Here is a 288,358-nt window from a genome sequence, read left to right on the forward strand (position 1 = left end):
TAGAGCTGTCCCCTCATCGCCCCACAAAAATAGACTACCAAAAATTCATACATAAACATGTAGCCTTGTAGTACGTTTTCTCAGTTACCACAGACAAACAGTTTCTGATTCAGACGAGCTTAAGAGATAAGAATGGAAAATGAGTCCTCACAGCTTTAATTACATCACCACTGGCAACAAGGTGTTACAGTGGCAGAATGACAATTGCTTTTACTCAGAGTATAGATTCAGGGTCAATATGCTATTTCATCCTAGTACACCACAGCAGATGAGCACCATGTTGTTTCTATATTGGCCTTGCACTACTTTATCCCTGCAGGTAGAGTTGGTCTGATGTGCAATTAGAATTACAGATGTGTATTTAACTAGTGCTTGCTTTTCCAGATTATGGTGAAGACTGTAAGTTTCACTTCAGCTGTCATTGAAGATGTGGGTAATCTTTTGCATTTAGAGACCATAATCATCTTCCCATTCCAAAGATTTAGCTGGCGTTAAAGAAGAGTTACTGCTGTAGTCACTTTAAAGTTTGAAAGTGATCAGATGTTATCTTCAAAGCCTTTAGCTGCTTATTCAAAATAGTCAAAAAAAACTTTAAAGTTACATAACTCCTGGCAGCCCTCCCCCTGCTCCCCCAATCACTGCCTCCTAAGTTTGCATATCAGTACCAACATATACAGAAATACCTTGAAGAGCTCAATAGCAGGATTTATAAGACAGCACCAGGATAAATGGCCACATTTCACAAAAAACAAACACATATGCACCTGAAGTTAAGTAGTCTACTACCAAGAAGATAAACTGCAACTGAATCTTACCTTATTGCACTTATACAGGCACCAACTGGCAGTGAACTGAGTTGAAATTCTTTCTGCAGATCACTGAGGGTTGAACAACCAGGCAACCTGCCTCTTAGAGCATAGCCGAACAGTGATGCTGACACCTTTGGGAGAGGCAGGGAAACCTGTCAGCAATTTCAGTGTCTCCTGGTCCTTTGATTAAGCTTTCTTTCTTTCTTTTTTTTTTTTTTTTTTTTTCTTTTCGGCTTGCTAAACCTTTTTGCTATTCAAGTAGACTGATTTGCGAGGGGTAGACAGCCAGTGAACTGCTTCTGCTTTCAAAGCCTACTTTACTTTCCGTAACCTTCCCTTCCATCCAATGAAAAGCAACTGTGGCCTTTTACTAAGTAAATGAGCAAATATTTTCCCAGTGTTCACCAGGTTAGATCCCCATTTAATTAAACTGGCTCATTATGTCCCTATCTGATTAGCAGAGTAGAATCAATTATTCAATGCACAAACATGGCTGCAGGAGCTAGAGGTGTATACAGAGCTGTTCATTTAATTCCAAGGACACTAATTAGGTACAAAGCAAGCAATAACTTTAACAATTGCAGGCACAAGCATACATGCAGTACAGGACAAGGGGAAAAAAACAGGCCTTCATTTTCTTAATAAGCTGGATTCTCTTCCCCCCTAACAGGGTCAAGAAAAAACAGAAAGCCAGAGAGGATGAAATGTAGATCAAGAAAGCTAAGCATCCAGGAAATAACCCTTGGGATTTGCATATGTAATAGTGTGCTGCTACTTTTGTACTTTATAATCAAACAGTAGGCAATTATCCAAATTATTGACAGCAGATTTCTCATTTCAACTGCAAATTAAGGCCATTAATAAAGCTTTCTAATGCAAAAGTGACTAATTAACTAATGGAATGGAACTCTGAAGCCGTGATATCAAAACCAGTCCACCACATATTGTGGAAACACAGGGGAACTAATTAGTTTAATTATCAAAACAGCTAATTAAAATTACACAGTTGCCTAATTAGTTCTCTGCGTTTTTTCTCTGGTTTAATTGACAGGATGGAGTTAAATAGGTAACTGGTCTCAAAGAGGGAAAGGGAAAAAAGAAGGGGGAAAAATGTAAGGACTAGCTTCTGCTGAATATTTTAGCTGATGATATCTCATTCGTGTGGCAGACCGGTAACAGGAAAATAAATGACTCTCATCCTTTTGGTAAGCAACTCCAAATTTTCTGGACATAAATCTGCCCTCAGAGTAAGCTATCTAAACAGATTTTCATGAAGTTAAAAGGCTTGGATGTCTTAATGCTTCCAAAGGGTCAGGGCTGGCACATAATTTTGGGAGGACAGTCAGGAGTTTTTCTTTCAGGAAGTTAATTTTTCTCTTTGTTTTATTTATACCTTTCTGTATGTGTGGTGCTATTGTCAAAGGACAGGCTGGTGAACAGTAGAACACAACATACTTCAGCGTCTCATCAGAGGAGCCTCAAACAAAGGGAAAGAAAATATGAAGTTTTCCTGCCAAAGCCTCAGAAGGTTCAAAGTTCAAGTCTGGCTCTTATCTACGCTGCCCAGCCCCCTTGTCTGCAAGGTAGAACTGGAAACCTTGAGAGAAAAAACATGCTAGCCGAATCAATGCTTGTAAAACTTGCAAAATATCTCTGCTTCGTTCATAGCTCAGCCACTGATTTGATACGTCTCTATCCCAGCAAAAAGATTATTTCTTTTTTTGTGTGTGTGCATTATTTTCCTCCATTTATTCCAGAAAGTTTAAGCCTAACCAAAACTGCAGTAAAGCTAATCCCAGGTGAAGCACTCGTTCATGCTTCTGCTTCTACCAAGTTTATTAACGATTTTAATAGAAAACTGGGCTGCACTTATGTTAAAAAATTAAATAAAATCATAATGCACTTATTAAATTAAACACTAGCATAGTCAAGACCAGGATTCCTGGTTGTGAATCAGGATGATAATACTGCACAGCATTATTTAGTTACTTTCTTAAACTTGGAAAAGCACAATCGTGGTTGTGAATCATGATGAAAATACTGCACAGCATTATTTAGTTACTTTCTTAAACTTGGAAAAGCACAATCAAAAGAACTAAAGCTAGAAACAGGCAAGCAGCAAGGGGTCCAATTCATGAAGAAGCAATGTTTGGCTTGATTTGTTGTGGCTCAGCTACTCCATCAAGCCATTTTGCATAAATACCTAGATAGATGTTTCCTATGCTTACTTGCAGTTCAACAGAAGAAATTACTCTAAGTACTTCTTGCATTTAAATCATGCTTGCCCTACTTCTGGAACTATAAGGGGAATAAAACTTGTTTTTATGAAGCAAGTCCTTTATCAATGTTGCCAAAAAAATGAGAGCTCACAGCAATTAAGCATCTAGATTATGAAAATTACAGAAGGGCAAATAAGAGTGTCAGAATACCAAAAATTTAGATAAGGACATGGAGGAAATCAACATGAACATCATGAAATACATACTGAAATCTTCCTTGTGAGGGAAGATTACAGTATGGGTCATTGAGCACCGGGCACTGCGACAAGGGTGAAATGAGCTGTGGGATGAGGAATGTTCCTGGCTGGTGGAGGTGGAGAATAGAAGGGTTCAGATTTGAGGTGAGATAGCAGATCTCAGTTATGATCAGTGTTGATACCTATATTGATAAGGAGCTGAGATCCTGAGTGAGGGGAGAAAGAGACGTTTGGGTCCAATTCCCACACAAGATCATGTGGGCAATCCAAGTTACTGTTATCATACCCTTTCTATCTTTTTTTCAGCAGAAGACAGCAGAGGCTGGAGATGCTCATAAAGCACCTAGCCTGAGGCCCTCAGATGAGAAAGAGTGGGTGAGTACCTGGAACTGCTCATTAATTCATGACTGGTTATAACTCCAGTCTGTGTGATTTTGGGGTTATTTTTCTTGCTGTGAACTTGGAAGTGAGGAGGAAAGTAAGAGCAAGTGTTGCAGTGGTGAAGTTAGGTGAATGGTATATTGTATGAGATGCATTACTTTCACAGCATGTAAGGAGCAAGCAGCTTGCTTGCAGAGGAAGTATGCTAAGTGTGCAGGAGCAGTGCCATCCATGTGAGGAGAATTCACTGTGGCAAATGTTGAGGGCATTTTATGACAATCAAAGGAGAGGTGGCTTTTGTTTTGTGGTGTTGTGCAGGGCTGGTTTGTGCACTGGATAGCTGAGATGAGCCAGGGACAGAACAGCCAAGTGTGAGGGTGTGCCAAAGGCACGCTGAGAGGCGTCCAGAGAAAGCATGCATCCACCATAGGTAGGTATGAAGATAAGGGCTGTAATATCCAAAAAAACCCTGTACAAACTCAATTAGGCTGTCTGAAAAAGTCCCTTCCTGTAGAAAATATGGGCCTTGCTAAATGCTAATGTCCGATACCCCAGTGCCAGGCAGCCAACCCCATCTCTAAGAGCACCTCTAAGAGTAATATCAGTCTTGGAAAGACACAGTCCACTTGCATTAACACACATCTCTTTTCTTGACCTGTTGGCACAACTTGTCACACTAATATGGTGCTGCAGCTTCTCCCAGTCTTCCTAAACATGGAGCATGGAGTGTGTGATCAGGAATGCAGAGAGGTGGTGCAGACTGGCTCTCACAGGGAGAGGAATCTCAGCTTGCTAGCAAACACCCAGCAAACAGAACACAGTGGGTCCTGCATTTGCATAGATTTACACAAATTTGCATACCGGTGTGCGAAGAGAGCAGCTGGGAAAGAGGAACAGAGAGGCTCCAGAGTTTTGCTGTTTTAAAAGACTGCTCCCCTCAAGCACTTAATTATTTAACCCACCCCTTCTTCCTCCAATCTGCTGTTTGCTCCATTTGCTGAGGAATTAGGGATGGACAGCCGGCCCTGCTTGGTGCAACACCCATTGGCTAAACCAAAATACAGACGTCTGGATCATGGTCTTAGGGCATGTTCCCTGTTGGCTGTGATCCTTGCTCCTGTAATTAAGTTCAAAATGTTTTGTGTATTTTTTTTTTTTACCCCAAAGGCTTTATGACTTTGTGAAATAGGAACTTCCTTTATTTTAGGACAATCCTCTGAATACTTATGGATGCCAGCTTTGGAGCACGGAAACGGATGGATGCTTCAAAGAAATCACTGGATTTTTATTTTTGTCTTTTATTCTTTAAATATGGTGTTAAAGACTAGTTTTTCTTGATGCTCTCAGGAGCAGATTAACTTAATTACCGAACCCCTCCTCCTTTAAACCAGCTTGAGGCATTGTTTTTGGCAAAGTTATAAATGATTGAAAATCAGAGGTTATAATTGGGAATGTTAAGCAGCCATAATTTTAGTTTTCATTATCAGCTCCATCTACAATACTTCACAGTACTTTTTGACATAAAATGTAGACCAAGGCCATGAAAAGAGCAAAGCAAAGGAGGCTTGAATTTATCGCTTTGATATCATTCTTATTTAAGCATTACTTAACTAGCAGATCATCATGCAGAGTTTGTGGATGACTACAGCTTGCAATTCAGATCCACGGCCTCCCTAAACAAATGATGACCTGGTAAGTGTGCCCACACCCTTACAGAACAATGGTATTTATAATCAAAAGGTAAAATTATATGGCCCCAAATATGCTTGGAAGATAGAGAGCTTTGTGAATCACCTAGTGAGACCCTCCATCTAATAGAGGGTGGTAAGGATCATGTGAGTAAAGGGTAATGAAAAAATGGTAGTCACGTATGTTTCTCTTCAAGAGCCAGATGCTGGAGGCAAGTGATTTCACTCTAATTTTCTTTCTCTTGCTCGATTCCCCCCCCCCCCCCCCCGTTTTTAATGTATATTTGTGGTCTTCATTGCTGTGGAGGAAAGCCAGAAAACGTGACCCCTAAGTACTCTAGAGGCTCAAAATCTATTGCTTTTCTTAAAGAGAATTTCTTGATTTAGCAGACTGTTGTGTCCAACTTGTGATATTTTAAAAAAATCCTTCCTAATGTTGTGTTAGGATGGGACACAAGTCTTGGCAGCATAAGAACAGAAGTGCTGTTGTAGAGAAGTTAATATGTACAGCTGTAGCTAAGACAGAATTGGGTGCTCAGAGTTGCACGGTAATGTCTTTGATACAATGTAAGATTAGATATCAAGAACATCTAAATCATTTTGACACTTATGCTGAGTTGCTGCTTAGCCCAAAATCACACACACTGTTATTCCTATTTTTTTCTGTTGGGGTGAATATTTTCTGTCTGCACTGGTGTGATGTGGTTACTGTTAATCTGTTCCTTTCTGTTCAGTCCTTTTGGAGGTATTATGTATATCTAATCCTCAGCATCCATTCTAAGTATCTTACATGGATGCCTGGAAAGAATTCAGGAGAAAGGCCAAATCCTTCCATCACCACTGCAAAGCAGTATCTGGGCTGTTTGGCAGAAGTTAAGTCAATGGGGTGCTATATTACCATCAACAGCTACAGCAAGCCAGCACCTTGCTGCAGGGAGTGCTATGGAAAGCGTGACCAGATATAGATGCTGGGTGCACAGGAAGGTGGTGAATTTTAATAGTGCATTTCTGAAAGAGAGAAAAATTGTCTGCATTATTTGCAGCAAGTGAGACCTGAATGCTATTACAGTTTATGATTAGCAAAGAAAAGCTGTTTTGAAGGAGGCGAGGGATTCATCACATGATATACCATAAACATAAGATTACTTCTGACATCTCAAGCCCAAGAACTGTGTGTCTAAGTTAAGTGAATTGTCCAAATTTCTTCAGCCTTTGAAGAGGTGAATAGGTGCACAGTAAGGGATGAGTACACAAGTATATCCAAAAGACTCTAACTCTTGCCATTGCCTACAAAGGGAGATTGATGACACTGTTAGATAGTTGCAGTTAGGTGAGATGAAGCTGGGCCCAAGCATCTAGTTGCAGGTGAGATAAGCTTTTTGTGCAGTTGATCAAGAAGGGGTGGTTTCTCCTGAGAATAATTGAGATCATTTCAGACAGGTTTACATTTCTAAATTATTCACTGAAGAATCAATCCAGAGCTTTACCTGTCCGCATTCCTAACTGGGTGCCTAAGCTAAAACCTGAATACACACTGAGAGTGCAACTTATAAGAGGGTGCATATTCCTATAGGTCCTGAAGACATGCCTACAAAAGGCAGGGTTTGTTGCAACACCAGTTTCTAACCTTTTGTTGACAGAAATTTTCATATCAGTCTCCAGCAAATAATGTTATATATTATGGCTTGACCATATTTGTGCTCCTAAAGAAAATGCTTAGTGATGATTGCACATACTTTTACAGTAGTGATTACCAACAAATAAACAATCTGGGCTTTTTCACAGTTCCTGCAGAAACTGAAATAGTGTATTTTATGTCTTCAACTGGTACCTAATTTCATGAGTGTATGGAACTAATAATCCAGGAATAAAATTAGGGCAATATCTTTACTTCCTATCAGCTCCTCTCAGGCTGCTGCAGGGCAAAGGGCCTTTTCTGTATTAATTATGTCCAGTGTGCTGAAAGGTTTGGCTAGAGCCTTAGCCAATACAGCTTGGCTAGAGTCTGACAAGGCTAGCCAAGCCTTTTTCCCTATTGATATGACTACCAGGGCTGACAGCTGCCAGGTCCTGTTGCCCTCAAACGGAATTTTTCAAAGGTTCCTCCTCAAACTGTTGCCACCGACTGTCATGGCTTTCTAGGTCAGTGGTTTTGTGTATATCGCGTGTATTTGCCAGCCCACCCTTGTAAATTCCGTGCCCAAAGAGACCGCTTTGAACTCAATAATTCACATGTGAACGTGAGCAACATTTAGCACCCTCCTTTTGTCCCAGTTGAGTTGATTCTTCAGACCTGGACTGAAGTAAGCAGCTGATCTGTACATCCATGAGATTGGCAGGAAGCTTGTGCAACACAGCTCGAACAGCATATGGCCTGATGGTTTGAGAAGGTGCAAAATCGTTAACCCTGTTACTGCCTTTCAGAGTTGCTGAATTTAGAGAATAATGAAACATCACTGCTGCAACACTGTTTCAAGAAGCAGTTTTTATTTAGGCAAAGAAAGAATCACGTCCCTTTTCTGGTATGACAGAATATGTTGCATATATCAGCGACCATCACCTGTGTGTCTGGGGTAGTATCTTTATTGGATAATATAAACTTCCGTGTCACATAATGTGAAGAAACTACCTGCACTGGTAATCCTGAACCCTGGCATAGGTAGGGTGCTTGCTGTGCTTATACCTTTCTCCTCTCCAGACTGCCAACCTCAGACTTTCCTTCTCTCATCTCATTCTGAATTCTGGCTTTCACTATTAATTAGAGGTCAACTTTGTACTGCCAACACCTGTTTAAATTATCAGGCCAAATTTGAAACTTCAGTAATGAACTTGCCCTGAGTTATGCCATGAGGATGAAAGTCAAAATCAAGCTTTCACCTCGGCAGGAATTGTAACAAGGCAAAGAAAATGTTGTGCACAAGCATCCGGATTTTGCACTTGAAATCTAAGTTGATGAAAGATTATGAAAGTGCAGGACAGATGTAATGATGTTTAGTAGAAAAGGTGAGATGGCTGAAGAGTAGATCAAACTAAGAAGAGGATGAAAATCATCATTAGCTGTACGATTAGTGTTGCTGTCCTGTATAAATGGTAAATTAAATGTAATGGCATGGTTATTAATAGGAGGGTCCACACTCATTTTAATATTTATCTGATTACATGAAAAGATGGTTGCAAGAGATGTTTCTTGGGAACAGAAGACTTGGTTGGGCCCTTGAACAGAAAGGGTTTTAGCTATAGTGCTACATAGTAACCTATTTTAAAACATACTATTATTCTAAATAATGGTGTATCTTTTTCTTATTAAACTTGGTCTATTAGCTGTTAAACCAAAATAGCAATATTTGGTCTGGTAAGAAAAGGATGTTACCTGCTTTTTTATGTCTTTCAGTCTGATGCAGGCCCTAGTGTCTTCTGCTTTCTTGGTGAAAAGGGTAAAATGCTGCCCCAAGGCTGTTTGCATAGCTATCTGTTCTTACCTTGAGATGAAGAGAGCCACTGGGGGGGAAAGAGCTCATTGCTTTAGTCCGAGAGTGAGCAGAAATGAACTGACCTACAGAGAGGGTTTAATTTGCATAACCTAGGGTATTGTGTTGGGAATCTCTGTAACTCGCCTCCAAACATTTGAGAAAGGGAGAAGGAAAAGTCTACTATAACTGCTTGGAAACTGTATCCCTGGTAGTGAAAGCTGTACTTGGAGGTTTGTGTAATGATACTTTCCTCTCCAGCGAAAATTGCATATGGCTTCAAAAAATCTTATGGAAGAAGGGAAGATGCAGAGAGGTTTGTGCTAGAAATATGCAGAGCAGGGCTGAAGCCTCTCCAGCCTTTGCCACTGCTGATATAGAGTCATTGTAACTTTGCCACATGTTGGCAAAAAAGACTAAAACACTTTCCCAAGGCCTGGAGACAGATCTGAGTAAATTCCTCCTCTTCAGTGGTACAAGCATGTGATGCTGTCTTCATTGCTTGCCATAGTGGCTAGAGAAAGGAAAGCAACATTGTAAAGGTTGCTTTCATGAGGGACCCAGTTACTAAATCTCTGCTAACAGTTTTCTGTGTATAGGTGCAAATATGGATATTTAGCACATGCTGTACTTGACGATAGTTTGGCTTTTTCACACTTATGAAGGGTTTTCAAGTTTTATCCACAATAGATGGTTGCAAGTATAAAGGATATGGATGATATTCAAGAAACATTTCAGTGATCCTGGGGATTTCTTGGGGGATCCTCAGAGGTATTTCTGCAGATGGTACTTTGTTTTAGAGAGAATTCTTGGGTTTTGATCTGATTAGTGTAGCTTTTGACTTTTCTTGATCATGAATAATGCTTCAGATGCAGAGCACTGTCATTTAGATAAGACGTTTAAAACTACTATAGAACTGATGGCTTTGTGTTTAAAGTGGTTGCTGTTTCAAAATAGCATTAGCAAATATGCTCAACAGCAAACTTGTGACAATTATTCCTAATGGAATCAATTTTAGGGAAGGGAATTGCAAGATATCCTGGAGTGACCTAGTGTGTAATAGGGAAAACATCAGTAGGATGGTGAAAGCCTGGTTTCACTTCAGAAAATTGTGGCTAATAGCAAAAGTAGTATGAAGGGGAGGGGCTGGAGGATAAAGAAAAAGAGACAAAACAATAGAAATAAAAGAAAGGAAGTGAGATAATTTATCTTCACAGAAAGAGTCTTATCACAGACTTTCACAAGTAATGCTGCCTTTTGTTGAGAACAGTCAGCAACAGACAGAAAAGAATTCCTTCAGCTGAGAAAGATGTTATGTTTTTTTTTCTATTGGGGAAAAAAAAAAAACCCAACAAAAAACAACACGGCATTTCTAGGGGTTTCCTCTCCTGCCAAGCCCCCATTCCAATAATGTCCTGGTTTGTGTAGTGCCCGCATCTAACTATTGGTAAACACAGATTTCTGTTTCTTTTTGTAACAGTCAAGAAGAGCAGCAGCGCTGTAGCATGTTTATGAGTGTGTATTGTTTTGCCTCATTGAGGGACACTTCTCTCTGGGGATAGAAGTTCATTTATCTTCATGTTAGCTCCAGAGGGAAATTGTCTCAAGCAGAGAACAGTTAGTTCTAGTAAGCTGTGTATGTATGTGCTGTGTTCTGATGTAGTTCACTGACAGCTAGTAACCAGACCTAATCCGTCAAACTCATTTCACCTAAGACCTAAAATATAACTCCAATTCTGATCTTTGAGGTAAAAGCTTCACACAGCTGCTTGACTCCTAACCTTCTGTTTTTGAGTAAACACCTTTACTTCTTTCCTTTTACTTTTTTTGGTTTTTTTTTTTTTTTCTTATTTCCTCTTCAGAAGCATTGCTTCTTTCAGTCACTGATATTTTGGTGTTCTCTGCTTGTTTTATAAAAAGCAGCCACTAGTACTATATACACTGTTTATTAAGTATAACTTGTTCACATGCACTCACTGCATTAACATATGTTATGTAGCTGAACCCCTATCCTTACCTGTCACATAGTTGTTCCTAATTGGATATTTCTTACCATTCTTACCAGCTTGCTACCTTAAGTGATAACTTTCATGCTAATTAGAAAATTGGAGTTGCTTACAGGTGTTAAAGATTCCTTGATAATTTTACAAGAACAGGAGTCTTGATTGTAGGAATTTTTTGTATCCAGGTAATAGCTATTAGCAAGCTAGATTCCCAGCTATAAGTCCTTTTAGCCACTTCTATTTGGCTACTGGGAAAAAGCAGAGAGAGAAGTTACTCTGCACCTCAAATTCTACTCCAGAGTTTAAGAAAGTTCTGTCTCACCCTCTTGAAACAGATCTTATTTATATAGTCTCATTTTTTTCAGCTGTTGCAGGGTTGACAGTGTCCTCTTTCTTCTTTCATTTTGAAAGCTGCTATAAAAATATTCTTGTGGAAGCTGAAAATGCAATGCAACATTCTCTTGATGCTGATATGCTTCATGACCAAAAGCTTGTCTTCTTCCTGTACTAATTTTATTGTTTCTGGTGGCACTATAACACAGCGATTTGCACTAGAAAAGAAGGAAAACAGCTGACAAGAATAATTCCTTATAGACTGGACCTCAAAAAGATTAATAGAAGATGCTGTTTCTTATCTCTTCATCTGTCATTTGCTTATAAATGGAAAATAAGGTTATTATATATTTTTATGAATATTAATAAATGCGAGTGACTGGTGGGACAATAAGCTGGTGGCCAAGGGGCAATGCTGTGCTTCTGGAAAATCCTCTCACAAATCCTCTCCCTAGTGCCAAAATTGCCTAGATGTGACAGTTTTTCAGGGCACAATGTACTTAAATCATTTGGCTGAACCAAAGATTTACAGTTTGAGATCTTAGCTCATGTATGAGGTTTAAGTATTATTTGGCTTCACTTTGGCCAAGGATTGTATGATATGTTGGTTTGGTTTTGAATTTTTGTTAATGATTTAGAAACATATGGATGAATATTTTAAATCTGAAAGTAAGTAGGGAGTAAAGTATATGGTGTTACTGAGCATCAGGCCAGGTAGAAGATTCCTAAAAGTTTCTACTTTACTTCTTTATCATGTGTTATTCTTCTCACCCCTTAATAAACAGACATACACATGTCACATTATAATTTTCTTACATTAAATGATTAAAAAGTATTGAACAGGATTTACATTACTGCACAAATACTGTCCCATAAGAAACCTTATCATAAAGCCCTGGCAACTCATTTCTATTAGCAAAAGTTTCTACTTTCTTATTTTTTACTGGACTGTTTTTCAAAATTCAGATTTTGTGGAAGAAGTTGGCAGTTCTATACGTGCCAACTTCTATACATGGCAGTTCTATACACAAAGATTGCTATTAGCGTTATATTTTAATTCTGGCTAAGCATTATCAGTATAAAAGCAAGGCTATAAAAGATGACTTTTCAATTCCTTTGCCCAGGACATGGCTGAAGAAATCATGCTAGAGTGAAGTATATTACACCTAGATTGATGATATGAAATAGAGTTGCTACATACCATTGAGAGATGTAGGGAAAAACAGAGGTGGTGAATACAGCTGAGTGCATGAATCTTAACAATGTTTTCAATCCACAGAAAGCATAAACATGGTGGCTTTCAGCACCATGAGAAATGCTAGCACTTCCCTGAGCTCAGGAAGCATTTGTTTCAGCCTTGATATTACTCTCATGCAGGAGAACTTAAAGAGCAAAGTGCTATGGGTAATTCCTTGGAGAAGGTAAACCAGATTTTTTTCTGAAGTTGCATAGCTATGGGGTATTTTATTGACAATCTTGTACGACATAAGACTTTTCTTCTGAAAGTCAGCTTGTTTATTACAAAATTGTGCTGAGTTGCTATATTTGCAGTAATTACAGTGATTGATTGAACTAATATATATATAATGGAAGTGCTAGAATTGAAGATGCCAATGGAACTTTAAGTTGATTCTCTTTTGCATATACAGTATAATATAATCTTTAAGTATGTGAATATGTACTATTTTATTTGCACAGCTGTATCTCCACATGTATCCAGAATATTCTAACTATAATACTTACCCGTAGGTCCGCTACTGCTCTGCAATATTGATATCACTTCTCAGTCTGAATTCTGGCACTAAAACTTTACTTGTGTTCTAGGAACTTACATATCCAGCAAGCATGCTATTTATTTCATGGTTTATATTTGTACTATGCTCTCTTTATTCAGCTTCCAGCTGAAGTTGTGCTTATGTTCTGAATCTGTTCTTTTCTTGAGATGTGAAAGCTCAAATCTAGTACTACAGAAAGCTTGTGGGCAGCCCAAGTTATTGGTCAAGTAGAATCATACCCACAACGCTGTGCACTGTTGGGTTCAAACACATGCTATAGAGGTAAAAAGAAGGAAAGAGGACTTCTGATGATGCATCATCCATTCTCTACCGAGAAATGAATCAGAAGAAATTTTGTTTTAAGACATCACCCCCAAATACTTCTGAAGTTTGATGATACTCTGGTTGTGACAGTGACAATATCCACTGTTGTATGAAGCAGTGCCTGAGAGCCATGAGTTCTTTGATAAAAGACCTGACTGAGACATTGGTGTGGTGAAAATGTCCTTGAAAGCACAGCTTATCACCAGGGAAGGTTGTAAGGAATCATTACATTAACCTTAAAATTTGTCTGCATAGATTGACTAACACCTGATAGATATTTTCTCCTAAAAAAGGTGAATGTAAACCTCAGAATCTCATCCTAGATTCTGAACTCTAATTTATTTTTCCTCTAAATGTCTACCTCTCTCAACATGTTAAAATAATGCAGGTGTTGTTTGGGAAGGTGCAAGTACTAAGCTGAAAGTACTAGCACATCTCTTCTTCCTAGTATTCTCTTGTTCCCTTCAATTGAGCACTGTCTGCTTCTATGATATTGGGGATCTCGAAGCAGTTGCTTGTTACTTAATCTATTCAAATATATGCCCCCTGCAACGTGATGTTGGAGCGTATGCTAACTATACAAGGTTATAAATGAGCACTTCTTACTTCTGTGTTGCTTGAGAATCACAGTGTGACTATATGATCTCAAAGTTCATAGAATCATAGAATATTTAGGGTTGGAAAGGACCTCAAGATCATCTAGTTCCAACCCTCTGCCATGCGCAGGGACACCTCACACTAAACCATCTCACCCAAGGTTTCATCCAACCTGGCCTTGAACACCGCGAGGGATGGAGCATTTACTACCTCCCTGGGCAACACATTCCAGTGCCTCTCCACCCTAACAGGAAAGAACTTCCTCCTTATATCCAAGCTAAACTTCCCTTGTTTAAGTTTTAACCCATTACCCCTTGTCCTGTCACTACAGTCCCTGATGAAGAGTCCCTCCCCAGCATTCTTATAGGCCCCCTTCAGATACTGGAAGGCTGCTATGAGGTCCCCATGCAGCCTTTGCTTCTCCAGGCTGAACAGCCCCAACTTTCTCAGCCTGTCTTCATACGGGAGGTGCTCCAGTCCCCTGATCATCCTCGTGGCCCTCCTCTGGACTTGTTCCAACAGTTCCATGTCCTTTTTATGTTGAGGACACCTGAACTGCACACAATACTCCAGGTGAGGTCTCATGAGAGCAGAGTAGAGGGGCAGGATCACCTCTTTCGACCTGCTGGTCATGCTCCTATTGGATGCAGGCCAGGATACAGTTGGCTTTCTGGGCTGTGAACGCACACTGCAGCCGGCTCATGTTCATTTTCTCATCGACCAGCACCCCCAAGTCTTTCTCCGCAGGGCTGCTCTGAATCTCTTCTCTGCCCAACCTGTAGCTGTGCCTGGCATTGCTCCAACCCAGGTGTAGGACCTTGCACTTGTCATGGTTGAACTTCACAAGGTTGGCATCAGCCCACTTTACAAGTGTGTCAAGATCCCTCTGGATGGCATCCCTTCCCTCCAGCATATCAACCGGACCACACAGCTTGGTGTCATCGGCAAACTTGCTGAGGGCGCACTCAATCCCACTGTCCATGTCAGCGATGAAGATGTTAAACAAGACCGGTTATTGTTTTATTCTTTATTTTTTTTTTTAATCAGTCTGAGCTGGGCTGTCTCTTGCCTTTCAATTCAAGCGTTTGCTGTTTGCACAGCACATCTACCTAAAAAAAGATAGACTTTTGCTTAATTCTGTAATTCCTTTAATTTCTATTCTTAAGTCACTGTTGCAATTCATCCTGTGGGTCATCCTGCAGGAATTTTAAATATTTAGGTGGGTACCTTATAGGCTGCATTGGCAGGGGATTTTAAGCTGCCTTTTGCTAATGATGAGTTTATACTCATTACTTTGGTGGATTAGGGGTAGAAACCAGTGTGCAGTTGTAATGCAAGCAAGATCAACTGTGTGTAGATGGTGGTCATGCAGTACAGTTACAGAAGGACTTTTTTCCTCTAATGCAGTCCATATCTTCTGCAAATAAACTTGGGGGAAATTCAAACTGTCACTGCCCTCTCAAGTAATGGCAAGATTCACAAAACGTGCAAGACAATGAGCTCTAAACCAGCAGTTTGCATCTCTGATCTAACAGTCCAGCTGTTGAGATATGCAGCTAGTAAACAGGGCTAATAATTGGCTGGCCATGGCTATGCTTTTCTCACAGCTCATATAGTTCTCATGCTGATACCCTGTTGCTACAGCTCAGGACTAAGCTACAGACTATATTTGACATCAAAGGAAATATTTACACCAGGCTGAAGTTCTGCAGCTGTCCCTGGGCATAGTATGTCTGCAGTACCATTCTTCAGTGCCAGCTGGAGCTTGTTTTGTGAGCCCAGAAATGGCTTTGCTGGGAAACGCTGGTCCAGAAAACTTGCTCTTGAAGCCACTACTCACTCCATGTCTTTCACAAAGGGACCCGGAAACACAAGCAGAGACAAGCAGTGGTAGTTACCATGGCTGCTCTTGTAAACCATTCAACCAGGAATGCTTGGTGGTGTCGTAACAGGTGGCCTGAATGCTGTTGCTGTTTGGTGATAGCATACCAGATAAAACTGGCTTGTTAGAAACTACCAACACTGCCATATGGCAATGTGGGGCATTCGAGTTGATCTGCTGAGAGTCTGAAAATTGTATCATCTACTTTGAGGAATGGCAAGGAAGTTGATGATGATTTGGGGATGTTGATCCCTAGATGCAAAAAGAAGTCAACTCTCCCTAACTTCTGTTGCTATGTGTTTATATCACCAATCCCAGAAATGCCTTAAACTGGCAGTAGTGCAGGTGAGAATAGGTTATCTGTTAACATAGCTGTGCTCATATAGAATCATAGGATAGTTAGGGTTGGAAAGGACCTTAAGATCATCTAGATCCAAACCCTCTGCCATGGGCAGGGACACCTCACGCTAAACCATGTCACCAGAGGCTCTGTCCAACCTGGCCTTGAACACCACCTTGGGCAACACATTCCAGTGCCTCTCCACCCTAACAGGAAAGAACTTCCTCCTTATATCCAAGCTAAACTTCCCTTGTTTAAGTTTTAACCCGTTACCCCTTGTCCTATCACTACAGTCCCTAATGAAGAGTCCCTCCCCAGCATCCCTATAGGCCCCCTTCAGATACTGGAAAGCTGCTATGAGGTCTTCATGCAGCCTTCTCTTCTCCAGGCTGAACAGCCCCAACTTACTCAGCCTGTCTTCATACAGGAGGTGCTCCAGTCCCCTGAATATCCTCGCGGCCCTCCTCTGGACTTGTTCCAACAGTTCCATGTCCTTTTTATGTTGAGGACACCTGAACTGCACACAATACTCCAGGTGAGGTCTCATGAGAGCGGAGTAGAGGGGCAGAATCACCTCTTTCGACCTGCTGGTCATGCTCCTATTGGATGCAGGCCAGGATACAGTTGGCTTTCTGGGCTGCAAGCGCACACTGAAGCCAGCTCATGTTCATTTTCTCATCGACCAGCACCCCCAAGTCCTTCTCCGCAGGGCTGCTCTGAATCTCTTCTCTGCCCAACCTGTAGCTGTGCCTGGCATTGCTCCAACCCAGGTGTAGGACCTTGCACTTGTCATAGTTAAACTTCATAAGGTTGGCATCAGCCCACCTCAAGAGCGTGTCGAGGTCCCTCTGGATGGCATCCCTTCTCTCCAGCATATCAACCGAACCACACAGCTTGGTGTCATTGGCAAACTTGCTGAGGGCGCACTCAATCCCACTGTCCATGTCACCAACAAAGATGTTGAGCAAGACCAGTCCCAACACTGATCCCTGAGGGACACCTCTCATTACAGGTCTCCAGCTGGATATAGGGCCATTGGTCACAACTCTTTGCGTGCAGCCGTCCAGCCAGTTCTTTATCCACCGAGTGGTCCATCCATCAAATTGATGTCTCTCCAATATAGAGACAAGGATGTCGTGTGAGACAATGTCAAATGCTTTGCACAAGGCCAGGTAGATGACATCAACTGCTCTACCCCTGTCCATCAGTTCTGTAGCCCCATCATAGAAGGCCACCAAACTGGTCAGGCAGGATTTCCCCTTAGTGAAGCCATGCTGGCTGTCACCAAGCACCTTGTTGTTTTTCATGTGCCTTAGCATGCCTTCCAGCAGAATCTGCTCCAAGATTTTGCCAGGCATAGAGGTGAGACTGACTGGTCTGTAGTCCCCTGGATCATTCATATTCCCCTTCTTGAAAATGGGGGTTATATTTCCCTTTTTCCAATCATCGGGAACTTCACCTGACTGCCATAATTTTTCAAATATGATGGACAGTGGCTTAGCAACTTGTGAGAGAACATCCTTCCTCTCCGTCCCCTTTCTTTGTGTTCTCACATTGTATGATTCTTAGTAAACACAGTTGTTACTTTGGACGGGCCAGTTATAAAGCAGCTACAGCAAAGCCTTATAGTATATCTCCTTATATAGACAAGCCTTTGGATAAATAAATTAACCTCTTGTGACTTTTTCAACCTGTGGTTTTCACAGTTCATTGCAATGACATTTGAGTCATCATTCATGGATATGAAGGATCTCATTCACTAGACTTAGCCCTCTGAAGTGATCATTTATGTGCACTGGCTTGTTTCTCTGTATTTTGAGCTCTGCTCTGACACTGATTCTTCCCATTTCCTTAGGCAATAGCATAGATAGGTTTCTCTGTAATTTACCTAGGACCTGGAAAACTGATGCTGGCTGTATGATAGCAAATAAGATGTTCACTGTCACTGAATTTCTCCTGTATACTGGAAATTTGAAGTTCGTGAAACACTGAAAAATATTTAAGCTCTTGTCCCTCTCAAATGCCCTGTGATGTGGTCAACATTCCCCAGAGCTGTGTGGCTAAAAGCAGAGCTGCTACCAAGCACAGGCTAAGCAGGCAATTTAGGGCAGCAAAATAGTCATGGTTCTCCTGTGAATTTTGGCATATTCTAGGTCAACAGAAAGGTGGGTTGATGAGTCTGCTAAATCAGTGAAGTGCCTGGAAGATGGCAACTTTGACTGGGAGGATTAGTAGTAAAAATGTTTGTCCTTTTCTGCAATATATAAGAGTCTCAGGACTTATTCTACAAGCTTCCATCATTACATCTTTTCTCGTTGACCTAAAAGAGTTGATTTGACCCACTTACCTTGTTTATGCTGCTAAGGACCCACTAGTAAACTCTGGTAGGAATCATAATTATTTTACAAGCCTTACCTCCTTTCCTTCTCCCCTTTTCTGCCTTTCCTTTCACCCTTCCCCCTGTGCTTCAGCTAGTTTTGCTGTCAGCTAGATGCAAGTGCTGACTGTGTTTTGTTTCCTGCTCCTTGTTCTGTACTTCATTCATAACACAACATCAGGGCAGAACCCTGTTTAGTGCTTTAAGTTCATACTGTTTCTTGGATGCATAAAGTGATGCTGAGTGTGATCATTCCCTGTGCTTGAAAACCAAATGGTACTGATGAGTGGAGGGACTTTGGGAATTATAATTGGGAACCTGGTTGTCAAGTTCAGAATAAAATCATGGGTGGAAAATTCCACTCAGACAGATGCTACTTGGTATCTATAATAGCCTCCTTTCACGTGGACTTTTCAATAGCACAGTACATAATCATAATGATTCCTTGTTCTTAAGCACATTTCTATATGATAAAAATCATACTTAATACTGTTGTAGAAAGATTTATCATACCATTTACTCAATGCATGTTTCTGTATGATAGTAAATAAAATTTGAAGTGCATAATAATAACTAAAATGCTTGCAGTTTTGTAATCAAATGAGGACAATGGCATTCTATGGTTGTTTGTAATAACTAGTTCCAAAGGTAGATGTCCTTTATAATAAAGCTTCTTTTTCCTTTTAGGTGATATGATTTTAACATGAACTGCCAGCCATAATAACAATAGTACGACTTCTACTGCCAGTTTTAATAGAGACTAAATATATAATTTAAAGCCAAGTAAAAAAGTTTATTTAATAGTTGAGTTCCAAATGAGTTTGTCATTCATCCTCATAACTTAACCTGAATATCAATATTGGTTTATTTTGTACTAAACTTTTTTAAGTTTTCAGTTAATAAAGAACGTATTTTCTTTAAAAGATGCAGGCAACCTCATTTTCCCCATCTCCCCATACACAAAAATAGCATATCTGTACTCAAACCAATAAAGAATGCACTGTAGATAAATTCATACTGTACCAATGGAGCGGAAGGATTCCATTAATGTTTTAGTGATATCATCAAGGAAGAAAAAGGCAAAATGGATCCACGGCTTTTACTCTGCTGGGTCTGTAATGAAGCAGTGTTGTAGCAGCTGCTGTCTTTTTTTTTTTTTTTCTCTTTTCCTGTAGGCATCACTTGGTGTATTGTGAAAGTTAAAAAAAAAAAAATACAAGAAACCAACCAGATTCCTGACATTTCCTTCTTTCTTTTTCTGTCTCTATTTTTTATTTTAAAGAGCAGTCAGTTTCCTTTTGTTACTGCTGTGATATACTTTTCCCTACTAACTCCAAGACGGAGCCTGAAATGCAATATGGAAATTACTAATATGACAGAGAAATATGAGCTTTATACTGTAGAAAAAGTGGCTGTAGCAATATATCAGAGAAATTATTGAATGTTATCGGTCATAGCACAATTTATTATTTTACCAGTGTGCTGTGAAAAGTTGCTCAGCCAACTCAAAGCTTTCCTGCTATATTAGCTCTGTCTGGGCGTTTAACTGGTAGCACTTCACTAAATGCAAGCATAGTAATTATTTGTACATTAGCCTCTTGGATTCCTCCCTCCGTACCCCAACCCATCATCTTAATATACTGTACACAAAGTAATTTGATTTACCTTTTTTATTTTGGACTTTGCAGGGTAAGGATAAGGCTTTCACAGGGGAAAGATGGCTGAAATATGTGAGAGGGCTGAGAATTTGGAAACTGTCTGCTCTGCACTTCGTGTATGCTTCCTGCCAAACTCACGTGTAGCTCTCATTAATGCTAATGGGATTTAATACATGCTGCAAGAGGAAAATATCCTCATTTATTTTGCACTGAATCGAGTGGTAGCAAAAGTGCTGTATTGACAACTCTGGAGCCCTCTATTTATCCACAGAACAGGCAATGTGAGACTAAGTTTCCTCTTGCAACTTGGTGTCTCAGTCCTCTCTGGACAGACCTCTGAGAAACAGGACAGACACTGCCACCTGTGCCACTCTTGCCTGCACAGATAACAGTTTTGCTATGTGGACACCTGTACAGCAGCCACCCAGCAAAGATCTCCCACAATTCACTCATGATATACAACAGTGTGGAGATGCTAAGCTTAAGCTGGATTTAAATGACTGCTAGAAAGATAAAGAGTGCAAATGAGATTTTTCAAATCACAGAAATGGGCTATCCTCACGATCCTGCCTGTAAATTCTTCAGACCAACATAACTTTGAGAGTGAAACTTTTCCTGGGATTTACTGGCTTGGACATAAAATGTTAATATGGGATTGCTTAAGTACATAATTTACATCCTTTAAAATTGTTGTTGCTTCCAAGCAATGTCACTAAGAAGTAGGTGGTGTACTAGTGACATGATATACATGGACTCCGTTCTCCAGTATTACTGTATAATAATTTTAACTTTGTAAGATATCTTCTGATATATGCACATGTGTTTATATTGGTCAGAAAAAGCTATTCTGTTGAAACTCAAACTTCTTGCAGGAATATGCTTAGATAAAAACATATTTTGGGTAAATAAGTAGAGGGAAGTTCTATATTAGGATAAAGAAAATATTTTCTTTTGATTGTGAGACAAGAAATTTTTGGATTCTATCGGAAGGAAAAATTTGAGTTGACTTGCCTCCTTATGGAAAACTGGTTTGTTTATCTCTTTATTTTTATTGTTATCCTGACTCAGCTAATCTTGATTGACGAAGTTATTTCCATTAAATATACAAGGATGCTCACTTGAGCTTCCAAGAAAAGCTACCTCATAACCAACAACTAGCCAGGGTTACACTACACTGTTTTTTTCTTTCACCCGTGCTCCCTATCAATAGGGCTCTGGATGGAGTCTCTTTCTACCTGGCTGGCCTTATGCATCTTCCTGCTGCATCTTGGTACTCTTTATATAAGACACACATCACCACATGTAGTTGAACTGGCTGTCTTCCAAATGGTAACAATGTTAATTGTTTTACAGAAACTTACTCTGCAATGGTTATGACAGAGTTGCAAATTTAAGTATTGTTGCTTTTTCTCCTTTGGGCTAGAAAAGAAGGTCTTTAGCAGAACACATCTTGCTGTGGAAGGAGGAGTCAGAGCTTGCTGTCTGCCAGTACCATCAAGCTTGCTGAAAGTCAAGCTCTTCCTGCTGATGTAGCATACTTTATCTTGACTAAGGTCTTAAAATAGTCTGAACTTCAAATCCTAACATGAGTTATACTACCAAGGAATTCCTTGTTGAATATATATATATATATATATATATATATATATATAGGCTGAATATGTATGAATTTATAGGGTGGAGAGTATGAACTCAGTCTGGGGACAGGTGATCAGTTAACAGAGAGTTTGTGGGTCAGGGTTAAAGGGAGAACAGCAATGGGAGACGTTACTGTGGGGATCTGTAACACATCGCCTAATCAGGAGGACTCTGTGGATGAAACACTCTATAGACAGATAGGAAAAGCCTCACGCTCACAGGCCCTTGTCCTCATGGGGGACTTCAACCACCCTGATATCTGTTGGAGGGATGGTATGGCTCGGCACAAGCAATCCAGGAGGTTCCTCGATAGTGTGGAAGACAACTTCCTTCTGCCAGTAATAGAGGAGCCGACAAGGAGAAGTGCCATGCTTGACCTTGTGCTCACCAATAGGGAAGGGCTGGTTGGAAATGGGATGCTCCAGGGCAGCCTTGGATGCAGCAACCATGAGATGGTCACGTTCAAGATCCTCGGGACAGTGAGAAGAGCGTGCACCAAGCTCGCTGCCCTGGACTTCAACAGAGCAGACTTTGGCCTCTTCAGGAAACTGCTTAGTAAGGTTCCATGGGATATAGCCCTAGAGGGCAGAGGGTCCAAGTCTGTTGGTTGATATTCAAGGATCACCTGCTACAAGCTCAGGAGTGTTGCATCCCGACTAGAAGGAAGTACAGCAGGAGGGCCAGGAGACCTCCTTGGATGGATAAGGAGCTGCTGAGGAAAATTCAAAGGAAAAAAGAGGCTTATAAAAGGAGGAAACAAGGACAGGCGGCCTGGGAAGAATACAGGGATGTTGTCTGGGAAGCTAGGGACCAGGTTAGGAAAGCTAAGGGCAAGTTAGGATTAAACTTGGCTAGGGATATTAAGGATAACAGGAAAGGATTCTATAGGTAAGCAGTGAACAAAAGACAGACTAGGGAAAATGTGGGCCCTCTCCGGAAGCTGTCAGGAGAACTGGATACCCTGGATTTGGAGAAGGCTGAGGTTCTGAATGACTTCTTTGCCTCGGTCTTCACTGGCAAATGCTCTGACCACACCACCCAAGTCTTGGAAGGCAGACACAGGGACTGTGAGAATGAAGACCTTGGGCCCACTGTAGGAGAGGATCTGGTTCGAGACCATCTTAAGAACGTGAACGTGCACAAGTCTGTGGGACCTGATGAAATCCATCCATGGGTCCTGAAGGAGCTGGCGAATGAAGTTGCTAAGCCACTGGCCATCGTATTTGAAAAATCATGGCAGTCAGGTGAAGTTCTTGACAACTGGAAAAAGGGAAATATAGCCCCCATTTTCAAGAAAGTGAAAATGAACGATCCAGGGGACTACAGACCAGTCAGTCTCACCTCCGTGCCTGGCAAAATCTTGGAGCAGATTCTGCTGGAAAGCATACTAAGGCACATGAAAAACAAGGTGCTTCGTGATAGCCAGCATGGCTTCACTAAGGGGAAATCCTGCCTGACCAATTTGGTGGCCTTCTATGATGGGGCTACAGAACTGATGGACAGGGGTAGAGCAGTTGATGTCATTTAACTGGCCTTGTGCAAAGCATTTGACACTGTCCCACACGACATCCTTCTCTCTAAATTAGAGAGACATCAATTTGAGGGATGGACCACATGGTGGATAAAGAACTGTCTGGATGGCTGAACGCAAAGAGTTGTTGTCAATGGCTCAGTATCTGGCTGGAGACCTGTAATGAGAGGTGTCCCTCAGGGATCAGTGTTGGGACTGGTCTTGCTCAACATCTTTGTTGGTGACATGGACAGTGGGATTGAGTGCGCCCTCAGCAAGTTTGCCAATGACACCAAGCTGTGTGGTCCGGTTGATATGCTGGAGGGAAGGGATGCCATCCAGAGGGACCTCGACACGCTTGTGAGGTGGGCTGATGCCAACCTTATGAAGTTCAACCACGACAAGTGCAAGGTCCTACACCTGGGTTGGAGCAATGCCAGGCACAGCTACAGGTTGGGCAGAGAAGAGATTCAGAGCAGCCCTGCGGAGAAGGACTTGGGGGTGCTGGTCGATGAGAAAATGAACATGAGCTGGCTTCAGTGTGCACTTGCAGCCCAGAAAGCCAACTGTATCCTGGCCTGCATCAAAAGGTGTGTGACCAACAGGTCGAAGGAAGTGATCCTGCCCCTCTCCTCTGTTCTTGTGAGACCTCACCTGGAGTATTGTGTGCAGTTCAGGTGTCCTCAACATAAAAAGGACATGGAACTGTTGGAACAAGTCCAGAGGAGTCCGCGAGGATATTCAGGGGACTGGAGCACCTCCTGTATGAAGACAGGCTGAGAAAGTTGGGGCTGTTCAGCCTGGAGAAGAGAAGGCTGCATGGAGACCTCATAGCAGCCTTCCAGTATCTGAAGGGGGCCTATAAGAATGCTGGGGAGGGACTCTTCATCAGGGACTGTAGTGACAGGACAAGGGGTAATGGGTTAAAACTTAAACAAGGGAAGTTTAGATTGGATATAAGGAAGAAGTTCTTTCCTGTTAGGGTGGAGAGGCACTGGAATGTGTTGCCCAAGGAAGCTGTGAATGCTCCATCCCTGGTGGTGTTCACGGCCAGGTGGGACAGAGCCTTGAGTGACATGGTTTAGTGTGAGGTTTCCCTGCCCATGGCAGAGGGTTTGGAACTAGATGATCTTGAGGCCCTTTCCAACCCTAACTATTCTATGTTTCTGTGTTTTTATGTGTCTCTAGGGGTACATACCTTTTCCCACTGTTCTGCCTTCTGTGAACATCTTTAGTTCCTCAGGCTTCCACAGCCCTGCATGGCAGTTACCCTCCCAAGAGTAGGGTAAGATTTGAAGAAATTTCTCTTTCTTCTTCCCAAGCTTCCTCTAATTTTTCCTTCTCTATCACATTGGACAGCAGTAGACACCAATGCCTTTCTGAAGAGAGGTGCAGAGAACTAAGATTGCTTCTATTCCTTGATGTACCACACTCTTTGCAAACCTTGCTGCTGCTTCCTCCTGAGCCCCTTGGAAATTCCCTCACTGATTTAATTTTACAAGCTTAAAACATTTGTTTACTGCATTGTCTTTCTTCTTCACCCCTCTTAAACCTGCAGCATCCCCTTCTAATTCAGTTAAAATGCAGTGGCTAAATGTAACTTCACAGCCATCTAACTAGCATGGTCATTGGATCATGGCTTACTTTCAAGCGACTGCACAAGATGCTTCTCTCATGTTATAATTCGCACATTATGCTGCTTAGCCTCACCTTAAGGTTTTGACTATCATGTTCTTCTTTTATCTCCTTTGTTCTTTCACTAATGCCATCTTGTCTCATTTAAATCCACCTATCATTGCAGCGTATGAGATTTTTATTTATTTATTTATTAAACCTTATGCTGGTGCCTATCTATGGAAAAATCTCTGAGTACTGTAATCTCATTCTAACAGATGTATGCTCTTTTCACCTTCAAGTGCTTAATGTAAAATGGGCTTTATGGAACAAAAGGGTAGAGTTTTTTATATTGGTGAAGCTGTCATCTCAAAAGTGGACTGAAGTAAACAAAAAAAATAAAAATGGAAACAGCTGGAAATTAACACCATCCTTGGGGGCTCTGGAGGCATCTTTTAAAACCAAACCCAGATGCTGAGTAAATAATGGTTTAATCAGTCTCTCTTTTGTTTTGTGTGATACCAAAGAAGTGGCTGATGCTTAGGTAGTAAGCAAAAGGTATTGGAAAAGGAAAAACGGTATCATACAGCTGTGTTTTGAAAGTTGGGTACTAGTTTTTCCTTTATGTTTTCTGCTGCAATGTTACTTGTTATTTGGGTCATTAAATCAACCTGCAGATGCAAATGCTAGGAGGGTGACTTCATTCTGAAGCTTATGTTTGATTTTTTTTTTTTTGAGGGTCATCTCACTTTCTAGTTGCACTGGATCTACAGATGATAACATGATGAGCTCAATTTCTAGTATATGATTCAACAGCAACAACAACAGAAGTTGTGCTTTCATTTGGGAGAGTGTGGCTGTTTTTTACATATTTAGTCTGGTGACCATTGCCAGACCTGCTGGCTACATGCTTTCCTATAAAAAATAAACCAGTCTGCCTCTTGATGAACAGAATTCAGACTTGTAGAGTGTGAGGCTTGTTTGCCAGGCTTTTTAACTTGGCTAAACAGTTCACTTCTATTCTACAGTTTATTTAATTAACGTTCATCTCATTACTAGGGATCTATCTTAGCCATCTACCATTACACAGTAAATTGCTTTAATGAATTCTGTGATTCTCTCAAAACTCCCAATCAGATGAGAGGCCCTGCTAATGTAATAAGTCAAGAAAGTACAGCTTTGGAGATTCATTAAATTTTATTTCTTATGAATTGTCTCTGGAAAAACTCAGAAAGAAACACAATGTTGAAAAGGGGCCATTAGTACACCTGCTTGTTACAGATGACCAGAAAATAAGAAGTTTAGTTTGGCTTTGAACTTCATTATCACACTGTTGGTATTTGGTTTTGTTGTTTGGGTTTTTTTTTTTGTTGGGATTTTTCTTTTCTTGTGTGTGTGTATGAGTGTGTTTTTTTCTTTTTTTTTTTTATTTTTAATTTAATATTCGTGTAGGAATAAGAGTCTACTGCAAAGTGATATGGTCAAATTCCCATTTAAAAAGGCTGTCAATGTCTGAATTTCTTGTTTGGTTTAAGTTGAGTAACAGAAGAGCAAAGTGCATACTAAGAAAAGTCCACATCAGATGTCTACTAAATTCAGTTGAAATGTGAATTTACCTCCACTATGCACTGGAAAAAATTGGGCAATGTGACAAAAAGAGAATTCAGGTTTGATAATTTTCCACTTAATTATTTTTCCATACTTTTTCCCTCTTCCCCTTCTAACTACCATTCCTCCAGCTGAGTTAGTATTCAACCTGATGAGAAAATCATGTAGAAAGGAATTAGAGCACTTATTTTAATAGAATACAGTATTTAAGTCGGAAGGGACCTACAATGATCACCTAGCCCAACTACTCAACCACTTCGGGGCTGACCAAAAGTTAAAGTAAATTATTAAGGGTGTTGTCCAAATGTCTGTTAAGCACTTGCAGGTTTGGGGCATTGACCACTTCTCTAGGAAGCCTGTTCCGGTTTTGAATTAAAGAAATATTTCCTAAAGTCAAGTCTAAACCTCCCCCAGTACAGCTTTCAACCAGTCCTATCACTGGATAGGAGAGATCAGCATCTCCTTCTCCACTTCCTCTTTGCAGGAGGAGGGAAGTTGTTTTGAGAATAAAACTAGAATAACAAAAATTATTAAAATAATTTCTTTTTTTTGCATTCTATATTATGGGAAATTAAAGAAATGCTTGAATTAAAATTATCTGTTCTACTTTTTCACTTATTTTCCTTCATATTCTTTGTATCATATTCTTTACAGAGAAGGCAGTCTCATGCCCCTAACTTGTATCGAAGTGATAGTTAGGGCCAATGATGATTGTCAGCCATCATTTTAGGCACAGCCTCCACCTGGTTGAGACCTCTAAATATTAAAGGTGTCTTCTACATGGAGTGAGCCATTACCAGTCTGCTCAATTTTCTGTGCCTAGAAACATTTGGGGGTTTAGGGGTTCTTTTTTATATCATATAGTTTATGTACAGTTCATGTTGTCCTCCATCTCTGCTGTCAATTAATACTGTGCTCTGCTACATACAGCTTGATTTTCACACAACTTGAGAACACCCTTTTGTTTACAGACTTAAGTGTATAGATACTTCTTATGCTTTCTTGTCTAGATACTTTTTAATGTGGAAATATCCCTCAGCCATTTTCAACTGGTAGAAGTCAATTTTTAACTGGTAGAAAGCAAATACTGTATGCTTTACATTCATATGCACAAAATGACATGGTGCCCCTTCCCTGAGGGAAAGGTCCCCAATACAGAAAAGCTCACAAGCTTCTACAGTGATCGGTATGTCATGTCATTTCGAACTGTAGCAATTTAGCTATTTAATATGGTATGTTTTTATTCTGCCAGGGCAGTTCTACTTTTCCTCCTATTTGTCCTAATGTCCTCAAAGCCTTGAAATCCTCACTTTTTCTGAAAGGTGACTGTGTAAAAGTAACATCAACCAGCTCAAAGTATTTAGTCTGTGTATGTGTACAGAGACATGCAGCTGTTATACAGTGCGAAAAGGAAGTCTTCAGTGCTTTTCTGCTCTTGTCAGCACGAAAGAACTGGTCTGGAGGCAGAGTGAAATAGGAGTGTGCTCTTGTGGTGCATCAATGAAAATGTTTATTTAGCCACATTATAGTTAATCTTGCACAGCCCTGGGAATCACAAGCATTGCCCACGTGTTGGTATAGGCAGCTCTTGCAAATAAGGTGTGTGATGGAAAAGAATCTGACCTTCAACTCCTGGCTCCCAGGCTGCCTTTAAGGGGCTCAGGAACATTTAGTCTGCACCTCACTGAGAAGATAAAAACATGGAGACTTGTCTGCCCCTTTTTCAAAGCCAAACTATAGTTAGTTTACCAAAAAAAAAGAGGAAATGTTTTGCAACCAAATTCTCCATAAGCACAGCTCTGCTCTCCTGCTGGAGTCAAGAATATATGAGTCTGCATGGATTGCATGTGGTTTTTCAGAACCAGATTTCTTGTGTAGGGAACTATAGGGGTAAGTCAAATAATTAAACTTTTTTCCTGTTGTCTCCTTCTCTACCTCATAACTATCCCTTTCTTTCAGCTCTTTGATAATCCTCATCCATGGAGTAGTAGAATGATGTTCCAATAATTTCCCTTCAGCAGCAGGACACACACTGCTGTATATCATGCCCTTTAGCTAAAAGAGAAATTGATTCTGTCATGTATACATTTATATCTCATCCTTTTTTTTTCTTTTTTCCAAGGAAATTTTTAACTCTTCCTACAAGACTGAAGTAAGAAATAATAAACTGCTGACATGCATGTCATGATTCTCCCATCTTGGGAAGACTGTCCATCTTCAGAAACAGGAAATTCAGAAACAATGCTAGACAAAAGTTGGAGCTCTAGGCAGGTTTTCTTTTTTCTAAGCAAACTCAGTTACATTTGCAGAGCAAGAATTTATCAATAAATAAATAAATAAAAGGAAGACTGAATACAACGTATGTCAAGTGTCTGGAGTCTCTTAAATTCTGAATCCTGAAATTTGAAAGAAAACCCAGATATCTTCACAAAGAGCCAAATTTTAATCCATGTGATATTAAAGGTTTATTATCTTGAGATAGCTGTATGTTCTCTCTATGAGCAGGAGTGCCTTTTGGTTAATTCACTGGGCTAATCAGGCCATCTGGCTTCTATTCCTGGACTGTCCTGTATGCTGCTGGCCATCTCAATTAAATTCTGTTTCCTTAGCTTTCAATCTGAAAAACTGTGATAATAGTTACTTTGCCTCACCAAAGTGGAAGAAAAAATATAAAATTACAATGCTTGGTGCACATACAGCTTGTAGTACTGAGTGTCCCCTAAGTTCTTTAGAAAAACAAATGCAGCCTCTATTGCACTCTTCTCTTCACAAAAGGCAACCCAAAGACTTTCTGTTAAAGGTTTTCCTTACAGAAGTGCTTTTCAAGTCAAAGCAAGTATTATTCATGGGATGTTGGGCATTGACCAACTTCCTACATAAAAAAAAAGGATAAAATAGATTAATAAAATATTCAGAGTAAAAAATGTCTTGCTTTTTTCAATTACATTATAAAATATATAAAAATTCTGTACTTAGAGCCACAAAAAAACCCACTGAATATTTTTTGCAAATGAAACTGAGTACCTATTTGGTGTGGTAACTTTTAGCTCAGACTGAGTATAAAATTAATTTAAAAAACAATTTTGAGGAGGTAAAAACATGGTCCTCTGATCAAGAACCCTGTTTTATGACTTTTTCAGAACTGTTTTTCTTATGGTGACTTTGTCAGCATAAGAAGCCTGTAGGTCTGTAGTTATGAAGGTTCTTTTCCTGAGAATAGTTGATATTCAGTCTCTAATAAGTAGAGATTGCCACTACCAAACCTATGATTTTCATATTCCCATTGTTTTATTGATTTTGTTATATGAAGGCAATGGGGTCATTATATCACTTCTCTCTGATTTAAAAAACTTTATTTCTAAGCATTTTGAAGTCATTATCATCTTAAGTGAAAAGTGAGAAAAATATGTATGTTTGGATTCTTGACCATATTTATGTTGCAATTAATGTAAAGAGTGTTTACAGTCCTTTTTTACTCTGTTACAGAAAGAAAATAGTGGAGACTGAGATTAAGAAAATGAATTTGGACACTATGAATAAAAAATATAAGAATAGGGAAATTATTACTATCTAACTGCTTTTCAGAAAAGCTCCTTGGGTGGAAAATCTAACCAAACTCAGAAAATTTAGAGTTGCCGGCATTGTCAGGGTTCAGTAATATTTGCAAGTTGGGTGTCTCATGTTCAGTTTTGTCTGTTAGTCTGGCTGAGTTGCATTTCCTGTGATTCCACACAGCCTCTTGTGATGTTGAAGAAAAATCTCAGAACATGGGAGTTCCTGCTCACGGCCCACTATGGGAAACTGTAGTCTGGATAATATCGAATTCAGTCTGTCTGATCAAAGTGCACACCTCTGGCAAAATTAAGATTAACTTAAGAAGGAGAAAAAACACCCACAAAACACTCTAAGAACACATTTTTTATTAACTGGCTTTGAATGGTAAATTTTCGCTCTCTGCAATGACGATTGAATGGATGAATATGTAGGCGAAGGACTTAGAACATGAATACATGGACAAACACATGTTTTCCTAAACTGAAACTCTTTTTGTTACAGTAACAGAGAACATGGTTTTGCTGGGAGAGAGAAAGCTTACCTGATACATGGGTAGGTCCTTATTCCAGAATAGGTTCTATCCTCAACTTATACCAGGCCCATGTTCGTGTCCCTCACTACGGATCCCCAGTCGTATAGTCATAATTTTTTTCATTGTTTTTTTTTTTAGCAATGGCACTTCATGTTTTCTATGAAGCAAAGTGAGACGATTTTTTTTAAGGACATATGTTTGAGGATTTTATTTTATCTTAGTATGTTAAACTTTAAAAGGCGTCTTAGAGTTAATTCATTGTGGAACCCTGGGGATAAGAACCACATGTCACAGGTAACCAAATTAGAAGTCCATGGGTTATGAGATCACAACCCCCTAGGGAAACATTTAGCGGTATGTTTACTTAATATCAAACAGCATGTGAAGTTTATTTATTAATATGCCTGCAGGTTTCTCTCTAATCCCACTTCTCAAAGATGCTCACATGTAGATAGAAAAGCCAGGAGGGGGTGAATTGCCCTGGTTCTATTTCCATCTAATAGAATAATGTATCTGTTAAAGAAAAAAGTTAAGGTATGGCACATACTTTAGTGACCTTGGCCAAATCTCAAGTCCCGTATTACACAGAAGCCTGTTGTGTGCTGTTTACAGAGCAGAAAAACGCATGCGCAGCAACTTCCTCTTAGGGTTATGAATCTTTAAGTAAGAGGAAAATTTATTTTTTAACATAGTCAGAAGCTCAACTGCTTTCAGCTAAGCAACAAGAGGGAAATTCACCCCTCCTTCTGCATCATGCTGCAGTGGTTGGGCTTAGTGTAAGGAATTCTGCAGGAAGGAAATCTATCTCCTTCCTTCCCCATTAACAGCAGTGGAGCTGTGGTCACCATGCATACCCCAGTCAGAGCCAGCAAATGGAGGACCTGGCTGGGCTCACCCTATGATGAGGGGTCAGGCAAGCTACCTGCCCTCCTCTGCCTGCTGGACATCGCCCACCCAAAGGACTCAAATGGTTTGTTCTGCACAGGGCTCGGGAGGTGCAGAGGTGCATCTGTCTATATTGGACCAGGGTCTGCTGCGCAGGACTGCTAGTGTATTTCGGAGGCAGTGCTACCAATGGGCAAAGTGCTGCTCTGCAGTTCAGGGGAAATTAGTTGTAGTCCCAGACCTGCCACTAACCCACTGTTCTTAAACTGACTTTTATGGGTGTCTGTGCAGCACAGGAATGTTAGCATTTAGCTCCTTAATGAAGCATTTTGAGATTTATTGACAAAAAGTTTTATGTAAGAGCAAGGGGTGCTAGGAAGTAGATTACACTACTGAAGTACTATGAAGAATCAGTTCTTTGTGTTTGCCAGAGTAACTTCAGCCTTCTTGATCATTTAGTGTCCTATTAATGCACTACATAAAACATCAGATCAAGGTGCCATTAAAAAAAAAATGAATCAACTCTATCCCTCCTCTCTTGTTCGATATATGCAGCATAACGCCAGCTTTAATGTTAATAGGAAACTGCCTGGATTTCCTTTGAGTTTATAATTATTAAGCTCATAATAAACTTGGAAATTAAAGACAAGAGAAGTATTTTTATATTCTTGTTAAAATGCCAAAGCTTCAGAAAGTTTTAGAAAATGCTGAGCTTTTTCTGTCTTCTGTGTCAGGGGCTATTACCAGAGTAGGTGCCAAGACAATCTGGACACCTGCAATCTTCAGACAGATTCCATCAAGCTCCTATCTGTTAGAAGCTGCAGTGCTTGCATTTGGATTCGCTATCTAACAATAATGTGGTATTTTATAAACATTAGTGGGCTTGATTTTGCACTGGTCAGCAGGGGTAAAAAATAAGTACTTTTGGAAAACAAATAAAAAGGGAATTGGAACTGTCTCAATAAATAGTGCAAATTGTAAATTTCTCAATGATACAGTCTTTTGCTAAAGCATAAGAAAATAAAGCTGGCAATTACAATATTGAGCAATTGCACAAGCTGCTTCTGCAGTTAAGGCCTAATATTTACTTGACAATACCTTTCTATTATTATATATAGCATTCAGTTCTTTTAATATGTGGAGTTGCAATTTCTGCTTTCTGTTGCATCAGAAAAAAAATACCCACTATCACTGTATACGGAGTAAACCCAAGAATTTTCTGACTGTATTGGTGATGATCTTAATACTTCTTTCTTGTAATGCTTTAATGGAGTAAGTGGAATATCCATGTTAGGAGAAGTACAGAAACTTGGTTGAAAGCTGGAAAACGACCTTCACAAGTCTCTTTCACAAGTGTTCTTGATTAAGGAATTTGCTCTTCATTTTCCCCAAACCACAAAATGAGCAATTTTTGATCCAAATAATGCACATAACATTATTTCAAGAAATACAGGAGCTTTTGTTCCTGTAACACCATTTCGATGAAAAATCAGTCTTTTTCAGATAAAAATAGTTTAGACCTATTGCTAAACACCTGTTTAATGTGATTTTTGGCAATGAAACTCAGTGAATATGTTTAACATATTCCACGTTACCCCAGCTATGCGGTAATGTAGAATACGGAACTGAGTTTCAAACGGTATTGGTTTTCATCCAAAAATAAGTGAAAATTATATATTTTTGAAATGGGTATTAAGAAACAGACAGATGTAGCCACATTTAGGTATTTGAAGAGGTGATCTGCTTTTCAGAGGAGTTAAGCACCTCATTTTCCTGACAGCCTGTGGCAGTTGGGGGCATTTTGAATGTTCGAATTCAGTAAGAGCCAACACACATTGATCTGAAATAGGATTTGGTTAACTGCAATTGTAGAGTATGTAAATGTGGTTGAATTACCAGCTATATCATGGCTATTACAGTGTAAAAAGTTGCAGACTACATGTATAAGGGAAACAGGTGTAAGGAATTTCATTCACAACGTGTGATATCTTGTCGTACAAATTTAGTTTGGTTTTCATTTGTTATTGTATTTGTAGTCTGCCTACCCACTGTGTGGGTTGTATTTATTTTTTTTAATGTTAATTTTTGTAATTTGTGGTTCTTTGGTTGTCTGAGTTTTGACAAGTTGGCAGGGGTTTGCAAATCCATCTTGCCCTGATAATTTCAATGGAAGTGGACTAAGACTGACTGGTTAAGTCCAACTTGTACAACTTTCATTATTACGTAAAGTCAGGTTTTCAATAAAAAGCAGCACTTATGAAATAAGAAAAATGCATGCAGCATTTACACAGATCTGCTTCACAAGTAAATGAAATGCCTCTCGAGTTCCTCTTTCCTTCACTAAAGCAAAGTCCAATTGGTGCTACAGTTGACCAACAGCTTTGTGTATTTACTTTTGCCTAGCTCATATCCACCTCAACAGAAAAGCGGGTTTCTTGCCAGAGACGATTTTTCTGCTGTCTTAGCAGAGATGGTACTATAGGCAGTTTTAGGCTGAGGGTATGGTTTAGGGTGATATCTGATATGGTTTAGGGTGATAGGTGGCTTCTGAGGTTACAAACAGACAGCAAGCACAGTCCAGAAGACTGATTGACTATCACCTATCAACTGCTGGTATGGCTACATGTTTAAGCTATTGTTTGCTTGGAATTTGGACAGAAGATGGAACTAAACACTACGCCTCAGACTGTGAAATGAACATTAGATCAAGTGTCTAAGGAGTTAGCAAGAAAACATATTATTCACAATAACTTGTATTTCTAGTGAAAGCAAAAGGCAGTCCAAAACAGAAACAATGTACAATTTTTATTTTCTTGTGAAGGAGATAGAAAAGCTTCTTTTATTTTTTGTTTATAGATACCTAGACCATCTAGAGCATGTCAAGTGTAATTTATACTTTTGTTCTAAAAAATCCTTTAAAAATCTCAAAACCTCGAGTTTGTACATGTAATCAACCTTAGGCTGCAATAGAATCTGTCCCAAGTAACTTTCAGCACAATTTCTGTCTGTCAAGCACAAGAATTAAGGCCCCTTAGATGATCTGGAATTTCCATGGGAAATTTCAACATTTCTACAATAATACAAGAATTTTACATTTTTTACTTCTTCAGGGTGGAAATTCTAAAATAGATATTGATCTGGGAATGTTATCTGTTTTTTTGGCATTTTGATTAGAGCACTGAAGTTATCCCTAATATTAGAAGACTTTTTCTTTTTTTTTTTTTTTTTAATTCCTTTGCTTTTATAAAGTTCTGCATTTAACTGTAAGTTTCTGTTATAGTACACACTCACAAAGAGATCTGGAGTTCAGCATTCCAATCCCCCTTTTTCATCTGGATGAATTCATTCTCCCAAAATACATCTGAATCATGTAATTCTTATGACAAACCAATCAGCTTTTAATGTCAAGCAAGCTGTGGTGCAAAAAGACATACATGAAGATGGAAAGCACCAGGAAGTTCAGGACCCCATATTAGTTCAATATTGGTCCACACATGAATTTCCTCTCTCTGACATGTTTCAATGGTACAATTGTTTTTCAGACATTTTGATCAGTTCTCTCCCCTTAAATGAGTGTATGGTTTACCTTAAATTAATTGTTCTCCAGATGAAAGGATACAGTAGAGCAATATACAAATGATGCAGTCACTAAAAGTCAGTTTTTTTCTTTTCTGTTGGCTTGAAGCAACTATTATAGACTATATACTAATATACTACTTCAGTAAAGAAATATCTTTAATAGTCCAGAACCATCACATTGACTTCACAGTGACTCTATGTAAGGAGTAGGCATTGCTTACTGAAAAAGGCTTTCTGAGTGAGACATTATAATGAATTAATATTTCTAAACAGCAGCAATACATAACATGATAAAAGAGAGGCACTGCAGTCTAAACGAGAGAGATGGAGACTACCACCATTAGCCTGGAATGCACAAATTATCCTGGCATCCCATAACTAATAGTGTATGGAAGCTTTATTCATCAAGTATTTGCAAGAGTCTGATTTTTTTTTTTTTTTTAAACTCCACAAGCTTTGCAGCAATGGTGATATCTTTTCTTGAACTGAGTGACAAAGTTGGAGGAAATTATATTGAACCAGAAAGAACACCAACACATCTGTTGATATATTGATTAATTCCTCCTACAAAGCTCGTCACAGATATGACAGCACTACTACCATTTTAAACTATATCAGTCTAAAACCTGCTGTGCCAAATGTGCTGCCAGATTCTAAATATTTGATATTTGGTTAAAAAGAAGTCTGTTGTAAGTCAAGTTATTTCTAAATAAGGGAGCTTTAACAAAGCTTTGTGTTACATTTCACATCCTTTCAAGTCTTTCTCTTACAAAAAAACCCCACATTGCTCTATAAAGACTGTTAAGTAGTGCATGGCAGCTTGCTGGGTTTTTTAAATGAGGTGGCGAATAAGCAAGATTTCAAATTAATAAGCAAAAATATAAAATTAAGATATTTTCCTTTATACCAAATGCTTTGTAAGTTTATTTGTCAAGTGTATTTAAGCTGTAATTATTTATGATATTTTGTGAGACTTAACGTTCTTCAGTGTAGTTTGCACAATTCAGAAGCGAGATAGTGGAATTACCTCCTGCTCTCTGTTGTAGTTGCACATTTGTTCTGTGCCTTCTTCAGTTGTTAAGGTCTCAGCTACTACAGCACTCTGCTATTAAACTATGATACTCAAATGGAAACTAAGTCTGCTGTATTTGAAAGAAGGCAAGGTTTACAAATGTTATTGTATGGAAAGTAGTTATTCTGTACGATAATAATTTTTAATAGGTGTGACAAAGGAAATAGATATTAGTGCATTATGTGTAATTCTGAATAGTTTAGCTGAAGTCAGTAATCACAACTTCAGGGTTAAATCTTGTCCTGATTGGCAGCATTAATATGAATTGTTAGGAAGCTTTCATGTCTACTCATTTTCCAGACATTTCTGCTTGGGGTTCAGGTGCCTAATGCAAATGTCTAATGCTAATTTAGGTGCTACAAGCCATGAAGGACTCTTACATGTATATGGCATATGCCTTAGCGCAAAACGGAGACCTGTGTCATTCCGGACCGGCATTTGGGGAGGTTTTTGGATACCTTAGGGTTACTACAGGGATGATAAAACCACGTCTAGGCAGTTGAGTCCAACCCCAAATTTGCAGTTGTGTTTATCAAAGTAGGCTCCTGAGCCCTGGACCTTTCCAATGAATATCTGCATGTCTGCATACCAAGTGTTTGGAAAAAAGGTGCAATTTAGTTTAAAAATAGATGTTTGACTTTATATGCTCAATATAAATTCTTCTTATACCTGCTATCATACTGATTTACAATTTCATTTGAAAGAAGCTGATTTATGATTTTTTTTATATTTTCTTTTTTACCTCTAACTACCACCAAAGTGTTCATACCCCTGGGTTTGACCCAAACCCTTCATTTCAAGCAGCTGTCCTTGAAGGATGTACAGGATCCATTCTTGTCTTGATTATCCTTGTGTTATCCCAGTAGAATAGGAAACTTACTTGTCCCTTGTCTTTGAAATGTAGTTAAGGCAAGACAAGTAATATGGCTTTCCAAAGTCTGTATGTGTAATGGATTGTAACCAAGGTCCCCTGACACTGAGTTTGTGGCTTAACCACAAGACCATTGTCTTCTATTAAAGAAATGTTAACCTCAGAGAAGTGAAAGAGTCTATAAGCTTTATTATCTTTCAAAGTCTGGCTTAATGAGCTGTAGTGTCTGATTTTTAGTAAAGAGGAAAGCACCATGGAGGAGCCTGCAAAGCAGCAAGAGACATCAGTTAAACACTACTTTCCTTTCATTTCATATTAATGGGTAGAAATAGTTAGATGAGGTGCTAATTTGAGGGAGAGTATTTACTCATCATTCTTCACATCTCTCCATCCTATATCCATCTTGCTTACACTGGGCAATCAATATTCTTATAACAAGCACCAGAAGTCTAGAATATTAAAATTAAAAAATCTGTAAGGGTAAGGAAAATATCCTTACGATTGAAGCTAATCATTATCCACCACTAATATTAGTGCCTTCCTTATAGGCACTGAGAGCAACTACTTATGGTCTGGCATTTGATGACTGCTCTCCTCAGCCCTCTTAGTTTCACCAGCTTGAGCATAGCTGTTCTACCTCAGAAGCCAGAGGAGTCCATGAGGAGACGCAAGTGACTGAGAGTTGGCACAGTTTATTCACTAGTAAGGAAACATATTTTAAGATTCTTCATCAAATACAGCATTACCTAAAATGGGCTTGCCCTCTAGTGTCAGGAAACCTGAAAGATGATCTCATTTTTATCATTTTTGTCTCTCAAAAAAAAGATTCTTTCACATTTCAAATGGTGGAGCTGCTGCTTTGCAATCTGTGACTTGTCAGGTCAAACCTAAGCAGAGCTGACACCTCAGAGAGGTGAGTCCTCCTATAGAAGCTAGCAAGTACCATCTCTCTGCCAGTGAAATTTCAAGGACATACCATTCTACCAGACTGGTTTTTACTGTTATTTCAAAAATCTCTTTAAAAAAGTCTTTGAGGAAAAACACCAGAACATGAATCTGTTTCATGTTTGTGTGTTTAGATGCCAGTTGGTATCAGGTTTAAATCTCCTGTGTAGAAACGATACCATGCTAAGGCTGGCAATAAATAAGATTGAGTACACAATGGGGACATCAATGCACTGTGGGCATGATATGAAAGCATAGGACTGTAATGATATTACCGCGTTTGACTCATCAAGCTGTAAACAGACTCCCTATCTTCACCACATCACCACCCCTTCTCCTCTGGAAAAAGCCCAAATCCAAAACTGTCAGAATTGATAAGAAAAGGAATTAAACCAGAAAGAACAGATCTACTGTAATTGAAGAAACACAAGATGCTTTCTGGCTGATTTTGTGGCACAGAATGAACGAGAGCCCCAACAGATTGTACCTCCTCCATTCTGCAGTACCGCAGAGCCGGTGGGAATAGGATAAGCAGCTTCTTTGCTTCAGGGGCTCGGGGTAGGAATTATGGTCTGAAGGCCAGGGCCAGAAGTGCCCTACATGACCCTGAAACCAAGCAAGAGATCACAGAAACCATGGCTGAAGACCTAAACTTTGTGTAAAAAAGATTTCTGTACTGTCTCTGACTTCTGTGAATTTTACTTTTACAAACTGCCATGAGTGCGCTGGCTTGACTGGGCTTTAGCCCTGTGCAAAGGCTTCTGAGCAGTGGAAAAGATTTTACAGCAAGCGATAGAAGAAGAAAGTAATCAAACGAGTGTCCTAAGGTGACACAATTATTGAGCTGCTGGTTTTTGCAGGCTTCCAACAAAAGGAATGAGAGGAGGTGTAGGATCATTCCAGTGAAGGATGATCTGCACTTTCTGTACTATCATTGTTACTTTTGCCTCCATTGGGCCTCTGTATTTCCAGATACTACTCCTGCCCCGGCGTTATGGTACTTTCTACCTGTCAGGTAGTGCATTTCAGGGTCTACAGAAAGGCTACGAGCAGTGATGACAAAGAAAGCCAACCGTATCCTGGCCTGCATCAAAAGGAGTGTGACCAGCAGGTCAAAGGGGGTGATCCTGCCCCTCTACTCTGCTCTCGTGAGACCTCACCTGGAGTATTGTGTGCAGTTCTGGTGTCCTCAGCATAAAAAGGACATGGAACTGTTGGAACAAGTCCAGAGGAGGGCCACGAGGATGATCAGGGGACTGGAGCACCTCCCGTATGAAGATAGGCTGAGGAAGTTGGGGCTGTTCAGCCTGAAGAAGAGAAGGCTGTGTGGAGACCTCATAGCAGCTTTCCAGTATCTGAAGAGGGCCTATAAGAATGCTGGGGAGGGACTCTTCATTAGGGACTGTAGTGATAGGACAAGGGGTAATGGGTTAAAACTTAAACAAGGGAAGTTTAGATTGGATATAAGGAGGAAATTCTTTCCTGTTAGGGTGGAGAGGCACTGGAATGTGTTGCCCAAGAAGGTTGTGAATACTCCATCCCTGGCAGTGTTCAAGGCCAGGTGGGACAGAGCCTTGGGTGAGATGGTTTAGTGTGAGGTGTCCCTGCCCATGGCAGGGGGGTTGGAACTAGATGATCTTAAGGTCCTGTCTAACCCTAACTATTCTATGATTCTATGATTCTATGACTAGGAAGATTTGAAAACATTGTCATTCCTGTGGTGTTAAGTCTCATTTCAGAAAGGATATACTTTTTCATTTAAAAAAAGAAGCTTCTCGTTTCAAATTGGCTCTTTAAAAGTTATCTTGAAGTGAAAGACAGTAAATTTCACAAACCAACCAACCAACCAACAAAAAAATTGTTAAAACCTTGTAATAGATTACAACCAAATGTTTAAAGTTGAACAAAGTGATGCAGAAGACCAGTGTTTCATAGAAGTTGCAGAAATAAGGAACTTCACATTTTTGGTGTGCTTCATTCTTCATTGATATAATGAATCATTAGAACAATGATGTTTGTTGGAGCCAGGAGAGCTTTATGCTAAGGAAGGTCATAATAAAATGATGTTTTATAGTCTGTAAGGTAGACAAAGATCTGACTTAATCCCCTGGATGCCAGATCTTCCTTTTTCATGCTTCCTTGTCTTTTTTCCTCTTCCTTATCTGTCTTCATCCTTTCTGCAAATCCTCCTATGTTTAAAAGCTTCAATATATTTTTTTCCCCCAGTTTATTTTAGCTACCTGTTTTAAAATTTGACAGTTGAGAATAAGGAAAAAACATATGTTAATTTATAAACATGGCTGGTCAGAAGCATTTATGTTTGTTGAGAAATGAATACATTTAGGATTTTTAACAAAAAAAAAGAAAAAGCGATGTTTTCTCATGAAACAAGTTCTTAAAAATGTGAAGTCATAGCCCATAATTTAATTTGGGTAATTTCTGGTCAGTTCATTTTGCTCATGGCAAAACATTGCCATACAATGTACAGCATATAAATGCACTTATCTCATAGAATCTTTCTAAATATCTGCTGTTGCACTGACATGTTTGGCATAATGTGAAATTGTCAAAAAATATAACTCATGTTATCTAAACAAATTATTTTTATCTCTGAAATTAATCACCTCAGTGTTGGAAGGATCAGTATGGACTTCCTTGGTTTCAAAATCAAACTAACAATATTTTAAATTAGCACTTTCCTGCCATTTTTTTTTAAACAGGATATTACTTTTTGCATTGGGAAATGGCTCTGTCACAGAAATTTTTTTAGACCCGTTCTTCTTATGGGCTTATCATTGACTAGATTGAGGCACGTGAGGGGGAAAGAACAGCAGGAGGCCTGGTTCACTTGCTTCAAGCTTGTGTTACAAGATGCCCATGATGCCTGTCTGTTTGCCTAAGATCTAAATGTTGTCCCCTGCCTCTACAGTAGTCTGAAATGTCTAGTCCAAAAAATCAAAACAAAAATCTGAACCAAGTTCTCTATATCTCTATTATCCATTCTCACAGCTCCCATAATAGCAGTGAGAACTATTACCATGCAGGTTTTCTGTTAAATAAGAGATTCATTGAAAACCACTTATTTTCTCTGTGCCTACCCAAAATTTGTCATCTTTCTTGTTCTAAGTGGCTTCGTATTTAACGTAGAGACATCTTCCCTCCCAAGTCATTGTTTTAGAAATATATATTTCTAATTTCTTTCCTTATTATTTATGATCTTGTTACGTTTTTTTAAATCTGACCATGTTTGTTTATTTTTATTTGACATTCAATGAATTTGCTTTAGCTCTGTCTTTTTAGTACTGACTGATGTTTTATAACATATTGATTCCCAATATTTTAAACTGACCCACTGTTGATATGAGGATCACGCTGGGAAGTAAGATGTTTACATTTCACTATGAATAGCAGATAAATGAAATAATAAAGGTTGTCAAAAGCTGAGAAATAAAGTACACTGGGCTCTTGTTTGCTCTCAAGGATGTATGGCTGTGCAGCTCACAACTAGCAAACTTTAGAATTAAAGCCAAGTAGATATAGACTCAAATTTTCTCTTTAATTCTTTTTTTTTTTTTTTTAATTTTTCTACTTAATAAAGGAAATATGATGCGAGTTTTCAGGACTATAATTTACCCACAGCATTGCATGAAAATAGTGACTTTACAAGTAATTTTCTTGTATAGTTTTCCAGGTAGTTCCTTTATAAATAATCCATGTTCTAATGAGCACGTAAATGAAGCAAACATCTTTCTTTCCTTGTTGCATTTGATCCTGTTGACTAATTAGAGACATAGAATATGCAGAAATATTGACATAGATTTTTACTTGTTTTCCGTGCAACTTTCTCACATATAAAAGCTTTTTTTAAAAGAAAAAAAAAAAAAAAACATAACAAAAAACAACACTCCTCTTAAATTGCAACCGTTACTATTGAGCTTGATTCCTTCTGGTATTTACTGCAGTAACATTAATCATGATGAACTCATCTTGTGTTTAATTTTGATACAATTTCACTATATACTATTTTTAAATTAAAATACTTATTTTGTAGACAGTGAAAAATTATTTACTGATTATAGCACAACTCTGCGTGTGTGTAGATATAGATATATTGTATACATTAATGGTGACATGTAATTTAAATCTGCACATTTTGCATTATTCAGTAGTTGGATGCCAGCTGCTTTTCTTTTGTACTTTGTGATTAATTTCATTGTTGGTAGATTTTATGTTTCTGAAGAGTCTTTCACAGAACCTACACAGGATTCAATGAAGAGAATATGATTACCCAGTTGTCAGTGGTGTTTTAGCTTGATCTACAGCACTAAAGTTCAATGGTCAGAGTTATAGGATAATGAGGGAGGAAGAAAAAAAAAATGAACTGTGGCATTATTTTCAAAGAATACTTGATTGACTTTTATCACATAACTAAAAAGAATTAATCCTCCCAATCACCCTATTTTAATTTCCATTGCAATAGTTTGTCTACTTAATGGAAACAAATGGGGAGTGCTTTGTCTGAATTTTCATGTGTGTTTTTCCATGCAACGGGGGAGGCATCTTCTACTCTGAAAAGCACATAGCTGCTGTGTTCTTTTTAAGAGTTTAAACGCTGGAATTTTCAAGCTTGTCCTATTTATTGTATTTGTGCTTGCTTGATCAGGACAGCTTGAAACAAGAGCATGTGGAACCAAAAACAAGAAGTAGTAAACATGAAAATAAATTTCAGCTCTCAACCACTACTAGCAATTGAGAGTTCTAAAGTTCTGTCTTCTATGTTTGTTTTTAAAAACAGTTCAATAAACTAGAAAATTTTGGAACACTCTAGTCAGGGAAGTTGCAGGTAGAATTTATATTACATTTCTCAAAAGACGTAAATTCCCCTTTTTTGTAAAGCATTAAGTCCCTCCCTTAATTAAGCCTTCTGGGGTTTGAATGTGTTGATCTCATTTTAAACTGAGCTCAGCACAATTAGACACACTAAGATAGCAGATAATCAGCACATACAAAAACATTTCAGACATAAATGCTTCATCTTGCCAGGCCCAAAATTGCTATTTCAGGTTTGGGTCTTTTTGTTGTTTGTTGTTGGGTTTTTTTGTTGTCTCTTTTGTGGTTTTCTTTTTTTAATCGGGGAGGGACAGGGAGGGGAGGAGGAGAGAAAGTGAAAGAAAAAAATTGATTATTTTCAGCTCGTCATACATCTCATTTGTAGTGGGTCAGACCTTCCCCATTCACAATTACTACTAGTTAATCTTATCAGAGAAAAATTCAATTACATTTATCAAGGTTATTCCATACACTCAAGTTATTGCCTTAGAAAAATCAGGTTTCAGTGTTAAGAATGTTGGCATTGTGTATGTGTATGGGGTTTGGCATTTCCCCCCCCCCCACTTTGAAAAATAAATAATTAAATCCTGCTTTTACATTGACGTTACTAATATATAGTTATAATAAAGTAATATTTGACAGCTTTGTAAGAGGGATCATTAATACATAGATTATGGAAGTTTAGGAGGGAGGCTCATAACTGTTAATAGACTTCAATTCTCAGCCTACACTGACATTTTAAAAAATCTAGTTTCAAATTTGATAACAGATTACCAGCTAGGCTGGGAGCCAGCCACCTGATTAAGGCAATTTAAATGCTTGCAAAGTGGTGAGATTAAAATCAAATAAGTGCCGATTTTTTCCCTGCTTCACTTATCTTTCCCTGGATTCGTTCCTTAACTACCAGGTGGCAGAGGACTCTGGGTAATTTTGCTCTGCGCCAATTACCCCAGGATGGTTTTTAGGGTGAAGCAGAATAATTACTGCACTATCAATCCAAAATGGGCTGCTTAATGTGTTTAAGAGAGATTTTGAGCCTTAGCAGGGAGGCTGCCTGAAGCGTGCTATGCTTGTGGTGCCAAAGCCCGCTTGGCCTGCTCGGGTAGTTAACTGTTCGCGGAGAAGGCAGCACACACCCAAGGTGAAAGAAAACAAGGAAAACTCCTGGGAAGCTGTGGGAAAGTTAATGAGCTGCTTCCAACGCGTGGCAGGCTGCAGTTGCAGGTGGCTGACAAAGCTAGGCAGGTTAAGAAAATAATATTTATCATCCAGCTGCCAGAACCATCTTTATCAAAAGTCTTTCTAAAATCCATACAACACACAGAAAAATGGGTTTGAAACAACAACCAACACCAAAAAGGAAGGGCGAGGGGGCAGTGCAGGCAGAAAACAGGGAGAAAAATGCAGTCAATGAAGCAATGTATCCTTGATGGGTCATTGGCTTTGGGTTTTTTTTTTTTCCTTAAGTAGAAGAAAGGATGAGCTTATGATTACAGAGAAGGGGAGAGCTGGGTCTGGCGTGGACTCTGATACTGGGTTCCAGTGTCCTTGGTTGGCACCAGCCTGCCTGTACAGTTCTGCTGAGGGAGGGGGTGTCCGATTGAAGCCTGACTCCCACTCGCTTCCACGAGGCTACATGCACCCATCGGTTTTAATTGGAGCTGTGCTGTAAAGCGAGGTGTTCTCCAGATGCTCCACCCATTGGTGATCTCTAGGTGGGAGCCAACTACGCTTCCCCTAAACCTGGGACTGCTAGCAAAAAATTTGGCAGTAATTCCTCTGCTTTACAGCTTTCTCCCTGCCGATCATAGAGAAAGTAACACTTGGCTAAGTCACGGTATAAAAAATAGCTCGTTAATTATTGGTTCATTAAAACATTTGAAGATCACTGGAGAAGAGGCAGTACAGAAAAGCTCAAGTGCGAGGTGAAGAAACGTTATGTTCTGTTATCAAACTGGTGTGCAGTGGGGGAGGGATAGAAGAGGGGAGCAGGGCTTAAGCTCAGCTGAGACTCTGAAATGACATTACTAAATAGTGTACTATAGCAGCCACAAATTAAGTATTATCTTCCATCTGGTGACTATGCACTGGATTTCTTTAATTATTATCATCTGAATATAAATTGTGAGTTTTAGCCAAGAATTCTGAAAGGTTGTCCTTAGAAACAGAGATAATTAAAAAAAAAAACAAAACCAAAAAAACACATCATATTTGTGAAGCGGTTGCTGCTGTTGCTTGCCTTTCAGTAATTTGCTTACACACTTTTCTATATGATCTTTACCTGCTCGATGTACAGAGCTTTTATATTATTTAATGAAAAATTGATCTGTGATTTTGCTAAGCAGATGGTTTGGATAATGCGAGGTAAAATGTTAAATTTTAAAGAGAAAGACTATTCAGAATTTTTTTCAAGGTGCTGAGTGACCTCAAGTGGACTTTGAATATATCTAAAAATCACTGGATATATTTTATGAAGGTGTTGATAGCTCCCAGGAGCACAGGGTACAGGTGTGCATTTGTGACTGACACTGTGTAGCTTGTGGGTTCATATCCCAGTCCAATTGCCCATGAGAAACTGATTTACCTGTGCACCTACCCTCTGCTGCCTTCCACCAATAGAAGAGTGCCCTCCCAGGAACAGGAGGAGCAGATGGAAGGAATATCAGTTCCATGATTTAGTTGCCAAGTTTTAAGCTGACCCTGTTTTAAATCACAGCAGTCTCACCTGCCACTTAAAACCCGTTTGTGTCCATCTCACCAGATGTGACAGTTTATGCAGAAGTGTGGCTTGTAAGACACATGCAATCCATTTAAAGATTATCAGATGAAATCATATTTACTTCAGAGGCCTATAATAATTACACCTTCACTTGAAAAATCCCCAGGACTTTGGCTGCTGTGCCACAGATTTATACTCAAACATTTTCATTTGATGCGCAAAGTGTGAAGTACTCTTTAGTAGCAAGACAATTATCTGATTCTACTAATAAATGAATGCACTAGTAGTCATTTTTAATTGAACAATTATAGGATATTGCACTGTCAGTTGATTATAGAAGTCATTTCATAAATGTCAAAAATCTCTTTAAACAAATTATGGAGCTCCAAAATAACTCCGGCAATCAGCCAGCAATAACACAATAATCTGTTTACCCTGTTGTCAGGCAAACTACCACCATTTTACTTTTGAGGGGGGACTGAATCTTAAGGATTATACTCCTGCTCAGGCTGCAGCAGCTACAGAGGCTTTGATTAATAGAGACCGTGAGTGTTGTCAAGTGCTCTGACATGTATTAAATAGCAAGAGAAATTAAAGTTGCTTTAGAAAGACGTCAATTGCAAATAGGAGGACGGATCTCCTCTTAAAGCAAAGAAGTTGGAAGTCTGAAAGGTGTTTCTAACATCTTCCTGTTTGCAGATGCTTCAGTTTTCTTCAATTTTTATTTTGGCATTGAATACAAATACCACTTTCTTTCTATTGTTATGTGATAATTTGTTTCCTTTCTTTTCCTTATTGTATATACAAATGATAGTTTTATATATCTTAGGCTATGCCTGCTTTTATCCATGAACACCTGTGTTCATGGAAGTTTGTCACACTGTTTTTTTCTGCCTACTTGTACAAATAAATACAAGAATTTGGCTTGTGTATATTATGGTTATGTCATGTCCTTCCCTAGTGGATTGGTCCACTTTCTGTCCTGGAGTAGGGTAACCTATAATAGTCCCAAGAGAAATTTAGGTAGGTGTGCAAGAATGGGTTCCAGCTGTGTCCAAAGAACTACTCTGGCCAGGGAAAGGTGAATGGAGAACATCAAAATAAAGGAGGCTGGAGCATTGCTGTGGAGTAGAATTGATCCATCTTTTGCTTGCTGAGGGACAAAGGTGGGGACAGTATTTTAAACCTTTTGCTCTTCAATGAAAAGAATATTAATGTGACTCAGTTTTGTTAATAATAAGGGTTTGAGTTAAAATGCAGATGAAGTGTAATCAAAGGTAGAATTAAAATAAATATACTATGAAAAGTGTTCACCTTATGGAGATTTTGGGGGTGTGAGTTTGGGTTATTTTATTCCCCTGTTTTAAGTGCTTAGTTCAAGCTACCTTTGATTTGAACAAATTTAGCAGAATTCCAGTACTTGAAACCATATCTGGAAATCTAGTTCTAGACCAGTTCTAAAGCTGGTCATCTCAAAATGAGTGATCTCAAAATAGGATATCATATTTTGGGCACTAAGGGTAGTAGAGTAGATGTACGGCTGGTACATGACAAAATCTTTAATCTCTTTTAATCCTCAGCAATACAGGAAAGCTACCTGAAGCTTTGGGTCTGCTTCTTGCTATATTCATATTTTCAGATGTTCAAAACTGGAATTTTTTGAAATGACAAGAATAAGGAATCTTTCAGCCATAAATGGTAGGCTGAAACTTCAGTCTGGAGTCTGCATGACCTCATGATGCTTTAAGGGAGGTGTCACCACAGGAGCAGAAGAACAGGAGCCTTCCGTATTGTCTGTGCCTCATGGAGTATTCCTCTGCCAGCCCTGCATGAGCTAGCACAGAGAGAAGTTTTGGGAATGGAGCCAGAAGCATTATGCAGATTCAATGTCATAATCATCCTAGGCAAGCTAGTTATGCCTGTGGCTGGGGCCATACTTTCAGCTCTGGAGTTGGCAGAAACGATACCAGGGTATATTTTCATATTGATCTCTTATTCACATTTCTCACATGAGGACTGCTTGTTGGGATCAGATGCAGAGAAGCTAATAGAAGATCTAAAGAAATGTCTTGTATCGAGGGCTTGATTGCTGGAGTCTGCAGTTGGTAAAAATGAATACTATTGTTCAAGTGCAGAGTTTTAAGTCAACAGCCCTGCACTGGGTCGATATGCTGGGAGCTCCAAGTTGACCATACATGGCCTTGTAGGCTGCCTATTCTGTAAGTAAAAAAACCCTAATAATCTGTTCTATTAATAGGTCAAAGTGTGTACAAGAGAGATTACATCCTATTTGATGTGTATTTCCTGAGATTAGTTCATCTGTGTTATAAAGAGTTACTGTGCTGGCACCAAAGGACAGAATAGTCAAAAGCATTTGGTTCGACAAAGAGAAAACTGAGGAGCAATAGTCAGAGGTTCATAAGGAAATAACAGATAGTCAGTACTAACATTTATCTCACTTTCATTGTGAGGCTTTTGGTTTACTGTAGGTAATTTAAGGTGAGCTGGATGGCATTTTGCTTGATGAAGATGTGGCCCTAGAAAGTGAGGATCTGTTTCTTCCCTGAGTTACACCTGTGTGCCAATGTATATCTTTGCCAGATCTGTGCCAAACATGGTTTGGCAGCTTTCTTGTACACACTTTGTTCTGAATTTAACTGGCTACACAAAGTGCAAGGCAGTCAAGAAGCAGCCTCTGAAGTTTTTAATTGGCATTGAATTTAAGTCATCATCAACTATCTTGCTTTAAAGGCAGCTTTATTCCTTAGAACTGCCATGCATGTTATTCAAAACTCTTGCAGGGATCCATCCCTGGTATCTGTCTTGGCTAGCAGGATTAAGCCCTTATGGCTAGTAGGTGGCTGAGACCTTACCATATGCTACTGGTAGACAGCAGCAAAGCTTTACCCTGTGATAAGCATACTAAAAGCAATCTGTTGGGCGTTTTTGGTTTTTTTTTTCTCCTTTTTCTTCTCTTTTTTTATGTAATACACCAGCACATGGTTAATTGGCATTCATATTATTAAACTAACTTGTAAATAATGTGATTCTCTCAGGAATCACATCAGTTGCACTGTGGGTAAGTTTAGATTTCAAAGGTGGCACTGTGCCTCATTCTGTGTTGACGGAATTGAACAGCATTAACCTTTTCACTTACACTAACAAAGACAAGTTAAGACAAGATGTGCTATGACTACTGCACATCTATGTTTTGTTTTTGCCCAGGGCCCTGTACAATTACCCAGCACTTCAGAGCTAATATTGGTTGGATGTTTACCTTCCCTCCCCTCCCCCTTCTATATTTCTACAAAATGACAGCCTTATTGTTTGACCAAAGAATAACCAGTTACATAATAAATATATTCTCTTCATTAAAAAAAAAAAAAAGTAAAAAAAAAAACAAACCTAAAAAGGTATTCCAGGCACCTGTAAAGAGATCTAGCAATGAGAAAAACACAGAGACTCTGCAGTACAGTTCAGCTAGCATTTTCTCAACGCAAACCATTCTGCTGTCATTCTAAATTCCACACTGCATACAATATGGTATTGATAGCAATGAAACACCATGCTGCGCATGAATCCCAGAAAATAAGGAACAAAAGAATTCTTAGCAATTTACAGGCACAGAAAACTATTTATTTATTTCTTTTAACATGCAGGCTCTTTACATGTGTGTAACTACATAGTTTGAATATTACCAGTATTACTCAATGTTAGCTTAAACTGCACTGTTGAAGAACCCAGTGCATCTGACAAAATTTGTGAAAGTCTGGTGGTTAGTTAGCTGTGGCCTGACTTGAGACATCACGTATTTTGAAATGGGTCTAAAAGTTAGAAAGATACTTATGTGCAAGCTGCAGTGATTGCAGGGCTGGTACTTTCAGGATATTTCTTAACATCAAATACATGGTTTGGTTGCTGTATATTTCACTTCAGAAACAAAAGCTTCCAAAGGGCTGACTGAAGAATAGCCTTCTCCCTCTTCAGCTCCGTGGTAGAGAAACAAAATGTGGATACTGGGGAAGAAGCACAGAGAATCAAGTGTCTTCCCTGAAGTCACCTAACAGTTCGCAGTGGCTAGGCCAGGAACAGAAAACTTATTCCCTGACTTTTATCTACTATATGTACCTTTGTAAAACCTGGCAGATTTACAGGGGGATATTCACGTAGCTTGTTGAGACCTGACTTGCTTGGCATATGTGAGATTGATGACTGCTTTTATCCTCGCTTCCACAGGACACTGTCTCTTACAATTCACCATACTCAGAGCAGCACTTATGATGAGCTTTCTTTCACTTACCTTTAGATATCTAGAAAATAGAAAGCTTCCTGCTGTGGACAACAGGCAGAAACATTGGTTGGGCTTATGGCAATGCTGACATCTATGATATCATCCAGTTGTAGCATTAAAGAGTCTATTTTTCTCTCTTGACCTATGGAAATTCCAGACAACTGCCTCTGATATAATTGTTGGCATTGTAAACATATGCCATCTCTTATTTCAACATCTTAGAAGACTAAGATTAAAACAGTGCATATAATCTCGATCATTTGTGATTTAACACAGAAAACTAAGAAATTATTCCTTAGATAACTATCAAAATATCACATCACAAAATCTTGTAGGGAAGACAGCAATCTGTATTCTAGTGTTGACTATTTGATGCCTTTCATAAACACTAGTGAATGTGCCAAAATCTGCAAAGATGTAAAATAGAGTTTACTTAAAAAGCAACTACATTCCGCCAGTGTTCTTTGTAAGACTAAGAATACAAAATGATCTTTCAACTGAGATGTGTATCAATCTGAATGAATTTCTGGTACGAACTATAATCTACAGGTATAATGTAGCACGATTTTCATCTTAAAATTGGTCTAAATTTTAGTAGGTCTACAGTGGTGAAGAGAAGAGAGATTAGAAGTATATATGAGGGTATGCAAATGCAAGGTATAGCCTTAGTTGCCTTGGTGGGTATCCCTGAAGAACCAATTTCTTTGTTTGGTAGTCAGTTTTGTGTGCAAACCATAACCATGAATATATGGTCTTTTAATGTACTGTGTGGATTCAATCTTAAAATTATATTTAGTGGAGTTTATGCCTCTAACATTTATCCTTTTTGTTCTATATTGTCTTTGCACAATTAAAAATGCTCACTTAACTGATGTTTGAGTGTTTTGTCTGTTTGCTTGCATTATCTAAAAATTTTCTACTAATTGGAAATACATTTAGAAAAAAAAAAGTTAAAGTCAGAGGACTAATTTCAGGTTTACACTGGTACTGCAGCATCGAATCTGACCTTTTCTGTCTAGCCAACTCATTTCTGACATAAGTGGAGTATGGAACTGATGTGATGCAGTAAGTCCTTTTTATTCAAACTAAATGCTGGATTATCTTTAGAGAGTAGTGTAGCTGGAACTCAGAAAGGTGTTGTATATGGCCAGGTCAGCAGACAGATATTACTGATGTCAGTAGGGGTTAGGGGAAGAAAGAAGCTGTTCAAGTGAAAGAGAAGGAAAGAAGTCCTTAAGAGAAACAACATTCTGTAATCTTGATTTTCCATGGCCTAAATCTCTGAGCTAACCAGATACCACTCCTGCCACTGTTTGTCTGAGGTTAAGTGGAGTCTTGTGATGAGCTGAGGCTTCCTTTGGAGGTTTTCACCATGCTTTCTACCAACATGGTAGAATGAGATTAAAGTAATTTACAGGTCAGAAACTTGTTGTTATGGGTTTTTTTGTGGCTGTGGGCTAGAACAAAAATGTAATAAAGCAAAAGTAGTTCTGAAATTGTTGGTTTGGTTTTCGTTGGCTTTTTTTTTTTTTTTTACTTGAAGAAGCACCATAGAAATGACATCAAACTGCATTGCTTTGGAAGCAAGAAAGAAATTTTTGAGGTTACCTCCAGGCATTTTAAAGCAATAGCCAATTAACTGTCATTCATCTTCCTAACTCTTTGATTTTAAAAAATTGTTTTCTTCTAAAAATTTGACATTTCTTCACCTTTCTTATGATAACCATTGTACAGTAGAACCCTCTTTAATAAGGTAGAGCAGCACGGATATCTGCCTTCACTAACTCTTCTGTTTCTAGATAATTTTGATCAAATTAAACTTTCTTGATTCCAGCCGGCTGTTGATACAATAACATATATAAATAAGCACTTTATCAGTTCAGGTATGAACTGATGAAAGACTGCTTTTGTAGTGGGTGGTGAAAAAAAATGAGTGTCATTCAGGAAATGGTGGGAGAATAGTCAAGAGAAGGAAGAAGGATTTGGAGACAACACTGCAAACATGAAGCAAGGATTTAGTTCTAAAAGGGAAAATGGACTTGAAGAACAAGAACTGGAAGCTGAGCTCGTCAGAGCAGAAGCAAGAACCAGTGAGAGAACAAGTTACACCATTAAAATCACAGAATCACAGAATCCCAAGGGTTGGAAGGGACCTAAAAAGATCATCTAGTCCAACCCCCCTGCAAGAGCAGGGTAACCTACAGTACATCACACAGGAACTTGTCCAGGCGGGCCTTGAATATCTCCAGTGTAGGAGACTCCACAACCCCCCTGGGCAACCTGTTCCAGTGCTCTGTCACTCTTACAGTAAAGAAGTTCTTCCTGATGTTAACGTGGAACTTCCTATGCGCCAGTTTACACCCATTGCCCCTTGTCCTATCACTGGATATCACTGAAAAAAGCCTAGCTCCATCATCCTGACACCTACCCTTTACATATTTGTAAACATTGATGAGGTCACCCCTCAGTCTCCTCTTCTCCAAGCTAAAGAGACCCAGCTCCCTCAGCCTCTCCTCATAAGGAAGATGTTCCACTCCCTTAATCATCTTTGTGGCTCTGCGCTGGACTCCTTCAAGCAATTCCCTGTCCTTCTTGAATTGAGGGGCCCAGAACTGGACACAATATTCCAGATGCGGCCTCCTTATAAAGAGAAACAATTCTTTAAAATAAAAAGGACTTTACACTGTGTCAACTCCTATAGCGGATAAAAATAAGAAAGTGGAAAACAAATGAACAGCACTTAAAAGGACAGACATTTTAGTCTGTTGTCTCTGCATTGTTTTCACCCTCCTGAAAAGAATCTATAATCAACAACTCTCAGTTATAATTCAGTTCAGCTAACTTAACTGTGTTTTAAGGGGTCCTCTGGCTTAAGAAGGTCCTCTACATTCCATTTATAATGACTGTAGAGGCACCTCCAATGAGGTTAATCTCCTATATTCTAGATTTCCCATCCAGCTAATGGTGTAATTAATTGTGTTCCTGAGTTGCTTGTTTCATTTGATTTTGGAGAAAGTATAAAGAAGTAACTTAAATATCTAGAAGTTGGATATCTAAAGGCAGATGAGTTGAATCCTGTCTTGAAAAACTGGATTATGATTTATGTATGCAACTCGGTTAACCTGAGACAGCTGTTTTTCTCTCTGTAGCAAAATATTCGGCTCACATCTTTTGATCCTGAATGTGAGATAACTTTGATTAAACTACCAGATTAAATTATCCTGGTTTAGATTTTAAACTTGTTTGAAACAAGGTTAGAGGGCATTTAAGTTCCATATCACTGTGTCTCTAGTAATGAAAATTAGTCTAATAGGCTAAGGTACCCATTATTCAGGCTAAATTAGCTTCCTGAGAGAGATCCTTGTAAAGTAGCCATCATGATGAAGAATGTACCAATTAAACAAAGTAAACCAAGATGATTATTGACATATTCTAAATTTCTTTTAAACCTTTTTATCTTTTACAACCTTTATGCTTCTGCCTGTTGCAGAAGACTGGACACTATTGAATGGAGAGAAGGATAAATAAATGTGTAAGGGAAAGGGAGGAATTGCCCCATGTCTTGTTATTGCCATTGTTTTTTCTATGTGTTGAATAATTCTTGAAAGAATATCCTTCTTTCTGGATCTTCCTTTGAGGTCATACAGGCTATCCACTTCCCCACTAGCTGCCACTGGGATGATATGTCCTGACTACAACAGCTGCTGATATGGAAAAGTAACCAAACAAAAGTGTTTAATATATTTTTCTAACTGCTTAATATTGAAATTTAATATCTGGAAGAAGAGAAAACCAAAAGCCACTTGACAAGCTAGCTTTTCACAGATACATGTTAGAGAAATTTTGACATGTCCTGCTTCTGCTGTTGATGCAATGATTGCTGAGATTACAGTGATAAACCTAGAGACTTTCCATTGATTGAATTTCTTCTGGTTAAATGAAGAACTGGGATTTTGGAAGATCTAGATTTTATTCTTGATCAAAGTTTCAGAGGATGACATCAGAAAGACGCTAGAATGGGTTTTTACGAGCACCTGTCCCATTTTCAGAAGTCATTTGGACTTCGAGGAGCTTTTGTTGCAGAGATGTAAACACGCATTATTTGGTAAGAGCCAAATTAAAATTGTACAAATGATTTTGTTGCTCCATGCATGTGTGACAAAGTCCACCTTCTTGGTTCTGATGCATATTCACTAGAGTTTCAAAGACTATGCTGGGCTTTGCATTATAATGGCTGAAGGATGGGTATACGTTTCAACTGTGGATGTGGTATGCACCACTGAGAGGTGAGACTGAGTAAGAAATTGCACACTTATATCCATATTTGTAGGCACTACTGTTTCAAGCATATTAAGGCCAAGGTGTCATGTCACACAAATGTGAATTAATCATGACTTCCAAATAAACAAAATTATTATTTTGAAGAATGGTACTCTGTGACTTAGGTGGTCCTGACACATCTTGTATCTCCATTTCACAGATGTGAAATGGGAAAACAGCACCTACTGACTTCTAAGAGATGTTTCACAAAACAGTTTTTGTGAAGCACAAGCCTCCTGTGAAATGAGTGCAAAGTATTACTGTATTTATTTTTATGAACTTTCTGGTTTACTGCAGTAGAAAAGCTTAAATTATCCACAGAGTTCTTGAGCACATGGGGGAAGCCAAAGATCCTGATTTTGCCCACTGTGCTCCTGGCAAAGAAAAGACCCAAGGGAGACTCCTAAATGAAAAATATAAACAAAACCCTGAAGCTACTCAGATCCTTAGATTAGATTTTTGAAAATATGTTCTTTATAAGATAAGTTAAATGCATTCTTTCCCTTATTTTTTCCCCTGGCTTGGTCACAGGTTGCTCCAGGCATCCAAAAGGGGGTACTCAATCCCTTGCTCTATTGATCCTGACAGGGACACATGCTAAGGTGCCCTGTCCTCCCTGAGGCTGCCAGTAACTGCAGATTTAACAGGTCCAGCAAGGAAAAAGAGAGGTTCCAGAGGCTGTCATTCAGCCTGGGATCCATACTTCACCTTTTGAATCTCATCCACCTCTCTGTATATTTCATTATTTTCAAGGTGTGCAATACTTGAATTTCCAGTTGTACTGCAAAGTCCTTTCAGGGCTGGTAGTTGTGGAGGGTTTAGCGAACATCTCATAAGTGGGAAAATTACCTGTGAGACCAAGCAGTGCTCTATGCATCACTCACATGGAGGAAGGACAGGAGAAACAGTGCAAGTGTATTTTTTGTGTGAGTCTTTCTTCCAAAGGAACACTGGGAGTTGGTCACAAAAAAGATAAAGATATGTAGTCTTTATGTCTTTTTTATATTTTGACTGCACAGGGCATTTTAGGCATTTTTTCTTTTCCTTTTGCTGATGCTAGCAGTTTAGAATTCTGCTGTAACTCTCCAGTTTTAGATTTTTTAATAAGTGGTAAACTCATTCTGTCACATTTGGATTTATATTGAGTCTTCCTTCTGCCTTTTTAAAAATTAAGAATGTTATATACTTGTAAAAGTTAAGTACCTTGATAAAATGCTAGCGTGGATCACTGCTTTTCTCTAAACTAGGCTCCAGGATTCAGTGTGTAATTCTGGAAGTTTGTAACTTGGCACTTTTAATCAGTGTACTCAAAGATCCATTTTTATGAAATAAACTAAAGTTTATTTCATCAAGGTTTGGTTGTTTTTTTCAAAATGATACCAAAGCTTTTTGCAAATTAATACAAAGGCTTCAGGAGGGTCTACACTGTCTGTAGGGATCACTGAAGTACAGCATGAACAGTCTATCTATCTATAGCATAGCGCTATTTACCCCAGTATTTCTAATTAACTTTTCACTGATATAGGACGTAAAGGCAAAATCAGTATTGGAGATTAAAACAAAGGAGGTGGAAATTTGCCACCATCAGGATCTTACAACTCCCAGTTTCCCTTGCTCCTCCAATTCCTCACCTGTCCTTTGCAGGTGATTTGTTACTTTCTTCATGCTGGCTCTGGTGTGGAAAACCAATATCCCTACAATGACTCTTAATCCAAGGGAATGAGACCAGCTCACAGAGGGTGAGAAGAACACTAGATTTTGGAAGGAAGACAGGGGGGAGACATTAGGAGCACATGGATAAAAACAAAGTAGGAATGGAAGGAGTGATTCAGGTGGGTGTAAAGGGTAGGAAATCCCCTACCCAGTTTTCACAGCAGAAGTCATTGAAGTGTGTAGGTGTTGAGTAAGAATGCACAAAGGAAAATGGGCTTTGATTTGGTCCCAAATGCCTGTATTTCACCTATACCTACTCCTCAGATTGTTACAGACTGATATGACTTAGAAATTTTTGTTCCATTCTTCACATTTTCAAACAATGCCTCCTATTGCTAGTACTTTCCCACCTTCCCTTGGGCAACATGTTGTTTTCAGAAGACTTGTACTCAAGTGTCACTTCAAGTAATTGAATGACTACTCAACCCCCAAAAAATGTCAGAGCATCTAAAGCAACTAAGTTTGAGTTGAGTGAATACCTTAAAATTAGCAATTACGTGCTTATCTACTGCTATGTAATGGACAATGCCTATTAACACTTTACAGATTTTTTTAAAGAACAACCTCTCCTGCTTTTTCTCTGGTCTCTGCTCCTACTCTTCAGTCTCTCCCTAGTGTATGTCTGGAGAAATATCTTGTTGCTGCTAGTACCTTATGCCATGCAGTGTAAAATGCAGAACACAGCAGTAGCAGGATGGGTTCTGGCTGTATGCTTCTTGACAGTTTGAACTCAACCATCAATACAATGGTTAGTTGAAGAGGAGTGGTAGTCAACCACTAGCTACCCTGCAACAGCAAACAGTGTTTACAGGGAACTTATTATTTATTAACATCCATGATGATTTTCCTACCCTTGATATACTTCCGCACTTGAATGGCAACAACCTGTATCACACACATAATCTTGTACACCAGATTCCTCTGTCACCAGTCAGTTGGATCACAGTGGATTATAGTCATGCTGTAGCTTTAAGCACTGCAGCACATTGCTTTTTTTTTTTTTTTTTTTTGTCCTAACCATTTTCTCATGGGCTGTGATGTTAAAGCTCTGGTATTGTTCTCATAAATAGTAATTAATGGCACTGTGTGATCTACAGCAAGATCTTGTACTTACAGGACAGATCAAATGCATGTCCCTTATAGGCATCAGCAGAATGGGACATCTTACTGAGAGTTTCTATTGTCCTCAAGATTTTATTCAGTGTTTATACTGTCTTTATGTTGGAGGACAGTTGGATACCTAGTCTGGCGTGAAGTTGGAGGGATGAGGACAGATGGTGCATAGCCTAGTATAATGCCTATTAATAAAAAATTGAACGATTAAAACATTTTCATTATATTTGATAAGGTAGTATGAGCTTATAAAAGATCAGTGTTTTGTGTTGCGTGACCTCAGAGATTTTGACCTATAACAGAGAAGACCTAAATCTGGATGCACAATGTTGTCATACTGTGGTTTCAAAGAGCATACACTTTCAGTCTTCTCTGAAGTCTTGGGAAGCAACCTACTCAGCACTCCTCAGGATGAGGCCCCATGTCTCCATTTGGGAGTAATGCTTACCTGCTCCATAGGGATCTGTAAAAGTAAACTGATTACTCATTTAGTTGGTGTCTGTACAGCACTTTGAAGATAAAAAAGCTGTGCTATGATTGTAAGTAAGTGGTATTTGCTACATTACATTTCCTATGTAATTATATTTTAGTTTTTCCTGAGATTGTTAGATATATTTTAATCTTTCTAATTAATACTACATGCAGTAGAACATTATTCTATCTCTAGCTGAACAGGGTACTGTAGAAGTGTAGGGAAAGAAACTGATCTATCTTCTGTGTTATCTGTGTTCTTACGATACTTTTATGAACTGTTTTCATCAAGCTAGTAAGGATTTGTCAAGGTGTTTACCTGTTGGGAATCTCAACATGATTTCTTGAGGGTGCAATCTGAGGCTGACTTATGTGTTCTCCTCTTCTGCTCTTCTAACTGTTCGTACATCAAAGTCTCCCCATTGTAATTTTTTTTGGCCTACTCTTTATTCAGCAGTTGCTGTACAGAACGAATGTATGTTGTGTTCAGAGAATACTGCATATCATATACATTTATCCACTCAATGAAATTAATGCATTCAGTGAACATAAGCAGAAATGTCTTGTTGGGGAAAAGTAGTAGTAGCTTGTGCCTCATGCTGCAGAACTCAGCATAAGGAGTAGTGTACTGACGGTATAAAACAAAATTAAGCAATGGAAATTTTGGATGAGTATCAGGAAATATTTCTTAATACTGAGTTCAGGCAGTGGAGCAGTCTCCCAAGAAATATGATGGAAAGCCCATTGCCTGTGTCAATTAAAACTAGACTAGTTTTAGAACTGGGGAATATACTGTAGGGAACAATCCAGCTCAAGTCTAGATGACCTAATAACTCTTTTCCATCTGTAATACTTATGCCTGAGTTTCAGAGTTATGTATTGCAATATGATTTCATTCTGACTGAGAAAGACTGAAATATTTTTCTTTCATGTGGATCCTTTTTTTTTCCCCACACCATCCAGAATTTTCATAGCTGCTGAAAACTAGTAGGGGAAAAGAAAACAAATCCAGGTCTGTACATGCAGTACTCTTAAACCACTGTTCAGACAAGAATCTGCCCCACTCTATTTGCATCTGCTGTCTCAACATGGTTACAAAAAGCAGCCCCAGACGTAACTGCCATGGAAGACAACCTGAAGCAGGCCAGGCCTCACAGAGACCCTAGGCAGGGTCTTGAAGATGGGGATTCTCTTTTTGGGCAGCAGTCCTAAGATTTATCTTTCTATTGACCACTGATGAGTCCTGTCTCACTCATACCTGCAGTTACTGCTGGGGGATCATGGCTGATAAGAAGGTGTGCACTCTTGTAGTTCTGGAGGGAGTAAAGTATTTCTAGCATATTTTAGATTTCTTTCTTACAAGAGCCCTGGTAAAGCTCTAATATGGCATTATTTTGAAATACAAAGAGGCATTGAGAATAATCAGTGATGCATCACAGAAAAGCCCATTTGTTTCCATTTAACAAAGAAAAGGTTAAAGTAGTACATCATTTTGCTGCTTCCATTCTGTGCATATAAGAAGCCGTCTGTCCAGCCACTAATTGAGAAGTGAATTTTTATACAGGGAAACCGCTTTAGTAGCGTCAGTAAAGGAATTGGTATTTTTTTCACTGAAAGGATGCCATATCGGTAAAATAACCCCTATCAAACTAAGACATATTGTCTATCTGCTCCTTAAAGATTTCTTGACTATGGAATATGAACACCTGGGTTTTCCTTGCTTCTCTTTCCTCCTGTCAGCTTTTTTTTCTTTTTTTCTTTTGCAGCATCCTGCAATTGAGGAGGAAATTGTGGTAACATCTGACCTTCTTTCCTGGGTCTAACGCACCATAAAATAGTGGTTGTTTTGTAAAGACCTCTTTATGCTTCTAGAAAAGTCAACAGGAGTTTGTTCATAAACTTTGTGGTTAGCATCTTGATTACCTAAGTCTTGTACACTTGCAGGAGGCCAGACAGGCTAGAGCTAAAAGTGCATGTTTCAATGCCTGAAAGTTTGTATCCAAACTGGCAAACTGGCCTGGCAAATCTCTGCAAACAATCTTTATGCAAAACAATCTTCTACAGAAATCTGTTACAAGTCTCGCTCAGTTTGCTCCCCCTTAATTCTTTGTTTAAAACCTGCTTCTTCAATATTAGCTTGAATCAGCTTTTTTGAACGTATGCTTACACTTATTTGGCTTTCTCTCTTTGCCTTTTCTCTTGTCCCTGATCTCATTTTTTCATCCATATGACTTCATTTCTATTTGCATATATGCTGCTATGAAAAAGATAAACTAACTAATGGTGCCAGCCCTCCAGCAAGGACTTTGAGGGACTTTCTTGTCTCTCTTGACTAATTCCTTTTGTGGCCTTGGGAAAGTCACTTATCTTGTCTTTCTCAGTTTTTCTATATGACAAATGGAGGTAACAATGTACACTGACATCCAAGGCATCTTGTTTGTATTGCACTAAGAACTCAGCCGTCTCCAAATACAGGTTTACTCTATGTGAGCATGTGAGATAATTAAAACATAAGATGTTGTAATACTGTGGATTAGTTTTAGCCTCTGTGGCCAGCGCTGACCATATCACTGAGGGAAAAAATTGTGAATTAAAATGAAGAGCTGGAAAAGTATTAACTTCTTTTGTTATGAATCATTGTGTTATTTATTGCTATTTATTTTGTAATTATTGCCAGAGAAATAAAAAAATAAAAAATTTATCGCTGCTCTGTGCCAGCTCTAACTGCGGCTGTGGATTTAGAGACGAAATTCAGGCTTCAGCCTTTCCCTGGGGCTGATGGACTTCTCCTTTCAAAGTAGGACACTTCTATCTGATGGCATTAACCATAAAATCCCCCATTTCAAGTCTATGATATCCTGAAGGACAACGGCTCATTTCATTTCTTATCAAGAAATCGGGCAGATCAGTCATATTTCCCGAATCAAATGACATTTTCAGAAAATTCATTTGAACCAAAAATGAGGTTTCCTCTCCACAGACTCCAATTAGTTTAAAAGTGGTTTTCTGATGAAAATTCTTGAAATAACTGAGCTGTATAAAGAAAAATCTATACCTATATATGTATGTATATAGATATATGTACACATGCACAGTCGCTGTGAAAGCTATAGCCAGAGTACCCTATCAAGCAGTATAAATCTTTAATTTTGGCCATCAGCAATAACAGTGAAATACCTTAAGATCTCTCCTTGCTTCCTCCTCATTTTTCTTCCTCTCATCCCATCACTCTGGCTATTCCAGTGGGAGTGCACGCACTCATTTGCTCCCTAAGTACACAAAATTAGCTGCTTATCTGTTGATCTTCTTACATGATCCTTTAAAAATCCTTTCTCTGTATGTGTGTCCAAGGCCGCTTTTGCCTTCAGAGGAAGCTCAGACAAGCCAATCCTCAGCCTTTCCCTTACCCGCTCACAGGGGGCCTGGGCCTAATTAAATTGCTCTCAAAGACAAGAAGGGATGAATTTCCTTCTTTCCATCTCCCTTGTCACCCATTTAACTCAGCTGAGATCCATTCCTTCCTTTTTAGTTATGTTAAAATGGAAAGGGGGGAGCTTGGATTGAGGGGGACATGCAGGGAAGGGGGAGGAAAGTAGAGGAGGAGGAGGCGTGCAGGTTGTGCTGCTGAGGTGCAGTGTCCCAGTCACAAACAAAGGAGCAAAACCTGAGTAAATGGGAGGTGAGTGGAAAAGAGCAAGCACCAGAACAGTGGATGGGCTTCTCTGGCTGGGACCCCCTTTGTTTTTGTTTACTGACTGGTTTGGTACTCAAACTGAACAAAAATGTGTCAGTAAAAAGGCAAGAAAATACATATATACATTTCTGCATGTTTATGCACTCTCTCAGAGTGATACTTGCTCCTTCTCTCACCCCTCCCAAGGCCTTTCTCTGATGACAAGGAGGCCTGGGTAATTAGGATGGCCCTCATCCACCTATGTTGTGTTGCCCAGGATGGGTGGAGGTGGCTGCCTTGGCTCATCTATGGCTGGTTGCACTGGAAGGCTATGGGGAGAGACAGGGCAGCAGAGCTACTGCAGTGGAGGTGTCTGTGCCTGAGGAAGGACAGCCCTGGCACCGCCAACACCAATGCCCCTGCGTGAACTAAAGTCTAGCAAGACCTGGGAGGAGCTGACAATTTCAGCCTTTGAAAGCCATCCAAACTTGTTGAGTTTTTCCCTTTATTTTTTTTAACTCCCTTCTTTTTTCATTTTCCCTTCCTCTCCCCCCACTTCTCCCTTCTCCTCCTCCGTCACCAAAACCCCAAACAAATCTGAGAAAGCCGTTCAATTAAATCTCTCCTGGCTCCAGCTGGCTCCTGAGTGAAAGGTCAGCAGCGTCCAGGAGGGAGAGGCGCGCACAAGGAGGAGCTGGAGCTGGTGTTGTTACCGCAGCATCCCCCGTCTTCCCCTCACCTCCCTCCCCTTACCACCTCTCTTTAATGATACCCAATGGTCAATCACTCCCCAGCAGAGAGAGAGATGCCCTGAAGCATCATTGTGGTCAGGAGCGATCGATCAGGTTTAAAAAAAAAAAAGATGGTAATGATAACCCGTGGACATAATGTCAGCGAGTTTGCAATGCCTCTTGGAGGCCGCGTGAGCTCTGTCTGCCAGCTCCAAGGAGAGGCTTGGAGGGGCCCGAGAAAGCCTCTTCCCCCCACTGAGCCCACTTAGTCCTGCCTTAAAGACAGCTAATTAGACCGAGGGTTGCTATGTCTGCTTACACCAGTGGGGGAGAGCAGGAACGAGGAGGGCCTCACACCAATGGCAAGCAGGACTAGAGCAACCTTTGTTTCAAAGAGGCTTCAAGTTAACTGAAGGTAATCATACAGAGAGGCGGTTATAAATAATACATACCTGTGCTACGCGACCTGGATGCAGACCCTCATAAGAATACTGTGGTATGCAACGGTGATCCACCACTTGCTACCACACACGTTCTTCAGAGCCTTTATTTTAAGACAGATTAGTGCTTTGTATTGCCAGGTAGATAGAGGTAATCACCCGCCTATGCTTGAGATGGAAATCTGAAAATCACCGGGAGGTACTTATCAACATACGATCTGAGCAGCAGCAGATGTGTACAGACCTTTTAAAATTCTATTAGTATATGTCTGAGTAGATTGTGGTAAAAATACAAACAGTTTTCTAAAGAAAAACTGTCAGTCTCTCTTCCTAAATCTCCTACCCTGCAGCCTAAGCATGGACTTTTGCTTTTATGGATAAATGTGATTTGTCTTTTAACTGTTGAGATTACACACTCACTGGAAGGACTGCAGACCCTGCTTGGAAGAGGAAATCTTCCCTTTATCCCAGTGTGCACTTTATCAGAAAAATAATAATCAGACCTGAGGGCCCTCTGTCCCTTCCTTCCATTGAGGAAATACAGGACAAATAACTCCATAGCAATAATTTCCCTTCCCAACACACAGATTTTTTTTTGTCACGTTATTTTCTGCATCATTTGATGAACAAAACTACATTTTCCTCTGCACTTATTAAACTATTTGATGATGCTTTTTATTTTTGCACTATAATTGGGAAAGCAATCATGTGATAAAATGTAAGTTTGTTGTGAAATAAAATAAGCGATGTTGAAAACACCCAAATTATATTGTCCAAGAAAGTTTCTCAGATGTTCTGTTCATTTGGAGAAATTATACTATTATTATTTTATTTTTTTTTACACTTTTTGGAAGAAATCTCTGACTATTGGAAGTTACTTGAAACAGACATAGCAGTAATGACTTGTGATTCTGCCATTACCTTCCTCTTGCAGTATTAAAAAGGTGGGAAGAGAGTGTTAAAATAGCTATGGTCTGAAATAGGATGTTTATCTCATTTCTTTCTTGGGCAGCTGGTTTGTGTATGTGAAATTTGGATCCATTCATACGATTGAGCTAGTATAGAAAAGCTGCCAAGAGTACGTATTAACAGGCACTAGAAGGACTGAAAACTTTGCGTAGGATTTAAAAGAAGCATACAGAACAACATTTGATGCCATTTGGTATTCTGCACTAAAGAATCACAAAACACCCACGTAAATATTCTTAATAAAACACTCTTCTTTTTAATTAAAACCAGGCATTTTAGAAAAGGAGCTGAAAATTGATCTGACTACTTAGGAAGCCAGCAGACAGTATCCAGCAACTTTGTCCTGTATTCAGCCTCATTAGAGACGTAGGTTTCATCTAGAATGGTGGTTACAACAGTTAATTGCATTTTAGTATTCCCAAACTAGTGAGTTAGCCTGAAACCCCACAACTTCATAACCATGCGAGTTTACAGTGTACATAGGAAGTGTATCTGGGACCCATTAGTTCTTTGATGTTCTACTAGTTCTACTGCATTAGCTATGGTAAGAAATCAATAGGCTGGGTTAATTTCTGTTAATAATGTTATAATCTAATTTTTCTAGAGGGACAGAATTTTTTTCATACCCAGGAACCAGTTAGCTGTGAATAATATTGTTGTACATAAGGTCAATGATGACATAGCTTTTAATCATCAATGACAGTCAATCATGTGAAAGTCTGTTTCAGGAAGATTCCCTGGAGCAAGAAGTCCAATAAAAAGGAGGGAAACGAAGCATTTGGGAATGCCTAGGTAACCTGTTAAAGAACTCTTAGAGTTGTAGAACTGCAAGTGAGGTGCGGAAACTTCCTCCTTTCTTCTGCCCCCTCCATTTCCCAGACCTCCTCTGTAAAGAGCTGCTAGAAGGGAGAGAGCCAGGCACAGGTTCTAATTTCCAGTCCAGTGCTGGGGGTTCAGACTTAGTTTTTACTCCTGAATCTCCAGCTCACTTCCTGTATTGTCTATAATGGGAACAGGGAGGAAAGGAGAGGGTAACTTTTAACAGTTCTCAGGTTCCTTTACTGTCCTCCATCTAATTTTTGCTGTTAATGGACTTCAATCTGCAGATTAAACTCTTAAAACCTCATCCATAGGCCACTGAAAAACTTCCACTGGGCTCTGCTTCAGTGTACTCTTATTATTCATCTCTCTTTGGTAATACAAAGTAATAGGCTAGTTACTCTGATAACATCCCATTAGAAACATCATAGTGTGCTGTGACTAGAAGTAAGAAATCTTGAGGTTTATTTTTGTGTCAAAATAAACAACAACAAGCATATCAAGCCGTATGTTGCAGATTAAATATTTGAGGATGAAAGGTGTTTCTTCCTGTTTTAAAGACTTTTGAAAGCTTCCTATCCAAACCTATGTGTAGGATATTGCACTGTTCTCTTCATGAAACTAGGTTACTAGCTGCTGTTGCAACAATAAATTCAAACAATAGCACCTCTCATTATAGTTCCTTTGTAGATTTTTTTTTACCACTTTGTTTCTACTGTACTGAGCTGAAAAGTGCATTTTGTAGACTAAAATCTAAAGCACTTTTCTCTTTCCTGTTTTATTCATATCTCTTGTTTTATCCCATGTTATCTTTAGACCCTTCAGCACTGTCCAACACACTGTTTAGTTTCTCAGAGAAGAAAGTGGGTGTAAAGTAATGTGTGAGGACATTTAGATTCCATTTGGCTACAAAACATCCCAGGAAAAATTAATTAACCTTAGCACTGGTATAAAATTTTCTATGCATTGAATTTGCAAATTATTCACCCAGATATTGAATTGAGTACACACTGTCTGAACAGATAACAGATGTTCAACCCTAAAATATAGTGCTTTTTGTCATTAAAAGCCATTTTAATACTGCATTGCTTACACAGTATAACGCAAGCGATGGACAGATGTGGCAAACTTAATGCAGAAAGAGCTTTAAATAAGTGGTTGTAAGCGTGACCTCGCAGTGGTTTGTATTTATTTCCTCCAGGTGATTCTATGTCAGATTTACTCAGATTTAAAACCAAAGCCTCTCTGCTAAATGCCAGGACTGTAAAAATGATAGCAAAACAAAGCAAGCAACATCACCCTCCCAACCCTGAAAAAAAACCAACTACCTGAAAAAGAAAATCCTATTGTGTTTATGTCTTTGTCAGACTTCAAAATTATGTTGTTTGTCACTGACCTTTCTAATCGCATTTAATCTAAATTTAACAAGTAACTTTGATTATAGTAATACATAAACTACACAGTGTAAGCTTCTTCATGGTTTCAGTAAGACTGCATATAGAGTATGGTGTTATATTCTATGGACAAGAATGCCAGAATCTGAGCTATTCTGATGTGTTTGGTGATACTTCTCTACTTGTAAGAAAGCATTGATACTTTAGCAAAAACAAAGTCTCACCTCAAACCACACTGATTGAGCTAAGTGATGTATTCACATGTTTGTCTGTTTGCTTCTGTGATCATGTTCAGTGAAGCTGTTCTTCCTAGCAAGATAAGTGTTATTGGATTGGGTCATAACTTGAAAAGTAAAAAGCAAATGTAAAGAACCCCAAACCTGAAACAAAACACCGGACACATTTGGCATTTAGCTGCAGGTGAGCATTTCTAGAAACTGGGCCCCTGCCCAAGGATTGCAGAGTGTAGCCATTGCATCCCTGTCAGTGCTGGCTTGTTGCCCTGGTATGGACACAGTGCCAGTGGGTCCTTAAGCTGTGGTGAGGGTCACTTGCAGCAGGAATCTTCAAACTGCAAATATTGAGTTCATACTAAAGTCTGCCTGAAAACTATCAGACTTCTAACTTTTTTGAGAGTTAAAGGTATTGTAACAGCTCTCTCAAGCTCTCCACTGCCTAATTCAATGCTAAGTAAAGTATGTTTGTACATTTATAGTGCCATATATAAATGATCATTGCATTAAGCATTTATAGCAAATTTTACACTTTGAGGTTCCCAAACCACTTTAAGAATTAAAAACCAATGTAAATGATAAAAAAGGATAGATCTGGTTGAAGTAGTTATAATGAATAACTAATTTGACAAATCTATTTCTTTTTTCTTATTTGCAAGTTATCCAAATGCAGACTTGAATTCTTTTGTTCATCGGTTGAAGTTATTTGATTAATAGTTTAGGAAAAGAATTTCAGTCTGTGTGTTGAATACAAGTTGCAACATGGCAACTATATCATGCATTATCTATTTATAATTGATAATTTTACCTACAAGACAATGACTTCCTGTAAATGAAGTGGTTTTATTTCTCTGCATTGTTTGACTAACTTTAAGAACCCGCTGTTGGATTAACATTCATAAAGAGAACTAGCATGTAGCTCAGAGCAGGAGAATCTTGAAACAGTAAAATGCAGTACTTCTTGACAGCTTTCTTGACACCATACTAGGAAGAACCTGCAAGACATTTCAAGGGAACAGGAGAACTGACAATTTTCTGTATTTCTAGATCTAAAATGAAGAATTTGAAGTGAAGCCTATGTGAGATTTAAGTTAGCAGGACGTATGCTGGTACTAATACCTTGTCAGGCATCATCTGACAGGCTGTTGATGATTTCTTACCAGAGGGATGGGAAACGCTGATTCTGTTGACCATCTCAAGTAAGAGCCATATCAGTCAATGAAAAACTGCCAGAAGGGCCTTAAAGTAAGCATAGAGCTGAGTAGTAATAAAGGGAAATTGTGGTAAATGTATACTTTTGTGTCTACACATCTGTGTGCGTAAATTACAACCAGGATATCATACATGCAGCAAAACTGAGTGATAAGGGACATATTACATTGCAAAAGAATTCTTAAACTAAACTTCAAGCATCTTGGTAATAAGTGGGAAGAGACAGTATTTATATATGAGAAGAAATGTCATAAAGTTAATATTTATGAAACTTGGTAATATGTCATAGTGCTGGAATCTCACCAAACATAGTTACATTTTTAATCCTTTTAATAAATTAGGTAGAGAGTTTGGAGATGGGCTGTTGCATCAAATACAATGTTTCATGTTGAATAGTCAAAACTAATAAAGTAACAGGAACTCAGTACTTCTGAATCAAATGTAACCACACATAGGATATCTGTGCACATTACAGAGAAAAAATAACCTTATAAATAGTAATATGAGCTGCATTTTCAACATCTTTCCTTCAGCATGGGGAGAAAAACCCCTCTAGTATCATAGTAGAGTTTAAACTAGTGAATATTTTCTGAGATTTTGTTTCTCCATCATCAGGATTCCCTAGAGTTTCTAAAAATAATAGCAGATGATCTCAGAGTGTAGAGATTCATCTTTCATAAAGAAGCTCAAAACTGAACATCATTTTGATGGCCAAAGAGATACATATTTCCCACTAGTGACCATCAAATAGGAAGAAGGGTTAATAACTAATGAGCATAACCAGGTATTTACTTTATGTATATGAACTGTATATAACACCAAGAACACATACGCTTTAGAGGGCCAGTTTACCCCAGCTTGAATCAGTTAGCATAACTGATCAGGAATGTAAATTTTAATTAGGAAGTATTAATGAATACTGGGAATTGTTCAAGGACATAAACTTACACACAAAAATGTACAGTAGTCAAAATATCCTGATTAAGACACATTAAAGTAGTGTAAAACATAAAATAATGATGCTTCAGGAATGAAAAAAGAGAGGCTAAGTTATATACTGAGACTTATAAGTAACTGATAAAAGAAATCAACAACTCTGTTAAACATCAATGGCCAATATGGTTAAAAACAACAAGAAGGCAATTTAAAACCATTTTAGCATCAAAAAGAATCTTAGGTCAGTTGTAGTTCCACTGAAGATGCAGATGGTGGAAATCATAAATAATGACGCAGAAAAGGCAGAAATGTTTAATAAATATTTCTGTTCTGCACTTGGAATGAAACAGGAGGATGTATCCATCCCATATGATGTTGTGGATAGAAATGAAAGTTTGCCATCTGTAACAAAGAAAGAGGTAAGGCAGCAACTGCTAAAATTAAATATATTCGTATCAACAGGCTTAGATTATTTTAGACCCAAGAATCTCAAAGGAACTAGTTGAGAAGCTAAATTTAACCACCTTATCACAATGTAGAAAAAGGAGGTATCAGTCCTGCCCTGTTGTCTTGTAGGCACCAAACTTCTCTATTTTAGGAGACTAGTAAAAATACCTCTCTCCATCCTGTGATGCAAAACAAGTCCCACTAAACAAACACTAAAACTTTTTCATCTCTACTTACACTGTACAATACTCCTTAGGCTGATACAAACATGGTGCTGTCATTGGTCTGTATTGTGTATTAAGACTTCTCCAAGTTACCTTATTTAAAAATACATACCAGCTTTAAAAAAAAAAAAAACAAACAAGGCAATCTATAGCAATTTACACTATACAGGATCAAAAATTCACATTAAATGGATTAAAAATTGCCTTAGTGACAGACCTTAAAATAGAGTTGTTAATGAAGAAGAATCAGTGAGTTACAACATTGTCGGTGGTGGTGACCATGCATCAGGGTTTGGTCCAGTACTATTCAATATTTTTGCCAACCATTTAGATAAGGGTTTGCTAAACACAAAATTGGATAATACATACCAATAAAAAAGATGAGCTACTTATATAAACTGATTTGAATTACTTGGTTAACAGTCAAGAAGCAGAAAAATATATTTAAATGCAGCCAACAGCCAAGCAATACATTTAGGAGGACCATTTAGGGAGGCTATCTCTGAAAACACGGACTCAGAAAAGGATTTTAGTGGTCCTCAAAAATTATTACCACAACATGAGCTCTCACTGAAATTAATCCTTAGGTGAATAAAAGGGAACTTTACGAGGAGCAGAGAGCTAAGCCTCATTTCCACACCCTACACTGGGAAGACCATGTCCATCTTTTGGACCCACCTTTTAGGAAGAATATGGAAATAAATACAGGATAAAGCAGAATGGAGGACCACCACTTTGTTCTAGACATTGACAAATAAGCCTTAGGGTGTGAAGTACCTTATAGGTCTATGTATGCATTTATGTGATAGAGAACCGTCAGATGAGGCTTTTAAAAAAAAAAAAAAAAAAAATACTTTGCAGATATATTCAACAGATTCTACCTTTCAAAAGATGTAGCTTTTTGTAATTAAATATTAGAACAGTTTGTTGAAGGTAGTAGACTCACTATAGGTTGGCATCTTTAAAATGAGATCAGATATCCCTCTAAAAGAGGCCTTATGGAAAGAAATCTATTACCTATGCACACCAGAATTCAGGATTGCTTATGACAGTTTTTTCTTGTCTGGGAACTTATAAATCTGTGAAAAGAAAAAAAACAATGATGAAAATATTTGTGAAAATTTGAGGACTAAAAATGTGGTAAAAATTGTGAGGGTTTGGCTCCTTAAAGGGAAATCCTTAAAGGAATTTTTTTTGTGATGATGTTAAAGGGGCTTGGTTTTACTAAAATGCAGCAGTTCTGTGGTGGAATTCAGCAGCTGTGGACTCTGCATTACTCATGAATTTGGAATTGGGAATGATAGATTCATCTTAAACCAAAGACAAAAGATATGGCAGAACAGATATGGTTGCACATGGGCAATAGGATGATTTTAGTAAAACTGCAATAAGTGCTAGAAATAGTTAGTCATTGGAAAGGTTTTAGCTATGTTTAGTATCTCTTTTTGAGATTATAGTATATTGAGAGAGAAGTGAGAAGAGAGAAGTGCTTAATTGTTTAAATTGAATAAATTTTATGGTTGGAAGGCATAAGCTTGTTTGCTAGGATGGAAGGTAACTCAGGAGGATGCTTCTGTTAGCAGAAGATTCATAAAAGCTTATATAAATTACAGTATGTGATGTTACTAGAAAGTAACAGCAGCATCTAAAAAATTTTTAACATGAATGTATATGTAGCCAGTGTTCAGATTTTACCAACAGCAAATGTTCAAAGTGTGTGTCAATAGATAGATCTCAGAAGTGCCTACCTCCTGTCTAAGTGTGGGCAGGTTTTCAACAGTGTTCATGAAGAAACAGTGAACACAACAAATGAAAAATTGATGTTAGAGGATAACCAGGCCTAGAATATAGTTTTGTGTTTAACAGTGGATCACTTTTTCAGCGTCTTCAAGGAGTCATCTCTCTTTAAGACAAGCTTTCATTGCCTCCATATTCTTCTGCAGCCAAACACAAGTTCAGCCAGGTTAGCAGCTACAAGGAAAAGGACAGCAATAGGGCTGAGTTCATAAACATTCATCAAATTGAAAAGGGTGTAGCTGACTTGGTGCCATACTAATCACAATTTCTAGTTGGCTTGAACTTGTTTCTGTCTTCTTGTAAAGGATCTCACCATTGCACCAGCAGCAGTAGAACTTAGCGCATACAGTTATAAGTGATGGAACTTGCCCACACCTCCAGTGAGTTAAAAATATTCTACTTTAAAAAAAATTAATTTACTTTATGGCCACCAGAAAATCACATTATTCTCTTGTGCTTCAGAATATAGATGACACCAAGTTACAGTAGCGTCTCCCAGACTTGTATCTCATATAAGAGGGGAAAATTACCCCTCAAAACCATGTTTATAGGATTGTTTAGCTGAGTCTTGATTCAAGTTAGCTGGCAAAATGCACTTTCTTCATTTAGGAAAAAGCTTTCAGCTCTCAAAAGCTGGCTGCCTCTTTAAAAAATACTTTAGGGGAATTCTGAAAAGTACCTACTTTCTTGCTGAGCAAAACAGAGACAAGTTTAGAAGTCCAGCATGCAGCTGAACATAATGAAGAGTGTATAGGAGCCAGTGTATGACACTGGTTATGCAGCAGCAATTGATGTTCTAGAATAATATCTTGTTTGAGTCGTAGCAGCATAATCATTGCCTAGGTGTGGAGATTTACAGTAACAATTTGGCTCTTCAAATGATTCACTGTGTGGCCCTCAGCAAACTACTTAATTTTGCCTTTCAATTTCCTTGGCTGGGAAATGGAGATAATTATATTTCTGGAGCTTTATAAACACTTTGGGATCTATTGCTGGAAAGTGCATAAACGTGCTAAGCAACAATACCAGATTTTTTTTTTTTTTCTCTGATTAAGACACATATAAGGCCAGTTTCTCCTAGTTTTCATTGTGCAGGTGATCTACCTGAAGCTTACAGAGTACAGAATTGCTCTAGGGCAAATGTATAGTAAGACTAACTATTTTATCATCTTTATTCTTTAGTTTGTTAAGGATTTTTCTTTTTTTTTTTTTTAACTCATTTTTTTAAGGCTTTTATCAAGTCTCTCTACTGTTCAATAGAAGTAAATACACTAGTGGTAATGCCAGACATGTCTATCAGACTTGTAACAGATGCTGGCGTACAAGATGTGTTTGGAAGAGGAGCAAGCCAACTGGAGAACATACCATTAGCATTGACAGCAGACACTACTTTGGTTGTAATTTCACTGTAATACAGGGACTAGACCTTCCACCATCTTAAGGCAACCATTTCTGGGATAAAATATTTGTGATTCGCAAATAGTGATTTTGAATTTAAGCATTAAACAATATTTTGGGACAGAGTATAAAGATGTTAAGAAAACTATGGAGGCAGTAAGCTAATTTTCTGAGATAAAATTTAGCTAAGACCCTACTGATAATACCTATATTTAATCCAATACACTTCCGCTATTCGAAACACATAATATACTGTGTACGGTATTACTATATCATTATACGCCAGGTGTTGACAATAGCTAAGGGTTCTCCTTTAACTCCCACCCCTTCTTGGCCCTTCCCTCTCTCCCAGGCAGAGGCTTGTGCATGATGATGAACTCATAGCTTTGATACTAGAAATATTGCTGTGCGAGTACATGTGTTGCAACAGCTATGACTCCCACCCACACCTCTGTAGTCATCACCTGCATTTCTCCCAGCCAAAGGTCTAAAATCCAGTGCTAGTAAGAAGAGAAAGCTTATGTGTTAATCCAAGTCTAATGCTTTTACATTCACATGTCTCCTGTGCCCTGTTTGGTATATGTAACTATTAGCTAGAACGTCTTATGTCTTACCTGAAGATCAGCTGTTATCAAATAGGATATTGCCAGTTCCAGATAGCTAGTGCTAGTGCTGTTGGTTTGCTGTAGCTTCTCAAACTGTTTAAGACAGCTGTATTCAGAAGAAAAACCCAAGAAAAACCCTCCTCCTGCCCCAAAAAGGAGAGAAAAATTGAATATGTTTTGATTTAATATGATGTTGATGATACATGCAATGTTTCTCTGGCTGATTTTGCAGCTCTTTCAGCTTTGTACATAGAGAGTTCAAAAGCAAAGCTGTACCTGCCAGATTTACTGAAAAACTATTTTTTTCTTCTCTTTGTGTCATGGATGACACATACAGGGAAAAAGAAAATACCTGCCTGGATAAAAGTAGGACTATCCCCTTTAAAGGCTGGAAGTACTAAGAGGAAAGTATCCAGAGACTACAGTTTGCTTTGGTCTGGGGAATCAATTTGTTTCCTATTACCTTCTGGTAATTTGTTCTGTTTCCTAAGTTGAGCCATGAGCTCAGGGTTAACAGGCAGGGATACAAGCTGTCTTCTAGGCTGGAAAGTTTCCAGTAATAGCAGAATATTGCTGTCTTATCCTAGTGCTTTCATACTGATGACAAAAGATACCAGTTTGTACAAAATTTTTATCTTAGTTAAATTGAGATATCTCTGTTGATACAAATTTTGCTGCAACTTAAACTCAGTAGGAATACAAAGTATTTCTTGATCTACACCTTACTAATCTACTTCCTTGTCCTTTCTCTACAAAATTAAACAGTACCAGCTCTGCACTTCCTAGGAATGAATCCATGTTTCTTTTTAACCTGAAACACTGGAGAATTAACATTCATTTCACTTGTTCAGGCCAGTGTGTATGGGGCCTTTTTCTTAAAGAGAGCTGTCTCCTAAGCATTTAAGTCTTCAATGCATTGCAGGAGTTAGGTGCATAGCGCAAAATATTCTTCCAAATTTACAGCACTAAAACCCCGAAGAAATGGCAAGCTAGCTTCCTGTTTATAACTAGATCTCTTGGCTTCCAAGTATCATTTATATATATATATATATATATATATATACACACATATATATATACACACATATATATATATCAGCAAGTCTACAGACAGTGAAAAATCCAAACTAATAATTCAGTCATCCCTCTGATTTAGTTTCCTCAGCAGCCCAACAGGCTGAACTAAACAAGGGTCTTGTACTGCCAAGCTCTAGTTAAAATCCATATGTTCACCAAAATACCATCACTTATGTCATGCAGGTTCTGAATCATTAGGTATGATGTTCACATTATTACTCACTAAACACTTTCTTATACTGTTGAGGCCAATGCATATCAAAATTCATGAATTCTGATGTTTACAAAGAGCTTTTAATGATACTTTCAGAAGATGAAATATATAGGTTTCAAAAAGTTATGTGAAAATATGGATATTAGGCATAATAGTTAGAGGTAGGAGGAGCACATGAGATCAACAAGCTAGACAAGTTCAGAAACCTTTAGTGATTGTGTAGCGATCTGTAATGAAAATTCAAGTACCTTCTCTTTAATGATCCATTTATCTCTTCGACATGATTTTCTATCATTCTAACTGGCATGGCTCCTGTTTTCTGAGTGTTTATAGCAAATTTGTTTTGTCAAACAAGCCTTTAATACCAGACAGATCAGACTGCTTCCTCAAGATTTTCTTTGAACAAATTCTCTTTTCTAAGGAAAACACAGATTAATTATTTTATGTCTGAAGTAGTAATACTGATATGATTCTTGCAGTGAAGAAGGAGAATTTTAAAGTCTCTAGCATGTGGTGAATTGTTTCCACATAACGAGGTTAATTGTACGGAGTCATTACTTTTATCCTATACTACGTTTTACATAAATAAGGGTGGAATTCAATCAAGGAGGACAAGATATCAAAAAAGGTAGTGTTTCCTCCAGTTAAAACTGCTAGTGTATTCATCCTCTAGGTAAGGCACATAACGTAAGACTGGTTCTGCCACAGTGCAGAGTACTCTGTAAAATGGCAGCAATATGCAGTTCTGTTGGTTATTGCCTCTTGATGAAGAGACTTGGCTGTTTGGATTTTTGCTTTGGATTTGCATGGGGGATGGAATCACTATGCAATTGCAGCTCCCTTCTGAAACACTGGGCTACCTTACTCTTTATTTAAAAAAACAAGGTCAAATTGAAGATTCCTTAGTTTCAGTAAGTGTTAATAGCAAAATTAGCACATTATTCAAACTTGGGGGAGGAGGGAGTATCTAATGATAAAAAAACCCATCCTGAAACTGCTTTTTTCAGTAGAATCCTTCAAATCTAGCTGCTTCAGTTACTTGAATATTTGCTTAAGTTTAAAATTGCCCTATGACTTGCAGTACTGATCTCACAGGCATTGACTTGTACACAAAAGGAGTCCTGTGAGCAGGTAAGCTGGGGTGTAAATTCAGTGCATACAGGCACTCCACAATATCTTCCTGTGCACAGTCTTCCTGTGGATACCTTGCTCCATTTTGAAAGTGGTGTGTCACTGCAGAAAGACAGAGCTGTTGCAGAATAGATAATAACCTTGTAAATGCACACTCTGTACTAGAAAAAACTTCCCTGAACCATTAGTAAGTCATTTTTATTGATTTCAGAATCCCATTAACCTTAAAGGTATTCCTGACACATGGTAGAATCTCAGGAAAGTAAAAGCAAAACTTAAATTTGAGGCATTGTCCCCTAAAAAGCATTTCCTTAACTCCATCCTCCCAACCTTGCAGATTCTGAATATTTCTATTTCACTTACTGTTTCTTATGACTTACTCTGTAAGTTACTGCCACAGCTGCTACTAGTGGCTACACAGGATCTTGAAATATTCAAGAGAGACCAGAGCAAAGAAAGTAAGCTGGTGACAGCAAGCTGGAAAAGCATCTGTTCTGAGCTTTGTGATTAATGATATGTGGTAGACTATGGGAATATTGGGGAGGCAATAGAATTTCCCTCTTTTAGCCTCAGAACTATTGTCCACCTTAAAAGTAAATGGGGATTCTAGGGGAAAGAAAAAAAAAAACCACCAAACCTTTTATATATTGTATATTCTTTTACTAAGGCCTTGGTTCTTCAAACTGAAATTATAAATAAAACAACCCAAACAACCCAAACTAAGACAATCAGGAAAGTCTTAAAACAGGATCTATGCTTACTGTAAAAGTCATTTTACAGGTTTTAGTTACACTACTGTTGACTTTGATGACAATATACCTGAGTAAAGACTGAAGCATTACTTAGAGAGAAATTAGTCTCGAATTACCTCAGATCATAAATTTAACAATAAAAAGCAATAGTAAATGAGACAAACCTTTCTTTTGTGATTGCAGATTAATCTCATAACGAGAATATAAATTTATTTCCTTAAAACTAATAATACCTTTTCTTCAATTACTTTCAAATTCCCAACATTATATTTTTATGCACTATGCTATAATCCTTATGCATTAGCTTCTTTTTCTTTCTCTCACTCCACAAATTGAATACAAAAAATAGTGAGGACAAACATATATAGAGTTACTTATACCTTTTCCCAGCAAAACAATAAATAGGATTTTATCACGTTTCTCTGTTCAGGGAATAGGTAATACCCTTGTTAATCAGGAACCTAGTATTGTAGATTTTTTAAAAATTATTCTTAACAATTTCTGTAGTTCATATATCAATAGAGGCATGATCCAGCACTGGACCTGGCACCATAAGTAGACACACTGAAGTCACTTGGTATTATTTCTATATGCAGATGCTTTCTACTGCATTGAATCTCTCCCTTATTCTCTCTGAAGAAGGTCATGAATCATTTTCACAAATAATAAACTGAATCCAGAAAATAAGGAAAAATGTAAGAGGGTGCTCACTGTTTTAGCACAAGTTCAAATGACCTAATTTATTACTTTGATGTGATGTTTATCTCATGACTCAAATATTTTACAGATTAATCTAAAAGATGTGATTAAAACAGAAAATAGCAGCAGTGTTTGATTAAGGTAAACTAGATTCAGCAAGTATCTCTTATAACCAGAGTCCTTTCAGGCATTGCATTAAGCATTTGTAACCCTCTCATCGTATTATATCACTGCAGTGCCCATGTAAAACAGACCCCCCAACACTTGCTTAACTTTATGCATTTTTAAACTTAAAACATGCTTTAAGCTAACTGCATGTTTATGTCTTTTGATGACCTGCCTGTTTTTAATGCAGCATTTAACAGTCCTTGTATGGCTGAAATTTTGCTAGTTATTCTGCAGACTGAATTTGAAGATTTTTTTTTTTTTTTTTTTAACTGGGTAAAATAGAACACTGTTTTACTGTTTTCAGTTTATCAGGGGGATGCTAATCGCCACTGAAGCTTCGGGGATCAAAAAATCAAGCAAACACAGAGAGAAAAGTGATTCAGCTGGGTTATATTAGTAAATAATTTAGAGTGCTTAAAATAACAATGTTCACACATTTTTAATTTAAAGCCTGCTAAATCCTTTTAAAATTCATTTGTATTCGCAATTACTTAAACTGTGAGCTGTGCACTGGAGGGAGTGAAACTATAGATTTTAAGTACGTAGCTGGAGGTAATATATAAATTCAATTGATCAGTCTGACAGAGATTTGATGCCACAATTTGTACCCAGTGGCACTTTCTCTTTCTTACCCGACTGGCTTAGAACATTATCAGAAAGTCAATATGATACGCCAATATAGTGATATACTTGCAGTCATAAGTCCCTTGTTTAGATTAAACCCTAGGTGCTCACGATGTGGATTGTAATGGACAGACAGCCTGACTCCATCCCTCTATGAGCTGTTCTGTATGCACTCGACTCGACTTAACTCCAAGGTTTCATATGGTTATCAATGGCCTCAGCAGCCAGCCAAACCAGTAACTGAGGATGTCTGTCTCTGCAAGACAATGCAGCGGGCAGGGAATAGTGTGTATGCAATACTCCAGTCTGGCTGCAGTCCCCTCTCTATCAGCTGCCTGTCTCTAACTGGCTTTGCACTCATCACAATCAGGTTTCCTTTATAACTCTTTTTTAGTCTCATGTTTTCTCCTCTCTCTTCCTTGTAATTTATTAATGATTTCACCTCCTCTGCATTATCTTTTGAAATCCTTCCTTCTATAAGCGGCATCTTTATGAAGCCTCATGAGGAATGACTTCCAAAGTTTGCCTCTAGAAAACGTGCCTTTCTGTACATACAGTCAATACAGGCTTGTATCTGTGGCTGCACTGAGAACTGGATCAGGACACCAGCTGCTAATTTCATACAAAACACTTATTTGAGTAGAAACCCATTATGTCTGGTGTGACATATAAAACTGGAAGGTCATCTACAAATCTGCCCTGCATATATTTTCCTCTCAGGGATTTCAGTTGTATATAGTATGTACAGTAACATCTGACACTTCACTGCATGTGTTAATTTTTCCCTGCAGCAATGACCCTTACCTCTCCACCTACATAACATGTGATGCTTAGAATCAGAGAAATAGTGAGGAGAGCTGTTGGGTCAACAGTTGTTTAACCCTCTCTGTGATAATGCAAAATTATTCTAGCCAGTAAAACAGAAGTACTTTGTTTTGTGCAGCTTAAAGTGGCACAACTGATTAGCTCTTCTACCACTTTCCCCTTCTGACACTCTACTAGACTTCATTGCTAGGAATCATTTCTCAGTCCTTGGAAAAAAATTTCCCTGTGCTCTGGTTTATACCTAATATATTTCTTATCATTTGGTCTCTCCAAAACAGCACCCTCTTTTAGTTTTCTTTTTGAATACTTCTCTGTAATCATTGTGTCTTTTACCATAGGTTAATCTTTAGGAATTGACTGCTTTCAGAGGCATGGGACTACTGTTTATTCCTTAATGTAGGGTTGACGATGAGGGCTAGAAAGTGGTATACTTGAAGTCCTCTATAGCCACTATGAGTGCTACTCTCAAATTACAATTAATATATAGGTATGAAACATTTTATACATTGTCTCACTAATGAAAGAGAATTATGTCTATTTTCTTAGATGAAGAGACATCATTCTGGAGCTCCACAGTAAGTTTATGTCTTGCAGTATGCAGTATTTTACTTTCTATTTCCACTAATCTGATTCCATGTAGTATGCAGAAAATGAAATTGTCATAGTTATTTGGTGACCCATTAAAGTCAATTGTAGGCAAGCCTGCGTGGTTAAAGGTCTTCTGCAAACACTCATACGTGCACTCGATTTTATGTTCATGAGTAGTTATGTTGTTTTCGTGGATAAAGGAAAGCTGAATATAAGTATCAAAAGGACAGGGGTTTAGACTGCAGCTACAGGGCTTAGCAGTCAAATGTTTCTGTAGCACAGAAGATGCACATAAATTTCCTGTAACCTGCATATGTCCATGTCAATGACCTGAGCATAGGACCTCTAACTTTCAGGAGCAAGATGAAATGTACTTGTTCTGGTGCTGTTTCATACTGATCTATTCAATCATCAGTGACAAAATCCTCTAACTGTAGATTTGATTCTACTGACGACAACAAAACATTTTGTTAGACTGAGATCAGGGTAGAACCAGTCTCTTAATTCATTTGCCTTTTTTATTTTTGTACATTGATTGCTTATCAAGAAATAAATAAATGTGAAGGTAAAGGACTTGTGCACATCAGGGCAAAAAGCAATAGCCATTAAGCCTGAAACTTACAGTATATGCCCTTTTAGCAATAAGGACACTGCTTGAAATTGTCAGTGTGACAGATTTACACTTAATAGCTTAAGCAAATTTCACAGTTTACCCAGGTCATTTTGAAGTAAGAAACATTAATGTGTTTGGAATAAAAATTAAAGATTATAAACTTCATGCACATCTGCAGAGAGTCAGGTATACATTTCATGTGTTTATTTAAAATATTAGGAGGTGCTTCTTGGGATAGAGTATGTTTCCTCTGTGTGCATAATATAAATAACCTAAAGGCATTTAAATACACTTTGACATTTAAACATATGTTTAAATCAACTTTAACATATCGATTCAGTCCTCTTCTACCACCACACACCCAAGACTACTGCTTGTACAACATGCAGTGCTTTATGTGGGTTCTTATTGTATTCAAGTCATAAACGAAAACAAGGGAGAAAGAGGAAAGAAGGAAGGTTAAAAAGGACACATGGTGTGTAACTGCACTGTACAGTGAAGAAGTGGCCATCTTCCTTCATGAAAGTGGGGTCCTCCTGCGTCTGCTGCTTTTGTTTCCTTGTGGAGTTGGAAAGGCAGCCACAATTTTGCATCACTGTGCTGTGCTTCCAAAAGCAGCAGGCTCATAAGCAAGCATCATTTATACAAAGCATATCACCGGATTAAGTGCAAGTTTTACTTCAGACATGTATTTTTTATATCAAGTGGTTGTTGCAGTGGTCTTGGAGTTTTGCTCTAACTGGCTTGGCTCAAAGGTGATCACTTGTTAAGCAGTACAATAATGTTACGTGAACTTGTTTAGTGAAAATCACCACCAGTTGCTGTTAAAATCAGGGGTCCAATAGTTTAGTTTGCTACTGATATTATCATTGTTGCTACCATGATAGCAGTGGGACAGTTTAGAGATACGAATGTGACAAAAAAAGCTTTAAGTCTATTTTACTGAATGCTGAGCCTCTGAACCTAATCCTGGGAAATAATTCAGCATGTGCTTAAATAGAGAAGATGGTTCACCTACGCTGAGCTAACTTTTGAAGGATTGCTCAGGCATTTACAGTTACGCACACACCTAATCGCTCTGCTGGACTGGGCCAGAACACTTAGCATTCTGTAGGACTGAGCCCTGAGTGTCTAATTACCATAAAAAATATACGGTGGGGAATGATTATGCACTGGTAGGGGGGATGGTAGAGTAACCTTAATAAATCTTTTTGATCTTTAATTTCTCAACTAAAGTATAAATCAGCTCTATAGTTTTCTAAAGCCTAGGCTGGTAACAGATATTAATGTAGCTGAGGCTAAAATTAAGATGGCGTGTCTGAATATTATTGGAAGGAGTTGTCTGTATCACTGAGGGTGGGGTTTTGTGGGTAGATGAAGACAGTATGTTGAAACAGCACAGCCTCTGCTGTGAAACAGGATGTGCACCACAGCATGCACTTCCAGTGAAGGGGCAGCCTTCCTCTAGCTCCCTTGTAAATCTGAGAGAATATGTTGAGGAACACCAGAAGATACTTCTTTTATGGAGGAGCATAAGTCTGCATGTTTATGTGCTAAGACATGGACTGAGATTACTCTGGTTGCTCATCTCAACTTTATTATTAATAGTCCTTGATGGCTGTAGATCCAGATCTCCAGTTAGCGCAAATTTGTCTACCACTGTACTTTTTATGTGGGTTAGACTTAAGAAATGAATGTAGAGACCTTAATTCTCTGTTAGCATTTTTGTGTGTATGGGAATATATTTATACAGGAATATATTTATATGCACACATACTCACAGACATACAAAAAAATATAGCAAAGATGCATTAATTTTACATTGATTCAAAATATTTACAGTTTCAGTAAGATGATAGTGCTAAAGTGACAGAAAATAGTAAGTATTAACATTGCACTGTAAGTAATGACATGTGCTGTAGATCCTTACAGAAAAAAAACAATTGCCTGTGGCATCCTTACAGTATTTAAATTGGTAATCTCAAAAGAGAGGATGCTTAGATTTTCAAGGTTTTTTTCAGAAACTCTTATCTTAGCTGAGACTTGTAAGTTTAGGGGGAGCTGATAATTTAAAGTCTGGGGTTTTTTTCTTCGTGAGAGCTGAGACTGATGTCAGAACTTCTCAGATAGAAGCAGTTTTCACTGTCTTTTTGACATTACTATCTAACTATAAGGTTGAAATCTCAGAATAATCTCATGCCTAGGAGAATCTCAGAAGGTGAAAATACAATTCACCTGCATACACTCATTTTGTCACAATATATTCCTTTTTCATTTGCCTTTAATTTTTGTACTACATGATGATTAAGCACCTCTTGCCAGACCCATGAAAGCTGCCCCTCACCAGCAGGTAAGATGATGTGTAACACTTCTTTGCAAGCTTAAAGTGAGTTTCATATACCTTTGAGCCTTCCGTAGATGGGTTCATATCAAGTGGCTTTCTACAGTTCTGCTTGGCCCTGAGTTAGAGGAACAGTGCAGCACACTGTAAAATCAGGTTTATGGTCCTTACAGTCTAGAGGAAGGATGGAGAATGATGTCTTCCTAAAATCTGAGCACAAGGTATGCAGAGAAAATAAACTAGTAAAATACTTGCAGATATCTGGAAATATTCAAAAACATTTATCAAATGTTGTACATGTGTTTGAAATTGTGGTTTGGGCTTGTTTTACATTTTTTTTCCTTTTGGACTAGTCTATTCTGGTAACACCAAGTCCTGAAATAATTCAGTGATGAGAGAGCACCTACAAACATCTCTCAGCATTGTCTAAAAATGTCTTTTATATAGAGACTTTTTAATATTTTCCCACTTAGGTAGTTGCTCAAGTGTCGAGGTGTCTCATTGATATTCACTTGGCAACAGCAGAAAGAGAACCAAGGACCCAGTCCTGTGATGTACTGAGAAAGTCCTCGAAGGAATTAAGTTACTGAGGGTAACTGAGACCACTGTGCCACATGCATTCAGCTATTAATTGCTAAAGTCACCCGTCTGAACAAGGTAACATATACAGAAGGCAGAGTTAGAGCTGATGGAGAAAACCACTAAGCCTACCATTACAAGCATGTTTGACATTTCTTAATTTCTTAAATTATATTTAGGCTAGAATAATTATTCAAAGGAACATATCAGGTCAAGTGTTAACAATATGTGCTTTAAAGAAAATAAATAAATAAATGAATAAATGAAAGAGAGAGAGAAGAGGAGGAAAGAAAAGCACCACACACAAGAGCCAGCCATCTGTTCCAAAAAGCTTACAGCAGCATCAGTCTTGGTAATGACTTAAAAAATACAGTACATTTTTTTTGTTAAGAGTTATTATAAGAATTAACAGATTTACCTCAATTAAATGATCCAGAGTAACTTCTGTACAATGTATACTTACAATGAAATGTTCATAGCCAGAAAGTTCAAAATGAGCAAATCTCCTCATATGGCTGGTTCTGTGTGAAAATCACATTACTTAAGATAAACAGCAGTTTTCAAAGGCAGTATCTTCAAATTGTATTGTAAAGTGACTTTATTTCTCTGGTGTGGAGTTTATGAAATATTAGCAGAACTTAGATTTTCCTCCCACTGCCAAATAAAGAAAGTTAGAATGAGTGTCAGCATAAAAGTCATTAAAGACCAAAAATATCAGAACTAATTTTTTGCATGGAAAAATCCCCACCACTTCTATTGTCCATAGCTGTGGTGGCAAGGCTACAGGTAGCTCTTTTACTCAAAGCTTAACTTTTTTGGGTGTTAACTGTAAAGTAAAATGACTCCAGGCTATGCTCTCGGTGACAAAGTCCTGTAGGACCTACAGAATTACCTGTTTGATTCAGGTCTTAAGAAAGAAAATAAGTAGTGAACATTATTTGCTCTGGTGACCCTGATGGTGTAAAGATGCTTTTAAGAAGGAGCAGGTGAGATGAAAAAAGGTTAGAATACAGACCACTCTGAAAGAAGCACTGGGCAAAATAAGTATATGTCACCTTTTCAAGGTACATTCTGTAATACTGTCATTGCATTTCAGGTTACATCTTAAATATTAACTGAGTAACATGATGGAACAAAGTCCTGGGAAACAATGCATTAATTCCTGTAATCTGTGTGCTCAGTAAAGGGCTATAGATTCACAGGCCTGGAGAACATAAATCTGATGCTCAGTCAGCATGATCTCATGTTATGACCTATATCATAGGATGTTATTGTGGCCTTGTGCTCCCACAATATCGCATATGTCTTGTAGATTTTTGCTTCATGCACTTCTACTGAATAGTCACACTGCGTTCATCCCTCTACCTGCGTACTCTCTGCTCCTCTGTTCTTTGTGAGGGTCTTCTGCTGAACTCTCTTGTGTTTTTAGTGCTCACTGGAGGTTTATGGGACTAGATGCTAATTAGTCCTCCCAGCATGAAGCCCCTCAGTATATTATTGCAGCAATGAAAATATCACCACGTGCATAAGTGTTTGATCTTAGTCAACATATCTTGTAGGTTTTGGCATGGAGTTGGGTTTAATCCCAGACTGAACATATACAGATTTGAGGGGAATTCAGATCAGCGACTATACAGGCAGTTCAGGCTTATTTGGAATTAGAACTATGATTAAGCTTAACTCTGCTGTATGGATTGACCCTGAAACATGCTGATCTTTTGCACTTTTAATGAAACCGGAAAAAAAAATAAATCAGTGTGGATCTTTGTGAGAGGCCCTGTGTTGCTTTTCTTATTCATTACAATGCACTGAACATGTTGTGTGCATTTCTCCGTATTTAATGGCTCTTTTATCAAACAGCGTTGCTTTAAGCAAAGGAATAAAATGAACTGTGTGCAAGTTATTTTCTTGGCTTTCAGTATCCCCTCTCAATCCAAATATGCTGTTCCCCTATTGCCTCCAAATCAAACTGCACATATAAAAGGGAATGAAAAGGTTTATCTGCTTCCATTACTAAATACTATATCTAACAGACTCATGTAATGAGCACATAGGAAGTGCACAGATATTTTGCCTAAGTATTTCTTTAAAAATAATTTCAATGAAACACAGTTGAGTCTCTTTAATTGGTACAGGGACCTCAGCAGAGAGAGGAACATAACAATTGAGCAATCAGTCCAGTGATCAAAAATGCCATGGAATATTTACACACCTTTTGTGTTGGTAGAGAGCATGTGCCAAATCCACAGCTCAAGAAAATTATCATAGATTTGTTGAACCCTGATGTTCTGGACCTTAATTTGGGCATTTATGCGCTGGAAATACTTTAACACCCTCTGCCAATGTCAAATTTTTGTAAGTTGAATTAAAGAATAGAAGAAATGAACAAGATTTGCATGCTAGGTCATCTATGCCTGATTCAGTGCCTTTGTAGGCATCAAAGTAGTTTTCTGGATACTGCGTAAAATATATGCATGGAAAGAAGATGAACTAGGTATAATATCTATCTCTCTCTTTGACCTTAAAGAAGTAAGTTTACCTCTAGAAACAGATACTACTACATTTCAATTGCAAAGGTAAAATTATGTCATCATACCATTGTGTTTGAGGTTGTCCATGCCTATTAAAAAAATGTGTTAGTGCACTGAGACAGAAGATGTTAGAGGAGCTAAAAAGTCAATATTTTTTTTATTAGGAATTAAATTCTGCCGTTTATGGCTTTCGGATTCTTTTGTGTGTGGTCATAATATTTCATCTGGCTACAGTGACTCCTGTAAGAGGTTAATTTGTAAGGGTTAATTCTGAGAAGTTGCTATGAAAATGTGTCCTCGGGGAGGGACTAACCAATTAGAACTTGCTCTTATGGTACAATATTTGCAACTTCATAACCTTTACTAAGCCTTTAATATGACTCAAGATAAAAATGAATGTGGTTGGTTCTCAGGGAAGATCCTAAGGTACATAACTATGAACTGAATTTTAAAACGTTACTTGAACTTAGGTTCTCAAATCCATATTAAGGCATGCAAGGAAGTGGAAAGATTCTCAGAAGTGCTGAGTATTGAAATATGAATCTGTTCTGAGCTGGTGGATAACTTGCCATTTGTGGAACCCAGCTAACTTCTTAGGTATCTAAATACAGATTTAAACTATAATTTCAAATATTTATCTTAACCTAACTTTCCAAATCTTCGAAAGTCATGATTTTATAGACTTACTTTTCTTTCCATTTCTTGATGAGTGTAACTGCAAACAAAGCTGTTTGGTTCCCAACTACCTACATCTGCTATGTCTGAAGGTGCTGATAACTAAGTGAATTTGTTTAGACTACATACCAACTACATCTAAGGGTATTTGTAAGAAGAAGAAATCCTTTCTTTCTCATGTAACACCTTTCATGTAATATATGAAGCTCATGACTTTGGTCCTCAACATTGGGCAGTCAGCATGAGAGAAGGATGCAAAGACGCATCATAAACCCTGCTTATTTTAATGGGGAAGAGATGGTTAAGACGATTGCCATCATTTGAGGATGCTACCTTGAATGCTTTGTGACCTCTTCATGTTCTGAGACCATTGTACAGTTGGATGAATGGTGTTCTTGTTGTGTAGAAATGCATCCTCTTCTATGTGATGTGGCTTTGTATATTTTAAATAAAATATTAAACTACTCTCTATATATTTTTAATTCTTACTATTTTTTGTTCCTTTTTAGTTTTCTTGGTCTTATTCGATTGCTCTCTTCCCTCTGCCCCAAATAGTGATGGCTTCTAATTTAAAGCTGACCTTTGGAGGTGTCTATAGCTTTCAAGAGTGCTTTACCCATTGCTAAAGTGGTTTTTAACTTTATATTTTAAAAAAAGATCAGTTGGGAGATTCTAATGCTCCCAATTCAGCTTTTTGACTAACAGTGCAAGTTAAAAGTCAGCATGGTTGAGAATAAGGGATAGAGGGGAGAACAAGAGCAAAGGAAAATGCATATTGATCATAGAATCATAGAGTAGTTAAGGTTGGAAAGGACCTTAATACCATCTACTTCCAACCCCCCTGCCATGGACAGGGACACCTCACACTAAACCATCCCACACAAGGCTTCGTCCAACCTGGCCTTGAACACCGCCAGGGATGTAGCATTCACAACCTCCCTGGGCAACCCATTCCAGCGTCTCACCACACTAACAGGAAAGAACTTCCTCCTTATATCCAATCTAAACTTCCCCTGTTTAAGTTTTAACCCGTTACCCCTTGTCCTGTCACTACAGTCCCTGACGAAGAGTCCCACCCCAGCATTCTTATAAGCCCCCTTCAGATACAGGAAGGCTGCTATGAGGTCTCCACGCAGCCTTCTCTTCTCCAGGCTGAACAGCCCCAACTTCCTCAGCGTATCTTCATATGGGAGGTGCTCCAGTCCCCTGATCATCCTCGTGTTCCTCCTCTGGACTTGTTCCAGCAGTTCCATGTCCTTTTCATGTTGAGGACACCAGAACTGCACACAAGACTCCATGTGAGGTCTCACAAGAGCAGAGTAGAGGGGCAGAATCACCTCCTTTGACCTGAGGGTTACGCTCCTTTTGATGCAGCCCAGGATACGGTTGGCTTTCTGGGCTGTGAGCGCACACTGCCGGCTCATGTTCATTTTCTCATCGACCAGCACTCCCAAGTCTTTCTCTGCAGGGCCGCTCTGAATCTCTTCTTTGCCCAGTCTGTAGCTGTGCCTGGGATTGCTTCGACCCAGGTGTAGGACCTTGCACTTGTCGTGGTTGAACTTCATAAGGTTGGCATCAGCCCACCCTACAAGGGTGTCAAGGTCTCTCTGGATGGCATCCCTTCCCTCCAGCACATCAACCGGACCACACAGCTTGGTGTCATCAGCAAACTTGCTGAGGGCACACTCAATCCCACTGTCCATGTCAGCAACAAAGATGTTGAACAAGACCGGTCCCAACACCGATCCCTGAGGGACACCACTCGTTACCGGTCTCCAGCCAGACATCGAGCCATTGACCACAACTCTTTGTGTGCGGCCATCCAGCCAGTTCTTTATCCACCAAGTGGTCCATCCATCAAATTGATATCTCTCCAATTTAAAGAGAAGGATGTTGTGTGGGACAGTGTCAAACACTTTGCACAAGTCCAGGCAGATGACAGCAACTGATTTACCCTTGTCCATCAATTCTGTAGCCCCATCATAGAACGCCACCAAATTGGTCAGGCAGGATTTCCCCTTAGTGAAGCCATGCTGGCTGTCACGAAACACCTTGTTGTTTTTCATGTGCCTTAGCATGCCTTCCAGCAGAATCTGCTCCAAGATTTTGCAAGGCACAGAGGTGAGACTGACTGGTCTGTAATTCCCTGGGTCTTCCATTTTCCCCTTCTTGAGAATAGGGGTTATATTTCCCTTTTTCCAGTCATCGGGAACTTCACCTGACTGCCATGATTTTTCAAATATGATGGCCAGTGGCTTAGCAACTTCATTCGCCAGCTCCTTCAGGACCCGCGGATGGATTCCATCAGGTCCCACGGACTTGTGCGCGCTCAGATTTTTAAGATGGTCTCGAACCAGATCCTCTCCTACAGTGGGCCCAAGGTCTTCATTCTCACAGTCCCTGTGTCTACCTTCTAAGACCTGAGTGGTGCAGTCAGAGCCTTTGCCAGTGAAGACCAAGGCAAAGAAGTCATTTAGAACCTCAGCCTTCTCCAAATCCTGTGTAGCCAGTTCTCCCGAAAGCTTCCTCAGGGGGCCTATGTTGTCCCTAGTCTGTTTTTTGTTTGCTACGTACCTGTAGAATCCCTTCCTATTATCCTTAACATCCCTGGCTAGGTTTAATTCTAACTGGGCCTTAGCCTTCCTAACCTGGTCCCTAGCTTCCCGGACAACATCCCTGTACTCTACCCAGGCTGCCTGTCCTTGCTTCCATTTTTTATAAGCCTCTTTTTTCCTTTGGATTTTCCTCAGCAGCGCCTTATCCATCCAAGGAGGTCTCCTGGCCCTCCTGCTGCACTTCCTTCTAGTTGGGATGCAACACTCCTGAGCTTGTAGCAGGTGATCCTTGAATATCAACCAACAGTCTTGGGCCCCCTGCCCTCCAGGGCTATATCCCATGGAACCTTACTAAGCAGGCTCCTGAAGAGGCCAATGAATGAAGATGAATCAGAGTAGTGTATGAGCCGTTATCACTGAGGTTGTCTCGTTTCTGTTATGAGTGGAATTCCCTACACAGGGATAGAATACATTTACTGCTAAATCATATCCAAAAATCTCTTGAAGATGTTTTCAGGAAGCACTCAATCCCCATGACCTGTATTAAAGTTAGAAAGACTTCTGTTGTATGGGATTTTCTTTTTCATAGATATACATATATATTGAAATGGCTATAATTTTTATTGGAAAAAAATCTATAAAACTCTCGTGTCTCTGATAGTATCTACTAATCTGTCATCTACCAATCAAATCTCCAGCCAAACTGTAATTATTTTTTAAAATAAAAATCTAAGTTCACTTGAAAAAAATGGAGGAGATACATGGGAACAGTAGATGTGAGAAGGACATGAGGGGGCTGAGATTTTCTGTTGAACTGGAAATTCAATTTTTAAGTAGAGTAGCACTTACTGTATTTTTTCAGAGCAAGCTTCTTTAATAAGTCTTGCTCCAAAAGTTTAGACTTGTCAAAATCCATGTCTCCCATTCCCTACATGTATATTTGTTTTGAGATTTACTAGGAAGTGGATATGCATTTGGTGTTTTCACACATACAAACTATTTTCTTCAGATAAAAGTGTTCTGAAGGACACAAGACCTGTAAAACCTCATGGGGTCTCATACTGGCTTGGATTTTATGACAACACCATGTTGAACTTTCACAGAGGTTTTAATCCCAGTACCTAACATCAAAAGGAGCCTGATTCATAAAACACTGCCTCCATCACTTTTTTTCTCTAGAATCCTGCTATAGACCTTTTGGAAATGGGGGCAGATATTGTGTGTTGCATTGATTCATTGCACAAAAAAAGAAATCCCACCCAGAATTTTTAGTCAGTATTGGCGGCCTGAGGGAAGCACCTTGGTTATTGGAGAAATTTAATTTTTCAAAAATCAAACCAGAAGAGTAAAGAGCAAAACAGTGTCCAGAAAATACATGAAACAGATGAGATTCTGTAGCTAAAACTATAATGTATCAACACATTCAAAAAGTCATAATTGTCTCAGCGCTATAACATTACTTATTTAATATTGAGAAGCTATTATTGCACTCAGGAAAAAAAAAAACACTTTTGCCTTAAAAATACATGAAAATAATATTAAAAATTAACATTAAAACTATACATTGTGTCAGTTGGAATCTCAGGAAATTGATAATGGAATAAGGAAACATCTAAACCAGGTCAAAAACTACTAGGAAAAAACTGAGGCCACCAAAAATTTGCCACCAAAAAAAAAAGAAAAAAGAAAAATGCATGTGGAGGATTGGCTTGTCGAAAAAGGTCAAAAGGTCACGTTCCCATCAACGAGCTGAAACAAGACATCTGTGTAGAACATGGTGCAGACTTCTCATACCAGATAATGAGGAACTGAAGGACACCGGCAAACAGCAACACACTATGACCAATCACAGTCAAGGACACTAAGCGATAAGTGCATGAGAAGGAGGATGGTGGGGGGGTGCACGGTGTAGCTGCAAAAATATAGAGCTTACACAATGCCTTATTTGTGCCAGAACCAATCAAGTGCCTAGTGTTTGCATATTCACTGTTATATTAACCGAAGGTAGAAGCCCAATAAACGAAGCTTGCTGGTAACTCATATTGAGTCGTCCAAGTCTTCCTTTCACGACAAATGCATAAAATACTGAAGGAGACCAAGAATGAAGTAAGGAGCTTTGCAGAGTGAACCTTCCTGGCTTTCTTCTACTGGAGTAAGCCCTAATCAAAGTGTGCTGATGGAGCAGCATATTAAGCATTTGCAGCTCAAGCAAATGTAATGTGGATTTAGGTGTACAAATCCAAAACTGGCAACTTTCCATTGTTTCTACCTGCTCATTTAAGTTATGCTTTAACTGTTCATGTTCACATTGTAGTAGGGCCTAAACACAACCAGCAAGTTGGTCTTATTGTGCTAAATGTGTTGTGAAGTAAAGATGTGCATTAAATCCATATGCCAGTTTCAGCTCTGTATTGAAGGTGTAAAGAAGCTTTGTTTCAGCTTTATCCAGATGGTACTCGCCCTCAGCAAGTTTGCTGATGACACCAAGCTGTGTGGTTCAGCTGATAGGCTGAAGGGAAGGAATGCCATCCAGAGGGAACTCGACATGCTTGTGAGGTGGGCTGGTGCCAACCGTATGAAGTTCAACCATGCCAAACGCAGGGTCCTACACCTGGGTCGGAGCAATGCCAGGCACAGCTACGGGTTGGGCAGAGAAGAGATTCAGAGTGGCCCTGCAGAGAAGGACTTGGGGGTGTTGTTGGTTGATGAGAAAACGAACACAAGCCGGCAGTGTGCGCTCGCAGCCCAGAAAGCCAACCGTATCCTGGGCTGCATCAAAAGGAGCGTAACCCTCAGGTCAAAGGAGGTGATCCTGCCCCTCTACTCTGCTCTCATGAGACCTCACCTGGAGTATTGTGTGCAGTTCTGGTGTCCTCAACATAAAAAGGGCATGGAACTGTTGGAACAAGTCCAGAGGAGGGCCATGAGGACGACCAGGGGACTGGAGCACCTCCCGTATGAAGATACGCTGAGGAATTTGGGGCTGTTCAGCCTGGAGAAGAGAAGGCTGCATGGAGACCTCATAGCAGCCTTCCAGTATCTGAAGGGGGCCTATAAGGATGCTGGGGAGGGACTCTTCATTAGGGACTATAGTGACAGGACAAGGGGTAACGAGTTAAATCTTAAATAAGGGAAGTTTAGATCAGATATAAGGAAGAAGTCCTCTTACTGTAAGGGTGGTGAGGCACTGGAATGGGTTGGCTAAGGAAGTTGTGAATGCTCCATCCCTGGCGGCTTTCAAGGCCAGGTTGTACAGAGCTTTGGGTGAGATGGTTTAATGTGAGGTGTCCCTGCCCATGGCAGGGGGGTTGGAACTAGATGATCTTAAGGTCCTTTCCAACCCTAACTATTCTATGATTCTACGATTCTATGTACCATCACAACAAAATGCTCATCTGATATTTTTATTTGTAAGTTGGGAAGGGTATCTCTTTATATCAACCTGAAAAATGGACATCAACCTAAAGAATGGCTCTGTCCTGCAAATTAGGACTCTTGCTGAGATCTTATAGAAACAGTGAATGAAAGAATGAAAATAATTGTTCATAGCAGTGAAGCAATCATTAACATACATAACGAGTAGTTTGCAGAATAGTCAGAGTGAAGCTACTGGAGTTGCTGGACAAAGTTTCTGGACAAAGTTGTAGGGACAATAGGAAAGTAAATAGCAGACTGCTACAAACCTGTATGAGATACATCACTTTATTTCACTGCTAACTGTACCACTTAACATATAAGCCTGCTTGCTGTTGTTCCTGCACCCACCAATCCATCTTTTATAATGTATTGCTTATTCTTCCAGGTAGTGTTTCGAACTAGTGTCCAGGAATTATCTTCAATCAGCCACACCTTTCAAGTTTCCTTGAAAAGCTTCCCTGGCTAGGTGCTGTGTTTTCTTGAGTACTTAAATTTGCAATTCTCTTAAGTTTCTCCTCTGCTCTGGATGTTCCTGGATTCAGTTTAGAAGAAATATTTATCTCTCAGAGGCAAGACTTTTCTCTCAGCTCATTTTGAACTTATTTTTTACATTCTTGGTTTGAGGATTTACATGAAATGATTCTGAGGTTTCACAGGATATAAAGATAATTAACATTAAAATGATATCTCATTTTAGTAATATTTAAGTTTGGTTTGGGGAAAGTTTCTTAATGTCACAAACAATAAGGAACAGAATGCTTGTACTGATACATGAAGAAGTAAAAAGGGAACAACCTGCCACCTTGTTTTTATGTAAAAACATTGATAAAGACAAAAAACTCCCAGTTGGAAGGCTAAGGATAACAAAATCTAGTAATGTCTTTCTTTTCCTTTTGTAGCGGTTGCTGCTCCACCCTTAACACTGATCCCAGCTGATTACAGCTAGAATTATTCACTAGGCTTTCCATTAGGAATATGATTTCTGCAGTATGTCTAGTTTTGGGGTTCAGGTTTCAAATTCTTTTGTTTTAGAGAAACTTGTAGAATAGGTTTTTGCTTCAAAATGTCACTGTTCAGGTACCTTATGGTAGGTATTCTTCTTAAAACATGAATTATTATGGTTCAAAGAAAGTGCGTTATTACTTTAAGTTAGAATTGTAAGGAAAAATGACAGTGGTGCTTAAATGGAGCTTGACAGTCTGCGTAGCAGGCACCAGCCATCTGTTCTATGGCAGTACTGTTTGTATTTTAATGTTTAAACATACAGCAAAGATAATTAAGAATAACTATAATTAAAAATGATTACAACAAATTACTTTTCCCTCAACAGTGATGTGTGCCTGTAACTTATAAGTTACTTGATGAAGTAACCCTTTGGTAAGGCAGATAGGCAAGCTTTGCAATTCTCACCCTGTTTCTGACAGTTCATAGATTTTTCAGGTGCTTTTTTTTTTCTCCTAAATGATGAAAGCATTTTATGTACTGGGCTTCATACAGCTATTTGATGAACAGTAATTATCATTGAAATTTTATCCTTCATATCAGTATCTTCACTCTTATTTTTTTTTCCCTTTTCCTAGAAACAAGATTAAAAGTAGCATATTTCTCAGGCTATGGAAAAAAAATGACAAGAAATAACACAAAGTCAAACATTTATTTTCATTTTCAAAGAAAAACATTAATATCTGCTCTTGACAAAAGCAAAAGAAAATTTTAAACAGAGCCCCCTCCCCCTGTTTTTAGGGTAAATTAATGCAATTTCTGTTATAACTTTTATGCCTACAATAATAAGCACATTTGATTTTACAGCCCAATTTGTATAAAAGCTCTAACTAACTTCCATCTTGGTTGAGTTCCATATGGATTCTGCCCTGTTGACGGGTTCTGGTGTCTGTCCTCATGGAGATGAACATGTCTAAAATGCATGGGATGGGTTAAAGACAAATTATTCTTAACTGTTCACAACCAGAATTTCAGTTTATGATTGCCTTATTTCGGAGACATAAATGGGCTAAAAAAAGAATAGTTTTGCAGCTGACTGTGGGAAGCCCTTACTATTGTTTAGCAAAGTGAGATCCTGCATGGAGACTGGATATGGCCAGACCATGGACGCAGGCTCAGAAACCAGAAAGTCCTCTGAGGTTCCTGAAGTATAGATACAATCTGCCTCTTCTATGATTTTCCATTGCCATCTTTCTTAATCAATTAGCATGTCTTTGAATTTTGGTCCCAAAGGCTTGATACAAAAGGCATTAGCAACAGCTTCTGTGAGGCACAGTTGCATACCAGAATTCAAGTACTTCTGGTTTAGCAGGTCTTGGCTTTCTTAGAGAAAATTGAGTCGTTGCTTGACAGATTAGATATGAAACCATTTGTCTGTCTACCCATCACATACCAGTTTAGCTGGGGTATTTTTTAGCAACTCATTCAACACCTAAAGCTTTTAGTGATGTTGCACATTTGCAAATTTGACTTAGTGTCGCAATGACCTCGAGGTGCCTTGTAATAATCTAAGACTCCAAAGTCATTTGACAGGTAAGTAAACAAAAGCACATCATTTGCTTATGCTTACTTAGCATTTTCGTGCAAAACCGGAATGATAGCTTAAGATATTTTGTTTTTCTTAATTAATAGAACAAGAATAAAATAGAAGAGAGAATTTTTGCCCATGTTTCTGATTGTTAAAGACATTTTCATATCACTGGTAGATCTCGAGAGACCTATTTTGGACTGCCACCTTCACTTACATTCAGAAAACTGGTATTTGCCATTTTGCACAAACTGTCATTTGAAGGTTGCTCCAGAACTCACCAGTGTTTCTCTTGACATTAGTAATGCAGCCTGTTGAAAAGAGATTGATAAATTAACTAAAAGGCACATGTTTGTAAACTGAGACTGCCATGGTGGCATTTCTCTTTCCCTGAAGGTGATGAAGTTGCTATACTATCTCAAAAGAAGCAGAACTCTGTAAAACTGTACGGTTTGATCACATGCTGGTCACTTAGATTAACAGAATGAAGAGAATATATAAGCAGGATATAAATAAAACATTGCAATAATATGAAGAAGAATCCAAATACTTTTCTAAACTAATGTTTTAGTAGGTTAGGGCTGTTCCAGCATGTAGTATTTGATGGGTATTATGTTTTATAAAGTTTGTATTGGTAAAATTATCTGTCTCTCATACAGGGGTACCACATGGTCTTCTTGCTTGAGAATATTACTCCACAAGGCTCATTACAGCTACGTTTGAAGTTAATTTTGTATTTAAATAGTGTGGGCCAAACTGAGCCCTGGTGAAAATCTGCTTGTGCCAATGGATCTCCACCAGAGTAATGTTTGACCCTATGGGTTAATGTAATGAAAAGATAACAGCATACTGTATGATCACATAAATTAAAAATGGGAAATACCAATTAGGTCAGCTAGTCCTTACCCAGGGGACCAATTTAGAGTGTTCCCTACGCTCTACTCTTGAGTGCTTAGCATTGTTTTAAGAAACTTGTGCAATGAGGCTCATGTCTATAGAGTCTACACTGTAGTTCATCAGGTCTAACTACAAAAAAATGCTTTCTGAAACCCAGCACAGATTTTTTTGTTCACAATAATCAAGTCTCAATATCCTTGTCATAAGCATTCTGCTTCACTGTAAGCAATAGTATTTTTTTCTATTGTTTTCTTACAAGATATGCTACACATGCTTTCAATCAACACTTTAGATTCACTCAGAAATAGAGTGCAGGAGATATTATTGTTGTTGTTGTTATAATTTTTATTATATCTATTATTATTGCTCTAATTACTGCTATTGTTTGAGTTAAATTGCTTAGGTCAAATAAGAATTAATTAAAATGTATTTTTATTTTAATTGATGAAAAAAGCCATTAAAAAAACCTGACCTTTTTTTCTGGGTTCATTTGTGTGTGTGTGTGTGTGTGAAAGACTGGAAATAGAAATACACAAGCAATTAGAAAAGGTTTTACTTTCATCCTAGATAAATCTAAGTAGTACTGAAGATCCTAGGCTTAGATGAGATAAAACCCAATTTCCAAATGTGTCTCCAATGTTGTGTGCTTCTGGCTACAAAGCTAACACAGACATTCAAGCTGTCATGTGCAAGAATGGTGTCAGCCAGTGACTCAGGCAACATAACTTGGTGAAAAAGCAGTGCCATTACAAAGATAAATGCTTTCTTACAGTGACTGGGTCATCACACAAATATATTTGTCTTGAATTTGACCTTTTGCTGAAAACAAGACTCTACATGTGGGTCAGGTAGTCTCCGTTCTGTAAATGGAGCAAGTCTCCTTGCTTTTAATATGAGAAGCTGGCTTTGATCCAGTGTGTGTGCCAAATAGATTCAAGAGTTGTTTAGAAATTGATTGGCTAAATTGTTTCTCAAGCTGCCAGTACTTTTTGTCTGAGATAGACAAACAATTTGCTTTGGATTACCTGGCTTTTCCTACCACATACTGTACTGCAACAAGTAAATTAGCTTTGGGGTGGGGTTTTTACATTATAGCAGGTTAAATATTTGATCCTGAAGTACAGTTCTTACTAATGTGAATTGTTAAAAATGTGGGGAGCATTCATACAGCCTAACTTTGACACATAATTATTAAATTATTTGATTTAGATTAGGAGCTAATTCCACAAAAATTCTAGGCAATGCAATGTCAAAGAAAATTTCAGAAACTAATTTTAAATTAACCTAAGTTGCCTTTTGCTATGGCTTAGCCCTAGAGGACTCTTTCTGCTTTTACCAGAAGGGTCTTAGACCCCCTATGATAGATGTCTGTAGATATCATGAATAGTTTCCTTATTTACATGCCTTTTTGAAGTGGTGGAAGAAAGTGATGAGTTACATGTATTAAGTAAGTCCTCTAATAATAATAACAGCAACTGTAGCAAAAGTTTCTTACAAAAAAATCACATAATTGACTGAAAAAACAGAGGGAATGGAGGGAAGTGAGGAAAATCCAACTTATGCCAAATAAAAAAAAAAAAAAGAATAGTACCTGAAAAGAATCCAAATGAAATTAATTAAGGAACCTGTTAGAAATTTTGAGCACTCAAATATTAAGCTTAACAATATTTTTTATTCAAAGCAAATTTTTCCTCCACAAAACCAGAAATGTGTATTAATATTATTAGTTATGTATTGCTTAGAAAACATACTGTAAATATTTTCCTTGATTTGTGAGCTCTTTCTGAAGGACTGATGCTAGCCAAAAGTTCCTGTGTCCTCAGCCACATGGTCACTGAAAGTAATAGAACTTCCTTTTTTTTTTTTTTTTTAATTGAATTAATGGAAAGAACAATTACAATTTTAAAACCACTATTAAGATGACCATTGGGCAAAATAACAGGAAACAATTCACATTGCACTGAGTTTTTTTCAGGTGTGAATGGGCATAGTGCCATTACATACATCTCCCCATATCCCAGGTTTAGCACCAGGAATGACAAAATATTGAGGGGCTGTCACAGTCTTTCCACCATAACCCTTAGCGCAGGACCTACCACTGCTGCTCCTTCCTTTCCCAACAGCAGCAGGGAGGCGTGGGTGTTGAGACACACAATCTCTTTTTGTAACAAGACAATTCCCTAACAGGTTTAACAGTTGCTTTGCAGCCTATTTTTTTGTCACCTGAGTGTCACAGAGGATGATGCTCAGCTTGTGATCATGGCCAAGTTAATTTAATTTATTTAAGATGTATACGTTGAGAAGTGAGAACATAGAGTTTTAAAAATTACTAGCATAGCTTCAGACAGAGTGCCAACATACCTAAATTACCTACTGTTCAGATCTATGCTCATGAGAGATAGGAGACAATCAGAGGATGGCACCTCACATACTACTTCACACATTCCAATAAGATTTGCTACAAGGCATCTGCTGAGTTTCCGTATCAGAAATTAAGAGGAAGGATAAAATGCAATGAATCCAGGTAAAGAATAGAAATTCTGAAAATAAATCTTATTCACAGGAGACGACCTTGAATAACTGTGTTGGGTTTTAGTTATGTTAATGGCCAAGCCCAGATACATAAAAATTATTTTGGGTCAACTTTACATTAAAAATGCTCAATTTTCCCTTAACATTCTGAAAAGCTGAAATAAATTCTTTCAGTTAAGATTGAAGGTGTCATTCAGATTGAAACAGCAGGCTATGTTTGGCTTCCTAACTTCCATTGACTTTGTCAAAGCTTAGAAACATTTAAAATACAAAGATATAAATTTGAAAGTAAGCCCACATATAGATCAAGTACCTAGATATCTATGTATAGGTATTTATTGCATGATTGTAAGGGCTTTCTGACTATCAGTAGGCTTTGTGAAAGCTTGAAAATAAAAGGTATGTAAAAAAGTGCATGCAAAATTAAATGGGCACATATAAGATTTATTATTATTATTCATATTGAATTGCAGGAAGTAGTAATCAAACAAAACAGTTGCCTCAGGATGCAAGACTTGTTTAAAGTTCAAAAGAAATGGCTGCAAGTATTGATGTTATGCCATCCATGGCTTTGTATCATGCCTATATGCTTTATTTTCTTATAGAATTTTTTGAAATGTTAGTGGTTTTGAAAATTGCTAGAAGGAATTTCCTTGTCTTCAGCCATGAACTATGCCACGTGGAATGGTACCACATAGCTCAACCAGTTAGCAAGCTGGGGAGATGACATGTCTAAAGAAGACAAATTTGGCAGTTATTGGACCTAAAAAGGCAGCTGATAAATAATTGACTCTGAGCCAAAGTTCACAAAGAGGTACTTTTCTCACATTAACTTCTCAAAATTTTATAGTGCCTTTAGCATGGGACACTTGGTAAGTTTTTACAGCAGGGAATTCCAGAAGTTGGTGACCCAAGGTTGAATGGCACTAGATTCCTAATATGATTATATTAGCTGTGAAGTTCTCATTCTCATTTTGCTATATCACTTTTTCTTTGTCTTCCCCTGTAAAACCTGTTTCTTTGTGTTGCCATGCTATAGATTAATATATGAAATCTAAGCATTTACTTCACACTCACTTTCAGTAGCTTATTGTAACTTTGCTTGACCTTTGTCTTCCTTTTTGATCTTTCACTTACATAGGGCATGCTTTCTTTTTACCCTATCTTTAATTTTTACAGAATCATAGAATTATAGAATAGTTAGGGTGGTTGGAAAGGACCTTAAGATCATCTAGTTCCAACCCCCCCTCCATGGGCAGAGACACCTCACATTAAACCATCTCACCCAAGGCTCTGTCCCACCTGGCCTTAAACACTGCCAGGGATGGAGCATTCACAGCCTCCCTGGGCAACACATTCCAGTGCCTCATCACCCTTGCGGTAAAGAATTCATTCCTTATATCCAATCTGAACTTCCCCTGTTTAAGTTTTAACCCATTACCCCTTGTCCTGTCACTACAGTCCCTGATGAAGAGTCCCTCCCCTGCATCCCTATAGGCCCCCTTCAGATACTGGAATGCTGCTGTGAGGTCCCTTCTCTTCTCCAGGCTGAACAGCCCCAAAATGTTAATGCATGTTTCATTTTTCCTTAGGCTCTAAGACTGCTCATCATTGCATAAGATCATGCTACCGCTCAAGTGAAAAAAAGTCTATAAGAAAGCTCAGAGCTGAGGAAAAGGCTTTTCTTTAGTTGCTACAAACCTTGGTTATTGACAAAAACTTCCTGGTATACAAAAGCACAAGGGGGCAGCATTACATTAAAATAAATTGTTGGGGGGTGTGTATATGTGTGTATATACTGAAGAAAAGCCAGCTAGGTAATGCTAAAGTTGCAGTAAAAGAATGTTAGAGTTTGTTCAGACTGTCTTATTAGTTTACTTGTCCTGATACCATTGGTAGATTAGAGGAAAAAACTCGCTTCGGTTTTGTGGCAGATCCTTCATACCTCTTCCTTTCCTTGTTACTTTTCACTGTTAATAAATATTTGTTTTTTAAGGACTAGCATAGTTTTTCAGAAGACTTTCTTTCATGAGTCGTTGGCATGAAAAACAACTCCTTCATCTATACAGTGCGGTGAATTCACTGTAGAGGATTTCTGCTAACCTTTGAAACTTTCAAAATTGATCACGAAGGAGCCGTTTGGAAAAGAGCAGTTGAAATGACTTGCTCTGTTGTGGCAACATTTATATCAATGCAGTGAAGAGACACGCAGCTGGCTTCATGTAGAATTCTTAAAAACTTATTTTTGGATGGAAATGTTTCACTGTAGAAGCTTTACTTCAAAAAGCAAGAATGTTTGTAATGACTTTTCAAGAATCTGGTCATGTACAGAGTGTTCCACATGGTTTTTCTGTCATTTGTTGCAAATTCTTATTTTTCCAATTTTGAGTAATTAAAATCACCAGTGTCTTCTTGTATGGAATTAGTCATCTGAGCCACTTCCTAAAACCTGGGTTCTGCTACTGTAGAATTGTCACTTTCAGTTTAAATTGAGTGCAAGGTCTGACCTATCTTTGCTGGGTTGGGTCATTTTGATGCTATGCCCAAAGGATGTAATCTATTAGTGTTTTTCCAGAAAGTGCAGTGCCAAGGGTTCCTAACAGAAGTGGCTATATAATGAGACACAAACTCTGAAATATGAAAATACATTACCTGTATTTCCTATTTTTCAGCTCTACCTAGCTTTGGAAAAGAGCAGTTATTATTTGGCGACAAAAACTAATGCCACTTCAAAGAATAATATCAATGGCTAAGGAAGGGTATCAGGATTTGGTTGCAAAGACCTAACTCCAGCCACTATTTTGGTTCCTTTTCTGGGAATGCAAATAGTTTGTGTACTGTTTGGCATCACCTCTTGGAAGTACTCCAGAGAGCATTGTTTGAAACCACTTGTGTGAATGACTACTTCCACATGTGTTAAGATATCCACACTTCATTCTCAGTTTTTTAAATAAATTCTGAATAGGAGAGTTAAGAAGGCTCTTCCAGGGCCTGACTGTTGTGAAGCTGAGACCTCTCAACAGTCAAAGAGGTTCATTCATGCTTCCTGGAGCTCCCTCAGAAGATAAACAGAACTTAATGCACAGCACAGGTATTTGCACCTGCTTTAACTAATATTTTGCTCAGATGAAAAGTAAAAAGTGGTATCTGGTTGTTGGCCAAATAAGCAACCAGTAATGCCATTAATCTTTGATAGCTGTCGGTCCTCCATTTAAGAAATTGACTGCTGCTCCCTTTTCATGCCAGAAAGGCCTGAGCAGTTTATAACACTTGGACTTTAGGACTGAATTATATAAAATTGAAAGGTTCATAATAAAATCTTAAAAAGTGATTTTTTTCCTCTCAGTATGTTCAGAACCTAAAATTACGAAAGAGGACCATGTTGTAAGGAGGAAAATTTATAATAGTAACTTCAAAATAAAAAATATTTGAGAGATAATTATAGGATCTTTAGTACTTTGTGGGTTTTTTTTAGTTCTTCCATTAAGTGAAAAATACGCATTTGTTTTGAAGCAAAAATGAACAGGTCAGGTCACTCAGTTTGAATTCTGCCCCCATGTTTCTCTTAAAAGTAATCCAAATATGAACTTTGGGTTAAGAATTGGTTCTAATACTATAAAAACATGTCCCCGCTTTCAGACAAAATTGCATTTTTGTACTTCACTCTTTCAGATGAACTTTGGCCTGTTTCCATTTTAAGTTTAATCTTATTTATACGGAGTCTTTTTCTGTGATTTTTGTGCTTGGCACCCATGAGAGCCTGTCTCAGCTTTATTCTTTCTCTCCAAACATATAAAATGCCATTCCTACCATTTGGAGAATCTAGTTATATAATTGTAGGTGTCTGTTCTTAATCCAAAAGAACCTCTAAGGAAGATGTTTTAGACATTTATTTTCTCTTCTTTCTACGAAGAAAATATAACAGTTGATGGTATCTGCTCCTGATTTTTACATGGGTCAATAGGTATTGGGGTTATGGGAGATTTTTAGTCATATCAGATGATCGAAGAGAGACACATACAAATCATCTCTCTTGAGGGCAAAACGTATCTTACCATGGCCATCTGCTTCTATAAGATGGTTTATGTCTTATATGAATAAGTATACATATATGTATGCTCTAGTATCTTCTATCTGGAGATACTAAGAGGAGTTTTATTTCTGTCTCTCCATCTCCTTTCTCCCCTCAGAAGGCTTATTATGATATGGAACAGCTTATCAATTTAGTGACATGACTCCACAGACTTTGAGTCATACTGATTCCCTAGCAAACTCATTGTTCATGAAATGCCCAGAACTCATCTTCAATTTCCACAATAAATTCCTATTGAAATCCAGCTCTAGTTACCTGTCCAACAACTTCCATTTCCCACAGGACTTCTCACCTATTTAGGGTATCATCTAGCTATAAGAAAAATAACCTTTCCACATATATAGCTCACATTTTTATGAACATTATATATAGCAGTCGAAAAATCACCTCCAGTGTCATTCAAATTTGGTGACTTCATATGTTTATGGCAGCTATTTTTGCAAAGTCTGAAGTGTTGCATTGCAGTTGCAGTGAGAATTATCTGTAGCAAAAGAAGGATCCCCCTTCTGAAGCTGTCATTGCAGGAGGCAGTGGGCAGGCAGAGCTTTGCTAGTTTCTGAACCTGCAATGCCAGGGGCACAGCAATGGCTCAGAGAGGCTTCTTCCCACTAGCCTCAGAACAATTGTGCTTTCTACCTCCGAATGGGGATGAGCAGTCAGCCCAAATGCTTCACTCCAGTATAACTTTATATTAATTTTTATTGCAGGTCTGGTCATCTGCTTTGCCCTCGTTCTTCCCCTTTGTCAAATAAGACACTGCTATACTGCTTTGTGACAAAACCTGAGACGTGCTTCTTTTAGCTTGCAGTAGGTGTGAGCAGTAACATTACTTTCCTGACACACCCTCCCTGGAGCCTGGGTGCACTATGCGTGGGGCTGGATTCAGAGGGTCTTTGAGCTGTTCCAGAGAAATTATCACAACTACTGAGAAAGAGCCGCTGCATGGTGTAATATAACATATTTATCCCTTAATACCTATGGTATACGTAAAAATAACATTATTGTTAATGTAGGACACATATATTTCCTTGATTTTCCTTTTGCAAGTGACATGACATAGCATTCTGAAGTAAGTGTCCAAAGACTACTTGATTCCTACGTGTGATTTGTATACTGCTTTTCTAATTTTAATGTAGTTTTGTGGAGAAACTTTAAATAAATTTATTCTGTAAGAAAAAAAAAAGAGACATATTTGGTGTTCATTAAGATTGGTGGTGTAAAGAAAGAGTAAATATCATTTGTTTTATGTCTATAAATGAGAGCTAAAGAAATTATCTATTATTCAGAGGTGCTGCCCTTTGCAATTCCATTTGACTTTGGGCTACTTATCCAAGTACTTAAGTGAGATAAATTTTTAACATGCAAATCTAGAAGTGGGGGGTTTTGGTTTTGGTTTTTTGTGGGGTTTTTTTTAGGCATTGGTTCCCGATTTTTTTACCCAGATTTCTCCCTTTTCAAATTTTCACTTTCTTTTTCAGTTGTTTGCTTTTGCTGAACTTAACCAGACCTTAAATTCTTAATGTAATATTCTGTTACACTTTTTTTCTTTTCGATTTTTTGACTATGCTGTGTAGATAAGTTTCTCAGGTTCTTTCAGCTTCTGTAAAGCAGGCACAAGTGTAACACTTGGCAAAGTGGATAATAATGCTTTGTGTTAAATTAATTTTATTCAGTCTTCTATGTAATGGAAAACACTCATTTAATTGATGGAGAGAGACTGCTTTGTATAAACTTATGTATCACTTAGGGGTTTTAAGAGGAGCCAGTGGGCTACACATCTGGTTTAAAATGAACTAGCATTTTTAACTTGTGTGTATTATTGGACTGTATGAAGCAAGTTTCTGATCTAGAAAGTCATTATGGTTCAAAATCGATTTCCTTCATAATCTGGGACAGACCTTTCTCAGCCCAGGCTGAGTGAGCTGACCACCTTTGCTAGCAATCGTCACTGCAACACAGGAATGGGGCATATAAGCAATATTCTTTTCTAACTCCAGGTCCAAGAGCAGAGACATGCTTAAAGGCTCATATGCTCAGAATGAAGACCTTCTTCTCTGTCACATTTATAGTGTAAGCTTGGACAAGGCATTGAAGCTCTTTGTGGTTTGTTTCCCTATATGTAAAAATGGATAACGCTTCCTTCAGAGGGTATCAAATACTTCATGAAGATGAGACAGTTCTGTAAGACATTCTGATACTGCAGAAATGGATGTTGTACAAGTAAATATAGTCATTTAGCTGAATTGAATAGGAAAGGAGATAAGGGAGCATGGGTATGGAAGGCAGACATCCAATTTATCATAAGAACACAGAAAGCTCTCAATATGTACAAAGGGAACAAATAAGAGAAGGAAAGATCTCTGCCTTTTCTCTTCTCTGAAGTCTGCATGGCCTGTGTATTGGATACTAGTTTCTTTCTCCTTTTATAAGTTAAAGGAAAAAAAAATGTACTTTCCTCAAAAGGGAATGCCTCCCGTTCTTCTGCATTCCCCTCTCTTTGGCCACAGACATTACTTTATATTGGACTTATTCCTTTAATACTTATACTGGGACTTATTCCTTTAACAGAAAACATGTTTCAGGAAGTTGATGTTGCTTAAGTGTGTCAGTCCCCTGTGCTAGACCCTTAAAAGCAAGGAATTACCAGATTCAGAGACACCTCTTAACCTCCCCTCACACCCACACAGCATGTCTCTATTGACAGTGACAGATACTGCATCTTAATAGGGAACCTACTTCAGCCTCCAGCAGAGAAGGAAGCACTCTACTCATTAATCTCTCTCATAGTATAGTATGAACCCTTATTTACAGCCTCAGCAACATTAGCAAGTGTTCTGTGTTGACATATGCACACAGGTTAGGCGTGTCAGACAGTATGAGCTTCTGGGGGAAGCTGATGTTTTAATGAAGGGTTTGCCTCCTCCCCATCAGAGTGAAGTACTGCCTGCTCTTACCGCTCACCATCTGTAAAATAGCATCCCAACGGCATTCTTCATCAATCCAAACCCATACCTCTGAAACAAAACACGAAGGTGTTTTGGTGAAAGGCTTCAATCAGCTAGACCTCAGTGTTTGAAGCCATGTCTACGTGCAGAAAAAGGTCTTGTTTCTACAGTGATAGGCAAGATATGAAAACCAGGAGAATTAGTAGATGTCTATTAATCTAGTGTCCTGCATTTCTATAGTGTTTAGGTATATGATCTGCATTTGGGCTCTTCCACTTATCTTTGATGGGAAGTGTTCTTTTGCACTACTAACCAAGAAAGCAAAAAAGTAAAATAAAATCACTTAAAATAATTTCAGAAGCTTGTATGAATTGGACTGTCTAATGAAAATCTGATTTGGGCAAAGCCAGTGCAACTCTTGAGTGTTCTGCAGCTGAAAATCTAAACTTTGAAACCATTATGTGGGAAGTGTATTCAGAAGCTTGGCTAAACAAACAAGTTTTACAGCCTACATGGCAGACTATGTAGCACTAGGGAACATCTAGGTGTTAGTTGCAAGCTTATAATTTGCTAAAAATGTAATACTGTCAATACTACAAAAGGGTTTGTTTGTTTTGAGCTGCTATCTATACTAAGGATTAGGAATTATTTTGGTAGGGATTAAAGAAAACTAAGTGATGCTCTGGAAAAGAAATGTTTCATTTAAAACCAAATACTGATTACAGTATTAGAGGGATACTGTATACTTGAAATATGATTCTGGCACTTTAAATCAAAGGAGCAGTATGGCTAGTGCATGAGACTTAGACTAAGTGAGACTTAGTTTTTGTTTCTGGCAGTTACTGCCAGTGACTTCCTGCCTCTCTCCAAGAATTTCTTTACGTTGACTTCTCCCTCCTGTCTGATCACCATGCTCCCTAGAACAGAGACTGCCTATACTTTTTGGTACAGAGCCACTCACAAGAGAGCCTTAGCTTTGGTGAGGTCTTCTACTTGCTATGGTGCCTCTAGGAGCATGTCTATGCAAACTTGCCAACTGGGGAAGGGTTAACACTTTCCAAGTATGTCTCTGACATGGTTATCCTACTAGAGGTTCCTAGAGCTCATCAAGTCTTGAGATTTTGGGGAGTAAAGCAAAGACCTTTGGTCTGTCTGAATGCCTCTCATTAAAATCACCTGGAGATATGCTGGCGCCAGAAAGCAAACTAGGTGACGTATGCTTCAGATAGTTTTACAGGTTTGTGGCTGGCCAGAGAGCAATTTTCTGTTTGTATTCTCACGTTAGCTACAGGAATTACAAAGGATATCTGAGTTGCTTGATTCATCTGTATTATTTCCTACCTTGCTTATACCAATACGGACTAGCTAAGCTTTTCTAGGAATAGGTAGTCCTAGTTTCTTTTACAAGGTAGGGAAAGACGCATGTGAAACTGGGAAGTAACCTGTATGTCAGGTTTACATTTAGGGCTATGTATTCTGAACCCATTACTCTTGGCCTTGCTATGTTTTATATTAACCCATTTAATTTAATGCAGACAGGTCTCTATCTCCTTCTGTGAAATTCACTTGACCCTTCCTCGCTCACCTGTATAAATTCCAGTATAGATTTTTTGACGGATATAATCTGAAATGTTTTATTCATGCTACAAAATCATACATTAGTATCACAGTGTCTGATCCTTTGAATAATGATTGCTTAAAAACATGCTTTTTATCTGATCAAATGCTTAGCAACTCCTTATTGGATATGGGTCATGGGCCATTACCCACCAGATAAGGGACATCCCTTAAAATGTAGGAGGATAGTCACCCTACTTTCAAATTTATCTTAAATATTCCCTAATATTTCAGTAACTGCATTAGGGTTACCTGCTGTGCTTAACAGCTTTAATCTATATTGTCCTGATAGCTTTCATGGAACAAACCCAAGGTTTATCAATAGTCTTAATTAACAAGCAGTAACAAACTGACTCAAGGGCACACTAATATGCCACATTTGCTTGAATGTCCCTGTATTTTCCTGAAAATTACTTATTACAATGCTTACTTCAATGAGCATATACGAAAGCAGATTTCGAAGAATATGCTTAGTGCAGGGTGTGGAAGAAAAGCTGGGTTTTCAGATGCTCTAAGCACTCCTTGCATAATGGACGTAAACCACCCACAAGGTCTTGCTGCTATGGCTTCTTTTGCAGACTGAGGCTGTTCAGAATTCTACTTCCTTTGCCTTCACCACAAGTGCAGATGGTAGTAAATGACATCAGATGTTTTACTTTGCAGGGAAGGATTAATCAGATACAAAAGTCACTAAGATTAGTACCACTGGTATTTAACAAGACTTGGATATTAGGGAGAAAAACAATGCATTTCTTTGATGATTTGCTCTTTAGCCGTAAAATTCCAAGCATTTTTGTAAAAATTGGTGATCATTACTAGCTTCCTTTCCAGTGCCAAAAGAAAGTGAGATGCTTACTTCTAGTCTGATAACATTACAACGAGTAACAGATCCTGCAAAGAACAGAAATCCCCAAACGGACTGTGCCACATTGCAAATAAGTCTTCCTTCCAAGGACCCTGTGGCAGTGAGTAAGCTCTCGGGACACTGAGGAACAGGAGAGAGGAATGAAGTAGTAGAGCCATAGTGCTGTGGAGTTTGGGCAGGATTATGGTCCTTGGGGCACCACAGGGTGGGATCTACAAAATGGGCCAAATGTGCTTTGCATTTTTGAAGGCGTACAAGATGTTCATGCTAACTTCAAAGCTGTGTCAACAATCATGCAAACAAACAGATAACTTTTTAACGCAGCTTCTTATATGGATTTTTTAAACTTTGCTTGAGACCCTTACTGCAAGGGACCCTTTACCTTCAGTGCCAGACAGTACCTTATGCTACGAAACTAGCTGGGAGCATATTTGTCTGACTATATGCTGCATTTGCAGTGTTGAGATATGCTTTCAGAGGCCTGTTGTGCTGTTTGAGTAATCCCAAAAGGAGTACTTCCAGCCCTGAGAGCAGCCCTATCCTATTCTTGGGGCAGAACACCATATTCCCTGATATCCTTAGCCCACAGGTCTTGTGGTCAATATCCAGGGATCAGGAGGGTGGTTGAAAGGTCATGCAAACCCTTACAGCTGAGTTGTATGCAGACCCCAAGCCACTTGGTACCTGTGGCTGTGCCTTCCTTAGAGCTGTCCCTGAGATGACAACAGCCATGTTTGCCCAGCCAATCTCTTTTGAAAGTAGTACTGAATGAAAGCTAAAAGCAGTGATTGTAGTGAGCCAGTCACACGTCATGGAAAATATACTTCTAAAAATCGTATTTGACTGTAGAACAGCCCAGCCTTGATTAAACTGGTTTTCTTTGTCATGCTGCCCTGACACGCCCAGTTTCCTGCTACTTCTGCCCCATACTTGTGTTTGTTGAGAAATCTACTATCTGTTATACTAGCTAGTACAATATTATGATGCTTCTATGGGATGTGAGCTTTTTTATTTGTTGCAAAATAACTAATCCATCACTGAGGTTTCGCAGAACTCACAGGGGTAGAATATCAGTCCTTCACTGTTGTGGTTCTACAAATGAACATGCACTGTTGTAGTTCTACAAATGAACATGCATTATTGTAGTTCTACAGACGAACATACACATGCTCTTTTAGACACACGCTTACACACAGAACAGCATGCACTCACTTACTGGCCCACTCTGAAGGACAATGCGTTTGTGGGTTTTGGTTTCATAATTTTCATCTTCTGGTGTTGGTAGGAAGTGCAAAGTGAAAGAAGCATGCACACGAACACAGCATTTGGTGTCCTCCCTTGGTCCCTGTATGCAAGCTCCAATATCTGTTGTTAAACAAGGAAGAAATCGGAGAAATTGGAACTGGCTTTGCCACCTCAAAACCAGCACAGGATTTGTAAGACAAGCTTTAGTATCTGTGGAAAAAATACCTAGCAGAGGTACTTGGATTCTGACAGATTGTTTCTAGTCAGCATCCCACAGCAAAGAATTATTACATCTTATGATTATTTTTTATTTACATACACATCAAACTGACAAAATGAGGTTTATGCTTTCTCCACTTTTTAGTTTCCAGCTGACTGTCATTTTCTTTTAAGATTAAATAAGTAATTTATTGAACTGTAACATCAAGTATTTATTAGGAAATTGCTGGGTAATTTTAACTGTATCTTATTTTAAAACATAAATCTGCATCCAAGGCCTCCAGTAACTTTGTGCGACTCTGCACCATTAATTTCTTCCAGAGTGACATTCTGATATGAGCTGAACAGATGGAATTGCAGGATTGTTCTAGCAAATTTATCATAAAAAATGCATCCGACACCTGTGTAATTTGCCTAATCATTTTCCTAATAAGCTCCCACCATTAATTATGCACGATTTCCACAATGCAATCAAGATAAAAGTAAATCTGATGACTTAATACCCTTCAAAATAATTGGTTCACCCAACACAAGGCCTCCTTTGCTTTCCATAGCCATTCCAGTTAATTAGAAAAAGGGTGCACCCTGTAGGAGTCAGCAGAATGGAGGCTGATCGCATGGTGGGAGGCAAGCCTGCTGTTTTTTTGGGCAGGAGTCAAGGATATTAACTCATGAAAGAGAGGAACTAGCCCCCCCCCCCCGGCCCCAGCTCTCATCATTGCCTCTTTTTCCCCCTGCCCACCCCACCCCGCAGCAAACAGATGCGATTAGTGTTCTTCAACCATCAGAAAACTGACTGCAGGACTCCGAGGGTCTAATGAGAATCAACTTTTCGGCGGCTGCTATCTTGCAGTGCAGCCCACCTGTCACATCATTAGGTGCAGCATGTGCCTGGAATTCACTTTGCTAAATGAGATTTACAGGCCCCAGTGAAACCCATCCTGCAGCATTCCTGCTTCAATTAGCTAAAGATTAATTGTCTGAGAAAGGGAATGAAAGTTTTACTTCAACTGACCTAAAAAGGGGGGGGCTAAGCGGGGTGGGGAGGTGGAGGGGGAGCTGGGAAGGGGGGTGGAGGGGCAGAAAGTATGGCTCAGGTATTCCACATAGGCCTCAGGCAGTGTGGAAAAACGTGATAATTTAAAGGTGCTGCAAATTTCCTACACCTCGTCTGGATGAGTGAAATTAACTAGCACTAAAAGCTGTCAAATTAAAGGTTGACTTCCAGATATTAGCACCTTAAATGTCACTGAATATTCTCCGTCTCTCCCCTCCCCATCCTCCTTCTTTTCTCTCACTCAGTCTCTCCCCCCTACACACACCATCATCCCCCCCTTCTCTTTTTTTTTTGGCAAACACACGCATCAGCACACCTGCACATGCACACAAACATTATCCTACTGCTGTTCCTGCTAACTGCTTGTGCGTGCTCAGGCCGGAGCCACTCAGTATAAATCTCGGATGTAACCATGGCTACAGAACAACTGGCAATTACAAAATTTCCTCCATTTTTAATGTTACACTAATTATGTTTGAATGTGTTTTAATGGAGAAAGAAATCGAGGAGATGAAACAGTGCTCTGCACGCAAAAGGAGTGGGGGGAGAGCCTGTGTCTCCCATCTTCGACAGCTTGAAATCCAAGCCCAGGAAAACACAGAGCATCTTGAAATGGGCTGGTGTGCCTGGGAGCAGAAGACGTGTGCACCAATGTGTGGATTAAAGCTTGGAATCAGGATGGTACCACCAAAACAAGCCCACATCCACTCATAAATTGAGAAAACAAAATCACAGCTTAATTTGAACTTCAGTTAAAGAAGAAATGATGGCTGTGATGCCATTGCTTTGGGTGCCATTGCGTTGGATGTCCTGGTGGCCAAAGGTGGGGCTTCAAATCTGTCTTGTGACTTTTGTTCCATTAGTGATTTTGCGTTAGAAACAGTTTTTCTTCTATTCTGCATAGTATAAAATACCGGTGGGGGGTGGTTTCCCAGGTTGTACAATGTTTAAGGTGGCATATACTGCCTGCAGAAAGCTTTGTCAAAAGAGGAAAACCATGTTGTTATCAATTGTACCCTCAGCCCCTAGTTCTCGTGCGTCTACTTGTCTTTCCTCGATACGGTCTGTGTCGTCAAAGTATCTGTCATGTCAACACATTCTGAATGAAGCCAGTAAGTCCTTGCAAGTGAGTGCCTCCTGCCCCAGTTGAGGTGTGAGTGGCCTACTCTCAATGCTCCTTTTCGATTTTAGTGGCATGCTACTAAAATCTACACGCTACTGTTCTTTAGTGGCTGGAGGGACATGTCCTGCCACTTACATTACTCTGGGTCTGGGCATCAGCCTCAGAGCTCTTCATCAGCAGTACCTAATGGGTTTCCTGCCAGTGTACTGTTACAGCTGGATCCTGTTCTGGTGTTGGCAGAATGTCTTCAAGCAGGACAAGAAGAGACAAATAGAAGTTAGTAGAAGAGAAGCATACTCCTTAAGGCATTTTGAGCTGGGGTCACAGGGATGCCATGCAACAGGCATTAAGTATTCAAAGAGTGGTTTATTTCTCTAAGACCCTGATTTGGTTAGATTTTGCTGCAGGGGAGGGAGATCAAAACCCAGCAAACAACATTTTGCATCATGCTGCTCCACCTTCTTCCTTAACCTGGTAATTTAGCATGCATGCACACCCACTGCTGAAGGTGGGGTGGGGATACTGTTACAAATTTCCTCACAGCAGTGAGCTCTGGATCCCAGCTGTGCCTTCAGCGGCATGAGCCAGCTTGATTATGCTAAAGCACCCCTGGATCCCTTCCTCTTTTGTTTCATTCTACCCAGGGTTTTAAAGCTTAAACATTTGACATGCTTGGGTAGTTTCTTCTCTAATTTTATCCCAGCTGACTGTGCAATGAGTTTAACTCAGAGCCCTTAGGTGCAAGCCACTTTCCACAATGTATATTAAACCTTATGAAACTAGCCAGTATGTCATTACCCAGAATATAATTACCTATATTGGAATTTGGCCAGGATACTGGGGCTAATATTGTTAGCCTTGCAAAAATTGGCGTGGGACTTTTTAATGACCACATGTGGTCAGTGCCATATGTTTCTTGCTGATCTAAAGGATGCTGCCTCTCACACAGCCATGCCCTGTTGAAATCACTTCAGGGTAGGAAAGCAAAAGCTCAGAGGCCAGGCGAGACAGACAGTTGCTAGTTCAGAGACTGATGACATCTTTGATGTGGGGCAGGAGAGAACTCTGTAGCAAACCCCAGCACTGCATGGCCAGGAGCTCTAACTGACCCAAGTTTTGCACTTTCCCTCCCTCTCTTTTGCCAGCCCTCATGCTTCTGCAACCTAGCCTGATAAGAATGGCAACTGCCCTTTCTGGAGATGGTAGTTTTTATGTAAAGATAAATTTTTAATCACTTCTCACACAAGTGATTTCATCCACTGAAAGTACTGATTTAGACAAACTTGGCCTAAACTACAAACTCGATTGGAAATCTATAAAGCCCTTTTATTTTTCTTTTACTTCCATGTGTTTTGTGCCAGACAATCGTAACATGTCCTAACTGAGGATGACTATGCTTTAAAGTACTCAAGCTAACACTAATATTTACATTAAAAGGAAATCTCACTTACATATTTTGTGCAATGCTTCCATGTTTGCTCTATAGGCCACTGCGAAGTTTAGGATAGAAGCTTTCTCAGAGAACAGGTGCAGCTTACCACTTCTCTGGTCAGTCTGATGAGACTAATCTTGATCTCATTCTTCAAAATGTTCATAAAAACATAAAAAAAGCATTGGGTTTTGAAACCCAATAGATATATGGTTTCTGGTAGAATGTCATTACAAGGTTCAAAATGAAGCTTGAACTACTCTGCTTTTCCTTCTTATGCTGATGACAAGGAGTATTCAGTGTCCTTGTCCTTTCTCAGATACTTCTTTGTGAGTCTCCTGAGTCTTTTCTCAAAGAGACCAAGTTACTGACTCTCATTCTGCCTATGTGCCTGTGTTTTTTTCCCAACTCTTTTCCTTCCCACTTTCCTTTCAAACCATATTCTCTTTAAATTGTACAATGAAACCCTCCATTTACTTTAGCTTGCAATAAAATAGATTTTCATTATAAAACATTTGATGGTACTGCACTACTTCTGGCCTATGTGGCTTGTTAAGACACTAGTGGTGGTAGAAAAGTGATGACCTACCACCTCTGTTTTAAACCTAATTCTCTCCTGATTGTCAAAAGTTGTGAAGAAGAAATCAAATCTATTATCGGACAAGGTTATCATTAAGGAGGTTAGCAAACCTTCATCTTTATAGCCTTCAACTTTACAACTATCCTTTGCTTGAGAGATCATCGTTTGGCTTTAACGATCTGTCTTGCCACAGGTAGTGTTTAATCTTCCCTTTTTGATTAAACTAATAGAGATGGCTTTGCCAAGTCATCTCCAAGCCTCTATTTGTTTCAGATGTCCTGGACTTTTGACTTTGTTGCAGCTTTTACACCTGAATATAAAACAAGGCGTGTATTTGTGACTTTGGTTGCTGATATCTCCCCAACAAAGACTAATGGTCAGTTCTCATAATTGTGGCTCCATTTACATGCAGTGAAGATGTGCAGATGAGTAGAAAGAAAGAAATAGATGTTATCAACAGTCGTTATTGTCGCAGGGGTTAAGAAGCTTATAATTTCAGCATCGGGCTAGACCAGCCTCTGTGTTTAGATAACAAAATGGTAGTGTGACAAGGTAAGCCTTTTCCAGATATTCTTGTTCAGAAGGTACAGACTCTGCTTGCTTCCTGATTACAGCACAGTTGTGTAGAGGCTACCCAGACCTCATGTCGTTTTTGAAGCCAGGAATAAGCTCACACTTTGGGCCTCATTGCACATGGAGAGGTATTGGCTGGCTGTAAACAAGTTCATCCCCTGGTGTTAGGAACATGTCTGGGCAGAGTTTTCATACTCTTGGAGGGTACTTGGCTGGAGAGCTCTGTGGGTCTGGAGGGGAATCTTCAACTCCTCTGCAGGTTGCGCAGCCACCGCTACAGTGACTTGCCCGTACCAACTTCATTGGCTCTTTTTGGGATGTCTGTTCCTCCAGAACTAGCCCACTTTGGTAGTTACAGTTTATAACCTGCAGCAGCTACTACTGAAATTTTGCGTAAAATTTCAGAGATGAATGCTAAATTTTAAAAGACTAAGTTACCTAAACCCAACCTGACTTGAGGTAGAGGGCAGTTTTCAGGGTTATATCCTTGTGACATTCCAAACAGGAGTATTTCAGTTAGTCTGGCAGAGGACGGCTCTGACAGAGGTAGGGTTTCACTTGGGACTCCAGAGCTTCGAAATTCATTCCTTTGAGAGCAACAGTAAAAGGAAGGCAGTAAAGGGTGGGAGGCCTAGAGACATAATGATTTATTGGAAAAATCTGGATCTTTTGGGGGAGAAAACTCTGCCTGCATTCAATATAACTGGGTGTATATCTAATTAATGGCAGAATGCCCGGTGCTTTTGGAAACACTTATGCACCCAAAGGAATAATTCATTGTATGATGGATCCTAGCAACAGACCTGTGATCTGTGCCAGGATCACTCTTTAGCTTTGTTTCTCCCTGCATTTTAGAATCATAGAATAGTTAGAGTTGGAAAGGACCTCAAGATCATCTAGTCCCAGCCCCCCTGCCATGGGCAGAGACACCTCATGCAAAACCATGTCACCCAAGGCTCTGTTCAACCTGGTCTTGAACACCACCAGGGATGGAGCATTCACAACTTCCTTGGGCAACACATTCCAGTGCCTCATCACCCTTGCGGTAAAGAATTCATTCCTTATATCCAATCTGAACTTCCCCTGTTTAAGTTTTAACCCGTTACCCCTTGTCCTGTCACTACAGTCCCTGATGAAGAGTCCCTCCCCAGCATCCTTATAGGCCCCCTTCAGATACTGGAAGGCTGCTATGAGGTCTCCATGCAGCCTTCTCTTCTCCAGGCTGAACAGCCCCAACTTTCTCAGCCTGTCTTCATACAAGAGGTTCTCCGGTTCCCTGATCATCCTCATGGCCCTCCTCTGCACTTGTTCCAACAGTTCCATGTCTTTTTTTATATTGATCAGAACTGCACACAAGACTCCAAATGAGGTCTCACGAGAGCAGAGTAGAGGGGCAGGATCACCTCCTTTGACCTGCTGGTCACATTCCTTTTGATGCAGGTCAGGATACGGTTGGTTTTCTGGGCTGCAAGTGCACACTGAAGTCGGCTCATGTTCATTTTCTCATCAACCAACAACACCCCCAAGTCTTTCTCCGCAGGGCCACTCTGAATCTCTTCTTCGCCCAACCTGTAGCTGTGCCTGGGATTACTCCAACCCAGGTGTAGGACCTTGCACTTGGCATGCTTCAACTTCACAAGGTTGGCATCAGCCCACCTCACAAGCGTGTCAAGGTCCCTCTGGATGGCATTCATTCCCTCCAGCGTATTGACCGAACCACACAGCTTGGTGTCATCGGCAAACTTGCTGAGAGCGCACTCAATCCCACTGTCCATGTCACCAATAAAGATGTTGAACAAGACCAGTCCCAACATTGATCCCTGAGGGGCACCACTCATTACTGGTCCCCATCTGGGTATTGAGCCATTGATCACAACTGTTTGCACGGGGCCAGCCTGCCAGTTCTTTATCCACTGTGTGGTCCACCTATCAAATTGATGTCTCTCTAATTTAGAGACAAGGATGTCGTGTGGGACGGTGTTGAACGCTTTGCACAAGTCCAGGTAGATGACATCAACTGCTTTACCCCTATCCATCAGTTCTGTAGCCCTATCATAGAATGCCACCAAATTGGTCAGGCAGGATTTCCCCTTACTGAAGCCATGCTGGCTGTCACGAAGCACCTTGTTGTTTTTCATGTGCCTTAGCAGATGAATTTTATGTTGTGATGCATTTTTTTATCCCTGCTGAAGCCAAGATCAATGAGTTAAAAGCCTGTTTTGTATGAGAAACTGCATCCAGTTATACTTATGCAATCTTAAGACTACAAAATTTATTCTCTGCTATTATGTGACATTGTTTGTGGCTGTTCTAGGTCTATTCACTAGGTGCTTATGCACACCCATGTCTGTGGTACAGTGAGGTTACAGAGATGTGTAGCAAGTATTGTAAAGGCCCTCTATGCCTTCAAAATACATTTTGAAGTTGATGATTAACTCCACATAATAGGTTGACTACTTCTCCAACAAGGTGGTGTGACAGACTGGAAAATCTATTAATTTGTTTTCCTATTTAAAAGAAAAATAAGTGTAGAACCGTAAATAAGGAGGTGAAGCATAACTGCTTAGCACACAAATATATATTAAGAAGCACTTGATGGGAACATTTTACAATTTGTTCCTGAGAGCATTGATGACCTGTGTAATTTTAAGTGTGCAGTAAAATGAAGGCCTTCTAGATGGATCTGGTGATATCAACTGACAGAATGCTTGGCAGAACACCTGGACAATAGCAAAGGCAAGTGTAATTAATTCTAAAGGATGCTTTTCAGGTGTATTTTCTGGAGGTTCAAGGTTTTATTTCTCAAAGAGGACATCTTGATATCTGGGAAAAACACTTTTTTATCAGAAGTTTGAAAGCAATTTTTTTTTCTGCTTTTGGGGGTGATTGTTTTAGTTTTCTAGAATGATGGTAGGTTTTCTCAAGGGATTTCTGAGAGCTGCTGAGCAAAAATTTAGCTTTAGTGAATTTTACTGGTATTATTATCGTTGTTGTGTGATCATAATTTTTAAATGCTCTTCTGTGCTATCTCTGACTGGTGTTCTAAGGGTTTTCTTTTTCAGAATGTAGGTCCTTTCTACCTAGCCCATTAAACCCAACTAATTTCTAATTATGTTTGTCTTCTAAAAGAGGCAAGTGAGGCAGTGTCTTAAGAATCATGAAATGCTTACTTTGAAATGCTTACTTTAAAATGCAACTTTCCCGTACTAGCATGATGCACCACCATTTTTTAATTTCCTTTTTTGTTTTTTTGGTTGGTTAGTTTTGGCTCTGAATTAATTTTTCAGTAATGTTGGGTTTATTACTACAGCTATTATTTGGCTTTTTAGACAGTCAGGCTTGGAAAAGGCAATATAAGGCCATTGGCTCCCCCACCAAGTTAAAAGAACCAGAGCTCCTGCTGGGACATCCTTGCTCCCAGCCACAACGAACAGTAGGAGACTAGTCTTATATTTTTTTTTAAGCTCTCAGTATTTCTGCTGATACCTAAATAGGGATTGCTGACTTTTTGGTATTTCTTAAAATGTCTGACTTGTCTTAACATCCTCAGCAAATGGAATCTCAGCCTTAGCAAAAATTTGGCTCCAGGTCTGTATACTTACAGCAACTTCCTCTGTGAATAGTGAGCTCTGTTGTTAATTAATGCAAGCTGTGTTATCATTTAATCTACTGTTATTCCTTCTGTTAGGCAAATTTTCTGTTTATTATAACTATTTTGGTAGTGTTTATAGGCCTTAGTCAAGAACTTGGGCCTCATGTTATACAGAAATAATAATTACTATTAGTATCCTTTTTTAGCTTGTTTCTTAAGGAAACATGGGTTATGCTGTCATGCTGTTTGTCTGGCAGCCTGCTCCCAATAACTTTGGAATCTTTTAATTAATTTCAACCAAAGTTTACTGTGGGAGTTCTACCAATTTTGTGGAAACTGGCTACTGGCAAGAGGAGGTGATTCAAATTAGGATTCCTGCTACAAGGAAGACTGTGTTGTGAGCCCATGTTATTTTCTTTCTGGGAGTAGACATGTGCCGGCTGGCCGAGCAGCATAAATATAGCTCTCGTGCTGCCTCTTCCCTATTCAGTAATTAGGAAATCTGGGAGGGAGGTGGCTGCGCTGTGTCCTCATTTTGAACAAGAATGCAAGAGTGGAGGGAGATTGTAAGTAGCATAGAGGAGGACTTGGATATATTGAGTGGGGATTTGGGAAACAGTCTTCATTAGCTCTGCTGTTCTCAGATTAACTAGATTTATTTTTTAGTGTACTTTGGAGTGCAGATATTCAGTAGGATTTTAATGGGAGTCTTCCTAAGGAGAACTGAGAAAATCCATGGGAAATCCTAGAAGTGATGATGATGATTTTCAGGACTAGTGATGGTAATATCATTTGCATATGATGTACAAGTAGATCATTCATATTTGTGCACATTTTACAGCTCTCATATATATTTGTCTGAACTAGAGATATCTAGACACTACCAGTATCCATTTGCTTCAGTTCGGGGGAAGATATTTTTGCATGCTTAAATTGTCAGCTCCTTGTTCTTATTCTGAGTTTCATTTAATCATTTACAAAGTCAGATGAAATTTTGTCAAAGCTACACAATTTTTACAGCTCTATCGGTAATAAAAAACATGAGTGTCACGTGTTTAACTGGGAGATTATCATGAATAACGCACCCCAGAGAACATTTCATATTTTCCCCCTTTTCCCTACTTTTGGGTCCAGAGAAAACCCATTTTGGGTATCACAGATGCTCTGCATTAACTAAATAACAAGGTAATATGATCTAGAATTAAGAAATTCTTCTCTGGTTTGGATACCATTATTATTTTTATTTTATTTTATTTAGATTTTAATGTTAAACTACTGTCCTGGCTAAACTCCAGCTTCTGGACAGCTTCCAGCTTAAGTAATTGCATCCTATCTAATGAATTTCTCTATCTGGCATTAATTGGAAGAGTTATTTTTAACTTCCTGTCCTAACGTGGTCTATAATGTTGTCATGTGCTATAAGTTAATATGATCAATCCTGGAAATGGCTGCATTTTAAAAGATAAATACGTATGCACTGGGCAAGCAGAGGAGCAAAGGAGATAGAGAGATATGTCCTGTTTCCATCTTCTATGATACATCACCTGTGAAGCATGAATACTGCCCTCTTTCAAATAAAAATACTCTTACTCAAGCATTAGTAGCTGGAAACCTTAAAATAAAAGAGATAAACTTGAAATCTACTTATAGGTATTAGAAGGGTTCTTTTTAGCTGGAGTAGCAAAGATAATTATCCAAAATAATTGAAGCCAGAAAACCTGTTTCTATTATTGTTTGCTGTTTATATATAAATTCTTAGGAGGTTTTGACCATCTTGGCTGCCTAGTCTGAGTTTGCCTTCCTGGAGTTGCATGCTGAATTTAAATATTAGGCCTTAACTATTGAGAACATTTTCTTCAAGTTTTCTTTGTTTTGTAAGGCATGCTGAGACCTACATATGAAGACAAATTTGAAGAAAATTGGTTTAATAATGTTATGCACAATTAAAATATGTAAGATCTGGCACTACTTTCCTGATGTGTATGTATATGCTTGAATACATAGAACATGAAATATCATTTTTTCCAGCTTTCTCAATGTAGGCATTGCTATGAGGCAGAGGCTCATTTATGGCAACTTAGCTAATTGTTTTGTATATCTACATGTTAGTTTTCACAGATTATTTGAAAACCCTCATGAAATAATTTGATGACAACCTGATCTGTCTCACATATCACAAACCATCAAGTCTCAGTTGACATTTTGCCATCACAGTAATTTCACTATCGGCTAGAGACCTTTACTGCAAGTCCTGATACAGAGACTACAGGTGATACAAGAATTCATTACCATCTTACTGTCTCATACCTTATTGCTAGTCATGTGAACTTTGTTTCTGAGCTAAATTAGTGTATGTGTGTATTTCAGCAATTGTATCATACTAGACCAAGGCCTTGCTCCCTATCAAGAATATCTTGCTGCATATCAAGAATATCTAGCGCCAGGAATTTATTTTGGGATGCAAAATCTGGTTAATTCCTTTTTTTACCTTCCACTGACACTTCATCTGAAGTATGGTGAGCATGTGCTTCTTTTTAAACAACTAGAAAATAGGGGTGGGAAAGTGTCTGTGTATTGTTCACTGAAATGGGGATTAAGGATAGCAGACTGAATACTAGCACACTTCCCAGGAGTATCAATGTAAATTTTCTTAGTTGCTAAGAAAATATGAATTAAAATATTTTGCACCATAAAATGAACAAACAAAAATCCCTGCATGTATTTTCTTCTTGTTCAGAAGTATTTGGAAAGTTGTTGTTGAGCCTTGAGAACAGCTTGTTACAGCTATTGAATTTGTCATTAAAGCAATCCTAAAATTTTGGTAAGTTAAGCAGTAAGACTGACCCTCAAACAACCTGATCATGGCTTGTTTTGCAGGCAATATGTACTCTGATGTATAGGCTGGTTGGCTGTAGATCAAAACTGGAGGTTTTATTGATTAAAGTCTTCCTACAGTGGGGATTAAAAAAGTGTGTCTTATCTCACTATCTATTTGAAAGATTCCTGTAATTTGCTGAAGTAAGGGAATGTTGGCAATATAAAGTTCTTTACATAAGGACTGACATGACTAGACGCTGCTTTGAAGATCTAGTCTCTCCGGAAACAAAACTACTGCATTGGGCAACCTCTTCCCCAGCCATCTGACTAGCATTGAGTTGGTTCTGTACTCGTGAGTAGGTTGGTTTGGGGTTTTCTTTCTGGTTGGGTTGTTTGTACGATTTTGGTTTTTTGTTTTGTAGTTTGTTGTGGGTTTGTTTTTGTTTGTGTTGTATTTTCCCAATTACTTTGGGGGGGGGGGTTGTTCATTTGCAAATAAAATTGAGCACAAACTGGTTTTCCATTACAGCTTAAACCAGTGCCATCATCAAGAAGACATTCATAAACATACTTAGCTCAGAGTATGGCCTTGTATCTATGCAGCAGCAGGAGAACTGGGTAAAGCATTAGTGTGTCCCATGTGAGAGTAATTAGGGGATGTCGTGTGGAGCAGGTTCGTTTAATTTTTGGACCTTATTCGACAAGGACCAACTCAGACGTAATTAACAAACAGCTACTTAGCAAAAGTAGCCCTTCAGCTTTTCAAATGTGTCATGATTTTGTTTAATGAATTGTTGGCAGGGCACAAGTGTTGGACAAATAATGCATGCAAATAAATTACAGCCAGTGATTTTGTGACCAGTAGCATTAATTTCTCCTGAGAATAAATTTCAAATATTCTAAACAACACACATTGAAGCCCCCTTGCAGGGTTAGAGGCTTATTAGGGGTTTCCATGGAATGGAAAATGTAGGTAGAGTATGTGGAGTTACAGCATTGAATGAGTGGGGCTGAGCACCACACAACATAGGACAGAAGCCACAGCAGGCAGAGAGCATGTGCTGGTCCCCTTTCATCCCCTTGATCAATTCATGCAGCTGGAAATCTTGCATCAAATGTGACTGTTTATGCAGCTTCCCAAACATCATCATTCTTACCGATAGAGCTGAGTGGAAAATAGCAATTCTGTTTATGAGATGATTTGCACTTTCTTATATTTTGCATTCAAACTGTACAAAGCAAAATAACTGCTCAGTGTGGCTGGGCTGGAGTCTGAGAACCTGGGACCTTTGATTTTAGGCTACGTTTCTAAGGAATCAGAGAGGTTTGCTGGCAGTAAACCAATTGGTGTCCAGTTGTAAACCAATTGGTGTCCAGTTAGAAACCAACTGATAGAAAGATTTCAAAACCTAAGTTCTGCTATGATCCTGCAAACCTGTCTGATTTTTGGCAGAAGCTTATTAAACCTGTCTTTGTCTCACAAGTATGTTTCAATGTCAGCAAGTAAAACTTTTTGAATTTTATTATCTTCATATAAGTAGTGGTACCATACCAAGTAGCTAGCATCAAAACTTGACTACCAAGTTCACAGCAATGGAATAATGTATAGGATTTTTTGATCTTTTTTTAACTACTGGATTTTATGATACCCTCATTTTTTTCTTTACGGTTTCTTATTTATGATTCTCCTTATATGGAAAGTCATATATATTATTTCTGTTATCTTGTCTATTTTTTCTCATTTATTTGAAAATTTATCTCTAACAGTTATAGTGTGCTAAGATGTGCTTTATGGAAATAAACTACGGAGGCAGAATAGTGTTGTACCCTTTGTACTTTCATCCTTTAGCTTAGGGATTAAAGTTCAAACCACAATGACATGCAGATCTCGGGTTACCACCTTCTCTGTCCACATAAGGACTGAGTTCCAGAAAGGAAGATTTAGCACCAAAAAATCACAGCCACACAGAAACAGTGTTATATTCTTCTCTCTGAGTTCGAAATGCCCTGCAGAAATTATCTCATTTTTTCCTGGTCCATTTTACACATGGTGCATGAGGGAGTGCTCTGGAGACTAACAACATTCTTGTGTAGGTTATAAAATGTATAGATTACATGCCATGGATTTACCTCCATGATGCATAATCATAGCATGCTTCTTACTAGTTGCCCTATTTCAGAAAAGTTAGGCATCTTATTCAGTGACATGGGTTTTGGTCCCCTGAAGAACATGAGTTAAAAGTCACACTAACTCTTTCCTTATTAGTAAACTTATAGTCTTAGCAGCAGTACCTATTCTATGTTTTAACCCATACTGTATTTAGCTCAGTCAAGCACTGCCCAAAAGTGTTAAACCAGAAGACAAATGCAGCGTAAACATTAATTTTGAGTTCTTATGATTAATGTGATTGATTTGTGAAAGCATAAAATTATATTGTAAAGTTAATCATTACAGAAAATAAATGCCTGAAGGATCTAAGCTTAATATATTGGGCTTTTCTTTACACTGGGTCAATATAGATTGACAAGCTATATTTTCCATTCAAACAAATGTTAAAAGTGTTTACAATTTCACAAAAGACTCTTAAAACAACATCACTTTAACAATATTTTCTGTCAAAGGCTACAATAATTTAATTTCTGCTCCCAGTCATGCTGGATTAACTGTCATAAGTGGTAGAGCACATTGGTTAAACAGAGAACTTGGCCTAGCTATCTTGTCATGTTGCAAAAAATAAAATCGTTTGGGGGTTTTCTTGTTGCTTCGGTGTTGTTTTCAATCCTATGACTGTGACGTGAAATAGACATAATGTTTGGAGCTGCCAGTTCTTATAGCTTGTCCAGTAGGGCAGGCTTTGACATGAATGAGTCACTACCTTGAGTGGAAACATCACAGTGAAAGGTGTTAATGTTTTTGGCACTGCAACATGCTACAGCAAATGCCATTGCACCTCTGTAGTGTTGATGAGTGTCGTTGTGACTTTGATGATGTTGATTTCTGCAGAAGTGCACAATGCCCCTGTGAGCCGGGGGGGATGGATCCTGCCTCACTCTGTGCCTTGCATTGTTCACTGTGTGGTTTGCACAGCTGATGGTCTAGGTAACTTTTCTCATCCCTCATGTCCCTGAAATAATGGAAAGCTATGTGGCCCCTACCTTGTACAGCTAAAATAATCTCTTGTAATATAGCCCTGGTCCTTTTGTAGGTATTTTGCCTTAAAACAAAAGAAAACAAACAAACAAAGAAACAACAACAACAACCAAAAAAGCCAAAAACAAAGTAACAACCCACGCTTTTTAAAATATTAGGACCCTTATTTAAATATTAGGATTGAAGTTAGAAGTCCAAGCTTTAGAAGGCCAGAACTGCCATGGTTAACATTTTACTTGCTGCCAATGGGAGGTAATCACTCCCTTGGGACCTTATGCTTTTTTAACATATATTAACAAGCTTATCTTGCTTGTTTGAGGCAGCCCAGTAATCTGTTGATAGTTCACAAGTTAGTTAAGACTATATATGACTCTGAGGACATCTCCTTACTTCTCTTTGACTTTGATGTGACTAAAGTTTTGAAGCCCTCAGGAGCCATTATGGAATTATATGTTTGCAAAATACTGAATGGTAATAACATGATTTTTCTTAACACTCTTGTGAGATATGCTGCATTGTATAACAAGCAGTGTATTATAAATTTCTTTCATGCACTTCTGGATCATACAAGATCTAACACATATAATTCTGTCACTGTCCTGGGTTTACCAGGAGCCGTTTTGCTCCTTCTTAGTAACTGGTGCAAGCTCTGTGTTTTGACTTCCAGCTTGGGCAGAGAGCTGATAACACCGATTGATTTTAATTGTTATTAAGTAATGTTTATTCTGGCCAAGGACTTTGTGAGTCTCATGCTCTGCTGGGGATGAGGGGAGGCCGGGAGGAAGCAGAGACAGGACACCTGACCCAAACTGACCAAAGAGGTATTCCATACCACAGCACGTTGTGCCCAGGGAGGTAACTGGGAGTTACCCGGAAGGGCACACTCTCTCTTCGGGGGGGTCGAACTCGTTCGGTGGTGGTATCGTATTCTCTTTTTATTTTCTCTTATCAATATTATCATTGGCGGTAGCAGTAGTGATTTGTGTTATACCTTAGTTACTGGGCTGTTCTTATCTCAACCCGTGGGAGTTACATTCTCCTGATTCTCCTCCCCATCCCTCTGGGAGTGGGGAAGGTCGGGGGGGAGTGAGTGGACGACCTGTGTGGATCGGTTTAAACCACGACAGACACTATTGCACTAATTCAGTAGAGCCCATCATTTGAGTTTCAGTAAGCAGAATTTGAGAATTAAGAGCCAGTTCCAGTTCTGGCATTAACTTTCTATGTGAACTTTATCTCTGTTTCTTTCTTCTATATGGAATCACAAGACAGTGTTTCCTTTCTACTTACAAGTATGATGTAAGGATAAATTAATTATTTGGCAAGTCCTTTGAGATTACTTAGAATTGAAAAATGCAAATTATTAATATTCAATTATTAAGTTCTACCATTAGAGTAAGTGACAATAATAGGGTATATCCTAAAACAAACAAATGGGAAAGACTGATTAAAAATGCATAGACAAATTTAACTTCCAATTTTTCTGACCTTATAGTACACCTGTGCTCATTTATATCATCTCAGGTCTTTGGTGTTTTCTGAGTTGACTGTTTTGAGCAATAGGAAATTTTTTGTTTGGTTGTTCTGCTTACTTTTGTTGTATATTTGCAATTTCTAGTCCTGAGCAGAAATAGAAATACCATGTTACAGAGAACAATAATTTTCTACACATGCAGTGCTTGGATTCTGTTGTTGTTGCTGCATATGTAACCATTAGGAGGAAAAAAAAATGAAAAAAGAAAAGAGAAAAGAAAAGAAAAAAGAAAAGAAAATAAAAAGAAAAAAGGAAAGGAAAGGAAAGGAAAAGAAAGAAGAAAAAAGACGAAAAGAAAAGAAAAGAGAAAAGAAAAGAAAGAAAAAAAGAAAAGAAAAGAAAAGAAAAGAAAAGAAAAGAAAAGAAAAGAAAAGAAAAGAAAAGAAAAGAAAAGAAAAGAAAAGAAAAGAAAAGAAAAGAAAAGAAAAGAAAAGAAAAGAAAAGAAAAAAAAGAAAAGAAAAGAAAAGAAAAGAAAAGAAAAGAAAGAAAAGAAAAGAAAAGAAAAGAAAAGAAAAGAAAAGAAAAGAAAAGAAAAGAAAAGAAAAGAAAAGAAAAGAAAAGAAAAGAAAAGAAAAGAAAAGAAAAGAAAAGAAAAAGAAAGGAAAGAAAAAAAAAAGAAAAGAAAAACCCCTCACAATATCTCTGTTGAGCTTTGAGTAATTAAATGAAGTCTACTTTGGCAAGAGGGATTATTGTTTGCTTGTGTGCTTCAGGGACAAGTTTGAATATGGAGAACAAACTATGGAGAACAAACTTTATTGGTGGTACATTCAATTTGCTTAAAAGAGGGCATTGTATCTGACAAGAAGCATTTCTTAAGGCACTCTACATTTGCTGCCAGATAAATACAGATGTCTGGAATAGCTCCATCTGGTGAGCCACAGCATACAGCAAAGCTCACCTCTTCACTTACTTCTATTAGTTCTTTGACTCTAATCTGGATCTGCAGAGAAGTCATCACCTCATACTTCTGTTACATGGAAATCTTAGTCTAAAAACATTTATTACTTGTGAAGACTGTACTGAACTGCTATAACCATTTATGTTGCCCAAACTTGTTTTATAATTATTTATTTATTTACTCTTCTTATTTCTCAAGGGGCGGGGGAGAGGGGGGAAGCCGGGCAGAATCAAAAGCAAAACAGAGAGTTTTTCTTTATTGCATTCCCAGACCAGAACAAATCAGAAATGCCAATATCTGAAATACAGAATCTGATCTTTGAGACCCCAGAGGTTCTCTATAGGCAGCACTTCTAAGTGCTGATGCCACCCCATCCAATGAAGATGTTTATTGATTTAGATTTGTCAATGTTTAATTATGCACCATTACAGAAATATATGATGTCAATGAAAAAGAGGGATGTATGAATAAAAAATTCTTCGTAGCAGCAGAACTGCATGCAGAGCAAAGCTTTTAGCTCTGGCTTTTAACAGGTTTGGGGTTTTTTTATGTAAACAATTTCACCCACAAGAAGGGTATACATTTGTTTCAAAGAAGACATCACACATCTAGGAACACTGCTTCTTGCTTTTTATGTTCAGATGTCTGCTTGAATGCAAAGAAATATGTACATGCCTGCTCTGTAAATACCATTAGTTCCATGTGTAAGTATGATTAAAGATCTGAGATAGTTCTTAGACAAAGGGAAAGTATTCAGAAAGAACTGATGCTTCAGTGGGATGGCTCCCATCAGGGTGACACTGCAGTGGTGACACAGGATTCTTCTGGAAATGAATGCACTTTGAAAATAACCCAGAAATGTGAGTTCTGCAGTCCCACTAACATTAAGTGCTAAAAAAAAGAAGAAATGTAAAAAAAAAAAAAAAAAAAAAAAAACCAATAGAAAAGAGTTGTTGTTCATTGTGTTAAGTTTCCCAGTTAGACAGAATTTCTAATGACTTCACCTGGATAGCTCTGTATTCATGGACATTAAAAACAAGGGACAGAGAAGATTACCATCAGAGGAGACTGCCAAAGTCCATTTACATTTGGTTCACTTTTTCTTGAGTGCATGCAATATCACTTTTTCATTAAATCTCTTGGCTCCCAACTCAGTGCTATAAATACCCTCTTTTGAAGAATTACTTCTGCCTTCAAGATTTGTGAAATGTGTGCTAGAAGCTTTGAGAACTGCTTATAAAGGGCACAGTCAAGGCTTGCAAACCAGTTGGAGTGACTGCCTGAGGTGCAGGATACTGGAGCAGCAGGTGCAGGACTGGTTGCATAAGACTGTCCTGTCATGTGCATGGGTGCTGTGCAGGATCTACAAAAGGGCTGAAAACTTCCCACACTGAGGATTTGGGCTTGCAGACCTCTGCTTCTCTGTATTACTACTTTCTTAGTTTTTCAGCATGTAGGAGTTTCTTAGCATGAGAGATAAGCCCAGGCTGCAGTATTCAGATCTGGAGACAAGTATTCTTAAACTATTAATGTATAATTTATCTTTGGTTTTAACAACGGGGGAACAAGAGGGATGGTAACACTTTGAAAAGTCCTGTGAGATCTCCAGTTAGTCTGTTAACCCTGTTTACTTGCTTCTTCCAAGCCATTGTGAATTCAATGCATGAAATCTTTGAAAATTATCTAATTGGAGAAGGTTGTCTTGCATTTGACCATTTTCTTTTTTCAAACCATTGATCTGCTGATATATTACGGTCAAGCAGCTCAATGCACCGTTGAGATATTTTATTGTAATACATTAACCAAGCAATGGTCATTGATTGATAACAGGGGAGCAAAGGAAGATTTCTTCTGTACTTTTTGCTTAAAATAAAATAAATTAAAAAAAAAAAGAAATGCTGGGTAATATTCTGTTCTCACTCCATTACAAATCCAATACCATTTCATTGACATCTGTGGGATTTCTCTGGACTTATGGTGGTATGGCTGAGAACAGAATCTGTCTTGCATGCGCTAACATCCAGACAATATCATCTTTACCAGGCACATATTCTAATCTCAGAATAGAAATAAGGTATACAGTTATGCATTGGGTCTAGTTTTCAGTCAGTTTGCATTTAAATGTATTCATGTATGTCTGTGTGTGTGTGTATTGCTCAGAATAATGAATAAAGACACACTTTACCTCCTTAAAAAGAACCTGAACTATTCAAATTCATGTCTTAATCAATTTTTTTCTGCTTTCCTTCTTTTAAAGATATTTTTATAAGGAATGGCTTTGTTTCACGGAGAACTGCTGCCATGATAATTGTATCTCAGGTCTGATCCAAAGGGAGCATTTCCACAGGAAAGAAAAAAACCAACATTGTTTAGTCTTTAGGTCAATTGAATCTTTGGCCTCTCTGCAAGTCTGTCAGCACTGGTGCCAGTTACTGAGCGTAGTCTTTTTTATGATATCAGCATTTGTCTTTTGGGGATTGGGCTGCGACCTTCATCATAATTTAATACAAACCACTACAGGGTAGATCCTTTCTAATCCAAACACACTGGGACTGTTTTACCATTTGGATTAGCTAAAGTTCATGTTACTGCAATGCTGATGGTGTACGTTCTTGAGATGTGGAGTTCAGGGTTTTTTTTTGCATGGAAATTAGATCTTTTGACAAAAGGCAAGTTAAAGAAGCAGTGACATTAAAGTCCATGTTCTGAGAGCAGTAACACATTGCAGTTTGGAGGCTGGAGCAATAGTGGAAAATTTACGTTTTTCTGACCAAGGTGTTTGGGACCATGTGTCTCACATTCCATCATACTGAATGCATTCGAAACCATGTTCAACATTTTTTTTATCAGTATGAAATCAAATGGGTATTTTAGTGATTTAGGAATCTACATTTAGAATGTAAAAAGGATGAGATATTTAGCATCTTAAGTGACACTGAAATTCTAGGTTAGAATAGTTAATAATAAATTGTGATATGTTACAAATTTTTTTAATTGATCCATTCAAAATGTTTTGGCTATAGTGCCTCATTTAGTGTAATAACACAGAAATAACTTACCTATCCATGTTAACTCTCATTTCAATTAAGATTTTCCAATTCTTTCATCTTTTGTTATAAACACATAGGAGGCTTCACATTTTACTTTTTTTGGTCTTTTTAGATTAAAACATCTCATTGTATATTATAACTTCATGGCTTTGTTTGGGTTTGCAGGACTTGACTTAAGAAGAAAGAACCGCATTAAAAATTTTTCAATGTAATTCAAAATAGGCCCTAAGGAAGCATTTTTATCCACATTATGATTCTAAATTCTTCCCTGAACAATTTGCAACCACTGAACTATTTCCCCTGTATATTTCTAAAAGCAGGAATGGCCTTTACTTACTATTCCTGCAAAAAGCCTTCATATGACTTTACAAACTGCATCAGAGTTCTTAAAAGGAGCTGGAGTGGTAGTAGTGGAATCCTGATGCTGTCACCTCTCACTTTTGCAATTGTTCTGTGTTTTAAATAGTTAAATATAAAAAATTGAGCTGAAAACACTTGACAAATCTAATTAGAATTAAAATTTCCCTATTTATTTGGGGCAAAATTTAGAATACTAAAACATTTCAGCTGAAAAGTATATAATCTAATACACAGTGTCATGGCACATGTAGCAACTAGAATCATTGTTCCTATTCATCATACCTCAATTTTTAAGTGCTACGTTCCTCTATCCATGTTCATGGAGTTATATTTTATGTGGTATATAATGATGCCTTTTCTTTGTAAAAGGATCATGAAAGCTAAAGGGTTCAAAAGATGCAATCAGATACATAGAGAAGAACAGGTTAGAGATCTGCTCAGATGCTGTCCTGTGTATAATGGATTATGAGTGTCGTCATATCAGAATACAAATTTATGTATATGTATATGTATATGTGTGTGTGTATATACGTAGTGGTTTTATTTTCTAATTTAAACCCAATTTTTTTTTTTTTTCCCCCACAGAAAATAGTGTTTTCTCCACAGAGACAATTGCTTAGTTTAGAATTATATTTTGGCCTTGTCTATTCCTGAACTGCAGTTGAAATTTGTGCTTTCAGAGCTTGTGACATTCCGTTATATATTACTTCATTGTTTACAAAGAGGAGAAGGTTGTTGGTTCAGGATGGGTTTCTTTTAAACAAACCATCGCTTCTCAACTCACTAGTTTGTGCTAAATTGGTTTCCATTCTGGCAGTATGGAGTTGTCTTAGTTCTTGGAAACATGCTTCACTGAATCATTGATCACTGTCTTCACTATGATAGTGGTTTTATTTATTCAGCTTCATGAAATTTCACTGTGAAGTATTACACCATATTAAGGCCTTCTGGTTTTGTGCTTTGCTTGAGACTCTGCTCTAATTTGCTGAAAAGTTACACATTCATAATCCTTTATGTAAATGTGGGCTTATTTTTGAGCTAACTTGGACTGGTTCAGGGAAGGTATGGCTATCTATCTGTGTTATTAATATATTAATTCAATAGATTTAATAGAGTTAAATCATACTTTGCTTGTAAATGACAGATTTCAAGATGGTGTTTCCTATGCAAATTGCCCAGCAAATGTTATCTATTGACAAATTCTTGCCTCTGGATTGGCATTACACACTTAAAAGTATTATTTCTGAATTTACTTTTCAAGTAATAGAGTTGTTTCCTTCCCATATATGTAATGTGATACAATTATTATTACAGAATGACTGAATGCATAAACACAGAGACAACTTAGTCAGAAAAAGATAAGTAAGGCTCAGGTAATTTAATTAGGCTACATTAAGCTTTTCCTTTTTTTTTCCTCAATTATCCATCTATATCCAACATCTCATATTCTGGCAATGCCCACAAACACCAGATTTTTTAAAACTTCTTATTTCCTTCTGACTGAGAGATCATGACCTAAATTGCTGAATGCCTGATTTTTTTTTTTTTTTTTTTTGCTACTTACAGCAAATGTTTACATTTAATTTTCTCTTGCTACGTTGATACCACAGAATAATGCACGCAATTCTACTTCTTAAGAATTCAGTGAGATCCTTGTATAGTTACTGTTTCTGTACTGAATGCAGCTATGGCTTCATTAAGCAGTATAAAAGTGCATTGATGTAAAACCACCTATTTGCCCATTTCAAATTATTAAATGCATATTAGTGGCAGGCATCTGTCCTGAGAGCTTAGGGCAGGGCTATTTTTATACAAGCACTGCTGCACAGGGCCTATTTACCGTAGTAAATAGTTCAGATGTGAATATGCATTGTTGTCCATAAATTTAAGCAAGTTCCCCAAATTTCTGCCATTACTGTTCACAGGGAAATGAATAATGAAAAGAGTAAGAACAGAATCCAACTTCAAAGTTGTTGTAATCCCTTGCTATTTGCACAGCTGCAATCATGAGACATTCATATTTTTGTTGTGACTATTTGAATCTGAATATCAAAGTGAAACTTACAGAATGCCACCCTGTTGACCAACATAATAGAAAATATTAGTACAAATCTCTCAAAGCCTAATTCTTGGGCAGACATGAATAATGTCTTATTGAAAATAATTCTTGTTCAAAGCTACAGTGATTTCTGAAATGTATAGAGCAATCAAATCAAGGGAGCCAAGCCTGAATGCACAGACAGAAATTTGATCCATAATGCAGAGAATTCTTATTAGTAATTTTTAAAACGGAAACTAATTCCCAAGCATCTTCATTGTAGTAACATGCTCAGGTCCCAGGGCTGGTTGTATGTAGGGTTTTTTCCTAATCAAACAAGGAAGCATCCAAGCTTTTATTGCCATCCATTGTAAAAACAATGGTGTTGAAATAGCTGCCTTGATGTAAAATCCCCATGGAGAGCAACTACAAGTAATTTTGCAAAGCACAAGGGCTCCAGCCATCCTAATATACTTTACCTGCAGTCTGCTTTCACTAGCTGCCTACAGCGAGGTTAAAAAATAGTCACAAAAAAATCCCAGGAACATTTTGTCCTCTGATTTATTTTTCTAGCAGAGGAAAAATTTCTGTTTGCTTGTATGACAAATTGGCACTGATTAGTGCTTGATTTTCTATTTAGAAAATACAATCAGCAATACAGCAATACCAAAAAAGTCATCTTTGACTTAAAATGTTGGATAAAACCAATATTTTAGTCACCAAATATTTATGGGTGTACTGCTTCAGTGTGTCAAGTAGAGATGAAATACAAATAAGCCATTGACTGAAGGGAATTGAGGATGGCCAGCTATATAGATTATATTTTAAAATCTTGAAAATCGAAAGCGAAAAATACAATAAAATAATAATTTTTAAAACCCTAAAAATTTAGGATTGGTCCTGAAGTTATTTCTAAGTCATTCACCTCAGGTTGTGTTACCAAATAAAAAACTCATATGTCTTTGGGATCTTGGCATGAGCATCTTATAAACAAAGTGAAGATGTAGGAGAATATAATGTTAAAAGGAGAATGCAGGATTTTCTAACATATGACTAGATTCCAGATGGCAAGAATCATAGAGTCATAGAATGGGTTGGGTTGGAAAGGACCTTAAGATCATCTAGTTCCAGCTCCCCTGCCATGGGCAGGGATGCTTCAAACTAGACCATGTCACCCAAGGTTCTGTCCAACCTGGTCTTGAACACTGCCAGGGATGGAGCATTTAGCACTTCACTGGGCAATCCTTTCCAGTGCCTCAACACCCTCACAGTAAAGAACTTTGTCCTTATATCCATCCTGAACTTTCCCTGTTTAAGTTTGAACCCATTATCCTTTGTCATATCTGCAGTCCCCTGGGGTCCTCTGTCCCAGTGATACTAAATTTGGAAGGATTGGAAAAAATTCCAGTATCTCAATGTATTTTGCTAACACTATTGATCATATCCTGTAAATTTTACCTTTTTAACTGGAAACTATAGCAATTAAAAAGATATTTGGAATAATTAAAACAAATGATTCAGGTAACAAAACCTAAGGACAATGGTATTGCCTAAGTGACTGTAAAATATATCTACAATAAAAACCTCCAAATTAATCATTGTCTGTCTGTATACCATCCAATGCTAACAGAACCACAAACCCCATGTATTTAAGCCTACATTTTATAAAAGCTCACAAGCAAAAATCAATAGAAAGCTTTAGTGGGCAGAATGTGTGTAATAGTAACAAGTAGAAAGGTTAGTGTAGAAGTTAATAGTTCTATCAAGAATAAAACAGAGCTAAAGTCTGAAGGAAAGCTCTACCACAAGTGGGCCATTAACCTCTGAGAACTCCAGTGTATCTTCAAAGTAAAGATTACAACAAACTTGACTCAGTCACTAGTAGCACTTGTTACCTCTTGGCTTCAGAAATCATCAGCTTTTTCATTTGCATTATGAAACTATCACAAAGCTATCATTCCACTAAGATGTTTGACCCTGTAAACTAACTAGATTAGTTGAGCCAAAGTCATGTAGAGCAGTGGGAATAACGGTGAATATCTTACCTAAACCCAGCAGTGTGCACTGCCAAGTAGCTGGGAATTTCATACTGAAATGATCAATAGTGAATAACATCCATAGTTAATTGGCATCACAATGCCAGGGAACTAGCATTGCACTGGTGGGGCTGGAGATCATTTTGATTAACTCCCTTATGCACCATTGCAGGCTTCCTACAACAGCTAAGAAATATCAAAGTTTTTCTGCCTGCAGCCTCACTGTGGGATGGATGCTGAACAAAAGGTCTAACACCTGTCTCCATCTGCCTTTTCCTCAGCAACAGTTACTGCTGATGTCAGTGAATCTTGATCCTCTTCTTCCTACAGCTCTCCTGCACCTCCTTCTAGACTTAGTTTTCCCACTTAGTTTTTCCCACTTAGTTTTCCCATTTCCCACTTAGTTTTCCTGGCACAAATATTTGTGATGCTTCACAGTTAACTGGATCACTGAAATAGTCTGGAATAAATAAAAATCTTGTATAAGCAGTGTGGTTGTTCAAACCTATAATTCAAGCCTCAAATATTTCTTTTGGTATCAAGTGAAAATGAAGGGGAAAGTAGGAACTCTATAAGTCACTACTGTGTCCAAACTAACAGAAAATTTGGAGAGGCTAGTAGTAGGCTACCACACGTAGTAGTAGTTTCCAATTCAATAAAAATAATGCATTGACATGTTGTACATTAGATTTTAGAAAAGGTCAGCACAAGTATTGCTTTTTGAAAATCCAACCAATGGAGTCCTGTTTGAGTAGTAAGCACAGAATGTTTCTTTTGGGATATGTTTTTACTTTAGCTATATATGTTTATCAATAGACGTACTTATTTATATGTAATGTTTTACAACTAATAGCTATGATCCAATACCACTGTATTATAATAGTATATTCTACATAATTACATATGTTCCAATATATCTTTCAGTATGAGAATACTATGTTGGTACCCTAAGGTTTCCTAGTTATAATGCCTCCAATCCCCTTTTCTTGCTAGGTTTCAGGTTCCACACCTGGCATTCAGTATGAAATAAATGACAAAATGAAATAAAGATAAAGAACATATTTTTGAGGAAAAAAGTCTTGCACAACTTAAAACATAATTTTATGTGGGAGAATATAGACAGGAAATTTTGATGGAAAATGCCTGAAAAGTCCTGAACTAGAGTTCCTATTGTGCACTGACTCTCAAAAAATGTGATAATCATTGGGTCACATTTTTACAGCTCCACCTAAGCTGCAGCTGCAATTTATCTGCATTAAGGAACCCTCCAAAGTCAGTGCATTTAGTTTCAAATCTCACATTAAACTACAATGGCACAGGTATATGTAAAATCGGATTCACTTTGGCATGGTAATCAAGAACCTCCTGACACAGAAACTCAGATTCATAACTGAACTCTGCATAGACCTTTTCCAGGTAAACTATTTTCAGGATGAAGTGACAGGGGGTGAACCCTATCAAATACATTTTTCCACTTTCCGGTGTAATACAATAACAATTCAGTTAAAGTATGAACATAGTTGCAAAACCATAATTCAATTTGCTATGAAAGAACTACAGGGAAAGTTGGTAATTGTCAGATGTATAATGCTGTAATGACCCAAAGATAAAAATGGTGGCAGCCAAAGTGACAGTTGGGACCAAGAACCATTAGCTACACATTGACAATTCAAATTCATTTGTACAGTAGCCAGTTTATTTCACCAGTCCTTCTACTATTTTTTTCCCATTTCACTTTTCCCATCTTCCCCACCTCTGCTGTAACTTTTCTTCCATCAAGTTTTAGGGTGGAAGTTTAAATGAGCATCTGCCACAGCACCAATGCCAGTGCTAGCTGGCCATCCACCAGCAGGGCTACTCTTGCATGGGTTGCCTGGCTCCCTGTCTGAGACTGTGCTTAACCTTTATGACATACTCAGATTCCACCAGCTTAGTGCCACAAATCCCATGTTCCCGCTTCTCTCCAATTTTTCCAGTTGGTAACGTATCCTGATGTGAAGACTCACATCCCTGACTTTCATTTTCTTTCATGTTTATTTGCAAGTCAAAACAAAGAGTTGTAATTTTATTTCACATTGATTTATTACATTTAATTTTTCATTAAAAAAGCAAACTGGGGGGAGGGAGGCAGGTTCAGTTCATAATTAGGGGAGGAGTCATTTTTGGACTCAATCCTCAACATGAAATCTGTTATAAATGGATTCTGCCAAATTGCTGAACAGAGTGTAAATTTGTAATGTGCCAGTTTTTTAATAGGTTTAGGTCTTTGGACTATTTCTGCAAGTCCAACCCTTGTGTCATTTCACTGACACTTTGTCCTTGAAAATCTTGTTCTGCAACCTCCTTTTAAAACTACATGATGCACATGCTTAAGCCTTCCCAGCTGTGACAGCTCAAGACAAAAAAGTCAGCCTAGGTTTTGGCACACCTAGGGTCTTCTTAAAGTAATCTCATTTGTGCTTGTCCTAGAACTGTTCTTAGCCAGCGTCCTTATCTCATATCCACAGCTGAGGATGGCATTGTGGCTTCCCAAAGCACGGTTGCTACACTGGCTAAAGGGACATCCAGATCTTAGTTACAGCAGGCACCATCTTTGGAATCAACCCTGATGAAAAAAATTGCTGAAGCCCTTCATCTGTTTTATTTCCTTTGCTTGAATGATGGGTTAAACAGGCATACTTAAGAGTACAATAGATCCAGCCATTTGAAATGCTAATTTTCATCTTGGCCACAATACGTTGAGCGTATCAACCCCTTTTATACATTATTGGTTGTAAAGATAATGAGATTCTTTAAAAAGAACAGCGTAAAATCCATGATATTCAGTATTCAGATTGCCCTCAAATCTTGCTCATGCATGCAAGGACCGAGAGCAACTTCAGCCATAAGAAAGCATTGTTCAGATTTATAGCATATTTTGAGTTAAAACACTAGCAGCTCTGAGAATTACTTCACACTGGATAGGGGCAACTTGTAAATACGGAAGTTTGTTCCTGTCTTAGAAGGACTGTTGAACCTGCTAAAATGTTTTTCTTGGAACTGTATCTAGTGATCTGGCTATGTATACTTTTGCTGTATTTTCATTTTATTTGAATGCATGAAGATATCTCACAAGCACCTTTGCTTGTGACCAGTCAAACAATAAAAAAAAACATGTTGTTCATCCAGATTGTCTGCTGTTGACCCAATCTGTATTTTTTGTTTTCCAGACTGTAGTGTAAATGTTTCCAGGGACAGATGTTGTGAGAGAGATCTGAAAACATCTGATGGTACTTCCAATAATTTCCAATGATACTTTTCAAAACTGAGATATGTTGCATACATTTATTTTATGCAAGTACTTTGGTTTATATTTTATTTACATAGTGTTTTGACCAATAATTAAAAAATCTCATTCTATACAAATAAACAATTAGAACATCAATACTAGAACCATGTTGAAGAGGCCTGTGGCAGAAAAAATGGTCCTAGGTTTTCAGATATCTGAGTTTGCAAAAAATGTTGGCAGCGTTTAAGATTATAAAAACATTTGCAATGGAAGTGAGGGAGAAGGAAAAAAAGGAAAAAAGTGTAGAATACCAAATGCAATCTGTTAAGTTTTATTTCAACATTTTTTAGACTTTACCAGATACAGTGCATAATTCTGAATTGAAGTAAAAAGCAGTTTCTGACTTAAACTGAAATTTTATATTTGAATTTCAGCCTAAGTAGGCAGACATCAACCATTCCAGTGGATCACTTCAGAGTTTTTAGATAGCAGGAAGACTTGAGAGCTGTCTATGAGGATTTTTCTTTTATAAGAAATGGTATTAAAAATAAACAAAGATTTTTAAGTATTCTTAATTTATAAAAATATTTCAGAATTCATTGTTTTATCAAGAAGTAAAATATTTCTAAGAAATAATAATTTTTGGAGAAAAATTTTTTGTATTTTTAAAATTCAAGTATTTTATGATTAGAAAAAAATCTTTAAAGAGAATTGCAGAACAGACTTTGAATGTGTTGTCTATTGTAAGATTTTATTTAGGTCAGATTTCCCAGAGGGCTGCAAATTGTGGACATAAATTGTTTAAGGAAAATCATGTCAATATTGGAAATTGATTCATTAATACGTTCTCTTCCCAATACCTTACAGTACAATGTCCTGAAAAGCTGACAGTTTCTGCAATAGATAATATCACACAATATTCCATTTGGAGTCTATAGCAGTCCAAACAAAATGCGTAAGAGCTGGCAAATTTACAAAATAAATCTAGTCCCAGTACCAACATACTTAAATGTACAACTCAATAGCTAAAGTTTTTATTTTAACCTCAAGTAGTTATCTGATTTATATGCTCCTGAATGAAGAGGAATCAATGAATCTAGAAAAATATACTAATAGTTCTCTTTAAAGGCTTCAACTCACTGTATCTGATTGTTAGTGAGATGTTTAATGCTAGCAAGTTGAGTTAGTGATTACAATCATTTTAGCAGGCAGAGTCTCCTTGCTATTGATAACTCTGCTGTGGAATAAGAGCTGGAGACAGAGAGCTGCTACCGGAAAGGTGTGTGAGTTTCTGTTTCTTTGAGCAAGCATAACGGGCATCATGCTTTGCCACCATGCGCCTCTTGCTGCTGACTTCCATGCCTGATGACAGGGGTTAGGGCATCTTTAATTTGCAAGTCATCCTTTTTTATATAGACATATATGAATTTTATATAGACATATAGTCTTGGCTGACTTTGACTTTGGAAATAAATCTTTGAGACAACATCTTTGATACAGACCTGATTATTACATTTAGCAAAAATAGTTCTTCAGATCTGAGTGATGAACAAAACGATATTATGTTGGTTTTCCTCGAACTTCAAAGGCAAGGAGGATGGGAACTGAAGGAGAGTTTATGTAGCACCTCCAGAACTATTACATGAATGGGTACAAACTGTACCTCAGAACACTTTTAAGTGACGAAACTACTACCTATATTTGAATGAGGAAAGAGACTTTTTCCAACAGTATATAAACTTTAAGCAAAGACGCAGGATTTAGTAAGAACCATGCCTCTTGCATGTCAGGAGTAGGTTCTGGAGTTGACAGATGAAGAAAAGGGGATTAAAATCAGATATTATATTTCTCTTCCCTATAATGCTGTGTTCTAGGAAACCATTCCTCACTTGCACTTCTGGACTTCACAGAATATGCTTGTCATGGATTGTTCTCTGTATCACTACAGGAGAGAGTTCAGGGTTTTGTATAATTTTCCAGTAATATATTTTTTTTTCCTATGAATGAGGTCTCCACAGGAAACTGTAACAAAAATTTGCCCTTTGCCATCTTACAGTGAGTTGAAAAAGAAACGCCAAACTTACTTGTTTTCTTTGTGTGTTTTCTCTGTGTTAATAATTTCATTATTTATAGACATATTTGAACATGTACCTTAGCAGTCTTATGTCAATCTGGAGCACTGTGAAGGAGCCAGAGTGAATTGGCCAGTTAAACCGCTTTTACAGATGCTTTGCATTGGCAAAGCAATGCAAAGCAGCTGGGTAGTGTGCTTTATTTTTCCCTCTACCTTCTGTCCTCCAGGTTCACATTGTTGCTTGGACCTCCCTTACATTCTTCTGTCTACATTTAACACAGATTCCCTGTGTTTCCTTGCACTTGTGCATTCATGCATCTGCCAAGGTTCTCTCTCTTGCTCTTCTCATATCCCCCTTTTTGTACTCTCTGATTATATGTTTAAAAAAGAAATATTTTTAGGAATTGTGATTTTGGCCATGAATTTCAAGAGCCAAGCAAAACTCTCCCTTCCTCCACATTCATCTCACTCTCAGAAGGGTTGATTACTTGCATAGTTATGAGCACGATTAAATCTGCAACTTCTGTCTTTAGAAAACAAATAAACAAATTTTATTAACCCTTTCTCAGCAACTTTTGTCAGTGATGTTAGGCAGAGGATTTCTACAACCATAATTCAATGAGGAACAGCAGAAGATTCTTCCCAATATGGCCACCCAAATGCCAGTAACCAAGGAGCTAATACAATCAGGAATGGTAGGAAATTAGTCATCTGTAGCAAACCTTCACATTTATCATAAGATCTCTTTGCTTCTACCACTGACCTTTCAAAATCAATAAGCCAGGCCACCTAAAAAAAAGGAAGCTTTCTTTAAAACAAAGAAAAAATAACCTATGTTTGTCCTTCTGCCTGCTGTTTTCTTCTGAAACAGTTAAGTCACATTTTTTACCTCTCTTTTATCAAGCCATGAGTGTTCAAAATGCATTAATCACTAAATGAAAGATTAATTTCTTCTTAATTTGGTCACCTGATTTCTGGAGATTATGAGTTATATAAAAGGAAATGCTTACACATATCTTGGGGAGACATTCTTTTTTTTTTTTTTTTTTTTGTTATTCCTGGCAACTGAGTTATAAAGTTGAGTCAAACTCAGTACAAACTCAATTATAGACTTGATTTGATTTTCTTTTTTTTTTTTTTAATAAGATTGGAATGCCAGAATCTCAATGGAAGGTAGGGTTTTTCTTGTTTTGTTTCAGTGAATAAAACAAGGTGTGTGTTTCTCACTGGTGTAAGGAAATAAAGGTTAAAAGTAAAAAAAATAATAAAAAATAAAATACTGGATTCTAGCTAAAGGAATTGTTGAAATTATGTTGAATTCATTTCTGTGTTTATTACCCAGAGAACGCTATTGAGCAGTTTGAAGCATTTATTTACTGAGCATTCCACTTAGACAGTACTTTGTCCTTATTTCTTCGATCTGCAAAATGTAGATTAATAGATCTCTATATACAGTTGTTGAATATAATCTTTCTTTTATGTATATATGAATTAATTTTGTCAATCTAGTTCTTTTCATATATTAATATGCATTGACATGGCTTTGGTTTGGTGGTTGTTTGTTTTTTTTCCCATGAGAAAATATAGTCAGAATATGTTTGTCTACCAAAAGCAAAGGAGAACTTGATGAGAGTTGTTTTGGTTTTCAAGTTCTTTCTGTTTTTCGAATTCTTTCTATCTGTCTGTAACAGATGTCCCCAAACATCATCCAGATGCCACTGTCTCTGACCTTGTAGTGGAGAGATGGAGTCCCTTTCTCTGTGTCACACTACTCTGCTTCTATTGTGGTTCTTTGCTTGGGTAGACCAGGAGGCTTGAACCAGAGAAAGAAGTCAAATCTGTCCTGGCAAGGAGAGGAAAGGTGCAGGTGCTAAGTTTTTAAGCTAGAATGACTTCAAATTTTAGTTTAACTTGTGCATTTGTAAATTCCTTACAAAAGTAATCAGATGTCCAAAGTTCATATCTGATTTTGACAATCTCATATATTCTTAGGACAGACAGTGTCCAAATGTCCATAATGTGCGTATATTAACTAGGAATCTGTAAGTGACAGTAACATAATGTGTATGATGCATGCAATGTAACGGAAATATTACCTTGTAATGGACACACTTCAATTCAAACTTGTGGAAAAATAACTTCAGGAAGCCTGATGTTTGAAAACAGGATATATTTAACAAAGTGTCATTGAGTAATAAGGCAAAGGGACAAATTTCAAGATGTACACTAACACACAGTCAATAAATGCATGTGCAGTCCAAAGATGTGACAGACAGATATATTGTACAAAAAGGATTTCTTGGACAGATTCTGTCAATATAAATATATTCTGTCGACATACATGTGCCTTGTCATGCTGCCTTGTCATAATTGCAGTCTCAAGAGCTTTAATTATCTCTTTAAACCGTCGGTATTTACATTTGGTTTGTCTCATGGTCCTTCATTGCTAATGTGTCACAATCTTTTTTTTTCCCATGTGGGGGTGACAACTGGTCACTCTTCATTAATAAAATGACAAGTCTCTTATCCATGTTGTACTCGCAATAGGCTTTAGAAAGTTAAACTTCAAGAGATTAAATTCCCTCTGTGGTTATCCTACAGAACACACACTTCAACAGAAAATGGTTATATATCATTGTTTTTCTTCTGCCAAGACTAAATTCTGTTTTTAAGTCTAAGTTAAGATGAAAACAAGAAGATGACTCTCAGAATTGTGTAATAAAAGAGTGCCATGTACGGTCAATCTTTATAAACTGTAATGTGACAAGGAGAAAGATTCCTGTGAACACTGTAAGTCACCTCACTAACAGGACGAATAGATAAAGAAAATCTTCTAATATTATATTTTAGATTCCTCATGAAACCCAGTAAATAAAGTTTTGTTTCTGAAATCCAGCAGTACCCCATGATTTCAAATCGCAGAATAGTAGAGGTTGGAGAAGACGCTAAAGGTCATCTTGTCCAATCTCCCTGCTCAAAACAGGTTCAGTTACAGTAGGTTGCCCAAGACCAACTCTAGACAGCTTTGAGTATTGCTAAGGAAAGTTTGATCAGACCAGTTCATATATGGAGGTCAGTGCCTTTTTGCTTCTATTAAAATCAGTGAGACTTAAAGATATATAGCACTTAGAAATTAATTTTTAGAATTGCCTAAGTGAAGTGAAATAGTGTTAGTTCAGGGTTCCCTGGCCTCTTTCACCTGGATGTATTTCTTTTCCCTTCTTATGTAAAACCACAGAAATTGCTGTATGTTAAGCCATGAACTACTGGTGCCAATTCACCTTGAAACTGTGGTTCTGGATACCTGCCTTATCTGTTAAGTGTGACAGCAATGATCGTGCCTCTAGGTGGGTTTCCTTCTATCTAAAATTGTAAGCTGCCTCATACAGTGGCTATAATCTTGCTGAATACAATATCATCTGAAGCTTTTTGCCATTGGGTAGGAAGACTGTCACTGATCTGCAAGTCCCAATCTCTTAATTTAAACAGGAATCACAGAAATTGTCATTTAAGCAGGTGGCACTTTCAAAGTGTGGAAATGCAGACTGTTGTTCCCTGGCATACCTGGAACATGAGAGCACTTAAGCTCAAAGGGCTCTGTCATACAAGAGTCAAATCAAGTATTTCATGGATCAAAGTGAGAGAAGGCTGTGTATGTATAGCTGTGGCACATGCAGCCTTTCCCTTGAAAGCCAAGTGATGGCGTATGCAGGTGGTAGCAGATGCGAACTTGGCACTGACAAGTTATACACTTATTCTCCAAAGTCTTATTTTGATGCCATTGGCATGCTTAGCTTCATTTCAGCAAACAGAATGATAGATACAGTGAAGATGTAAGCCCTTCCAGGAATCTTGAGCATGTGGATCAGTTTCCTCCGAATATATGATCATGGGACTAGACAAATACTAACCAAGCAGTTGGGAGTTCCTACATTTTGGTGAGATTAGAAGGGGAATATCTAAGTAGCTCTCAAGCTGCTTCATCGGCCATTTGATATAAACCTTGGGATATTACTGTCCTAGAATAAGACTGGTTTCAGTGTGTCATACCTGTGACTACTACAGCCACACAGGCTTAGGATGTGATTTTTTGTAGAGGTTATATAGCTGTGCTGTCTTATTCCAGGGGCTGTCTTAGGAAGCAGCTGCAGCATCACATGGCTTGACCGCTGCAGAGCAGCTTAGCCAGGTAGGTAGGAGACACAGCTGAGCACAGAAGCCATTGTATTTTTGCTATGCAGTTAACAGGGCACGAGCTAGTTATTTACAGGTCTGGTTTCAGTTTGCCTACAATAGATTGCAGTGACTGCAATGTAAGCATTGCCCAAGGCAATGAAGCACTCCTGCAAATTTTATTATTCTTAAATGGCTCTCATCAGAAAGGGGGTGTTTAGGTCTAAAAAGAAGATACGTATGGAAGAAACCCACTGCCTCTCTCCAATGGGACCACTTAGAATGAGGATTAGTCATAAAATTTAACAAATGTTGGAGACATTTACAACTCTCTTCTAACATAATAGCACCTATACAAAATACTTATATTAAATTGCAAATTTTATGTTCCATAATGCTATGCACAATAAATTAGCAAAGCCTCTATCAATCTCAATGTGAATATGAACACAAACCAGAAAAATCATGTTTATTGTTAAGGATAAATAAAGCGCTTTATTGCTCAGTGACAAAGATTATAAAATACCTTACAAAAATAGAGCACATGCTATGTCCATCAGAACAAAAAGATTGTCTGATTATGGAAAAGATCTGAAATTCAGGAAGTAAGGAACACATGAGGTTTAATGATGTTTGGTATTAGATCTCAACTTATTCCAGTGAGAATGAAATAAAAAACTTCAAGGAAATAGAAGGAAATAGATTCCTAGATTTTACAAAAAGTTTCTTTTGAGGGTTAGTACTGCTACACTGAAAATCAGGAAAATGTAGTGTTTAGGTTTCTGTATGCACTCAAGCTTGTTTTCTTAAGTGGTGAGACAATAAATCCTACTTTCTGGTCTCAGCTTTGACTCTAAGAGCTTTGACTAGAAACCAATCTTTATTATTGGAAAAAAAATGAAATAAGAAACAATTTGCTTTACAATTGCATAAAGTTTTTCATCTTGATTGATCACAAGGGGCTTTACAAAATGTAAGAAAAAATAATTTGGATTTGGCTGTGATACCTTCAGGGAGTGTTGCAGTGAAAGAGAGTATGTATAGTGAAGTTGGTGTACAAAAGTGTGATATGCATACTTTGCTGGCACTTCCCATATATAACCATGATTTGACCTTAGGCAAGCATTGTGTTGATCTGGCTTTCTTCTTTAATCTGAGATCTGACAAAGCCAAATATATGTGCTTAAGAAAGACTCTCATCAGAGAACACGGTAGCTCTTATTACATTTTATGATACTTCTTCAGGAACAAGCAGGTTTCAGTCTCATTCTCAGTACCTAGGCACTCCTATGGTAAGGTAATTGTAAATACCTGGATTTGACACTGTCTCACAAAACATCCTTGTTTCTAAACTGGAGAGACATGGATGTGACAAATAGACCACTTGGTGGATAAGGAATTGGCTGGATGGTCACACTCAAAGTACTGCGATCAACAGCTCTGTGGACAGGTGGATATCAGTGATGAGTGGTGTTCCTTAGAGGCTACTGATGGGACCGATCCTGTTCAACATCCTTGCTGGTGACACGGACAGTGGGATTGAGTGCCTCCTCAGCAAGTTTGCCAACATCAAGCTGTGTGGCACAAACTGGAGGGAAAGAATGCTACCTAGAGGTACCTGGATAGGCTCAAGAGGTGGGCCAGTGCCAGCCTCATGAAGCTCAAGAGGGCCAAATACAAGGTCCTTTACCTGGATTGTGACAACCCCAAGCACAGCTACAGGCTGGGCAGAAACGGGATTGAGAGCAGCCCTGAGGAGAAGGACTTGGGAGTGCTGGCTGACAAAAAGCTCAACATGAGCCAGCAGTGTGTACTTGCAGCTCAGAAAGCCACCCGTATACTGGGCTGCATCAAAAGTAGTGTGCCCAGCTGATAGAGGGAATTGTCCACCTCTACTCCACTCTCATGACATCCCACCTAGAGTATTGTGTTCAGGTGTGGGGCCCCCAACACAAGGTTTCTGCTTGAGCAAGTGCAAAGAGCTATAAAGATGATGCAAGTTCTGGTGCACTTCTCCTTTGAGGATAGGCTGAGAGAGTTCAGCTTGTTCAGCCTAGAGAAGAGAAAGCTCAGGGGAGACCTCACGATAGTCTTCCAATGCCTAAGGAGGCTCTACAGGGAAGCTGGAGAGGGACTTTCTGCAAGGGCATGCAGTGACAAGACAAGATTAAGCTGACAGAGGAAAGATTTAGATTAGATATTAGAAACAAATTCTTCACTATGAGTGTGGTGAGACACTGGAACAGAGAATTTGTGGATGCCCCATCCCTGAAGTGTTCGAGGGCAGGTTGAACTGGGCTTGGAGCAACCTGGTCTAGTGGGTGGTGTCCTTGCATGTGGCAAGGGGCTGGAACTAGATTGTCTTTGAGGTCCTTTCTAACCCAAACCATTCTATGATTCAATGATTTTCTTTGATTTTTTTTTTTTTTTTTTTGCATTTTGAACTTGGTCACATTACTGTGGCCTACAGATATAATTTGAAGGTATCATTATCTGCATTTGTCTATATGTATTTTTTAAATACAGGAGAAAAAAAATCAAGTTTTAAATCCCTAAAACTGAATGTTAAGTTTCTACAATACAAATACACCTGGATGGCTTCTTCTTTTTTTTTTTTCTTTTGGTAACAGTTTCTAATGCCACAGATGTGAGTAAATATGGGTTTAATTAATTTTCATAACCTTTTAAAGGTGTAGTAATTTTCTACTAAAAAAGAAAGAAACAGGGAAATTGTGCTCTAGAAACTTACATAATTCAATATTGTAAAGATTAACCAACCCTGAAATAGTATAATAAATGGGATACAAGAAATGTTCAGGATACAAATGCATGACCTTTGGAAATAAATAAATAAGCAAAATGCAGGATTGTCATTTGTAGTTGACTGTGGTGAGATTTTCATTGAAGGTAACAGGACATTGATCCAATAAAACATTTAGCAAACGGTCCTTTTTCAGCAAGGTACATAAATATTTGCCTAACTTGTTTAAATCTCACAGAGTTTAATTCTATGCTCAATCAGGTAATGGGGAAAATTACACTTAAATTCAAGGTACAAATTTCAGCCTTCTGGTCTCATTAGTTCCTTGCTTCCTCTCTCAACTTTTGCTACTCTTTTAAATCCCTCCCCAGTCCCTAGCTGTTATCAACTGAATGCCACTCCTTTTTTATACAAAAGAAGTATTCAGTCCTATGAAACAATAGGTATAGTGGCATTTGCTGAGATACATATCTGCATACTTAGACCCCCTGCTAGGCTGGAATTCTTTGTACCTGCCAGAGGGGAGGAAAAGGAAACTCCAACTCAAAAAAAGTTAGATTGCATTGCTTAATACTGACTACCCATAGTTGCTTCACTCATACCTTTTTTTTTTTTTATTAACTGAATTTTGTTGGGGTATTTTTTGATTGTGTGAATGTAAATTGATATTATTCTTGTACTCATGGAAGTGGACAGTTAGAGTGAAGTCTTGCCTTTCTTGCCAAACAGTTGGTTTCACTATCTGGTCGAAGATAAAGTTCAATAGAAGAGTATGACAGCTTCTTTTGTATGACTAGAAATTTTGCTATAAGGAGCATTAATTTTCTCTGGCTTTCCTTCTGGTAAGTTTTTGATCTATGGGTATAGTATCATGGGGACTGGAAGTAATGTTATTGCTTCAGAGCAAAACCCACCTGCATTTACTTCTTGAGAAGTAAAGCAGAACAAAGCAAGAATTACCTTAGCATACAGCAGGCCAACGAAAGCAGAGGTGATACCCCAGATCTACTCTGGTTAGCACCAGTTCTGTCTCAATTAGAGACATCTGGTTATATAAAAGCCAAATTGATACCAGTAGCACTAACTGGGTTTATATGACTATACTGGAGGGGGGCTGTTACAGATCTAAGACTTGCAGAAAGTGTAGTCATGTGTGACTCTTGTCCTAGTGCACATCTATAGGAGGAAAAAAAAACAGTAACTACATGAACTTTATATTTATTTCCGAGAAACTTAGCCTTAAGACACTCTTCTATTTCTGCCTAAATTACAGAGAGGAAAATGCTGAAGATACAAAGTTAACAGTTTTGTTTAGAAAATTAAGATTTCATGTAAAAATGGAAATTTATTCTTGTTTGAGGTATTATATAAATCACAGTAACTACTGTATTTCAAAATAGTGATCCAGAAAGCTACTGCTGCCTACCAGACAAAACTGAAGAATCTGTTTCTCAGTATGTACAAAAAGGTTCCTCATGACAGTGCCTTATATTGAAAGACTGCACAACCTTTCATGAGTAAGGAAGGAAATGATTCTTGTAGGTTAACAGCTGGCTAAAAAAGTCTGTGAAAGAACAACAACAACAAAAAATAGGATTAGTGAGGTTTTCAGGTCCTACCACAACAAAAGTGCAGAAGTTTTCAGGTCCTACCACAACAAAAGTGCAGAAGGAAAAAAGTTTTAAAACTTTATCTGAAGACATCCTAGTAGCAGGAGCTCATAAATTGGCAACATACTCTCTAACCAGATCAGTAATAAAGCTTCTTACATATTAATGAAATTTGTTGCAAGTCGTCTTTAAGTAAAAGCATAGAGATATTTTTGTAATGAAAACTGAATAATGAGAAAATGGAGAGTTGTCATCTGATCATGAAGATACCTCCCCTTTGAACATAAAATGCATAAAATATCTGAAATATTAATATAATTATGCAAGGTCCTGAAAATCACAATGAAAATATTTTATGAGTATCCTTAGTGTGCCTGTGACCTATAGAGATCATTAATTTGAAGCCTAATAGTCTACCTGATACCATACAACTTCCACAACCTGATCTGACAGAATTGTATTAGATGTATAATATTGTTAATAATGTAAAACATAATAGAATGCCACATGGTATTATAAAAAAACAGGAGAAGTAGATAATTATCAGTATTGCAATATGCCAGTAAGAGATCAAAGAATATAAATGTTATATGGACAAATGAAAGTGTGATGATCCAGTAATTTCCTTTTCAAGGAAAGATTGTACCACTGGAAAGAAAATGGTCTCAATTCCCATAGATTAGTCTTCAATAAAAACTAAAAAAAAAAAAAAAAGGTGCATAGAAAGTGCATAGAAAATTAGAGACTCAGTGTAGCAGATTTTTCTCACTTAAAATTATAAATTAAAATTATTAGAAAGCACTGTAATTTCTATTTTTTTTTTATCAAGGATACTTGATTGTCCATATCGTCTGTGCTTTTCTGCATCCCTGCCTGATATACCTCCTTATCACTTAACTAGCTAGTCAATCACTAGACTTTTCCCTACATTTTCAGCACTGCAGAAGTGTGTCTTTCTAGAGTAAGAAAGGTGGCAATGTGTTGCCCTTGATCTGAATCACCTCTGTTCACTTTATCATCTACATCCCAAAGCCTAAAATGAAGTGATTACATATTAGAATTCAATGGGGCCTTTAAGAATTGCACAAGTAATATTTATTAAATGTTCACTTTATTAGGATTAAACTTGCCTGTAGTTGTAGAAATCTTCTGGAAAAAAAAAAAGTAATTACAAAGAATGAACTGAAAATGATATATGATAGTGGTTTGCACAGGCAAGACATGCCTCTAGTGGATCAGGGCTTTGCTTACACTGCATGAAATACAAGTGCAGAGAAGAGCATGGAAATCCTTACCTGACTAGCTTCTGGGAAACCAAGTGTGCCTGTCTTAGCCTGCCAGTACATTATTATATTGCTGAATAAGACACAGGGCTGTGACATCACGTATCTCAAAAGTCACAAATGACTTCTAATTTTTCGACATCCTCACCATCTTACTTTTTGGGTTTTTCTGCTCAGTGGATCAGAAGTGTGCTATTAAATGCAATGGTCCAAATGATGTTCTGCCCTCCCTTCTTCTGCTGCCCGCCTCAAGCTGAGGAAGCCTGTGGCTTGGGTATCTTAAGAGAGAAAAGATAGTATAGGAAGAACAAACAGCATGGGGAACCTATCAGGACTTGAAAAAAAAATGATAGTATAAGAAGAATAAACAATAGGGTGAACCTATCAGGACTTTTTGTTCTTTTACCAACAAAAGATCCTGGTTTAAAATTAAATGGTGCATATGGCAGGATTTCATTGGGAAAAATATTGTTGCTTTCTCTAGATTTCTCTTGACATGTAGGGAAATTGGTGCATCTGCTTTGGATTCAACAACATAAAAACAGAAAAGATGAAACTTTGCATTTTCAGAATGGATTTTTATGGTTAAATAAATGCCTCAGTATTGCCACAGTGATATTTGAATGGAGAGTGTCTCGTTTGCTGGTGCTGATCATAGAATCATAGAATCATAGAATAGTTAGGGTTGGAAAGGACCTCAAGATCATCAAGTTCCAACACCCCTGCCATGGACAGGGACACCTCTCACTAAACCATCCCACACAAGGCTTCATCCAACCTGGCCTTGAACACTGCGAGGGATGGAGCACTCACAACATCCCTGGGCAACCGATTCCAGTGTCTCACCACCCTAACAGGAAAGAATTTCCTCTTTATATCCAATTTAAACTTCCCCTGTTTAAGTTTTAACCCGTTACCCCTTGTCCTGTCACTACAGTACCTGATGAAGAGTCCCTCCCCAGCATCCCTATAGGCCCCCTTCAGATACTGGAAGGCTGCTATTAGGTCTCCACGCAGCCTTCTCTTCTCCAAGCTGAACAGCCCCAACTTCCTCTGCCTGTTTTCATACGGGAGGTGCTCCAGTCCCCTGATCATCCTTGTGGCCCTCCTCTGCACTTGTTCCAGCAGTTCCATGTCCTTTTTATGTTGAGGACACCAGAACTGCACACAATACTCCAGGTGAGGTCTCACAAGAGCAGAGTAGAGGGGCAGGATCACCTCCTTCGACCTGCTGGTCACGCTCCTTTTGATGCAACCCAGGATACGGTTGGCTTTCTGGGCTGTGAGCGCACACTGCCGGCTCATGTTCATTTTCTCATCGACCAGTACTCCCAAGTCCTTCTCTGCAGGGCCGCTCTGAATCTCTTCTTTGCCCAGTCTGTAGCTGTGCCTGGGATTGCTCCGACCCAGGTGTAGGACCTTGCACTTGTCGTGGTTGAACTTCATAAGGTTGGCATCAGCCCACCTCACAAGCGTGTCAAGGTCTCTCTGGATGGCATCCCTTCCTTCCAGCATATCAACCGGACCACACAGCTTGGTGTCATCGCAAACTTGCTGAAAGCGCACTCAATTCCACTGTCCATGTCAGCAACAAAGATGTTAAACAAGACCAGTCCCAACACCGATCCCTGAGGGACACCACTCGTTACCGGTCTCCAGCCAGACATGGAGCCATTGACCACAACTCTTTGTGTGCGGCCATCCAGCCAGTTCTTTATCCACCGAGTGGTCCATCCATCAAATTGATATCTCTCCAATTTAGAGAGAAGGATGTTGTATGGGACAGTGTCAAATGCTTTGCACAAGTCCAGGTAGATGACATCAACTGCTTTACCCTTATCCATCAGTTCTGTAGCCCCATCATAGAAGGCCACCAAATTGGTCAGGCAGGATTTCCCCTTAGTGAAGCCATGCTGGCTGTCACGAAGCACCTTGTTGTTTTTCATGTGCCTTAGCATGCCTTCCAGCAGAATCTGCTCCAAGATTTTGCAAGGCACAGAGGTGAGACTGACTGGTCTGTAATTCCCTGGGTCTTCCATTTTCCCCTTCTTGAAAATGGGGGTTATATTTCCCTTTTTCCAGTCATCGGGAACGTCACCTGACTGCCATGATTTTTCAAATATGATGGCCAGTGGCTTAGCAACTTCATTTGCCAGCTTCTTCAGGACCCGTGGATGGATTCCATCAGGTCCCACGGACTTGTGCACATTCAGATTTTGAAGATGGTCTCGAACCAGATCCTCTCCTACAGTGGGCCCAAGGTCTTCATTCTCACAGTCCCTGTGTCTACCTTCTAAGACCTGGGTGGTGCAGTCAGAGCCTTTGCCAGTGAAGACCGAGTGAAGTCATTTAGAACCTCAGCCTTCTCTAAATCCTGTGTAGCCAGTTCTCCAGAAGGCTTCTTCAGGGGGCCTGTTTTGTCCCTAGTCTGTTTTTTGTTTGCTACGTACCTGTAGAATCCCTTCCTATTATCCTTAACATCCCTGGCTATGTTTAATTCTAACTGGGCCTTAGCCTTCCTAACCTGGTCCCTAGCTTCCCAGACAAGCCCCTGTACTCTACCAAGGCCGCCTGTCCTTGCTTCCATTTTTTATAAGCCTCTTTTTTCCTTTGAATTTTCCTCAGCAGCTCTTTATCCATCTCAAATTCTACCATTTCGTGATTGCCGCATCCAAGGCTGCCCTGGAGTACCACATTCTCAAGCAGCCCTTCCCTGTTGGTGAACACGAGGTCAAGCATGGCACCTCTCCTCGGCTCCTCTATTACTTGCAGAAGTTGTCTTCCACACAATCGAGGAACCACCTGGATTGCTTGTGCCGTGCAGTGCCATCGTTCCAACAGTTGTCAGGGTGGTTGAAATCCCCCATGAGAACAAGGGCCTGCGAGCATGAGGCTTTTCCTATCTGTCTGTAGAGTGCTTCATCCACAGGTTCTCCTTGATCAGGAGGCCTGATAAGGCACTACTGAAAATTTTTGCATGAGCAAAATGAAGGGTCTCAGTTACAAACTCAGGGTTCACTAAAAGCTGAAATCTGGTCAAAACATTTAGTCTGAAGATCCACGTTATTCTTGAAAGCTAAGTAAAGTATTTGGTATATTTCTCAAGAATTTACATGTCTTTCTCACTACACGCTTGTGATGATGCAGTTGTGAAAAGCCGTGAGAAGAAACTAAAAAAATATCCCCATTCTTTTCTGCTTTTATGCAGCACTTCTTAGACCTTAGACCCTGCTACTGAAGACTGCATGATTCTGAGCTTTGTAAAATACTGTGTGAAATTACCTGAGTTAAATCTCTGTGAATGACTGTATGACCCTCAAGAAAACATCTTAACACCCATTTTGTGGCTACTGCTACTTACAAGTAACAGTATCTGAAAGAACTGAAAATTTTGCGTGACTTTGGGATAATAGAAATAAGCTGTATTTTTGATATCAAACTATTAAACATGTCTGTGTTTACATCCACAAACATTCTCAAAGAGTAAAGCATTTAATGTCATACAAAAAAACAATCCTCAAAGCACATACTATGAAACTAATTTATTTAGTATCTCATGTTTTTGAAAAGTAAAGTTAGCAGGCACAAAATTTCTTTTTCTTCAGTGTATGCACAGTGCTTGGCATAGTAGACTCCATGTCGTGGTTTAAATCCAGCTGCGCAGCTAATTCTCTCACTCCCCAGCCTTCTTTTCCTCCCTCTACTCCCGGAGGGACAGAGAGGAGAATCAAAAAGAATGCAACTCCCATGGGTTGAGATAAAAACTGTTTAGTAACTAAGGTCTAACACAAATCACTACTGCTGCCACCAATAATAATAATGATAAAGGAAATAACAAGAGGAAAGAATACAACACCTCAGCACCAGCCGACCAATAACTCGCCCCACTCCCCCTAGCTGAGCACCGACCGATACCTTGTCCAACCCTGCAATCCCTAGTCCTTCTGGGTAACTCTCCGTTACATCCTGGGCATGACGTGCTGTGGTATGGAATACCTCTTCGGCTAGTTTGGGTCAGGTGTCCTGTCTCTGCTTCCTCCCAGCTTCCCCTCCTCCCTGGCAGAGCATGAGGCTCAAAAAGTCCTTGGTCAGACCAAACATTTGAGCAGCAGCTAAAAACATCGGTGTTATCAACACTGTTCCCAGGCCAAAAATAAAAAACACAGCACTGCACCAGCCACCAAGGAGGAAAAAAATGACTGCTACTGCTGAACCCAGGACAAAAAAGCTTTAGGGAACTACAGTGGTTATCAAAAGAAAGCATCTCTTTGGCCATCAGTAACAGAAAAACCAATGTGGGAATGGAAATAACAAATGTGCTTCTCTCACACCTACTGTTTTGGAAAGTGATTTCTGTACCTGTTAATCTATGCTAGCTGATGAAGTTATCTGTAGTTCTATTTGATTGGTATTTCATCAAACATGTAATTTGGTATGCTTTAGAGTCTGATTTAGTTTTCTTCTAGGTCTGTGCCCCAAAGGCTGAGACTATTAGTTCTCATATCCATTTCTAGCTGTTATTCCAATTGCTAAAGCTAAAAATGGGGAAAGTATTTTCCTCTTTTCTTGTCATAGTTTCTTCATGTTAGCTGAGTGATTTTCAAAATGAGGCTCCTTTTCTAGACTATAAGACATATGCGAAAGTTTCTCTGTAGAGGACTTACCTTTGTAAGAAATGAAGCTTTATATGCAGTTTCAACGAGATCATTTCATCACCGTCAAAGCAGAAGAGAGCATCTTGCCTGCTCTTTTGCAAGTGGTAATTAAGATAGAATTCTACTCCAATGACATTGATTGTTCATTTGTAATCAAGACTCAAAGGCTACCATAGGATCAGGTACGAAATCAAAGTGCTGTAAAAAAAAAAAAATCTGCTGACTCTGGCAACCATAAAGTATTCTTATCTGCAACGCACAGTTTTAACAAAGACTTAAATGGCAACAGAAAAACAGAGAAATTAGAGGACCTCCAAGACCTTCTAAAAGGTGCATACGTCTCTATTTAGACCATATACATGTTTTCATAAGCTCATATGCATGGATATGTAAACCATTATGACAAATTACTATTTCTGATTTTTTTTAATTTTACCTACCAATAATCTACACTTTTGAATACCTACAGAGATTAATATTAAGAGGCCATAATTTGTCAACCATTTTCATTTATGCTATCAGCAGCTAAATAGAAAAACACTGATGTTCTGATATTTTCTATTTTCTGTTCAGATTTAGCATTTTGCTAATACTGATCTCTGTCAGGAAAATATGTATGTACCTTCATGTTGTCTGAAACTCTGCTAGTCTTCTCTTTTGCCCAGTTATCTTATAATGACCACAAAAATTACACAATGTTGAGAGAGAATACAAAATGGAGACAGATTTAAATTTCTTATTTCTGCAAAACCTTATCTTGGCAAACCAATTCATTTTAAGATCTGTCCGGCCAACATCTTGTCTGTTTTATTTATTTTTCTTTCTTTAATTGCTCAATATTTCAAGTTCAAATTCTGCAGATGAATATTTGTAGGATTAGTCAGCCAGATTCCTTTCATTCTTAGCTTTAAACACATGTAAGGATTTCCTGAAAGAAGGCTTTCAATTGTAGTCTTTTAATTGCATTTTCAAAAGTATTGCCTCCTCTTTTATGCTTCTCATAAGGATTGCAAGGAACCATTATTTACTTCTTTCTCCATACTCTGAAATTGTCAATTTGGATGTATATTAAAAATATGTCTTGCATTCCTTCCTTTAGCATTGACCTCTTATATATTCTCAGGTGCTGTTATTTCAATTTAATTCAAGAAAAAGTACAGTTGCTAAGCCAACCTTGTCATCCTGACACTGTAAATATGCAAGCAAAGCTTTTCTATAAAAATACTTATTTTTACAGTCTCAAATTGGAAGCCTAAATAATTATAAGTGCAAGATTCCATCAATAATATTAATGGAAATAAATTAGTTCATATATGCTTTTAAAGAATTTAGAGCTGTCTGAGTGATGTGATGCACATATAAAAGTTGGCAAAAGTGCAGCACTAAGCCTACAAAAATGGGGTCACTGATAATGACTGAATTGAACATATCGTTTTTGGGGTAATTTCTGTGCTCACTAACATCCTACACCGCATTTTGCATATGCTTGCATGATTTGATCCAAGGGTAGAATTTTCCTCAAAATTTCGTTTCTTACAACACTTGCAGTATTTGTGCCCACAGCCACCTCACACCAGCTACAGACTGCACCTCTTGACTTGTAGAAGTTAGAGATGGAAAAGATCTATTATGTCCTTTACTCCATTCCTCTGTTCATGTGAAATTGTTCTGTGCAATCTTTATGAGAAGATACTGCAAAGTATAATCCTGCCTAGGCAGGGGGATGGACAGATGACCTAACAGGTCCTTCCCATCTAAAATATCTCTCATGTTATGACTAACTTCACTGTCCTTGTTATCTCCCACTTAAAAAATTCAGGGACCAGACATCTTCATGGGAACTGGTCATGTCATAGGCTCTTGCTGCTGCAGTTGTCACTCTTTTTCAAGCTTCCTCCCCACTGTAAGCTGTCATGCGTGACATTTTTTTCCACAGTATGTTGAAGCTTCTATCTGTTGTAGGTGCATGGTGAAGTGTGACTTTTATTGCTGGGCTGATATATTTTGCTAGTTATAGCCATTTCTATTTGGTAAAGACTTCCTCTTTGCTTCTGCTATCATATTCTGTAAGAGCTGTAGCAAAGCAATGCATGATAACTTTCATCCTGAAACATACAGATAACATCAATGAAAGGATGTTAAGTCATCTACATAATTAAATAGCAATTGGCCTTAGCCATTACTCATTATAGTGTAGCTTTTTGTCATTCTGTTTGATGCTAAAGGATGTTCAGCTGCTTGTAATTGATAGAGAGGTTTAATCTGCAGTGGTTTTGCTGCAATGAGCTGAGCATGAAACTATTTTTTTATTTTAAAAAAGCTAAAAGATTCTTGTTTGGGTGTAGGCATGGGGACAATGCTTGGGGTTCCTCAAATTCCCAACGTACAAAATTAAGCTTTTCTTCTATAACAGTTCATTTTCATAAACTGTTAGTTGAAGAAAGATTGCTTTTGCTTCAGATATAAAAATGCAGACCTATTCACAGCAATTGAATCACACTGAAGCCATTGGAATAATGTATTTCTAATCTGGGGACTCGGAATAACAGCAACAAGCACTGAGCATTTCGCCAGAAATTAAGTGGGAGTTTCCCTTAATTCCTAAAATCTCTAATGAGTTGTCTAAACTTTGTAAATCAAAATAGATGCATTTGATGGCAATAAATGTATTATAATTCAATTGGGTTTGTGCAGTTCTAAGTAATGTTCATAAATATCGGCTTTAAAAGGAAGTCAGCAAGAAAGCTTCTAAGATGGCTCTTGGGTTTGGGGCTTTTGGGAGGGGGGATTTTGATTTTTAGTTGGCTTTTGTGTGTTTTGTTTCATTTCTTTTTTTTATTATTTCATAATGTTATCTCTAACATATTAATGACCATGGCTGGAAATACTGTTATAATTCACATTATAACACTAACGTGATTTATTTCTTCCTTGCTCAGTAAGCAGAAGAAATGTCCAGCTTACTGTACTGAAGGGTTCTGATCCATCATCTTTGAGTAAAGGTTTGCAGCTGTTTAATATACTACCCATATGTTTGTCACAGCTCTATAACTGAAAATTTTTGCCTTCATCACAGAGGCAGCAGAAATAGATGTTTACTTGCAACTCAGACATTTTACTTCACTATCCAGAATGTAAGCATGAATTCATATATATCTGTGGTTTAAATTAGTACTCTGATTTGCTGTAGCTGAGTAATAGGCAAACCTTTTGTTTTACGATCTCCAGAACTGTGGCAGAGGGGCAGATATGACAGCAGGGGCATAACTGTAGCAGCAAGATCTAGTCAATGAGTCCTAAACCAGATGAAAGACAGAAGAACTTTTAGTCCGATGAGGCAGAATGTCAACAAAAGACTAAATGCACTTCTCATTTCTGAATTAACTCTGTACCAATGGTGAAGAACTCCACTGAGAAAAACTGGGGGACTGAAAAATTACAAGAAATACTAGAAGAGCAAAACCTGAGAGAAAAAAACACACCACAGCAAACTGAGCTACAAAATAAACCAAAGAACCCCCCCCCCACACGCACACCCCCCTCCAGGCTCCTTGTTCCTGAGCAATGAGATTGATCAGGAAAACATCCCACAGAAACTGTGATAAAGCATTTATCTAAATTCATAGGCTATTTTAGATGGAAGAGACCTCTGGAGGCCATCTAGTCTAATTCATTGCTCAAAGCAGGTGTTGTGAGGGTAACTGCTAATGGTTATAACTAGCTGAATCTTGAACACCTCCCAGAACAGAGGTGGCACAACCTCTCTGGCAACCTGCTCCAGGCTTTGGTTGCCCTTGTTGCCATTTAGTTTTGAAAATAATGGAGGGAGAGTAGAAAAACACTCAAGAAAATGTGTCTAGAAATTTTATGTAAGACCCACGCTTTTCTCCTTTTAAGATACGTCATGGGAAAAATCATCTTTTGTGCCTTTGAAAAACCTGTTTGTGCCAGCAGAATTTGACTGAAGTATAGAAGATTCATTCGTAAGCATGTGAGTTGTGTTTGATGACTGAGAAGAAATTAATTGCTTTGTGTAAAAGACTAGGGAGAAATATACTGTTGTTATTAACATAGTTATTTTGTTTTCTGCTTCAAATCAGTATGAATCTGCCTCGCTTGGTGTGGTTAAAAGTTTTGAATTACACACAGAGACGATGAGTGGGACTTTTTATATTGAAGAGAATTTACTATGAAAAGAGATTCTGAAAAAGTTCTAGGACTGCATAGACCTTCACATGTGTTGTGGTTTAAGTTGAACCCATGACAACATGGCTACAAAAGTAAGAAATGAATGTATATATTCAGGGAAAACTATAATAATAATGCAGGATTTACTATTTTTTTAGTTTCTTTCTTGTTTTTTTTTCCTTAGAGAAAAGATCAAAACAGCAATGAATTCGTATTAAAAGGGAAAGAACAACACTAGTTCTTTATCAAAACAAATAGGATAACATTAATGGGGTTTTATACATTACCTAAAGGCATGCTTTAATCTTATTTTCAGGTAGCACATTGATCCTGAGATAATTACAATCACAAGAAGAGCAACACAATCATTGACATGTAGGTGTTTATTCTTTTTGGTGAAGCAGGGTACTTAGAAGTTACTGAATTTCCATTCCTTGACAAAGTTCTGATATTTCAAATTTGATTTGATTTCATATCAAGATGCAATATAAAATTTTGTCAAAAGTAACTTTTCAACTTTCTTTAAAAAATCAGCTTTTCACTTATCTAATATGCTGCTAAATTATAAAAGCATATTATTTTTAAATATTATGTCAGCAATAGCCAACATAAATTTTAATTAAATTTATATCTTCTAGATAAATATATTGATATCATGAAATCATAATTACATAATATACCCCAATAAGTTCTAATAATCAGCTGAATTTTTGTTAACAATAATAAAGGTAATCCCTGATCCTAAAAATCATGTAATCTCTTCTTCTAATCAGTAAGTGGTTTTTAGCATGGCATTCTGTCAAATCAGTGGAACTGTAGTCACCTTCTAGAAATATTCCTGCGTATTCTTTCCTTTGCTTTGCAAGTCTTTGTTGGTTTTTTGGTTGGATGGTTTTTAATATGCACTTCCTTTTCAAAAAAATTAATAATATAAATAAATATAATATGCCGGCATGTAAATGAGTTATGTATCTCAGTTTTAGCAATTAATATGGTACAGGTATAAGCTTTTGCTTTGCAAAGACTGACTCATCACTGATACTGCACATAGACCTGAGTGACCATGCATCATGATTTTCCAATGCCTTCTAATTTGTGACTTAAAAAATCAGATTACAACAACTTGTAATACTTTTCCAGTATTCATTCAGAATTTCAATCAGTGATTCTGTGATCACCTGAAAAAGAAAAAAGAACCAGAGTGGTACCCCTCTTACCAGGTCGTTCTGCTCTTCACAGTGAGAAAACTTCAAACTCCTGTTTAAATCAAAATGAAAGAGAATTTTGGGATCATAGCAGATAGATATGACATATTAGATGTCCAAGTCCATGTTCCTGCTACTTCAAGATAGTCCTACTAATCAGGTATTAGACTACTATTATAAATGACCTTAGGAGATAACTTGGCCTGTAAAATTTCTTTTAGAAGGTCATTAAGAGCTCCTGGGGATTTAGTGGATTCAGGCACATCACAAATTGCCTGAATTCTACTTTTTTTTCTTCTCATCACTATACTCTTCCGCAAAGCTCACTCCATTGAGCTGGATCTCCATGTAGCAATCCTGGTCAACAGCTTAATCACTGTAGTCCTTAAAAGATTCAGAACATGAGCATATGTCTATGTATGTGACTAAAACCTCCCAACTAAGAGGGCCTGCCTTTTGCTCCTGACAGCGGAAGTGGAGGGAGGAAGGGAAAAAGCAGTAGAAATAGACATGCAGATTCATACAGTCTAAAAGGCAAGCTCTCTGAGGATAACATATCAACTATGCTTTGAAAGACATATCTGAATAATGTGGTAAGCATTGCAGTAGCATGGAATTTCTCTAACAAACTGCATTACTTCAACTGACAAAAAGAAAAAGGTACATATTTTACTTGATTTGGAAGATGTTCTTTAGAAAAGAAAAATAATGCACACATCAAGGCTCTTTCTGCAGCTTTATTGCATACTTTCATACAGATCTTCATACTATAAAGAAAATTAAGGCACAAGTTGGCAACTCTTAAAAATAACCAGTCTGAAAAAGGATTTGAAAGAAAAGAAACTGTGACTGAAGAGCAATTTGCTCACAGTCTACAGCAGGGACAATTCTCTAGGTTTTAAGCAAAAGAGAGGTGTAGTTCACATTATGGTCCCAGAGTTATCTCATTTTTTTATTATTTCTGATGTAATTCTCTTTTCTAGAAAGCAGTAATATGATTATTTCTTAAAATATTTTTACCTGTAACTCTCTATTTTAATTTTTAAAATTCCACTAAAGATGTTAAAGTGAGATGTAAGAGAAGTGTCAAAGAGAGATTGCTCTAATAAGACATTCACGGGTGATTTGATTTCCCCTGCTGTTGCAGTAAGTCAGTAGATAAAATCATATTTTAGAGTCTCCTAAAATTTTAGAGCTATTCATGAGCAGTATTGATGACATTGCTACTGTAGTTAGGAATGTCCTTTAATTTTTCAGTGAAGAAAAACTGTTGTTACTGTTTCGACTAGAATACTAAAGAAGACATGTATGTTAATAGAAGGAATTGAATTTAAGTACCCACAGAACATTAATGTTGTTAGTCAGGTAGCTATGATTGTGAGCAGTGATTTTTCCAAACTGAAGCTCCAGATCTTAATGCTTCTGTACTATTAGGTCTCTGCAACTGGAATCTGCTTTTAGACCCAAATAATCTCAAGCTTCTTTCACTCTTCAAACTGTCATATATGTTAGGTATGCAACAACCTAAGCCTGATAATATTTTTCACGTATGTTCTTCAACAATTCTTTCCTTCTCTTTTATCAAATATTTTATGCAATGAGTAGTATTTTGCTGCATTTGACTAGCTTTCACAGCTTTGTTGAATAAATTATTTAGCAAATAACAGAAACATTAATCAAATAATGTAATCTGCAGTATTGGATTCTTCTGGTGTTTAACTGCCTTAGATAAAAACATATCAGCAAAATTAAGGCTATGAAAATACAGTGATGAGACCATAGCCTCTGCCCCATAAGGTTTCACAAACCATAATGGAAATAAAAACCCTACTACTCATTGCTCAGATTCACTTGCTTCTTGATTCCTTATTTATTTTTGTAACATAGTCATCAATTAATTGTTCAATTGGAACAGTAAATAAATGGTATTGTTGGGCATGTGACACCAGTAAGCCAGAAGGTGTTCAGCTGGCTGCTGAAAAGCGACAACTCAAAAGACCAGAAAACAAAGATTTTGTGAGGTGGGTCTTAGCTGTTCAGTGAGTCAAACAGATGTGTTAATAATTAACATATACTTTAACATGTGTTTATATACTTAGTTGTGGAAAACTGTAGACTATATATTGCCATGATGTGCTATAAGGAGTTAAAAAAAGGGGGAGTTTTCTAAAACTGCTGTACCTTCATTAAGGTGGTCAAATCTCTGAATATACGTAGATGTTGTTTTCTCACACATGGTGTAGGCTTTACCATGATCTTCGGAATAACACAGATAAGCTCAGAGGAATCACACTGAGAATTCATGGTAACAGTTGCAGAGATATGATGAGTTTGAAGGGTATTCAGTAACATGCACATAGACATTTGACAGTAGGCAGCCTATCAGGGTACCTATTTCCATGGGTGTGATGTGGTCCTATCAGACTGCCTACATCAGCCTGAAAAAGTGGTGCTAGTCCTTACCCGTGCAGAACAGGAGCCATGAACACAGCCCATGTGCACCAGGAAATTTTGCTCTTTCCAATAAAGAGGAGACGACAGAGCTCTAGAAATTTTAGCTTTACAGTATTGATCCAACCCCCATTTGAAGTCTTTCTGTTGTTTTCAAGCTAGCTTTGGTCTGGTTATGGGGGAAAAAGAGACTGAATTATCAAGTCAGCTAGGGGTGATCTTGTTCAGAGTGCCTTGTGAAAAGCTGGTGGCAAACAAAAGCTGATGACATAAAGACGTGCTTCATCAAATTATATGTCCACTTCTGGTATTAAAAACTAATGCATTTGTCATACGCAATTGGTCTTAAAGCAGGCAGAAGTGCTTCACAGCATGTCCTCTGAAAGCCATCATAAATAGAAATCAGAAGAAATGCCAAATTCTTCAAGGCTTGACAGCAAATGATGTTTTAATTTAATGGACATACAAACTTCTCTTTGACATCTAAATGGATGTGTACCATTAGGAATCTCTTCCCTTCCCCCAAATATTTGTGACAAAAAAAGACATGTACACAGAACGAATTGTTTATTTTAAGTTAAAAAGCAAAATTAACATAGTACAGAAAAGGTTGCCTTCAGAAGGACTGAGACTACATTGCGAAGATGGAGATGTTAGCAAATTGAGAACAATTTCATCTTAAAGGGGAAATACAAGTCTTTAAAACTGGATCCCTATTCTACAGTAACCTCAGCACAGGCTGGAATACACCAGCATCCATAACATAGAGAATAAATTTTACGATCCCAATCCTTTAAATCAAGATTAGCTTGGTGACTGTAATTACAATGAAGCAGAAGGTCAGACTCTTGGAAAGGGAAACTTACTGCTTTTGTAGTGTCAAAATGTTTCTGTTGAATGCCCTAAAAGCCTAACTACCAAGTTATTTGCACTTCTAACCCCAGAGCTATTAAACAGGAAGGACAAGACAAAACCAAAATGATGTAAAGCATCCTTCAAATTTAGTAGTTGCATTTGGGATGCTTTCTGACCCTAAATGTAAGAAAGTTACATTGAAATGAGCGCAGACTGTTTACCTGTGAAAGGTACTGACCTTTCAGCAAGGTACAAATTCATTTATATGCCTCCTGAAAAAATTACCACCTTCATTTATAATTAATGAGCTCCAGTCATGCTGTTTACACTGGATCACAGGTTCTTTGTTAACTTTTCTTTTTTGTATCTTTTGGTATAAATGCAGAGTGCAAGGCTTGTGGAAATATTGTGAACTTTGCTGTGCAAGGTTTGTAGCTACATATGCAAAAATTAATCAGGTAGGGCTTTACAATCACAATGAACTCTGCATGCAGTGTCTAGGTTGTAGTGGTGTTGACTGAAGGTTTTGTAGTTTTATACTTTGATACATGTACTTATTTGCATGTATGTTTTTTAAAAAGATACATTTATTTTACTTCTCTTACAAACTGCTCTTGTTTATACTCAGCTATCATTCAAACAAGCACAGTTTCAGTAGGGGAGAGCAGGATTCAAGGAACATAGTACAGTTCTACCACTTCTGGGACTGGAATTAAGTACAGAAAAGTATTCCTTCATAAACTTGTTGCTCAAGGCTCTAAGTTTCTTTAGCAGATTCATGCATGTGTAAGTAGGAAGAGGCATAGCTTCTACCTGTCATAGAATCATAGAATAGAGTTGGAAAGGACCTCAAGATCATCTTATCTCCTGGAGGCCTTGTACATTTTGGAAGGACAGGACACCTTAGTACAAAACACAGTGATGTTTTTCTTAGTCTCTTGACAAAATCTTGTCTGAATTATGCCTGCAGAGTGGACAGAGGACTCCAAGTTGTCCTGCATCATATTTATATTCCTGAAAAGACATACTGTTATCTCTGCATGAATGTCTTGAAAACCTACTAAAATGAAATCTTGATTCTGCAGAAAAGGTAGAGAGATTTGTCTTTTACATTAAGTGGCTTAGACATAGCATTTAATTAATAGATAATAGAATTACAGTTAAAAAAAATTAAAAAAATCCTCCAGCAAGTTCAATAACTCATGATGTTCCTACTTATGTTATTTCTATGGAATGGGAAAAGACCTCCAGAGCTCTTCAGTTCAGTCTCCTTCCATGACACTTGTCAATTCATGCATTCCATTTCATAAATGAATCTATCTTAAGTAAAAAGTTAGATTTTCTTTTTGCCTCATTGCCTGCATTACAAGACTTCACCAGGTCCACAGCAGTCTTCTTTGAATGCCCGGATTATGCCAAATGTACTTTCTAACTCACATCAATAATTTCTTTTCTGGTGATAATCTGCTAATATTTTATAGTTCATGGCTGTCTCTGTGGTTTTAAATGAGGTGGTTTTGCTGTTTAAATGAGGTGTTTTGCTGTGTTTTAGGACCCTATAGTCACAGCTTTTTTCTATTAACTGTATAAAGGAAATAATAAAAGTTATTTTGGTTTGTATAGTTTTTATTTTGGTAAAAAACAATTTAGTTAGCAGTTGTCTTTGCATACTATGGCTCAAGATGGATGGTTTGGCGCATAAGTTTCTTGTCTTGACCTACAGACAGTTAATTTCCTAGGTTTTGGGAGAGTTGTTCCACAGACCCAAAGACATTAAAGGTCGGATTCGATTACTTTCATTTCAGCTGGATAAAATGTTGGTACCTAATCTAAGGAAATTATCTGGATGCCTTGATTCAGTGAACAGAGATGGGTTGTAGAAACCACTGTTAGTGTGGGAAGAGACATCCAGTGGCTGTTTGTCTGACTTTGTCTCTTTTTCAATGGTGGAGAAAGTCTAGAGTAGCTGCATAGACTTTAAAATTTCAGTTCTTAGATGAAATAAGTTATAACCCCCTCTGGACTTGTTCCTGAAAAATGCCAAGCACTGTAGCCAATATAGCAAATCATTTCAACTCATTTAGAGTTTTAATCTGTAACTACTCAATGAGGCTTTCATATTTTATTCCTAAACACAAGTAAAACAGCTTTCTGGATCCAGCTACAGAATTTATCACTTTGCAAGACTCAGATCTGTCTCCATGGCCATTTACCAAACTCTTCAATACATGACTGAATCATCTGGGATTATGTATGATCACTGTGTATTTGAATAGTAAAATACTTGCACAATGAAGCTTCAGTTTCAGTGGCAGCCCTAAGATAATACTAAAATACAAATAACAGATAAGAACAATCATGACAGAAATTCTTATCCTGCATCTAGAGATAGAAAAGAAACAAAAAAACCTGAGCAGCAAGCCTGAAGTCTGTGTTCTTTCAGTCTGAAATGGGACTCACACTTCAAAGCTGAGAATAGTTGTCTCAGTCTAGAATCCAAATTTACAAGTGAAGTTTGACTATGTCAGAGCTAGTTCTCTTACCCTACATGTAGTAAATACCTTTGAACTCACTTCCATGAAACAGAAGTGCTTTCTGAAGAAGTAAGTTGAAAAGATAAGTGGCTTACGAGCTACTGTAATTAAAATCTGAAAGATGCTTTCCCAGCTGTTGCTTTTGAAGTTATGCTTAGTTGGTGGCTAGGTGCCAGCATTCAATTAGAAGTATGCATTTTTATTAACAGACTATCATGTGTTATATTATGTCAATAATTCCTTTTAAATTAATTCTTTTTATTTCTTGCGATAGTCACAGGTGTCCAGGTCATTAAATATTAAAACAGGCCCCACTGACAATTGTGCAACATCCTAAGTTTGTTTGGTGTTTTACTTGCACTTCATTTGAAGTTCAAAATTAAAATACCTCTGAACTTGTAGAAAGGAGGGTTTGGCCAAGATAAGTTAGTGCCTGAGGGGGAAAAACAGAGATGCACAGTCTACATGGAACTTTTTGACTGCATTTGAGTTTCTAATTATCATGGTTTCATTTACTTAGTCATAATATGCATGTTGCGAGTGGGGGCCTCATTATTTTGATTCACTTTCTTAGATGTCAAAGTCTCAGGCTGGAATTAGTACTGTGAGGTGGGTTTGACATTTGTAGGCTGTTAGAGGTACTCAACTCTGTCAGAACAGCACAATAAGCTAGTCTCCCAGCTTTTTGTTGCAGGATTTATCTCACCTAACTTTAGATAGTGTAAATACCTTCATCTGAACTTGATAGCTAAGTTTTCTTAATTTGGCTAATTCAGACAGCTATTTTGGGTCAAGGTGAATGGAGCCTGGAAGTGTCATTCAGACTTCCTCACATGATGACAGGTGCTTTAAGCAGCAAAGTCAGACAGAGTTTATCTAATGTGTGAAGATACCTAAAGTTAGAAGAAGTGCTCTCACACATGCGTTCTTCCCTCGTGGTTAAGGCTCTACCCAGTATGAAAAACGATTGAGAAACATTCATTTTTTTTCAGGTATCAGTGGAGGTTCAGGATACTATCCTGTCCTTTCAGCCATAGTATACAATATTGGGTTTCCTCCTCCTTTATATTATTATATAATTTATAATTATAATTTATATTATTATACTATTACTATGACAAATTCTGGACTGCAGGTCATATAGACTGAACTCTTCCGAAGCCTCTGGAACAGCAGGGCTGGTGTGTCTCAGCATCTGCTGATTACCAAAGAGGTCACTTCTGAGATTGAGGAACTCTATTCTCAACTAGTTTTGGCTATTTTAAAAATGGCATAGGGAGAAAGTTAAATTGCACTGTTAAAAGCAAAGTTAAAAGCAACAGCCTGGCTGCTTGGTTTTTCTCAGTAACTATTCTCTGGAAATGAAGGTCCTTTGAGATACTGGGTTTTTACTAGGTATCATAGAATCATAGAATCATAGAATAGTTAGGGTTGGAAAGGACCTCAAGATCATCTAGTTCCAACCCCCCTGCCATGGGCAGGGACACCTCACACAAAACCATCCCACACAAGGCCTCATCCAACCTGGCCTTGAACACCACCAGGGATGGAGCACTCACAACCTCCCTGGGCAGCCCATTCCAGTGTCTCACCACCCTAACAGGAAAGAATTTCCTCCTTATATCCAGTTTAAACTTCCCCTGTTTAAGTTTTAACCCATTACCCCTTGTCCTGTCACTACAGTCCCTGACGAAGAGTCCCTCCCCAGCATCCCTATAGGCCCCCTTCAGATACTGGAAGGCTGCTATTAGGTCCCCACGCAGCCTTCTCTTCTCAATAATGATTGCAATACAATACATATCCAGTTGGTAAAATATCTATAGTTAGTAATACCCCTTTTTTTGTGGTTTACAAAGGGTGTCAAAAAGTTTTGTCAATACAAATTAATTCCTTCTTGCATAATATTTTTAAGTAGCTACCCTATTCATTTTACACATAGAATAAAGTGATCTGCCTAGAGTCATGTTAGAAATGTGCTAAAAGTTAATTGAAAACCGAGAAATTCCCATTTTTATTCCTTCTTTAATGGCTTCTGTAGACGTGGCTGACAAATGCTGTTCCTTGAGATATTTTGGAGTTAAGAGCACTAGGAAAGCAAGTGCTATATATGCTCATCTGCCACCCTATTCCAGCAGCTCATGCTAATCATGGGCAAGGAGAAACCTCATGAGTTCAAATGATAGAGAGAATTGTTAGAAATAGCAAAAGAGTAAAGAGAACAATTAAAATGACAGAAGACAAATAGCATTTAACACACATTTCTTGGTAACAGCTTTACTAAATGATTTAGCTAATTAAAAAATACAGATGTTGATTTGACCTATTAGTCATTTCTCATTGCACTTTTACAGTTTTGGATCATGATAAATTTTTTAACCATCTGCAAATAGCTTAAGAAGAAAATTCTTCTTTCTTAAGAATGTTATAAAAACATTCTTTTAATAACTGAACAGCTCTTTCAGCAAAACCTGAATTTTTACTTAGATCCATGCAAGAGCCAAAGTTTTTTCTGTCTCTGACCTATCCCTGAAGTCTCTAACAGTTACCTTCAGGAGATATATCACTTCCGTTCATTTTTAGCCCATCTACCACTGAATGGTAATTAATTGGCCTTTGCCAGCAACAAAGCGTTGTCCAGCTGTGCTTTTGGAAAGAAAGACAATGTTTTGTCTCCTCCTCACTTTTTAGTTAATGTTATACCTGTCTGTTCATTCCAGAGAAGCCCAGCACCCCAGTTTTTGTCTGTCCAATACTCTAAGGCTGTGAATAGCCTGAGGAAGTTGGTCACTTGCCATCCAACCCAGTATCCCACACATGAACACTTGGGCCACTTGTCCATACATGCATAGACTAAGTGATGGATTGCAAGATGTAGCAAAATCTGCCAGGGACTTGGAAGGATTTCAGTTTCTTTGGATAGTCTGTGACCTATTTATGCATGCTGTATTGATAAATGAAGTGAAAAATCTTTTACACCTTTCAGTGACGGTGCTGTTTTGTCTGGCAACAGCACTGACAATTTTAGTGATGTTCTGTAGGAAACAGCTGGGATTATTAATTCATTTTTACATAGGTCACTAAGCATCCAGAAGTCAATATTTCTTTTAAATTGCTCTCAATCTGGACCAAATCCATTCTGAAGGTGAAAGGTTCCAGATATGTACTGCTACCAGCCATTATTACAGTCCTTTTTAAGCCTTGCCAATTGTTTTTCCTTGGTTCAGCCCAAGAATGACTGTATTAGGCAGAACAGAAAAAACTGTGCATGCTCTTTAACTTTCATTTTTCAGCTCATGGTGAGGTTTCATTTTTCAGTTCTTGGAAATATACTTCATTTTATTACAGATGACACCAATCAGGGTAAAAAAAAAAAAAAAAAAAAAAAGAATGAGAAAGAGAAAGAAAGATGAGAAAGACTTTAGATTGTGAATCTGAAACAATTGCTCAGTGACTCAAGACTCAAATGTAATGAGGAAGGAAGAATTGCAAGAAAGATTTACACAGATGCCGTTAAGGAAAAAGCCAAGCAGAACTGTAAGGTTTCAATTCACAGGAATTTCTTCAAACCTGTAATTTGACTTTGACTTTGTGAGAAGACATACCTGATGCTCCAACATCTGATGAAAGTCAGAGCAGAAGTACTAAAATTCAAGGTGCATGATGTTAAAACTGTGGGTCTGAAACTGGACCCTAACATTGTCAGTCTTTGGAGAAAAGACCTATCAAGCTCTGTATCTTACTTGGATATTAAACAGCTGGAAAGAGTATGGAGAAGAACTACTGTAACTATGCAAGGGCTGAAAAGAGTGCATTGCAGCAAGATGGTAAAACTGCAGTCCTAGCTTTTTAAACAGAAGATCAAAGGTTATTTGATTACAGTGTGTAAACTCCTTTGTGGAGAGACACTAGTGATACCCAAAATAAGAGAAACAAGCAGTACCAGACTGGCAGCACAAAGGTAGACCCACATGTGCTTATATTAGATATGTAACAATCTTACTGTCATAGAAATTAAAATAATGAGGAAAAGAGTGGACAAACTGTTGATACCAAGCCTGTGTTTCATGCAGTATTGCTTTCAGAACTAATTAGTCACACTGTAAGGGTGGCTGGATGAATTAGCATCACTGATGTTATGCAAAGGGTCACATTAGCTGGTTCTTTGGTGTCTTTGGGTCTTGATGTTTGTTGCTTGACAACCCTGACTCTGTCCTGCCTCTTGATGAGAGGTTTTAGAGTGCTGCTTGTATTTGGAAATACCTGAAGTGGAAATAGGCTCAAAAGAGAAGTTAAAAGACTTGAAAAAATACTTGAAAAGTTCTAGGGCTACTCCCTTTTGGAAGTTGGTTCTATGATAGTAATTCAGATAAATTTGCATTTTTATTACAGGTAGGCTGATAAAAAATGTGACAACTTTGTTGATACTGGTTTTGGTTTTAGTAATTACGGGCTTTACCCTCAAGCTGTGACAAGCAGGCAGGCAAGCAGCTGGACTGAAAGCCTCGCAAAAAACAAGAAAGCTAAATATTTGAGAAACTTCCTAATATTTTCAGACTGAGGAGATTTGAAGAAGTCCAGTGACACAATTGGTTGGAAACATTTTCTCATAAAATGATCTCTATTTAAAGAAAAGTTTTATGTGGAAAAAAACTTACTTTTGCAGATTTTTTTTTTAGTTCAGATAAGGAAATCAAAGACCAGATTATTTAGTTTTGGGCTTGTTGAGCCTGAATAAAGTATCTCAATTTGTTCAACTGGCCAGAAACATTTAGTGATCAACCTGTTCAATATTATTCTTTGTTTTGTTGTGGTAGTGTCCCTAGGGATTTTCTGTTTGTCTAACTCATTCCCATTCTGTCCTGTGGGGCGGACTGATTGTACATAGTACGGTTAGATGTCCTCTGGAAGCAAAAATTGTGGTGCAGTGTGGGAGTTCTGTGATGTCTTATGGAAATGTCATCTCCGCAGAGAGCACAGGAAAAGGAGCAAATGTACGTATTCTTAGGTCAGGTGGAAAAGAAAAATATCATGACAAGGAACCATTTCTCAGGAGTATCTGCATTATGGTCTTTATGATCAGCTAAACTATTATTGAGAGAAAAAATAAACAAACAATTTTCCTTCTTTCTACTACTATCATCTTTTCTTTTACCTCATCTAAGTTCTGTTTTTCTTTTTTATCAGTCATGTTGAACACTGGTAAGATTCTTCATCCAACCTCAGGCACTCATTTTCAGGAAATTAACTTGGCATCGTAACAGCTCTTAACATCTGTGACTCTTGACTTGGAGATAGTTGACTAAAGGGGCTAGGCAGAGTTATAATTTATTGCCAATAAATTACTGACTATTTTTTTTTTTTAACTAGGACTTAACAGTTTGGTTTTTTTTCCCCTCCATTACATTAAATCTACTGTGGTATGAGAATAACACAAGGGATAGAATGCGTTTTGTATTACAACATATTTCAGAGGACAGGCCAAAATAGAATATCCTCATATTTCCAGGAAAAAAAATATTTGCTGGTATAAAGATGTTTTGTTTCATTTTTAGACAGATGCGTTTAAGCCCTATATGTGGAAGTAGATAGGCACACTGAATCACTGTATCCAGCTGGTTCTACACCCAATTTTCCACTCCTAATATAATGTCATATTGATACTTAATTTACTTTCCATTTGTTATTCCTGATCATCCTTTCTTTTTTTGTGGTCTTTCAGATCATTCTTTATTTTATTTAAGTTAATCTTTAAAGGAAACTATATCAAAGCCTTGCAATCTGGAAGAACCCTTCTGCATTGTAAACTGACTCTTTTGGTTTTCATAATTTTAATTTTATTCCCATTCTTTACAATCTTCTTCCTGTTATCATGATTTTCTAGCTTCACTAGAAATCCACATTCTGTAGTTAGCTCTCAAACAGTTCAGAATTTTTTCCACTGAGCTGGATCTGCTTTGACTAGCAGTCACATGCAGACACAAACTGAATTTGGTTCTAGATTCTAAATTTCAGGTGTTTTTCTTCCCACATAGGAGATGGGTAAAAAAAAAATAAAAAATAAATAAATCAAAACCTCAAAAACGGTGAGTTTTGATATTTCTGAATTTTTATATCCAGATCAGGAATGCTGAAAATGAAGTCCGTTATAGCTTTTCCACACAAATTCCCACCACTTATCTGTTAGTAACATATTTTTCTCTCTTATATTTTTAAAATAGTAATTAGAAAAGAAGTTAGCTACATTATTTCTGTTTGAAATATTAATTTTGCAGAACACACAAAAAATTGATATTTGCATGGAAAATGTGCACATGATTTTTTAAATGGTCTTATACTAGAATTGTTAAGAAACCTTCTTAGGAGTGATTGTTCAGAAAGTTCAGAACTGAAGGGTTAAATTACAGCCTGATTTTTCAAAAATGAAATCATTGCCAATATCCAATTAAATCACAAAAAAAAAAAAAAATGCAGATTTAAGTACATATCTTTATATGTATATATTTAAAATTTTCAGACCAAATCTGCAAAGTATATAAAAAAAGTCCTATTACTGATCCTTTAACAGTCCAGTGCCAAAGCTGTATTAAACTGGTATGTTTTGGTGTTCCTAAGACTTAGTAGATCAATTTTAGTTATTTTACATTAAAATCCTTTGCATGTATTTCTATAATTAGGTCAATAGTACCTATTTTGAAATTCCCCATTAATCAGTTTATGGAAATGGACAAACAGCCACTGCATAGAAAATTTCAAACATAAGGCTTCCTTCACTCTTTTTCCAAATAACTTACACACTATTCTTCTGAATGATAGGTACTTTTTTCTAAATGTAAAACTCGTCTGTTTAAACAACTGATTTTAAAATGTTCACGCTTAAACCTCAGTATTGTTGTTACTTCTAGCATGGAAGATGAATAAGTTAAAAGTACTAAAAAAAACAACAAACCCACAACTTTTTATGGGCTGTACTTCCTGCTGTTTACTATTTTCCTTTTACTGACCAAGCAATTCTGCCAATCTTGGTGATTCATGTTTCAAATAACTGTAATCACATCCTTTTAGATTTAAGAACAAAGATACTGAAATTATTTCATTTGCAATTGCCATACTCCTCCTCCTCTCTCCATCTTCTCTTTTCAGGAAACCTTCCAGTCAGCCACACAGGAACATTATCAGAATCCAGCCGGAGCTGATGGCAATCAGAGCTGCTTCAGTACAACCCAACTCCTTTAGGGGCAGACTCCCAGGTTCTTTTCACAGATATCACCCTGGACTTGTTGCCATTTCTACTAGCTATGAGCATTAAAAGCTCTGATCTAAAACCCGCGGGGAGTAGTGCCTAATTTTTCAGTAGGATTTATAATTACACTGTACCATTTATGCAGGATACTGAGATGAATGAAGACTTATTATCTTAAAACAATCTGATTTTAAATGCCTTCAGCTGAATGAGTTCTCCTGACAAGTCCTTCCATTTTCTGAAAGGAAGAAGTTGTTGGTAATTGTCCACTTGGAAACATGTCTGGGTTTGGTTTGGTTCTGGGGTGTGTTTTTTTTCGGGGGGAGGGGTGCTGGTTTTGTGGGGGAAGTTGTTTGGTTTGTTTTCATTTGTATGTTGGGGTTTTTTGACTAGTTGAACATTGGCTTGTACAAAAACTCAGAACTTTATGGAGGAAAATTGTGAGTGAATAAAAATGGAAAACATCCCTTGATAAGAAGAAATACTTCATCCTAGAAAAACTAAATCTGAGTGGGTTTTGGTTTGGTTTGGTTTGGTTTTCCCTTATAGTCTCCACAAAATTTTTCCCTTTATGTCCTAACTGAAATATTTCCCTTGTAGTTTGATTTAGTCACATACTACGAAGTTGCAATTCCTTCTACTTACCTGATTGCTAACAGCAGTGCGCACACAGTGTCACAGATACCCATGAGGGGTGTTAGTCCTCAGAAACATCCATCATACCCAAGGGCATGCGTGTTCTTCAATCACCATCTCAGTTGTTTTGTGTGACTGCACTAGACGGCGCTGAGGACATCATTCCATGACAAGGGAAACTGGTAAGAAAGACATGCAGGGACTCCTGCAGTTCTTGTTTTGCCTCCATGGGAGAAGAACCTTAACCTTTGGCTCAGGTTTTGATATGTACTGTCCTATTCAACAATAAGAAACAAAAGAGAAATTGGCATTTTCACCCTTCTCTTACTTTCTCTCCTGGTAATGCTTGCAATGTATTTAATTCCTCACCTAAGAACGATTCATCTTGTCTCCTTTTTAACTGGTTAGCAGGTAATAAATGTTTAATCTCTGAGGTAATTGGCAGTCCTATGGTTATCAGCATAAAATAAGAGCCAAGATAAAAAAGAATGAGCATTTGTAAGCTAGCAGACTTGCGATTTAGAATTTTTTCCTTTTCAGCTTTAAGAAAATCTTGTAACCTGTGTGGGCCATCCTTTTAGGTCAATTTCATGCAGATTATTTTCTCTTTTTCTATATCAATCCTAAATTAATACAGTAGGTGCTCTGCAGCCAGCATGGTTTTGCATTGATCTTGGCCAGCTTGTTTACAGTGTTTTGGCAAGTTGCTGATGTACTTCTCCCTGGGGATAGAGCAGGGGTTAATTGCTGTTAAACTCTCAGTGCCAAGTAATGGTTCAGACTCTGTGCTACATTAAAGATGACACTAATAAGGAAAGAGTGTACTGGGTTGCTCTGTGTTGAAAATTGGACTTGTGGTGACAGAAACTTGGAGCAGAGCTGATGTAATAGGGAGGCCATAATGTAATTATAACTGCTGAACATGTGTCATAGCAAGTTAAACGATACATTAATGAATCAAAACAGGTGATGGAGTGTTGCTCTTTCAGCAGATAGAGGTATTTTCAAGGTCAGATTCTCATTAATTTAATAATCTGTAAACTAGATATTCTTCAAATTATAAGCAAATCAACTTTAATTTTGGGTTTTTTTTAGTGTATTTGTTGTCCTGTACCAAAGGGGTGAAAAAACAGAAGACATTATTCTCAGTATAATTTGTTTAGCCCTCTTTTATTATATCTCTATTATACCAAATACAATATATGTGTACCTAACATTTTTCAGCCAGGTGTGAGCTCTGTTTCCTTTTGCTCTGAGCAGGCTGAACACAAGCCAAGAGGTGCGCAGACATATTAGCATTGAGCCAAGCTAATAAACTTTGCTGAGAGACAGAATATATTACACCAAATGTAGTCAGTAAATGGCTTCAAGTTGGCTTGAACCATGGACAAAACAAGCTCATGCCTGCCCAGAGCAGAAGGAAGCATGTAGTAATATTGCGAGCTATATTATGTATAAATTCTCTTTGCCTGTTATGGTTCTGCAGCAAATGAAAACCATCTCTTACTTGTTTCTTGTTTAACTACAGTGTCACGGATGAAGTTCCTAGTTTTTAATTCTAGTAGCACCTCTGTGTTCAGGAGTTAAATAAAGGTTCCTGTTCCAGATCAGGTGGCAGTCCAAGAGACCACCATACAAATGATACTTGATTGTCTAAACACGATCATACCTGAATCTCTCTCCAGGAAGTTCTGAGCACTTAAGGAAACCGACAGTATTTTTACAGGTAGCTTTGGTAGAGAAGTTTAAAGAGGGGCCCACAGAAAAAGGAATATAGCTATTTTTAAGAAAGAAAAAACAAACAAATCCTTTCTTGAATATTACATTCCTCTGATTCCTGCCATGTCTAAAACATTCTGTTTATTTCACATTCGTCTTGTATTCCATAAGCTTCTCATTTTAATTCATGCTGTTAAAAAATGAAGCAAAGAACTTATTTTTTTTTTCCAAGGGTCTAGATGAGTCCTTTCATGCGTTTATATTAAAATATGGGGTTTAAATTCTTAAATCAAATTGAGTCTTTTGAAAATGTCACAGTAAGGTCATACTTTGACTTTATTTTTTAATTCTTAATATTTTCTCCTTTAAAAATGAAATTTTGCTACATATTCTTTGCTAAATTCTGCTTCTGTATTGTTTTCATCTTTTCCTTTCTTTTTTCATAAAAGTCTGTGCACTTGAACTCCTTGTGTTTGAGAAAACCTTGGATTTCACCTCATTTTACATCTGTCATACTATTTACAAGAGGCAGTTCCGTCCATCAACATGTCCTGTCTCACAGCTCTATTCTTTGATATAGCATCTCCTGGAGGCTGAGCACCCTCTCAGGCATGAGTTTCTGAGGAACACCTGAGGTAGGAGGAACTGTTCACATGTTCTTTCTTGTTCTTGTCTTGTCTGCTTCTTTTCCTCTGTGTTTTAATGAAACAGATTATAAACTGTGCAGTTCAGTGACTTCCTTCTATGGCCACCCTGCAAGGATGAACAGAAGGGCACAGTACTTATCTTTACCAGATTAATTGTGATTTGTAAAGCTGCTTCCAAGTACATTTGAAAGAGATTTTTTTATGCTTTCTACAAAGTTCAGCTTTGGCCTAAGGATCATTTGTATTTATTGAAATAAAAACCTTCCTTCTCAGAAGATGTCAGGGAAGTCAAATATTCCTGAAGGGACATGTCCAGAGAGAAGACATCACCACTGGGGACAAGAGCATCATTCTATGTGTCATTTGGAATCCTTGGCCCTTGAAATATTGGCCATTTGCTTCTGCTGGGGAAAGGTAGAAGAAAATATTGCTTCCATGGAATGTATTGTAAGTCACCTGTTTTCATTGTCAGGTCAGCATTTTTTGTAGATGAAATCCCTGAATTTTATTTTATTTTTTTTTCCCCTGGAGATTTTTGTTCAAGTCATGTCAATCTCAATGAAAAGTGAACATTCCTTGTTTTGCATGTACTAAAAAGCCATGGCATATGGTCTCCCAGCACTACATCTGCTCAAGCCATCCTTACTGTAAAGGCTTGACACCCCAGCACTTCCCTGTTTGGCTGGTCAGTTAACCAGATCTAAGAATCATGGATATTTATTATGGTTGCCAATCTAAGAGTGAATTTCACCTTTGAGAGTCATACGAAATTTCATTGCCCGTTTTATTTATTGCACTGTAATACTGGAAAAGAATGGCTAAGCACTATAATGCTCAAGATGACATTCTCAAGGAAAATTTGTTACTTTGCAAGGGATAAATTATCTAGAATATTTCATTTAGAAGGCTTTTTGCAATACCCAGAAGTTGTTCATGTTCAAGAGAATTCATTGACTCTCCAAGGTGTAAACTGCTACTTTCTTAGTGGGAGAAAATAGAATAATCCTTTACCATGAAGCAGATCTGATAAAAAATGTTACATTGTCAACATTGAAATATTCTGTGGGAATATAAGAAATTTGTAGAGATATTGTGGGGAAAAAAAAGCATTTTAATTTTGGAACGGACCATTGAAACTTCTGGTTTTGAAGCAATGTTTTGTGTCAAGATGTATTAGATTTCGGATTGTTAACCATCATCTATGATTTAATAAGTCAAGATTAGACTAAAGCACGTTAATTTTATAGAAGCACAGCATAACCCTAAGACAAAGTTAATTTCCCTCATAAATTTTTACTTAAATGGAATAAAATAAATGAAGAAACACATTTGTTCCGACTTTATAAGAGGCATAATATGAAGAAGAATATGAATCAGAGTTGGAACACGTGGGGTGCCATCTAGCAGATGCTGAAAACTTACCTTCAGAAATCTCTCATTCTTGAGGCAATTACATTGATACCCTTGCTGAAATTCTGTGACTGTGAGAAATTCATCAGTCTCTGGCCCACCAGTAGGTTGTTATTGATGCAGGAGGAGAACAAATCCAAAATATTGTGATATATGATGTAAAAAGGAAATTCCAGTCTTTGAAAGAAACTTTAAAGAATCTGCTGATCCTGCTTTTCACCAAATCTCTTTCTGTGTTCAGACACCCACAAAAAGCAATATTCCACTCTCTGGTACATGTCAAGAGTAAATTTCTTTTTATGTCTTTATTATCATGTGGAGGTGTTCCCAAAGTACCACGACTGTGGTACTTGTATGACATCATATAAATAAATACTATGTTTAAGAATAAAATTACAGTGTCAGCAGGGGTTCTTTCACTGATAGCCATGTCAGGTTTTCTGTCCAGTACCTACATAATATAATAGCAGGGTAATTTGCATCCATGTTATCCACATATAGAGGTTATTAAACCTAGCTTCACATGTTACGGGCTTGTAATTCTATAAGTGTCCCTTATCTACGACAGACCCTTGATCAATCCTTGTAAAATCTGTCTTGCTCTTGAAAATACCTAGGTTCCTGCCCTACATATTTGCAGTCCAATTATTTTTTAAACTAGACAATGGCTGAATTCAAGAACAGGAGACAAAGAAAGATGGAGACCATAGCAGCCTTAGCACAGCTGAGACCTAGCATTTATCAGGTTGTGTTGACGTCACATAAGTGAGTTTTAACACGATGAAGATGGAGACAGCTTACAGATGACAATAAGGTACTCCTTTGAGGCCTGCCTTCATCCTTTCTACATTTTGAAATGCACATCTTGCTCCTTTCTTGTATGCCCTTTCTTGTATACCCTTTGTAGCCTGAGCATGGAAGAAAGAGGAAGAGGTGCACTTCAAGGTCTATAAGAAGATGGAGACTTGTCTCCGATTACAAGTCAGTGCTACATTTCACTGAGCTTTTGTTTGCATATGAGATGAAAAGTAGGTAAAAGTGGACAGAGGACAAAAGACCCCCCAGTGGGGCACTGGAAGAGGATAAGGAGGGTTTACCAAGTACCCTGTACCAGTTACCAGTACACTGTAGGAATGATTAGAAAAGTAGGAAGAAAAGTGCAAAAGAAGAGGGTGACTGGGGCAAGTTTCAAGAACACTGTGGTTAACTGCTTCAAAGGCATGTAAAAGTTTAGTAAGGATGGGAAAGCAGGAATTGTACTAGCTATCCTGATGGTATTTTTGATGGTGTTGTAAAAAATATAATCAGCAAGTTCACAGATAAAAGGAGACTGCAAATAGCAACCATAGTCAAAACATTGCCAAACTGTGTGAAGGCAAAAATATTTAGTTAACGGCAACTTTTTCTGTTGATTTATGTATTAAATTAAGCTTTATTTCATCCACAAATTTCTGTTTCTTGTATGTCCCTGAATTTGCCATGAGTTTTAAGCATCTTTTGTTTATATTTCTTGGCATGAGTTTGGGCTTTTTTTTTGGCAGGGGCTCCTTTACCTTACTAACTTAGAAAATGCTATAAACTATTGCTGAGTTTAAATGAGACACATGTTTGCCTTAACCTTAATTTGATGTTAAGGTTTCTTCAGTTATTGAAGAACCAACACCAAAATTACTCTTGTAAATTGCCTATTGAACTTCCACTCTGATGCAAACCCCTTCTAGTCTTTTCTATATTCTAATCCTTTTAAAATGGCCTTATCAGCACTACCATAGTTAAGAGTATATTTATTCTGTCCCCGTTTTCCTTGTTCATTTATTATCTTCCTGCTATTTTATTAGAAATATATATTTACCTTATAGGACATATACACTGGGACATTTTAGCTGGATTTTTATTGTGATGATCAAAGGCTGTTCCATGCCTTTGTAAAATGTATTTGATTTCAAATTTACCTGCATTTGAGTAGGGAATGTAAACCTAAATATTATAAAGAGTTCCAAAGTGTTTCCATAGCTACAAGTTTTGATTCATACACTGAGAATTACACAACACAGAAAATAAAACTGATTTTATTTATGTATTAAAGTTTTTCTAGAGCTTCCTCTTGGCTCAAGGTGTAATCATATAGGGTGCCAGTTTCCCACAAATGCAGTTCACTGTATGTTGCTGCTTCAAGAGGCAAGTAGACCAGCCTTCCATAACCTAAATATTGCATGTGGTAAATCTCTGACACCCCAATCCATTAGCATTCTCTTCAGAATCCCCTGTCATGGCATCCTTAACATCTTCTAAGTGGCAGAATTGCACCTTAAAATATAGTATACCTACAATATTTACAGTTTATGTATGTTAAACCAGACAAGTATCTGATTTCAGGGAAAAACAACAGGAAGAACATTCCCCTTTCAAGTGACTACAGTTTCATTGCAGCAAGGACTCAGCTAATAAAGTTTTTTCATATTAAGGGAGTTATAATTTGCTGGCAGGGTCTCGACAGTTGTCTTTAGAATAAGACAATATGCCTTTCCCCTCCCTACCGGGCCTAATTCCCTGGTAACCTTATTGAAAATGTGCATGGGCTACAAAACTAAAGATTAACTGTCCGGGGACCTGCTTCCTGGAGCTTGTTTGAAGATTAAATCAAATGGCAGGCAATATATATTTGGTAATTCAGCTTTGTTTCAGACTTTTCCAATCTAGTGGCAAGTATAATAGAAGAATCTGACACTCAAAAGCACTAAACAGGTTTTTCTTTTTTCCCTTTTTAATTCGAAAATGCCTGGTATTTCTGTCCCTGGCAAAATTAGAATTAATGATTTATTTCTTCATGTCTGAAGATCCTGTTCTTTTATTTTTGAACATGAAGCAAAGTAATTTTAATTACAGATGATGTGAAGGGCTTTTTTTTTTTCTTTTTGATGATATATTATTCTTTCTTCTTATTTTACATAACAAATAGCAGCAGAAGATTTTAAAGAGAAGCAATAAAATATCTACTATAGCATTACAGAATTCATTTAAACAGAAAGAGAAACAAGCATATTGTTTTTTAATTCAGTGTTTAGACTATGTATTAGTTAAACAGATTTCTATTCGGCAAATTGGATTGAGATGGATGGAGATGTTATGCTGTTTTAAAAAACTGTATTTAGAAGGCACATTCAAAGACACTGATGTGCGATTTGTCCTAGTAGCAGACATCTGAAGAACAAGTGACATTCTTACACAAAATCTATATTGGTGATGTATTTAATTACAGAGTTGATTGAAATTGACAGCTTCAGTGACCTATGAGTGCACTGTTACTGACTGATGGATGCTTCAAATCTGGTTACTTTTAAACCAATTCGCATACTGTTCAATAACATCCTGTCAAGCTGCAAACTACATTTTTGCATGTATATGGACTAGGCAGAGAACATTTTAATTAAAATAGAGATGAATGATGTCTAAAAATTGATGTAATTCTTAAAATGCAGACACTATGCTTTGAATAGGAGATATTCTCAGTATTATTCAAGGTGGCTGTATTCTTTAAGAAACATATATTTTATTTTCATATTAGCTCATATCAGCCCCAAACCTTTTAACACAGCTTAGTTTTCCAGCCTCTTCTGCACGTACGTGGCCAGTTCCCATTAATAGTTAGACACAGTTATTGAGAAAATCGTACCTCAGATTTCTGAAAGCATGTGACATCTCCTAAGGGAGACTCTGCAGGCTTTGTAGCCAACTACAGTGCAGAAGATAAGCTCTCTAGCTCGAAAAGATAACTCAAATGTCCACTTTGCTCAGCTTTTCTGGAGAGTTGACCATGGTATCAACCACAACACATTTCTCATACCTCTGCAATAGCATATGCAATGTATAGTCAAATGCAAGTTTGGGGTTAATAATAAACTCTCCTTTGCCCCTCTATCTCTTTTGCTTCCACTTCTCTGTGGTTCTGTGGGGTTGGCTCATGCTTTTCTCAAACTGTTGAATACTGACTTGCAATTCTGTGAACAGGTAGCTATTTCTTAGTAATATCTAGAAGCATAGGTTACCTTCTGGAAGAACAGGTAGCTATTTCTTAATAATATCTAGAAGCATAGGTTACCTTCTGGAAGAATAACCAACAACATATGAAATTCTGGCTGAAGAGTCCGTGTTCCAACCTGAAGCCAAGTAAATAGCATTAAGGACAAACAAGTACCTGAGATGTCAAGATGTCAAGTAGCCTCATACTCCCATTCAGTTAATTTGTATCCATATCTTGGCTGTAATGGTAGCAATAAAAAAATAAACAAGCTTTCTCTCTTCCCAGATTGGTCACAGTGATCAATGTCCTCCTTATTGCTAAAATATATTGCTGTAACTAATTACGTACACAATTTAAAACAGAAGCAACATTTAGTTTCCAGGATATGCCAGCTTACCTATCCAGTGAGATCACTTCTCTACTGAGCATATTGAGAACTACCTGAACAATCATATTTCTATTGATGATATTTCCATTCTCTGAAAGAACAGCAAAGGTAACAATGCTTGTGTGAAACAAACATGATCTGGGTACAAAGCATCAGGCTGAAAAAGAGAATTTTCAGTGAAGACTAAGCTCTTTAAAATAAACTGTAGGTTTTCTGTCTTTGAAGGTGCTTTCTCAGTGTAGCTAGAATTATTAGATTTGTAGAGAAGTAATGGAAAATCAGACTCACAAGAGCTGAAATCTACATTCAGAGAAAGATTGAAATGCTTCTTGTTTACAAAAAACACCCAGGATTGATCCAGCCTTATGAAACTTTGAAGAAACATCATAGTAAATTTTGCACAGAAAAAGCTTAAAAATACTCCTTTTTCACTTTTCTTCTGTTTCCTTAACACACTTTTGTATTCTACTCATTTAAGATTTCACTTCACCCTGGAAATCATCTTTACACTCACTACATAATAAGTAACAGAACATAAAAATTCTGAAAGTCTTAAAGTCATTGAGAATTTAGCAAACTCACCTTCTTACCAATGAGCATTGTGAAAATATTCTTTGAATGAAAAATAAGTCCAAATAAGAATAATTAGGATAGGTAGTTCAGGGACTGATAAGCGATGTTTCAATACTTTCACAGCTTATATCGGAGCTATAGTTTTATAGCATGGAGCTACAGTTATAGCCAGGATATCATGGAGCTTGTTATGGACTAACCAAAAGACTTATCTAAGTTTTTTGTGGCTTGCACTGAGCTCTATATTGTCACTGAGGATAATTTAAATTAGCAGTTAATCTTTACATGCTTTAGTTCATGGTTCACATACACCTAAATGAAAACATTGCAATAAGTGCAGGTATAGTTTACAGTGAACAAACCTAATAAAGCATGTTCTTAGCAGGAAGAAAAAGGCTACTGTATCTACCAGGTATCTTCTGTTTGCAAATTCAAAACATTTTCTTCCTGCCCAGAAAGCAATTTCTCTGCAGAAGCAATTGAAACTAAGCCAACATGATTACTCAGTGGTGCCTCAGCCATCTTCTTCTTCTCAAGCTTAAGGGCTCACAATTCTGCAGAATGGTCCAGGCTGTGGAAATAACGTGGGGTAAAACTAAGCTTTCCTCTAGCCTGGGTCACTGCATGGCTTTATTGACATGCACTGGGCTGAAGGAGAAGTGTAAAGAGAGAACCGCTAAGGATTACAGCAGATTGCTAACGTGTAAATTAAACAGGTTTTTGATCTTCCTTTTCCTTTAATATACAAGTGAGGAGCCAGTTAACTAAGGTTTTGAAATAATAGGCCCAGCAGACCTATATTAATATGTTCTGAGATAAGGAGATAAGTGGCATTGGTCCCACCTTAGGCTTTCCTGTCTTCATCTTCCCTAAACGGCATACCCTCACACCACTGATCCAAGGGTGTCATAAGAGGTGTAATAGGTGTAATAAGTATAAAAATGAGGAGAGCAATAAAAATAATGCTATACTTGCTGTGACTTATATCTAGGAAACACATAAATTTTCCTTCCCTTCAGGAAGAGTACATACTGAAGACTGCTAATCCCATGTTACAGTTTTGTACTGTGAAAAAAAGACCCCCAAAATCCCAGGCTTCTTTTCTCTATCAAGAATATTTGTCTGTATGATCAAGGGTCATGAAATATTACCCGTTATAGAAAATGAGTGCTCTGCTGAGAACAGAAAATAAATTATTTGGGCAGGATTACTGATTTATTTTTGTCCTGCTTTTGAAAACAGCATACCACTAGGTTGCTAACCTCTTCTACCTGGTTATGGCTTCTTTTCTGGTCAGCCAACCACTTTTCATGTATGTTTCTTACAGGCACAGAACATGTGGCTTGTGTACTTGCTCTGTGAGCTGGGAATAGATCAAATCCTTTTAGCCCTTAACCTAAAGTGTAGCTGTAGAATGGTTTGAGTCTGAGCATGTTTTCTCTATTTCTTCATTGTATTAAGTGCTATCCCCAAGACTTATTTTGACTTGAACTTGGGTCGGTTTTATGCAACTTCTTTTGCAATGAAGGCTCCAAAATATTTACATTTCTGTCCACACATGAATGATCCAAGCGAAACAGCTTAGATTTTACAGCTATGCCTCTGACTGCTTAACTAACACTTTGTAGTTTAGGACCTTATTTTCACCTATTTATAATATTTCAGACTTCAGAAATGTTGGCTGAAATTTTCTGGGTTGAATATATGCCTCAAGCTGAATAGGTCAAAATAGTACATAGTATCTTCTTCCATCTAATCTAAAAAAGATGAGTTAAGGCAATTCTAGCTGCAATAGTCAAATGTTATATGAAGTCCCAGTTTTTTTCTCATCAGATTATCCACTTAGCTATAAATGTAGCAGAAGAATAATCTGTGCACATCAGGAGAAGTCTTACAATGATGTGAATACTACACAAAATTTGAGCTGAATAGCAGACTCGTTGCAACTTTAGTAATTTTTCTTTTAATTCTCAACTTTTTTATTTTCATCTCTAACATTTCTGGATAGACATTCCAAGACCATCACTGTGAATTGGATGTAACAAACAACCATCTGCAGGTCAGAGAAACCCATCCATCAGCACATCAGCAAGTAGACCTAAAATATTTATAGAATTTTTATTCATGAGAGAAAGAAACTGTTAATTGGTGATTAACATAAGAAGGTAATAATGAACTCAAATCTGTGTAGTACAGTTTTGTTATTATTCATTTTCTGCTGGCAAGATAAGAAAACAAAATGAAGAAATTAGTTTTCATTTGCCAGAAGAGCTTTTTGTGTAGATTACTGATGAAATGCATTTTGAAATCTGATGCATCTGTACATATCCAGATTAATTCCTCTGATGTAGTGAAATATCACAGATAGATACTTCTCAAAAAGGGAGCTTTTTAACAAACTATAAAATCTATATAAATCATTGTTTATTCACAATAATTCATAGCCCTGACACTTAATTATGGCTAAATATAATTTCTGACTTGAAATATTTTCAGCACAGCACTCAGCATATTCCCAACTTAAAATGGATTTTTTTTTTTATTAAAATTTCAAATACATTAATGGATTTGAGGCTGCCATGAAGATGTCTATATAGTCAGCAACTACTGAGTTTAAAGTATGAAAATAAGTTCAATTTGTATAAAACAGACAACTCTCTGAAAAAAAAGGTAATGTCCCTTTTAAGCGGTCTTTTTCTGAAAAAGAAAAGCTGAAGTGACATAAAAAATTATATCAGTTGCTTGTCCTCTACTAGTTTAATTTCTTTTTAACTTAAATAAATATTTCTTTACATTTAGCAACAGTAAAAAAGGCTGTTCTTACTCATTTTGTATGATTAAAAGTACATTAGTAATGGAGATGTATTAATTTACAGATACAGATACTAATTGCTTAAATATTGAGTTCAAAACTAGACAGTAGTAGAGGGAAGGGATAATTGGTTCTTGCTATAGAAAAAAATATAATAAAGAACTTGAAAGTGCTGTCACATTTCACATAACAAGCAAAATCTCAGAATATTTGAAAAATATTCTGAAAGAAAGTGTCTTGGGGCTTTCTTAATGAGAATGAATGTGGCTTGAAAAGATCAAATAATATCCACATATGTCAAATACAGGTTCTAATAACAGTTAGAGATAATGAATAAAATTAAAGTAGGTCATTTTTTGTCATTTAGGATCCAATAGGACGCATACTTCTTCATAACTGCTTGTTAAAATCTAATTAGAGGCATTTGCTGTATTTACAAAAAATATCAAAGATTAAAAAAATAAAATAAAATGAGATATTTTACCATTCTTTAATTCTCTGTTTTGATTTTATTAATATTTGAGTAGTAAATGGCATGTAAATATGCTAATATTGTAATAACTGGCATAACTTTAAGTAATATGGCAACTATAAGTAAACTGACAGGAGAGATGGGGTTTTTTCCTGTCCTCCTGAATGTGATAGCTTTTAGCAATCCACAACTGTCTATGTATATATGAAACTGAACATACAGAAAAACCTAGATCACAGCATTCTTTGGACACTGACCTAATGTGTCAACTGTAAATGATACAAAAATTTTACTGGAAATGTACAGAAAGTCTTAAGAGAGGAAGGAAAAATATAAGAGTGAAGAGTCTGATACAGAAGTGGTTACAGAAGAGGTCTTTCAGTTCAGTCAAATTCAGTGTATTTTCAGCATTGGGCTAAATTTGCCAGGTACATGCTATCCATTCAACTATAACACTGATGCTTAAGAAATACAATAGCTTATCAGGATGTTTGCTTTAGAGATGGATTTTGCAGTCACCACTATATCTTGGTTTAGAACTGGGAGAAGTGATAGGTAGAGCTGGTTGGCATTTATGGCTGAATCATTTCCTGATTCAAATTGCTGATTTGTTAAATTAAATTATTTGTAATTGCCAAAAATTTCCATGTTGATTTTTTAAGCTTTGTTCCTGCATCATTCTGAGATTTTCAAGAGAGAAGATCTTGCTTTGCATAATTTTATGTAAATTTGGGTTCACTTCACAGAGACATACGACAAGGAATGTGTTAACCTAGACAACATTAAAGGAACAGGTGAAAATACGCCATGCTGGGAAAAGCAACGAAAGAACTGCAGGAAAGCAGGACAAGCCCACTTATGAGAACACAAATGGAATGAAAGCAGTCAAAAAATGAAAGCAATTCAGTTTTCACAGTAAGACTTGGTAAATGTCTTAAGACTTAGGGAAACCTTGTAGGCCAGGGGACTCAAGGGGCAGCTTGTGAACTGAACAAGGCTGGTACTTACTTACCACAGGAGAGGAGGAGAGACATTGTTAGATACATATGTATTCCCCCGGCATCATTTTGGAGCCAACATAATCTCAGGTCAGTTGTCCTGCTGACTGCTCATTTGCTGCCTACTTACAGATGCCCGACACATTCTTTCACATCTGCCTTCTCAATCCTCAACACTACACTGCATCAGAGCACAAACCACACTGACTTGGGTAGAAAAAGATATCTTGGATAACTGTTACGGAGATACAAAAAACAAGTAAGCAACATAATATATTCAATTAAAAAAAGGTTGTGTTGCTTACATTGTCCATGACATTTTTAAGGTATGGCCTCTTATACTCAACTGCATAATTATAAACTTCTTTGACATTCTTGTCATCTTGAACTTCAGTTAATGGCTTTGAGAAAGATGTTCTTAACCCAGATATGTAACCTCAGAAGTTGTGGCAAAACTGTCCTCACAGCCCATGTCTCTGAGAGGGCCACCTCCCTTTGGATACTTTTTCCTTTCTCTACTGCAGTAAGTGAAAACTGCTTATCTCCCCTCTAAACGATCCTCATGCTCTCTTCATGCCACTCCACTGATAACTTTGTACAAAGGTTACTACTTAATGCACTGAAACTCTATGTATGAGGAGCCTTAATACATTAAGAATTTCAGGGTATGGCTCGTTACTGAATTTTTTATTATCATTTCGGTCTTTCTGTTCTTCTTTTTTATTTTTAGTTTTTCGTTGCTTGGTAATTTTGAGTTTGTTTCCCTTGTGGATTCATTTCCTTTGCCTTTTCTTAATCCATGCTGCATTTCTTCTTCCTACAATACTTTCTCCTGATGCTCTTTCACGGCATCTTGCCCAATACATTTTTAAATCTGTTATCTATTTGTTGTTTCCTGGCCAAATCCAGTTCTTTCAAAGTCTCATTGGGTGGTTTTTTTTTTCAAAACTATTGATTTTTAAGCACCCCAAAGATCAAGTGTGGCTGCCACTTGCAATATGTTTCTCTTGCTGCAGCAACTCCTCTTTTGAAATGGCTAACTGAGTGGGATATGACTGAAGTCATATGCAGGAAGCAAATTATTTCCTTCTGCTTGCTTCTTTGAGTACTTGGCAAACATCAAGAGATCCTGCCAAAGAACCGACTCATCAGCTAGTTCCTGTTTTCTCTTACTTTCTCTTTCCCTGCTACCCTCTCACAAGCACACATTGTGGATGGTGGGATATTCTCAGCAACATCACAGCAGTTCAGTAACCCTTCCGAAGAAGTTACCTGGAGGGATGTGTCAAGATCACTTTTTCCCCCCTCTCACTGTTTGAAGTCTCCTCTGTTGATACTGCATCTAATCAAATACTTATGATGGCATCAATATGCAAAGAAACCAGGGATAACTCCTGCTCCTGTTGAAGTCAGTGCTTCCTGCAGTCATCTGAAGCAATGTGTGATTATCACTCATCATTGGCTCACATTTAGGATCCTAATTGCTTCCAATTAAGGGTCAGTGATAAGCCTTCAGAGCAGAGGAGAAAACAAAGACCCTCAGTGTAATTTCTTTAAAGTCTAAGTTAAACTAAGGGTGTTTGACACATTGGTTACTGTTAGACCCATGACTTACTGTTGGTTTGTCTGAGCTATTTTTTAACAGTCTACCTTTAAAGAGGAGCCTTAGGGTTTGATGACCCTCCATATGCACTGTTTTCGTGGAGAATTATGGTAATGCCCCATTTGTATGTATGTTAAAACGTTTTGTGCTGAGAATCAATAAAGTGAAGGCTGAAGATGAATAAAGTCTGTCTGTTCTTCACATAGGGATGGGTGCGGCTTCCATTCATTTACTTTTGCATTAATGCTGGTAACAGTGTAGAGCACAGTGCTATATGGCTACAGAGAAACATGTTCTTGGGTTTTCTAGCCCACATCTGAAGGAAGGCTCTTGTCAGTGACCCGACTAACGGTTTTGCACAGGTGTACCTGTGCTTGTGTTTGTTTGTCTTTAATTATAGATAATCAAAAGCTCTTTAAGAAGTAGTCAATTATTTTCTGACAACCTAACCACAACTTGCTGAAGCTCTATGAAAAAAAAAGATGACCCAGTGCATTCTTTGCAGTTTAGACTACTACAGGGAGTTACAGGCTAAATGGACACAGGTAAGTAACATTTTTCCATTTTACTGATCCCGTGATAACACGAGGAACAATGCAAATTACAAACTGCCAATCAGATGTTTTTAGCAATGCACAAACCATTGCATTTCACACTATTCCTCTCTAAGCTGTATAATAGAACATCAATTTTAAAACCAGCATATCTATTTATTTACTCCTTCCCAAACAGCATAAACTGATGTTAAAGTCAAGTCCTCCTCATGACACAGATCCTTTTACACCCTTCTTTTGCTAATATATTCTTCAAAAGAAGACTTGCATGTTTGAAGATTACTCTCAGACATAATGAAGAAACGACAGAAAGCCTGTTGGCCTAGAAAAGAGCCATTCACATCCATTCATTTATGCATATCCCACTCACATGCTGGCACTGTTTTGTGACATTCATTTCTGTCCCCTTACCCCTGCAGTTATCAGGCACCATATGTAAGGCAGGCATTAAAGCAAGAACATCACCCGTGACACCTAGTTAGTTGGTTAGAGACAAAGTCATTTCTTCTTATCTCAGCAGGAAGCCACACTACTTTGAGCCCAAAGCTTCTTGGTTCAATTTCTTGCTGGAATTGATTCCTTATAAATATGAATTACCCTTCATTTGATCTTTTCTCATTTGTGGGCAGGGCAGCAGTGCCCCACAGATCTGTATGTGGAGGGTCCAAATAGGTTTTCTGTGTTTTCTGTGTGGAAACCAAAATATAGTGAGTGATCTGTTGTTTCAATACATGAGACTGGAGGGTGCGCTTTATTTGATGCAGACCTATTGGAATGGGAACTTAAAAGTTTAGAGAAACAAAGGGACAAATTTGGCAGATATACATTCAACCACTTTCATCCTGTAGAAATCATCACAGACCTCAAGGAAATTCCATCTTTGAATGATATATTTCTGGGACTTGAAGTGGGGTCCTGTTCTGTGAATCATCATTGCATTGTCATTCTTCAGTTATGTAGGATTAGAGAGGAGGTAAACAAGGCTTTAAAACTGATGAAATCTGTGAAAGTGTAATGTAGGTCCTACTTTAAATTTTTCAAGGAGAAATTAAACAATTATTTGCTCATTCTTGTGTTAGGGATCAAGCCATTATCTTCTAAGTTACCTTCTATGGGTTTAAGAATAAGAAAGACTGACCTAACCCTTGGTCACCATTTTGTACTGTAAGAAATTACTTTACCCCTTTGGCATTTATTTTTATTCTAGATAGAGTGTGTGTGTGGGCATACATGTGAAACCATCCTGTGTTTCTCAGTGATGTGTCATTAGTGTTCATATGCATCGTCTTATAAATGTAATCCCTTTTAATTTTTAAGCTATTACAATATCACAGAATGTCAGAGGTTGGAAAGCGCTTCTGGAGAGCCAGTCCAACCACCGTGCACAAAGCACAGCCAGCTAGAGTAGTTTGCTTCAGACTGTTCAGCTGAGTTTTGAATATCTCCAGAGACAGAGAGTCTCCAGCTACTCTGGGCAACCTCTTACAGTGTCAAATCACTCCTGCAATTTTTTCTTATGTTTAAATGGAATTTAATGTAGCTCAGTTTGTGCCCATTGACTCTTGATCTGTTCTGCGTACCACAGACAATACTACGGTTCCATCTTCTTTATTTCCTCTGCCCCGCCATGTGTTTATATGCATCTGCTTTTTTTTTTTCAGTGCCCTAGGATGGACCTTTGTTGAACTTGCAGAAGGTGATCCTTCAGAATCAAACAGCTCTCCTGGACCTCTGTTAGCTGACAATGTCATAAAGGATTCTTCCAATCAGCCACTTGAACAAGGCAAAACTTGCCTCTGTTTTGCCTTGCCGCCCCTCCTTTCATGACCCTGAACTCCACCACCTTGTAACCCCTGCAGCCCAAGATGCTCTTGACCTTCACATCACTGATCAGTTCATTGTTGCTTTTAAGTATGAGGTCCAGCAGCTTTTCTCCTTTTTGGTTCCTCAGTCACCTGTGTCTAGAAACACAGTGTGCTCCAGATACCTCCTGAATTGCTTGAGCCTTGTCATGCTCAAGCATGTTGCCCTTCTAGTGGATATAGTGGTGGTTCAAGTTCTTCATGAAGATGAGGGCCTGTGGGTGAGTGGCTTCTTCCAGTTGTCTGAGGAAGATCTCATTTACTTCTTTTCTTGATCACACGATCTGTGTCAGATTTTTATGTTTGTCTTGGTCTGCCCTCTAATCCTGACTGGTAATCCTTACCAGTCCTCCAAAGATGCAATTGTATTTTATATGAAGTTTGAAAAAAAATTGCCTTACTATTCTGTGGTCATTTGTTAACCACCTGTGAAAATGCAAATAGATTTGTGACTAAGACGTGCAACATATTTTGAAAAAGAATGGTATATGACACCAAAGAGCACAGGAAGGCTCCATTATACAGGCAATTCTGATACTGTGAGTTAGCAAATGATGCTGCATCTTTGGGTAAAGAGTGGGTATCCCTTTTTAATCTCTGTCGTGGTTTAAACCCAACCACAAACCTCTTTTACTCACTCCCCCCCTTCTTGCCCTCCCCCTGCTTCTGGAGGGACGGAGAGGAGAATCAAAAAGAATACAACTCCCACGGCTTGAGATAAGAACAGCCCAGTAACTAAGGTATAACACAAATCACTACTGCTACCACCAATAATAATAGTGCTAAAGGAAATAACAAGAGGAAAGAATACAACACCTCAACACCAGCCGACCAATAACTCACCCCACTCCCCCCAGCCAAGCACCGACCGATACCTCGTCCAACCCTGTAGTCCCTCTACCCCTTCCGGGGCCCTCCAAGTTCCATCCTGGGCATGACGTGCTGTGGTATGGAATACCTCTTTGGCTAGTTTGGGTCAGGTGTCCTGTCTCTACTTCCTCCCGGCCTCCCCTCCTCCCTGGCAGAGCATGAGGCTCAGAAAGTCCTTGGCCAGACCAAACATTCGAGCAGCAACTGAAAACATCGGCGTTATCACCACTGTTCCAAGGCCAAAAGATCAAAACACAGCACTGCACTAGCTCCTAAGAAGGAGAAGAATGACTGCTGCTGCTCAACCCAGGACAATCTCTTATGCCTTTTTTCTTTCTTTTTTTCTTTTTTTTTTTTTTTTTAATACATGCCCATATTTTGGCCAACATTCCTACTTTTTCTCACAATTCTGAGATCTGCACTACGTATGATCAATTGCTGACTGTACAGTAAGAGTCAAGTTTACCAGCACAGTTACTTCATTATCTAAGTTGTTGCTCTATAAAGTGCTTTGAGATACCTTGAGTATGAAATCCCATACAACTAAAAAAATTGTATTCTATATCGGATAGTGCCCAAGCTGTGCCAATACATATTCAGCGTTCTGTGTGATGGGAAGAAAATGGGAAGTGGAAGAGGACTTACACTATTACACTAGCATTTCTTTCGTAACTACACAACTATATTCTGATGTTTGACATTCACTCTTAAAATTGTTTCAGTAGAGTTATAATTGTGTAATGAAACATGGCAAGGAACTCCTTTTAAGTAACAGGACTTGAAACGCTGATATCAAAACGGCAGTTTATTTTTTCTTGAGCTAAAGATAAAAGCCTTACTTTATGTTTTGGCATCATGCGTGATGTATTTATTGGACCACCAGAATTTTTCAAAGGTGATGTTGAGTATATCTTTTTACTATTACAGCATACTGCTAAGGTTTGGAAGGAAGTGTCCCTGGTTAAAGGATTGATGCCTCATGGACAACTTCAGAATTCACACTATTCTCTCAGAGCATTTGATCTCTCAAATCACTTTTTTGTGGTATATTAAAGTGGAATTATGTTCATTTTCTTTGAGTCTTAGGTCGCTCTTCAGAGGCGTTCTGTGGGTGCCAGACTGTAGACATATGGGATGGATGTTCTGCAAGCCTATCTGGTTAGCATCCCTCAGTTGAATACACAGATGAGAACGCAAGATCTGTCGTTTTCCATAAAAGAATATACGGCCATAAAGTAGAATATTTTTCATGCAGTTTGATTTTTGAGAAGCTTTTGAAATATATTGATAAATTCAAATTAAGAGTGGCTAAATTCAACTATGATGCTTTTTCAGAATTTCAGAATATGCATGATTAAGTGAACTTCAGTAAATAATATGACCCTCCTGAGGATGAAACTTGGCTGGAAAACTCTTAAGATCTGGCATAATATTTTGGCATTAATGTTTCTGGCAAGGCTAGAATCAGGATATGCAAAATGCAGCAAAGTTCCAAAATAAGAAGAAAAGTAACTTTTTCAAGTCAGTTACTTTGTGTGAAGTATTCATTAAAGGTGGCATTGAGCTGCAAAGTCAGAACATGATCCGGTTCCAGTCACTTCAGTGTCTGAATCACAGGGTTTCGACTAATGCATTGTGGGGAGAAGAGCCATGTACATGATTTTGTTGTGTGCTGAACTCTTTTAAATCAAGAGTCACACTATGATGTGACATTTGAGCCATTTTTCATATTAAAATATTTAGTATATTTCTGCTTTTTCTCTGGCTAGTTCTTCCATCCCTACTTGAAAATGGTCTCTATTATCTGTGTCTTATGACTGTAGTAAACTTGTACTGCTTCTTTAGGGTTACCTCAGGGATATTTCACTAGAAAAAAGCAGACATCCATCTTGAGTTGCATTAATTGCAAGCTGAATGGATGGCTGCAGGTCTGCAGTACTCTGTTTTTAACGTTGTCATGGGTGTCGTCTCTGTTTCCAGCTTTTTGGTTTTATTGCAGTTTTATTTTCTGTAACTTTCTTGAAATGCAGAAGATGATAGAGTTATGCTGTGATGAATGAGTTGGGGAGCCTATAGCTCAGACTCTAGCTTGTTCAGAGATTGACCATTGAATGTAAAGTACGCAAGGCTAAGAACAGTTTTGATATGATCCATTGTTGAATGTGCAGTGATTCATTTTCCTTTTCTAAATATGCTATCTTTGCTGTAGTTCTACCATTTGTCACATTTTTCCATTAATAAGTACCCAGAAGAACAAAAACATGAGCAGTCATTTCAAAGTTCAGTATTAAATAAATTAAATTAGTATATAAGAAATATCTTCCTGACATAACAAAACACACACCTGCCAACATACCGCGTAAATTAGCAGCTTCTAAGATAGTTTCTGGAAAATGATAGCACACGGAAAGGTTTTCCAAAAAGTGATATTGAGTCCTGAAAGGGAATTTTATGAGCATTTGGGAATATTTGGCTCTTGTTTCAGGTTATTTTATTCATAGTTCTGTTATGAGGCATGTGCCTATATTTATAGGGACATCATATTTAAACTTGTGCAGGTACTGTTGCAAGTCTCAGATCAATAAAGTAGGCAAACATTTATTTTATATTGCCCCCCTTCAATAAAATTCTAAACATATGATAAAAGTTAATCACATGTTTATATTTTTTACTGAATGGAGAGCATAGCATTCTGGGCTATTAAAAGATGTACGACTGTAATGTAAAATGGCCATAGCCATGAGGTTCATGGCTGTCTCAAAATACTGCAACATACTGGAATCTTCAGGATTTAAAATAAATTAAAGAAAAGGAACAATTTATGTGTTTTATCCTACCACAGCAAAGTGTCCTTACTGCTGATTCCACTGTGAAGTTCAGGAAGGTATTGGTTATTCAGTCAATGATACCACTGGATTAAAAACAAGCCAGGTTGGTAGAAATCCAGGGTAAGAATGCTAGCTGAGGAAAAATGAAAAGGTAAGCACATATGGCTGAACAGCTGCTTTCAAATTTATAAAATATCTTCTTTAATCCCTGCAGCTTTCTTGGCGTTTTCCTATTAATTCTGTTTCTTTACAGAAAGTACTGTGAAAATCATTCCATTTTTTTTAATTGTAATTTTCCTGAGATATTAAATCATTTCCATTTCAAGTTTATAATTTTGGCTTTCACCAGAATACCTCGAATGCAGAAGTAAATACATCTAGAGGTGTCAAACAGATTTTTGAATCATAACATGGAGAGAGAAGGAAGCAGAATTCTTCTATAGCGAGTCAGATTATTTATTCGTGGATGATTGTGTGAATTCTTTTTCTTACTGCTTTTGCTGCAGCAAACTTCGAACTGAATTTATATACTTGATTTTATACATAGTCCAAATTGGGGGTGTTTTCTTGCCTCAGTCTCAAGGTGATAGATTTAATAACACTAACTGTCTCTACATTACCTTGAAATTCTCAAAGGACATTTAAGACATTAATTTATTAAATTTAATAATACACCTAAAGGGAGATAAAATATTCCAATTTTCAGCAGTGAAATACAGAGATTGCTACTATGCCAATACCATACAAGGAGTGTAGGACAGAATAGTGGTGATAGAATCTAGGGGAGAAGCTCCTTTCCATCATTGTCTTAACTCACTGAAACTTTCTGTAATATCTTTCAGTTTTCATAAGAAATGAAACTCCCTCATTGATTCATCTATAGGAACTGTCCGTGAACAAGAAAAGTTTAAAACTTCATTACATATCTCTAAAACAGAGTTTCATTTTTCCTCTAGTATACATTTTTGTAGATTCCAGTATTCTTATTTTTATTTTGATTCTTATTACCTGTGTGAAGAGTAAGTCAAATGAAAGATTTCATGTTTTATCTCAGAAAAATGTAATGTTTCAGAAACTGGTTTTCTTCTCAGGTTTTCAATCATGTTTTGGGTTTGGTTTTCTGTGGGGTTTTTTTTTTTTCAGATGGCATTTTAATGAACAATAAATTTTTTCAGGATTCTTCTCTAAAATTTGAGAGGTTTTAATTCCTTCAACAAAATTGCTGATTTCTAAAGAAATGCAATATTTTTACTTTTCTTTTCAAATTTAGTTGGGCATATTCTTGACCACTGAGTTGGGTTTTAATATTCTTTTGGTTTGCTGCCTTTTGAAAAGAAGCAAAACTGGAAATTTTGACCCAAGCTCAACTTTTTATGTCAAAAAGGCTATCTGTTTCCAGACACAGGTACTGGTTTGGGAATGGGAAGAAGTAAAGTTGCATCATGAAGATGTTTCACTTGCTCTTCTGCTGCTTAGCTTTATGGAACCATTGATTCAAACTTATTGCAAGTGTTTTTCCCAGTCCAGCACTATGCCAGCTGGACATGGATTTAGACCGTTGGATCCCACTTTTTCTTAAAGTCGTTTAGATGTTTGTGACTGGATATTTCAAATCTTTCCCAAAAATACCTGGTAAAAGATGGGCCCACTGGGATTCTAATAGTTTTCAGCTATACTTAAAGAAATCAGTCTTGTAACTGATGTTAAAGAGAGAGAAATTTCAGTTAGGTGGCTTTTGTGCCCCTAAATACCTCTAATACACTGGCTCTTGGACCTAGAACACCTAAAGCACCTAAAGGATGAGAAGTGTTTTCAGTCTTTAACTCCTGTCAGTGTTTAAGGGGAATTTGAACAATGTCCTTAATAAAATTCTTTAACATTTGGTCAGCACTGAAATGATCAGGCAGTTTGACTAGATGTTCATTGTCCCTTGCAACTGAAAGAATGATATTATTATTATTATTACTACTAGCATTATCATTAGCATTATTACTATTATTGTTACTATTATTGTTATTACTATTATTGTTATTTTTTAATACCATAATAAATGCAATGTCAGAAATAATTAGTAAAATCATTCAGTTATAAAAAAATAAAAATAAAAAGAACTTCCAGTGTTTTTTCACTTTCTGAAGCAGTATTTGATGTGTGTTTTACTGTAGAAGGACTGAATAATCTTAGTTTGGCAGTGCAAGTGCATTTTTCAGAGGGAGAAAACCTCCAGAATTATGTCCACATCTGGATTTGGTGGCTCAGTAGATATACATTTCTCTCTTTTCTTTCAGCATATGGGAGTTTAATAGCTTACCTGTAGAACAGGAAGTTTAGACCTGTTCTTTAAAGACCTATGTCCTATTCCAAAGGAGACCTCTATCATTATTCCAAGTACGCTGACAACACAGAACGCACTGTCAAAGTCCTCTAGGTAATACCCTTATTACATGTGTCATTAGAGGATGTTTGCCATATCTGCTTTAACACTGCAGACATTTTAAGTAGGTTATTCCATCACTTTGCCATTTTGATTATGACAACAAAATGACACCATATTGAAATGGATTTTGGAAAGAAAGGCTAACTGTCCAAAGAGGTCCATGCTCACTCTAATTAAAATTGGCTTAGGTGGCACAACCTTCATAATTCAGACTATGGCTATGAAGGATATGCATGTTGAAAGCGCTCTTTGCTCATTAGTGCTATTTCTGTCAGACACTGCTACCTGCTCTTTTCTTAATGAATGCTAAGCCATCTCTTCAGAAGATTGTGCTGCTTCCCTGAACTGAGGGAACTGTCTTATTTCCTCCCAAGTTCGTTGAGAGTAAAATCGGGGAGTCACCTCTTTGACATTTCCCAACCTCTGTACTTATTTATCTCTTTGAGACCCTGCGCTCCAGAGATATCACTGTCTTAATTAAGAAGAAGGATGTGACCATGGTAAATTGACTGATTCCATTGATTAAGGACTAGCTGTACAAGTAACATTGATTTTAACAGTGGGTCTACATAAATGTAATTGTTCGAACATGGGGCTGCATAATTATGGTGATGTACGAGAATAGTTGGTTTGTCCTTTTCAACCTTCACTAACATTCTTTTGCATGGTAATGTACCTCGTTCAATTAGCAGAAATCTTAAATGTTACAAAATGTCTTTTGTGAAGGCACACAGTAATCATTATAGTCTAATTTAATCTAACTGCATCAGACAGATACATCTTTTTCTTTTCCTTTTCCTTTCTTTGTTTCTAGATTTTTCTCCCTCAACCCCCCTTTTTAGTGCTTAGGAGCATTCATACACACATACATGCATAAATGAAAAGATAAATGGGAAAAAGAGCCTTCCTTACTCTACCTAATTTAGAAATCATATGACTTTGAGCCAGAACACACAGAGATAATTCATGACTATTGACATTTATATATTCTGCTGCTTTCCCCATTTTTGGATTCTTTCAGGGCATACCGGACATACTCTGCATCTACCCTGCAACTTCCTCAGCCCTACCTTTGTTGGAAAAAGGGCGTTTTTCCCCTAATGTGGTCAAATTCATATATTTTTCAGAATTCACCATCCAACTGTCTGTCTCTCATCTCCATGCTCCTCTTAAAACAGCAGATGCTTGACTGCACATCTTGGAATTCCTTTTTAGGAAGAATTCAAAAGGCTTTAGAGCATGTTGTGCTGTTCATAGAAGTCAGCAAGCAGAATCTGGAGATCCAGAAATTTAAGCAAGGAAGTGGTAGAAAGCAAGCACAAGAGCTGTTTGCTACAGCTAGTTTTTTTTAAAAATTGCTAGTTTTTTTTAAAAATTGCTAGTTTTAATTGCTACAATAAATATGTGGGCCGCTTTCAGAGTACAGTACTTGTGCTACCAGTTCATAATTTTTACTCTCCAGACAGAGCACAGCTCCATGGGGTATTAGATTGTCAAGTCTTTTAGGCAAGAACCATATCTTGACACTCTGTATGAGTGGTGAGTAATTCTTGGTAAGAAGTAATAACTTAGTTTTGTCGTGTTGCTTATTTGCTCAAAATATCATTTTGTAGCATCAAGAGTTACTTGGAAATCTGAGTCAAAGAGCTGAATCACTGGCTTACCTTCTCCTCCAATGTTTTAATATCTATTTTAACCAAACCTGGGCAGTTTGAGTTCACTGTTTTGATGTTGCTTATAATTGGAAGATATGGATATGTGTTCAACCTTTGTTCAAAAAATAATATAGTCTGATACAGAAGATACATGTAGACTGAGGGATTCAGTCTTGCCATTTTTAAATAAAGGTCTTGAACATTAATATCCCAACCCTTGGATGAGTGCTCTAACTCCTAGTCAGGAAATTTCTCCAGGCAGGCTGGAGAAAGTGTGGCTCCATGGTGGTTGGGACTGTCAGGCTAAATTGAATTAATACTTTAGTTTTGCATGCTGGTTCAATGGGAAGTGTAGTTTATCCCAGAACACAAGCTCAAGTTAGCATCATTGCTCCTTTTCAAGCAGAGAGGGGAGTGAAGCTCAGGTGCAGCTCTCTGCCAGCTGAGGTGTGGCAAAAAGGCTCTGCATTCTTCTTTTTTCCTTATTGCACAGAGCAAATGCTGAAGCCTTCTCCTCTTCATCACCCCATAGCCCAAGAAGTCAAGTGGCTCTCCAAAGGATACAGACAGAAAGTGGGCCACCTTTGTGTCCAGCTTGCCATGAAAACACTTTTGCTAACATATGTATTTTCTAGTTGATCACTACATAAGTCATCTCACACAGAGCCCTATACCCAAACTTGTTATCCTGCTGGACATACCATTTTTGTGGTCATCATATGACAGGTGCCCTTAGAAAATTTCATTTATCTTTTTTTGCCCTGCTAGAAAATACATCAATATTTATTCCATATAGCCTCAGTAGGAAATACTTTGGATAATCAGACTCCTCCATACCATCAAAAAAAGGTAAAAGCTGTCCTTATTGTACGTGTGCATGAGTACATGATGTATCTAAATGAGAATGAAAACCCTCCAGCAATCAAGTATGCATACAAGTTAAGAGAAGTGACACCAATACACACACTTCAACACATATACATGCATACGCACAAAAAATCATATCCTGGATTTAAAAGGCTTCAAGATTAAAGGCCCAAGGGTTTTAAAACTTAAAGAAGTATTTCTTCCACATCATTGCATATTCATGAGTGAGTATTTTGGCAAGCAGGCTGAGCGAAATAGCTTACAGAATTATGGAAGGAAGATTATTGTTGATTCCTGTATGCCACAACAGTGTTTTCACAGAAAGAAAAGAAAATGTAAATAATCATCCAAATGACTACATTGACACCAGGCAACTCTGAGGGCTCTATGCAACCCGTATCTTGTTATGTATTTTTGATCCATGTAAGCTGCAAAACACAGAAGGGTACTCAAGAGGCCAGCCCCTTCCAGAGACAGGTTAAAAGGTAAGAAAGAAAACCTGTCCTGCACAGCGAGGCATTGCAAAGGCAGCTTTCTTACAGCTTTCTCTGTTGCTTTTTGTTTGGCCCAGACCTAAGTCTCCCACCAGACATGAGGGGTTTGTGTAAGATTCTCATGTGTTCCACCAAATTTACTCTCAATTACTCTGCAACAGGAAGAGTTGCTAGAGGCCAGTTTTAATCTCAAGGGTTTTCATTTTTTTATGACCAACCACCTCTGTTGTATTGGTTACTCACCTGGATTTTTCTGTCTTCTAGTGGTTTCACTTGTTCTCATCATCTATTTTGCCAAGGCTTTATCAAGCCTGCAAATCTTTCAGGGTAGAAAAATATTTTTTCCTGTATCACTTTGACAGGTACCATGAACAGATGTGATACTAGTGCTTTATATCCCTGATTAGCAAAAAGGTTCAAGAAATTTCAGCGATGAAACCATTAACGAGACAATAGATTAATAGAATTAATAGAAAAAATGTTAGATTAAAGAATAATAGGTAAATAATATAATTAAAATAGTATGAAAGCAAGAAAGAAACTCATCAAAGAAACACAAAAATAAACAATTTGCCAATTGTGTACTTTTACTCAAATTTACTTAATTTACAATAAAAGCGCCATAAGCAAAAAACACATCTTCAAAAAAAAAAAAACCCACCTCTTGCATGGTAGCAGACAGCTCTGGGAACAAAATTACTGCTAACGTTGTAAGTAGAAAGGGTGCTTAGCAGTGTGGGAAAAGGTAACAACATAAAGCAAAGCACTGCTATATCCAGTACATGAGACATATCAAGATTCAGATATCTCACTCAAACAGTAAAGTGCCTTGATTACTGACAAGAGATCAGACTTTTTTGCAGTATAAACAGTTGAGTAGCTCTCGTGGAAGCAGAAGTTCAATGATGCTCCAGATGCTGCAGGGATAGGTCATATAGAAATGTGCAGCCATGAGAAAGGTGCTATGAACTACATTCAGAAGACCTGCTTCTAGGTTAAAATAGCACAGATTTTAAAAAATACTTTACTCCAAAGTTTGCTTTTTTCACCAGAAAGCTTAAAAATTTATATGTTCTTCAGAAATATTTCCAGCTTGCGCACAACCAGGGTTTCTTGACCTCTCCTGTGATACCATATCTCATATAATATTGTCACTCACCTGTAACACCCTATTTTTAGAGTTTCATGATTCTTCTTCTGTCTTTTTTTTCTATTTTCTACCCTCATGCCTTTGGAAAAAATGCTTGACAGCGCCTCCGTTTGGTCAGTTAAGCCCTTCTAGTTCTCTGTGGAGAGAAGATGAGCTGCTGGAGGCATGTTCAAGAACACCAAAACCATAGCTCTTGATTGTAAAAAAAAATTTAAGTCACAAATTCAGTTGCTGCTTGATCTTTGCAGAGAATTTGGACACAGTAGTACGATGGAGTTACAGAGCATTGTTTTGTCCCTGGTGCAAATCAACAAACAGGGACACAGGGGTAGGCTCAGCCATCTTCAGCACACGTAAGGTGGGAGTATAAGTTGCAATGTCATTTTTTATATTAATTTTTAGTCCTAAGGCCCACACTCTTGCACTCTGGCACTAGCAGTGGAACAAGAAGCACCTCAGGAAACCCTGAGGAGGAGGAGAAGATGCACAGCTAGTGCACAGCCTTGCCCTAAAATGATGCCTGGCCTGAGCAACCTTTGCCTTTGGAACAGCAGAAGTTCTCTCCCTCCCATTTATGCAGCTGGTAAAAAACACAACAGCGATGCATTTCCCAGTGTGACCTCTGTATTTGACGCATCAGCACAAATTGAATTTCTACTGACAACCTGCAATTATTTGAGCAGAAAGCAAAGCATAGAGCAAATCTTTAGGATAACACTGTTAAAGGTTTTCAGATATTAGACAACGCCATTTCCCACAGGCCACAGGATTAGTATCTGAACAAATGGAAATGTGGCCACAGGGAATATGTGATGACAATTCATAGCACTTCCATCCCAGATGGGATTTAAGGATCTCCAGTATGCAATACCTTATTTTCTATTATTATCATTTTACTGCCTCTGTTTTGAATTAAGAATATTATAAATATAAAACTTGTGCTATTGAAAATACTCCTAATAGTATATTAGAGTACAAAGACTGAATTCTTGTGATTTTTAAATTATTTTTTTTGGGGTTACCCTATTGTCTTGAGCTTCTGCAAGGATGACTGTAGTATGCACCAGAAATGCTTCTCATCTGTGTCTGACTGGTACTGAACAGGGACTGTGATGGTTTTTCCTGAAATTATGGCACTGACTCTATAATTAACATTTCTTACACTTAAAATAACAACCTGATCTCTCTGCCATGGATTTTATTAACAATTGTTTTGTTTGCCTTTCTGAAAATATCTCTCCTCATTCTTAAATCATGGAAAATTAGAGAATTATGAGGACAGCTCATTGGTAGACTGACTGCTGTCTGGAACACTGGGATTTTGAAAAACCTGTTCTCATTTCCTGGTAGTCTTCCATTTTTTCTTGTAGCAGCTCAATTCAGAAGCACCTTTGTATAAAAACTTTAAATAATACTCAACTTTTTAATAAGAGCAATGGCATACACAGAAATCAAGGCTGGTTGTAAATTTTTGAATGTAGATAGATATGAATTTATTTGGGAGGAACCAATTGTAAGTCTGTGGATATCAAAAGGTTTAGGAGGTGGCTAGTAGAAAACACCAGTAACACGGAGAAATGTGTTGAGTTTCCAGAAGGTGAGTGAATTCCTCTATAATCTACATTTCTTTTTCTTTTTTTTTTTTTTCTAACTTATAACTAGTTGATTAATGCAAAATCTTGTCATCTGCTAGTTTGTAATTTGGGCCCTGACATAAGTAAATTGCAAAGAAGTCACATGTTAGTTTGACAAAGTACTTTATATAAGCAGAGATTGGTTTTCATTCCTTGGAAAGGCTCCAAATACTGATCCATTTGCACTCCTCTAACATTCTGAGAATTCCTTCCTCAAAATGCTTTTGTTAGAACTTTGTTTTTTGTGGGTCAGTCTGGGGTTTTTTTTTGTTCACAGTCTCTAGGCTAGTATTCTCAAAGGCATACAGACTGCTTCTCTCCCACTGTATCCCAAACATGTCAGGTTTGAGAAACAGCCACCAGATGAAAAAGAAAGTTCAAGAGAACTTTTTCAGTTCTTCAGTCTAACCCACAGAACAGTAGTTTTAGGGATGAGTATCCAGGAAACGTCTTATCTCCTGGACATTTTGCAAGTTCTGCTTGAATTTCACTGAAATACTACATAAATAAATTTAATAAGCTACATTTATTATTCATTAAATAAATGAATGAGATTAATTTCTGATAACCAAATGGATAGTTGTGCTTCTTGCCTATTTCAGGATTTCCTTTTACTCAAATGCCATAACAATTTTTAAGATGATCTAATTTTGCAATGAAAATAAGCTTGTATCCAAAATAAGTTCTGTAATTTTCACTTTGGTTGGTTTTGTAGAAAATCTAGCTTGAGGAAATTAGCTAAGCCAAGCTTGTCTTCATACAAAAGTTACACCAGTTTAATTTGAATCGCTTTAAAAATCGATTTTGTTAAACCGATGTGAACACTTGTTTGGACACTAGCAAATTGATTTTGCCCTGGCTTATATTGATTTAGCCTAAGTCAGGAAGGAATTCACTTAAGACAAATTAATGCAAGTGTGAAATAAAATTAAAAGTGCCCACATAGGGTTTGCATGGGCGTGCTAAATTGATTTAAAAATACACTTTTAATTAAACTGATACAACTTTGTGTAGACCAGGCTTAACACCACAAAGAGAAATCTTTGGCTTCCAGAAATGACAAAGTCTGTCATGTCCTGAAAAAACCTTAAGTCTGATGACTGGTTCAAGGTGTTGTAAGATTTCTCCATTAATACTTGAAATAGCTTACAGTAATTTTGCAAACACTTAGCTCCACTCCCCACCAGGATAAATTTACCTCTTCTTACTCACACAATTTTCTTTTTTTCTTTTTTTATTTTTTTTTCCATCGGTGTTGTCTCCCTTACAATTAAAGACAAATGTGAAATAAAATCTGGCTTCTAAACTGAAAGATTTTATAAACCTGAACACAAATTTTTGTTTTACCACTCTCCACTGCCATTAAGCAACCCATCTCCAGGACAAATCCAGGACAACTTTCTTCAGATAATACAGGCATTGATTTCAGAGCACTTGCATACTGGGGACATATTATGCCTCCTTTTCTACTGGAGGCATAACAGGACACTTGTTGGCTTCAAAACTAATGCTGTATTCTATTGTAAACCAGTGAGTTTTCATAGTACTGCCAGTTGCTGAGTTTTCATGTGCACTTCAATACATGATTACCAATTTTTCCTCATATATTTGCCTGAGCAGAGATGGTCTACACACCAGTGTCCTTGTGGAGTAACCCTGAATAATGATTTGGAAATCAGGCTGTAACCTTCATGATCCTGTCTGGAACTGGCAATCAAAATCAGAGATTATGTGGAAACCTCGATCTCAGAATTTGCTTTGCTTGCTGAACTTTTGCCAAATGCAAAGTACAGTTTCAGGGAGCGCATTACGGATTGTTATGCCAAATTCACACCACACCCCACTCCCTGATCTTCTAAAAACAGAAAATAACAAAATTACATGTTTCCAGAAACAAGGCTATTCATGGGATGGTAATCATAGCTGGTGTTGGATAGGGCACCCATGCTTGAGAGCTGCTTTACTTCACATCCAGACATTGGCTTGTTTCTGTGGTATTGTCACTTCCTCCCTTTGATGGCTCTGCAGGGAATATGATGCCCTCAATTCTTGTTGGTCAGTTCACTTACAAACCAGGAAATCTTTCTTAGCTGTAGATCTGGCAAGGTGATTTTGGCATTGCTGAATCAACTAACTGTATTTTACGTGGAAGAATTGCTATTATCTGCTATCATACAAATAAGAAGCTGAGTCTGGCCAGTTGTCATTTTTCTCTTGGTCTCTCACCAGTAGAAAAATAAACAATGGATGATTTTCATCTACATAGTCATTGTAGTGTCCTATCTTAATCTTTGGCTTTCTATGCACACAAAAAGTAGTTTTTTAAACCTGTCCACCTTTTGTTGTTCTTGTTGTTTTACTTAGTACTATCTCCATCTCACCTACAACTTTGTTAAAAGTCGAGTAGCCAGCTGGCAACAGTACTTAGAAAAGAGTGGTATATCAGCTTCCCGTCCCTCATGTTAGAGTTCCTGCCAACAACTTTAAGAATGAGATTTATCCTTCTGTCGCTGTTGCTGCAAGTAGTTGATGTTTTGTTTGTAATACACTTCTTCTATATTGATGCTCTATGAGTCATCTTTCATTTTGTATTTATGTATTTGCTTTGTATTTCCTAAGAGGAAAAATTTGTATTTATCCATATTTAATCTCATCTTGGTTCTGAGAATGTTAGAAAGACCCATAAAAAGGTTGAGATTGGATGGGCCATTAAGGTTAAACTGATTTATTATCGAAGTTAGTTTGAGGCACATTTGTGCAATGGAATAGAATAGTTGCAAAATATTTATCCACACCACACCTGTGTCTTTTCAAATATTGTGTTTCTAACACTGGAGTGTATTTCAACAGTGAAAAAAAAAACCCAACCCTAACCCCCACCCCCCCTCCAAAAAAAAAAAAACAAAACCAAAAACCCCACAATTCTATTGGATTCTTAAAAGCTGATTACTGAATGAAAATAAAAAAGTATAGTGAATGAACACTTACTGGAAGAGTCATGGACTCAGTTTCTACTGCCTGAAGGGTGCCTACATATCTCCACTGAGCTATTGAACTTCATTAGTTAACTGTACTGGATATTTTTCCCTCTTGTTTATTGTTTGTTTGGTTTTTTACAGGCATTTATGCCTTCAGTGGCTACCACATTATGCTTAAGGAAGTCTCATGTTACTTCCACAAATTTTATTTTCCTCATTCTTGACTTCAGGGCCATTTTAAATAGGCTCATCACATTTTCAAATGCCTTTTTTCCAAAGTCTATTTTCACATAAAAGGTTGTTATGTGAGTCTTCCCTAACCACATTGCACTTTTTTATACTCTAGTTTCTAATATCTGGGGACTACAGAGTTGATACTTATAAACTCACTGTCTCTGTCTTACATAAGGCCAAGTCAAGAATTGTGCTGTCTGTTTAAAACTGCAGAAGTAGTTTAGAAGTGATAATTTAAATCTATATGACTTAAAAATATTTAAACCTAGTCTCAGGATTAGATCTTACCTGGCTACTGGAATCATCTATTCATCTCTTGCTAAACTACATTAATCCCTTTCTGCATTATGTGTTCAACATCTTTATTTCTAGTCTGCAGGTAGTAATACTCATACGTATAAAAGGCAGGAACTTTAGCTCTTCATTATTCCAATACTATCTGAGTCACTGTGAGAGCTACCATGGCTCAAAAGCATTTGTGTTTCTCTGATTTGTGTCTATCCAACTTCTCTTTGTTACACCAACATAACTAAAATAATGCCTATATTTTTACATAAACCTATAGATTCCATAGTTATACTTGTCCTTGTTATGATTATTAATAGTTCTTAAATTTTGAGCAGTAGTAGCTACCAAAGTCACCAGCTGAAACTGATGGTCTCCTGTGCACGTATAAGACACATACAAATTTAGCTACTATCAAAAAAATTCCCATGAGTTGAGGTAATCAGCAAAAAATAAAATTAAAAAAAGAAAGAAATCATAAATAGGCCTTCAGTATAGCCATAATGGTTGCAATAACATTAATGGTTGGCTTAAAGAAAGATGTGAATTAGTTTATTCAGAGAACATGTCCCATAAGTGAAGGCATGAAAGGCTGTGCAGAAAACCACTTTCAGTAGTCAAACTGAGAGATTATGGGAATGAGTGACATTAGGACTCAACCAAAAGGTGAGTCTGCACAGATGAGGAGGGAAGGACAGAACTTCAGGGAGCTGGTTACATGTGTGCTGCATGGCAAAGGACTGTCTCTCCATCCAGCTCTGTAGACATATCTCTGTGACTGCAGTAAACAAAATGCAGTGAGGAAGAGGAGAAGTCCTTACAAACATCCTTACAGAACACACAAACATACCTGGTACCTGCTGGTGGGTCTCACCATTCCTTGAACAATGCAGCACACTGTCTTGCAAGAAAACAATTGATCCCTTTTTAAATTTTCATATAATACATTGCAGTTCAAGACTGAGGACCAGATTCTTCCTATATTCAAACCACTCAGAATTCGGAGGAACAAGCCAATGCTATCTGAAAGTACTGGAGGGAAGGACAAGCCTGTGCTTTGTATTATAAACCTTCAGAGTCTACATATGTCAAATTTGAGCTGCTATGATTTATTCTTTTCTTATAGTTATCTTAGGTCACCACTTGCTCTGTATGGAGAAGTGTAACAAAAAGGTGGGAATCAAGGTAAAACGCATTATTAAGACTTTTATTATTGTGCTGCTAAAAAAATAATTCTATGCAGAACAAGTTTAAGAGCAGCAGATACCTAAGAAGCTGTCAAATGGCACTGTTAACTATAATAATTTATCCTATAATTTAATGTAGACCTGACCCCTGTCATAAGTTAATACACCATGAAGAATAGTGTGCAAAAAACATGCTTATTAATGAATTGGAGAAATAATGTGACATTGTTTTTTTCCATTTTCCATGAAATATCTTAATATTGGAGTTAACAGAGCCTAGACAATTTTTGCTATGTAATTATGGCTGTCCATATCTTACTAACTTGTGCTGTGATTAAAAGGTTTATAATTTTAATGATGTTATCTGAAGCCAGATTGTTTGATTCAAGACAAAAATAACACTATGTATGAACTCTATATCATACACTCATATTTTGTCTATTTTTGAAAATGGAGTGTCTCAATTTGAAATTCTTTATACATAAATGCTAGCTGAAGATGTGTGTATGTATGCTAGCTCTATGTAAAATACACAATTCCTCAGGAACCATGGTCCAATTATTCTTTCATCTCTTCTAGCTGCAGAGTAGCACAAGGCCCTAAATATGCTGGAACTGTTCTGGAGTTTCTCTGCACAGAGGCGAGTGTGGTGTAAGGCTGAACCTCCAAGTGGAAAGGCTGGCTACCGATGCTGTGATTGTGTTTCAGATATTACGACATCCTGTCTATGGTCTGTACCTTTTTTCCATTCTTGCGGTTCATGTACTGTTATTTTGTGTACTTTGGTCCAGAAGATGTGCTATCCTTAGTCACCAGGGGAAACTTGATCCTTTTCTCTGAAAAGCTTATATATATATTGAGATTCAGAGCAGCCCTGTGGAGAAGGGCTTGGGGGTGCTGGTCGATGAGAAAATGAATATGAGCCGGCAGTGTGCACTTGCAGCCCAGAAAGCCAACTGTATCCTGGGCTGCATGAAAAGGACCATGACCAGCAGGTCGAAGGAGGTGATCCTGCCCCTCTACTCTGCTCTTGTGAGACCTCACCTGGAGTATTGTGTGCAGTTCTGGTGTCCTCAACATAAAAAGGACATGGAACTGTTGGAACAAGTCCAGAGGAGGGCCATGAGGATGATCAGGGGATTGGAGCACCTCCCATATGAAGATAGGCTGAGGAAGTTGGGGCTGTTCAGCCTGGAGAAGAGAAGGCTGTGTGGAGACCTCATAGCAGCCTTCCAGTATCTGAAGGGGGCCTATAAGGGTGCTGGGGAAAGACTCTTCATTAGGGACTGTAGTGATGCAACAAGGGGTAACGGGTTAAAACTTAAACAGGGGAAGTTTAGATTAGATATAAGGAAGAAATTCTTTCCTGTTAGGGTGGTGAGGCACTGGAATGGGTTGCCCAGGGAAGCTTTGAATGCTTCATCCCTGGCAGTGTTCAAGGCCAGGTTGGACCAAGCCTTGGAGGACATGGTTTAGTGTGAGGTGCCCCTGCCCATGGGGGGGGGGGGGGGGGGGGGGGTTGGAACTAGATGATCTTGAGGTCCTTTCCAACCCTAACTATTCTATGATTCTATAAGGAGCTATGGGGTCTTTTTGTCCCTAAAAAACCATAATCAATTTCCACCACCTACTAAGAGGAGAGGTTCCTGCATCCAAGAGAAGCTTTCTGAAAATATTGTCTGTATTCTCATACTAATTCTGAAGACATATGAAAGTCACAGATAAAGCCTTTGGAATAGTAAATAATCTTCATTCTCCACGTTATCTGGCTGCATGCTGACGTTAGTAGTATGTAGCTCTGCTTAAAAATTCCTGATGCAGAAGAACAGTATGAAATTTGAGGATAAGCTCCTTTGTAGCTAGGCTGGTGCTGTACTTTATGAATTTTCCTTGGCGCTCCCAAATGTGTCTTAAGCTGAGGAACTTTAGTGAAGAAAAACTTGTGGTAAGGCTACTAACTTTAAGATAGTGTGTCTTCAGAAAGAGGAGGCATACCCAGTAGCCAGGCTGCATAGAGTCTCTTACTCTATAGTTATAGTGCTAATGAAGTATGAGTTACTTCTCTAAAGAAGAAATATATCAAATATTTCTAGACTGGGCACTAACACTGTAAGGCAGTCGCATTGTAAAACAGAGACAATTTTTCTTATAGCTGAATTTTTTTTTTATTTTTTTTTTTTTTAAATTGAGACCTTAAATTTTGTCTTTCAATTGGATGGTTAAAAATATAGGCTTCAATTCAACAAAGTATTTTTGTATGATACACAAGTTCACTTTTCGATAAAATGTTTGGACATTGAAGTCAATAGGATTTCTGGACAAGCTTAAGAACTTCTTTATTTTTCCCATAGAAATGGACTGCCCTAAGTGGTTTGGTTTTTCCAGATCAATGAAAACTAACAAGTTCTCACTGATATTGAATGTCTGACCACTTGTATAACAATTGACTTAATGGGCTAAACTCACGCCAGTTTTAAAAGGCTTTCCTTTGTTTCTGTAAACATCTGATAGGATTGTTTCTGGATGCATACTATTTTCTTAATAACTTTTCAGTAGAAATGCTGAGCCATTTTACACTCACTTGATTCCTCTGAGGTTTTCTAATTTGTATAGCTTGTATACAATGCTCAAAAGCAATGAAAGGGTTAAATCTCTTGTTGTTTTTAGGCTTGTACTGTATACAGGGACTTGACATTTTCAAATTAATTAAAACAGACTGCCTCAGTCCCTATGTACATGTAACTCATATTTAATTCAACAGAATTGTTGAGTGTGCGTTGATGGAAGAGTTTGGTCCCTACATTTAGTATTGTGGCAATCAGGAAATGTCTTATCCAGTGGTATATTTAATGGTATATTTAATTTACCCACAGCCCAAATATTGAAATATTCAAGCCTTTGACATATTTTGTTTAAATTAAGTATTCATTTCAGTGAGTGAAATCTTCAAGACTTTCCTTAGTAAAACGTAAGTTTGGGACTTGGAACATATTTACGAACACTGCCTCCAGTACACTGATGTTATTGTAGAGGGTTTTGTTGCTGCCATGCAGTATGAATCATACTTGTCCACACAAAGTGTAGGAATTTATGGTACATAAGTTTTCATGGATTTCATTTCCTATTTAAGAGCATATTTACTGGAATCCCATGAAAACATGTAGCCTTTTCCTTTAAGTTATAGAATATATGATGATTTCTGGTGTCTCTGAGGTGCGTTTTATTTGTTTGAAAAAAAGAAAACCAGATGCTCTGGCTACATCTAGACTTAAGGGTGGGTTCACAACATAGTAGTTATAAACTGAGGGTGAGTGATAATAATGGCCAATGAAGGTTGTTTTCCTTTCTTCCAGAACCAAGTCACAGAGAGATGCTTTGTTTCCTGAAGTAGCCTAATACATTGCTGAGGTGCAGCACTCCATTATCCAATAGCTGACATATAGCCAATGTATAATGGAGTTGTGGTTTTGTCCTCTTTGACTTTGGACCATATCTGTGTACCTTCATTAGGCTCCACACCTTTACCTCTGCAAATAGTCCTTTCTCCTGAGAAGGTGTATAATGCATAGTGGGAAGGAGGAAGCAGGTTATTAGGTAACATTTAGTTGGCACAATAATGATTCAATTCAAGCTGATTTTCAAAGTCTATTAGTTCCATTTTTCCCTGATCGATGGAAGAAAATAAAAACTAAAGAGGATCAAAAGAACCCTCTGCTGATCTCCATTTAAATATGAAAAGATTTAGGAGCTAAATAATCATAGGGTGTTAGCTCTATTCCATCTTGAGACTGTTATGAGCACTTCCAGTTTCTTCCTTAAAATCCCTGGAAATGTTGAACTATGTGTCTTAATATAGTTTCTTATATTTTAGTGAAAAGGCAGCTGTAGATGTCATCATGACTATGGACTTTTATAGTGCCATAAAAATTCAGTGTCATCATAAATTCAGGCTGCTGAAAATGTTGACATTTATAGCAACTTCTACAAGGACATATTTTAAAATTATATTAAAACTTTATGCAGCAACTTTTATTTAGTTAAAAAAGTAAGATTATAAAGCAAAACATTTACTCTCATGTGAGAACGAAGAGGTGTGACAGTTTATAAAAAAGGATGAAAATGAAATGGTTTTGTAAAGCATACTAGTCAGATACAAAAACACAAGACTCTTGAATCCTGTTTATGTTAAACTAGTAATTGAAGTAAATAATTAATATTCACATCTATTGCACTTAACATAGACAGTTTATTATTTGGTCATGTATCAGTTATACAGATATATTACAACATTGCTTTTAAGTCTCAGCATTTCTCTATGCGATTTACAGTGAAAAATCCTTATTTCTACCAAGTTTTTAGGACCCATAAAAAACAAGTGAGCTTAATGAATACTGTTAAAAGTAGGACATAATGGAAATTTGGGTTCTTGTATCTACTAAAATTTGAGATGCAATGCTGGAACCCTTTAAGAATCTTGCTAAAATGAACTGCATGGATCCCAAAATAGCATAACCCCACACATTGAAACCTACAACACATGGACAGTTGCTCATGAAGCACCTGAGCCAGATTTCTTACACTAAGTTAAACCACTGATTTCAGACAGCTGTGCAGTAAGCATAGCATATATTTCACAGACACTAACCAAAAAGCAACATTAAAGAAGGGGTGTGGGGATGTAAAATGCCACTTGTTTTTTATGCTTTGAAGGTACTCAGGAAGTATCAACTAACTTCTCCTGAGTTTCCATCAATTTTCATTGAAGTCTGATGTACCACAGAGAACAAAATACATTGAGTATTCCCTCAAAACAGTGACATTTATGTTTCAGTAGAGCTTTAGGAACTGAGTTTAGGGATTGAGCCCATTCTTACTAAAGTCAGCAATACAACCCTATTAATTTCTTTGCAGCGATACCAGGCATTAACACTGAAAAGAGCTGAATCAAAGACTTTAACTTTGATATTAATGCATAAAGAAGATTTGGAATGAATTTTCTGACCCCTATGCTCAGATTTGCCTAATTTTTATATATAAGGACAGGCTTCTTGAAGTTTAATGGCAGTTTTAGTTATGCATCTCTACAGTTTTCAATACATGATCTCCAGCATGTGTAATCTATTTCAGGATTAATGAAAATACAAAATTAGAGTCTCTCTAAAAGAACATCTATACAGTTGCAGTAAGCAAATAAAAAAGAGATGACACACATATACAGCAAACGGTCTTTTTTCTCACGGGGTTATCCACAAAGTTGCCTTGCTGATCATTTCAAAGGTTGTTGGTATAGACACATATTCATTATGTTCAGAAAGAATACTCAGCGCTACAGCCCATTTCACTTTAAGGCTCCAGCAACTGTCATTTATATTTTTAAATAATGACACACCTAGGCTGAATTTGAACCTGAACCCTCTGCATAAGAAAAACAAACAAACAAAACTCAAACAAACCTCTGACCTATTGTCAGGGCTCCCTCTTCTGATCTGCTGCTTCTTTTTTGTCTCTCATTTTATTATTTCTAGGCATTATCCTCTATAAACATGTCTGAGGCTACCCAAGCAAGACAATCAATAACTTTCTTTTTTTTTTTTAATGAAAAATAAAATAAAATCTCAGCTCCATTTGACTGAGTCTTTTCAGTTCAACATCACTTCCAGAAACCTATGGGGCTGATGTAAGAAGTCTTCAGGTCTCAATCTTCATATGCTGTGCTATAAGTTACTAATACTTTTGCTTAAAAGACAGACCTACAGATGCAGATGACTACTAAACAGTACCACTAGTCTGAGATCATAGAATTACAGAATCATAGAATAGTTAGGGTTGGAAAGGACCTCAAGATCATCTAGTTCCAACCCTCCTGCCATGGGCAGGGACACCTCACACTAAACCATGTCATCCAAGGCTCTGTCCAGCCTGGCCTTAAACACTGCCAGGGATGAAGCATTCAAAGCTTCCCTGGGCAACCCATTCCAGTGCCTCAGCACCCTAACAGGAAAGAATTTCTTCCTTATATCTAATCTAAACTTCCCCTGTTTAAGTTTTAACCAGTTACCCCTTGTTGCATCACTACAGTCCCTAATGAAGAGCCTTTCCCCAGCATCCTTATAGGCCCCCTTCAGATACTGGAAGGCTGCTATGAGGTCTCCACGCAGCCTTCTCTTCTCCAGGCTGAACAGCCCCAACTTTCTCAGCCTGTCTTCATACAAGAGGTGCTCCGGTTCCCTGATCATCCTCGTGGCCCTCCTCTGGACTTGTTCCAACAGTTCCATGTCCTTCACTTATTTCATTTTATTTCAGACAGAGAACCGAAAAAAGACAGAATGTGGAACAATATCTAGTTGGTTTAATATCCATATTTTATGTGAAGTGGAGAAGAAAAATACAATAGTGAAGATTTTTTTCCTTACTGTTGTCAGAATTTGAGATATTTTTAAAATAAAAGAACAAAAAGATGTATGCTTGACACAGAAGAAATGTCTGTTTGCACCTAATGTAGTATAGAAAAGTTCAAAGACAGCTTAACCTTGTAAAAATGTTGCCTCTGTAATGCTGCCAAGATCAGTGACTGCATGAATTATTACTTTGACTTGCACACATTACTTTTTTCAGTATTTCTCTAACTTATGCATTCATTAATTGGTGATTTTCATATGCTGGTAATTTCATAAATTGGTGATTCATTTCCTCTTTCATTTGAACTCCCACCTTTTAAAAAAGTCATGCATCTTTCTTCCCTCAGACTCATAATATTCAGCTCAAGCATTATTTTAGTGAATATTCCACATTCAATTCATTCCAAAACATCATTTATTGAGAAAAAATAGAAATTGTTTTATGCTCAATATCTAACATCAAACGCAGGACTATAGAAATGGCCCTGTGTTAAGGTTCTCCTCCCATACAGGAGAAAGTATTTGGGAAACAGACCTGGGATCTACTAAGATCAAAATTTCCTTTTTATGATTGGACAATATGCTTCGATGACAATTTTTTAGACTAGGTAATTATGATAAAAGCCATTCTTCTCATAACTACATAGAAAGAGATTGTTTAAACAATAAGCATGCTAAAATTTCTACCTGATATCCTTTCTATTAGCATTCGCGATTGATTCTAGATATGCTGGTTACTTTGTCCATTGACCAATGAGAATATTTGGCCTCATGCGATGGTGGCTTTTTAAAGAAACTTTTGGCATTCATTGAATATCCCACCTCCCTGGTTTTGAAAATCAATCTGTTCTGCATTTTGAAAATGTGTTTCAATTGGACAAATGTTCCACTCTTGCAGAAAGAGAAAAGCTTCTCGGCTGTATGGTCAGGCACATAAGGCATCATTCTTATTTTTTCCAAAAGCTTCTCTCATTATTAGTTATGTGAAATGCAAAGATATAGGAGCATGTAAACCAATAACAGTTATTCAGTCTAAACTCTAAGGATAACTTACTATGGGCACTGGAGGCTGAGATAGGATATTGTATTTGCATACATACAGTATGTGGAGAACTGTTCTGTTTTATGGAACAGCAATCATATTTAGTTTAATGTCTTATAAGACCCATAAAATGACATTAAGAAATTTTGCTATTTGGCTGGTGAACAATCTAAGCAGTAGTGTTAACTCATCATAACACCACTACTCTGAAAGCTCAAGCCTCATAAAATTTGGGATATAAATATGCCAGCTGAACTAAACTAGATCAGAGATCTTGCATACATTCTTTCATAGGATGGCGTCCAAAATTCTACTGTTCACCTAAATCTTTTAAGAATTTCTACAGTTTGTAGGCTACTGGGGAGTCTTAATCTCTGAAAAAAATCACACTCTTTTTGCTTCTAAACATATCCAGTCATCTGGAAACCTAGCAGACAACCTAGCAGATTTAGGACATCATCACAGTCCTAGTAGATGTGACATGACACCTCTGAGAGTCCTGCACTCCTATGAAATGGCAGACAGGTAACAGGAAACATGCATAGGTCATCTAAAATTATATTAGATGATTTCTGGATTGGAGGAGCTAAAACACAAGGCAATGACAAGAATACAATTGCAACAGAACACTAATATTTTTTCTTTAATGTGGATGATTAATGTTTGAGTTTCCCCTTAATTTTTACTTGAAGATTTAAGGCTGGCCTGACATAAATTTGACTAGCACCTGATGATGCTAATCATGAGCTCTGCAAACTCAAAATAACAGCAACTTTAGTTTAGGATTCTTTTGTATACTCATTGTTCATCTCTGTTTTGATTTGTGTCCTTCTTTTGATGTATTAGGAACTTCCAGGTGGTGGCAGGCGGAGTTACAAATGTTGGATAGCAAGGACACAGATTTTGCTCCTGGCTAGACTGATAACCTATATATTGCAAAGCGAAAACAAGCTCGCTAAGCCTGAATGCACTGGCTTTTTAGTTATGTACCAAAACTCCATCTGGTACATCTGGGATGTACTTTCTAGCTAAACTCCTCTAATCCTTTCTATGGAAGATGTTAACTCTATATGGGTCTTCTTTGTTTCTTCTGCAGTTTCACAGAACATGAGTACAAATGCTATCCAAGAAATCATCCACCCATGGTGACAATTTGCCAGAAGCTGATGCTAACCTTCTGGCAAATCTGTGATCTGCTGCAAGTGAGGCTCCTCACTTCAGGACACAGACTTAGCTCACCCAAAATATCTTCTTTACGTTTGATGGTTGGTAAAGAAAAAAAGTGCAGACAAGTCAGCTGGGTCTGCTCTACACTACTTTGTGGTATGTAGAATGAATTCCTCAATGACATTCTCACTAAAAGTTCCTGCTACCAAATACTGTTTGGCCTTAGACACTATTTTTATTAAAGGAAATGCTTTCTTGTTTCTTTGATATCTGGTTCTGAGGTGACTCACCCCACTCTGACTGATTTATCTCACTAGTTAGTGGACACAGTCTGCCCATTCAGAGAGCAGATGAAAAATTCCTGTGAGACATCTCATGTCAAGTGGAGTTGTTGATCACTTCCTGGCTCCCCTCATGATAGGTGTGATGGTGCTGCATTATAGTAAAGGTTCAGATATTTTCCAGTGAAACAAAGACACAGATATTTTATTGAAATACTCTTTTGATGGTCCATAATCGGCAGCTCAGGAATGCCATGAGACACAGGTTGTGTCTTTGTGTCTAATGGACTTTAAAGCTGCAGCTAGGAATTATTCTCTTCAATTATTTTTAAGTATTTCAGATCACAACAATTATTCTGGATTGAAATTTTCAAACTGCAAAATAAATTTTCTTTTTGTGGTGATAAAATTAAGCATTTTTTTCTATAAGTTTCATTTATTTATTGTCAACTAATCACATTATTTTTACTTTTAAAATTAGATGTATGCAGACAGACTAATTTTTTTAAAGTTGCTTAAAATTGTATGTCTTTTCTGAAGATTTTAAGAGGTTAAATACCTTTCTTCGTGTGTCTTCTGTAGTGCTTTTTATTATTTTAAACAACAGAGAAGTGATTTTTTTGTTTACAGTATTGCCAGTCCAGATGGGAGAACCAAAAGTCTTATTTCCAAAGTGTGGCATTTTATGTCACCCCCCTTTTTTACCCAGACAACTGCACTAAGTTTGTCCCTGCTCTACAGTGCTTAGACATTCAGATAAAGTTTAAGTAAGCATCTATGCTTCTAGTGATTATTCAAACAGTCTCTCAACCTTTTGTGGTTCACCCATCACCAGTTAATATCTCATTAAAAACTGACAAATAATGTTGCATTTTATTGTGACTGCACAAGCTGGGTAACCTGCCCATTAATTCTCTGCTGCTTTTCACTTAGCATCATTCTTTTCCTATAACAATAAAAGGACTAAAGATTGTTCACAGCTAAAATTAGTTTTTTATTAGTAGACAACTGAGTCTTTTCTATACTTTGTAATATTCAACCAAGAGGAAGAAAAAAAAAAAACCCAACATTTTGATTATCTACTGTGAAAAATTTATTTAATTCATGGAAAAAAAAATACTTTTATAATGCAGCAAATTCATCAAGACTGAGTCAATTTTCTTTCCTCAAAAAATAACCTTTCCTACAACAAATACATCTTACGAGATTTTCTTTTTTACTTCATTACAAATCAACTGTTTGCAGAAAAAAAAAATTAAATTGATTTTTATTTCTTCTCTTTTCCAAAAGCATAAACAATTTTTGGCTTTCAACAGCCAACAGTAGTGGATACTTTTTTACCTAGGGAAAAAAAACATTTTCACCCAATCACCAAAAGCATTTCCAGTGCTAATCAGCTCCACATTCACTTGAAAGATGGTGAGATTTTGGCTTCATTAATGGCACTGCACAAAGAAGATGGAATCACAAGCTATACACCGTGAAATGCTTCATCTTCAAAGTAACTGTTTTTCATATTTTTATCAAAGACAAAGACACTTGAGATGAAAGATCTAATTCTCTGTTGCTCTGTAGAGTCACTGGCACAAGCACAAAGCAGTTGTAACGTGATACTAAACATGAATTGTATCATTTACACTCATTTTGCTTTTATGATGTAGGGCAATCTGAGGAAAATTAACCTAGGCTTTTCTAAAGCAGGCATGCAACTCTTATCTTTGTAGGTGGGAGATAATTGTATCTTATGGAAAGTTTTATACACATACAGAGTCATGCAAGCAAATAAATAGTTTTTAAGATGCATTTCTAAAAACCGAACAAAAGACTTTAAGCAGCTTTGATCCCTTACATCCTCATCACATCAATTTGAGGCTGATGCAACTGGAAGGCGGAGTTGATAATCATGAAGTTAAGGCTCAAGGGGCCACAGTCACTCCCCCAGCAGAGCTGTGTGCAGTGCAGAACCACAGGATAAGGCAAAAGTAGCTTTCTATCTCCCCTAATATTGCTGTAGACCCTAAGACTACATCCCAGGTGCCTTAACATAGGCTCAGATGACAGTGCTGATAGTAATGCTGCACCCCTGTGCCTGGTGAGGAGCTGTGTGCTATTCAGGAGCAGCCCACAGTGCTGATGCCAGCTCAAGATTTGTCCCAGAAAACAGTGTGACCACCAAGCCATCAGTTACAATGGAGCTGGGACTGCCAAGTTCAGTTCCTTGGCTTCATAGCTCCCATGGGCATCAGCCTCCCTGTCTCTCAAAGTGTTTGTCTTCTGAGTGGTTGGAGGCTGTATTCACTCCTGCGTGGAGATGGTCTGACAGAAGATAGCCCAGAAGTCCCCACTTAGTTCCAAAAGATCTAGTTATAACATTTTCTCAACATGACCAAACATCCTAACGCTCTCTCTGGGAACAATTTCTCGTTATTGTTGGCATTTATTGCCTGATAGTTTCAGTCTTTTACCATCTTGCTGTTTACAAAAGGCAGTGCAAATCATTAGAACTAGCAGTGCAAAGTTACTCTCTTTTGGCAAAATCCCGCCTGCTGTCATTTTCTGTAGTTAAGACTTTTGCCTGAAGCCTTGAATGTCTCACCCTGACACCAGCCTGCAGTAATTAATCATTAAACAGTGATTGAGGCAGTGGACCCCAGAAAATATCTTCATATTCTACCATATGCTGAAGCCAGCTGCAGCAAGCACTCGGAGAGAAGCCGCACAGAGGAAAACACTCTGCCTGACAGTCCCCTGCTGTGAAGTCCAAGCACAGAAAGCCTCTAACGAAGGGCCGTAGACAGACTGCTTGCTTGTATTGACCTTCATTACCTGAGATTGTTTAGAAGACAAAATGTCAGTGTTAATGTGCTAGAATTTTAAACATTATCGCATTTTAATGACTATTTCCAGCCTCTCGCATACTCACAATGTGGAACAAAAATGTGGATTAGTGTAATGAAAGGTTATAACAACAATAACAACAACAATAATGAGGGATGGGCAGATGTGTTTTGCTTAATTTCAAACTCCCCTGGAGCATCTCGGGTTTGGAATTAAGAGCAGTTTCCACCCACCCGAGGTTCAGGTTTTATTTGGGGCTGGCCCAGCGCCACGTATGGGCAGTAACAGGCCACAGCACTCATTCAGAGCTGGGTATGAGCCTGCCTCCAGCTCTGGCTAATGCAGCTGAGCTGGCAGATCCCCACAGAAATGCTGGGGTCAACAGCAGGGTAGGGGAAAGGCAATAAGCATCTTCTGGATTATGGAGCTGCTAGAGCAGGGGTGATTTGCAGGCTGCAAGACCAATATTACAGATTCTGAAGTCCCACTAAAACTCAGATGGTTTCTAAAACCCACACCATGGGTTTATCTCACATGCTTTCCACATGTGTGTGGTCTGCCTTGCACAGGCATACAAGTAAACAGCAGTCTACACAAGAGACACATTCTAAAGCATATTCCCTTCAAAAAATACAGGTTTTGATGTTCTGCCCTGCATCAGTAAACACAGAATACTTGTCATCTGTGCTGACATATTTCTGCAGACTCACTAGCAGTGGTTTGAAGGCTGAGAAAGAGTCGTAGCATTTGTTTTGAGATGGCACCTTCTTTTGTCAGAGTGCTAGAAACTATCTACCTTTCTTTGTAATTCCCATAACTGACCCCTCTGAATGCCTTATTGTTTATTCAAATATAAGCCTCCATCTTAAGCCTTCCCTAAAAACAGAACAGAACTTTCCCACAAATGTCTGTTTTATGGGTATCCTACAGATCTCACATTTCTGTTAGAAATCCATGGAAATTTCTAATCTAATATGGAAAAGCTTTCTTCTGCTTGTGTTGCCCTTTCCCTACTCTATTTGTGCTTGGAAGAAGTTAGTCATACCTACATGGCATAAAAGATATTTGTTGCCAGTGGGCCTTTACATATAGAAGCAATAAAGAGATTTAACGCTGAAGGAAGTAATTTTCCATGCAAATCGTAGCTGTACTGTAATTATTCTTTTTTGCCACATGATGTTGTGGAATTCAAAAATGTAAACGGATTCAAACTCTGGGAAACTGATGAAAGAAAAGGTCAACTGTAACTAGTATGGAGTCACAAAGAAACAAGTCTGGCTTAGAACTTCAGTTGCACTGTGATTTTCTCTAGTCTGGAAGGAAAAAGATCTCTCTGCACCTGCCCTCCCCCTGTACTCAATCTTTATGTATTAGCTACAGGCCCTTTGCATAGAGAGGAACTTAAGACAAGCCCATCTTTCCTCTGCTTCATTCATACATGCTGTAAAGCAGGACAGATCAAGACTATTGCTAACTACAGAGTATAGAAGCTGCATCAGAGGACTTGACAGTCCTAAATATGCCAATCCTATTTGTATGGGGCTACATCTCAGTTCCCCAACACCTACGTTCAGGAAAATCTGCTGGACTACGTACATGTGGCATAACAAGTACAGAAGTGCTTTTGTTTTGCTGAAAGAAGTTAAATTGGTTTATTTTGAAATTGTTCAATAAATCATTAAACAGCATCTCTCTGTAAATACTCAAGAGAGTAGGAGTTCAGCCTTCCACTTTTTTTTTTTCAAAGGCCAGGTTCTTGGAGGATTTTCCATAATGCAATGTGAACTTCTCTCAGACCAGCCTTTGACCAAGGCATAAAGTAGATCATGACACTGGGGGAGCATAAGAGATCTGGTTGCACCCAGGGTCTCACTGGGGTTATTGAAAGGCCAAAGTCTCCTGCTTAATTTTTGAATTAAATATTAAATTTATAAAAATAAAAAAAAAAAAAAAAAAAAGAAGAAAAAAGGAAGTTATTCAAGGTGTTCTGAGATGTCTTGGTTGTCAAACAGGTAAGTTTTATAAATGGTTCTCTTCTGCTACCAGCTATGTTTCAATGAGAGATTAATACAGCTTTATTAGGCATACACTGGTGCTTTGGCCCACCTGTAAATATGTATGATCTCGTATTACATAGAACAGTCTTAACAGAAGTTTCTTTGTCTCTAAAATGAATTACACAGAAGTGCTGCACATACATTTTACAGCTGTTTTAAAATTGCCAACACTAAGAGTATGATTCATTCCTGTTCTCTTTGAGGAAAAAAAAAAAATGCTTGCTCTCAGCCTGTTCATCTCATATCAACATTAAAAAAATTAAATGAAAGGATATGTGTACACGTAAACACACAAGATTGACCTCCTTATCTTCAGTTATTTCCAGTAAATAATCAATTATATGCTAACTCTGTTTTTCAGTTGAATAAAATAAGGCAGATGCTTATAGCTACACATGATTGTAGTACAGTGGAGGAGGAAGGAGCAGCAGAGAAAATGTGTCATGAACTGACCACAGCACTCATTCCCCATCCCACTGCACCACTGGCAGAGAGGACATAAAGAATTCAGGAATAAAATTAAGCCAGGAAAGAAGGGAGGGGTGGGGAGAAGGTGATTTGAACGTTTGGGTTTATTTCTCATTATCCTACTCTGATTTTATTACGAATTCATTAAACTAATTTCACTAAGTCAAGTCTGTTTTCCCAATGATGGTAACAGGTAAATGATCTCCCTGTCCCCATCTCAACCCACAAGCCTTTCATTATATTTTCTTTCCCCCGCTCACCTGAGAGGGCCAGTGACAGAGCAGCTTTGGTGGGTACATGGTGTCCAGAAGGTTCATCATGGAAAGGAAAGTCAGAGGTGCTGTTCTAGAACCTACTTGTTGAAAAGTGAAGGCTTTCAGACCTCAGGAGTTACTAATTGAGTATTCAGCAAAAGACTACAGGCAAAAAAAGGTTAGCTACGAAGCACCTGACAAAGAAGATGCGTACCCTATGCTCTGAACAGACTGAAGAGGCTGTCAGAGTGCTCTTTGCAGCCACACTCTGCATGGATATGAACATGTTTGCTAAGGTAACAAAAATGCAATAACCAGAGCAAGGGATAATGAGTACCTGAGAAAGACATTAAACTGTCTGGTTGGGGAAGGCAAGCGTATCTTTTATATAATAAACATCCAACTGACTTAGATTTATCTTATACCTGAGGAGAATAGAATAAGACTGACCAACCATACAGAAATAACTATCCAGTGATATTTTTTCTTTATTGTAGCAGAGAAAACTTGACTTTGGCCCAGGACCCTTATTCTAATGTGTAAGAATTAATAGTCCTGACAATAGAGTTTAATAATTATACTAGATAAACTGACTGCAGACAGGAGAAAATAATATTGTCAACCACTTTTTTTTCAGGTGGAATACAAAGCAGAAAGACTTGTACAAGAAAGTATGCAGGAGGACAGGAATTATATCTCTTTTTTTTCGTTATATGCAGCATAATATGAGGCAGGATATAAAACACCTTTGCCTGAAAGAAGAAATGTATTATTCTATGTCACTCCCAAAGTTGGGGTTGATAGGGCTCATCATGAAAGTAGCTCAATTTTTGCTGGTATGTGGCCTGAGTGTCACACCGATACAGAGTTGTTTTTCAAGGCAGTCAAGTAGATAAATGAGCTGTAATCAACAAACTATAGGTGTATGAACATATGTTTGATTATGAAGGAGCCATATCAACTAAATTTGTTGAAACACCTAAAAGGTGAGTAGGTCTTAGTAAAACATTTAAGCAATTTGCTATCTTATAGTGTAGGACAAGGAGGTAGAAAGTATGAGGATATAAAAAAGTTATGAGGGTAATCCTGGAGTCCTATTTTATTGGCTAGATCCACATCCCTTGAAAACAATAGATTACTTCATACTGGTTTCCATTATTTTTAATAAATGTAAACAAAGACTTTACGCTTACAAGAAGTAGAGACATTTTGGGAAGTAAGCTGTACTGAAACTGTCAAGCGGGTGAGTGGGCTGTATTGCCCTTTGTGCTGGGAATGTTATTAATGTTTTTTGGTAAGGCATCTGAATATACCATGCCTAAAGATATTTTACATATGTTTTCCCAAATTACAAATTTCAGCAGTCTTGTAAATTTTTTTCCCTTGAGGTCTTTTTCACAGCTATATATGCAGAGTATCTCTAATAAATTGATTTATACTTCTCTGTTCCATAACAGAATTACTTATCGTAAAAAATACCTCTTAAGAACACCTGGTTTTCTAAACAATAAGTCAGTAAATGTGAATACTTAACAAGATAGACTCCGCACTTCCAAAGAGCAGTGAAACCTAGTCTACAGACTTCTTTAATACAAAATATAATGAGCTCCGTTGCTTGTTTATAACTATTTAACTGTTTCTTTTTTCCTGATTTTAGAAAAATTTTGACATTCACATATGATTGCAGTTTACTGAGTAAATAAGACTTTGAATGATGTAATAATAAATCAAAAAAACAAACAAAAAATCAAAAAAACCCCAAAAAACCAGCAATCAGCCAACCTACCAAAAACACCCCTAAAACTTTCTCTCTTTTTGCCTGACAGTACATATTTTGTCTGAGGGAACAATGAGGTGAGACCTAGTGCTTATATATCCTTCACAATTCTTCATTTTGAAAATTAATTTAGTTGCCCTCAGTATCCACCCTCATTTAATCAATGGTCTTCACTGTCATTTCAAAGTTACCCACATACCATATGTACTTTTTTCTTTTGTTGATAAATATTCTACCACATTGGGTAAAAAAAAAAAAAAAAAAAAAAAAAAAGAACAGAACTGCCTGAAAGTCATAGAAAGAAATGCTTACCTAAATGTGATAAATCCCATATGACAGGGACACCCAACAGCCTTGATACTATAAACCCCATATGTATGTTACTCATCTGTATAAGTCTTTGAAGGACACAAGCCTGTAATACCTACCTTCGGTAAGAGACTTGTTGTAATATGCACTATAGGACCCAACGCAGTGAGCCACCCAAACACAATAACTTTCTTATGGGAATCAACGGGCTATTTATGAACTTAAGTGCTTTACTTGATCAAGGTCTGGACTGGCACTGAAACATTTTCCAGCTGCAGGAAGCAGCTGTTTCTAGCCATCTCTTGGGAGCTGGCTTCTCTCAGTAATTTTGAGATGGATGCTTTAGCAATCCAGAAGAAATTAATTTTTTCAGAGGCTGGGGCCTGAGAAAGCAAATAATGTAGTGGCCTGCAAAAAGCAATACAAACTGAATGTACGTGATTAGAAAGGGGAGTAAATATGCAGACCCGTCTTTCACACCAGAGCAAAGACTAGGCTCCATGGCTGCTTTCGGCCTTTTCTCAAAACTGAAACAAGAAGAATGGCAAAACAAGGCTTCAAAGTACCATGAGATTTTTACCACGAGAGTAATTAATATTGTCCTCAATATTAACAAGCAATTAGAGTGCAGTCCACTTGTCTTGCAGATCAAATGGCAAAGGTGCTGGGACGTCCTCGAAGCAAGCCCAGGCCTGTATCACAACGCTGCTGTGACAGGGAGCACACTGTCTCATCCCTCCACAGAAGACCTCCAGCCTCCTTATGGTGAAGAAATTAGAGGGAACCGAAATGTATTGTTCCCACTAATACTGTTTTGCAGGGAGGAAAATAAAAAATGAGCACTGCAATACTTCTGAAAATGTGTTTCATTAGGAGCTTAATCTGCAAGGTTATCTCTGTCCAGTTTTGAGGACTAATATCCTAATGTTGTAAGCACCTGTCCTGTTAAGTGCCTTAATTATTTTGTGATCTCATTGAGAACCAGTATTTTTATTCTGTTGAAAGCTGATGGTTTAGGGTTGTTTTTTTTTCTGATTTGAGCCAAAAAAAAGATTTCCAGTTTAAAATTTTGTACCAGAAGGAGAAAGGAAAGAAAAAGGATTTGAGACATAAAAATAGTCTTTAAATAGATAATTTTAATCCATTTAAAGTTCATTGTTACATTTCATTAGTACCTTAAATAATCTTATGTAGATAATAGTGATTTATGAAAAAACTTCTTGTGACAAGAACAGTTGAAACAAAATATGTTACCAATTCTGTCATTTGGATTGACATTCCTTTGGCACCTGCAGATGGATAATTACTTTCCTATTTAATTAATAATACGTTTAGGTGTTCAGTGAAGTTAAAAGTGTTTGCATTTAATACCCATTGTGTTGTCAAATTCCAGACTAGTACATACAGAGCTGAAGCCTACTATATTTTTATATGCCCTATAGAATTCTAGCTATATACATATAAAGACAGAAAAGAATAGGTGAATACATGAAATCTGTTTAAGTTGCATTTGTTCCTGTTTAGAAAAACAGAGAAGAAAAATTTTCTCACACCAAATGAATGGTATAATGGCAGCATTCAAGGCAATGTTGGTCAGCTCTTGAACACAGGCCTCAAGCTTGAAATAAATGAAATTTTAGCAAGTTTACTGACAGTGCAAAATACACATGGGATGCTATGGTAGATCTCTTTAAGGGGATAGAAATTCATAATCAGATCCTCTGACAGTTACGCCTACCACGAGATAAGAAAGGTAAAGAAGTCCATTTAAACCCAGTTGAATCAACTCAACAATGCTTGATCTATCCCAGGTAAGAAGATAGATTTATTCATGTTATGTATTTATGTGATGCCAGTCTACAGGAAAACCAGAGAAGTGCTTCAACTCTTCCCACTAGTCTCAGGAGAAATGTTGAGGGGTAGCTCCCTTTGTTGCATAAAACATACAGAGGCTGCCAAATGTAGTATTGTAGTTTTGCATCCTGTAGAAGCAAGCAGATTTGAAGAATCTGCATCCCATACAATATGCATGAACAGGTGTCTTAACAGTAAAGTTAATCAGAGTCAGTTAAATTTTTAACATGGGATTAGTGTATTAAGTAAAATAAACTTTGTTGGAAAAGTATGTTTTATTTGCAGATTTTCAGTTAATCTACAAATTTCTTCACATTTCCACTGTCTTATTCTTTTTTTAATGGCTTTTTTTTTGTTTTGCTTTTCCCCTTTTATTCTATTAAAAGCAAAGAGAACAAGAAGACAGTGTGAAAGAAATGGACATGATGCTTTTAAAGCATCTTATATTATTTTCAAAACAAAATGTAGTGGTTAAAGGGCAGAAGAAATTATTTCAAATAGCTGAAATATTTCCATTTTTTTTCCTCTCATCAGAGAGTACATCCATGATTTGCCCAGGCTCAGCAGAGAGTATGAAAGAATAGATGACTTGATGCTATGGCAGCAACATTCAAGGCAATGTTGGGCAGCTCTTGCACATAGGCATCAAGCTTGAAAAGAAGGAAATTGTAGCAAATTTTCTGACAATGCAAACCATAGAAGATGGCAAAAATCTGTTTCCTTGACAACATGACTGCCCTAGAGGATGCTGAATTTTTTTTTTACTTTGGCGAGGAGGGGCTAGAAGATGGAGGATTTTGACAAATGAGGCTTGAAAAGTAGCATGATGAAATCAGTACAAATATATATTTCTGTACATGCTATCTTTTCTTTTTGTTGCTTAACCAACACTGGAGTCTGAAATGGAGCACTTCCACCAGTGGAGTTTTATATGTTTAAATCTGTTCATGGAAATATATTTTGATATGTGAGCTACATTTCTTCCTTGCCAACAGAAGTCAGCTACTAAGCCGAGGCTGCCCGCTATTAATTAAACTATGTTTCACTAAAAACCTGCAGCACAAATACATGGTAGCAGAGCATGTTCTGTGTGCTGTTCCTCCTCATGTGATAAGCAGTACATTTCCTCAATGGATGCACATTGCTTACATTTTTAGAGCTATTAAGCCAGCTAGATTGTTCCATAATTATGGAACAATCTAGGCAATGTTCAATAGCCCATGCAGATGCCTGACAGGGCATGTTGTCTCTTAATTAGGAATTTGAATGCCTAATGCTTGTATATTAACTGAAATAATTGGATAGATGTTTTACATTTTCTTCACTTTTACTGACAACCAAGCCAGGGACCACAGGAATCAACATATCTTCCTAAGCCAGCTCATTTCATTTGCACTTTCTAGGTGATCTAATCTGTTGTTTAAGTGTGATTTTTAAGAGAATTGATGCCAGGTACTGTTTAGATGTATTATAAGATGTTCCTCAGTGAGACTAGCAGTTTTAGGCTGGCGTCTTGTTGCTTTCCATACTGTCATCATGTACACAGTGTGATTACCTGCCTGTACTTTTTTCGTTCCTCAGAAGTCAAGTAAAATTACTATAGTTGTTATCACTTTTTAAAGTTTCTAAGTGCTGATAATGGGGTATATAGTGTTTCAAATCCAGTTCTGATATCAAGCTAGCAAAATTTGCTACCGCTGATGTGAAAATCTGCTTTGCACAAGGCTGTTTCCCACAGTTTGAGGCTGCCTTTCAGGCGCTGGGATTGCTGACTGGACTCTGCAGCTCTGGCTGCAAAGGAGAGGTCTATTTGGACATCCCTACCCTTACTCTCACCTTCACTAAACACACAGCCTTATTGGCTCTGGTGAAACTCTATGGAAGCATTGCATTCAGTGGTACCGACCATTAGCCAATTTCCACAGCTGTGACACTGTTCATCTCCTATCAATGTAATAAAACCAGCAGAAAAAATCCTCTGGGCTCCGTGTTAGCAGAACTGGGCAACTGGAAAACTTCTTTAAGCCATGTCTACCATGTATGTGAAGAGTGCTATGCTTGCCAGTATATACATTGTTTATATTTAGGATGCCTCATAAATGTGTTTATTCACAACTATTAGTATAAAAGCTCCTTTAAAAGCAACAAATTGCTCTCTATTAGTAATGTGCATAATGACCTATTTCCATAAACATTTTTAGCAAGAGAAATTTTAATGTGCAAAACCCTGCAGACATTTTATGGAAATTTGACTGTATTCTGCAAAAGTGCATCACAGTCATATTTTGTTCTTTAATATTTAGTTTTGAGAGGTGAATTACTTTCATTCTGATGTATAGTACAAAAGAAGTAACCTGGCACAGGAAAAAGGAAAATGAGTCTTAATGTGTTTCCTTCTTGCTAATGTATATTTGCTTGATTGATGTAAGGATGTTTTTTACAGAAATTATACAGCCCCTGTTGATTGTGGGTTTGTTTGTTGTTGGGGCTTTTTAGTATTTATTTAAAAATGGTGGCGGAGGCTTTAAAAGAGCTCTTTAAATCCAGTCATAAGGGAAAAGAATAACAAAAGAATGTTTTTCTGATCAAAATGATAAATAGAGCTTCTGAGTCTCTATCAGTTATATTGCAACTGATTTCTATACCTAAATGGAGGTCAAGTGTGCAAAACTGTATTGGCAAAATATTGTGATGCAGTTTTAGAGGTATGGCTTAAAAATTAGCCTGAGGGGGTTAAACGTGTTAGTTTTATTTTTTTGTTTGAAAAGCATGCAAGCAAATCTTTGGTATTCTGTGGAGTCTTAACTGCGTTTCTGTATGTTACGTACTAAATGCAACCTGAACAGTAGCAGAGCTTGTCATATTAATTTACTATAACTTTAGAGCAAATAATGCTTTTTTCTTCCACGCAGAGCTTAAAGCTGCTAAACTACCAACAATTCCAACAAAGGTCTGTAAAAATAACCGGTATATCAGGTGTAAACTGTCTAATTTGTAGTTCCACCAAAATTATATGGGGAAAGAAAACAAGGTTTTATTTTCTATTAAGCTAATCGCATAACCATTCAGAGGAGGTGGAAATGGAAAAACCATACATAGATCTAATACTAAAAAAACTGTGCGGTATTTTAACTCTGCTTTGAAGGCATTCTAGGCAGCCTTTTTTTATGGAAAGTTTGGTCTATGTTGGTCAATGCACAGATAGAGCACAACTCTGAATTCACTTCTGCACAATTCTGAATTCACTTCTGCCTTTGACACTGACTGCAAATTTGAACAAACCACCAAAGTGAAATTTTTAGGCTGGAAGATGTTAACCTCTAACATGGTTACCCCATCTCTACTGCAGAGAATGTTGGGTTGGCTAGTAAAGTGCTCTGCAGATGTATGGAAAAAAAGTGTGGTGAAAGATGCCAAGCGGGTGAAAAAGGTAAAAACAGGAACACTTTTAGAGATATCTATGAGAAAAGCAAGTTCTTGTATTTGGGATGTCTAACAAATGTTGATCTGCTTTGCAGTATCCATATGTTCCATTAAAAAAATAAGGATATAGCCCAGCTGGAAAGAAAAGCATAAATTAAAACCTAAATTCGTGAGGAGGTATATGGAGTAGAAATATGGCCTTGAATCATCCTATTTGTTAAGTAGTTTCTTAACTTTTAGCATGTGCCATTGGTTCCTATGAACTTTAAAAGAGAAGTGGTTATAAATGTGGTTAAGAGCTTGACTAAATATCCAACTGAGTAAGAGGATAGACCCTCCTGTTACAGTGGAGGGTCAGCTTCAGAACATCAGCATTGCAGCTGTAGTAATACAGTACTTTAAGATCTCTTTTTTCATGAGCGTTGAGCAGCCCTTAGTAGCTCCCACACATACAGTGATAACTGAGAGCACATAGATGTACCAAGGCCTATGCACACCCCTTGTCTTATCTCACTGAAGTAAATGGCTAGTCATAATTAATTTCTGTGGGATCATGAATGGATACATAAAGCTTCCAAAGCAAACCTTCTTCCTTGTCCCAGTCATTTTATATGCTCTTTCTTGTCATTTTCACTGCTGTACGTTCATGTAATAGACAGTTGTAAAACCTTATATGAGAATGAATGAAATTTGAAGTGTTGAATTAGTCAAATAAATTAATGACCATGATTTAGTGGGGTTTTTTTGCTCTAGGAAGTGTAAAGAATCAGTCAAGATTTTCTCTTGTGGGGGCTGTATTGTATTGATTTCTTTTTTAAATGACCAAGCAATTAGCATAGCAGAAACCTAGGTGCTCAGCACCTTCTCCATTAAACAGAATAAATGTCAAGTCCTATTAATATAGTCAGCTGTTCTATAGTCGTTGATCAGATGCTATCTATCATTGTACTTTTATTATCTTGTTGAAATAGTATTATGAGGTTTTGCTGACAATAACTTTGTATGATGCTCTCTTTTTCATTTTAATCCATCTTTGTAGGTTCAGGCACAAACAATTTTATCGCATTCAGGCTGTTAAACCATTAATTGTGAGAGAGCAGATTTTCAGCAGTTCATGCTGGTACAATAAGTCTTTCCCCATCTCCTCTCCCAAGTGTAAAGAATCTGTATTTTTAATAACAATAAAAAGACATAATCACTTAATGCAGAAATGTCCATTGCACCCAAACAGCAAATCCAGCTTAAGTGGAAATTTACACAAAGAATTATTTATAGGAATCAATCATAATTACATTTAATGCATGCTGCAGCTGTTTATAATTGTGGTTTTCCCAAGGTTATTCTCCTCCTACCGTCCACCCACACACACATGAAATTTGTTTCTGTGGAAATGCTTAGGAAGCATTATAATTTTCCCGTAACTTGTTACAATGGCAGCTGACTGTTGTGAGGCACACTAGATCCTAATTAGTGAGTGCAATAAAAAACAAGAGAAGACTGTTTTGCAGACCAGTAAAAGAGTCTTGAGAAGCTGGTTGGTAAGAACTATCAGGACAAATATTTTCCATGCCATTATGTTTGTTATTTATTATGACAAGTAAATCTGACTGCTAAAATAGAAAGTTAATTTTTGGTAATCATAAATTCCAGATAGCGTGGGCCAAACTGAGAAGCCATGCATAAAGTGTTATAACTGGGACCTTCTCACACCCAATTAAAAATTTCCTTCCCTGAAAACTAGTTGCTATAGAACTGATTATGAAATGGATTTTTTTTTTTTAACTACTGAAAAAGACTGTTTTTCATAGAAAAAGAAATTTAATTTGGAATATTTCTTAGTTCCAGTTATTTGATGAAAAAAAAATAAGGCTATATAGGAAAGCAAATACATGTCATACAGTTTTTATTGTGTTGAGGGCCCGGAGAGTTTAGAACGGAACACATTGGGCAGACATTTGATGTAAGTTATATGGCTACCCATAAAGGACCCTGCATTGCTTTTTCATACGTAGTATGAGCCAGGAGAAGGTATAATTTTAAAACAATAATTCTTTCTGGTGCATATTCCTCTGGCCCGTTAGGCAGTTAAGTTTTACACTTTAAATTTCATTACATATTGACAGATTTCCTATATGGTGATTAGCTCTAAGGTAGTTCAGCAGAAAGTGTGACCCATGTTATGCTATTGTATTCATTCCTCTGAAGTATGATCTGTCTCTATAGTACTCATATCAGAGTTAAGCCATCTCAGTCAAGCCAAACACTATTGAGGGAAAACTCTATGAAGCTTGAAATGTAAAATCCCCTGGGCCTTAAGAACAGTGGTATTGATACTGTTGTCTGGGTTTTGGGGTTTGTTTTTGTTTTGTTCTGTTTTGTTTTGGTTTGGTTTGGTTTGGTTTTTTTAAGTCTATCTTTATAAAATATCTCTTTGACATGTGAACATTTCATTTTAGATGTTCAGTTAGGCACCTGCGTTCAGAAGTTATGCGTGTGTCTATTATGAACATCTTTGAGTCATACGATGGAGAATTCGTGTTGTAGTGATGTTGTAGTGATACTGTAGCTCATACACTACAAAAAAATTCTGAGGGTGGAAGTAGTACATAATTAGGTATGACTTTAGTTTCGCAATCCTATCTTCTGGATCACCACTGAGGAAATCTTTCATTGAAAGACCAGTTATATATAATGATACATATTATTAAATTTGTGATTAGATATGGAAAATCTTGAGTCAAAAGTTTGGCTGTGTAGGATAGGTCCTTTCTCCTGGCACAGTTAGCTGAAATGTGGCCACTATTTTCCCCTTACACTGTGTTACCAGTGCATTACTAGTGCCTCACAAGAAATGCAGGGGTGCTGAGGGAATCAGAACAGTTGGTGTTGATTTGGTAAAGATGCCCAAGTGACTGTGGAAGTGCTTGTCCCTCTGAAGAGTTTTATCAGTGAGTGAGACAGAGTGAGGAGAGCTACAGAGGTCCCAGCACCCACTCCAGCCTGTGAGATAAAGTAAGTTGAGCTGCTTACATATCAGCAGCTGAACTGCCTCAGTTTACAGTGCAGCTTCTTAGGACAACTCAGAATCCCAACTCTCAGGTCACTCTGTGGGGAGCCTTGAAAATCCCTCCTCTTCTGTAGTATCCTGAGGCATAAGAATAGGTTCAAGCCCATTCCAAATCAATCCACTTACTTGCTATTTGTGCTTTTATTTCTCCTCACATACTTTGTAACATAGAATTTAACTATAGCTGAGATACAGCATAAGTAAATAACCAATGGGGACCAATAATAATTACAATAAACCTATAACTTTGATGCTCCAGTATTTAACATTCTGGATCAAACTCTGCCCAGCTTTACACTCTCCAGAACCCTCCTGAGGGCAATAGGATTTCATGGGGTATAAATCAGGGCAGAATGAGGCAATTTCAGAGTAGGTGAAATTGCAGATGTAACTTCCCCATTTTAAAGAAACTTCAACCAAAAAGTAGGGTAGTGAGGTCAATAGGGAAGAAGGTCATAGTAAGACATTTAAAAATGAACTAGAAAACTGTTTAAATGGTTTACTATTCTATGGATATTGACCTGTTATTTGTAATGATTGGACCGATTTGGCAAGAAGGATTAACTATATCAGTTGCTATACAAAGCATACCTTCTAAAACAGGTGTTTGAATTTTCCTCTTGCTTGTAATACTCTACCTGAATGAAAAAATGGTCTCTCCAGGATGTCTCAAGATAGCTCTGCTGTTTGATGTATTATTTCTTATCATCTAAGACTGACTATTTTCTGAGCATTGTAGCAATTTCATATTTATGCTAGAAAAACTAACCATATTTTTACTCTTGCAGGCAAGAGACCTTGAAAATCTACAGATGAAGTGAATATTAGAGTTGAAAGTGGGATGCAGTTCTGTGGAACAGCAGCTCCTTCTGCAGAGGAGGAAACTTAAATCTCATTTATTCCAAGAGAATTTTCAATACTAAACATGTTAAAAAAACCCAAACTTACTAGTTTTTTAAGTAAGATTCTACTTCAGAAGTTTTCTTTATTTTAGCTTCTGAAAGATTCAAAGTGATATCTATATGGGGGGGGTGTGTGTATAATTTTCGGGACACGAAAGTGGCTATAAGTATTTTTGTTCTCATTCATTTTCTTTAAAAGCACTGAAAGATTTCACCAGATGGAAGAGTCTCTTTACTGAAAAAAAAAAAAAATCAATAGAAAAGTAAGTTTGGTAGAAAATAAGTATTTAACAGAATAAAAGAACAGGCTTATTGGGCCCCTAACAGAACTAGAGCAATGAAGAAACTTGCGGCTACAAGATGCCTTTGCTATAACACCTGCAGAATAGAGTTGTTGTCAGAGATTATTTGCCCTTCCAAAGCTACTATCACTTCAGCTCAAGGAGCTTTCCCTAAGGATGTAATCCATTATATTTTCTGTGACCTATTACTATAAGACGACACCTTGCAAGGAAACCAGTGGCCTCTATTTTGTCTTGCTAGTGTCATCCCACAACTGCTCTTATTCAACCAGTTTTCTCAAAATCAACATTTTGCTTCCGCATTTTTCTCTTAGATAGCTTTTCGTGCATATTCCAGCAGAAGTGGACCTGTGAGCTAAGCTCTGTACCTCTTTCATTACCTCTGTTGAAGAATATGTTTTCTTGTATGTGCCTGATGGCTCAGGGAGGCAGACCTCCACATCTGCACTGCAGGAAGGAGGGAGAGAAGGATGGAGGATTCCAGAGGAGACAGGGATCATGTGCCCTTAATCCCTAATGCCTTACAGTCTCCATCACCACTCACATTTCTACAAGAAAGGTTTAACACCAACACAAACAAGGAGATGGCTGAAGCAAATTTGTATTAATTTAAAAGGTGACACAATGTACAGGGTACTGAAATCAAATAATGCTTATGAGCTAGATACTAAACACAGCAGTTACGGTGAGTAAGAAGGTGCCAAGGAGGCTTAAAATCGTTAGTAGAGCAAATAAACCTCTCCAAAAGAAAGCCCTGAATGTCAGAAGAATTGATTTTCAATGTAACTATTCATATGCTGAGAATCCCCAAAGAGGCTTTTTCAGGTGGGGTTGAAAAGTGACTATTTTAGTGCAAGGATGTATTCTTAAGCATTAAATGGAAAAACTGTGCCACCTGTCCTGTATTCATGTAGAGTGGCGCAAAATCTCTGAAAGTCAGGCTCCACACACTGATTTTTGAGACCGGATGCCAGACAGGCAATAAAAAAGTACCAAACGACTATATTTAAATTATGCCCTTGTCACTTATAAAGGCATATTATTGTAGTTTTCAGGTGCCAAGAGATGTATCAGCATGCAAACCTGAACTTTGCCACTTCTGCTCTGTCTTGAGCTACAGTTTTCAACCAGAAAAAAAGTGGAGTCTAGAGCTTCAGAGAAGTGTTGGGTAGCATTAGAAACCAGCACATCTGCCATGTGCTGAAAAATGCATCCGGAGTTCCTAGTCCAGTTCTGTCACCATTCAAACACTCTCAGGAGGAAAATGAAGTAGGTCGCATGTGTCAGCCACAGGCTGAGCTTCTCTCCCCTATCCTCTCCACTGCCCCTTCAATGTACACCTCTAATGGGTGATACACGGAGGTCTGGATCTGCAAATAATTCAGCAGTTTGCAAACATCTGAATGGCAGTGATTTGCACCTCATGGCAGCAGTGAGGAGCAATGCTCCTCACAGTGTTGGCTCACGGTTAGCAGTGGCTTGACCATTTCTATTGTTATATGTAGCAGGAATGCTGTCAGTGATAAGTAGATTTAAATTGTGGTTTTTGTTTTATAGCAGCCTTGCTTAATAGTGGTTGCTTTGCTCATTTCCAGAGAAACTGGATGAAATTAATAGTGACAGCATTTCATATAACTGTATCAACACATGGGACCTTTCACACTGAGTTTTAGTTTTCAAGCCAATATTGTGGGAACAATACAGGACCAAAAGCTTGCAGTCTGCTTCCTTTCTTAACAGTCCTCTACCTGTAGAGAAAGCTTCCCTGCCTGGCTACTGGGTCTTCCCAGGCTGAGAGCAGTGGCTGTTGTGCAGGACTGTAATTCTCTCCAGGGAAATTTTCCTGTTACAGATATTTTTAGACGCTGAGCTCAGATCAGACTTAGACCATCATTTAAATACCTATTTCTGCCAGATGCACACAGTCACTAGCAATGATTAAAAAAAACCTGTATCTCAAGATTTTCAAAGATATAGCCACTACTACTATTTAGTGCAGATAGGCAAGGCAGCTATAGATTAATTAACTCATGTACCATTAGCTGTTCCACACAGAGTAATCAACATGAGGTAAATTACACAGGCTCTTAAGCAGGTTTTACAACCCACACTGAAATTCCAGCTGTGAGTATGGTAGAAAAACACGTAGAAATTGCTGTGCTTCACTAAAAGGTTGGAAGAACAAGAACTGTCACAGGTAGTGTTGACTGAGGTCTTTCCTCTAGTTTCCCTGCAGAAATTTGTTTTCATAGGCTATCTTCTGGGATGAAGTCTTAACATAAAAAAGTGATTTACGTCATTACAATACACTCTACCTCCATCAACTTCAAATTAAGGGTTTAACCTCCAAAATGCATTCACAGCGTATTTGTAGTCCCGCATGGAAGGAAAAGTTAGTTGGCTTGGAGCATTGTTCACAAAAATTGGCTTGTAGACCAAGGAGCTCCATATCACAACAAAGAAGAAAGCTCAGGACAAGACTGCAATAAATTCAACTTTACTTTTAGTTGCTTTTCTCGGCAACATTAAGTACTGTGGTTATTTAGGCCCTTTCCTCCAAACCAGCCACTTCTATCTTTGAAAATAAGGGTGCACAAGAAGGTGCCGCATTTTAAATAGATGTTTAGGAGTCAGAGCATTCAAAAGAGCACCAAAAGATGTAGCTAAAGTCTCCTCGTCTGCCGAAGGTTTCAGATGCACTTCCATGTCTGGTAGACTTAGCCACCAGATTATAGGCAGAATAGGGAGAAAGCGGAAGAAGACAGAATGGAAATTTTGGCCTCCTCCTCTGCCTATGTTGTTTTAGCTTGTAAGCATGAACAATAATGACCAGATTTTTAGGATGTGCCAAGGTGCACAGAAAAACACTCATGCACCTGCCGCCCAGTTGTGAACGTGGTTCATAAATTCACAATGGTTTTTAGTTCTGGGAGCAGGGTAAATCCTTATCTTTCTATCAAACATGCTGTAAATAAAACCGGGAGGACCTGGTCCAGAAATCCTTAGCATATTTCCAGCTCTGGGGAAACAATGTCACATACCTGCTTTGTTGGTAAAGACAAAAACGCAGCGGAAATTCTGGCATGCTGTTGGTTAGCAGTAAAGGCTGCTAGTACATATTAATTAATTGAAAATTATGGTTACCTCTGCATAACACAGTCTCCTTTCTCCACATGCCCACACACGCACAAGTGCACACATGCTAAAGCTTGTGCACGTACGTGCTTGTGCATCAGTGTGTCTCTGAGTGCGTTAGATTTATTTTTCCTCTGCAGTGAAAGCTGTGCCAGAAAGTGCCTCACTCTCAGCAAATCCAAGACCAAGCCTGGAAGCCATGAGAATTAGCTGCAGGTGCTTAGGGTTTAGAAACTGCTGAAGGGACGAAAGACCAAGGTGTTGGCTCCAGGTTAGTTCTTATGATCAACTATTCTTTTTATCTTCCCATAAGACCACCTCACTCTTTTGTTGGCAAGGAGGAAGGAGAACGGGGGGCAAAAAAAGAGTTAGACTGTTTGATTTCAAATGGGAGGTGGAATTCCTCAGAAGATGAGCCTGTAGCAATCAGGAAAAGCAGATTAAGAGAAGCAGATGTAGGGAAGAGGGAAGATGGGGAGGGGGGTGGATTTATTCATGCAATTTAGGATATTAGCAGTAAATTGGGAAGGTGGTTTGTTCTGCATTTAGTCTTATACAAATTCTGCCCCCCTTTTCCGCACATTTTCCTTTTGTTTATCTCCTGAGAGATGCCCACATGTGTACAATACAAAGAATCAAGTCATAAAAGCACAGGCCTGTCAGCCTCCCTGAGGACCAATTAATGGTGTTCCAAATCTTGTGGGCAGGCAGATGAAAAGGATACAGATAGAGAAGGGGAGGTAGATGAATACTCAGAGAGAGCAAGGCAGGTTTTTCAGATGTTGGTAGGAACTTCTTTAGGTATTCTTAGCGAACTTATTTGGGGTTTGGGCTTCTCTCCCACTTCTGCGGTCCCCTGGTCATAACTGCAAGAGAGGAAAAGGCTGCTCTTCAAAGCATCAATTAGGCTTTTATCCAGACCCATAACAAAACAATGCCGGTGTGTGAGAGGGGGCAGGAAAAGGCCATTTAGAATTTTTCCAACCCTTCTTTCATATATTGGCAGTTTTATTGATAGGTACTTGAGTTTATGTTATCATTTGTATTTCCAAGCTGGGTATTGCTCTGAATGCAGCAGGCTTTGTAGTGCAACCTTTTACTCCTGTCTCACCCCCTACATGTCCACAGGCCTTTGAACAGCAAGCGAATGGCACTTTGAAATCAGGAGTTGAAAGTGTTTGACATGGAAACAGGAGCATGAAAGTCTTGCTCTTTGAACCTTTTCTTTTTAAAGTCCCACAGAAAGTAGAGGCAGGACAATAATGGACAGGCTGGGGGCTCTCAGGGTGAAGTGGGGATATGTGGTAATGAGGTTTTTAAGTATTTCGGCAGTTGTTCCACCCCACAGTTTCCTCTGCTACGTACTCTTGCTGAATTAAATCTTCTGTGGGATATCACAGAAATCTTTAGCAAGATATATATTCTGTCCCTGCTTAATTCATTCCTTGATTAAGTTCTGGAAATGAATCTGAGCTGATGAAAACATGAAAAAATGGTCAAAATTATCATTAGGTTGCTGACTACTGAAGGAAGATCAATTTTAATTTTTGTTTGTTTTGTTTTCTAATTAAATGAAGCCAGATGTACAGTACATGCAAGTTGCATGAGAAATGCAGCCAGCTGTTGCGCCAAATATCAGGCAGAGGCCTCTTCGTGCTCATAAGCAAGCTCGCTGTCTCACCTGTTGGGGTCAGTAAGGTGAATTAGTAACCTTGGCAGCTGCTAAGATTTGCTTCAGTTATTCCACCTGCATGTGAGATCAGCTAGCATGGAGAGAATGAAAGAAACTTGAAGGCCCTGAAATGAAACAGCTCATTTAAGAGCTTCATTATGTTTAAGAAGAGAAGAAGGCTAAGTTATTATTCTGTGAGGTCCATGAGCTGATCTTTCACTCTTTGGAGAAAGGTAAAAAAAAAAAACCCAACCAAGTTCAGAAACCTCTTTATAATGCATCTTCTCAATTGTGTAATCCTCTACCTGAGAAGGAAAAAAATCCTTTCTGAGTGATGTAGCAATCATTTTACACACTCAAGCATGAAATTTCATCACCATTATCTTAGCTTGGATGACTGTACAGATGTCGTTTGGCCATAAAATGTATTCAGCCCTTTTTTAAATCTAACCACTGTATCTGACTCGATGACCTCCTGCAGCAGTTGGTTCCATGGATTTGGACTATGTTTTGCTGAGGAAAATTTATTTGTATTGATTATAGAATTAGCAAAGGTAGGAGAGGAAGAAATTAACAAAACTTCGCTATCAGAATGCCCCAGATTGTTCTGATCAGTCTAGTTTGTCTGATCTCCTCAGCTTCTTGTGTCATGAGTCCTGCCCAACACAGCCCCTTCGGTGCTAGAGTCAGAGAACATAAAACTGTTCCATTCTTTCAAACTGGCTGATGCTAGAGTCCTCCAGCCAAATATCACTGTTTTAAAAATCTGACCCTGAATTTTAATTACTTCTGATGGACTGTTTTTTTTCCTCCATGAAGCATGCATAATGCATACATTAACCTGACCTGATGCTGGCAGTCATTTTCAGTGAATACCAGTAAAGCTGGTGTCACCACACTGCTGTGTGTGTCACACACAACTCCACCATCTCAGCAGAACCTCAGTAATGCCCCCAGGCACCCCCCTGGTGCATGGTCACTGTGCTGTGCTTGTGTCAGGTTTAGTGCTTGTGTCAGGTTTAGTGCTTGAGAGGCTGAAATATAAGATCTCTGCAGAAGCTGCCTTTTTGGAGGCTATCCCTGGAAGCCCCTCTGCTTCAAGGATTGAAAGCAGAATTGAGAGTCTTCCTTTCTTTTTCTAAATGTGTAGGTTTGGAAGGAGAAGGGTTGTCTCTAATTTCTCTTTCTCAAGAATGTCTTTGGGGTCCCAAGGATATGAACCTCTTAAAGCTTTTCAAAGGGCTGGTTACAGTTTGTCTGTTGACAAGTACTGTGGATTGCCACACATCCAGAACTAGATTTTCCTCATGTCAGCTAGCATAGCTGACCCTGCACCACGCTCTTGAAGAACAAGAAGTTGTGTGGTGTGTGATTGAGTGAAGCAAGGGTGGATACTACTCCCTCTGAAGCCCAGATCATCTTGCTTCACCTGCCTGTCTTACTTTTCCAGGTTTCAAACAAGGTTGGTAATGACTATCTACATTGTAAGCCTAGATATATTGACTAATTAATTGCTGTCTGTACAAGGGTATGTCTACACACAAGTATGCAAAATCTAACCACCTCATATTGTTTCATTTTTTGTTTCCTTGTATTTTGAAAATCTAAATGCTTGACAATAGCTAGAAAAATAATTAGGTTAGTGTTCTATAATCATGTATCTTTGGCATTCATACAACCAAACTGAATGGTAATGTTCAGCATAGTACTAAAAGCAACAGTGTTATATTCAATAGTTTACCATCCAGAATGAAAAATAAAGAAGTAAGAGAACGTTATAGATATCTGATTTTTTTCTGACCTGGCAGAATAATATTGGAAGCAGACAATGGACACAGTTGTTTCTGTCATACCTCTGTCAAACCTCATTCCTGCATCTCAAGGCATTGAACTACATTGACTAACACCGAGTCTCACATGGTTCTCCAAAACCTGACTATTACGCTTTGGATTTTTCTGCCAAAAGTTCTACTACTTTTTAAAAATAATACTATAATGTGCCTTAGCAACATGACAGTCTCTGAACTCATGTGCACTTACTTGGTTTGAAGAACTCCTGTGGAATATTCTCTCCTCACACCCCTATCTGTTTTCTTTCTTATATGCTTTCCTCACAAGTGAATTCTTTCAGTGAACTGACTTCTTGGAGGAGGAGAGAGGTCAGTGTTTTCACTTCTTTTCTGTAAGTTTCAGATAGTCTGTGTCTCTGTCATGATTCAATACATTCAATTCAATGTCATGATATGACATAAATCAGGACCACAATTTGCTCAATTTTTCATTCTCTTCAATAATTTACACTAATTCCATCAGAACAATTGCTTCTATTTCCAAAGAGACTTCCACTCAGCTCAGCCACCCCAAATTACCATCTATTTTGAAAGTGGAATTTGAACAGGCTTCTCTCAAGCATTCAGATCTTTATCCCAAAGGTACATGCAAACCTTGGTAATGGGATTTTGCCCCCACAGTCCACATTTTACAGCCTAACTGACCTCCCTGCCAGGGTGCTCTTTTGAAGACCCAGATGATTATTTTTTTTCTTCTTTACTTGCAGCTCTAGTTATAACCTCATATCCAATTTAATTTGTTCCTCCCCATTCTCCACACAAGATTAGGAACACTTGCAGAGTCTTAACATATATCCTCTCTTAATTATCTCATAGCTGAGCCATACATATATAGCTCCTTTTATCTTCCCTCATATGTAAATTCCTCTGGTCCCCTGACCATTTTTGTTTCTCTTCTCTGAACTCTCTCTAATTTGTCAATATGTTTTTGGTAATTAAGATTCCCGCAACTAAATGCAATGTTCCATATGCTTTCATGCCAGGTCCCTACAGATTTTCAGGAGAGGTCACTGCTCACAGCTGGGGCCAGATTTCCAAAAGCACTTTGAATGTTGAGTGCTTTTGAAAATATGGCTATAAAATATCATTATGGGAGCTTTTTGTTAAGGAGCATTTTGAAAGTCTTAGCTCTCATGTAGGTGTCTAAATGGAGTTGGAACTCTGTTAAAAATGTGGTGCCATTAAAAATCTTGAGCATATGAATATCTGTCTCCAATCCCTTTTGGAAATCAGACTTATAGAGAATAACTGATTTTTCCTTTTACATATCTTCTATTTCTGTTTCACGTTATTCAGATCAGTGATATCTGCTATGCTATATTCCTCTACATGATTTTAAGTAAAGTTTTAAAAATCTACTTTAATACATAATTTGTGAAATTGCATTAAAAGTAGTTAATAGTCATAGAAGAATGGTGTCCAAAGATGCCTGCTTATAAGTTGTGGTAACTGTACCAGTCTCCATGTTTGTTTTTTTTTTTGCATATCATAGAGTGCAGACATTGAGCAAAACCTACTACATAAATCGGGCTGGATAGCTGATTAAGTTTTTTTTTCCTTCCTGCGAATTATCATTAATTTTACAAACCTCTTAAGTATTTTCACAATGGAAAAAGGCAAAACTGTCTTTCTTCTGTTGAATATACGTGACTTAACCAACATTGTCTTGTCACTAGGACACAGAGCTTCACACAGATGAGTTTAGTACTTAACTAGATTCTTTGGATCATTTGGGATTTTGTCTTTTCTGCTTGGGGTCAGAAGGAAAAACTATTCCAATCTCTTTTTCTAACTCTCCAGAGCACCCATATCAGTGAAAGAATAGTTCGGATCAGAAGTTTTTTAGAAATATATGTTTAGGAGTCAAAAATGATTGATGTATGCTGTGGAACATGGTACTTCAACAATACTGTCCGCAGTAACTACTTCCCAGTTACCTCTACTAAGCAAGCTTCATGCTGGTCACTACTGGGAGAATGGGAGGGAGGACAATTTTTCATTTTCGTTTGGGGAGGCGGCTTAAAATGCAAAGGAACTGCAGCTGAAAAATTAATTACAGAAAGTTAAATAATCTGGATCCACTTCTGTGTTGCAGTAAACATATTCACCAGACAGTTAAAAAAATGTTTATGATGTGCCTAATAGAGCTATTCTAGTTTATCAGTTAAATATGTATTCATAATTTTTTAAAAGGAATGTTATTTACCCAGAAGCCCTGAACAGTTTCTAAAAGAGCTTTTCCAGTCCATAATGTAAATATGTATTTAGGACAAGTGCTGTGTGTACAGTATTAAAAAAAATCCTCTGAAAATCTCTTTGAAAAGTTATTACACATGTCCACTGCTGCAGCAAAGTTTTAAATATTCATATCTCAGCTGTTTCCCTTTTTCAGATTTCTCAATTTGGTTTGCATACATTTTTGGGTGAAGTGCTCTATGAGAGCTTCATTTGTTGAATGTTAACAGGCTTGCATTCCAAAGGACTGCTCATGTGTGTCAAGTTACATATGTGCTTAAGTCTTTACCAGATCATGGACTTCATTTTGTCAGGCTAACTTAAATATCACATTAATGTGTAAAGAACTGTCTTCCTTACATGTTCACAAATCTCTGTCTCTCCCTCCCATTTTCCCTTTGGTGAATTATCTGCACACAACGTGTCCATTATTTGGACTCTGATGTACATAGGAAAGCTATCACTGCCCTACCAACCATCATCAGCCCTCCAGAAGCTGTTTCAGAAGTCCATAGCATACATGACTGGAAGATAGCATGGGTGGGTGTAATAAGAGGTGTGTATCTCTGTCGAGATTTTGAGCTTATTTTGTCCTTTCTCTGTGATACCAGTCATGTACAGAACAGTCTAAATCAGGTGACAGGGAGAATTCTTAGAAGAGAGAAGGAAGGGAAGTGACAGTGCCATAAATCCTCTTTGTGGCTGGCCTGCGCACCAGAAAACTGTCTGTGGAGATCCACCATGTCTGGGTAGACATAAGAATTGATCAGGAAGATCACTGTCATTTGCATAATCATGTTGGGGATTCGGAAGATGTTTTTACATCTCTTTTTCACAATTAAAAAAAAAAAAAGAAAAGGAAAAAAAAAAAAAAAAGCAATGAAAGCCCAGCCCTGTGTTTCTCAGTATGTACTTTGCATGAGTTTCCTAGAAAATCAGTTACGAACTAACGAAAATGTAGGGGATAAAAACAGGCTTATCTCTGCGTTGCTTTGCCTTTGTATTTTTATTTGTGCTGTAAGTACAAAATGGCTGTACAGCAATAGCAAAACTGAGTTGGGGTATGTTGTATTAATTTAGCAGTGTTATAAATGGTTATGCAATGTGACAGATTGACTAGCATATTAGTAGTGTAATATTGATTTATTTTTTCAGGTAACCACTCTAACATAGAATTGAATGCATCTTACATGTATCTCCTTTCATATGTGTCTGACCATATGCTAATGCAGAACAGCATTTATTATTAATTGCATTAATTGGAATTTTATATTTTTTTTCTCAATTTTACATCAATTTACATTTTCTTGTAGGTATCGCAGAGATTTAACAATTAAGAGTTAATTTTTCTTGTTATTTTCATTATAAACTCATTTGGGTTTCTTTTTTCCTTCAGTAACATTGCAGATACTTGATTCTTCAGGTCATTGAAGCAAAGTTCCCTTTGAATTCACCAGAGTATTTGGCTTTCAATGATGGCAAGGTTTTAACCAAAACAGAAAGCACAAATGCATAAAAATTTCAAAGATTTACATTTATAACAACATGGCAGATACAAAGAGAAAGTATGGAGTGTCTAAGCAAACATGTTGCATGTTTTCGTTCTGTCACAATGCTTTAAAATGCTGTTCAATTCTCAGTAAAGCAGGGTGGGATTTTAATATGAAAACTGACAGCTGTCTTGAATTTAAAAAATGCAAATATAGATCCAAATTTTGAAACAGTCTGAGGTTCTTCCAATAAAATAAAAGCAGCAAAAAACTGCATGTGCTTTTGCAAAACAATCAGTCTGAACTTTTTTCAAAAATGAATATATTTACGTATAAAATTCCCATCTTTTCCAAGACTCGTTGTGGAATCTGTCATATTTTTGTCAACATTTTTATTGAAATAGCTGTCAAGGTTTTTACTGAAAATAAAGTTTTAATTACATGATAAAGATAATAAATCAAAAATTTTACCTAAATTCGTGTTAAAACACCTAAAATCACTTTTAGTATTATGTCAACAGAAGATCAACATCTTCTTTACAACTGTTTTCCCATTTTACAGAATGTGAGTTTCAGAATGGAATTTTCTTTATTTTCTGCCTATTTTTCTGTCTGTCTTCTCTATATTTGACTGACCAGAGCTGCAATAAAAAAGGATCAGAAAATCCTCCACTATGTATCAGAGCTTATCTAATTATTTAATTGTTGCTACTGGTATAATTGGTTTGTGTAAGAGATTCTGTTTTCCAAATTTGATTTGAAGACTGGGAAATTGTTTAGGGTATTCATGTTTACTCCACCAATCTTTCTTTCCCTTTTTTAGAAATCCATGGCCAGCAGCACCATCTGAATCTCTTCTGTGACTGCCAGTATACCTTCTTCATCATTCCGATATACCTCACAGTCTGTCCTGCTTTATGCAGATCAGAGGGAATACTCTGCTCTCAGTGAATATACATAATATGTTTTAAAGACAAATACATATGTAATGCAGTGGCTATACGCTGCAAGTTTAAGGCCTTCCAGTTAAAGGGGCAGAAAGGGGTTTATTAGCTAATATGAGCACTGTGATTGAATCTTGCTTGTTTTAGAAATGTTCCATTCATATACTTGCTTTTAAGTCACCTTTGACACATTGCATGGACCTTTGTTTTGATGATTACCTTAATCATTAACTTTTAACCTGGGGATTATTAATAATGCTACCAGCACCTCAGTGTCTTGATATTTTTATGTCCCTTTAAAACTTTACCAGTGTTCTTATGTTTGATATTTCAACTCTGTCCCTCTCCTGTGGCTCTCGTCATGAGTTTGCTGTATTCTTCCCCATTTTTCCCAAAGGGAGAATCTGCTTAGTTATTCCTATGAGGTTGCTGAGCCCGCTTAAACACAAAGATATTGCCCTATTTAATCAGTTTCTTGATCTTGTATTTCTTGTTTTCTATTTGTTTTTGATTTTAGCACTTATTGCAAGTAGCCTGAAGAAATATTAAACTAGTAAAGCTCTTCTGCTTCTAGGACATTGGTTTTCATCTACATAAGGTTGATCACTATCAGATAGTAAATCTATACAGGAGAAAAGGCGATCTGTAACCAGTGGGCAGTGTGAATTTATATCTGTTAAAATACAGAGGTTGATTATAAGATATAAAGAGATTACATTCACACTCATTGAATTTAATGACAAAACTTCAGTTTCTTCCACTGGGAGCAGGTTTGGACTTGACTCCTCAGATGACAAAGATACTTATGCATATGCATATACATATACATATGTATTTTTCTCATTTTACATAGCTGGGAGTACCACATATTTTTAGTTTAATTCTTGCATGATACATACAACTTAAAGGAAGTGCTCTTGTTCAAAGTCTGATTCTATTAAAACAAAACCAGGCTTAACATTTTTCAGTTGTTCTCTGTAAAACCTATAAATAAATCTATAAAAAGTATTTCTTTTTTCTATTTTAATTGCTAGCCTGACAAACTCAGAGCTGTTCTTACCATTGCACAGCCTCTTCTTTATTAAAAAGGTTTTCTGTGCCAAATTAGGCTGCTTACCGTGATAATTGTACTTCAGGTTTCCTTACACGGCATATACCATTTATGGCATGACTTCTTTCAGCATTTTGTTTGGATAGACCTTATTGGAATGGAAGCCATTCTGTTGCTATTTCTTAACATGGGGTAAAGTCTAGTCTGTTGGTATTAACTAACTGTCCCTACAGAGGTAAGTGGGTACTATGAGTTTGTTTCATTTAATTAAGCCTGTAGAGTTTTTCCTTTTCTCACTGGAAAAGCAAAGAAAGCTCACAAAGATCCATGGCTTCTAAGACATATTTCGCTGTTGGTTTTGTGCTGTTCCAGTCTTTTGTTGTTAATCAGATCAAGCCAGCTTGCTGCTGAGAAAGTAGCAGTAGTGCCACCAGACTGCAATCTGTCAAACCTCCCTAAAAACTTCCTTTAGTTGCTTTTGTAGGCTTACTGTCTCTTTAGAGAGTCCCTGGGCTACATCCCTGCTTCATCTTGATAAAAGTTCTCTTCACTCCCTGCGTAAATGTCAATAATTGCAGGAAAGCACAGACGTATCTTCTTGAGGGCTCCAGAAAGTGTTGTTGAGTGCAGGGCATCCTGCCACCTCTCTTTGTCAACCAACAAAAATAAAATATGTTTATGACAGCTGTGAAAGAGTTCTTGAATGTGTGTACTTTGCCCTTTGCCTCCTGTAGCTGTTGCCTTATTTTCAACATAAAGCTGTGTGCTGAAGTTCAATATGACCGTCCCTAAGAAGTTCTCCCACATTTTACATTGCCAGTGTAAACAGTGGAGCTCTCTTTGTGCCATTTCAGCACTTTGGCTGCAGCACTGTCTCTTCAGAGAGAGGACTGGTAGGACTAAGTAAGGACTTACCTGAGCATCACAACATTTCCTAACAATGGTGGCATCAAAGCATATCATTTGCAGAAATATCATTCTTGTGATAATCTGCTCTCCCACTTCAACAAAGAACTTTTTATTCAATAGCTAATTTGACCTTGGGAAACCTGCAGAGCTGATTTTCAGCAGTTCAAAAAAAGCCTTGGTCTTTTCTGTCTTGTTACTTAACAATCCCTTACAATGTTTAAATTTTACTTCAGATGAAATATCTATTTCCATTACTTTAGTATATTCAGTCACCTATTTCTTATCACCTTTTTCAGCCAGGGGAATTTTGAATTGAATATATTAATATACAGACATGCAGAAGGATCTTTCTATTGGTTTTCAAGTATATGGAGAGTTAGTCAAATTATTTTTTCACAGAAAATCTCAGAGAAGATAAAAACATACTCATTGTTAACACTTCTCCAAAAACATTCTGTTGGTTGGCTTTGGTTTTAAATAATGAAAACAAAACCATTTTGGCTAAGGCCAGAATATTTTGATTTAGGAATGCCACTGCAGTTCCTTGAAGTAGAATTCCATTTCAGCACTTCTTATTGAGAGTCTAACGTCTCAGTTCACTACCTAGGGAACGCATCTTAATGGAAATTCCATATTGTTATATATTATGGGAAAAGACAGTGACCAGTCTTTGGAGTGACAGAAAAAGTGACATGGACTGTAGTTCCCTTGAAGCATTGTGATAATAAAAACCATTATTTTTAGGTAGTAAGAAAAACAATGGTTTTGATGCAAATTAAAACTAATGCTTAAAGATTCATCTAGTTGAAAACATAATTTCACATAGTAAAAAAATAGAAAGGAAAATGTAATTAATTTTAAAATAGACTTACTCATATTTTAAATGACCACAATGAGGATCTTACGAAATAATTTTACCCCTCTTTTAGAATGCAACAAAATTGAACTCTTCTTCCACCTCAGGTATTCTCCTTCACAGAAGACACCTATACTGCGCCTTGACTCTCTATTCCTGACAAAAAAAAAAAACAATAAAAAAGAACTTTGATTTTTCATCACGTCCTAATTTACTCCTTAAAAGTTAACTTCTTTCAGTCATAGACTGCAGTAACAGTTATGTTCTTAGAATGGAAATTTCTACAAATATGCTAAGTTTCCATAAATGCTTAAGAATATCATAAAAATACAAACAAAATATCTTTCTGAAAGAGAAAAAAGTTTCTCGCCATCCTACTTGCATAAAGGTGCATTTTTTTCACTAGTTTATGCCAGTATGAATCTTACTGCACTGTGAAAATATTTGTGGCATAAAGGAGTGTCATACATCATTGGTGGGTTTTTCTGTAAACAGAAACACAATTTCATTTTTACGGGGTTTATATATATATATTCATTAATTTATTAATTGAGGAACTGTTAATTCATTCTAGTGAGTGTTTATGCATTTTTGCACAAAAATAAGCACTTGTAAAATGAGAGAAGATTGCTTGCAGTGAAGATTAAAACAAAGGTATCTCACATGTCTCTAGGGTATGACCCTTACCAAAAGCAGAGTCCCCAGAACCTGGCTGTACCAGAGACCTCCCACGAACTCATCTCTGAGTAGTCTAGCAAGGTAAAAGAACTATAATTCCAATAATGCATGAACATGACATATTTAGAATACATCTTGTGATGTGGGCAATGCGTGTTCGAATTTTCTTGAGCTGATGGGGCCACTGACTCCAGCTATCACACCTTCAGGGAAGTTATCCAGTCAATGGGATATTAAAGGAAAGGGATGGTGACAACCCTCTCCACACTTCTGAACAGATTTTTTTAATCATAGATGATCAATTCATGTCTCCTACATTCAATATTGCCGTTATGAGTCAGTGATTCTTGCCACATACTAAATGGAAAAGGCTCCACTGGTCTCCTGAGTTGACGATGTGTGGTCCTCTGTGGTTTTATTTGATAGGGGATGTTCATGTGAGCTGAGACATTCAGCTCAGCAAGATGAGAGAGCTCTGTTTTGTTCAGTAGAACTTTAGCAGTCTAAGTAAAAATTGATCCAGTTTAATAAAGCTATTAGCCAAAACACAACTTCCTACCATTTCTCACACACCAAACTGAAATATACAGAGGATTTGTGAACTGAAACACTTACTTTTTACCCAGGCAGAACAAATACTTTTCTTGGAACTAACCTACCTATCTCAGTTCCCCATCTGTACAGCAGCCATAACTGTGCCTTCCTGGCTTATATGGGCGTTATAAGGATAGCTACTTTAAGAAGGCATTTTGACATACCTCAGGAAGCAGAGCTTTGGGGCATACAAATTTTTAAGATATGATTTATCATGTTTTAATGTGTAATAGCATCTGTAGATTGTTCTAGAGGAAATTCTTGTGTTCTGTGTTAACAGAGCTTAGAGGCTATTGTAAGTAATTATATTTAGGTACAAAGATAATCAATTCACTTTGCTGGTGCATGTGATCCCTTATATTGGTTTATTTAGGAGCCTCCAGGTGATAAGCACATTTCGTTTTGCAGGAATCTCCTCTGGAAACAAAAGTATCCCAGGTGCTAAACCAACTGATAATACATTCATAGAACTAGTGTCTCACAGGTGCATAGGCAAGATTTTTGTGGTTCTGTATTTTATAAAAACACACCAACAACCTTTACAAAAAAGATTTAATAAAACAATTAGACGTAACAAATGGAACAACTAATACACCAACAGAAAAGGTGATTGACACTTCCACAGAGGTAAGAGATGCAATGCCATCTGACACCCCATACTGTTTTCATTCTACAGAGGAACAGTAGCAGTACTTTGTAAAGACCAGCGTGGGAGCACAGCATATGCTACTGTTTGTCAACACAGTTGTTTGCTAAACAAACAAAAATAAAGGCATAGTCCTATCTGCTCTTTGACCATTCAAAAGCAGTATAAGGATCTACATTCTTAAATAGCTCACAGAGAACAGGGTCACAAAAACCTTACAGGCCCTCAGGCCATTTCATCTCATCCCCATGCTTTGCCTTCTGCTGTTTTTGGGGCAACTTCTGAACTGGGTCAGGGAACTCATTAGGTTATAAATAACCCCAAACCAACCCCAAACAGTTGCAAGAGCATTTAAGAGGGACAGCATGTGCTAATGGTGGGCAGCAGGGTAGCTCAGCGGCTATTTATCCTGACCTGTTGCCAAAAGACATGTTCTTCAAACTACAACTTAAGCCATCAGACTCTCTTCTGCCTCCTGCTCTGTAGTCTTTCAACCTGTCTGCCATTAGTACCTCCTGCAGCTGTGGCTAAGCTTAAAAACTTCAGTTGTCCAACTCAAATCAGTAAGAACTTGAGTTTTCTTGGTAGTGTTGTTTGGCTTCGTTGGTTCTTTTTAAATTCGGTTTTCCCTAGTTGGCCTGTGGAATGTATTTCAACAGATGGTCATGGATTTTTAAATGCTGTGAGTGGATTTTTAATAAGTCTGACTAATTTTATGATCATTGCAGTTCATGTGCACTCAACATTCCCACTGACTTCAGCAGGAAGGGTTGGATGTGCAAAAAATGTCATATTGCACTCAGCTAATGTAGCTCTGGCAGCATAGATAAATAAGGGAATTCTGGCCTCATGCTCTGGGCTTTAACAGTCAGGTTCGATTGTTTTCCTCCATTCAGTTGTCTTAAATATATTATGGGTCTTTTTCCCTTCCCTTGGTAGCATCAGGTATCGGCCACAGCTGGAGGCTAAAGTTAGAGTAGTTGTCTGATCAGTGGTGACAAACATGTTTTTTAAAGTGGTGTGATTTGTGTGCAGCTTCAGCTTCTTCCTTCACTGCATAAAAAACCCCCCACCATCACTTAAAAGCCCCTGTTCATTTTTCCTCTTTCCAATCTGAGAGTTTCTTCCCCCCCTTCTTTAAATTCAGTGAATGAGATCATGATGTCCCTTTGAAATCTTACCTCTTATTGTCTCTGTGCCAAAACACAATATGTCATGGAGAAATGGCCTACAGCTATGCCTTATAAAGCTGAAGGGGAAAAAGGTATTCTGCCCATTGTCAAATATTCTTCCTGCCGTATTGCTAAAGCAGAGATCTGCTGTCCTCCTGCATTTTCTTCCTGCTGACAAGTTCACATCTCAGACCATCTGTCCTGATTTGATAAAGTGTTTGGTCATCCTGCAAGTCAGAGAGGATCAGCAGCACAGGTCTCCCTGAACAGGCTGCTTAGAAAATTTCTATCAACAAGTTCACAAAGTGGTAAAATGTAATCGTTACCAAGAGAGTGCACCTTCACGTTTCTTTTCTGCACGTTTGTTGGGGTTTTCTTGAGTTTTGCTTACTACTGACAAGCCTAACCTAGCAACACATTACAAACCCCCTTTTGGCAGCCATAGGAATATATTTTTAAACAGGTTTTGTTTGATATCTACAAGAAATCTCTGTTTGGTTTATTTAATAAGACAAATGTATGCAAATACGTCCTCTGACCCTGTAAATTAGATGCCTGGAATCAGTAAGCAATACAGTAAAAGCTCACTAAGCTGCATTTTACCTATTCACATAGCCCATAAAACTCACATGAAAAACAATGATTTCTTCACTATTCTCAACAAATATTTGATACAATATTTTGTAAGGTCTCACATTATAGCAACTTTCTTTGTACTAGTGAGATTGATTCTTTATAAAAAAAAAGTTTCACAACATTTATTATTACTCTGCAGTGCAAGTATGAATAAATATTTTGAACCGTTACCAAGCAAATGTAGCTGTTGAGATGAATACATTGGTTTTGTGTATTTTTTCATCTGCACTGCCATTTTTTACAATTTAGTAATTAACTGATAACTGCTGAATTAATATTCAGTCTCTTAGAACATTTTCAAAAGGGATATATGCCTAAGACTAGTTCTACAGCTCCCATTTAGGGCTAAATTCACAACAGATCACAATGCTGGTTGCTTCCAGCACCTCCAGTCTCAAATGCCTGCTTCCAGGAGAAGGTACAACCCCAACTGGACAGCAAGCTGCTTAAGATGAGCACAATTGGGTCCTAAAATTTGGGTCCAGAAAAGTGCATGTGAGTGTAAAGAAAGCTGGGTCATTCAAACTAGCCTTTTCAACCTGCTGTGGATGCAGAAGTGTCAGACCCTGGTCCTTTTCCATACCTTGACCAACCCAGATTATTCTTGAGTTTGATAGCGGTGTCCACCCCATCTCCACCCCACCTTCAACACATATTGAAGGAAAAAACACTTCTTCCTTTTCTTTTGGATCACATTGATAAATGCTCAGAGGACTTAAAGGAGCCAGTGGAATATCTGGATTTGTATTCCTGCTTTGTGAAAATGGGTTTGAAAGTGTAGCTTTTTGTGAACCTGACAGCCAGAAGTGTGCTGGGTGGATCTCTCACTGGCCCATCCATCCGAACCTGCTGTGATGGTCAAAAGACCCTTTCTGTGTTTGTCTCAAAACAACTCAAAAGAAAGAATGACAGGTCGTTATCGCTTGGGTAAACAGCAGCAGGGCAGAGCAGGAATCCGCTCCACCAAGGTGGGCTGGTGATTCCCCGTGTTGTCTGCCCTAGAGCCATGAAAATCAACTGCCCCGGCAACAAACTTCTCGGAGACAGTCACTTCGGCGAGACAGCCACTGCGGCGCCTAACAGGACACAACGCTAACTGGGTCTAGGGGCTTACCAGATCGCCTGGGAATGAGTCTCCGCCTGTGGGAGGGCTTCAAGAATCCTGCGCCCGTGTGGTTCATCTCTCCACCTTGTGCCGCATCGGGTTCACTGACTAAGGGGACCAGAAGGACCGCAAGAACTACAACTGAAAGAATTTCCACTCGCTGCACAAGAAGACGTCGATGAATCCACAGGGTGGTGAGCCTCTTTCTCTGTTTTCGTCTTTCTTTCGTTTCTCCTTTTATCCTTCTACTTCGTATCTTTTTAAGAATAATAACTTGCCAAGACTTTTGTTCCTTCTGACACTGAGGGAAATTAAAATTAATGGTGGTTTCATTTTTCAACCTCTGGAAGGTCTGTCGCAGCCGAAATCACCTCCCCATGGACCCGGCAACCAGGACGGGACATCCTCCTGTTAGAATCATAAAATCATAGAGTGGTTTGGGTTGAAAGGGACCTGCAAAGACCACATAGTTCCAACCCTCCTGCAATGAGCAGGGACATCTTGAACTAGATCAGGTTGCCCAGATCTGTTGTGAATGAGACCTAAGTACTACAGAAACAGGGTGGGGGGCAAAAAGCAAGGATTGGCATGGTTCTTCTTTATTGGCAATGAGAGCTATTGGGAAGTAGAGAAGCCCGAAGGCTACTCGCTGCTCTAGTAAATACCCACAGTATGTCTACAAATCCACACGTGTGTGGATGCACATACTTCTGTGAGTCTGCTAACCATTGGCTACAAAGTCTTGCTCACGCATCGTTTCCCCATACGGCCTAATGTATGTTTATTATTCCATACAAGGCTTCAACAAGAAGGACTGAGCAAGATCATGGTTCCCGAATACCTGTTAGCATAATGGTTGGAGTTTTCCCCTGGAAGATGAAGGTTTGTTTATGCTCAAGAGAGAGAAAAGAATTGAACCCACATTTCCCATATGAATGCTCTAATCAGTGAACCCATTTAACAGAAGAATGGAGCCAATCTAGCAGGCATGCTCAGAGAATGAGTGCTGGGCAGGGCCTGCCAGCCAGATATGTAGAACAGTGACTAGGTGTCGGCCTTCTGCTGCTACTGAATGTGACTCTTATTCCATGCTTTGATCGGGGATCATTCCTTCCTTCACTGAATAGGGGTAACAGGCTGTTTTGCAATTGCAACGTGTAAGAATTGACCCTACTCACAAGATTTTTCTTAGCTGCAGAGACTGCAAGGGTAGACTTAGAATCTGCTGCACACTGCTGCTTTTCTGTATTACTCCCTTCAGCATAATTATTTCAAAATAGTTGTAGGAATTAGCATTACAGCTAGAGCCAGAAAACTAAAGTTTGTCAACAATGTGGTGGAATATCTCCCATTGCTCGAAGGCTGTTTTGCCGAAACCAACGTTTCCATCAGTCGGTTTGATTGAAGAAATAAAACTAAAAAGGACTTCTACTTTTCATAGACTTTTTTGTTCGGTTTTAACAAAAGGTAAGGGTAATATAGAAAAATAAAGTGGAGAAAAACTTGTTTCCTCACAACTAGGTAGGACTGCGCATGACTGCGTCGTTCACCAGGTATATTTCTAGGATGCCTTTTTCAAGGGCATCCCAAAGTAATTTGGGATTAGATACTCCCATTTCTTAAACTTGTCAAGCTTCATTAAAAAAAATTGGTTAGTTGTGCCCAACTACTTTTACTGGAACCTGTTTCAGCAACTCCCGCCAGATTTTTGTAGTTTTTCAGCTTAAGTTTTTTCAGGGACATGTAAGTGACTTTTTCTTTTCTTCTTGACAGAATACTCTGGAACTTGAGAACTTTAACTCATCTAGCTCTTTGGTATTAATCCTTTCGCTTCTGAATGTAAAAACATCTAAATCCATTAACCATTGTGTTAGGCCAGTCAGGTTCAAAATTTTGCGAAACTTGTGTTCTCACATGTCAAGCTAATGGAGAAGTAACCAGCTACAGTGGTGTAGTGTTTAGCCTAATGTACCCACCCTCATGGAAATATATCTTAGCTTGTTTTCAGCACTATATTTGTGGCTGCTGTGCTACAGAGCAGCTTGGAGCCCAGACACGCAGCTTCTTAGGGCATTTTTTATTTTCCCTTATGAAGTACTGTCTCCCTTCCCCTCACTAGTACTTTGCTGTATCAGTTCCAGTTTGAATTCACGTTTCTTGTATGAAAATAAGCTAAATTGTATACAGCATTTCAGGTCTTACTAAGTATTGTACGCTTGTATGGTATCATTAATCACTTCTCTAGCTCCAATGCCTGTTATATCCTACGCTTGCTTCCTTGTCTTGCTGCATCACATAAATGGTTCACAGTCACTTTTCCTTCTCTTCGTCATGTTCAGTGCAGAGTGTATAGACCAATTGTTTGTTTGGGCTTCTGAATCCCCTGTACTTCTACTTGCTTGTGCATTCTTTTCTGTATGTCTTTTAAATCTTGTTCCATACTGCTCATGTCTCCCAAATTTGCCTTCATACTTCTCCAGCATTCTGCTCTTCTTTTTTTATGCTGGGTTCACCAGTGAAAGCATGAAATTAAACCAATTTAAAGCACTCCTTATCAGAATATCACACAGAAGTCACATGATTAGTCACTACCCTTTGTACAGTACTATACTGGTAGAATGGCTTTCCAGTTCTATCTAAAAGATACGTTGCTCTTGTGTTCAAACGTATGGGAAAGTTGGAGTGATTTCAGATCACTCAGTACATTACCTGTATTCAATACAGGTAGTAATTTTATTATTTTATGTAAAAAAAAAAGATGTTTTACATTAATGTTCATTCCATGTACCAGCTCTTCTTCAGAGTCTGCCACAGGGATCCTCTAGTTCTCTTTATCTGAACATATTAACACATTTGCTTTGTGTGAGATACATTAAAATTTTTCTGCAAACCCTCAGACACCTGTTTTGCCCCTACCTGCTCAATCTTTTTACCATTACTGAGAGCTGATATGAATCTCTCACTTGGTTGATGGACTGCTTTTAAATTTTTTTCACTGAAAAATTATGTTTGTTTATTTTAGAATATCTAATTTTCCATAGAAAAAATATTTAAAAAAATAACTTATAAAAGTCTCAAAAGTATGAGTTCAGAGGGAGGAGGGGCTACTTGAAAATTAATAATTCCTCTTTGCAGAAGTTTAGCAAAACTCAGCACAATTTTGAGTACTATTTTGTGATACAAACTGCTATGAAAACTTACAAAACAAACCAGAGAGGTAACCTGATACCAAAATATGCAATGTTTGTATATTTTTTGTTAAGCAAACCAGGGAATCATTCTATGGATACCTGTTCTCTACACTAACATCTAGGAGATTTCATAATGAGCTGATCAGCTGACAACACCTACAGAAGACAGATTGGTTACTTCCAAAAACCTATCAGAGCCCAAAATTGAAAGGTAAAGTTTTTGAAGTCAAATAACAGTCCCTGGAAACTTCTAGTACCCCTTTACATACCAGAAATGTTTTTGGCAATTCCAAGAAGTGATATGGGATATATTCAAATCATTGCACAGAGCTTCAGCTACATATCTTACATTGCCTTGAGTGGGAAACATGCAGTGAAATTCCCACTTATTGCTTTGAAAATGTACCCCTTAGTGTTTCATGTCATGCTGAGAGACAGAGCAGTGATCCAAGGTCCAGATCCACAGCAGTCAGCAGTACACACGATATGCTGGAATCCTGTAAGGCACCACTGTTTTAAAATATGCAAGCTGTAACTTAAAATGGCAGAAATCAAGGGCGTTCCAAATTAAAGTTCCTAAAAGCTTCCTCCACTTTGTCCCATTTAGTGACGGTCATACCTTTAGAGCTCTAATATGTAAAGTTATTTTTTCTTCTTCTTCCTTTACTGTTTTCTATCCTGCCCTCTATATGACCTCTCTTTTAATTGGAATATATCTTGTTTTTCGATAATAGAATTTCCCCAGGAGATAGTCAATTTTTAGAGCTGAAAATTAATTTACAGACCCTGCTTGATTGCATGCATCAGATATGTTTGTCTTTTACTACATAGTGACCTTCTCCTCCCCTCTCCCTTTACATCTTCATAGCTAGGAATTCACTTTAGAGTCAGATAGCATGCCATTTCAGTCTGTGAGCCAGGTATTCGTGTCATGCTTTTCATGTGTTGATGTTTGCCTACTGATAGTACTCTTGGGGAATTGTGTCCCAGTCAAAAGATCTGAATTTCTATTGTTCCTTGAACAGCAGCTTGCAGTACTGCAGCCTTTCTGATTTTGTAGTAACTTCCACTTCATGTATGTAGAAGTGCCCAGGGCAGAGAATAGGGTCCGTACCACTCAGAGACAGTTTTGTCTCACAGTTTGGTACTTCAGCATGAATCTGCTCACAGTTTCCTAAAACCTGTCTCCTGGGCCGTTTGAATGAGATTAAAAGAATAGGTCCATACAGTTTGTTGCCACATTGTGTGGATACAGTTTTGTGTGGATCTGTTTCCTTCCAGTCCCTCTAATATCTACCAAAAAACCTCTAGATCTCTTCATACAGTGACTTAAGGACGATAACCTGAATGTATTGGGTTATTTTATTTCATCACTTAAGATTTCTGTTTTTCAAGTGCACTAGCATGTTTCCACCAAATACACTCCTATGCACAGCCTGTCTTTTATTCTGTTCAATTGATATACTGGAGTGCTCAATTTGAAATGAAAAGTTGAGCAAACACAGATGCTATTCAGAGCAGTGAGTTTGCTCATGCTTGGTGTTAAGGACACTTGTTCAATGTTCTTCTGAGGAGTTTATTTAAGACAGCGAGTGTGGGATTCAGCTCAGCTAGACTTAGATGGCCACAGCATAAATTTTTGCACCTCAGCCAGCCATCCTCAGTGCCCTTTCTAGTTGATAAAGAGGAACAGGCACATTGAACTCATAATTTGTCTGACCTATTTTAGACATTTCCAGTGAATATAAAAGGAGTATAAGTGGCTGTATCAGACCTAGATGTCAGCAACTGATACGTTTCCCACTGGTTGAATGGATCCCACTCAAAGTTACATGGCAACATCTTCCACAAAGTAAAATCTATGTGGGACCTTTGATTTTGAAAATTTGATCAGCCAATTATGTGGTGCCTATAAAGAGGTCTCTGTTGGGGCTCAGCTCAGAGCTGCCAGTCTTTGGGTTAAAGAAGCTTTTCAGAGCAATCTATAACAAGTCTTATTTTAATGACTGGCTCCTCCTTACTTTAAATGTTAACGGGGTCACAAAATCAGTCAATGAGCTTGTTCAGGTTACATATTGCTGTAAATTTGATCCTAGATTTTGCATACATATAGACACAACCATGCATACATGCACGTACATGCACAGTAATCTGCAACTGTTAAGATCAGTAAGTCATCCACAAGAGAAGTTCTTTAAATTATCTTGGCCTGCTTGAATAGACACATAGTTTAAGTCAGTATACCACATTGAAACGAAATCTTTGGGAGCAAGGGGACAAACTTTACAAATACCATAATAGAAATTAATTAATGAGGTGAACTGGATAGCAGCAATAGTCAAGTTGAAATGACACTGTAACCTCGAAGTGTAAGAAAATGAGATAGTGTGCATATATACATACATTTCCAAGAAAGATCTAACAGATCCAGGTTTTCAGAAACTATCAGATTTCTAGGCCTTATTTTGGATGTCTGTAGAGCAGCCCAGCACAGTTCCCTAACCAGAGAGCTCTGCCAATTTGTGCCAGCTGAGAATCTTGTCCCTCGTTTTTATTCTGGAAGGAAGGAAGAACAAATAGAAAAAAGAACCACAATAAAATCTCTCCAAGCAAACTTTTATCTGTTTACTGCAGGTGTGCCTAATCTTTCACAGTCCAAGAGCAAAGAAAATAAAATGTACAAAGTCAAAATGCTGCAAGCTTTTAAAAAGCACTTAAATTAGTATTTCACTGATATTTTTATTGGAATTACCACTAGAAGTAGACAATACAACATTAAATTTTGCTGACCTTCATTTGTCACAGACTTAACACTGATAAATATTTTAAAACTCATTTGTATAATGCTAGAGTTTTATTTAATTTCTTTATGGGTAACCAATTTCTACTGGAAAAAATAGCAGTAGCAAAATGTCAATGCCTTGCAAAATACATAGTAAGTGTACAGCCTTAGAACCAGTCTCCTGCCACAAGACCCTTATGTCTGTTAACTGCATCCCCAGGCACAAGTTCTTGGCTTCCAGCTTTGGCAGGAGTCACAGCCTGCTGCTATTTACAAGATATTACTGATCCCCTAAACTCGCCTGTCAGCAGCCCAAGGTGAGTTCAGAGTTCATCACCATAATGTGTCAGGTGGCTTAGGTCCCATTTCACATTATCTCATTGGAACCATAGAAGAGCATTTGTGAGAAGTGAAGCTCTCATAAATATAAGAGCATACTGGAGAGGGATAAAATGGGTGAGTTATAATTTGGGTTGTTCTATGTTACCTACTATTTCACATCAGTTGTTATTAATGTTTTCTTCTCATTCAGGTGAAGCTCATGAGTAGGGGTGGAAGTAATTCAGCTCATAGTTTCTATAGTTTCTCCTGTGCAGGCTGAAAGAAATAGGGGAAGCTTCACAGGCATATCTATTAAGCTCCTAAGTAAAACCGTAGCCTCTTTCAGTACCTCTAAAATCTCCACTGTGGTATTTTATCATCTGACATTTTCAGCACAGGTGATAAACTGTCTGTTATGCAAGAAAAACCACTACTTTTTCCTCACTTTCCCACCTGCTGTCTTCCCTTATGTCTGGGTTTTTTCTTGTCGTAAATCTATTTTTGCAATTCTGGCCCAAAGACTGCCTTCATTTGTAGACCACCTGGCATTATAGGGTCTTAATCTCTTGATTGCTGGTCCTCAAATGCTGCTATATGACAACGAATTTATCAAACAATTTCAAAATAGCTGTCATTTGGAGAAATTACCTTGAGTGTGTTCAGATTCCAGCTTTCTTTTCTTTTCCTCTTTTCTTTCCCTCTTTTCTTTCTTTCTTTTTTTTTTTTTTTTTTTTTAAGTTCTTTAGAAATAATTGTGGATAAAAATAAAATTAAAATTCAGTCCAAAAAGCTGATTTTACACAGCTGAGTGTTGGAAAATATTTGCTTCTGGCTGACAATTTGTATGCAAATGAAAACAACAGAGCTATAGCTGGTGCTCTCCTGTAACCTTCAGTGTTGCTCACTGGGTGCCTTTACAGTGAAGTGTGATGTTTTTCTCAGACTTACCAACATTTTTAGAGAAGTAATCCTGAGTAGAATTAAAACGACCTTCTGCACCTTAAAAGGGCAATGAAAGGGGAGGAGAGGGAAAAGAAGGAGTAAATTGGTGCATCCTGTTCATTATGAATATAATAATTTAAATCAGGCCACTCCTCAGAGTGAGACATGAGCTAATACTTTGTTGCCAGTATTCTGAAAGCCGTGCTTCTCAAGGGGAAAAACATTTCTTAAGCAGCCCTTGGCTGAGTCCACTGTGACAGCATCCCTGTGCTATTTATTTACAGAGAATTAGGTGTGGAGAACAGGTATGCCTCTAAATACCTAATTGTTCAGTTGTTAAGCTGAACGCTCTTTACTTCGCACTGAAGACCACAAAGGTTCAAGACATTTTGTAACTCACAGGGGTTTGATCCTCAGGTGTTACCTTGCAATAGTGAGTCTAGAAGTCTCTGACGGAAAATACATAATCCAAAATTTTCCTGGTGTGTACATCTCTTCCCTCAAAAGTGTCAGTGGCTGCTTCTTCCTTGTTTCATCCTACTGTATCCATTACTGATTTAGAGAAGACATACACCCAGAAAGACATACCCAGAAAAAATATATCTACAAGTTGTTATTAATGTTCATACTTCAAAACCAGCTGATATGGTTTTCCTAATGTGATGGCTGGAGTGTGTTTCCTGTATCAATTTCTATCTCACCAGACTGTTGTACCAATAACAGCAAGCTGGCAACCCTTAAAAAGACATACAGACCTAAATTATTTTGTTGTTTTTGTGGGATCCCAAAGAAGAGTCCTTGAGGTTTAGGGGAGGTGAGGTCCAAATTAACAATGAATTACTCCGTATTGGTGTAACAGCTAGTTGAACAGAGCAGGCTTTACATAGAGCAGAGTATGATCTGTGCCTGCTATTGAAAAGCATTTAAAATAATTCGGTGAAAACTGTGCAAAACTTTTGTATGGTTTAATGATAATCAAATTCTGCATTACACTGGAATGTAGATGTGCTAGAAAGACTTTGTGTTATGCCCCAGCATGCATTTTAGTGGTGATTTTGGCCTGATTTTGGCCTGATTTTGAGCATTCTGCTAGCTGGCTGAGGCACTGAGTTAAGCCCTAAGGTCTGTTGTCAAAAGCTGACTGAAAATCAGCTTTCAAAGGTAGCAGATGATGAAGAAGGACTAAGAGAGTTTTATTCTTCAGGCTGGGCTGAGTTATGTAGGGGACACTTGCCCATTCGTGTTCCAGAGTGAAAAAGTTCTGCCCAGTATTTGCTCTTCAGCGTTGTTATAAATTTACAGTGAATCGAGGTATTTTACGGAGAGGAGAAAGCTGCCTTGCTTTTACATTCCTGCTGACACCCAGTGGCTTGCCAGCACAATTACACACTGCGCCGCACACTGCGTAACCTCCTCAGTAGCAAGGAGATAATAAAAGTCACAGTAGCCTTTCAGGGAGTTGCAGTGAATCTAACTGACATCGGCATCCTCTTCTTTTTTGGTCAATTTTTAGAGGGAAAAACAAAGATAGAACAAACAAGAAACATGACTTGTTTGAAAACATGTTGCAGGACAGCACCCAGGCTGTGACAGTCCCGCTTCATCAGCGGGACTTGGGTGCAGATTTGGAAAGCAGAAATGGTCTTAGCAAAAAAACCCAGGGGAGAAGCTCTCTCTGACTCTTGGCTTTTCATGCCAGAAGAGGAGAGGAATGGTTTTGTGACTGCAAAAGGCATTTGAGCATAAACTAATTTTTCACAGTACAATATGCCATCACGTCCAACCCCCAAAAGTTTTCATATACAGGTCGGGGAAAAGAAAAGGGAAAAAAATCCTTTACACAGCTTCAATTTTCTGTAAAATGAAGTGATTTCCCATAAAACCAAATTTCATACCCTGCCAAGTATGAGTACCAGGCCCTTGATATTGGTGGATATTTGATGTTTCCTTTCAGTTCCTCTCAGCTTTTGGTAAAAGAAGTCCCAAAATAAGGAGCCCTGCTAAGGATCTTAAGCTTGGCCTATTATTGCTTTCTTAACAACAGCCCTTTCTGCTTTGGGAGACAGCTGTCTTGTAACTTGTTCTGAGCAAAAGGGGAATGGGATTTGTATAAAATCCCAGGCATTTGTATAAAAAGTCATTTATGTGCAGGATCCAGCTTTGTGAATGTAAACAGTGTGTGAAAACAGCCTTCATATTTTCTACTCCAGAAATATGGCAAAAAAGCAGCCTTTATAAAGCGTGTGGAATTCACTCAAACAAACTTGACCATCCAAGTATATTAAAAGTAAAAAGAGTGGAATAATGAAGTAAAAGCAAGGTAGTATCAAAACCTAATATCAGTCCCCCCAATGGTAGTTCACAGGCTAAATGAAGCAGCGGTGCGAAGAATGTGCAGGCACAAGGAGTGCGCCCAGACATCATGCATTTTAAGGACTCGCCAGCTAATATTTCCTATCTTTTTCCAGAAGCCATACGGTAAACAGATAGCACTAACAAAGTCAAATATTAATAACCAAGAACTGCACATCTCCAAATCCCCTTCCCCCAACCAGCAAAACCCATAGAAATTTACACTGACCAAAGCAAATAGAAAATAAAAGTCAAAGCACTTACATGGTTGACATTTAGGGATAGAACCAAGTACCCTTTCCATCCTTTTGAATTTCCTAAGTTATAACATTAACAGAAAATAAATACACATTGAAATGGAGTAACTCATGATCATGACATATAGTCACTGAAAAGTTACAGTAATAAGGTCTTAAAACAGAACATCCCATGAAGAAATCTTAAACTGTCTCCAGACAGCTCAGATCAATTTAGCATTTTGTCACACTCTTAAGTGATCAGGTTGGCTTTGTCCACTCAGAACAGGTTTCTCAGTGTAATTACTTTCTGCCATACAGTTCTTTCTTTTGAGGAGTGGCATATTTTCAGCTCTCTCAAGATTGATTTCTTGTGTGATAGAAAGAGATATGGTTTGCAGAGGCATGAAAACAAATCTATGAAAATGTTGATGGAGGGGACATGACTTAACCCTTCACCTAAAACCTGAATGATTTTTTGGGTGGTGGTGTAGAATTAATTTAGCAGGCGGAAAAAGAGTTATTTCATATTTTATTGATGTTTCTGAAACTTGTCCTGTTTCAGAAGTAGGTGCCCTAGAGCAATACATAGAAAACCTCAGCATCAAGAAACCATTCCTTCTAGCTTGTGTAACTGAGCAAATGACACTAAAAATGATCCTTGTACTTTCTTGGTTGTTCAAGAGTTAGACCCCACAAAGCTTGCTCACAAAAGTGGTTTTGACTACCAACAGCTATCTCGAATTCTTACGCTTGAGTTGTCCAAAAGAAAGACTGATGTTGCTTCTTACCCTCCATTTTAACTCCTTGCTTCTTTTAATTGAAATACAAACTGTGCAATGTCTTGCAAACTTATTTCCCACTCAATGAAGATCAGTTCAGAATTCTCAGACATTATTATTATTATTGATCTAACTAAGATTTTGTTAAGATGAAGGCTGGAGGAGGACTTGGATGCTTTACAGACTTGTTGGTTCACCGTTCGGAAAGGCAATAACTGCTGTTTGCTAATACCTGATGTTAGTTCAGGCAGATGAGAAGCCTTTTTGATAAAATAGATGAAAACAGATGTGCCAAGAAAGGACAAACTTTTTGTCTTAGTGGAGGTATTTTCTTTGCTTCAGCTATTTCCTCCCTGTTTGTTACTTTCCATTATCCCATTCTATGAAGTACTTGTTTGAAAGGGGTAAATCTCAGCTTTTTACATCAAATGCAAGAGTAAATGGTGCAAGTATTTAGGCAACAAAAGTTATATGCTTTTCTGAAAGAGATTTCAATCTTCAGAAGTTTTATGAGAATTTTATGAGAACTTTCTGTTTGTTTCCTGAAGTGAAGGAGACTTTCCTGACTATTAGGTTAACTCTGCAATCGAACATAATCTTTTCTTTTTTATCATGTGATAGGTTATATGTTGCTAATCTTTGTCTGTGTGGTCTCATGCAAAGAGGTTCATTTTGCCATCCATTAATCATTAGAAAAGCAGTAACCTGGTGAATACACACACACACAAAATGGGCATGAGAAATCCACAGCTGAGAATGCGTCACTGCTGCTCCTTGCTGCTATACAATGTGTGCCAGTCTCAGCAAAGAAACAGGGCCAGCCAGTAAAAGGATATTTGCACCATGGCTAAGCAAGAGGTCTTCACACTGTCCCTTTTTTACCTTCTTGTTTATTACTATTACTGTTTTTCCCTCATTTAGCATTGGTTCATTGGCTCATAATTGGTTCCTTAGTTTGGATGGGATTGGCTCTACCTGAAAAATACCTTTTAAACCAGGAAAACAAGGCTGTAAAATAATGAGCACTCTATTCCATAGGAATACCAGATGATGTGGATGTGAGTGTTTACCCAGCAGAAACTGCTGTCAGGTCCAGGGACCCAGAGCAAGGTAAGTGGCACTGTGTAAGCTCTACTGAGTAGTACACAAATGGCTCATGTGAACTGAGAGTTGTGCTGCATCAACCAAAGAGCAACTGGTCCTCAGCTGAAGAACAATTTAAGCCCCTAAGAATAGCAGTTGACCATGCAACCATGCCAATAAACATTATTTGCTTGCAAATGAACAATGCAAAGAAGCAGTCAAGATCAACACCAAGTTTGTAAAAACACCCATACCCAACTACTGGTGCATCATTCAGGTACTTCTAATGGTTTATGATCTATCAAATTCCTTGCTATATACAGGCACTAAATATACTTTTTGTGCCCTTGGCATTCCTGAAACCATGAAAATACCAAACAAGAAATTAGAAGAGAAATCCTGGATGCTACTGAAAATTTTGACTGAACTTGAGGAGTCTGTTTTTTTACTGAACTTCTTTCTAATTTGTCCTTTACACTTGCGAATTTGTTCTCTCTGGCTGTACTTAGCTGTATTGGGGCAGTGCTTTCAAGTCCACATAATTCATGAGGACTTTTATCTGTGACCATAACTATGTAAAATCACACAAAAATGCACTATATGACTTCAAACATGAATATAAAATATTAAGTAGTGTATAGATACAGATACACAAGTGTAGAAAAGAGTAAGACTGCATAGTTGCACCATCCTTAAAGCAAGGAAAAAAAAATAAGCCCTGCTATGTCAGAATTTTCATGCACTAAACATGTAGCTACCTTGACAGACTTCTGTCCTGCTCTCTGAAACTCCTAGGTTTCATGTAATTTTAATGCCATTTTAAACTGTATTTGCCAAGTGAGGATTTTTTCTAGCATATGGGACTTGTTTGGCCTAAATTGGAAATTAAGCCAAATATCAGCCAAAATTCACCACGTATATAGTTGGCTGGTCATGTTGTGCTAATATTTTTAGTATAAATTATAAATTTATTTGATAAACTTTTTGGTATAGGAATCAAGTTTTCTTCTGACAGAAGAATGATGGATGCCATCAGTACTCAGCAAATTATGAGTAATTATATTCAAACTAGCTGCGCTATCTTCAGTTAACTGCACATACGAGATAGTAATAGTTTAGGGAAAATGTGTTTGATGTGGGCCTCATTTTAGGGAAAGTGTATGAAACTGCATCCGGTGTCTTTAACAGGTGAATATATAAAGAGACTGAGTAACTGCCTGCACAAATGAGACAGAAGAACTATCCTGGCATTTTGTATATGGGACTAGGTGCTTTTTTTAATCAAAACAACACAACAGCAACATTAAAAAATCCATACATCCTTACATTCTTAAAGGACTAGAGAAATTAGTTGTCTCTGCTAAGCTGCTGTTGGATCTATTTGTCTGAATGTATTTTGCTAATATATTATAACAGATACTGCTTTGCTTCTCGCAACATGATTGAGATCTATAGCTGAACCGATTATGTATTATTTCAAAACCAAATAAATGGAGAGAATCTCTATTTCTGGGTGACAGTACTCAGGCAGATAAGTAATAATAAGAGGAATGCATGTGCTCTAGAAATCCATTTATTCAGAAAGATCCCAAAGCACTTATTAGATTATTAAGAGAAATCACTTGCACAACCACTTTAACGGTAGCAATGTAACAATACTACTCAGACGTCTGCGATGAGAAGAATGTCTTACTGCAGTGATTGTCCCACTGCAGTCTATAGATCATCGGTAACCTCTACAATAGTTACTGTTAGTAATTGGTTGTAAATATCTTTATTAGAGCCTTAGACAATATATAGAAGATGAAGTATGTCAAAAACTTGATCCAAAACACTTTGGAGTAAGTATCCAGGGAGTCTCTTGGCTTCCTTTATTTCATTAGGATTACTTGATTGCTATAAGATAACTATATTTTTTCTGAGCAATACTGTTTGGATGTGTCATATAGACCATAGCTCAGAAATGTTTTGATTCAAAATAACAGTGGGAAGTAGGAATCATGAGATCTCTACAGCAGAGTTGAAATGACCTGGAATGTCAAAGCTCTGGCTGTAGCAGAGGATGATGCTCTTGAAACAGTGATAACACAGTAAGCAATGTCAAATAAATCAAGAGCAGTGGCTGTACTTCCACAGGAAATAGATAGGGGCGGAGGTAGTGTAAGTCTTCTTTAAGGTAAGCAAATACAGAGGGTCTGCTGGTCATACATATTTTTATTTTTGCTAAGGCTGTTTATTACCCACTCCCAGCCAAAGGCTTTCATATCCCTTAATGCTAGAAGTAGAAACTGGAGTCCCTGGAGTGCCCATATAGTTCAAGTACTAAAGACAGGAACTAGAAGCATGTATGTAAATTAAACCTGTCACATTCTGGTTCCAATACATTATTTTTTTCTAGAGAAAATGAACACAAATGCATAACTCATATGCACCATTATCTTCCCTCTGAATCCCATTTAACCGCTTTACATTAAACCCTAGTTAGTATTTTTATACTACAGCATCAACTTTAACAAATCTGAATGGTGACAACATTGCTTCAGTTGTATCATCCCAGTGTGAGCACAGGCGCATATCAAAGGACTGTTAAATTATCAATGTCTCTCTGATGCCACTCTGATTTTAGAAGTTGGCATGCTCTAGAGGCAGTACAATAGTGTCAGAAAAAGACGTGAGCAAGGGCCAAGCTCCACTTTCCTCACTTGCATGCTGGGGAACTTAAAGTGAATTGCTGATGCTGATTGTTACACTCCCTCAGAGAGGATGACGTAGAGAGTCACCAACCAGGTTTCCGAGCCTCTTTGTAGGAGAACCAGTGTTGGAGGGCAGCTTCCTCATTCACCGCACCTCATCTTGACAATTCATTCTCCATTTAAATGGTCTCTGTGTGGGGACATTCCTCCAGGTAGACCTCTGGGTGGGTTTCTCAATCTGTAGGAGTGGTTGGCATCATGTTAAGATGTTTGGATGTCAGTGAGACAACGTAAGCAGTACTGAAGAAATCAAGTTAATTATCTGTATAATATGTGATGGAGTAGAAGGGAATGTTGGCACTCTGTGCGAAGGACCCTGGAGACAATGGGGAAGGAGTCATTCCAAGAAGTATGGAGTGATATGTAGATGAATTTGATCAAAAAGTCCCTTGGAAATCGACTGACTATGTTAATGTTTCAGCAATGAATTTTGTTTCTTTTGAGTTATTGTAGCAGTTAAACAACCAGTGCTTCATTTAAGAGTGAATCAGCATTTCCATTTTCTTTCTTTTTCCCCCTTTCCAAACTTAAAAGAGTTTTGTGGAAAACAGTGAGGCTACCAGAAAGCAAAGGCATGCATAGGTTATGCTGAAATGAATACACATTTGAAGCAGCTTTATCCATCCTGGCTTTTAATGGGGCCCTGAACTCCATAGAGACTGTTAAGTGCTTTTGTAATACAGATTAACAGTAACACTAAAGTTCCTCCCATATCTCATTCCTCCCAAAGAGAGAGACTTAGGCTAAGTTACTTTAAAGCTCTCCTTAGGCTGTTGTGAGTTCAGTGTGAAAATACATCTGTTGCCATCTCACGTTAACACTTATGGCTCTAGAAGTGGGGGCCTTTTGCTTTTACTGTAGCTTGTCAGATTATGGAACTGAAGGAACCATTGATCCCCGAAGGATAAAAATCAGTGGAAGGCTCCTTAAAAGAAAAATACAGTATATTCAAACAGCGTTAGAGGAAGTCCTCCCTTTGTAGTTTGAGATGTTGAAGGTCAAGGGAAAAAAAAAAAAAAAAAAGAAAAAGAATCCTACATAAAAGTTAAGGGAAGAAAAAAAAGTTAAGGCAAAGCAGCTATTGGAAGCTAAAGTAGAAATAGAACTTGAAGGTTTTTCTAGTGTCTGTCCTTTGTTTTTACAGTGTTAGCTATTAAAAAAAAAAGCCCTTTGCTTTCAAACTGCTCCTTTAAGGTGAGTAAATCAAGTATCTTATTTATCGCTGAAGAGCAAAAATGTTGTATTCTTAAAAAAATAGAAAGAAAACATTACAAAAATAATTGTGCAGGAATTCTGGAGGATTTGGATAACTAATTGAAGAAAATGACATCATATTTAATGGGAGCCATGTATCCACATTTCTCTAGAAACAAGGGTGGCTTTGGAAACTTTAGCATTAAGCTGCACATGTACTTAGATTTAATTGGGATAACACTTTGCAGTGGGAGTGAGGAAAACTGGAGCATCTGGATGCTGCTGCTCAAGAGGTAAGCTTATGTCTCCTACCTCCTGTCTCCTACCTTGTGTTACATCCTAGTAAATGACATTAGTGAAGTAAAACTTGAGAATTTTACATCAGAGTCTTTGGTCCTGTCCCCCTGGAGGAAGATAAACCTCCCTCTGGCTCCAGCCTGTGCTGGATGAGGCTGGCAAGGCCAGCTAGCATAGTTTGTGCCACAGTCATTGCAGTTGGGGGATCCAGCGCAGATAAAAAAAAGGGTAAGCCACCCAGTGAAGACCATAAAACTAAAAAAGTGAGTTAGGACTCAGATGGGAGGTGGGGAGGAAGAACCGAGTGAGATTTCATAGAAAAGTGAGTTTTGTGTTGTTTGCAATACTTGCTATTTACCAAGCTGGAAGTACACTGCACTTAAAACAGAGAGCTAAAGCATTTTCTTTTGGTTTTCACATACTAATCTCTGGCTTTTTGCCATGCCCACAATATGCTCACTTTATGCCTGTCAATTTAAATGAGTTTTATTTTAATTTTTATATCAAATGAATTAATTTTGTGGTCTTCAAAAAGGCTAGGAGAAGAGTTTCCCAGAAACATAGCATTTCCAAATAGCCTCTTCAAGTGGAATCACTTACTGCAATTTAAATATTCAAGCACTTTTGTTTCAAAGTTAATATTGTTTATAGGAAGCAAATGCAAATAAGTGGTAAAAACCTTTTGGAATTAGGTCATTAAAAATCCATTCTTGACTTCCTCCCCACAACTACATCTTTTTTCGGACCTGTCACCCATTTCATTTAAGCACTTAGCTTTCTTCTAATGAATGAATTGGCATTTGATATTACCTTATTATCCTATAAAGCAAAATGCATACTCAATAACATTAATGGTAATTTCTCATAAAGACACATTATCGATCCGGGTGCTACCTGTAAGCATTGAAAATTGCAGCCTGCACACAGAGCTTTTCACATCTGGGCCTGAAGAATTAAGGAAAAATTAAATTTGACAGCAGTAAATTCACAGGCACAATCTAGGCACCAATTTATATGCAAAATGAAATGCTTTATGAAAATTTTCTCTATTTTCTCACGGAGATTTGGGAAAAAGATTTCACTAGATGCTTCTTTCTCTAATATCCCTCTACTTAAATATTATACTGCAGTCACTGCAGACTCCCTTTGATGTATAAATAATCAAGTTAAATTATGTGCAGCAAGGAGACTAGTGCTCTGCCATTCTTATTTTACAAAGTAATATCTACCCTAGAGGGTCAAATTTCCCTGACAAATTCTTAATTACTATGTTGCAACAGAAGCAGAATCTATTTGTGCATAAATCCCGGGCATTCCCATGTGGTAAGTAACTAATATTACCAACCATTTCACTTGGCCTGTTCACTGAACTCCATAATTAGATAATACTTTTGATGATGGTACATTTGAAGTCTTAATCCATTTAATTTTTTATGAGATTTTTTTTATTTTAATAGGGATATGTTAGTGACCGCTGCCTATTTAAAAATCATTAAAATTCTGTCCACAGCAGTAATAAAGATTAAAGATTACTAATATGGCATTCATAACCTTTCTGGTTTTCTAGAAATCTGGGGCTTAAGGTAAATGTTAAAGGTCATTTAATATGTTAGTCAGTAATTATAATCCTGGGTAATAGGTTCCTTTTCTAATTATCCTGGCATAAAAGTTCTATTGTTTGGACCTGTTCTCCTGATTTTCTTATTTGGGTTTTTGGGGGAATGAGTAATCCTGGAATTAAGTTTCCGAACATTGATGAAAGTAGGTTATGCACAATGATTAACTGGATAAAAGCCATATGTTTGAATGCTGCATAATATCTTGCCTTGAAGTTACTTACAAAAGATGCAGCATCCCTTTCCAGGAGAAATAAAGCAGAAAGGTCACTGCAGAGATTAGTACCTTTTTTTATTTTAATATCAAACATTGACAAATAAGATAAAGGCTTTGTGAGCAAGCTCGGAAGAAAGCAAGAGTGGTTAAACACTAGATGGGAGAAAATCTTTAAAGAATAATCTGCTGGTCATTTTAGAGGCAGGGAAAGGAAGTTTCCTCCTTGAGGCCCCCATTCAGGAAAACATTCAGGTATGTGTTTCATTGGATGCAGCGTATTCTGCGTGCTTTCCTGGGGTACAGCTTGGACCTGCACCTGTCTACTGCCCTGTGATGCAAGTAGATTTGCTAAGATCAGCTGAAGAAAATGTTCTTTTGCTTTTGGTCATGCCAAAAAAATACGAGTGATTTTGTTTTAGAAATGCTATCATTTGCTATGATATGGATATTCTGCAACGACTTTCTTCCCTTACCTGCACATAGATATATATCTGTGATGCTTGTAGATTATGCATTAACAAAATTTACATACTGGGGCCTGAATTCTGGAGTAAGCATTTAAAATCACATCTAAGTACAAGGCATTTGATATTAAACACAGTCTTAAGCTCACTTTAAGTTTAGTATGTACTATAATACTGTGTTAGGTCACAGTGCCCTGCTGAATCAGCTCATCCCCTCCAAAGGGTCAAAAGAACAAAAGTGCACCTACTAAGCCTGGGTTTCTGGCCAGGCATTTTCCTGCTGGCCTTGGATCTCATACCACACACCGCAGCTGAGAGCCATCGTGCGCTCAGTGAAGGAGGAAAAATGTAAGAAAGAGAAAAGCAGAACAACAGTAAGGAAATGTCTTTGGGAAGTGACCTGCTCTTTATAGTGTTTTTCAATTTTAGCGCAATACAAATACATAATAGCATTAAAAAAAAACCCCAATGACACAAAGTCTAAATTCAGTGGTAATTATATCTCACTAGCTGGCCTTGGGCAAGTCACTAAGGTCACATTTGAAAAGCATCTGCAGGTCATGGTTTTTCTCCATGGGCACATGTAGTTCTCCATGAACTACAGATTTGTGCTGGAGTTGATGTTCTGTACTTCTGAAAATCAGGCCCCAGTGTCTTAGCGTGGGAGTAGAAAAAATGTTGACAAACATGAAAATTCTAGTCTTAGGATCTCCATTTTAAAGGGATGACAGTGATACGGCCTGCTGAGGTGGTATGAAATTTAAATGGTCAGGTTTTATAAGACATTTGCCTTTTTCAAGGGAAAGACAACTGCTAGTACACGAGTTGATAAACCACTAAAAATCATATCCCAAATCCTTTTCAGCAGTCCTTATTATTTTTGAAGATGTACAAATTCACAGCCTCTTGTGCTTGGAGTTATTTCAAAGGAGCTAAAAAGCAGACTGATGAATGTAATTTAACTATGATTGGTGAATTTTTGAGAATGCTAAATCAGAATTTTATATAAACCCTTGATTAAGAAATTAATCTCTTACAAGCATTTCCTTCATACTGAAACCAGAGTAGCAAAATCTGAGGCTCTCTTGTAAAGCAGCAATAGCTGACTTGAGAAAAAGCTTAACTTCCTGATTTTATCAGTAAATCCATAAGAAAAGCAGCCTTCTTTCATATCTTTTTTTTGAAATATAAGAATGAAGAGAGTATGTTAAAGTTCCAGTTCTTTTCTACCTCTATTTATTTTGCCTATTTTTTTGCTTTTTATATAGCTGCAGCCTACCAATCAGTCTTTCAAACCAAATGCTACACAACATTCTTTTAAAGGAAAATTAAGACAGCAAGAGTTTTGTTTACACACTTGCACAAAATTCACCCATTCACCAATCTTATGCCAGATAAATTTCATGAGCAATTCTCATAGCTATTTCTGATTTAAAGTGCCACTCAGATCCCAAATTAACAAACTTGGTGGAAATTAATAGCAGTCCAGTTATTACAAATATTCGCAGGAATCTCTGGCTCAATTTCTACCTAAGGTATCTGTGAGTGATGTGTCCAAGGAAAGATCACTGAAAAAGGAAGACGCATGCGTTGTACATCACCAAACAATCTTCCAGTCGATAAATGACAATAGTCAGACTGTGCTTATCCTTTGGACCTGCACAGCACACCACCAGCGCAGCAGGCAGACTGAGCCGCCTCAGCCCCAGTCAGAGCTCTTCAGCCCTTCTCAAAAGTTGGAGCAGCATATTTTGTCTTCTCTTGGGTCAGAATGGTCTTCCCATGCTTCCGTCCTACATCACATCTCCCATGGTAGCGATCAAATGTAACTGGACCTGCTTTGCCTGTCCCAGATGTATTCTGTGGGCAGAGGACCCTTGCGAATAAACCATATCTTGCGCAGCCACAGCTGCTTAAAGGCTGATGCAGAGTACCCCTGCAAAGTGTAACAAAGATTTTGCTTATGGGATATTTATTTGTATTGTATTGATCTTTACTATGCTTCTTCAGAGAGCTTTCCTAAAATACTTCCCATTATTCTGCAATGTGAATAAAAAGTGTGGGTAGAATATTTTATATTATTCAGTCATCTGCTGCTTAATCCTCACAACTGTGAAGAGTGATATTTCATGGGACTGGGGAGAAAAGATCCACGGTGAATAATGACTGAGTACAGTGGAAAACTGCAGTACTCTTGGCACCTTCTTTACATTTCTAACACTGGGTGCAGCCATGTTGCAGATAAGTATTCACACTAATTCCGTCACCCCAAAAGCCAAACTGGTAAAAGCCTGTAGGTAACTATTAAGCATTACTGGTGAATCACAAGTGGTATAGCTCCGTGATACCTTCTTGTGTATTACTCCATTTCTGAGTGCTGTTCTAGATACCAACAAAGCCAAGAAAAGGTAAATTTCATCATAAGCAAGAGCTAACATTAGATTTTACCCAGTCATTTCCTTAGTAAATCTAAGAGATTAAATTTGTGCTCTGGGCCAGTAAGTTTTTGTAGCAGCTTTGTGCATTTAGTAAGAATTAACTTCATAGCATCTAAATATACTGTGTTTGTTATTTCTAAGTTTAGGACTGTAAGTGAACTGCTGATGTAAAGGGAGACCTGAGAAACTCAGAAATCATACAAAGCAATACTATAAAATTATATGTTTTTGTTTATTTTCTCTCAAACATAGGTTCAAATTATTGAGGTAGAATGACAGGAAGGATAACATTCATAATGCTTTAAGCAATGATTTAGCACAAAGCTTTTTTAATATTAGAATTATTTTAGATCTGCATATACCTTTTCATGTTTGTTTCTTTGCAGAATTGTCAAAAGTTTTTCCCTATAAGCGTATAATATACTACTGCACCTGCAAATATGCATAGAGAGTCTTAAGGCTTTTAAAACTATATAGACATAACTCACAGTATAACCTGTCTTGCAGATCTGAGGGATAGCTCGACAGCGCAGGGCAACATAATTGGAGTTATCAAACTGTGTTACTTTCTGTCACAGATTTTTACTTGAAAAAATTACAGAACAGAAAGGAACAGATTCTAGTGCCCTATAGCCATGCTCAGAAACAGCAGAAGACAAATTTATATCTTCCATGAAAAATTCATGGAGACATATACAGGTTAGTCTGTTTTCTATCTGAAATCTAAATTCAGATTTGGCACTGGTAGTTTTAATAAACAATATCATAATATATTATAAAATGAGTGGTTTCCTGTTTTAAGCGTTGAATTACTCAAATAAGGAAAAATAGGAGAAGATCACATTTAATTAAAAGTGTTCTTCTTTTCCTGCTTGAATTCCAAAATTAAAAAAAACAAACGCAAAAACCCACATTTAATTTTAGTAAGTTGGTCTTTGATTTTCTTCCTCTCAGGATTTTGTTTTGTTTTGTTTTTAATATGTATAAATCTCCCCTTACAATGACTGCTTACACTCTCAATCATCTTAGGCTAAATTCTGAAACTGATTGCTTGAGCTGCATCTGGAAGGAGGAAAGCAGAGTGATATCTACATACACAAACCTCCTGCTACTGCATGATAGATTAGTGTAGAATAACAAGGCTTGTTCCAGCAACAATAACCACTTGAGCTGGCGTGAGAAATGCAAAATTATGTTCCTTTAGTTAGCACTTAGCCTCTCCTCTGCTTCATGAGCCAGCCTGGGCTGTGAGCACCTTTTTCTTTGTGGTTCTGGGGCAATAACTGAAGGAATACTGCAGGCTACTCCTGAGCTCTGTCAAAGTATGCTGCCCTAGCAGACAGCTGGGACTAAGGACTTGGCTGGTGACACAAAAATCTCACTAAAATATATAATTCATGGTCTGAAATAATTTTGTGACTCTGGATACATCTGTCCTCTGTATGGATTTAGGTAGAACTACATTCGTAATGTGATTTATTCATTGCAAATGGAGATGAATAGAGGTATCCAAGCCATATCAGAACCCATAACTCTGAATTAGGTGGTCTGGGGCTAGGATAGGAAACAGTAAACATTCTTAGTAGGAGAACTGCTTATTGCTATTGAAAGGAATTCTTGTACAGACTATTGCATCTTAAATGCTTCCAGTCTTTGTGACTTGTGACAGATCTGGTAAGAGAGGATCATAGCGACAACTGAGATAAAGTAGGTAGGAATCACAGTAAACAATGCAAGATAAGTTACATGCAGAAATGCCAGATAAAAATAGGAAGAGACTCAGAGAGGCATAGGATGGAGGCACTGGAGTAGTGATAATGTAGAAAAAAAATACATATATATATATATATATGCCTTTTGTTTGATAATTGAGTAAACTGCTTGCTATAAGTGGATAGTCAAGGGATAGCAGATAAGTGCTATTTTGCCTGCATTAGGAAAGTCATGGTTCTGCATTTCCTTTGTTTTCTACCTCTAATGTAATGCAAATAGCAGAAATGCAAATACCAGCCATCGCCTTTGTATCATGTAAACGCCTTGTGTTTTTGGTTTTTTCTTTTTTTGGCATTGCAAGACCCACAGAAATTTGCATCTTACTGTAAATTCATGTAGGTTATGACTGCGCAGATTGCTCTGTTTCACATCACAGTTGAGACCAGATTTTTTAGATTATTTTTTTTTTTCTTTGCATCACAGCAGTTAAAAATCACCTTTCAGACACCTTCTTAGTCCCCAGGTTATAAAATGCTATGAGATTATTCAATTCAAATGAGGACAGAAAGGAAAAAAAAATACTGATTAGAAGTTGGATTCTCATCTAGGAGAAGTGAAGTCACAAACTCTATCCAGTTTTTGCTCATATGGTTGTGTACACATTTCACGATAGGACACAGTCCTTAGTTGCCGTGCTACATGATCTAATACAGTTACATTTGAGAATTGTGGAAGGAGCACTGCTTCTGTACTGCTGCTATAATGCAAAAATAATGCTTCCTGCATTGCTGGCTCTACTCTGGTGGCAGTATGGATATGTACAGAGTCTATATGCATATCAGTAGGTTTGACTGGAGCTCAGGTATTTAGCCACTGGTCAGGGCAGATAATGACACCACAGGTCTTTGCTCTACTAGTCCCATGATTCCTGTTTATCCTTCTGAGGATGGAAATTGGAGGTAAAACATCTGAAACCCTTACTTTTAAAGATCCCTTCACTGCCTTGCATGAGCATCCAGTTTGATCATTATCTCAGTTTCTGTCTGCTAATTAAAATGTAGATACTTGTTGCACTGGAGCATCATAAAGATTATTTCAATGGTTAGAAACTTCAAGAATTGTATAGTAATAAGTATTATTTGTATGCCAGGACCTGAAAAAGAAGGTGTTTTTTATAATAGAGAGCTACTCTTTGGGATTAGTGTGGATATCTGGAGTATATCAGTGAACAGTTTAGAGAGCAAACTTTTAATAGCATATTATGGTGCATGAAGAAAACACAGATGCATAGGTATATGCAGATGTGAAAGAATTAATGAACATTTAAAATAACAGGGGAACCTCTCTGTTCAGAAACACTGGTACTCAAATATATAATTTTATATATATATATATATATATATATATAAGCATATTGCTATGTTCTCTTTCAACTAACCTTTGCATGAAAGAAACTTCTGCTGATGTCAAACAACCAGGAGGACATTAGCGACTGATACTGGTGCCTGTCGGGTGCTGTTGGGTTTGTCTCCCCACCACCAGGTTGGCTTCCCTCACTATTGCCACTGACCTTGCAAACAGCTCCGACAAAGGTCGGAATGGATTCATTGATCAGCCAGGCCAAGCATATGACAGTCTGTGCCTTAATTGAATCCCAAAAGGGGGCAGACTGGGTTTTTATTACAGAGGCCAGACGATAGCACTCATTAAAGCTCCACAGACTGTGTGGTTTACTAATTAGTTTATTATACAGACACCTTGACGATGGGCAAAGTTGTCATTTTGCCCTTTATCGCACAGGGGATGTTGTTAAAAGTTTAATCAGCTAACACTGACCAACTTAGCTTGGCAGGCTGTGGACAGTCATTACTGAGGTCACCCCTGCTGTAGCAATTCTGACAGGGTCACAGCATGAATCTCCAATAAAAGCACGTTACATAAGGTAAGAGTGCACCTGAAAGGGAACCAGGAAAAGAGATGTGCTCAGTGGGGAGTAAGAAACAGATGGACTGTTAGGACAAGTGAAGGCTGTTACGGTTTCTCTTTGCTTACATTGTTTAACATATGCTTTTTGGAAATATGGGGAGCTCTGAGCTATTGCTGTGATATGTTCATTAGAACACAAGATAGCCTGAACCAAGTGGTGTGAGAACAGGCATTAAGTATCTCTGCTTTTGAAAAAGCAGAGATGATTTCACTGGTTAAACAATGCCTAGCACCCAGGTGATGCGCTGGTCTAGAGGTGTAGGAGAACTTGAACTGGGAAAACTGAAGACTGAGACAGCACAGGTTTCTCCTTAGCATTGCTTTTCCTTCAAACATACTCTGGGTCATTTCATAATGTACCCTAATATCTTTATTCCCTTCAGGTGTGGGCATGTGTAACAACTTAGAGAAACTTTTCATAAGGTCACTTTTATGCAGTTTTATTACAGTGACATTTGGAAGTCCCAGCAGAGTTCAGTGTCTGTTAATATTCAGTCTTACACAAACAAATGCTCTGCATCAGCTGCATGTCAAAAGACAGAGTATAACTACATATGTCAGATTAAGTCTGATGTAAAAAACAGTGGAAAAATGACAGAGGTTCTTGTCTTCTTTTCAGAATCCCACTGACTAAACCATACTGCAACATGATCTTTTTTTCTTAGGAAACTAGCTAAAAATAAAAATAGCTTGATCCGTCTGTTGATCACACCTATGAGTCAAGTTCAGTCAAATCTAAGGGCCTCAGTTCCTTTAAGTCTTCTGGTAGTATTTTCCACAATGCTGGTAGATTACCACTTTCAATTATTTCCTTGAGGGAAAGACAGGGAAAACAGCAGTCATCCCTCCTCTTTGGTCACAGCTAGCTGGTAACTCAACTGGTCAGTGTGACTAATGTACCAGATAGGCCATGGCACTTGCTGTCTCTTATTAAGACACAAAGAAACTCAGGTAGGGGACTTAAAGAGGATGGAGAATCTGTGATAGACCACATGGAGCAAGAGGGTATTTGAAGGCAGACTGGGGAAACATCACTTCACAGGAAGGAGCTGGGGAAGTGGATTAACACTGGGTTTAGTTTAACTCATTAAACAAATGAGTTTAGAGCAGGCTTTTAAGGATGGAAAGAAAATTAGTTTGTTGAGGTTCATACCTGTAGAGGATATAGATGATTCTATAAAATGAGACTTTGATAACTGCTGCATACGGAACAAATAATTTCTTTCAGTGTAGAGCAGTGTAACACAAAAATCGCTTTCCAATCCTCGAACAGGATCGTGACAGAAACAAAGCAGAGATAACTCAGCAGGAAACCTCCTGAGCCTGAGTTTCAGTTTGCAGGGACAGGAGTACACCATTGTGTCATCCAGAACCTGGGAGTGACTGTTTCCGGATGCACACATTGCCAGAACTATCAGCTAACAAAGATACCCACGGTACTGTGTCACAGCTACAGCCTGTGATAGAAAAGAATGCTTGGCAAATTTGAAACATTTAATAAGTGTAGTGACTTTATTGCCCTGATAGATTGTTAGGATATTCTTGGCTCCAAGTTGCATAGGGCAGAATAAGCTGAACATGACTGCATTTTGGCATTGCCACAAAGCGCCATCTGTATTCTTTGTCTGACGAGTGGGCTAGGGTCTCCTGTTTCAAGCATCATTCACAACCAGCAGCTATAACCCCAGAATACCAGTTTAGAAACCAGAAAAAAATGCTAGATATACAGGATGCATTATAATAAGATATACTGCATTTGTTTCACTTCTGATTTTAGCTTTTTTATTTGTAGACAGGTATCAGCTGAAATTTTGGCTTTGATTTGTCAAGTGAGGGATTGGTTGGTGTCTGCAATAGAGAATATCACATGGAGTATCACTGCATGTTTTTGAGATTCACTTCCTCCAACCATATGCTGTTTATAGTTACATCACATACTGAACATAGGTGGAAAGTAGGAGACCACTTTTCTGGTTTCACTTTAGCTTTTTTGGTTCTAAATGTCCAGCATATCTACTTTAATATTCCATCATCATGGAAGACATGAATGGCAGAGTCCATGTCAATCATGTTCAGTTCAGCATAAGCAAACCACTGTTACAGTCTTATTTAAACACAAAATGCAACCATGAAACAAATAACTAGTATCTGTGTCTAGCTAAGGCATAAGCTGTGGTCCTGATTCTCCTACATGCAGGGTGAGAATTTTGTCAGACCACTCTGTAACTCCGGCCCAGAAACCTTGGTTCCTCTGCCAAGAAAACAAGTTCTAATGAAGGGGAGTTTATATACATGAAAATCTTGCGCTGTTCTGGAGCTGGGATACAGAGATTGGCCCAGAAGGTTGGTGTCACCATCGTATTCCTAAATAAATGCATATGGGGATACAAGAAAGTACGGCACAGCCTGGTATACTGCAAAGTGTACTACTCATTTTCGTTTGAACATCAGCATAAGGTGCAGTGGTAGCAAATTTGTATCTGTCATTGTACAAAGATCAATAAGTGTGTACTTACAATATGTCCTGAGCACAGTGCACTATGGGGTGTGCGATAAAGGAAATAAGAGAGGAAGGCTATGCCAAGACAAAGCACAACAGATGCTCTACAATTCACAGCAACATTATCTGAATGCTTAGGACAAGAATAAAAGAAGAATATTAGACAGACTGTGAACTTGGTTTTGTCAGCATAGTTCTCTTAACTTTAATTTTGACAAGCTGAGTTTGGCCTATGTCTCTATTCAGAATGTGGATCCAGTCACATTTCTCACACAGGAATCTGGCCAGAGTATATTGTAACATGGGAGCGAGCAACAGGTCATGTAAAATGGAGGTACCATTGCTAGTTAACATGTCTTGGTAGTCACTCCAGGAGCCTTCTCACAGTGACAGATTGCTCTGTTACAACCACACAGGCAAACGCTCCATCATTAACTCACTTTAAAAAAAGCTGCCTTAACTGTGAAACTAAAAGACTCCAACTTTTCCTTTTGCTGTAGCTCCCTCAGGCAATGAAGGAATTTGCGATGTGTGTCAATGAGACATTTGAAATCTCACACATTTAAGTCGTTCTGACTTCAACAGAATTTTAAATACACTGAAACTAGCAGCATTTCTAAATTCAAACACTTACCAGTTTCCTTCCCACAAGCTTGCTCCTACGAGCCTCAAAGGCAGTAGAAAATGTTATTATGTGACCAAAGTGTCTCTTTGTGACTGAATTAAATATAAATCCATTAAAAAGAGAGATAGATAATATAATAATTAATACTTTGTACCACTGTATTACCTTTCTATTGTAGGCTAAAGGTGTTAATTCAGCCTTAGCCCACCATTTCTCTTCCCATTTTATAAATAGAAAAATTGAGGCACAAAGGGTCAAAGTGATTTAACTGAGGGTTCGAGGCTAATCAGTATCAGGACAGGCATAAAATCCTGAAAATCTGGTTCTCAGGGCTGTGTCCACTGTTCTGGCACCAACCTAACCACATAGATACAGTATAAAAAGGGTACCTCCAGCGGCACTATCTGAAAATGGAAATACAAATTACTACAATGAAAAATAACAGGGAATCCTTGGTCCCCGAATCTCAAGTCTCAGAAAAATGTATGGGTCAGTGGAAAGAAAGCTCTGAGGAGCATGGCCATTGTTTCAAGCAATCTACCGCCTGCATTCAGGGGTGGAAAAATTATGATAACTTCCCCTCATTATGTGTGGTATTTTTCAGTGTATAGGAAGAAAATCTCATAATCTTATCCTCCAGTCTTTCACTATGCAAGTCGGTAAGGAGCTCCTATTAAGTTCAGCGGTGTGAGACTGCAATTAAGCAGTGATTAAGAGTCACACAATGCAGCCCACTGAAGGGAAGAGTTGTGTTCTGGCTAATGTGATCGGCAAACAAACTCTTTTGAAGTGCTTATACACAGTGTGTTAGAGAAAGTACCCAGCACGAGGAATTACTGTTCTGCCCTCATGCAGACATGAATCCGGGCTTCACTCAGCCCTGTAGATGGATGGTCCTGTTTATCCTCTAGAGGGACTTTACATGGCACCAGCAGGCTGCTCACAATGCAAAATCAGGCCTTTAATGATTGCTTGTGAGAACTGAGAACGACAAAGCATTTCATTAATCGTCCATTCCTCATCAGTCTCTTAATAGATCTATAAATGAATAAATACCCAAAGGAAATTGCTGCTTTAAAAAAGGAAGAAATTGGGTATCACTTCGAAAATTGGCAGACACAAGAGTTGCCTTTTAACTCTGGAGTCATTCAACTTTTGTTGGAGTGTTACATAAAAGCTTTTAATTTACCGAGTACCTTTTTGTGAGTCGAGGGGATCATTTGTGACTAATGAAGAGCAAAGAACATTTTAATAATAGTGACAACTGTCTTTGATATTAATATTGTCTCTAAAAAAGTCTCTTTTGAAGTTTCTGAGATTAGGAAAACCCTTTGTATTTTATCCAACCGTGTTAATAAAATTGCCTTGCCTACATAATGCTCACTCCGAAGCGAAAGTAATTTTTCCCCATTTAGTTCCCTGTACTATCCTTCGGATATTTTTGTGTAATTTTTTTCTCACTTGTCATTTTCCTGTGCATCAACATTTCTAATTTTTTTATTAGTTTTCAGAAATCATATTTAAATGAAAACCCAAGTGTAATGCTCTACTTCTTACAAGAACTTAAAGATATTTCATATCTTTAAAAATGGAAACCCTTTTGCATGTCAAAAATTTTTCTTAAGACTTTTTTAGGGGGGAAGTAGGACGATGTTAATGGCCCTTCAGTGTTCCTTAGAATTTCTGGAGTCTTATTAAAGGATCAAAAAAAAAAAACAGGCCACTCAAGAACAATATCGTTAGGTGAAGATCCCTTCACATGTTTATGTAGGCAAAGAGATCCAGCTGATATCCAGAAATACAAAAATGTAATATGTTGCTGAAAATGGCATCAATTTAAACAAGACACCCTCCCTCTGTAAATGCTGTAGGGATCACAACAAAAGCCCAAATTAATAGTGGGCCTTTATCCTCTCCCTGTGTTCTAAGGAACAGTTTTTTTTCACACACAGTAGTAGGCTTTCCGACTCCTGACCTCATTTATTGTTTCCAAGATGAATTGCAATACCAGTGTTACAGTTATTGTTTCTTCAGATGCAAGGAATTACACTATACAATCTTCCTGAATTTTGCCACTGTGAAGTTTTCCTCCATGTCCCAACAAGAGCTTGTTCTCTCATCCTTTTCATGACAAACTATTGTACATGTCTTTCGGTACATGCCATACTCTGCCCAGAACTGCATTTGAATTGTCTGTCACACAGGCAGGTGCTTTTCCCTGTAGGAGTACTGAATAGAAGTTTTCTTCAGGAATGTATCAGTTTAGCAGAAATTATGACAGAAGAGAAGGAAAACATTTGTCTAACTCTGTTCTAGGTTTGTTTTTCTACTAACAATGCCATAGAGATGTTACTTATGCAATGACAGATCCTGAGATCATGCCATTCAGGTGAACATGGAGACGACTACAGCTGAGAATAGGTTCCTTCTGGTTTGTTTATGAGTTCTTTGTCCTTAAAAATTTTATTACATCTCAAAGACTTAAGTCGTAGTGAAACATGACATATTTTTGAACTGGAAGACACGTCAATATTTAGTTCCACTGAAGGGGGTCAGCTACAAATGACGAATGTGAAAAAATGTATCAGAAAAGGGTGAAAACAATACAATGGACCCAGTTCCTCTTGGTTTTAAATTCTGTCCAGTCTTTCTTTTTTGAATGAAACAGTACTCATTTTTCCCATAGTTTTCAGACAGGGTTACAAGTTAAAGCAATACACTTGCTTAAGAATCTTGTTGAATCAGGACTGCATGTGATGTATTGCAAGTCGTGAATCATTTGAAGCATAAACCAGAAAAAAACTCTTTTCCTTCGGTTTCTTTCCTACTGCCCATGATGTATTCCCTCCAGCTCTTCCTTAATTAGGGAAGTTAAGACCAGTAATTTATCTTTAGTTGTTTCCTCCAGGCAGCAGCAGCAGTAGGGACAGTAGCATAGACTGGGCTCCAGATGTTTTACCGCGTGCTCTAATCGAACTGGGTAAGTTTCCATCAGTCACGAAAAGCATCAGTATTGCTTTTTGGTACTTTTTCCAAAGAATGGACAGCACAGATAGCAGTCTACTCAGGATGCAAGCACAGAACAAAACAGGTCTACAATCTTATGCTCATTTCTGAAGATGCCCCATGTTCTTGGTAAGTTATATGGTTCAGCTGTGTTTTATTCAGTGAGGGACAGAAGAGAATGAACCGCCTCTCTCTCCTTGGGGCAGCCCCCCCATAGCACATTTTGTAGTTAGTACTGACCAAATCCAAGTCCAGGTTCCTATTTTGATTTTTACTTATTATTAGTTACAGGAGAGACTGCAGGCTTTGTAACACCTTTTACCAGAAACTCTAGCCATGTGATAAATATGTGTAATTTTGATACAGAGAAGTTTGCTACGAGGTAACTAAACGTAGGCCTACAGCTAATATTTATGGACAAGTTTCTAAGAGAGGGAAGGTAAGTCTAGGCTGCTGACTCAGCCTACACTATCTATATAGGGATGCTGTCACTAGAGTAAAGATAACTGAGAAGGTTACGAGGGGCCAGAGAGGCCCCTGTGATCTGCAGGAGCCAGGGCGCCCACAGAGACTCATTCACTTCTACTACAGCTCAAAGTAGGAGGAAGAAAGGACCTTAGAGTTCGATCAGATGAAGAAACCTTTTATGGGAGTTTCTATAATGCTTCATTTTGAATGACTACGTGGTAACTAGAGCCGGATGACTGCATAATAAGGCTCACTGGCTCTCTGATAGAAACTTTCATAAAGGAAAAAGTTAGTGATGAAAGTGAACGAGATTCTGTGTGTGTGTTTCTTGTGCAGCTTGAGGTTTCATCTGGATTTCAGTGCCTGCAAAATGAGGGACAACAGGGGAGCAGGCCACAAACCTTAACTCCCTGTGCTCTCTTCCTGAAAGTAAAGGAAGAGCATCAAAGGGAATGAGAGTGACAGACTCTCAAACTGAAAGGCATTGTATATTCTTGCTTTAGGTCACAGCCATGGTTTGCATCACAGAGCAAAGTCTGTCTAATTTAACATTTATGAGCTCCTCCTTTCCAGGGTTCAGCCTTAAGTGGGCTTGGAAACATAGGGTGATAGTGCAGAGTTACAATTATGGTCTATTATTTGCTTTTTACTTTTGGCAAGTTTTAGACTTTTCATTTATGCTCAGGTGTTGGATGACTTCTTTATTACAGATCCTTTCCCTCCTTTTCCTTAGCCTCTCCTCTTCTGTGCTCATAAGGCTGAAAAAGTAAAAGCCCTACCATGTCACCAAGTTTATACCAACATTTTTACATATATACTTTCTTTGTTCATAAAACGTACTAAAACTTTGCATTATACATGAATGTAGATAAACCATCAATGAAGCATGTGTGCTCCCACCAAATGCAAAGGATAAACTTTCCTAACTGATGTTTCTGCATTCATGTTAGATTCACTTTTGCAGAAGGCTCAATAAATGAGAAAGTGTAGAAAGAAATGCATGGAAAATATTATAATAGTTTGGGAACAACATGGCACAGAACTATAATTACTGTATTTGTAGTGCTAAGATAAAGTTAGTTTTTTTTCCAAGATGGTGAAAGGTGTTTTTGAAATAGCTTTCAAGTTGCTTCATCTTTTTGCTTATTTAACTTTTCAAGTGTTCAGTATGCAGATTGTTACATATGTATTTATTTATATGTGTGCACATACCATAATCATGCCATCTCATTTATGAGGTCAAATGGGCTCACTTGATTAAGTGCTCACATTTGCAGTGCAATTGTGAACTGGTGTGCTGAGAACATACTAAACTGGTGCTTCACTACTGTGTTCCTGTACCAGGCTTCAGTAATAAGGTGTCTTCTTTGAAATGCAAAATATCTTTTTTGCTTATACAGAAACAAAACAGGAAGATCAAATACACAAAGCTTTTCTAATCAGCTGACAGGATCATTTGAAGGATAGAATTGATGTTAATAGAAAAAATAGTAAACTAAACCCCACGCCTTCTGTTATGTTGTTGGTGTGTGTTTTGGATAGATTCTGCTAGTTCTGATTCTGCCCAATAGAATACCCCATTAGTTCCCTCAGTAGCTACTGGACTCATGATGTTGAAATTCCCAAGGAGTTTTTTCTCTGTTCTTCACAAGTTCAGCTGTCCAGTGCAAGGAAAGAAGAGATTCATATACGCAAAGAATAAATTAGAGATCATTTTGACAAATGTGAACTTCTTCTGTTATTTCTGGATGGACTGAAATAATCCAGAACGGGTTAATAAGAAAATGAGAGAATGATCTGAAACCTAGAATACAGGAAATGGGCAAACATAGTATCTGATTTTTAAACTTGGAAAAATTGCAAATAAATGAATTCTAGGCCAAATATATAAGGAGCAATGCTCAACACACCTGTAAGCAAAGGATGTAAAAGCAGTAAGTAAGAACTGACAGATACATCAGAGTAAGAATCTGTCAAACCAATTACACTTCCTTCAATGGCAAGGTAACAGGATTCATGGAGTGAAGTAGTTGTGAGTCATGATCCTATTATGACACGATTTGAAAGATGCTACCATAAATAAACCAAGAAAATGCAGAACGGGCAAGTAATGTAAACATCAAGTTAGAAAACTGAATATATACGTACACATATATACATATATATATATATATAAAGTTAGAAGTAGCTTTCTGCTAACTTGGAGCAATGCAGAAAAGGAGAAGAGTCATACTTGGACCTGTTCTGGTTTTCAGTGATGAAGGGTGGAACTGAGCATATGTAATAATTTTCATGGATTGTACCTAACCAGTGTGAATCACAAGCGCCTTGGAGGACAGGAAGAGAATTCAAAACAGTCTCAGCAAATTAGAACTGTAGTATGGAAAAACAGGAGATGGTTTAATAAGGCACAAACAAAGGTGCTATGCTTATTTTGATTCTTCTTGACCAGACTCATGACTTCTGCACAAATACAAGATTAGAGAGAGCTGTCTATGCAGCAGAAACGGGTTTGGGCTTATAAAGGATCATAATCTGTACATAAATCAATAATTTTAACCATTTGTACTAGGATGTATAAAAAGAAGTGTCACATATAAATCATGGCAAGTAATCTCATCAGTCTTCTGGTAAAGCCCTCAACTCTCATCTCCTGTTCATGTTACTATATTTTAAGAGAGATGTGAAGAAAGCAGAGGCAGTCCGGAAGAAAGTGACAAAAATGTTCAAAGACCTACAAAATAATGTATTGCAAGCAAAATTTTAGAGGACTGAACTTGTTTAGTCTGAAGATCAGAAAACCAAAGGGAGAGGTAATAACAGTTTTCAAATTAGTTGATTCTTGTGAAGCGAATGGCAATTAGTAAACTTCAATGTATAGTGAAAGAAGAAGGGGGACAATGGTGAGGGTTATTAAGTGGACTATCAATGTCCTTTTCTCTCTATGATTTTCTGTGTCCTCTCAGAAAAAGGAAAGAATTCCCTACCCTTTCCTATCTCTGTTCTTTCTAAATTAAAATAATTCAGTAGATTTAAATCCTGGAGTCTAAATCCAGATGTTAGATGAAAAATTAAAAAAAAAAAAAAAAAATCAAAACCCAGTCTGGTCTGTTTTTCTTAGAGATTTAAGCATGTGACTAAATTTAAGCCATTCAGACCCTTTAATTAACTGAAGTGACTGAAGTTGGGTGCTGTTTGTAATATATCTGAACTTAATCTGAGTTTAGACTAATACTTGTACCTTGCCAATTTAGTTCATCTATTGCTTAGGAATTTATACATATTTAAACAGAAAATTGATGCAGACGAACTGAGGTCTCAAATTTCTGAACACGCATGCTCTAGACCTTCATCTCTTTGCCTCTTTCCCTCGCCAGCAGGGGGTCTATACATCAAGATTTTGTGTTCTGACCTTATAGTTTGAAAGATATTGAATGCTTTAGCCTCCAGTATTGAAATCATTGAATGTCTGTTGCTGACTCAGATGGAAACAAGGTTAAGCCTGTAAATAGTAACATTATTGAAACTCACTTTTAAAACTGCAATTTCCTGACTAACAGTGAGGCTCATTTTATCAACCCCTCTCCTAAAATCATGTGTGAGGGCTTGTACACCTGCACAACTATTAACACGCTGTCGGAAAAGCAGTCAGCTTTGCCCACATTTTTGGGAGGACACTTCTGAACATGTAGCTATTAAAATAGTAATTTCTCTGTTCCTCTGCAGCCCAGACCCACACTGACGCTGCACACTTCAGGGGCCCAAAGCCACAGCTACCTAGGTTTTCTATAGAAATTCACACAGGTGTGTCATTGCTGCTAATTCATTCTTCCTTACTGAGAAGGGTGAATGGGTATAAAAGAATCACTGCATCCCAAGCCTTAGAAAATGTGTGGAATATGTAGGTATTTGAGACAGTAGTTAGGTGAATCTCTTTGTGAATCAAGTCCATGGAAATCAGAGAATTCTAGGCAAATTCTAGAAAGCAGCTATTATAATTGATTCCTAAGGGACATTTGTTTTTTTTTTTTTAATCTTTAGCTCTGTAAATCCTGATGATAAATCACAACATATCATAAATTACAACAGTGGTAGAGAATCACGTTCTCTACCTTGGGGTAAAGATCATTTTTTGATTAAAAAAATCTGCAAAAAATAATACAATGCTGTATGCTTATGCATTGTTATAATTATTCACTTTAATATCTTTCTAATGGTTATTAAAAATATTTTGGTTCCTTTACGCAAAAATACATTGTAGTGCTGTCATTCTTCTATAGCATGAAACTTGTCTATGTCTTAAACCCAAGGTACGTACTAAGTAGTAGAAATTGTTGTTCTTTGCCATTTTGGCATAATAATATTTGCTGTTGAGAACAAATATAGTTATAAAAAGGAAAGTTTGTTCCTTATTTGATATGAATCAGCTTTGTTCCGGTTGTTTCAGAACAGTTACTGTAATTTGCACTTCCTGAGGCCAGTTACAGCTGTAGGAAACTACCTTTAAGAAGCTCTAGTCTGTGCTACTCAATGTAATGTTATGCAAAACCTCATGTTATACATATGTTACAATTCAAAATATGCCCACCAAATAGGAAATATCTCTGGTAGACTCCACAGCTGTCAGTATAAATTGTGCAGTGTAAGGTTCAGGTAAAAACCTGGCTCTTGGGTTCCACCTGCCTGCAGCTGCCCAGCCCAAACTATTACCTTGAAACATTACTTATAATCAGTTTTGGGAGCAGCTGATTATAGGAAACATTTTGGTGACATGTTGTGGAGAACCAAAAGTTGAAATGAACACTTAAATATCTGTATAATTTTGCCTATGGGGGGAATGGTGTCTGATGATCTACAATGAGTTTACTTGTTATTTTACTTCTCACTACTGTCTCTTACAGTCATGCAGTTCATAGGCTGAATTTACACACTGTTTTGCACATATAAACAGATAACATTGATAAATCATAACAACAGAATTCAAATTAATTATTTGCAAAACAGATCTGCCATACTTATATTTTGGTCTGCTCTTTATTATTCTGAATTTTCCCCACTGGAGAAAAAAACCATGAGGTTTGGGTTTCTTTTAATTCATTCACTTTTAAAAAATTCCCATTAATTGGATCTCTTTCTCTCTTACCTGATCTGGTCAAACAGACACAGTCTGGTACTGAATGTCAGTAAATTCAAAAGCTGTTATGAATAGCTGTAGCATTGCACGGTGAATTTCCCAAGGTATTCCATGATAGAAACAAACATGCTCTTGCAGTACAATATCAAGATATACAGCATTTCAGCACTTTCTGTGCTTCCAACAATTAAATTACAGTCTACCATGCACTGGGCTATAGGAGGAGGAGCAGAATGCTCTTCCCTTATGACTCTGTTGGGTATTAAACCTAGTTATTTTATTAACTAAAGGTTCTCTTGGGAAAGCCAACTAAAATTATCATATCCTCTCACACACATAATGTAATTAAGGCCCCTATACAAAAAGGTACTTAAGCACATGCTTTACTTTAAGCACAAAGGTAGATGTCTTGATTCAATCCGGATTACTGCTGGGTTTAAAATTAAGTGCATGCGTAAGTGCTTTGTACTGAGGTTCCTATCATCAGAATAGCTAGAGAACTATCAGGAGATAAGTTTGCCTTGTTATCCAGAATTGAAATGGATGAGCTACAATGCCTTTTCCCCTCAAATAACTCTTGATGCCTCCTCAGAACTTAATGCACAGTGAAACCTGCAGGATATCTGAGGTCTCATCTCAAAAAAAAAAAAAAAACAACCCAAAACAATTAGGCTATTTTTGGTTTGCTGTGAGCACCACATCTTTATTTCCGTATTTTAGGCCTTTGACTGGGATTTCATTGATTGCAAAGGCATTTAAAGGATATTATATATATTCACTGATTTTCTTAATATGACTGTCCTACATGAACAGCACTGAGAAAGTGTGGCAATAATTGCTCTGGGAGTCAACTTAGTACATAATTTTTTTTTTTACATGAGCTTTATATGGTCAGCACAAGGTAAGCCTCAGTCATCTAACATAGACAGAATTTTACATCACTTTCTTGTGACACTGGAAGTGGAACTATTCCTTGGTATACTTCTGTGTCTACAAGCAATGGTAGTGTTCTTCCTCCAAATGGAAACTTCAGTCATACCTAGAAGTAAGGCAGGAAACCTCAAATCAGGACTAAAGACAATAAAAGCAGTTCAGCAGCTGCTCTTAAGTTACCTGTCCTGGATTTGAACTGTTCCACTGCAAGGATGAAATTTCCTCTAATCTGATGCTGGCATATTCAACCATGATTTTTTTTATCAATGTAGCAGTATATAGGAATGCGTACCTGTGCTCTCCAGCAGCATACATATAGACCCAGATGCTCCAAACCTGTGAGGTGATTGCAGCTTTGTCACAGTTGTCAGTTCTTTGGTACAGTTCTTTTGACAAATTCAGGAAATGAAAGTGATCATAATGTTAATATCCTTAGCGAGTTTAATTGTTTGGGTTTTTCTTTTCTTTATTTATTTATTTTTTTTTTTTAAATAATTGTACACCCACTGTGGTAAGAGAAGACAAAAAGACCAACAGCCTGTGTTTGCTTCATGCTCAATAGGAATGTTCTGGACATCAATTTAACATTAGCTTGGTAGCGCTCTTTATATTTGTGGCTTTCAAATGCCATGAAATGCCTGTAACACAAACATTTCCTTGCACTACAAACTTGTAGTAGCCAGGAGAGTGCGTATGTCACCCCTCACTCCCCTCTTAAACACAACTGTAAGTGTCTGAGGTGTAATGGAAGTATTGCCATTCTCTGGTCATTCTCTGCTGGGTACGAGAAGTTTGCATCCAGTCAAATCTCCTAATGGTGATGAGCTATGGATGCTGTTGGTCATGTTTCACTTTACCTTTAGACAGATCTGTTCATCTGGGTTGTCAGAATGCTGTGTTCCTGGGCACTAATTTATGATAAAAAATGTTGAACAACCAACCACATGCATTATCTTTTGTACCATTCCACCCACCTACTTCTTCTCCCTTTACTCTTTCAATCAGTCCTTAATGCATATTTTCCTCTCTTGGCTGTCAAAGGTATCTATCTTATGCTTAAACTATATGAGAAAATCCCCTAAACCACAATGCCACGTTCAATGCAATCAAAACGACTTTGGCTTGTGTTAATCTAGGTGTGCTATACTGTATGCACCTGGGCAGTGTGTGTGGATGTGCCATATTAAGAAACCATACATTACTTGTCTCTGAGCTGTAGCCCAGAGAAATAAACAGGCATATGGCAAATTAACTTAATTTTTTATTGCTTTGTTTTATTTGTTTCAAAATAGCACAGTGCCACAAATCCAGAATATTAACAATGCTCCATCTGGAAAGTGTAAGGTTTTGCTGCTTTGCCATCCCAGCATGTTA

This window comes from Lathamus discolor, chromosome 1, assembly GCF_037157495.1.
Source record: "Lathamus discolor isolate bLatDis1 chromosome 1, bLatDis1.hap1, whole genome shotgun sequence".
NCBI classification, from domain to species: domain Eukaryota; kingdom Metazoa; phylum Chordata; class Aves; order Psittaciformes; family Psittacidae; genus Lathamus; species Lathamus discolor.